The 278,397-nt window shown below is 45.7% G+C and overlaps 5 protein-coding genes, 6 non-coding genes and 2 pseudogenes across 12 annotated transcripts in view; 4 read left to right on the top strand and 9 right to left on the bottom strand.

Annotated features, from left to right (window-relative positions):
- Positions 1 to 4,064: 4,064 nt before the first annotated feature.
- LOC126033619 (U2 spliceosomal RNA) lies at positions 4,065 to 4,255 on the bottom strand. The gene has a single exon (XR_007504474.1). It is a non-coding gene; the product is annotated as a U2 spliceosomal RNA (small nuclear RNA).
- A 29,782-nt stretch (positions 4,256 to 34,037) lies between these two features.
- Positions 34,038 to 34,228, bottom strand: LOC126033611 (U2 spliceosomal RNA). The gene has a single exon (XR_007504471.1). It is a non-coding gene; the product is annotated as a U2 spliceosomal RNA (small nuclear RNA).
- Positions 34,229 to 48,504: 14,276 nt separating this feature from the next.
- LOC126020106 (cytochrome c oxidase subunit 7B, mitochondrial-like) lies at positions 48,505 to 48,816 on the top strand (annotated as a pseudogene).
- A 19,521-nt stretch (positions 48,817 to 68,337) lies between these two features.
- LOC126000913 (GPN-loop GTPase 3-like) lies at positions 68,338 to 71,538 on the bottom strand (annotated as a pseudogene).
- LOC126033647 (U2 spliceosomal RNA) lies at positions 71,185 to 71,375 on the bottom strand. The gene has a single exon (XR_007504478.1). It is a non-coding gene; the product is annotated as a U2 spliceosomal RNA (small nuclear RNA).
- A 3,319-nt stretch (positions 71,539 to 74,857) lies between the features above and the next one.
- LOC126033634 (U2 spliceosomal RNA) lies at positions 74,858 to 75,048 on the bottom strand. Its single transcript, XR_007504476.1, has one exon. It is a non-coding gene; the product is annotated as a U2 spliceosomal RNA (small nuclear RNA).
- A 2,682-nt stretch (positions 75,049 to 77,730) lies between these two features.
- Positions 77,731 to 77,921, bottom strand: LOC126033626 (U2 spliceosomal RNA). The gene has a single exon (XR_007504475.1). It is a non-coding gene; the product is annotated as a U2 spliceosomal RNA (small nuclear RNA).
- Positions 77,922 to 95,141: 17,220 nt separating this feature from the next.
- On the bottom strand, positions 95,142 to 102,507 carry TMEM106A (transmembrane protein 106A). The gene is made up of 7 exons (XM_049781893.1): positions 102,222 to 102,507; positions 101,514 to 101,577; positions 98,725 to 98,878; positions 98,077 to 98,217; positions 97,919 to 97,962; positions 95,958 to 96,011; positions 95,142 to 95,436 (listed from the first exon to the last, which is right to left on the bottom strand). Exons 1-7 carry the CDS (start codon positions 102,403 to 102,405, stop codon positions 95,316 to 95,318), a joined length of 762 nt encoding a protein of 253 aa, XP_049637850.1. The 5' UTR covers positions 102,406 to 102,507; the 3' UTR covers positions 95,142 to 95,315.
- Positions 102,508 to 105,378: 2,871 nt separating this feature from the next.
- Positions 105,379 to 150,082, bottom strand: NBR1 (NBR1 autophagy cargo receptor). Of its 2 annotated transcripts, none has more exons than XM_049779044.1 (22): positions 149,969 to 150,082; positions 142,343 to 142,516; positions 138,858 to 138,920; positions 137,664 to 137,682; positions 134,857 to 134,879; positions 133,410 to 133,604; positions 130,770 to 130,847; positions 130,140 to 130,354; positions 129,328 to 129,495; positions 127,997 to 128,206; positions 125,077 to 125,236; positions 124,694 to 124,984; positions 120,518 to 120,667; positions 119,233 to 119,308; positions 118,639 to 118,749; positions 117,938 to 118,102; positions 117,636 to 117,713; positions 115,907 to 116,318; positions 113,579 to 113,667; positions 111,697 to 111,754; positions 110,604 to 110,712; positions 105,379 to 106,369 (listed from the first exon to the last, which is right to left on the bottom strand). In XM_049779044.1, the coding sequence occupies exons 2-22, from the start codon at positions 142,505 to 142,507 to the stop codon at positions 106,196 to 106,198; spliced, it is 3,009 nt and encodes a 1,002-aa protein (XP_049635001.1). In that variant the 5' UTR covers positions 142,508 to 142,516; positions 149,969 to 150,082; the 3' UTR covers positions 105,379 to 106,195. The 2 variants fall into 2 exon arrangements, with proteins under 2 accessions (XP_049635001.1, XP_049635002.1); XM_049779045.1 differs by having other exon boundaries at positions 130,770 to 130,844.
- A 2,986-nt stretch (positions 150,083 to 153,068) lies between these two features.
- Positions 153,069 to 234,897, top strand: BRCA1 (BRCA1 DNA repair associated). The gene is made up of 18 exons (XM_049768089.1): positions 153,069 to 153,148; positions 162,026 to 162,079; positions 165,958 to 166,035; positions 168,575 to 168,663; positions 170,928 to 171,067; positions 174,085 to 174,190; positions 175,859 to 175,901; positions 178,335 to 178,411; positions 180,074 to 180,190; positions 184,232 to 184,320; positions 189,437 to 189,608; positions 211,601 to 211,678; positions 213,349 to 213,389; positions 222,663 to 222,746; positions 227,338 to 227,392; positions 230,531 to 230,604; positions 232,765 to 232,822; positions 234,770 to 234,897. The coding sequence occupies exons 1-18, from the start codon at positions 153,069 to 153,071 to the stop codon at positions 234,895 to 234,897; spliced, it is 1,563 nt and encodes a 520-aa protein (XP_049624046.1).
- LOC126033150 (5S ribosomal RNA) lies at positions 177,618 to 177,736 on the top strand. Its single transcript, XR_007504302.1, has one exon. It is a non-coding gene; the product is annotated as a 5S ribosomal RNA (ribosomal RNA).
- A 26,138-nt stretch (positions 234,898 to 261,035) lies between the features above and the next one.
- On the bottom strand, positions 261,036 to 264,668 carry RND2 (Rho family GTPase 2). Its single transcript, XM_049781272.1, has 5 exons — positions 264,433 to 264,668; positions 263,896 to 263,983; positions 263,080 to 263,189; positions 262,118 to 262,252; positions 261,036 to 261,764 (listed from the first exon to the last, which is right to left on the bottom strand). Exons 1-5 carry the CDS (start codon positions 264,532 to 264,534, stop codon positions 261,510 to 261,512), a joined length of 690 nt encoding a protein of 229 aa, XP_049637229.1. The 5' UTR covers positions 264,535 to 264,668; the 3' UTR covers positions 261,036 to 261,509.
- A 4,062-nt stretch (positions 264,669 to 268,730) lies between these two features.
- The window catches only part of VAT1 (vesicle amine transport 1), a 12,022-nt gene continuing 2,355 nt past the window's right edge, over positions 268,731 to 278,397 (top strand). The window contains 5 exon segments of the mRNA XM_049781827.1: positions 268,731 to 269,212; positions 276,759 to 276,966; positions 277,325 to 277,344; positions 277,346 to 277,499; positions 277,616 to 277,709. Of these exon segments, the coding sequence (XP_049637784.1) occupies positions 268,796 to 269,212; positions 276,759 to 276,966; positions 277,325 to 277,344; positions 277,346 to 277,499; positions 277,616 to 277,709 (893 nt within the window). The 5' untranslated portion in view covers positions 268,731 to 268,795.

Raw genomic sequence — 278,397 nt, 5'->3', positions numbered from 1 at the left:
TTCGAATCCCGGTGTCCCATATGGTCCCCCGTGCCTGCCAGGAGCTATTTCTGAGCAGACAGCCAGGAGTAACCCCTGAGCACCGCCAGGTATGGCCCAAAAACCAAAAACAAAGACAAAAAAAAAATGCATAACAATTACATCTGGATTTCTTTCCTTCACTCTGCTTAAAAGCTGTTGGTGTGCCTAACCATGGCTGCAGCTCCATCGGTCCAGACACTTGTGCAATTTTCCCACTTAAGTTCTCCTTGTTCAAGGTATTCTGATGTGACCCCCCCCCCAAATTTTCTTCTCCTGTTGTTTTTCTGGCAATGCCTTGCTAAAAAAGTTTTCTCTAGTAGCATTACCATCCACAAAACGTTTGCACATTGACCAAGAGTTGAGATGTCCACTGATATCAGTAGACTCGTCAAGTTGCAATGCAAATTTCTCACTGATACCGATCTTTTCCAAAACCACACTTTCGAAGTCTGCAGACATGTCACGAATATGTCTGGGAATTGTGTCGTCTAAGAGAGGGACTTTGGCTATTTCCTTAGCTGCTTTAGGTCCCAGCATCTCCTCTACAAGAGCTTTTCAGGCGGGAAGTATTCATGTCTCTGCTACAGTGTGCGATTTTTTTGACTTGGGCTATAAGTTCAGCAACTTGATAGCTACCTTTAAGAGCTCTTTCATTTCATTTGTGGTTTTTCTCACAAAAGTTGCCTGTTTCTCCGTGTTTTCATGCAGACGAACAAAAAAAAAGCCTGCATTCTTGTTTTGAAGCGAAGGGTGTTTCGTTTGGAGATGGCGTTTAAGTTGACTTGGGACCATAGCACTGTTAGATAGCTTTTCACCACACACCACACACAGTGGAGTTGGTTTCTTTGCATCTCTGGTGAAAGTAAATCCAAATGAAATATATTTTTCACTATATTGACTTGTGTCAGATAATTTGCTTGAGCTATCTTTCTTTTGATCCCCACTCAGACTTGGGCTCTCATCTGGCTCCAAATTTTGTTCAGAGTCCAGTTCTTTCCTTTTTAAAAACTTGTTCATCACAAGTATCTGCTCCTGTCACACTGTCACTCAGTACTTACTGTGCTTGTCTCCTCCAGGTAGCTGCTGTCCGTCACACTTAGCACTCTTCTGCTCATGTCTCCTCCAGATCCATTACTCAGCGCTCTTCCGTGCTGCATCTGCAATAATCCTCCTGAGTCCAGATCCATCTGTGCTCTTCTGCACATTGGTGATCTACTGTGAAGTATCCTCCTGCCACTGTAATAGTGACACCTGGAGCCATTTATAGTCCATAACATGCGGCTTTGGCTCACAAATAGACCAATCATTAGAATCTAGCTTGGTCTATTTGTGAGCTGAAGCCACATTTATGGATGAAATTGGAAATTTTTCCACGGCACACCAGACAATATCTCACAGCACACTAGTATGCCACGGCACAGTGGGTGAAAAACGCTGCCCTAGAGAACCGTGACTCCAATATGTTCTATCTTGACTGTTGAAAGATAAAAGGTAGGAATTTGTATAGGGAAAAGTCAGGGGCCTGGCCAGAGTGATAGCATAGCAGTAGGGTGTTTGCCTTGCATGTGACCAACCCGGGACAGACCCGGTTCAATTCCTGGCATCCCACAACATCCCCCTGAGCCTTCCTGGACAATTTCTGAGCAACAGAGCCAAGAATATCCCCTGAGCACTGCTGAGTGTAGCCTAAAGCATAAATAAACAAATAAATAAATAAATAAGATACAAAGAAAGACATTTAAAAAAGAAAGAAAGAAAAGCCAGGGTCCGGGCTGGAGAGATAGCACAGCGGCGTTTTGCCTTGCAGGACCTAAGGTGGTTGTTTCAAATCCTGGCGTCCCATCTGGTCCCCGTGCCTGGAGGAGCTATTTCTGAGCAGATAGCCAGGAAAAACTGTTACATCCCATCTAAGGAAAGCTCACACCAGACGTGGTCTTTTCCTTCCCTGGTGCAGGGCTTTCCTCTTCTAAAAGAATTATTTGCCAAAAGGCCCGCTTAGAAACCCCTGAGCATTGCCGGGTGTGGCCCAAAAAACAAAAACAAAAAAAGTCAGGGTCCTTCAACCAAAAATCAAACCAAACTTAAAAACCCAGGCTGGTGAAATCCACTTAAACCACGGAATGGTCCCAGAGAGATAGCACAGAGGTGTTTGCCTTGCAAGCAGCCGATCCAGGACCAAAGGTGGTTGGTTCGAATCCCGGTGTCCCATATGGTCCCCCGTGCCTGCCAGGAGCTGTTTCTGAGCAGACAGCCAGGAGTAACCCCTGAGCACCGCCGGGTGTGGCCCAAAAACAAAAAAAAAAAAAAAAAAAAGAAAAAGAAACCACGGAATTAGGGCCGGAGAGATAGATGACAAGGAGGTAAAGCGTTCGCTTTGCATGCAGAAGGTCAGTGGTTCAAATCCTGAAATCCCATATGACCCCCTGAGCCTGCCAGAGCGATTTCTGAGCGTAAAGCCTGGAGTAACCCCTGAGCGGTGCCGGGTGTGACCCCAAAAACAAAAAAGAAAGAAAAAAGGAAAACAAAACAAAACATGGAATGAACATCTCTCACCAGTCCTTGTCTGAGTTCCTGCCTCAGGTGCCATCTGAGAATGAAGCCTCAAGCTCCAAAACAGTGGACTGAGATGGGTCTGGCAGCAAACAGCAATGCAGGAAACACTGAAGAGGTGAAATGGGTTCAGGAATTCCAACACGCAAGCCTTCTGCACCTACGAAGCAGGTAGTTCAGCTGGGAGCTGGATACGGCAAGAGAGCGTTTTCTGAGACCCAGAATTTTTATTAGGATGAACCAGACCACACCCTAGGATGGAGAACAAGTGCTGTAAACACCAACCCAAGGTGCTACATTCAAAGATGTTTCCAACCAATGAGTATCAAGGCTTATACTCTGCGGGGTTGGCTTCTGGTTGGTTGATCAATAATTATGTATACATATCCCTTGACCACTAGGAAATGACCATTATTGTCACATGACTTTTTAAAAATTAAAAGTCTTTATATTGTTTGATATACGTATATATATATGGCCAATATATTGTGGTTTTTTTTTTTTTTGGACCACACCCAGTGACGCTCAGGGGTTACTCCTGGCTGTGCTGTGCACTCAGAAATCCCCCTTCAGGGGCCGGGCGGTGGCGCAGGAGGTAAGGTGCCTGCCTTGCCTAGGACGGACTGCGGTTCGATCCCCCGGCGTCCCATATGGTCCCCCAAGAAGCCAGGAGCAACTTCTGAGCGCATAGCCAGGAGTAACCCCTGAGCGTCACAGGGTGTGGCCCAAAAACCAAAAAAAAAAAAAAAAAAGAAAATCCCCCTCCTGGCAGGCTTGGGGGACCATATGGGATGCTGGAATCAAATCTGGTTCCAAGGCAATCACTCCGGCCCCAATATATCATTCTTAAAGTGTCAGCTTGAAATAGCATTGTCCAGCCTTTAGTTTTGAAACTGTATTTACCGTGATCAGATTTGTGTCTTGTAGAAAGTTAGGATCAATTTTCTGATCGAAGTGGCTGCTATTTAATGTCTCCTGAATGGTGAGTTAGTCCATTGACATTGAATGAAATTACTGACATGAAAGGGGTTGATGCTATCACTTAATATGTAAGTAAGCATGTTTGTGAAGTGTGTACTGTACTTCCATCTTTCTTGCAAGGAATCAATGAAAACTGTAGGTGGAAACTATAACTTTTTTTAAATTTAAGGGGGGGAACTGAGGAGTGCCTTAGGGATTTGCCCTCAGTCCAGTTGCTATGTATTGCTTCTTATAGCTGTGTCTTTAATAAAAAAGAAAAAGATGATAAATGCTCAATCTAATGGCTCATATACTTCCAAATGCAATGTCTAAAACCCACTGCTAAGATTTTGAATTAGCAAACCCTGTAACGCTTTCCTTCCAGCTTATTACAAGCAATAATAGCTTCTTACAAAGGTAACGCAAGAAAAGGAGAGTGCAGAAGTCAGGTAAAGTGGGAACACAAAAAGAATAATAAGTCCTAAGAGATATACTGTGAAGTCTTTTTTTAAAACAAGTTTATTTCCCCGAAGTGGGGGTGCACCGTTCCCGGAAGTACTGCAATACCGGGTCGATGCGCGGAGCGGACGGAGCAAGCTCCTCTTCCGACTCCCAGCTCCAAAAATCCATTTAATATATTGTCCTCGGATAGAGGACGTATCAGATATTAAACTGATAAGAACAGATACTACACTTGATCTTAGCCAAAAGGCCGAGAAGCGATACCTGATGCCCGCTGCCCTCGCCCCTGCCAGATTCGGACACCTATCTTTAGCTTATGGTGACAGCACTGAAATTGAAAATTAAAAAGTGGAGGGCGCACCATCCTTTCCATTCCTGGCCTACTCCACGGTCCGAGGGACGCCCACGCGGCCGCGCGTCCCCATGTCTCGGTTTTCTACATCTTTGGTTCCCCACTTCCCGGGTGACAGCTCGACCCTAATCTGCATGCGCCGCCCCTTGACACGCCCCAGAGGCGGGGCCACCCCAGAGGCTCCAATCCTGGAGCGCGGGTCGGCGGGAAGCCCCGCCCCTCCGGTCGCGGCCCACGGTGAGCGTGGCTGTCCGGGCGGGGCAGGGCCTGCGGCGGGTCGCGAGGATCCCGGAAGCCTCCGCGCACTCGGCCAGCGCTCCCCAGCCACCCGGGCCTGCTCCGCGAGTGGCAGGGCCCCAGTGCCCTTCCGCCACGCAGACCTAAGGGCACAACTCCCGGCCGCGTTTTTCTGGAAGGATGGGGAGCAGGACGGTGCTGGTGGGGTGCAGTCAGGAAGGGATCGGGGGTCGCGGGGCAGCGGCCGGGCTTGTTTTCTCGGGACCGAGAGAGACCCTGGGCCGGTGTGATGGAACCAAACCCACTTCCAACGCTGCGAAGGGCCCGAGGGAGAGCACTGCGAGTAGGGCCTTTGCCTTGCACGCAGCCCACCCGGGTTCGAGCCCTGCATCCCATGTGACTCTGGTCCCCAGAGCCTGCCAGGAGCAAGTTCTGTGCGCAGAGCCAGGAGGAGCCCTGAGCGACTGCCAGAGACCTTTGAGGCCTTCCCCCCCCAAACAGCAAGGGGGTGAGGGGCCAAGGCCTCTCTAAGGCAGGCACCCCTCACCTCCCTCCCTCCCTCCTTCGATGACATCCCAGGCAACTCCTGAACGCCCAGGAGAGAGGCAGCAAGTCAGAAAGCAAAGCCCTGTTCTCCCTGGACGGACCAGGCTTCTTCCAATGAGCGTGGAAGCCAGAGAGAATAAAAGAGCATGAACGCCTAAAGTGAAAGCCTAGCCCCCTTCTTACCCCAGAGCTGAGTTCCCTTATCTTGGGGGCAGTAAGCACGGTGCTAACTTCTAACAGCCAAATCTTAGGCCCCAAAGGAGTGACTGCACCGTTCCTGAGTAAGCTGTAATAATACCAGGCCGATGCGCGGAGCAGACTGGCCAAGCTCCTACTTTAGCTCCCTGCTCCAAAACCCAGCGCTCAGGAGTCACTCCTGGCTCTACGCTCAGAAATCGCTCCTGGCAGGCTCGGGGAACCATATGGGATGTAGGATTCGAACCACTGTCCTTCAGCATGCAAGGCAAACGCCCCACCTCTATGCTATCTCTCCGGCCCTAACAAATTTTTCTTAGAAGAGAATGCATCAGATGTTAAACTGATAATACCCGAAGTTACACTCTAAGCCAAAATGCGGAGAAGGGATCACGACTCACCACCCCACTCACTCCCTCGGCCTGCCCACAGCTCCCATTTTCAGCTCAGGATGAGCCACCTACGCCCCACCCTTGCTGCCCTCCTCCCAGTCTCTGTACCCCATAGCTGATGCGAATCCCTGGCCGAGTGCCTCCAAAGTACCAGCCCAGCTGAGAGGAAAGAGCGTTTGCCTTGCACGCGGCGGACCCGGGTTTGGTGCTTGGGCTACCTTATGGTCTCGCAGGATGGCCAGGAATGATCCCTGAGCACAGATCCAGGAGCAACCCCTAAATACCTGGGGCAAGAGGCAGAGGCAGTGCAGGCCGATAAAATGCTTGCCTCACACAGGTCGACAGCGGTTCAGAGTCCTGAGCCACATGGCCTGCGCTCCCCGGAGCAAACCTGGAATGATTCCCCGGCAGAGTAGGAAGACCTGAGCATCCATATCCCGCCATACCCCGTGCCCCCAAACAAACAAACAAATAGACTCAGAAGAGGGGACGCTGTCTCAGTTTGGATTGCATTAGATTTGAACCCATCAGAGTTAGGGCTCACTCACTCCCGGTTCAACGAGGCCAGGACATTTGAGGAGGTCAGGGCTGCTCCGAGAGGACAGGCGGCCGTGGCTGCAAAGCAGGGCGAAAGCGTCCCCCGGGGGGAAGGACGAGGACTCCCGCCCGCCCATCCTTTGCCTTTTCAGTTCTCCTCGCAAAGTGAACCACATGTGGGCGGGGTGGGTAGGTGGGTGGGGTTCAGTGTTTCCATCTGCTCTCTGGAGAGACCGAAACATCCTCCGGTGGAATCCTCCCGAAATCAGAATCCAAGGAAAACCAGGGTCCTCAGCCTGGAAGCAGATTCCAGGGCGCGCTGCCAGATTGAGGCTGGGCGGCCTTCTGGAACCCTCCTTCCCCCCCCCCCCCCGACAGCCCACATCATCCCTGGCCTCTCATTGCCTGCTTAGTGAAGAAAACCCTGTGCCACGTGTCCTATCCTCTGATCTAGACTCAAAGGTTTTGTATATAAAAATATCTCCATAAGATTATTATCTGGGGCTGGGTAGGTGGCGCTGGAGGTAAGGTGTCTGCCTTGCAAGCGCTAGCCAAGAAAGGACCGCGGTTCGATCCCCCGGCGTCCCATATGGTCCCCCCAAGCCAGGGGCGATTTCTGAGCACATAGCCTGGAGTAACCCCTGAGCGTCAAACGGGTGTGGCCCAAAAACCAAAAAAAAAAAAAAAAAAGATTATTATCTTAGGGGCCGGGTGGTGGCGCTAGAGGTAAGGTGCCGCGCTTGCCTGCGCTAGCCTTGGATGGACCGGGGTTCGATCCCCCGGTGTCCCATGGTCCCCCAAGCCAGGAGGAACTTCTGAGCGCATAGCCAGGAGTAACCCCTGTGCGTCACCGGGTGTGGCCCAAAAACCAAAAAAAAAAAAAAAAAAAAAAAAAAGATTATTATCTTACTGATCCTCATCCTCCATCCCACCATCATCCAGCCCCATCAAGGGCTGATTTGCAATAAGATGCTCTTAGGGCCTGTGGAAGGCTTTCTGCCTCCACGCCCTCCAGCCCCTGGACCTTGTTCTGTAGGACCATTAGGGAATGTGGGATTTCTGTAGTTTTCAGATTAAAAAAAAAAAGTGTGGGGGCTATAGAGGCATGGAGGTAGGACGATCTAGGGGAGGCAAGAGTGAGCGAAGTGGAATAGATGCAGCTCTCTTCCTGGGCTGCTGGTTCTCCTACCCCAGTGTTTTTCAAACTTTTTGTCAAAGGCACACTTTTTTCATGAAAAAAATCACAAGGCACACAACCATATGGGTTGCTGGGATTCGAACTGGGGTCCATCTGTGTTGGCCATGTGCAAGACCATACCTCTGGGCTATCGCTCCAGCCCCAAAATTAGAAAATGTTAAAAAGGGTCGAAGAGATAGCATGGAGTCTGCCAAGAGCGATTTTCTGAGCATAGAGCCAGGAGTAACCCCTGAGTGCTGCTAGGTGTGACGAAACAAAGAAAGAAAGAAAGAAAGAAAGAAAGAAAGAAAGAAAGAAAGAAAGAAAGAAAGAAAGAAAGAAAGAAAGAAAGAAAGAAAGAAAGAAAGAAAGAAAGAAAGAAAGAAGAAAGAAAGAAAGAAAGAAAGAAAGAAAGAGGAAAGAAGGAAGGAAGGAAGGAAGGAAGGAAGGAAGGAAGGAAGGAAGGAAGGAAGGAAGGAAGGAAGGAAGAAGAAAGGAAGGAAGGAGAAAGGAAGGAAGGAGAAAGAAAGAAGGAAGGAGGGGCCGGAGAGATAGCATGGAGGTAAGGCATTTGCCTTTCATGCAGGAGGTCATCTGTTCGAATCCCGGCGTCCCATATGGTCCCCCGTGCCTGCCAGGAACAATTTCTGAGCCTGGAGCCAGGAATAACCCCTGAGCACTGCCGGGTGTGACCCAAAAACCACAAAAAAAAAAGAAAAAAGAAAAAATAAAGAAGGAAGGAAGAAGAAAGAAAGAAAGAAAGAAGAAAGAAAGAAAGAAAGAAAGAAAGAAAGAAAGAAAGAAAGAAAGAAAGAAAGAAAGAAAGAAAGAAAGAAAGAAAGAAAGAAAGAAAGAAGGGAGGGAGGGAGGGAGGGAGGGAGGGAGGGAGGGAGGAAGGAAGGAAGGAAGGAAGGAAGGAAGGAAGGAAGGAAGGAAGGAAGGAAGGAAGGAAGGAAGGAGGCAAGGAAGAAAATGTTAAAAAAATTTAACTTGGGCCCTGAGAGATAGCACAGCGGCATTTGCCTTGCAAGCAGCCGATCCAGGACCAAAGGTGGTTGGTTCGAATCCCGCTGTCCCATAGGGTCCCCCGTGCCTGCCAGGAGCTATTTCTGAGTAGACAGCCAGGAGTAACCCCTGAGCACCGCCAGGTGTGGCCTAAAAAACAAAAAAAAAAAAAAACAATTTTTTTTAACTCGGGGTCGGAGAGATAGCGTGGAGAAAAGGTGTTTGCCTTGCAGGCAGAAAGACAGGGCTTGAATCCGGCATCTCACATGTTCCCCCCAACCTTCGAGGAGGGTTTCTGAGTGTAGAGCCAGGAGTAATCCCTAAGCGTTGGCCGGGTGTGACCCAAAACCCAAAAGTGCTGCGGACTGTTTTATCCTGATGAGATAAAAAGTTCCTAAGCAAAACCTTAGTGAGTTCATTTTCCCACTGGAAGTCAAGCGGAAGCACGAAGAGGCGAATATGAAATATGAATTATGAAATATGAAATGAATGAGACCACACAGAATGCATGGGGACTTGCATCTAGAAAGACGAAGACAAATTTATTTTTTGAGCTGGGTAGCTTTTAAGGTTGAGGTTTGGAATGCAGGGTGTAATTTTTGACATCAAAGAGAGTGGGAGATAGTTAGGGAAACAGAATGAAAGAGGTGGCTAAAATTTGCACATTAAAGAACCAATACTGGGGCCCGGAGAGATAGCACAGTGGCGTTTGCCTTGCAAGCAGCCGATCCAGGACCAAAGGTGGTTGGTTCGAATCCCGGTGTCCCATATGGTCCCCCCGTGCCTGCCAGGAGCTATTTCTGAGCAGACAGCCAGGAGTAACCCCTGAGCAATGCCGGGTGTGGCCCAAAAACCAAAAAAAAAAAAAAAAAAAAAAAAAAAAAGAACCAATACTGAAGGTGAAAAGAAGTTTTGTTTTGGGTTAGCTTTGTTTTGAGTAAGTAGGGGAAAACAGGTAATTTTCAGGGAAGTGGGAAGAGAGAGAAATATTTTAGAGTTTTGGAGGAAAACTGAAAATTGCTTTACTATGAGCTAAGTTTTTGGGAAAAAACATGATCTTGGTGCCAAGGTAGCAAAGATCACAAGAGTTGGTTAATGGGAGACTTTTGGCGGGATTTGTACTGTCCTTCTTTGTTAGAAAGAATTACTAAGGCCTGATTTCTAATATTGGTTAAAAATAAAGAGAGAGATAGTTACAGCCACGTTTTAGAATCATGGCCAAACAATCCACGCAAAGGGTCAACTGATTTTGACTGCTCTAAGCGAGCCTTTTTGGCAAATAATTCTCTTTCAAGAGTGCAACACTTTTTTGATGTGTGCCCTTCCTGAGTGGGGTGTAACAATTGACCCCCCCCCCTTTTTTTTTTTTTTTTTTAACATGGGCACCTGGTGGCAATTTCAGGCTTTTTCTGGCTGTGAGCTCAGAATAGCCTTTTGCACACTTAGGGACCAAATAGGAGTTCGAATTACTGTTTTGCATGCGAGGCAAAACGCCTTACGTATGCTATTTTTTTTGCTATAAGTTCAATTAGAAAGAAAAGAGACAGTACCAAAAGAGCCAAAAGTTATTAATTTGATTCTAGCAAGGTGGGATTAGGAGCTATGATACACTTAGCTAAATAGGGTATAAAGTATATACTATTTTATGAAAATTAAAATATAGGCTGGTTACTGTAACAATATAAAAATTGAGAATGTGTACTGGCACTGAGGAATAAAAAACAAATAAGTAAGGTACTATAAGTGAGAGAATTGTAAGGAGAAGAAAAATTGAGTAATACTACATTATTAAGAAAAGTTAGAAATAAAGAAGCATAGAAAAGTTGGAAATTAGAGGAGAATTTAAGCAATAGTAAAAACAGCATATATGAACAATTTTTGCTGGGAAATAGTTGGAAGGGGAATTGCTGGTTTGCTGATTATAATTATAAACACATATACAAAAATTTCTTACAAACCACAATGATAATAAAGGTTTTGTTGCTGCTTTTAAGAAGGTAGGCTAAACAGGAAACATATACTCAGAAGAATGAAAGGTGGTATTTTGTTTAAGAGTTTATAAGTTCAGTTTTTAAATTTTAAGAGTTCATAAGTTCAGTTTATTTATTTGCGGGTGTGACGTTATCTGTTTCCAGGCAGCCTTCAGGGGTCAGCAGTGATGGCGTTTTCTGTAGAAGTCACAGGACTGGGGGTTGAAATTGCAGCTGGAGTTAGCAGGTGAAATCATCAGGGGTGTTGAGTTTGTGAGCTTGTCAGTTTCTGCAGAGGGAGAGGCTGATTTCTTAGGTAGACAGCGTTTCAGCATTAGTAGTTCCTGTGAATTTTTTTTGAAGAAACTGGAAAACTTAAGTGAAAAAATTAGTGGGGGCATGATAATTGTTTTACTTTGACTGAGTTCCAGAGACACTTTTTAGACCTGTAGTGAAATTAAATAGCTTTTAATTATGTTTTGGGGGAACTATATGCTTCCCTTCTGGATTTTATATTGTAGAAGTTCTATAAAACAAAGGTTGTTAGGAGAAGGTAAGGGCAGAGAATCTGCATTATTTGTTTTTAGGATGTTAAAGGAGCTGTATTTTTTGCCTATAAGAAAGGAAGAAGGAAAGATTTTTGTTACTTTGATTGCAAGGGAATGCAATTGTTTGGTATGATTTTCCAGTTTCAATTCCTGGAAAAGATCAAATTGATTAGTGGGATTTGAGCAGATCAGATTTAAAAACTGTAAGATTGTTTTAGAGTTGCACGTGTTCTTGTTTCTGTGGGAGGATAGAAGTTAATTTGCAATGAAATACAAAAATTAAGTAAAAGCAATTACAACTGTTAATTAGTACAGACTGGTTATAAAGCAAAGTAAATTATGTATGGTTATAATATTTAAATGCATTTTATAAGCAAGTAAATAAGGTAGTGGTGGTAGGTATATTTAGAGGCTAGAAATATAAGGAAAAATAAAGCAAAACTTTTAACATAATAGCAATAAGATTATAAAGTAATGATTTTATACTTAAAAAAGAGAAAATGTGGGCCGGGCGGTGGCGCTGAAGGTAAGGTGCCTGCCTTGCCTGCGCTAGCCTTGGACGGACCGCGGTTCGATCCCCCGTGTCCCATATGGTCCCCCAAGCCAGGAGCAACTTCTGAGCACATAGCCAGGAGTAACCCCTGAGCGTTACCGGGTGTGGCCCAAAAAACAAAAAAAAAAAAAAAAAAAAGAGAAAATGTTTGTTAAGAAAACCACATAATTGACCTAATCATATTGTATACATATTGAAATAAAAGAAAACAAATTTATAGAAAAATTATAGAAAGAATAGAGAGAGGGAAAATATTTTTAGTTATGTAAATGAAAAGTTATGTAGCAAGCAAGACGTAAAAATTGATGTAACTTATTAGTTTGATTGGCATTTGTGTAAAGGCACACCTTCAGTGCTAGGAAAAAAAAAAACTTTAGGGCCCGGAGAGATAGCACAGCGGTGTTTGCCTTGCAAGCAGCCGACCCAGGACCAAAGGTGGTTGGTTCGAATCCCGAATCCCGGTGTCCCATATGGTCCCCCGTGCCTGCCAGGAGCTATTTCTGAGCAGATAGCCAGGAGTAACCACTGAGCAACGCTGGGTGTGGCCCCAAAAACCAAAAAAAAAAAAAAAAGAAAAAAAAAAAAGAAAAAGAAAAAAAACTTTAATGATTTGCTGGGAGAAAACACAGCTGAATATTACTGTTAATTTGTTTACTATAAATTTTTGGGTAAGAGTTACCTTGATAAGGTAGAGTAACTAGTACATGAATAAACTTTGTTACTAATGACCCGTTTTTTGTAGTCATTAAGTAACTTTTACTTTTTTTTTTTTTTTTTTTTTTTGGTTTTTGGGTCTCACCCGGCAGTGCTCAGGAGTTACTCCTGGCTCCATGCTCAGAAGTCGCTCCTGGCGAGCACGGGGGACCATATGGGACGCCAGGATTCGAACCGATGACCTTTTGCATGAGAGGCAAACGCCTTACCTCCATGCTATCACTTTGGCCCCTTACTTAAGTATTTTTTAATGCATATAAAACAAATACAGAAAGTAGTTGCCAAATCCATGTTAACTAAAAGTTTTAATTTTAGATAGCTGAAATTAAAATTATATTTTTAAACATATATATTTGTAAGATTGGAGAAATTCTTTCTTTTTGGGGGCAGCCACTTGAAGGCTGTCTGCAAATTTGGTTTGCAGAGAAGGCATTTCTGTTTATACATATGCAAATTACGGTAGCCATTGAGTATAAGCAAAAGATAAATTTAAAGATTTTAAGAGGCTGAAAGCACAAAGCAACAAGTAAATTTTAAAAATTGCAATTAGTAATTTAAGTTAGACTGACAAATGAAATGGCCTGATTAATTAATTAGCTTTAATGCCAGTAGCTACAAAAATTTTTGGGGATAAGTTCCCTTTTACCAAATAAGGTACTAAAATTTGTTGAAAATTTGAGGGCGGGGCCGGGCGGTGGCGCTGGAGGTAAGGTGCTTGCCTTGCCTGCGCTAGCCTAGGACGGACCGCGGTTCGATCCCCCGGCTTCCCATATGGTCCCCCAAGCCAGGAGCGACTTCTGAGCGCATAGCCAGGAGTAACCCCTGAGCTTACTGGGTGTGGCCCAAAAACCAAAAAAAAAAAAGAAAATTTGAGGGCATCCTTTGAAGATGAATTACACCTCAACTAAATTGAGACCAGTGCTGACAGGTGGTATATGCCAGCTATTAATTTAACATTTGAAAACTTATATTAAGGCTTAAAGATGGAAATGATGAAAATTACCCGTATTTATAAAAAAATATAGGTAAATAAAATGCTAGATGTTTATCAAAGACAATTAAAATTTAGTTTTTAGAGGTTATTTTAGATAACAATAAAGAATTAACACAATTAGATACCAGTTCTGATATTATTTTGACCAATGATAATATCACACAGTAATAAATTTATGTGACCAAGAAAATTTTTTTCTTAAAATTAAGTTGTAAAAAATATTATGCATACACAAAATTAGCAATATTATTTTAAAATGGTTGAATCTTAATTAACTGCAACATTATTAGACAATTTTGATTTATTAAAAACCTTTTAGAAAGAGAAATTTGGAAACCTTGAGAAATCCAGACCTTATTCTGATGACCAAATGTGCTCTGTGGGGGGGGGGGTCCCTTCCCCCTCAGGGCCTAGAAGCCTCTTGAATTCAAAGCACAAACACATTTTTTTCCTTTGCTTTTCTCTGAGGTGAGGTTTGACCTAGGAAAAGGCTGTTTTTTCAAAATTGCACATTTGTAATATGCCCAGTTATATTAAAGAAGCACTCATTGTTTCAGACACACAATTTTAAACACACAATCTCAATGCACACTCAGACAAACTTTTAGGTTTACAGAAATTGACAAACAACGTAAAGGTGAGTTTCAGGTAAAAGATGAGATGAGAAAAATTGTGGGAAATTTTTGGATTTCTCCAAATTATCCCCGCCAGATTTTTGCTAGCTATTATTAGAAAAAATTGTTTTAGGAAAAGAAAAGGTCTTTTTAGAAGAAAATAGAAGAGTCGACTCTTAGTTAAAAGGGAGGTTTTTTTTGGGCCGGGCGGTGGCGCTAAAGGTAAGGTTCCTGCCTTGCCTGCGCTAACCTTGGACGGACCGCGGTTCGATCCCCCGGTGTCCCATATGGTCCCCCAAGCCAGGAGCAACTTCTGAGCACATAGCCAGGAGTAACCCCTGAGTGTTACTGGGTGTGGCCCAAAAAACCAAAAAAAAAAAAAAAAAAAAAAAAAAAGGGAGGTTTTTTGAAGAGAAATTGTAAAGGAAAAATTTCCCCTGAGTTCCCTGACTGCCCTGATCACCTACCCCCTTCACAATTGTGGGAACTTGTAGACCCAGTTACAGTTCAACTTTCTTTCTGTTCCTACATGGTTTTAACCTGGTCATGTTAACCCTGTAAGCTTGCACCTGCACCTTGCAAAAATGTGATTGAGCAAATGCCAAATATCATGTACTTCCTAAAGCAAATCAATCTACTGTAACTTTCTATTGTTTGAAATGCTATATACAGCTTGTAAGCTCATGGCTCGGGGCTGGCAGTTTCTGGCTTATGCTGGATTCTAGCACAGCCCCTGCATATGCTTGTAAGAAAATAAACCCCCTGCTTTTGCATGAGACTGTGGTCTTGGTGTCTTTGAACGGCACATCGTTCTCCTGGACTTAACATTGGAGGTTCCACCGAGATATTCACGCCTGTTCAGGGACATCAACGCCTCACCTTGGGGTTCTGAGAACACTGGCGCCTAGGAGGTAAAATTTGCACTTGGTGTGGGCAGTGTGACTGCCGTACGAGCCCGTGAGGGTTCTCGGTGGCGGCTGACAGACGTGTCTAGAGGGCCGCAGGTCACAGATCTGAGGGACGCCTCAGTGAGGTTTGGGGATCCCAAAGACGCTTGGAAGCCCTTCTGTATGTATGACCCTTAGTGTGGTATACATCTGTAAACTGCCCAAGAATTAGAACCTAGGTCAGACGTTGTCTGTCTGTCTGTTACTGTTTTGTGTGAGTTGTTTCTTCTTGTCTTGTGTGACTTGCTTTTTTATTGAGGAGCCCTAGGAAGAAGTGGCCAGAGGGGCCCTTCTCATCAGGGAGGAGGTCGGGCAAGGCCTCCTCAGCAGGGAACAGGAATCTTGGCTCCAAAGAAGGAGACTCCACTGAGCTGCAAGGATCAATGCAAGTCCCCGCCGGGCTTTCCAAATTGGGCATGAGCCCTTCGCAGAGCCTTTCAGGTTGGTTTGATTTCATTTTGATCTCATTTTTTAGTTTTGGTTTTATTTTTTGGCTTTCCACTTCTCTGATTCATTTTCTCCTGTCTCTTTCTCTTCAAACCGAAAGTTACTCAGTGAGGGAAAAATCCCTCCTGGTCCTGGAGAGGTGTGGAGTTCATTGGGCATGGCCCAGAGAGCAAAAGAAATTTGTAAAAGTTTAAAGTGAGAGTGAAGACTGGTGAGTGTGAGTGGTGAAGTGCTTGGCAGAATGTGTGGGGAATTTGTGTGATAACTGATTTTTTTTTTTTTTTTGGGTTTTTGGGCCATACCCGGCAGTGCACAGGGCTTACTCCTGGCTGTCTGCTCAGAAATAGCTCCTGGCAGGCACGGGGGATCCTATGGGACACCGGGATTCGAACCAAGCACCTTTGGTCCTGGATCGGCCTGCTTGCAAGGCAAATGCGGCTGTGCTATCTCTCTGGGCCCCGATAAACTGATTTCTTGACTGTTATTATCTATTGCCCTTTTCTCAGTCAACCATGGAGCAGGCTCAGACTGCTCAGTCCAAGGTCTCTTACTGGTGAACTTCCCAGAGGTGCAAAAATTGGTGTTAAGTGGCAATTTCTATACTTCCCTTGTTATTTTCTGTTTCATTGTGTTTTTGTATTTCAAGGCAGGCTCTTTTAGGGGACAGGGCAAGGTTGGTGGTCGCAAACTCTGCCTCTTTGCTGGCCAGCAGGACTTAAATTTGTCCTGGAGGGGCTGGACTTTGTAACTGAACACCTCAGCCAAAAGGTAAAAAAAAAAAAAATCAGAAAAATCTTGAGAGCTGCCGTCTTGTTGCTTCTGGCTGGGAAGCTAAGAAATTAGTTAGTTAAAAAATTATTTACTGGAGCTTATCCAAGAAAGGGAAACTTACCCAACTCCCCCCCTGGTTTACATTTCAAAGAAGAAATTGGGAGTGGCTGGGAGTCCAGAAGGAAAAATTGGGTCTTTAAATCTCTTTTTTGAGAAATTCCTCTGACTTAAAGGTATCTTAGAATAAATAATTTGGTGGGAAATATTGCAAATTATTGTAATTAACTTTTCTGATGAAACTGAGTTCTAATACAGACTGAAAAATGCCACCTGCCATAAGGAATTTCACCAACTCTAAAAAATTATCAATCAGTTCAGAAACAGGTTCCAACAGCATTGTAATGTGGAAATAATACAAATTTTTATATTTCTATTTCTGTTAAAAATAATATTAATTTTAAGAAGCCAAAACTGTAAAAATGTTGTGGTTAGCATTTTAATAATATTGTTAATCTTGTAAACGCTTAAATATTGTTGAGATAACTAAATCTAGATAACAATATGAAATTTAATGTGGTTTTACGGTCTTAATGTAAAAATGCCTAGATTGTCTTTACAAAGTGTAACAAAGAAAACTTGGTCCTGTCAGATAAAAGTAATTCTAGCAGTTTGTTTTCTAATTGGGAAAAATAAAAAAAAATAAAGTTTTAGGTATTTGTATAAAGTGCAAACCTTTTAAAATTGAAGTAAAAATTAGTCATATTTAATATCTCTAAGGTTTTTATAACTTAAGTTATACTATAGTGCTTGGATGGTTACAATACCTACCTCTCATTTGCTAAAGTTGCATCTTGTAAAGCTTAAGTAACTTGGTAACTGGAATTTAAAATATATATGTTCTGGACACTGTCATAAATTTGGCATTTTAATCAATAAACAGGGTATATTTGCAGTAAACTCATTTGGACCTATGATAAGTTATAGAGCAGTAAGAAATTGTAAAATAAAAAAAAAAGAAATTGTAAAATAAATTTTTTAAAAAACACTGCAAAATGCTGGGGCCAGAGAGATAGCATGGAGGTAAGGCTTTTGCCTTTCATGCAGAAGGATGGTGGTTCTAATCCTGGCATCCCATATGGTCCCCTGTGCCTGCCAGGGGCAATTTCTGAGCATAGAGCCAGGAATGGCCCCTGAGCATTGGCCGGTGTGACCAAAAAACCAAAAAAAAAAAAAAAAAAAACCACTGCAAAATGCTATGTCTGAAAATAGTTAAAGACAAAGGACCATTTTGGATAATGTACTAAGTTGTTCAGAAAAGTAAAGTAATTAAAATTGAGTGAAAAGATCAGACTTTAAGAACTATAACTCCTTTAGATTGTAAATTTGAAATACTTTTAAGAAAATTTATGTTTTGCTTTGGTCTAAAAATTTTGTCAAATCTGGCATATAGGAATTTTAACATGAAATACATATGAAAGCATAGCTTTTAAAAATTTGATGTTTTAATTAAAAGTCTTATCAAATATTATTTATGTAGGAGAATATGTGATTATGCAAAATAAAAAGATATGAATTTAATACTAAAAGAAAAAAAAAAGCCTCTGAAAAAGAGCAGCCAGTTAGAAAAACTAGAAGGATATTTGTATAGTGTTATAGAAAGAAAAATTTAAGAATGTGTAAAAGAAATTAAGGAGATGTACTAAGAAAGAAACTATCCGATTAAGTTGGATTATTATTACTATTATTATTATTATTATTATTAAAATGCCTCTAACTCAGGAATTAGCCAATGTTTCATCTAAAAGAAGTTTGAATGTTTTTTTTTTTTGTTTTTTTATTTTTTGGGGGGGGTCACACCCGGCGGTGCTCAGGGGTTACTCCTGGCTGTCTGCTCAGAAATAAGCTTCTGGCAGGCACGGGGGACCATATGGGACACCGGGATTCGAACCAACCACCTTTGGTCCCTGGATCGGCTGCTTGCCAAGGCAAACGCCGCTGTGCTATCTCTCCGGGCCCAGAAGTTTGAATGTTTTAAACCATGTTATAGTGTTCATATGTTGTTGGGTGAAAAAGGAATAATAATGAGGTATTATAAACACCTAAAATATATAAAGGTTTTAAAAGGAAATAATCAAGAATTTAAAATATTGAGGTTCAGTTTAAAGGTGGTTTAAAAATATAGTGATTGTTTTTTTTTTTTTTTTTTTTTTTTTTTTTTTTTTTTTTGGTTTTTGGGTCACACCTGGCAGTGCTCAGGGGTTATTCCTGGCTCCAGGCTCAGAAATTGCTCCTGGCAGGCACAGGGGACCATATGGGGCGCCGGGATTCGAACCGATGACCTTCCTGCATGAAAGGCAAACGCCTTACCTCCATGCTATCTCTCCGGCCCCAATATAGTGATTGTTAATTGTAATTTATTTTTAAAAGTCTAGAGCCTGACAGAAAATTTTGTAAATATAAATTGCTGGTGTCTAATATGTTTTCTGCTTTAAACTGAGTCTGGAAGAATAAGCAAACTTCTACTCTCTGTATGTAAATTTATTTGCTGCCAAGAATATTAATAAGTGTATCACAAGGAACTTTGTGAATATGATCATGGTTTAAAAAATTAATAATATGAAAAATCTGGGGCCGGAGAGATAGCATGGAGGTAAGGCGTTTGCCTTTCATGCAGGAGGTCATCAGGTTCAAATCCCGGCGCCCAATATGGGTCCCCTGTGCCTGCCAGGAGCAATTTCTGAGCCTGGAGCCAGGAATAACCCCTGAGCACTGCCAGGTGTGACCCAAAAACCAAAAAAAAAAAAAAAAAAAAAAAAAATAATAATATGAAAAATCTTATTGTAAAAGCCTCCAGACAATAATCAGGTTTAAAATTTTCTGTGCAAAATTAAGTAACATTTGCTTTTTCTCTCTTCCTAGCACCTTTTGTTTGTTTGTTTTTTTTTTTTGTTTTTTTTTTTTTTTGTTTTTGTTTTTGGGGCCACACCCGGCGATGCTCAGGGGTGACTCCTGACTGTCTGCTCAGAAATAGCTCCTGGCAGGCACGGGGGACATATGGGACACCGGGATTCGATCCAACCCACCTTTGGTCCTGGATCGGCTGCTTGCAAGGCAAACGCCGCTGTGCTATCTCTCCGGGCCCTTCCTAGCACCTTTTAATATCATTTCTATGTCATGGCATCAGTTTGCTTTGCATGAAATACAAACAGGTAAATTTCCTCTCTGCATGAGAAGTAATCCCCGTGCAAACAGGGAATCTTAAAATTAGTAAGGGGACCCCAAAGCCCTCTTTTGGGGAAATAATCAGGCTTGAGGTGGTGTGACGAGCAGGTATCCTTTAGGCATCTGGCTAACAAAACCAGGAAGACATCAAGATGAATGGCCTGAAAAAGAAAATGGAAGATTTCCTAGGAGTTTCTGGACCTGCACTAACTGGCCAACGGACACTCTCACCCTCCACCCTCAGTCTCAAGAAGAGAACTTGAGGTCAAAGTCTCTTCCAAGCCTGAAGAGGAGTGGAACAGGCTACCTCTAGAAAATCCTGCAGTGGGTGAGAAGACAACAGCCATCCGAGAACCAACTCCTTCTTACATCAGCCTAGCCTAAGTGACTGTGACGTGATAAACCTGCTGTGTCCCCACCCTATCCTCAAAAATTCTCTGTGAGTATTGGGGGTTCCCCAAATGGAGATTTCTCCAGTAGTATTGTGTTTATGCAAAGGAAGGAGCCAAAATTTTTTCAAATATCTGGTAAGGTGCAGGGTGGAGGTGGAGAGAAAATAATTTTTATAATTAAAGTAAAGTAACCTATGTGTGGAAGCATTCTCATTAATTGTACTGGAACAGATCATAAATTATTAATGCAAGCATGAGTCTAACTAAAAATAATTTAGAGCTGTTAATAAATGCTATGATACTTTTGATTTCTGTTAACTTGTGTTATCATTAATTGTTACACACTAGGTGTAAAAGACCTTAGATACAGAACAAAGTGAAAACCCCTCCGGGAACAAGTGGAAGCAGTAAAATTAAATGATTATTAGGCAGAAATATGGGCACTTAATCAAATAACCTAAGATCTCTAGGATTAGAGATCAAACAAAAGGAAAGGGGGGAATGTAAAGGAAAAATTTCCCCGGAGTTCCCTGACTGCCCTGATTACCTCCCCCCTTCACAATTGTGGGAACTTGTAGACCCAGTTACAGTTCAACTTTCTTTCTGTTCTGACATGGTTCTAACCTGGTCATGTTAACCCTGTAATGCTTTGCACCTGCACCTTGCAAAAATGTGATTGAGCAAATGCCAAATATCATGTACTTCCTAAAGCAAATCAATCTACTGTAACTTTCTATTGTTTGAAATGCTATATACAGCTTGTAAGCTCATGGCTCGGGGCTGGCAGTTTCTGGCTTATGCTGGATTCTAGCACAGCCCCTGCATATGCTTGTAAGAAAATAAACCCCCTGCTTTTTGCATGAGACTGTGGTCTTGGTGTCTTTGAACGGCGCATCGTTCTCTTGGACTTAACAAAATAGAAAAAAATTAAGCGCATTTGTTCACTTCTATAAATTGTTACACCTCTATAAATGCCTAGCTGGCAAATTCCTACTTCTGTTGCATTAGATATGACCTGCAACTTTTACGGGATACACACATATTTATTTATTTATTTATTTATTTATTTATTTATTTATTTTTATTATTTTTGTGTGTGTGTGGTTTTTTGGGTCACACTCGGCAGTGCTCAGGGGTTATTCCCTGGCTCCAGGCTCAGAAAATTGCTCCTGGCAGGCAACGGGGGGACCATATGGGATGCCAGGATTCGAACCGATGACCTCCTGCATGAAAGGCAAACGCCTTACCTCCATGCTATCTCTCCGGCCCCATATTTATTATTTTTTAAAGAAAACATTTGAGCAGAGACTTATGGAAAAATTTTACGCATTAGATATGCAAAAATGTTATTAATTATGATGTTTAGACACAGTTTTAAGCACATCTCTTCCCCATATAGTATACAATGAGTGAGGTAGAATATAGGGCTGGAAATTTCCTTCTGCTTACATCATTATTCCAAGTTAGGATAACAGCACTTTTTAGAACACTTTTAGGCAATCCTAGACCCCTCAAAGGGAATGGAAACATGTTCCACCGCCCAGGAGTGGGGCCAGTCTTTTCCAGCGATGCAGGAAAAGTCTGCTCCGGTTTCCACGTGGCCTATAATTTCTTTGTCCTGAATTCATAATAGATGTTAAAGGTCGTTCTGAGGTGTTCCCATATTTTTCAAACATTACAGGAGAACAAGACTCAGTAGCATGAAAAGATGCAGCAATACGGACTGTTTAGTTCTAAAAAATTTTTAACTTATTTGCACAGGAGAAATAGCAGCCAAAGCCAATTTTGATTCATTTTTTTTTTCGTTTTTTTTTTTTTTGTTTGTTTTTTTTTTGTTTTTGGGCCACACCCTGGTGACGCTCAGGGGTTACTCCTAGCTATGCGCTCAGAAGTCGCTCCTGGCTTGGGGGACCATATGGGACCGCCAGGGGATCGAACCGCGGTCCGTCTCCTAGGCTAGCACAGGTAAGGCAGGCACCTTACCTCCAGCGCCCACCGCCCGGCCCCATTTTGATTCATTTTAAAAGCTTTTTTCTCCGGTTCTAAGTTTGATCACAAATTAAGGCCAATTTTTAAATCCTTTTACAGAATTAATAGTCTCAAAAGGCTCCTGACTTTCTAATTTTGCCCTTTTGAGTCACAGATTTTAATTTTAATCCATCACGTGTAAGATTACAAATTTTTGTACTATAGAAGAAGAGATTAGTGGCTGATGGGCATTAGTAAATTCCGGAATGCACTGGTCCATCCTGCAACCTGAAAAAAAACAATTATTAAATGTTACCTGACAACCTGAATAAAAATATTGACAATTGTTTGTTAAATTAATGATACCATGTACCATTAAATTAATATGAATACTGTTACTTACTCATCTTTAACCTGGTACTGTCCAGGGGTTCCTAGGCAACCTTCACGAGCATCCTCTTCATGTCCTATTGAAGAGAGAATTAGGAAAAGAAAGGATAGAAAAAAGAAAGAGATAGCTTGCTTGACTCCGAAGCCCCCAAACGTTTGAGCGCCAAATTGCTGCGGACTGTTTAATCCTGATGAGATAAAAAGTTCCTAAGCAAAACCTTAGTGAGTTCATTTTCCCACTGGAAGTCAAGCAGAAGCACGAAGAGGCGAATATGAAATATGAATTATGAAATATGTAATGAATGAGACCACACAGAATGCATGGGGACTTGCATCTAGAAAGATGAAGACAAATTTATTTTTTGAGCTGGGTAGCTTTAAAGGTTGAGGTTTGGAATGCAGGGTGTAATTTTTGACATCAAAGAGAGTGGGAGATAGTTAGGGAAACAGAATGAAAGAGGTGGCTAAAATTTGCACATTAAAGAACCAATACTGAAGGTGAAAAGAAGTTTTGTTTTGGGTTAGTTTTGTTTTGGGTAAGTAGGGGGAAAACAGGTAATTTTCAGGGAAGTGGGAAGAGAGAGAAATATTTTAGAGTTTTGGGGGAAAACTGAAAATTGCTTTACTATGAGCTAAGTTTTTGGGAAAAAACATGATCTTGGTGCCAAGGTAGCAAAGATCACAAGAGTTGGCTTAGTGGGAGACTTTTGGCGGGATTTGTACTGTCCTTCTTTGTTAGAAAGAATTACTAAGGCCTGATTTCTAATATTGGTTTAAAAATAAAGAGAGAGATAGTTACAGCCACGTTTTAGAATCATGGCCAAACAATCCACGCCAAAGGGTCAACTGATTTTGACTGCTCTAAGCGGGCCTTTTTGGCAAATAATTCTCTTTCAAGAGTGCAACACTTTTTTGATGTGTGCCCTTCCTGAGTGGGGTGTAACACAAAAGAAAAAAAAAAACTAACTCTGTCCCTATATTGACCATATATAAAGTAATTCTCTTGAGAAGGATCAAATCATTTTATAATTACTTTAATATGAAATAAATAATTAGAATCAAATGACTGGTCTATTTGTGAAGCCAACATGTTACCCGGTGAAATTGGAATTTTACCCACGGCACACCAGAAAATATTACATGGCACAATGGTTGAAAAATGCTGATCTACAGGGCCCTCGGCACGGAAATCTAAGGAAGATAGAAAATGAACACATTTAAAGAAAAATACTTTCACAAGTTAGGGATGTGGAGTGAATGCTTTGTTGAGCAAAAAGGTTTTCTATCCACATTTCCCAGACTCAGTGAGCTGCATCCCTTTCGACACCATTCAAGCTAAAACCTAGTCTTTGTTTCTCAGCATGGCACTGAGGAAAAAAGGGGCCATACAGCCAGTTGAGCCAGGACACTGTAGGGAAAGTGCTGCAGGGTTGTTTCCTATTGGATTATACACACAGATATGGCAGATGGAGCAAAGTCTCTTCCTTCTCTGTGGCAGAGGAAAGAATTGACCAGTTCCAGAAGGTTTCCCCGCTGTACACAACTCAGCACAAGGGAGATCCCCAGGATTCCTGACTGGCATCAGGAGGCCTTTCCGACAGAATTGGGGTCCACAGAATTCTTGGGGAATCTGAAATCACTTACAATACCTAGAGAGGCAACAAGTGATTGTGGGTCACATAGGTAGGACGAAAACATGGCCAGTTCGGCACGCAGGGGGGCACTGTTTTGTCTCAGTGGCAGCAGAAGTTCAGAGCTGGCCAGCACAGCAGCAAAAGTGGGTGCTTACAGCTCTGGCCTCAAACAGAGTGCTCCGAAGATCTTCACCCCTCACAAGTGGGGCAGAGTCTTGGCCCTCCTCCACCCCAACACCTCCTTCACAGAGGAACCAGACTTCCTGATAGACATATTTAGGTGAAATAGATATATGACGAGATTGCCAGTCAGGTGCATTCTGCCGCATGGGACACTTCTTGGCTCTTTTAGGCTGGGAAACTGAAAAGACATAAGAAAAGGAAGGCCGGCTTTCTCCCTAGTCTGGGGAGTGCTGGGAGGCTTGGCAGGCCCCCAGCCATCCTTGTCTTTTTCCCCTGACTCCAGGCCTTCCCTGGGTGCCAGCTCAGATGGCCAGAAGTGGGTTCAGGTGGACTCTTAGTGGTCCTCAGGTTCCCCCCTTGCTGTGAGCCAAACCTGTCCGCTAGACGCCAGCGCCTGCAAACAGATCCTTCGTGGATTTTCGGGAAAAAACCCGCGGGGAGAGAGTGGGGTACACGGATGTGCGAACGACGGAAAATATGTTGTAGAAATGAATGAAACCACGCAGATTGCATGGGGACTCTCGTTTACAGAAACGGGAGACAAATTTATTTTTTGAGCTAGGTGTTTTTAAAGGTTAGAGACTTGGAAGGCAGATGCAAATTCTAGACATCAAAGAGGCTGGGAAAGAATGAAGGACTCTAGCTTAAATTAGCATATAAGAGAGTTGAAACTGAAGGTGAAAAAGGCCAAGTTTGTTTGGGGTTCACTTGTTTTGGGTAAAACAGAAGGAAAAGGTAATTTACAGGTGGGACTGTTTCAGAGTTTCGGGGAAACACTGAATATTACAGAGGAAACTGAAAATTTGCTTCGTATTGGGTAAACAGAGCAAAAAGTGGAAATTACTTCACTCATGAGCTTAAGTTGAAAAACCAGTTCTTGGCACCAAGGTAGTTTTGACAGTGGGAGACTTTTGGCTGGATTGATTGCTGTTCTAGTAGAAAGAATTTACTAAGGCCTGATTTCTAATATAGGTTAAAAATAAAGAGAGAAATAGTTACAGCCCTTATGAAATTATGTCCAAATAATCCACGCAAAGGGTCAAGTGATTTTGACTACACTAAGCGGGCCTTTTTGGCAGATAATTTCTTTCTCAGGAGGGCACTCTACCTTGTGGTGTGTGCCTCTTCTGAGTGGGGTGTGACATTTCACCCTTTTTTTTTTTTTTTTTTTTTTTTTTTTTTGTGGGCACCTGGTGGCAATATTAGGCTTTTATTGGCTGTGAGCTTAGAATAGCCTCTTTGCACACTAGGGACCAAATAGGAGTTTGAATTACTGTTTGCATGCGAGGCAAAACACCTTACGTATGCTATTTTTTGTAATAAGTACAATTAGAAAGAATAGAGGACAGAACCAAAAGAGCCAAAAGTTATAATCATTATTTGCAAGGTGGGATAAGGAGCTATGATACACTTAGCTATATAAGGTATAAAGTATATACTATTATATGAAAATTAAAATATAGACAGGTTATAGTAATAATAAAAATTGAGAATGTGCACTGGCACTGAGTAATAATAAACAAATAAGGTAAGATACTATAAGTGAGAGAATTGTAAGGAGAAGATTGGGTAATACTACATTATTATGAAAAGTTAGAAATAAAGAAGCATAGAAAAGTTGGAAATTAGAGGACAATTTAAGCAATAGTAATAACATGGCCATTATGAAACAATTTTTGCTGGGAAATATTTGGAAGGGGAAATTACTGGTTTGCAAATTATAACACACTATACAAAAAAAAATTTTTTGTTACAATTTACAATGATAATAAAAATTTTGTTGCTGCTTTTAAGAAGGTAGGCTAAACAGGAAACATATATTTAGAAGAATAAAGATGATATTTTGTTGAAGAGTTCATAAGTTCAGTTTTAAATTTTAGAGTTCGTAAGTTCAGCTGTGGGTGTGACCGTTATCTGTTTTCAGGCAGCCTTCAGGGTCAAGCTGCGGGTGTGACGTCACTTGTTTCCAGGCTGTTTTTAGGGATTATTAGTGATGGCGTTTTTGCAGGATGTCACAGGACTGGGGGTTGAAAATGCAGCTGGAGTTGTTAGGTGAAATCAGCAGGGGTGTGGGTGTGAGCCTGTTAGCTTTATGCAGGAGGGAGACTGCTCTTCTTAGGCAGATAGCGTTAGTAGTTTCTGTGAAGTTTTTTGAAGAAAACTGGAAAACTGAAGTGAAAAAATTAGTGGGGGCATGGTAATTGTTTTACTTTGACTGGGTTCTCAGAGAAACTTTTTAGACCTGTGGAAAAATTAAATAGCTTTTAATTATGCTTTGGAGGAGCTGTATGCTTCCCCTTTTGGACTATGTTGTAGAAGTTCTATAAAACCAAAGGTTGTTAGAAGAAAGTGAGGGTAGAGAATTTGCATTATTTGTTTTTAGGATTTAAAAGGAGCTGTATTATTTGCCTATAAGAAAGGAAGAAAGATTTTTAGTTACTTTGATTGCAAGGGAATGCAATTGACTGGTATAATTTTGCAGTTTTAATTCCTGGAAAGGATTAAATTGATTAGTGGGATTTGAGCAGATTAGATTTAAAAACTCTAAGATTGTCTTAGAGGTGCACGTGTTCTTGTTTCCTGTGGGAGGATAAAAATTATTTTGCAATGAAATACAAAAATTAAGTAAAAGCATTTACAATTATTAATTAGTACAGATTGGTTATAAAACAAGGTAAGGTTATAATATTTAAATGCATTTTATAAGCAAGTAGATAAGGTAGTGGTGGTAGGTATATTTAGAGGCTAGAAATATTAGGAAAAATAAAAGAAGCAAAACTTATTAACATAGTAGCAATAAGATTATAAAGTAATGATTTTTATACTTAAAAAGGAGAGAAAATGTTTGTTAAGAAAACCGCAATAATTGACTTGATTATACTGTATACATTTTGAAATAAAAGAAAACAAATTTATAGAAAAATTTATAGAAACAATAGAGAGAAAATATTTTTGAGTTATGTAAATGAAAAGTTATGCACCAAACAAGACGTAAAAATTGATGTAACTTATTAGTTTGGCATTTTGTGTGAAGGCACATCTCCTGTATTTAGGAAGAAAACTTTAATGATTTTTTTGGGAGAAAACACAGCTGAATATTACTGTTAATTTGTATACTATAAATTTTTGGGTAAGAGTTACCGTGATAAGGTAGAGTAATTAGTACATGAATAAAACTTTTGTTACTAATGACAGTTTTTTGTAGTTAAGTAACTTATACTTAAATATTTTTTAAATGCATAAAAAAACAAATTACAGAAAGTAGTTACCAAATACAAGTTAACTAAAAAATTTTTATTTTAGATAGTTGAAAATTAAAATTATATTTTTAGACATTTTTTTTAAGATTGGAGAAAATTTTTTCTTTTTGGGGCAGGCCACTGAAGGCTGTTTGCAAATGTGGTTTGCAGAGAAGGTATTCTTGTTTATACATATGCAGATTAAGGTAGCCATTGAGTATAAACAAAAGATAAATTTAAAGATTTAAGAGGCTGAAAGCACAGAACAAGTAAATTTTTAAAATTGCAATAAGTTATGTAGCTCTGATTATATGATTACTGTATATGAGGTTAAAAAACATGCTTTATTACTAAAATTTTACCATATAAAGCATTAGATTAGGGTTTAGAAAATAATTTTGCACTAACAGACTGACAAATGAAATGGCCTGATTAATTAATTGTTAAAGTTGTAGACTTTTGGGGATAAGTTCCCTTTTATTAATAAAGGTACTAAAATTTGTTGAAAATTTGAGGCCATTTTTTGTAGATGAAATACACCTTAACTAATTAAAACCAGTGCTGACAGGTGGTATATGCCAGCTATTTGTTAACATTAGAAACTCTTATTAAGGCTTAAAGATGGAAATAATGAAAATTACCCTTATATTAAAATATAAGTAAATAAAATGCTAGAAGTTATTAAAGACGATTGAAAATTAGTTTTTTGATGTAAATTATTTTTGATAACAATAAAGAATTAACACAATTTGATACCAGTTTTAATATTATTATGACCAATGATAATATTACACAGTAATAAATCTATGTGACCAAAAAAAATTTTTTTTTTAAATTAAGTTGTAAAATATTAGGCAGACACAAAATTAATATTATGGTTAAATGTTAAGTAACTGCAACATTATCAGACAAATTTTGATTTATTAAAAACCTTTTAGAAAGAGAAATTTGGAAACCTTGAGAAATTTTGTTCTCATTCTGGTGACCACAATGAGCTCTCTGCGGGGGAGGGTTCCTTCCCCCTCAGGGCTAGAAGCCGCTTGAATTCAAAGCGCAAACACACCTTTTTTTTTTTTTTTTTTTTTTTTTTTGCTTTACCTCTTGAGGCGAGGTTTGACCTAGGAAAAAGCTGTTTGTTTTTTCAAAATTGCACATTTGTAATATGCTTAGTTATATAAAAGAAGCACACATTGTTTTCAGACACACAATTTTCAGTGCACACTTAGACAAACTTTTAGATTCACACAGCACATAAATTGACAAACTTATAGGTGCAGGTAAAAAGATGAGATAAGAAAAATTGTGGGAAATTTTTGGACGTCTCCAAATTATTCCCGCCAGATTTTTGCTGGCTATTAATAAAAAATTGTTTTAGGAAAAGATAAGATAAGGCCCTTTTAGAAGAAAATAGAAGAGTCGACTCTTAGTTAAAAAGGGAGTTTTTTGAAGAGAAATAGAAAAAAAATTAAGTTCATTTGTTTACCTTTATAAATTTTTAATTGGCGAATTTCTACTTTTGTTGCATTAGATATGACCTGCAACTTTTTTTTTTTTTTTTTTTGTGTGGTTTTTGGGTCACACCCGGCAGTGCTCAGGGTTATTCCTGGCTCCAGGCTCAGAAATTGTTCCTGGCAGGCACGGGGGACCATATGGGACGCCGGGATTCGAACGATGACCTCCTGCATGAAAGGCAAACGCCCCTACCTCCCATGCTATCTCTCCGGCCCCATGACCTGCAACTTTTACGGATACACACATATTTATAAAAGAAAAACTTTTGAGCAGAGACTTATGAAAAGAATTTATACATTAGATATGCAAAAATGTTATTAATTATGATTTTTTAGGACAGTTTTTAGCACATCTCTTCCCCAATATAGTATACGATGAATGAGGTAGAATATAGGGCTGGAAATTTCCTTTGCTTACACCATTATTCCAAGGTAGGACCTACAGCACTTTTTAGAACACTTTTAGGCAATCCTAGACCCCTCAAAGGGAATGGAACGTGTTCCACTACCCAGGAGTGGGGCAATCTTTTCCAGCGATGCAGGAAAAGTCTGCTCCGGTATCCACGTGGCCTAAAATATCTTTGTCCTGAATTTTTATAGATGTTACAAGTGGTTTTGAGGTGTTCTCATATTTCTCAAACATTACAGGAGAACAAGACTCAGTAGCATGAAAAGATGCAGCATACAGATTGTTTTGTTCTAAAAACTTTTTAACTTTTAGCACAGGAGAAACAGTAGCCAAAGCTAATTTTGATTCATCTATAACTTGGTGTTTTTTGGGAGATTCTTTTGTTTCTAAGTTTAGAGATGCCATAGAAGGAAACAGCTCTCAGTTGTTAAAAAGTTCTGAGCTATCTTTTTCTCTACCTAAGTCCTGATGGCTAGCTGTTTTGTTAGAAGTTATATTGGTCTTTTGCTTAGGCTGCTGACCATGACTATATTCATTTTCCGCCCTGGTAGCTTGTACTGATTCTTTTCTATCATCACCTACCATGACCTCTGTCCAAATTGCATAGACAAGATTTAGGTGGGCATCAGGACCATATCGTATCATATACGTCCTGGATGTCCTGCTGTACTAGTAGCCAATCTTCCAAACATAGAGTACCCCTTTCAATAAACCAGAGGCTATAAGTTTCTAAGAATAGAATAAATTGCTGTATCTGCTGTGGAGATATGCCTGAATCTCTTAGGCTCTTAGAATATACTTTATAGTATCAGAAAGAATTTGTTGCTTAGAATAATTTTGACCCATGTTCCCGTTTACCTTCTCGTCTTAAAGCTGGTACTTTTCCAGGGGTTCCTAGGCAACCTTGACGAGGGCAGTTCCGTGTCCTAAAATTGAAAAAGAGAAGGAAAGAAAGGATAGAAGAGGAAGAAAAGAAAAATAGCTTACCCCCTCTCCGAATAGCCCCAGACGTTGAGCGCCAATTGCTTGTGAGCCAAACCTGTCCGCTAGACGCCCAGCGCCTGCAAACAGATCCTTCGTGGATTTTCGGGGAAAAAACCCGCGGGGAGAGAGTGGGTACACGGATGGCGAACGACGGAAAATATGTTGTAGAAATGAATGAAACCACGCAGATTGCATGGGGACTCTCGTTTACAGAACGGAGACAAATTTAATTTTTGAGCTAGGTGTTTTTAAAGGTTAGAGACTTGGAAGGCAGATGCAAATTCTAGACATCAAAGAGGCTGGGAAAAGAATGAAGGACTCTAGCTTAAATTAGCATATAAGAGAGTTGAAAACTGAAGGTGAAAAGGCCTGTTTGTTTTGGGTTCACTTGTTTTGGGTAAAACAGAAGGATAAAGGTAATTTACAGGTGGACTGTTTCAGAGTTTCGGGGAAAACACTGATATTACAGAGGAAAAACTGAAAATTGCTTCGTATTGGGTAAACAGAGCAAAAAGTGGAAATTACTTCACTCATGAGCTTAAGTTGAAAAACCAGTTCTTGGCACCAAGGTAGTTTTGACAGTGGAGACTTTTGGCTGGATTGATTGCTGTTCTAGTAGAAAGAATTTTACTAAGGCCTGATTTCTAATATAGGTTAAAAAAAAAGAAATAGTTACAGCCCTTATGAAATTATGTCCAAATAATCCACGCAAAGGGTCAAGTGATTTTGACCTACACTAAGCGGGCCTTTTTGGCAGATAATTTTCTTTCTCAGGAGGGCACTCTACCTTGTGGTGTGTGCCTCTTCTGAGTGGGGTGTGACACCCCCTCCCTCCATACTCCAGGGGGGAGGAGTGCCATGGGAGGAGGGCGGGCAGACATCTGGCTTCTGGTTTCCTCCTTGAGTCTGGAGACCAGCTCTTGCCAGGTATGGGGTTTTGGGGAGGCCCCATACCAGAGCCTTTCTCCCTAGGCCTGGGGAGTGCTGGGAGGCTTGGCAGGCCCCCAGCCGGTTCTTGTCTTTTTCCCCCGACTCCAGGCCTTCCCTGGGTGCCAGCTCAGATGGCCAGAAGTGGGTTTCAGGTGGACTCTTAGTGGTCCTCAGGTTCCCCCCCTCCCTCCATACTCCAAGGGGGAGGTGCATGGGGAGGAGGGCGGGCAGATATCTGACTTCCGGTTTTCTCCTTGAGTCTGGAGACCAGCTCTTGCCAGGTATAGGGTTTTTCTCCCCTGGACTTCAGTCTTTTCCTGGGCACCGGTCTAGGTGGACTCTATAGTGGTCAACAGGGCTTTCCCCTATCTCTCCCTACGCTAATGTGAATGCACTCTGGGAGGAGGGCAGGCTTTCTAGCACTGTTTTATGTTGGGACAGTCAGTGGAAATTTTTTCTCTTTGTTTTCATATTGGTAGTATTGTGTGCATATATCCATAATATCCATCTTGTATTGGGACCCTGATACTGCCCCTACAAAGCTCATTTCTAATATTTTACTGCCTCAGTCCCAACCCTTACTTCCCCCCATCCTCCCATGTAGGTGCAGGTAATGACATGAAGCTTTACCACATAGAGTGATAAGTGCAGTTAGAGAAATAACTACACTGAAAGTTATCATAACAATGTGAATGAATGTGGTTTTGAAAAGAAAGCCTGTCTCGAGTACAGGTGTGGGTGGGGTGGGGAGTAGGTAGATCTGGGAAATTGGTGGTGGGAATCCTGTACTGGTGAATGGGGAGTGTTCTTTACATGACTGTAATCATACAACTACATTTTATTTGTAATCATGGTGTTTAAAAAAGATAATTAACCCAACAGACACACGAAACTTTTGCAAAAATTAATAAAACCCTAAATACCATGAAAAAAAAGATAATTAAAAAAATAGACATGCTTCACTCTGCTTTTCTTTGAATTTTTTACTAGTCTTAAAACAAAAATGGAAATTATGACTTTTATTTTAAAGAATAAAAACATGTTTCTGGGGGCCGGGCGGGGGTGGCGCTGGAGGTAAGGTGCCTGCCTTACCTGCGCTAGCCTAGGAGACGGACCGCGGTTCGATCCCCCCGGCGTCCCATATGGTCCCCAAGCCAGGAGCGACTTCTGAGCGCATAGCCAGGAGTAACCCCTGAGCGTTACCGGGTGTGGCCCAAAAACCAAAAAAAAAAACAAAAAAAAAAACAAAAAACATGTTTCTAAGTTAGAAAGAAAGAAAGAAAGAAAGAAAGAAAGAAAAGAAAGAAAGAAGAAAAGAAAGAGAGAATAAGAAAGAAAGAAAGAGAAGAAAGAAAGAAAGAAAGAAAGAAAAGAAAGAAAGAAAGATAAGAAAGTAATAAGGAAGAAGTAGGAAGGAAAGAAAAGGAACTGAATGACTGCAAGGCCACGATCAGGAATGAACGAAAAAGGACGGCCAGGATTAGTCTAGGCAGTGACCGTAGGACTATGCCAATCTTCCTCAAGAAGAAGAATAGTCTCCCTCTATCTTGGACCTTGGGGCTGTAAGGACACCAGCATGGAGATCATTGTTGTCAGCGTTCCAAGGCATGAAATTAAAGTCGTGTACCCCTAGCTAAATGCGGGCAAGTTCCCAAGGGAAGTAACTTCATGGGCAACTAGCAGAGAATTTGAGCTCAATTACGGAATGTCCAGCAGTATTGCGCTTCTCATGCATGTTGGCTGGGCCATGGCTGGTTCTCCTGTACCCTAGTTGCAGTTATCAGACCTGAGGGCTCCAAGCTCTCTGCACATGTTGCAGATTGGGGCAACAATATGCAAGAGAGACTAAATTGCTTACTGCAGGAGAATGAGGGACTTTGGGACACGTGCAGGCTGGGTTGCTTCCCTGATTCTAGGCTCCTTCGGCTTTATTGCCCATGTTTCACAAAACCCTGGGGTTGTGAAGCCAACTTTGGGCCTTGATTGTGGACCACTTGTGGAGCAGTCACAAGGGGCAGATGTGCATAATGCATGTTAGCTAAGAGGCAGGAGGTGCCTGGTCCCTTTTGCCCTTCGGGGGACTCTTATGTGGAAACTACGGCATGCAGTGGCACTTTCCCACCAACCAGGTATAGAGAAGAGAAACATGGCCTGCTCTCACAGGACACCAACCACCCATGCTGTAACGTCTGTCAAGAAATGACCTTCAGGGGCCCGGAGAGATAGCACAGCGGGCGTTTGCCTTGCAAACGGGTGTCCCATATGGTCCCCGTGCCTGCCAGGGAGCTATTTCTGAGCAGACAGCCAGGAGTAACCCCCTGAGCAATGCCGGGTGTGTGACCCAAAAACCAAAAAAAAAAAAAAAAAAAAAAGAAAAAGAAAAAAGAAATGACCTTCAGGACCGGGAGAGATTGCACAGTGGCGTTTGCCTTGCAAGCAGCGGATCCAGGACCAAAGGTGGTTGGTTCGAATCCCTGTGCCTGCCAGGAGCTATTTCTGAGCAGACTGCCGAGGAGTAATGCCTCCGGCAAGTGGGTTGGAAGTGGAACTGAAGGAACTCCCATCAGCCCCCAACTCTCAAGTCGTTTGCACTCACTCCAGCTTGTTCACCTGATGATGCTCACCTAATTAGAACTGTTCAGGAAAAATTCATTCTCGTCGAAGCCCAGTGTGGGAGCCATAGAGATCGCACAGCGGGAGGGCATTTGCCTCCAAGCAGCCGACCTAAGGTGGTTGGTCAGAATTGCGGAGTCCTACATGGTCCCCGTGCCTATACCAGGAGCTATTTCTGAGCAGATACCCAGGAGTACTAATATTTGAGCCCCAACGGGTGGGGCCCGAAGTCCAAAAATATACAAATATACCAGTTGGTTAAGCCGTTGGGAGTGGACCCAAAATTTAAGAAAACTGGATTGACAGCAAAAAAATACAATCCAGTTAAATCAAAGGAGTCTCTGGATCTCTCTTCCCACCTGCGTCTGCAACTTTTACTTCTTTCCAGTTAAAAGAAATACGAGGATGAAGATAAAGCCACAGTACAAGCTACAGTACAGATTATGAGAATTGTTTCAATAATTATTATCTCACAATCTGCAATGCCCAGGTGTTCTACACTACACCACTGGGGGCGACATGTACAAAAGGTAGACTATTATATCTTTCTTTGTAAAGACCGAAAATAAGAGGAGGTGCACCGTTCCCGGAGGTACTGCAATACCGGGTCGATGCGCGGAGCGGACGGAGCAAGCTCCTCTTCCGACTCCCAGCTCCAAAAATCCATTTAATATATTGTCCTCGGATAGAGGACGTATCAGATATTAAACTGATAAGAACAGATACTACACTTGATCTTAGCCAAAAGGCCGAGAAGCGATACCTGATGCCCGCTGCCTTCGTCCCTGCCAGATTCGGACACCGATGTTTAGCTTATGGTGAAAGCACTAAAATAAAAATTAGAAAGTAAAAGGCACACCATCCTGTTCCATTCTTGACCTTCTGACAGTCTGAGAAACGGCCACGCGGCTGCGCGGCACTGTTTCGGTTTTCTACATTCTTGGTTCTCCGCTTCCCAGTTGACAGCGCGGCCCTAATCTAAATGCCCCGCCCCCTCGGGAGAGGCGGGGCCACAGACAGAAGCTCCAATCCTGGAGCGCAGTTCGGTGGGAGGCCCCGCCCCTCCGACTGCGGGCTCGGGTGGGCGGGGCCTGGGCTGGCGCGAGGCTCCCGGAAGCCTCCACGCACTCGGCCCTCCCGCCCCTGCTGCGGGCTCTTCGACCCCGTTGCCCATGACAGTGCCCGACGCGCGGCCTTGGCGACCACTCTGCCGCGGCCCTCCCCGTCTCTGCGACTGCGAGAGGCAGTTGAGCCTTCTTTGGGAACGCGGAAAATCGAGGCCTTCGGCCCCCAAACAGCAAGGGGGTGAGGGGCCAAGGCCTCTCTAAGGCAGGCGCCCCTCACCTCCCTCCCTCCCTCACTAGAGGACGATCCCCGGCAACTCCTGAACGCCCAGGAGAGGCTGTGAAGGAACTCACAAAGAGAGACCCTTCTTCAAACCTCAGGAATCGCGGACACCCAAGGAGACTCGGAGACCGACTTGATGCAATCGCAGGAGGGTTTATTAGAGCACGAAGTCACACATCAGCATGCTGAGGCCAAACCTCATACTCCATGCATGAGCAGAGGAGGTTTGACGCCCCCTCAAAGGTTTCAACAGGGTTTATATAGAGAAACCTTAACAAGCTTAGGAGGAGGTTACAGACAGCTATGGCCGTGGCGGGAAAGAGGTATTTGCTTATCGCCGGGAACACACATGGGGCTGCGACATACCTAGGAGACCCGTGAAGAGGGTCTGCTTATCTTTATGAGGCGGTTACGCTTTGTTCTGTGCGCATGTGGAGGGGTTGTAATTTTCCATCATACAATTTCTTATGAGCAAGCAGGAACAGAAGCTAAAAGCATAATTAACCTAACTGCTAAGAAATCACTTAAACAAAAAGGAATTCCTTCCTTAAGAACAAATGAACTCTCTTAAATCATAATCAGATGGAACGCTAAAGGGAAATTTTTATTCTCACATTCCCCACTTTTTTTTTGTAAATAGCTCTAATCTTAGAGCAACCCTTCTTCCATTTGTAAGTTCTGATACTGTTGTTTAAGAATCATCACCTGGATTGTGTTTATTCTATCTTTTACAAAGGCAACCAACCTATTTAAGATGCAAGGGCCAAAAGTAAGTAGAAGGAACAGGATTACTAAGGGACCAGCTAGGGTAGAAATTAAGGTAGTTAACCAAGGGGACCGATTAAACCATCCTTCGAACCACCCTTGACGAGAGTCTCTTTCTTTCTGGCGTATGTCTAACCTTTCTCTTAGCTTTGCCATAGAGTCTTTTACTACCCCGGAATGGTCGGCATAAAAACATTCTTCTTTTAGAGCAGCACACAACCCTCCTTCTTTTAAGAACAAAATGTCTAATCCTCTCCTGTTTTTTAGGACTACTTCTGACAAGGAAGTGAGAGACTCTTCGAGTTTGGTAATGGATTGTTCTATTATGCCCAAATCTGTGTCCATGGCAGCTCGTAGCTCATCATAATAATGGGGTATCTGTATGAGGGCGGTGGTTCCAGTTCCAATACCAGCTGCTACTCCTAACCCTAGAAGGACTGCCAGAGTAATAGTTACTGGCTCTCTCTTCCGGCGGTATTTTTCTTTAAACTTATTAAAAAAAAGAATCACTATCATGGTATAAAAGCCGGGGAACTAACTGGACCAAAACACAAAAATCTGCAGATGCGTTAAAAACAGCGGTGGATATGCAGGGAGTAAGCCCAGTGTTGCAAGCTCACACAGTGTCTGGCGGAGGGACAAGATACTGGCCCTCACTGTTGGACTTGGGTCTAAGAGTGTGGTTACAGAGATGTTGTTTGTTAAGGGGGACCCGGCCCAGACACAGACCCTTCCCTGAAACGGCCTCTAGAGTCAGCTTTTTGTTTCTCCCCAAGGGCACTTGGAGGGACTTCGGGTTGTATTGTAAGTTCTATTCTGAGCAATTCCCTCATAATAAGGGGGGGATGCAGCATAGCACAACCAGCACGATTGAGTGATGGTTGGGTTGATTCGGTTGAGTACTAGGAAGGCTCCCTCAATTAGGCCTAAAAGACGTTCCTCCATTCTGGGGGGAGCTATAGTTGCCACCCCGTTGGCTAAAGTTACACCTTCGGTTGGGGGGGGGGTGCTGAGTGGAATCTCTCCTGGAGTTAGGTCTAGGAGTAGGGGTTCTGGGCCATAACAGTTGGGAACCGGCCAGAACGGAGTTTGGTTCGACTGACCTGGTGGGAGGGCTTTGCACCTTTAACCTGAGCCAGAACGAGAACCCAGGGTCTCTTCCCCCCACGTAGTATCGGAGGCCCCACTGCTTTCCTTTCAACCACCCTTCCTTCTCCCGTTTTCCTGGTTCTGTAAACGTGATGTTTAGGGCGTTAAAGCCTTTGCTACTTTTAGTCACCCTAATGAGGTTCCAACTGGAGGTGGGTTTCCAATAGGTGGTGCCAGTAGTTTCGCACCCCCATGCTTTACAGAAGAAGCTTTCTATTCCTCCACAGCCTTTCTTTTGGTTTTTTCTGGGACACACATAAAAGGGTTCTTGACCTAGCTTCCTCTGTTGAGCCAGGCTACTACATCCTGGTAGGTCTGCTACATGTTGTCCTTGCGAGCTCACTTCTTGTATTAAGGCTCGCTTCTGATAGACCACTTTACCGTGAGGGACTGTCTCAGGTGACTCGTCAGGGATATCCCAGGCCTCTACTCCTGCGATGAAAGCACAAACGTCCGGGAGCAAGGGGGGCCACCAAGTGAACGGGGGCCTCACCTCCGAAGTACTTCAAATAACTTCTGAGGTCTGAGATAAAACTTCCCAAGTCAGAGTTATAGGAGCGTGTGGATTACTGCTCCGGGCAAGTAAGGTGGTGCAAACGAAGCTTAAGAGGGTTATCGGTCTTTTCCACTCTCCACTCATCACTCTGTTCAACGGGGATTTTCTTCACGTGAGAAGCGTGAATCCAGACTGCAATTCCGTTCACCTTGACAGCCGTCGGGCCAACTTCCAGAGCCTTAAGATGAACAAACAGAGCAGAAGGTGAATGAGGATCCAGGGCGGGGTCCAATACTCCCTGGCCCGGCTAAAGGGGGCGGTTCCATAGAGGATTTCAAAAGGGGAAAGTCCAAAACGCCCGGGGTGTTTTGAACCCTGAGGAGTGCAAAGGAAAGGAGGGTCACCCAGTTTTCCTGCCTGGTCTCTACAGCCAATTTGTGAGGGTCTCTTTTAGAGTTTATTCATTCTTTCTACCTGTCCTGAGCTTTGGGGTCTATATGCACAATGTAATTTCCAATCAGTCCCCAATTGCTTGGCCAATCCCTGACTTACCTGGGCGACGAATGCAGGCCCATTGTCTGAACCAATTACCTTTGGAATTCCGAACCGGGGCAGGATTTCTTCTAAGATTTTTTTGTCACTATTTGGGGGTTTCGCTCTTAGTAGGAAAGGCTTCAACCCAGCCTGAAAAAGTATCTATGAAACTAAGAGGTATTTGTTACCATATCTGCCAGGAACAACTTCTGTGAATCTACCTCCCAATAGACTCCAGGTCTGTCTCCCCGTAGTCGCTTCCCTGTTCAAAAGATGAGTAGCTAGCATTTGTTAGGGTGCAAGCTCTGCAGGACTTGGTTATTTGTTCAGTTATAGACTGTAATTTGAGGACATGATAGCTTGAGGTTTTAATTAAGTCGCACAGTTTTCTTGCCCCTAAATGAGTCATACGGTGGATAGCTCTTACGTAGCCTCTCCTCTTGATGGGGTAAGATTATTTTCCCTTCCTTGGTGATGATAGTTCCATGGCTGCACAGGCCATCAGTAATTCCTTTTTCCGTTAAGCTTTTGATTTCATTCCAATCCTCTAAAGTGTACTTTAAGTCAGGGGTGTCATCCTCTGGGGGGCCTTCTTCTTTTTTTCCTTGGTACGTTCAGAGCAAGGGAGACTGCCCCTTGTGCCGCCAACTTTGCGGTCTGGTCAGCCATTCTGTTTCCCACTGCTACTGAGTCTTTTCCTTTTTGATGCCCGGGCAGTGGATAATAGCACCTTTTTGGGCAAATGCACAGCTTCTAAGAGAGTGAGAATTTTTTTTTATTTTAACTTCTTTACCAGCAGACGTCAGGAGCCCCCTTTGTTTATAGATAGCCCCATGAAAGTGGGCGGTGGCGAACGCGTACCTACTGTCAGTGTAGATGTTTATGGCTTTTCCCTCTGCCAGCTCGAGAGCCTTTGTTAAGGCTTGGAGCTCCGCCTTCTGTGCCGAAGTTCCCTCTGGCAGACTGCTGGCCCAGATTACTTTTTTCCGTCTACCACAGCCCGCCGGCCCTTCTCTTTCCATTAACCATAAAACAGCTCCTCTGTGTACCAACTCGGTGTTCCTGGCCAGGGCAAGTCTGTCAGGTCCTTCCGAATTCCGATTTCTTCGGCCAGCAGGTCGACACACGAGTGTACTGGGGAAGATTCATTAGTTTCGGGGAGAAGGGTTGCCGGGTTGAGAGTGGGGAGGAGCGAAGGCGATGTGGTCGTTTAACAGGAGGCTCTGGTAATGCGTCATCCGGGCATTGGTCATCCATCGATCGGGGGGCTGCCTGATGATGCTTTCCAAGGCATGAGGGGCGATTATAGTTACATGTTGTCCCAAAGTGAGCTTGTTGGCATCTTTCACCAGGAGAGCAACTGCAGCTATAGCCTTCAGGCACAACGGCCATCCGCTCGCCACAGGGTCCAATTTCTTTGAGAGTAGGCTACGGGTCTTTTCCATGGCCCTAGGGTTTGCGTCAATACTCCCGAGCCACACCCGCTCGTTCATCTACATATAAAGTGAATGGTTTTGTCAAGTCTGGGAGAGCTAGGGCCGGGGCGTGAGCAGGGCAGTTTTTATCCCTTCAAAAGCTCTCTGGTGCTCTGGGGTCCAGACAAAAGCGGCTTGATCTCGAGTGAGTGGGTACAGGGGGGCGGCCAAGGTCGAAACCAGGTATCCAGAGCCTACAGAAACCTGCCGTCCCCAGGAATTCTCGTACCTGCGGAGTTGTAGGCACTGGGATAGTGATCACTGTCCTTTTTCTTGCCTCGTTAGCCACCTCTTTCCGTCTTTCAGTATATATCCTAGATAGGTCACTTCAGTGCGACACAGCTGCGCTTTTTTTGCTGATACCGGTATCCCAACTCACCCAGTTCCTCGAGGAGCCTACCAGTTCCCTGCTCACATGCCTCCTTAGTGGCTGCAGCTAAGAGCAGGTCGTCACGTACTGCAAGAGCGAGACTTGAGGATTTTGAGCCCTGAAGGTAGCCAAGTCCCTGTGGAGCGCTCGTCAAATAGCGTTGGGGAGTTTTTAAATCCTGAGGCAGTCTGGTCCATCAGCTGGCCTGTATGTCCCCTTCCGGGTCTCTCCATTCAAAGGCAAACAGCAATTGACTGTTAGGGTGGAGCCGGAGACAGAAGAAGGCATCTTTCAAGTCTAGCACGGTATACCACACCCGATCTGGTGGGAGGGAGCTGAGCAAGTTGTAAGGATTTGGTACAGTAGGGTGTAAGTCCTGGACCCTCCGGTTGACTTCCCTCAAGTCCTGCACTGGGCGATAATCACCGGTGCGGGTTTTCGTACTGGTAGGAGAGGGGTGTTCCAAGGAGACTGGCAGGGCACCAAGATGCCTTGCTGCAAAAGTTTCTTAATGTGGGGTCGAATTCCTTCCTTCGCTTCCCTGCTCATGGGGTATTGCCTAACTGAGATGGGCGAGGCGCCCCTTGAGCTCCACCACTACTGGAGGCACTCTTTTTGCCATGCCTACTCCAGTCTGTTCCGCCCATACCTTAGGGTATTTGTCGAGCCATTCTGGGCGACTGTTTGACTGAGCTTAGGCTGTGGAGGCGATATTCTTCTTCCAACTGGACTGTTAAACAAGTTACAGGAGTTTCTCCCCAAGTAATTTCGGCCCACTAGGGTGAACTGGACCTGAGCCTTAAGTTTGGTTAACAAGTCTCTTCCTAAGAGGGGTTGGGCACTCGGGAATGACCAGGAAGGAGTGGGTCACTTGGCCTCTTCCAATGTCTAATTTTTTCTAGTTGTCCAGGGGTATAATTTACTGCCGGTAGCTCCTATCACCATAGTTCTTTTCTGTCCTAGCTGGCCCAAGGCCTGGTGAGTACTGAGTGCTCGGCACCGGTGTCCACTAGGAAATTAACAGGAGTCCCCTCTACTAAGAGTGTTACCCTAGGCTCGGGAGGGGGCCCGAGCCCCGTCTCCCCTAGTCCTCATCCAAAGCCAGAACTTTAGGTCCTCTTGAGTGTTTCTTGGGGCATTCTCTTGCCCAATGTCCCTTTTCTTTGCAGTAGGCACACTGATCCTTATCCAGCGGTGGTCCTTGCTTCCTTGGGGGTCTTTTTGTCCTGTCGCCCAGGTACCCTGCCTGTCCTTTCCTCTCTCTGTTAATTTTACTGTCTCCTATTACTGCGGCCAATATCCTAGTCAAGTTTCTTTCCTGTGGCGGTCTCGCCGATTCTCCCTTTCTTCTACCTCTCTCCTCTTCTTTCTCTCTTTTCTTCCTCTGTCTCCCTCTTGTGAAACACTTTCTCAGCCTCCTTCACTAGATCAGGTAGGGAGTAATCCTGAAGTCCGTCTAGCCTCTGTAACTTTCGTTTTATGTCTGGGGCAGATTGCCCTAAAAGCCATTGCTACTGCTGCCTGCTGCCTAGCGAAGTCGGATCGAAAGGGGTATACCTTCTATAGGCCTCCATTAAACGCTCCAGAAAGGGCGGCTCAGTAGGACCCTGAATAACCTCCCTTACTTTAGCCAGATTGGTGGGCTGTCTTGCAGCCCCTCTGAGACCCGCTATCAGAGCCCGGCGGTAGACGGTGAGACTCCTACCTTCCCGGTGTTGAAGTCCCAGTCAGGTCTGGTCAGGGGAAACCCTTCATCTATAAGATTGGGGAGGTTAGTTGGTGTCCCGTCAGCACCAGGGACATTTTTTCGGCTTCCAAAAGGATTCTCTCTTTTTCTGTTGTAAAGAGGACTTGGAAGAGCTGCTGACAATCATCCCAGGTGGGTTGGTGAGAAAACATTAGGGATTCTAGAAGTCCGTGAGGGCTGAGGGATTGTCTGAAAAGGAAGGATGGTTAGTTTTCCAATTATAGAGATTGGCTGAGGAAAAAGGCCAATATTGTAGAGGAGGGAGCTGGTCTTCCCTGGTGGGATGCGATCCTGGAGGGGGAGGTGATAGTTTCAGCTTCTGGCTACGGCCTTTTCAGCTTCGAGTTTCCCTGCCGGTCCTGGTGCTGATGAACCTGCAACAGAGGACTGTCTCGTGTCGAAATGTTCTCCTGGCGGTGCTGGCTGGGCTGGCTGGGGAGGAAGCCGGGCTGAGCATAAGGGGGAGGGAGAGGGAGATCAAGAAGGGGGTCGCTGTCTATCTCAGGATAAAGAGGTGGGGGAGCTGAGGGCCGTGGAGAGGTAGTAGCCTCTGGTTTTGGGTCTGAGACGACCGCCACTGTTGTGGGGCTGCCTCAGGGGGTTCGAGAACCCAAGGCTTGACCCATGGTGGTGGGTTTAGGACGAGGTCCAGCCAGACGAGGACATAGGGGACTTGGTCCGGGTGTCCTCCTTCAGTCTGGAAAACAATCTTCTTAACTGCAGAAATAAGGGGCAGGTTAAAAACACCTTCCGGGGCCAGCCGACCCCAAAGGTGGGCCATTCAGAAGAGCAAAGTCTGCCAAGGCCCCTTCCGTATTTCAACAGACAAATTGCGGGCCCTAGTCCTAACATCAGTCCAGTGGGTTAAAGTCAAAGTCAGGGGAGTCGTCACAGTCTGTCCCATTTTGGACCTGATCTCAAGAAAAACTGACACAGATACAATAATCAGAAGGAGAATAAACCAGAAAAGGCGCCGTTCATGCGTTGCCCAGAGGCACCGAAGTGAGTCAGATGGCCGACCCTTTTGTCTGCGGCTTGGCCGATGAGGAGAAGAATCTCCTCACGGCTTTCGAATGAGGGTCCACCAGGCATCCCTGGTCCTCCCTCCTGTCCCCCGGGACGTCTCCCAGGGTGGATGGACAATGTGGACCCCTGGACGCGTCTGTCCTTATCCACCAAGCCCGAAAGTATAGCGTCCGTAACCCAACACTGCGATCGCTTGTCCCAGAAAATCAAAAGTATAGGCGAATAGCTAAAGAGATGACAGAATTACAACAGGTTTCCAGGATGACACATAAAACATAGGAAAACAAAGTCATAACCTACCAAGATCAGATCCAGAAACCGAATTTGTTAAGAAGCAAAGTGTCAGACAGCTATAAGGGGCTTGTGTTTTGCTTAAACCAATATGTTCTTAATCGATGCTCAGTTTTTTCTTCTGCGGGGGACAAGCCTTTATCTGGAGAGGCTTGGCTGAGACCCCCTTATCCTTTCACAAGGTTTTCGATACCGGACCTCGCCCTCTGGCTATTAATTGAGGTACCTGCGCCGGGGGTTATTTGTGAGTCGGACTTAGAATTGTCAAGGAGACAGACAGACAAAGGAGGCAGTAAGGGAGGAATCAAAGAATCACTTAGAGGTACAACTTTAAATTCTTACGGAATAGTTCTTAACTTACAGGCAACATCAATAACCAGCTTCTGTAGTTGCAAACCAGTTACAAAAGTCAGCTTGCGCAGAACCAGAAAGTGAATCCGAAACCACACCAGCAGAGATCAAACAAGACGAGACTAACCGGGCAAACAAAAAACACGGATGCTCACCTCCAAGTGGGTCTGGGGTCTCTGGGTTGTCGCGCCAATCCAGGCAACCCCCAAATGAAGGAACTCACAAAGAGAGACCCTTCCTCAAACCTCAGGAATCGCGGACACCCAAGGAGACTCGGAGACCGACTTGATGCAATCGCAGGAGGGTTTCTTTTTTTTTTTTTTTCCGTGGTTTTTGGGTCACACCCGGCAGTGCTCAGGGGTTATTCCTGGTTCCAGGCTCAGAAATTGCTCCTGGCAGGCACAGGGGACCATATGGGGCGCCGGGATTCGAACCGATGACCTCCTGCATGGAAGGCAAACGCCTTACCTCCATGCTATCTCTCCGGCCCCCGCAGGAGGGTTTCTTAGAGCACGAAGTCACACATCAGCATGCTGAGGCCAAACCTCATACTCCATACATGAGCAGAGGAGGTTTGACCCCCCTCAAAGGTTTCAACAGGGTTTATATAGAGAAACCTTAACAAGCTTAGGAGGAGGTTACAGACAGCTTTGGCCGTGGCGGGAAAGAGGTATTTGCTTATCACTGGGAACACACATGGGGCTGCGACATACCTAGGAGACCCGTGAAGAGGGTCTGCTTATCTTTATGAGGCGGCTACGCCTTGTTCTGTGCGCATGTGGAGGGTTGTAATTTTCCATCATACAATTTCTTATGAGCAAGCAGGAACAGAAGCTAAAAGCATTATTAACCTAACTGCTAAGAAATCACTTAAACAAAAAGGAATTCCTTCCTTAAGAACAAATGAACTCTTAAATCATAATCAAACTGAATGCTAAAGGGAAATTTTTATTCTCACAGCTGCAAGTCAGAAAGCAAAGCCCTGTTCTCCCCGGGCAGACCAGGCTTCTTCCAATGAGCGTGGAAGCCAGAGAGAATAAAAGAGCATGAACGCCTAAAGTGAAAGCCTACTCCCCTACTTACCCCAGAGCTGAGCTCCCTTATCTTGGGGGCAGTAAGCAGGTGCTAACTTCTGACAGCCAAATCTTAGGCCCCAAAGGAGTGACTGCACCGTTCCTGAGCAAGCTGTAATAATACCAGGCCGATGCGTGGAGTGGATTAAGCAAGCTCCTATGCTCCAAAACCCTTGAACATAGTTTTCTTAGAGGAGAATGCATCACATGTGAAACTGATAACACCCGAAGTTGCACTCCAAGCAAAAATGCGGAGAAGCAATCACGATTCGCCACCTCACCCACTCCCTCGTTTGCCTTGCAAGCAGGACCATGGTTCGAATCCCAGCATCCCATACGGTCCCCCGTGCCTACCAGGACGGATTTCTGAGTGTAGAGCCAGGAGTAACCCCTGGGCACGGGTGGGTGTGACTCAACAACCAAAATAAATAAATAAATAAATAAATAAATAAATAACCTATCCCTATATTGACCATATATAAAGTAATTCTCTTGAGTAGGAATCAAATACACACAAAGAAATCATTTTATAATTACTTTATTATGAAATAAAGCATTAGAATCTAATGAGCTGAAGCCGCATGTTACGGATGAAATTGGAATTTCTCCCACAGCACACCAGAACATATCTCATGGCACACTAGTGTGCTACGGCACAGTGGTTGAAAAATGCTGATCTATAGGGCCCTCGGCATGGACATCCAAGGAAGACAGAAATGGAACGAGTTGAAAGGAAAACACTTTCACAACATTTAAATCAGCTTTTTCCTCCAACGGAGCCAATACCAATTTGCAAGACGAATTCACATTATGATAAGCCAAACATTTTTCTAGAAATTTCTTCACCTCATCATTTTTAATTTGTATTTTCAAAGCATCTTTAAGCTTAGCCACAAATTCTACATAAGGCTCATGGGGACCTTGGATGATTCTTAAAAAGGTTTCCTTGACAGTACTGTTAGCATCAATTCTTTCCCACACAGACAATGCAATGTCTTTTAATTATTTTTGAGATTTCCTTAGGTAAAGCCGCTTGTGCTTGGACATCTGAATATTGATTTTCTCCCATTAATAATCGAGGGATTAACCTCTGCCACTCGTTGTGTGTGTGTGTGTGTGTGTGTGTGTGTGTGTGTGTGTGTGTGTGTGTGTGTGTGTGTGTGTGTGCGCTATCGGGACTATACAGTTTGGATTTCACACCCTCTGCATTCGGTTCGCTGTTTAGATGGCAGGCATTTTTCAGCAAGTTTTTTAAAGTCATGCAGAGTCCAAACTGTTTTTCGATACCAAATTCTTAGTATCTCCAGACAGGATGGAGAGGTCGCCCCAAAATCTTTACATGCTTTTTTAAACCGTTCCACATCCTCCATTTCGAGAGGTTGATAAATTGAAACACAGACTAGAGTCTGCAATGGAGTTGAGGCCGGATGAGCAGGAGTACCCTGCACAGGGCTCTGAGGCCTGAAATGTGGAGTACTAGAATGGGATTCATTGTCTGAGTTGCCACTAACATGGGAGTCCATATCGTGAACAGAATCAGGACTCCCGTGTGAACTTAGCACCGGAGGTTGGTCATCAGTGTCAAGATTCTGATTTAAATCGTGAGTGTCTAAAGTACGTGTCCGGGTTGATTTTTTCCCGGCAAAAATACCTATATCCTTGATGTTAGTGCTAGATTTATCAGCTTGTAGCCCAGTCTGGATTTTCCTAGGATTCATTTTTTTAGCGTCCATACTGGTCGCCACTTTACAATTTCCACACTGTCTATTTCCTACCCACCAGCCAATGCCTATGCACACCGTAGCCATATTAGCCAACACAGAAATTCTATAAACTATAACTGATGGAGACCACTCCAGCGAAGCAAATATGAGAGTACAAATTCTCGATTGAAACAAAGAGCAACCACCCCACGACAATAATAATTGTTAGTGCCAAACCAAGTGGTTTACATCTAAACAGAATGCACTTGAATAATGCCAAACTAATGCGTTTAATAACAGGTCCTATAATGAGCTCGAGTAACCAGCGAAGGACCTCCAGAAGCAATTTCCAAATGTCACTTATAGTGACATAGGGTCCAGATTCACCTGTTCCGGGTACCATTCGTTGGGGTAAATTGAACCGTGACAAATGGGTAGATTGAGAGTCCAGAAATATCTCCCAAAGTAAGAGAATAAACGCCATTCTATCGTTCCTTTTCGTGGACCGGAAATAAAGCAATCTAAGTTGATATATAAGGCTGGAGAACAATAAATATAAAGAGTCTAGAGATACTTAAATAATTGACCACAACTGGGACCACTGAAATAACAAAAGGTTTCCTCCAATAAACTTCTTTGCCAAAGAGAGATGCAAGATCTCTAGCAAGACTCCAATAATAGAGACAAGCAAACTAAGTTTCTTGAATCCTAATTGGGAAACTCCACTTACTAAGTTGTATTAATTGATAAATTTCAGGCTCAAATGCAATATTAATATGATAAAGGTAACTAGTAGTTAACATTAACGAAAGGCTCAAAGCCTACACTGCCAGCCTGAGCGCCGGTACACCCTCAAGTTCCCCTGCCTTTTCCCTTACGGTGAGCAATCACCCCCTCCACGGACGCCCGTTAGCTTCCCGGAGCCAGACGGAGGCTGAAGGCGGCCCCCAGGGCGCAACGTCCTATTCGGGACAGTTGGCTCGCTCGAAGCTCCTGGGCGCGGGACCCACGGCTCCCAGAAACCCGCGCGGTTCAAATTTGCATGCCCCGCCCACTCCACCCGCGCTTCCGGCCGCTCCGCGCTGACCCGGCAGGGAAACAAGGCTTTTTCCTTTTGCACGCTTCCGCTTCCGGTTTTCCTCCCGCCACTGTCAAGGACGAGGCGCCGCCGTCGCCTCGCTGGAGCCTCGGGTAAGGCGCTGGCCCGGCACCTCCCGCACCCCGATGCCCCCGATCCCGGCCTGCAGGACCCCCAAGCCCTCCGGCTGCGGGCGGAGGCCCTGACCCCCCCCTCGCCCATCTGTTTCCTAGGCACCCGGCCAGCGAGCGACCCCCGAAGAAGGAAGGAGCCGGCGTCCGGTCCCGGAGCCCAGGGTGAGCGCGCCTGCAAGGGCCAGCAGTCGGGGTCCCCGGGCAGAGCGCCCCTCAGGCGGGAGACCCTCCCCGCGACCCCCGAGGCCCGCGCCAGGCCCCGCTGCGGCGCATTTGCGGGTTCCCGGCCGGGGGCGGGGTGCGGGGGTGGAGGGGCCGCAGGAGGAGGACGAGGCATTGAGACGCGAGATGAACCGAGGAGAGCTAAGAAGAGCCTCTGTGGGGGGGAAGGAGCGCCCCCAAGCCCAGCTAGGCTGAGGGTCCTCAGAAAGCCCAGGGGAGCCCCCACTCGAGAGAGAGAGAGAGAAGCGGGGGGAGAAGTGGCTGCCCTTGGCTCCCCCGGACCCTCCTGGAAAGGGAGGCGAGGGTGACGGGGACAAGGGCCCAAGGTGACCGCCAAGCCTGGGACGTTCCACGGGGAATTCGGGGGCTGGCAGGAAGGGGACCAGTGGACGGGCTTCTTACCACGCTCCGAACGCCCCAGGAAGGAGACGGAGATGTGCACGATCCCTTTCTTCCCTTTAAAGCACTGGAAGGATTGCGCCGGGTTTGCCTGCAGCAGGGACAGACCGGCCCCCCTATGCTCTGGCATTCCGTGACGGCCTGTTCTGGCTGACCCCGTGGCCTGCCTGTCTCCCACGCCACTTCTCCCAGGTTCACATGTGGCGGCGGAGGAGGCTCAGCAGCAGGGAGCTTGAAATGTGCTGCTGCTGGAAAGCTGGTGTTGATGGGAAACGCTGCTGGGCCTGGGGGTCCCCTGGCTGCTTCCTCTTTGCTCTTCCTCCCAGAGGAAAAGCATCCCCCGAGGGGTTGAGCGGCCAGCCCATCCTAAGGATGTTTATCCTGATGGATTGAGGCCCTCAGGTTATCCCACATACGGGTTTTTTTTTTTTTTTTTTTTGGTTTTTGTTTTTGTTTTGTTTTGTTTTGTTTTTGGTTTTTGGCCCAACCCAGCAGTGCTGGCTGTCTGCTCAGAAATAGCTCCTGGCAGGCACGGGGGACCATATGGGACACCGGGATTTGAACCAACCACCTTTGGTCCTGGATCGGCTGCTTGCAAGGCAAACACTGCTGTACTATCTCTCCGGGCCCATCCCATATAGGTTTTAAGATCCTCAGATGGGGCCGGAGTTGTGGCGCAAGAGGTAAGGCGTCTGCCTCGCCTGCTCGCCTGGGACTGACCATGGTTGGATCCCCCCAGCATCCCATATGGTCCCTCCAAGCCAGGAGCAATTTCTGAGTGCAGAGCCAGGAGTAACCCCTGAGCATCACTGTGTGTCGCCCAAAACAAAACAAAAAAGATCCTCAGGTGACCAAGAAGGTTGAGGTTTTATCCAGGGCTCTACCCCATCCGGATTGCAATAACCATCCTCTCTTAAATGCCTCTGTGCTTGTCTTCAGCTTCAAGATGTTCCCTCTGGGCAGAAACGCGCTGAGTCGCCTCCGGGTTCCAAGTTTTCATCAGGCGGTGGCAAGGCAGAGCCACCAGAAAGGGACCCCCGACTTCCATGACAAGTATGGGAACGCCATATTAGCCGGTGGAGCTTCTTTTTGTGTTTGCGATGTGGACTTACACGGTAACACAAATCGGCGTCGACTGGAACCTGTCCCGGTTGGCAGAGTCACCCCAAAGGAATGGAGAGATCAGTGATCTATACTCAGCTGGCTGGCGCAATGCTGAGTTGTGTCAGCATCCAGTCAGAAATTGATTGATGCCAAGTAAAAAGCTCTATGTAGCCATTAAATATGGTAGAACTGAAAATAAATAAAGCTTTCAAGAAACAGTTGTTCTGATGATTCCACTCTTCTTTTTCAGAATGTACTTATTTATGAAATGGATATGCTTAGTTTCACAGTTTATTTCAATAGACTGAGATGAGGGGCTGGTAGGTAGTGGTTATGGGACCTTTACTTCCCAAAAGTGTCAGCACTTATCTCTCTTGGTGCTTGAAGCCTATACTGTGGACTGCTCCTATCTCTGCTACCTTTCCCAGAGAAGAGTCACTGTCACAAAGCTTATTTGCCCCCTCAGCAGAGGTTTGGGGTATTTTTTGTTTGTTTGGGGGCCAGGCCTGTTGGCGCTCAGGGGTTACTCCTGGCTCTGTGCTCAGAAATCTCTCATGGCAGGCACGGGAGTCCATATGGGATGCCGAGATTCAAACCAACACATCGGCGCTGGGTCGGCCAAATGTCCTACCGCTGTGCTATTTCTCCAGCCCCTCAGCAGAGGTTTTGTATTTGTTTCTTCCTAGTATAACTGTTAAGACAGTTAGAATGGTCTTTTTCTTTCTTTCTTTCTTTTTTTAATTTTTTTTTTTTTTTATTTTGGGCCATACCCGGCAGTGCTCAGGGGTTACTCCTGGCTGTTCAGAAATAGCTCCTGGCAGGCATGGGGGACCATATGGGACACCGGGATTTGAACCAACCACCTTTGGTCCTGGATCGGCTGCTTGCAAGGCAAACACTGCTGTGCTATCTCTCCAGGCCCTCTTTTTTTTTTTTAACAGTTTGTTTTCCTCTTATTTATTTTATACAAAAATGATTACATACTTATAAATGCAGAAAAGGTTAATTGATGGAAGTGAGTCTGGTGGAGGAGTAAAGTCTTTAGAAACTTAGGTGAAATTAATTAAAATTCTAAAGTCAAAAAAGAGTTTGTAATAAACTTTCTTAGTATTTCGCGACCCCCTGAGGGGGACCCCCAACTTGTGCGAGTGGTTGGTTAAGGGTCGCTAGTTATTCCTAGTTATTCGCTGGTCTCCCGAGGCAGATCCGGTCTTATGCTGTAATAGAACTGTGAGAGATCAATAGATACAGGCTCAAGACAACTGATGCTGTTGAAAAGCGAGTTTTATTGGTGATATAACACTGTTTATATATAAAATGCATAAAGGGAGGCGTGCTCAGCCTGTCAATCAGGCCTGAGGCAAAGGTTATATCCAAATAAGGTATAGGGTTAGCAATACATGTTAAAAATTTCTATAAGCTTTATCTTAACTATATTTTTTCTATGTATCAATAGCATGAAATGGGGAGGGGGAAAACTAGAAGTACCTAGGTCAAGCATTTCACCACAAATGTTCTAACTTGCATGTAAGCTGAGGGCCCACCAAAGTGTTTAAAATTGAACAGGACGTGTCGGGCCAGAGAGATAGCATGGAGGTAAGGCGTTTGCTCTCATGCAAAAGGTCATCGGTTCGAATATCCGGCCGTCCCATATGGTCCCCCCGTGCTCGCCAGGAAGCGACTTCTGAGCATGGAGCCAGGAGTAACTCCTGAGCACTGCCGTGGTGAGACCCAAAAAAACCAAAAAAAAAAAAAAAAAAATGAACAGGACGTGTCTTTAAAGCTGATTGGTTCATCTGGCTATTAGTTTGCTAGGGTCTTATAGATGTTATCTCGCTTCTCACAAGCTATCTGGTTGAAAATTCTAAGTTTGTTTTTTTGTTTTTTTTTTTCAAATTTTTGTGGTGGCTGTTTCCTTTAGCTCTGGCTTATGCTAAACCGCATTACAGGCAAGAGACAAAAAAGTCTCAGAAACTTCCATTTTGCTCTAGATCCATACAGCTTCTCACAGGTATTGAGTTTAGCACCTTGCCTTCTTCTCCTAGAGAAAATATCTACATTTAATTGCCTTTAAGAGGAATCATTCTGAGTTTCCTTTCATTGTTCTTTTGTACCACTAACAAGAGATAGTCAGAAAATTAATAAGCTGGAGTGATGATTTCCAACTATCAGTGTCATAATGGTTCCTTCTATGGCCTAACTACATCTTCCACTATTTGTGGCAAGCATCCCATAAAGCATTGAACCTCCTGGCTCCTGTCTCTATTATTATCTGAAATATTCTTGCCATACTATCTTTTTTATATGCCACAAATGAATTTTCATCATTCTATCTGTCCTTCTGATTCACTTTGCTCAGCATAAATTTGCTCTAAAACACCCATCCACATATAAGCAAATTCATAACTTTATTTTTCTAAAAAGCTGTGTAGTTGGGGCTGGCGATGTTGGCGCTAGAGGTAAGGTGTCTGCCTTGCAAGCGCTAGCAAGGAATGGACCGCGGTTGAGCCCCCAGTGTCCATATGGTCCCCCTAAGCCAGGGCAATTTCTGAGCGTTTAGCTAGGGAGTAACCCCTGAGCATCAAACGGCGTGGGAAACAACCCAACTCAGATCTGTTGTGAAAGGAAGAGTTTTAGTGTCAGTAAGGTAGAATGTTTTATCCCATAACTGTAAAGAAACTGAAATTAGTTAGACATCAGTCAAACTATTCTACATATCCTACAGTCTTCAAGGGAACTGAGTCATGTTGCCCAGAAGAGATGACTTATAACTAGTAAGGGTAATTTGACTTAGAACTTATTTTCAGAAGGCAAAGTAGAAAAAAAATCCGTACAGCTGGCTTATTCAAAGTATTCCCACACGTCACTTGATATTCAGCTAACATTCAAAAAATTTACCTTAGTTTTAGGTCTTAATTCACCTTTGTCTTCATAAAAATTGACCTTCTTCAAGTATTCATGGGCAAAATGGCTTCTTGGGCTGGGAGAAAGCATGATGATGACTCTTTGGCATTGCTTGGCCTTCAGAGCTACCAAAGGTTAGCACTAGAAGCTCACAGGCAACTACCGTAGTTGCCATGGTGAATCCTCAGAATCTCTAAACCTTAAGAACTATCACAAGTATCACATCCCTGCTGAAACTGCTACCAAAAAACTGCTAAAGTATTGTCTGTAGTGCATATGAAGAATACACCTTTGGAAGCCAGACTTCTTCCTCTCACACCAACCGCAAGAATTTTTATAATATTTTTCTATATATTAGTATAGTTCACCGGAAGATAGATGTAAAATAAGTTATATATGTGTGTGTATGTGTATGTGTGTGTGGAGTGTGTGTGTGTGTGTGTGTGTGTGTGTGTAGAAAATTGGGGCCATAGGCAGTGGCACAGCGGTAGGGGGGCATTTGCCTTGCATGGGGCTAACCTAGGACGGACTGTGGTTCAATCCCCTGGGGGGTCCCATATGGGCCCCATTTTTTCTATCTTTTAATCTTTGCCGACTTTTTCTCCTTTGGAAAAAGTGTAAATTTTTTTGTTTGTTTTGTTTTTTGGGTTTTTGGGTCATGCCCGGCTGCAGTGCTCAGGAGTTCTTCCTGGCTGCGCACTCAGAAATTATTGGATGCCGGGAATCAAACCATCCTCTGTCTTGGATCGGCTGCATGCAAGGCAAACGCCCTACTCATGTACTATCTCTCTGGCCCCAAAAATGTAATTTTTCTTTGCAGTAATTCTTTTTTTTTTTTTTTTTTTTTTTTTTGGTTTTTGGGTCACACCAGGCAGTGCTCAGGGGTTATTCCTGGCTCCAGGCTCAGAAATTGCTCCTGGCAGGCACGGGGGACCATATGGGACGCCGGGATTCGAACCGATGACCTCCTGCATGAAAGGCAAACGCTTTACCTCCATGCTATCTCTCCGGCCCCTGCAGTAATTCTTACCCCTCCAAAAACAATAATAATCACCCCACAGTAAAGTTAAACTTAAGTGACCATAACTGTTACTTTGTACGAAGGTATTTATCTTCATTGAAATTTTTTTTTATTTAAGCACCATGATTACATACATGATTATAGTTGGGTTTCAGTCATAAAAAGAACATCTCAGCGGCCGGGAAGGTGGCGCTAGAGGTAAGGTGTCTGCCTTGCAAGCGCTAGCGTAGGAAGGACTGTGGTTTGATCCCCCTGCGTCCCATAAGGTCCCCCCAAGCCAGGGGCGATTTCTGAGCGCATAGCCAGGAGTAACCCCTGAGTGTCAAATGGGTGTGGCCCAAAAACCAAAAAAAATAAATAAATAAAGAACATCCCCCTTCACCAGTGCAACATTCCCACCACCAATGCACCCCCATTCCCCCCCCCCGTCCCTACCCCCTCCTTGCCTGTATTGGAGAAGTATTCTATTATCCCATTCATTAACTTCGTCATGATAGTGTAGTCATCTCTCTAACTAAACTCACCACGCTAATGTGGTGAGCTTCACATCAGAGCCAGACCTTCCAACCCTCCTCTGTTGTCTGGGCATTACTACAATAATGTCTTTTGTTTTTCTTAAACCCATAGATGAAACTATTCTGTGTCTCTCTCCCTCTGACTTATTTCACTCAGTATAATCAATTCCATGTACACCCAGGTATAGGAAAATTTCATGACTTCATCTCTCCGGATGACTGCATAATATTCCATTGTGTATATGAACCACACTTTTCTTTGGCTGTTTATTTGTTCAAGGACATGTTGGTGGTCTCCAGAGTCTGGCTATTGTAAATAGTGCTGCAATGAATATAGGTGTGAGGAAGGCATTGTTGTGTTTTTGTGTTCTTAGGGTATATTCCTACGAGTGGTGTAGTTAGATCATATGGAACCTCAATTTCTAGTTTTTTGAGGAATCTTCATAACTTAGATATTAGCCCCTTATCTGATGGGTATTGGGCGAATAGTTTTCCTCCATTCTGTGGGTGACTTTTGTATCCTAGGCACCATTTTCTTTGAGGTGTAGAGGCTTCTCAGCTTAATATAGTCCCATCAGTTTAAATTTCCGCTTCCACTTATTGTAAGAGTGCTGCTTGTTCCTTGAAGATGCCTTTAGTCTCAAAGTCATAGAGTATTTTACCTACCTTTGTTCTTTTTTTGTTTGTTTTTGTTTTGGGGCCCATACCCAGCGGCGCTCAGGGGTTACTCCCTGGCTGTCTGCTCAGAAATAGCTCCTGGAAAAAAAAAAGAAAAGAAAGAAATAGCTCCTGGCAAACACGGAGGACCATATGGGACACCTGGATTCGAACCAACCACCTTTGGTCCTGGTCGGCTGCTTGCAAGGCAAACAGCTGCTGTGCTATCTCTCTGGGCCCCCTACCTGTTGTTCTATTATACCTTATGGTTTCAGGCCTGATATTAAGGTCTTTAATCATTTGAGTTTGACCTTTGTGCATAGTGTTAGATGGAGGTCTGAGTTTGCTTTTTTGCAAGTGGCTGACCAGATGTGCCAACTCCCACTTGTTGAAGAGGCTTTTCCTTGCTCCATTTTGCATATTCTGTCTCTTCATTGAAATTTCAAATTTAAAATCTTTTTTTCTGGTTGTGCTTAGAGATCACTTTGGAAACTATATGCATTATTGGCAATTGAATCCATTGTGACTGCATGCAAGGCAAACACCTTACTACTGTACTAGTTCTCATTCTCCTCAACTTTTAAAATCTAGTTGATGCTATTAATAGTTTTTAAGGAAGGGGATGGATTCTAGGCCACACAAGGTAGCACTGGAGGTTATTTCTTGTTTTTTTTGTTTTTTTGGTTTTTTTTTTTGTGGTTTTGGGGTCACACCCGGCAGTGCTCAGGGGTTATTCCTGGATCCAGGCTCAGAAATTGCTCCTGGCAGGCACGTGGGACATATGGGGCGCCGGATTTCGAACAGATGACCTCCTGCATGAAAGGCAAACGCCTTACCTCCATGCTATCTCTCCGGCCCCTGTTTTTTTTTTTTTTTTGAGGTTATTTCTATTTCTGATTTGGAGGGGGGGGGGGTCACTCCTGGTGGCACATTAGAGCCTGGGCATTGCTACGGATGGAATCTGGTCTCTTGCTTGCAATATATGTACCATCCTTTAAACTATTTCTAAACTGATGCTATTAAAATATAACTGTTTTTTTTTTTTTTGGTTTTGGGGTCACACCTGGCCGCACTCAGGGGTTGCTCCTGGCTCTATGCTCAGAAATCACTCCTGGCAGGCTTGGAGGGATCATGCCAGGATTCAAACCAAGGTCCTTCTGCATGAAAGGCAAACGCTCTACCTCCATGCTATCTCTCCGGCCCCAAAACATGACACTTAGTAGCAGTAATTTCAGACTATTCAACATTAGATTCAAACATGCTGAGTCATTTTTTTTCTTCATGAAAACAACAACCTTTAGTTTTTTCCACTTTGGAAAAGTCTGGGCCCGGGGAGATAGCACAGCGGCGTGTTGCCTGGCAAGCAGCCGATCCAGGACCAAAGGTGGTTGATTTGAATCCCAGTGTCCTCATATGGTTCCCCCCTGCCTGCCAGAGCTATTTCTGAGGCAGACTGCCAGGAGTAAAGCCTCCCGCCCTCCTGCAGTGGGTTGGAAGTGGAACTGAATGAACTCATCAGCCCCAACTCTCAAGTCGTTTGCACTCACTCCAGCTTGTTCACCCTGATGATGCTCACCTAATTAGAACTGTTCAGGAAGGGGCCGGGTAGGTGGCGCTGGAGGTAAGGTGTCTGCCTTGCAAGCGCTAGCCAAGGAAGGACCTCGGTTCGATCCCCCGGCGTCCCATATGGTCCACCCAAGCCAGGGGCGATTTCTGAGCACATAGCCCAGGAGTAACCCCTGAGCGTCAAACGGGTGTGGCCCAAAAACCAAAAAAAAAAAAAAAAAAAAAAAGAACTGTTCAGGAAAAAATCATTCTCGTGGAAGCCCAGTGTGGGAGCCATAGAGATCGCACAGCATTTGCCTGCAAGCAGCCGACCTAAAGGTGGTTGGTCAGACTCTCGCAAAGTCCCACCCATGGTCCCCGTGCCTACCAGGAGTATTTCTGAGCAGATACCAGGAGTAGTAATACTTGAGCCCCAATGGGTGTGGCCCGAAGACCAAAAATATACAAATATACAGTAGGTACAACCTGAAGTAAGCCGTCGGGAGTGGGCCCAAAAACTTAAGAAAAAGCTTGATTGACAGCAAGAAAAATACAGTCCAGTTAAGTCAGAGGAGTCTCTGGATCCCTGCAGTTCCTCTCCTCTTCACACCTGCTTCTACAAGTTTGACCTCTTTCTAGTTAAAAGAAGGAATGCAAGAATGCAGATATTACAACCTCCACACAGACTACCACTTTTACCTCTTTCTAGTTCAAAGGAGGGAGTGCAAGAATATAATGCAGGATATTTACAACCTGCACACAGACCTACCACTTTTACCTCTTTCTAGTTCAAAGGAGGAGTGCAATGAATGGCAGATATTACAACCTGCACACAGACTACTGTAGGTGTACCTATCTGAGACCCTGGATTTAGATGTAGATACCTGAGACCCACCCATATCTGGGAGGGGTCTTGGAAACCAAATAGTAGGTGTAACCTTACTGCAAGACCCGGCCCATTCCTGGGAGGGGTCTTGGAAAGAATAGATAAACCTCTGAGCGAGGGGATTCGGGCCCTTTTGCCCTTTCCTTTTGCCCTGAAGATGGCTGAAGTGAGTTAAGTCGCAGGGCTAGCCTAGAATGGCTGAATGCTTGAAAGGTTATGATGTAGGCCACACACACGTGGTGGCTAGGGCTGAATAAAGATGATGCTTCCTGAGGCCTGCCTGTGAGTGAGTGGGTTTCGCCGATTACCTGGGCTTGGGACCCTCCGGCTGGATTGGGGTTGCTGAGCCACGTGGCCTGGGATGGCACGGAGAGAAATCCATCGCCATCCATCGCCATCCAGCCCCATCATTAATTATTTGATTGTTGGGGACTGACTTGTTTGAGGACATTTTGCTGTTCTCTCTGCCATAGCCCAGCTTTTCACCTAAAAAGCAATATGCAGTCTTGCTGTAAAATTTTGAGCTAAGAGAAAAAGAATGTGTAGCTGCCAGGACATAATTTAGCTCTAAGCCCGGAGGAGAGTAAAAGCTGCCTGGTACCTTATCAGAAACTAGGCCTCACTCCTTAAGAACCACATTCCGGATGGGTGAACTAGGCTGTTATCAATAAGTATATGCTATATTGTCTGTTCAAGATCACTTAGGCAAGCACATATTGCACCATTTCCTGATAGTCAAGCAATTAGGAATGCAGCTAGAAGGACACTAGAAGTTTCCATTGAAATAGCACGTTCAGCATAGCTTGAAGGTCATCCAGCCCCTAGCCCACTGCCCACTTCCTTATGAGCCTTCGCGCCAAAAGTATGATTGACAGCACCTTTGTACTGCCCCCTTCTCCTTCACTATAAAAAGAAGGAGTTGTATTTCAATAAACGCCTTTTGAACAGTGAAATATTGTCTTAGGCCATTTATTATTAACCTCTCTTAATTTTCTTACAGTGTGGTTGTGCTTCTACTCAGCAAATAGAAGTGCGGGCTTGTCTGAGAAGCCTTCCCAGCTAATTCATGCTGGCCGGGGCCCCCACCTGCGGGGGCTTCTGGACCTGCATTTGATTCTACAGACTATCACTTTTACCTCTTTCTAGTTCAAAGAAGGACCTGCAAGTATGCAGATATTAACAACCTGCACACAGACTACCACTTTTACCTCTTTTAGTTAAAAGAAGGATTCCCTGGAGTGGATCTAAGCAAGCCTCCTATGCTCCAATACCCTTGAACATAGTTTTCTTAGAGGAGAATGCATCACTGTGAAACTGATAACACCCGAAGTTGCACTCCAAGCAAAAGGCGGAAGAAGCAATCACGATTCGCCACCTCACCCACTCCATCCCTTTGCCTTGCAAGCAGGACCATGGGTTCGAATCCCGGCATCCCATATGGTCCCCCGTGCCTAACAGGAGGGATTTCTGAGTGTAGAGCCAGGAGTAACCCCTGAGCACGGCTGGGTGTGACTCAAAAAGCTAAATAAATAAATAAATAAATAACTTGCCCCTATATTGACCATATATAAAGTAATTCTCTTGAGTAGGAATCAAATACACACAAAAAATCATTTTATAATTACTTTATTATGAAATAAAGCATTAGAATCTAATGTGCTGAAGCCGCATGTTACGGATGAAATTGGAATTTCTCCCACAGCACACCAAGAAATATCTCATGCACACTAGTGTGCTATGGCACAGTGGTTGAAAAATGCTAATCTATGGGCCCAGAGAGATAGCACAGCGGCGTTTGCCTTGCAAGCAGCAGATCCAGGACCTGAGGTGGTTGGTTTGAATTCCAGTGTCCCATATGGTCCCCCGTGCCTTGCCAGGAACTATTTCTGAGCAGACAGCCAGGAGTAACCCCTGAGCATCACCGGGTGTGACCCCAAAAACAAAAAAAATGAAAAAGAAAAAAAGAAAAATGCTGATCTACAGGCCCTCGGCTATGGACATCCAAGGAAGACCAGAAATGGAATGAGTTGAAAGGAAAACACTTTCACAACATTTAAATCAGCTTTTTCCTCTAATGGAGCCAATACCAATTTGCAAGCCGAATTCGCATTATGATAAGCCAAACAGTTTTCTAGAAACTTCTTCACCTCATCGTTTTTAATTTGTATTTTCAAAGTATCTTTAAGCTTAGCCACAAATTCTACATAAGGCTCATGGGGACCTTGGATGATTCTTAAAAAGGTTTCCCTCACCAGTACTGTAGCATCATTTCTTTCCCACACAGACAATGCAATGTCTTTTAATTAGTTTTGAGATTTCCTTAGGTAAAGCCGCTTGTGCCTGGACATCTGAATATTGATTTTCTCCCATTAATAATCGAGGGATTACCCTCTGCCACTCTTTTTTTTTTTTTTTTTTTTGGTGTGCCATCCGGACTACACAGTTTGGATTTCACACCCTCTGCATTCAGTTTGCTGTCTAGATGGCAGGCATTTTTCAGCAAGTTTTTTAAAGTCATACAGAGCCCAAATTGTTTTTTTTTGTTTGTTTGTTTGTTTTTTTTTTTGGTTTTTGGGCACACCCTGTGACGCTCAGGGTTACTCCTGGCTATGCGCTCAGAAGTTGTTCCTGGCTTCTTGGGGGACCATATGGGACGCCGGGGGATCGAACCGCGGGTCCGTTCTAGGCTAGCACAGGCAAGGCAGGCACCTTACCTCCAGCGCCACCGCCCGGCCCCCCCAAATTGTTTTTTGACACCAAATTCTTAGTATCTCCAGACAGGATGGAGAGGTCGCCTCAAAATCTTTCCATGCTTTTTTAAACCGTTCCACATCCTCCATTTCGAGAGGCTGATAAATTGAAACATAGACTGTCTGCAATGGAGTTGAGGCCAGATGAGCAGAAGTACCCTGCACAGGGCTCTGAGGCCTGAGATGTGGAGTACTGGAATGGGATTTATTGTCTGAGTTGGCACTAACATGGGAGTCCATATCGTGAACAGAATCAGGACTCCCTTGTGAACTTAGCACCGGAAGTTGGTCATCAGTGTCAAGATTCTGATTTAAATCGTGTGTGTCTAAAGTACGTGTCCGGAGTTGATTTTTTCCCGGCAAAAATACCCTATATCCTTGATGGTAGTGCTAGATTTATCAGCTTGAACCCCCAGTCTGGATTTTCCTAGGATCCCCATTTTTTTAGCGTCCCTACTGGTCGCCACTTTACAATTTCCACACTGTCTATTTCCTACCCACCAGCCAATGCCTATGCACACCGTAGCCATATTAGCCAGCACAGAAATTCTATATACTGTAACTGATGGAGACCACTCCAGCGATGCGAATATGGGAGTACAAATTTTCGATTGAAACATAAAGAGCAACCACCCCACGACAATAATAACTGTTAGTGCCAAACCAAGTGCTTTCCATCTAAACAGAATGCACTTGAACAATGCCAAACTAATGCGTTTAATACCAGGTCCTATAATGAGCTCGAGTAACCAGCGAAGGACCTCCAGAAGCAATTTCCAATAAAACATGTCACTGATAGTTCCATAGGGTCCAGATTCACCAGTTCCGGGTACCATTCCTTTGAGTAAAATTGAACCGTAACAAAATTGGTAACTTGAGAGTCCAGGAATATCTCCCAAAGGGAGAGAATAAATCCCATTCTAGCGTTCCTTTTCCTGGGAGAAGCTTAACTGATATTTCTCCACCGCAAAGAAACCAATCCAGGTGGATATATAAGGCTGGAGGACAATAAATATGAGAAGAGTCTAGAAACGCATAAGTAATTGGACCATAACTAGAAACACTGAAGTAACAAACGGTTTACCTCCAATGAACTTCTTTGACCAAGACAGGAGCAACGTCTCTAGCAGGACTCCGATAACAGAGCAGACAAGCTAAGCTTCTTGAGTCCTGATTGGGAAGCTACCGCTTAGTAAACTGCGTTCCTTGGTAAAATGCACACTGGAATCGTGGGCCCCGAGTTCCCCCTTATATAGGATAGGAAGTGGGCGGGGAAGGAGAGTCCTTGAGGGCTAGACTTCGGCCACGTGGACACGAATCATTGGTGAGGTAGGAGTAAAGGTGGGGCCGAGGTGGTGACGACTTGCTTAAGGGCGGGGCATCCGCCAAGGTTGGTGGAGGTGGGGGTGACTTCCCTGACCCCCCTTCCCCATCTGTTTCCCTAGGACCCCGGCCAGCGAGCGACCCCCGAAGAAGGAAGGAGGAAGGAGCCGGCGTCCGGCCCCGGAGCCCAGGGTGAGCGCGCCTGCGAGGGCCAGCAGTCGAGGTCCCCGGGCAGAGCGCCCCTCCGGCGGGAGACCCTCCCCGCGACCCCCGAGGCCCGCGCCAGGCCCCGCTGCGGCGCATTTGCGGGTTCCCGGCCGAGGGCGGGCGGGGGTGCGGGGGTGGAGGGGCCGCAGGAGGAGGACGAGGCATTGAGACGCGAGATGAACCGAGGAGAGCTAAGAAGAGCCTCTGTGGGGGGGAAGGAGCGCCCCCAAGCCCAGCTAGGCTGAGGGTCCTCAGAAAGCCCAGGGGAGCCCCCCACTCGAGAGAGAGAGAAGCAGGCGGGGAGAAGTGGCTGCCCTTGGCTCCCCCTGACCCTCCTGGAAAGGGAGGCGAGGGTGACGGGGACAAGGGCCCAAGGTGACCGCCAGGCCTGGGACGTTCCACGGGGAATTCGGGAGCTGGCAGGAAGGGGACGAGTGGACGGGCTTCTTACCATGCTCCCAACGCCCCAGGAAGGAGATGGAGATGTGCACGATCCCTTTCTTCCCTTTAAAGCACTGGAAGGATTGCGCCGGGTTTGCCTGCAGCAGGGACAGACCGGCCCCCCCTGTGCTCTGGCATTCCGTGACGGCCTGTCCTGCTGACCCCGTGGCCCGCCTGTCTCCCACGCCGCTTCTCCCAGGTTCACATGTGGCGGCGGAGGAGGCTCAGCAGCAGGGAGCTTGACATGTGCTACTGCTGGAAAGCTGGTGCTGATGGGAAACGCTGCTGGGCCCGGGGGTCCCCTGGCTGCTTCCTCTTTGCTCTTCCTCCCAGAGGAAAAGCACCCCCCGAGGGGTTGAGCGGCCAGCCCATCCTAAGGATGTTTATCCTGATGGATTGAGGCCCTCAGGTTATCCCACATAGGTTTTAAGATCCTCAGATGGGGCCGGAGTTGTGGCGCTAGAGGTAAGGCCGTCTACCTTGCCGTGCTCGCCTGGGACGGACCACGGTTTGGATCCCCCCAGCATCCCATAGGGTCCCTCCAAGCCAGGAGCAATTTCTGAGTGCCAGAGCCAGAAGTAACCCCTGAGCATCCCTGTGTGTCGCCCCAAAACAAAACAAAAAAGAGATCCTCGGGTGACCCAAGAAGGTTGAGGTTTTATCCAGGGCTCTACCCCATCGGGATTGCAATAACCATCCTCCACTTAACTGTCTCTGTGCTTCCGTTTTCAGCTTCAAGATGTTCCCTCTGGCAGAAACGCGCTGAGTCGCCTCCGGGTTCCAAGTTTTCATCAGGCGGTGGCAAGGCAGAGCCACCAGAAAGGGGACCCCCGACTTCCATGACAAGTATGGGAACGCCATATTAGCCGGTTGGAGCTTTCTTTTTGTGTTGCGATGTGGACTTACGCAGTAACACAAATCGGTGTCGAATGGAACCTGTCCCCGGTTGGCAGAGTCACCCCAAAGGAATGGAGAGATCAGTGATCATCTCAGCTGGCTGGCGCAATGCTGAGTTGTGTCGGCATCCAGTCAGAAATGATTGATGCCAAGTAAAAAGCTCTATGTAGCCATTAAATATGGTAGAACTGAAAATAAATAAAGCTTTCAAGAAACAGTTGTTCTGATGATTCCCTCTTCTTTTCAGAATGTACTTATTTATGAAATGGATATGCTTAGGTTAACAGTTTATTTCAATAGACTGAGATGAGGGGCTGGTAGGTGGTGGTTATGGGACCTTTACTTCCCAAAAGGTCAGCACTTATCTCTCTTGGTGCTTGAAGGCCAATGCTGTGACTGCTCCTATCTCTGCTACCTTTCCCAGAGAAGAGTCACTGTCACAAAGCTTATTTGCCCCCTCAGCAGAGGTTTGGGGGTATTTTTTGTTTGTTTGGGGGCCAGGCCTGTTGGCGCTCAGGGGTTACTCCTGGCTCTGTGCTCAGAAATCTCTCCTGGCAGGCACGGGGGTCCATATGGGATGCCGAGATTCAAACCAACACATCGGGGCTGGGTCGGCCAAATGTCCTACCGCTGTGCTATTTCTCCAGCCCCTCAGCAGAGGTTTTGTATTTGTTTCTTCCTAGTATAACTGTTAAGACAATTAGAATGGTCTTTTTTTATTTTTTTTTATTTTTTTTTATTTTTTTTTGGGGGGGCCACACCCGGCAGTGCTGAGGGGTTACTCCTGGCTGTCTGCTCAGAAATAGCTCCTGGCAGGCACGGGGACAATATGGGACACCGGGATTTGAACCCACCACCTTTGGTCCTCGATGGGTCTGCTTGCAAGGCAAACACTGCTGTGCTATCTCTCCAGGCCCTCTTTTTTTTTTTTAACAGTTTGTTTTCCTCTTATTTATTTTATACAAAAATGATTACACACTTATAAAATGCAGAAAAGGGTGAATTGATGGAAGTGAGTCTGGTGGAGGAGTAAAGCTTTAGAAACAGAGGTGAATTTATTAAAATTCTAAAGTCAAAAAAGAGTTTGTAAAAACTTCTTAGGTATTGAGTTTAGCACCTTGCTTCTCCTAGAGAAAATATCTACATTTTTATTGCCTTTAAGAGGAATCATTCAGAGTTTCCTTTCATTGTTCTTTGTACCACTAACAAGAGATAGAAAATGAATAAGCTGGAGTGACAACTATCAGTGTCATAGTGGTTCCTTCTATGGCCTAACTATATCTTTCCACTATTTGTGGCAAGCATCCCATAAAGCATTGAAACTCCTGGCTTCCTGTCTCTATTATATCTGAATATTACCATACTATCTTTTTTATATGCCACAAATGAATTTGTTCATTCTATCCCTGTCCGTCTGATTCACTTTGCTCAGTATTGTCTGTAAGTGGCACATGAAGAATACCCTTTGGAAGCCATACTTCTTCCTCTCCACCAACCACAAGAATTTTTATAATATTTTTTCTATATATTAGTCATAGTTCACCGGAAGATAGATGTAAAATAAGTTATATACGGGCCCGGAGAGATAGCACAGCGGCGTTTGCCTTGCAAAGCAGCCGATCCAGGACCAAAGGTGGTTGGTTCGAATCCCAGTGTCCCATATGGTCCCCCGTGCTTGCCAGGAGCTATTTCTGAGCAGACAGCCAGGAGTAACCCCTGAGCACTGCCAGGTGTGGCCCAAAAACAAAAAAAAAAAACAAAAACAAAAAAAAAATAAGTTATATACGTGTGTGTGTTGTGTGTGTGTGTGTGTGTGTGTGTGTGTGTGTGTAGAAAATTGGGGCCATAGGCAGTGGCACAGCGGTAGGGCATTTGCCTTGCATGGGCTAAACCTAGGACGGACTGTGGTTCAATCCCCTGGGGAGGTCCCATATGGGCCCCCATTTTTTCTTTTCTTACTTTTAATCTTTGCCGACTTTTACTCCTTTGGAAAAAGTGTAAATTTTTTTGTTTGTTTTGTTTTTTGGGTTTTTGGGTCATGCCGGCTGCAGTGCTCAGGAGTTCTTTCTGGCTGCGCACTCAGAAATCATGGGATGCCGGGAATCAAACCATCCTCTGTCTTGGGTCGCTGCATGCAAGGCAAACGCCCTACTCTTGTACTATCTCTCTGGCCCCCAAAATGTAGTTTTTCTTTTCAGTAATTCTTGCCCCTCCAAAAACAATAATAATCATCCCACAGTAAAGTTAAACTGGTCTTAAGTGACCATAACTGTTACTTTGCACAAAAGTATTTATCTTCATTGAAATTTTTTTTATTTAAGCACCATGATTCCATACATGATTATAGTTGGGTTTCAGTCATAAAAAGAACATCCTCCTTCACCAGTGCAACATTCCCACCACCAATGCCCCCCCATTTCCCTCTTGTGGGGAGCCGAGCTGATGGAACCTAGAACAAACTGGTGTCTCAGAAATCCCTGACCTTGTTACCCAAGTGACCAGAGGCACCCATCCCCTGAGGACAAAAAAAATAGAAAAACTCTAAAGTAAATTCAAAGCAGCCCAAAACACCCAGCCAGAGGAGAGTTACCCATATAGAGCAACTTGCCTTTGTGTTAGCAAAAGATTAATGTGTTGGGGCTGGGCTGGTGGCGCTGGAGGTAAGGTGCCTGCCTTGCCTGCGCTAGCCTAGGACGGACCGCGGTTCGATCCCCCGGCATCCCATATGGTCCCCCAAGAAGCCAGGAGCAACTTCTGAGCGCATAGCCAGGAGTAACCCTGAGCGTCACAGGGTGTGGCCCAAAAACCAAAAAAAAAAAAAAAAAAAAAAAAAAAAGATTTAATGTGTTTACAGCTGATGTTTTATTTATGCTTGCTGAGTAAGATTTATAAGATCCTGTTTGGTAACGTTTTACATGTGCCTTCAGTACAAACAAGATGTTTGACATGACTCTGCTTTCAGTACAAACATGTGCTCAGGTCTACCTCTTTACCCCTCCCTATTTCCTGCCCCCAGCTTATGCTAATGAGTGCTTGCAAGCTGTAATTGGTGGAAACTTGTAACACCCCCTATGACGTATTTTGTCTTTAAAAGCTGGTCTCCCCGGGCAATAAATCTTTTTGAACAGCGAGAGTTGTCTAAAGCATCCTCTTTACTAACCTCTTAAGTTTACTTCACAGATCGGATATGCTCAAGTGAACCCACAAATTACTAGCGACCTTCATTCCCACACCCCCGCGGGTGGGGAGTCCCTCATTGGGGGGTCGCACCCTCTGTCCCTACCCTCTCCTTGCCTGTATTGGAGAGGTATTCTATTATCCCATTCATTAACTTTGTCATGATAGTGTAGTCATCTCTCTAACTAAGCTCACCACTCTAATGTGGTGAGCTTCACATCAGAGCCAGACCTTCCAACCCTCCTCTGTTGTCTGGACATTATTACAATGTCTTTTGTTTTTCTTTTTTTTTTTTTTTTTTTTTTTGGGGGGGGTTTTTGGGTCACACCCGGCAGTGCTCAGGGGTTATTCCTGGCTCTAGGCTCAGAAATTGCTCCTGGCAGGCACGGGGGACCATATGGGGTGCCGGGATTCGAACCGATGACCTCCTGCATGAAGGCAAACGCCTTACCTCCATGCTATCTCTCCGGCCCCGTCTTTTGTTTTTCTTAAACCCATAGATGAGTGAAACTATTCTGTGTCTATCTCCCTCTGACTTATTTCACTCAGTATAATCAATTCCATGTACACCCAGGTATAGGAAAATTTCATGACTTCATCTCTCCGGATGACTGCATAATATTCCATTGTGTATATGAACCACACTTTTCTTTGGCTGTTTATTTGTTCAAGGACATGTTGGTGGTCTCCAGAGTCTGGCTATTGTAAATAGTGCTGCAATGAATATAGGTGTGAGGAAGGCATTGTTGTGTTTTTGTGTTCTTAGGGTATATTCCTATGAGTGGTATAGTTAGATCAAAAGGAACCTCAATTTCTAGTTTTTTGAGGAATCTTCATAACTTAGATATTAGCCCCTTATCTGATGGGTATTGGGTGAATAGTTTTCCTCCATTTTGTGGGTGACTTTTGTATCCTAGGCACCATTTTCTTTGAGGTGTAGAAGCTTCTCAGCTTAATATAGTCCCGTCAGTTTAATTTCCACTTATTGGAAGAGTGTTGCTTGCCTTTAGTTTCAATGTCACAGAGTATTTTACCTACCTGTTGATCTTTTTTGTTTGTTTGTTTGTTTGTTTTTGGACCATACCGGCGGTGCTCAGGGGTTACTCCTGGCTGTCTGCTCAGAAATAGCTCCTGGCAGGCACGGGGGGGGGGGGGGGGGGGCATATGGGCCCACCGGGATTCGAACCAACCACCTTTGGTCCTGGATTGGCTGCTTGCAAGGCAAATGCCGCTGTGCTATCTCTCCGGGCCTCCTACCTGTTGTTCAATATACCTTATGGTTTTTTGGGCCTGATATCAAGGTCTTTAATCCATTTGAGTTTGACCTTTGTGCATGGTGTTAGATGGAGGTCTGAGTTTGCTTTTTTGCAAGTGACTGACCAGATGTGCCAACACCACTTGTTGAAGAAGCTTTTCCTTGCTCCATTTTGCATATTCTGCCCTCTTCATTGAAATTTCAACTTTAAAATCTTTTTTTCTGGTTGTGCTTATAGATCACTTTGGAAACTATATGCATTATTGGCAATTGAATCCAGGGTGACTGCATGCAAGGCAAGCACCTGACTACTGTACTAGCTCTCTGGCTCCTCAACTTTTAAAATCTAAGTTGATGCTATTAATTTTTTTTAAGGAAGGGGATGAGATTTTAGGCCACACAATGTAGCACCTGGAGGTTATTTCTTGTTTGTTTTTTTTTCCTTTGTTGTTGTTGTTTTTTTGGAGGTTATTTCTATTTCTGATTTGGTGGGGGAGGGTCACTCCTGGTGGCAAATTAGAGACTGGGCATTGCTAGGGATGGAACCTGGTTCTTGCTTGCAATATATGCACCATCCTTTAAACTATTTCTAAACTGAAGTCATTAAAATATAACTTTTTGGGCCCGGAGAGATAGCACAGCGGCGTTTGCCTTGCAAGCAGCTGATCCAGGACCAAAGGTGATTGGTTCGAATCCCGGTGTCCCACATGGTCCCCCGTGCCTGCCAGGAGCTATTTCTGAGCAGACAGCCAGGAGTAACCCCTGAGCACCACTGGGTGTGACCCAAAAACAAAAAAACAAAACAAAAAAACTTTTTTTTTGGTTTTGGGGTCATACCTGGCAGCGCTCAGGCTCCTGGCTCTATGCTCAGAAGTCACTCCTGGCAGGCTCGGGGGACCATATAGGATGCCAGGATTCAAACCACAGTCCTTCTAAATGAAAGGCAAACGCTCTACCTCCATGCTATCTCTCCAGCCCCAAAACATGACACTTAGTAGCAATAATTTCAGACTATTCAACATTAGATTAAAAAATGCTGTCATTTTCATTTTTTTTTTTTTTTGGTTTTTGGGCCACACCCGTTTGACGCTCAGGGGTTACTCCTGGCTATGTGCTCAGAAATCGCCCCTGGCTTGGGGGGACCATATGGGACACCGGGGGATCGAACAGCGGTCCGGTCCGTTCCTTGGCTAGCGCTTGTAAGGCAGACACCTTACCTCTAGCGCCACCTTCCCAGCCCCTTTTTTTTTTTTTTTTTTTTTGGTTTTTGGGCCACACCCTGTGACGCTCAGGGGTTACTCCTGGCTATGCGCTCAGAAGTTGCTCCTGGCTTCTTGGGGGACCATATGGGACGCCGGGGGATCGAACCGTGGTCCGTCCTAGGCTAGCGCAGGCAAGGCAGGCACCTTACCTCCAGCGCCACCGCCCGGCCCCTCATTTTTTTTTTTTTATGAAAACAAAAACCTATAGGGTTTTTCCACTTTGGAAAAGTCTATGTTCTCACATGAACACATATTCTTTCTCTCCTTATTCCTCTCAACTTCAAATTTTTTTCAATAAACTATTTTGTTTTACTTTAATAAAAAGGTGGGGGGGAATAAATAGTTTTCTAGCAGCCATTCTTTTTTTTTTGGGGGGGGGTCACATCGAGCAGCACTCAGGGTTTACTCCTGGCTCTATGCTCAGAAATCGCCCCTGGTATGCACAGGGGACCATATGGGATGCTGGGATTCGAACCACCGTCCTTCTGCATGAAATGACTTTAAGTGAAGAAAATTCTGTTGATTTGACAACCCTTCTCATGTATACAGTTCCATTTTTTTTTTGTTTTTTTTGGGGAGGCCACACCCGGCAGTGCTCAGGGGTTACTCCTGGCTGTCTGCTCAGAAATAGCTCCTGGCAGGCACGGGGACCATATGGGACACCGGGATTCGAACCAACCACCTTTGGTCCTGGATCGGCTGCTTGCAAGGCAAACGTCGCTGTGCTATCTCTCCGGGCCCTACAGTTCCATTTTTAACAAACTCTTCATTTATTCTGGCATTCTTGAAAATATTCACCAAACATAGGAGACAGTTCATCTTCAAGTTCTTTTTGGTTCTTTGAATTTCAAGTCTTCTCCTCATTGAATGGCAAGATCAATATGCTCTAATACAATGTTCGTACTTTCTTCATAGGACTTGATCGTAAAACCAAATTATGCTGTAATCATCAAGCAGAGCCCATAGATGGCATTAATCAATTTTTTGAATTGTTTGCTTCTGAAGTCACTTGTTGAATAATACAACCCTAGATGGGGCTGGATGGTGATGGATGGAGGGTGAGGCCTTTCTCATCCAGTCCAGGACACGTGTCTCTAAGCCCCTTCAGCTGGCGGGTCTGAGATTTTAGAGTGGCAGCAAGGAAGACTCCTATCAGTCAGGTTTTAGGAGACATCAGCTTTATTCAAGGCCCTGGCTAACATGTGTGGCCTATCATAACCTTTCCAGCCAGATTCATAATCAGTCCTGCAATCAACCCCTTTTTCTTTCTTTTTTATTTCTGTTTGTTTTGTTTTTTGTTTTTTGGGTCACACCCCGGCAGCACTCAGGGGTTACTCCTGCCTCTACACTCAGAAATTGTTCCTGGCAGGCTCTGGGGACCATATGGGATACTGGGATTCGAACCACCATCCTTTCCACACTACCTCCACGCTATCTCACCAGCTCCAATCAAACTCTTTCAGCCATCCCTCCCCTCCTGCTTCTTCCTCCTTGCTCAATCTCTCCCAATCTCTCAATCAATCTCTCCTCCCTCTCTCCATCCTGCCCCTGAAGTGCTCTTCTAGATACCTCCCAAAGACCCCTCCCAGAAATGGACAGGTCTTACTAGCAGGTAAGGTTACAAAGGAAGAATGGGGGAAGGGGTAACAAGAATCATCTTATTAAAGTATATATGTCTGGGTTAGAAACCTCTCAATTTGTATATATATCTGGGACTAGAAACTTCTCAATTTCCTTATTAGCTTTCTTACTCAACAAATTCATTTTTGTCATGATGTTAACTTGGGGAATTTCAAGCGATATCATAGCACTCAAGGCTGCCCAGATGCCAGAAATAAACTTGAACGACTCTACCATGAACGAAGATCCAACCAGGAAAACGCCGCAGACACGGAACTGCCACATGTTCCCGCTGCTGAACCAGCTTTGTCATCATAGGCAGGTGAGTGAGTGTACAACTCGAGCTGACCTGGACAGTCAAAAAGGATGCAGCCAACCTCTACGTGACCCAGACCGTTCTGGAGCCATTGAGCCAGTCGAAGTCGCTGTCAAAGTACTCCTTGCAAAATACCACACCAGAACCAATCTGCAGAGACTCATTCTCCGTCGCAACGGTCACCTCGGTCAGTTGCCAGGGGTCATGGCCGTCACCGAGTAAGTGAAGTTGTTCAGCGGCAGGATCTAAGTTGACCACTTGGAGAGGTCGGTTGAGTGCTTCTGAGTGCTGGACCCGGGTGGCACAGCTGCGGAGGGACCCATGACAACTGCGCAGAATGAGGCCTTAGGCCTTTAGCAACCACAGGACGCCCAGACTTTCGGAAACCACGACAGCATGTAAGGGGCCGGAGCAATATCACAGGGGTAGGTCGTTTGCCTTGCACGCGGGTGATCCAGGACGGTCGGTTCGATCCCCTGAGAACCATATGGTCACCCAAGCACGCACACACAAAAATAAAATAAAATGCGAATGCGATGGGGACTACTGGAGGTTCCTGCTCACTCTTTTTTTTTATTTGTTTTGTTTTTTTGGGGGGGCCACACCCGTTTGATGCTCAGGTGTTAGTCCTGGCTAAGCGCTCAGAAATCGCCCCTGGCTTGGGGGGACCATATGGGGACGCCCAAGGGTCGAACCAGGGTCCTTCCTTGACTAGCGCTTGCAAGGCAGATACCTTACCTCTAGCACCTCCTCGCCGACCCACCTGCTCACTGTTAATCCTAATTAATTAATCGTAAATTAGGAGAAATGCAGAGCACTTAGATCCTTCTCAAGGCAGCTATAGAATACACTAAAAAGAAAAGAAAAAAAGAAAAAAAAAAGTAGGGGCCGGGCAGTGGCGCTAGAGGTAAGGTGTCTCTGCCTTGCCAGCGCTAGCCTAGGATGGACAGCGGTTCGATCCCCCGGAGTCCCAAATGGGCCCCCAAGCCAGGTGCGACTTCTGAACGCATAGCCAGGAGTAATCCATGAGTGTTACCGAGTGTGAACACCCCCCCCCAAAAAAAAAAACAGCTATACAATACACTAAAAAGAAATGAAAAAAGAAAAAAAAAAAACTGTAAACCTGACAGCTATAAGAATACACTAAAAGGGCCCGGAGAGATGTGTTTGCCTTGCAAGCAGCTGATCCAGGACCAAAGGTGGTTGGTTCGAATCCCGGTGTCCATATTGTCCCCTGCCTGCCAGGAGCTTTTCTGAGCAGACAGCCAGGAGTAATTCCTGAGCAATGCCGGGTGTGACCTCAAAAAAGAGAATACAGTAAAAAGGGGCCGGGGCGGTGGCGCTAGAGGTAAGGTGTCTGAGCGAATAGCCAGGAGTAACCCCTGAGAGTCACCTGGTGTATCCCAGAAAAAAAAAAAGGGGGGGGAGATCGTTCTTTAACCTCCCCCATATCAAGTTACTGGGCTGCGGAAATGATCATTCACGAGCACAAGGGCATCACAGAAGAAAAAAAATGGGGATGTAAGATTGCCGTCTACTAGCTAGTACTAAGATATGAGTAATATGCTTTGCTCTGTGGACAAATGTAAAATACCTGAGAAAAATCAGTGTTAGTACGCAGACAGAAGCACAGATCATAGAAAATCAAGGTCTTTCTTTGTATACACCGAAAATGAGCGGAGGTGCACCGTTCCCGGAGGTACTGCAATACCGGGTCGATGCGCGGAGCGGACGGAGCAAGCTCCTCTTCCGACTCCCAGCTCCAAAAATCCATTTAATATATTGTCCTCGGATAGAGGACGTATCAGATATTAAACTGATAAGAACAGATACTACACTTGATCTTAGCCAAAAGGCCGAGAAGCGATACCTGATGCCCGCTGCCCTCGCCCCTGCCAGATTCGGACACCTATCTTTAGCTTATGGTGACAGCACTGAAATTGAAAAGTAAAACGTGGAGGGCGCACCATCCTTTCCATTCCTGGCCTACTCCACGGTCCGAGGGACTTCCACGCGGCCGCGCGGCCCCATGTCTCGGTTTTCTACATTTTTGGTTCCCCACTTCCCGGGTGACAGCTCGACCCTAATCTGCATACGCCACTCCCTGGACACGCCCCAGAGGCGGGGCCACCCAGAGGCTCCAATCCTGGAGCGCGGGTCTGCGGGAAGCCCCGCCCCTCTGGCTGCGGCCTTCGGTGGGCGGGGCTATCAGGGCGGGGCCTGCGGCGGGTCGCGAGGATCCCGGAAGCCTCCACGCACTCGCCCCCTCCCGCCCCTGGCGCGCACTCGGCCAGCGCTCCCCAGCCACCCGGGCCTGCTCCGCGAGTGGCAGGGCCCCAGTGCCCTTCCGCCACGCAGGCCTAAGGGCACAACTCCCGGCCGCGTTTTTCTGGAAGGGTGGGGAGCAGGACGGTGCTGGTGGGGTGCAGTGAGGAAGGGATCGGGGGTCGCGGGGCCGCGGCCGGGCGTGTTTTCTCGGGACGCGAGAGAGACCCCTCTGTGCCCCTGGGCCGGTGTGATGGAACCAAACCCACTACCAACGCTGCGAAGGGCCCGAGGGAGAGCACTGCGAGTAGGGCCAAGCGCCTCCAATGTACCAATGCGAGTAGGGCTCGAGCCCTGCATCCCATGTGACTCTGGTCCCCAGAGCCTGCCTGGAGCAAGTTCTGTGCGCAGAGCCAGGAGGAGCCCTGAGCGACTGCCAGAGGCCTTTAAGGCCTTCTGCCCCCAAACAGCAAGGGGGTGAGGGGCCAAGGCCTCTCTAAGGCAGGCGCCCCTCACCTCCCTCCCTCACTCGAGGACGATCCCAGGCAACTCCTGAATGCCCAGAAAGGGGGGCGGCAAGTTATACATAAGTATCTAACCAGAAAAGCAAAACCCTACTCTCCCTGGGCCGACCAGGCTTCTTCCAATGAGCTGGAAGCCAGAGAGAATAAAAGAGCATGAACGCCTAAAGCGAAAGCCTAGCCCCCTACTTACCCCAGAGCTGAGCTGAGCTCCCTTATCTTGGGGGCAGTAAGCACGGTGCTAACTTCTGACAGCCAAATCTTAGGCCCCAAAGGGGCACCGTTCCTGAGCAAGCTGTAATAATACCAGGCCGATGCGCGGAGTGGATTAAGCAACCTCCTATTTTAGCTCTCCGTTCCAAAAACCTCTTAACATATTTTTCTTAGAGGAGAATGCATCAGATGTTAAACTGATAATACCCGAAGTTACTTACACTCTACACCAAAATGAGGAGAAATAATAACGACTCACCACTACCACCACCCCTACACCCACTCTCTCAGCCTGCCCACAGGTCACTTTTTGTTTGTTTGTTTGTTTGTTGTTTTTGGGCCACACCCGGCGGTGCTCAGGGGTTATTCCTGGCTGTCTGCTCAGAAATACCTCCTGGCAGGCATGGGGGACCATATGGGACACCGGGATTCGAACCAACCACCTTTAGTCCTGGATTGGCTGCTTGCAAGGCAAACACCGCTGTGCTATCTCTCCGGGCCCACAGGTCACATTTTCAACTCAGGGTGGGGTACCTTTGCCCCACCCCTGCTGCCCTCCTCCCAGTCTCTGTACCCCATACCTGACGCGAATCCCGGGCCAAGCGCCTCCAATGTACCAGTCAGCTGAGAGGAAAGACAGACCTCTCGGGCTAAGGCAGCTAGAGCGTTTGCCTTCCACGCGGCCGACCTGGGTTCGGTGCCTTGGGCTACCCTATGTTCTCTGCCAGGGTCTGCCAGGAATGATCCCTGAGCACAGATCCCTGAGCACAGAGTAACCCCTAAATACCTGGGGCCAGGTGCAGAGGCAGTGCAGGCTGATAAAACTCTTGCCTCACATAGGTCCACAGGGGTTCAGTGTCCCGGAGCAAACCAGGAGTGATCCCCAGCACAGAGTCGGAAAGAAGACCTGAGCATCCATGCCCATGCCCCCAAAACAGACAAACAAATGGACTCAGAAGAAGGGAGGCAGTCTCTGTTTGGATTGCATTAGATTTGAACTGGTCAGAGTTAGGGCTCACTCCCGGTTCAAGGAGACCAGGACATTTGAGGGGGTCAGGGCTGCTCCAAGAGGACAGGCGACTGTGGCTGCAAAGCAGGGCGAAAGCGCCACCCCATGGGGAAGGAGGACGAGGATTCCCACCCGCCCATCCTTTGCCTTTCTTGTTCTCCTCGCTAACTGAATCGCATGTGAGCCGGGGGAGGCTCAGTGTTTCCATCTGCTCACTGGAGAGACCGAAACAGCCTCCGGTGGAATCCTCCCAAAATCAAAATCCAAGGAGACCCAGCGCCCTCAGCCTGGAAGCAGATTCCTGGGCGCGCTGCCAGATTGAGGCTGGGCGGCCTTCTGGAACTCTCCCCCCGGACAGCCCACATCATCTCTGGCCTCTCATTGCCTGCTTGGTGAAGAAAACCCCGTGCCCTGTGTCCTATCCTCCTCAGGTATGGACTCAAAAGTGTTATATATGAAAACATTTCTATAAGATTTTTTTTTGGGGGGTCACACCCGGCAGCGCTCAGGGGTCACTCCTAGCTCCATGCTTAGAAATCGCTCCTGGCAGGCTCAGGAGACCATATGGGATGCCGGGATTCAAACCACCATCCTTCTGCATGCAAGGCAAATGTCCTCCATGCTATTTCTCCGGCCCCTCCATATGATTATTATCTTTACTAATCCTCATCCTCCATCTCACCATCATCCAGCCCCATCGAAGGCTGATTTGCAACAAAAAACTCTTAGGGTCTTTGGGAGGCTTTCTGCCTCCACGCCCTCCAGCCCCTCGACCTCGTTCCCTAGGACCACTAGGGAATGTAGGATTTCTGTATTTTTGAGATTAAAAAAAAAAAAAGTGAGGGGGAGCTGGAAAGATAGCATGGAGGTAGAACGATCTGGGGGGGCAAGAGGGAGAGCAGTGGAATAGATGCAGCTCTCTTCCTGGGCTGCTGGTTCTCCTACCCCAGTGTTTCTCAACCTTTCTATGCAAAAGCACACTTTTTCATGAAAAAAAATCACGAGGCACACCACTATTAGAAAATGTTAAAAATGGGGCGGAGAGACAGCATGAAGGTAAGATGTTTGTCTTGCATGCGGAAGGATGGTGGTTTGAATACCAGCATCCCATATGGACCCCTGTGCCTACCAGGAGCGATTCTGAGCCTGGAGCCAGAGTAAGTCCTAAGCGCTACCGGGTGTGACCCAAAAAAATAAAACAAATAAACTAAAGCCTGGAAAAGTTCTATAAGACTCCGCAGTAGCATCTTCCTAATAACCATCTACATCTTTTTTAGCGTGAAAAAAAGGAATGACAAGACATCCTTGTATTACCAAGTTCTTCTCTTAGACACATAATGAGGGGAGATGCACCGTTCCCGGAGGTACTGCAATACCGGGTCGATGCGCGGAGCGGACGGAGCAAGCTCCTCTTCCGACTCCCAGCTCCAAAAATCCATTTAATATATTGTCCTCGGATAGAGGACGTATCAGATATTAAACTGATAAGAACAGATACTACACTTGATCTTAGCCAAAAGGCCGAGAAGCGATACCTGATGCCCGCTGCCCTCGCCCCTGCCAGATTCGGACACCTATCTTTAGCTTATGGTGACAGCACTGAAATTGAAAAGTAAAACGTGGAGGGCGCACCATCCTTTCCATTCCTGGCCTACTCCACGGTCCGAGGGACGCCCACGCGGCCGCGCTTCCCCAAGTCTTGGTTTTCTACATTTTTGGTTCCCCACTTCCCGGGTGACAGCGCGGCCCTAATCTGCATGCACCGCCCCTAGAGGCGTGACCACAACAAGAGGCTCCAATCCTGGAGCGCTGGCCTGCAAGAAGCCCCGCCCTCAACGCCTTTGGTGGGCGTGGCTGTCAGGGCGGGGCCTGCGGCGGGTCGCGAGGATCCCGGAAGCCTCAACGCGCGCATCCCGCCTGCCCGGTTGCTGGTGGCAGCGCCCGACGTGCCGCCTAGGCGACGACTCTGCCGCTGCGCCCTCCCGGCTCTGCCCGGGCGCTCTCCTTCCCAGAACCTCTCTCGTCCCGCTTTAGGGTCGCTGCGCTTCCGTCCCGACCCGGCAGACTGGGTCCCGGCAGAGCCGCAACTCCGGGTCTCACTGCCTTCCCGGTGACACGCCAGGAGCCTCTAGTGGAACCTCGGCCGGACGGTCGTTGGCGACCAAACCGCCAGAGGGGGACCCGAGGGAGCGGACGGCGCTTCCCGCCCCCCTGCGTCCCCCAGAGCTGCCTTGTCTCTCGTGTCAACTTCTGACAGCCACATCTTGGGCCCCAAGGAGGGACTCGACTGCACCCCTCCTGTTCCAGGGCCAGCCCAATCCCAGGCCGATGCGCGAGTGGACGGGCAAGCGCCTGCTTCAGCCCCGCTGCAAGAACCCTTTGACAATCGTCCTTAGATGGCGAATGCATCAGACGTTAAAGCGAGAACACCCGAGGTCACACTCCCAAGGCAGCTAAAGTGTTGGCCTTGCACGCGGCCGACCGGGGTTCGGGCCTCGGCCTCCCCTGTGGACTCCCGGGTCTGCCATGAGGAACCCCTGAGTACCTAGGCCGGGCTCCGGTGGCGGTGCAGGCTGGAAAAGCGCTTGCCTCACTCACACAGGTCCACAGCGGTTCGGTGCCCCAGCCACACCGCCTGTGCTCCCCGGAGCAAAGTAGGAGTGAGTCGGAAGACCTGAGCATCCACGCCCGTGCCCCCCAAACAAACAAACAGACAAACAAATGGACTCAGAAGAGGGGACGCAGTCTCAGTTTGGATTGCATTAGATTTGAACCGGTCAGTTAGGGCTCACTCCCGGTTCAACGAGGCCAGGACATTTGAGGGGGTCAGGGCTGCTCCTAGAGGACAGGCGGCCGTGGCTGCAAAGCAGGCGAAAGCATCCCCCATGGGGGAAGGACAGGGACTCCTGCCCACCCATCCTCTGCCTTTCTGGTTCTCGAGTCTAGGCAAACTGAACCGCATGTGAGCGGGGGAGGCTCAGAGTTTTCATCTGCTCTCTGGAGAGACCGAAATAGCCTCTGGTGGAATCCTTCCGAAATCAAAATCCCCTAAGTTTTAGGAGACCCAGGGCCCTCAGCCTGGATGCAGATTCCTGGGCACCGCTGCCAGACTGAGGTTGGGTGGCCTTCTGGAACTCTCCCCGGGAAAGTCCACATCATCTCTGGCCTCTCATTGCCTGCTTGGTGAAGAAACCCTGTGTCCTATCCTTCTCTGGTCTGGCCCCAAAAGCTCTTAGGGCCTATCGCCTAAAATATTAAGAAAAAGAAATTAGGGCCCAGAGAGATAGCACAGCGGTGTTTGCCTTGCAAGCAGCCGATCCAGGACCTAAGGTGGTTGGTTTGAATCCCGGTGTCCCATATGGTCCCCCGTTGCCTGCCAGGAGCTGTTTCTGAGCAGACAGCCAGGAGTAACCCCTGAGCACCGCCGGGTATGGCCCAAAAACCAAAAAAAAAAAAGAAAGAAAGAAATTAGATAGCCAAAAAGAGAAATTCAGCCCAGACATTGGGAGTGGCCCACACCTTTGCAGTAGCCTCCTTTTTTCCTTCTTGAGTGGTTTTACGCGAGGATGCCAGGGATGGAGTCCTCCTCCAGGGCTGCTTGGTAATGGTCTCCTTTACAGCGCCACTTTCTCCCAAAGGAAAGCACTACCTGAAGGAAATGATGCATATCATGTCAAGTTCTTTCCTGTGACCTCGACTTTAAGCCCCTGAGAGCTACTTCTGAGCAGACAGCCAGGAGTAACCCCTGAGCAACGCCGGGTGTGACCCAAAAAAAAGAGAATACACTAAAAAGGAGCCAGGGCGGTGGCGCTAGAGGTAAGGCGCCTGCCTTGCCAGCACTAGCCTAGGACGGACCGCGGTTCAATCCCCCGTCCTCCCACATGGTACCCCAAGCCAGGAGCGACTTCTGAGCGCATAGCCAGAAGTAAACCCTAAGCGTCACCTGGTGTGTCCCAGAAAAAAAAAGGGATCGTTCTTTAACCTTCCCTGGGCTGCGGATACGGTCGTTTACGAGCACAAGGGCATCACAGCAAGAAGGAAATGGGGTTGTAAGATTCCTGTCTGATAAATAGTACTAAGATATGGGTAACAAATTTTGCTTTGTGTAAAACCAAACCCAGGATAAGCGGAAAGACTTGAGGCAGTATCAGTACATAAGTAAGATCACAGGTCATAGGAAAATCAAGGTCTTTTTTTGTATACACCGAAAATGAGGGGAGGTGCACCGTTCCCGGAGGTACTGCAATACCGGGTCGATGCGCGGAGCGGACGGAGCAAGCTCCTCTTCCGACTCCCAGCTCCAAAAATCCATTTAATATATTGTCCTCGGATAGAGGACGTATCAGATATTAAACTGATAAGAACAGATACTACACTTGATCTTAGCCAAAAGGCCGAGAAGCGATGCTCACTCACTCTCCGGCCCCCTGGCCCTGCCCGCGCCGCCCCGGTTCAGCTCACGGTGAGCCGCCTGCGCCTCTGCCCCCCCACCCGCCCCGCACCGCCCCCCGCACGCCGGGCCGGCCTCGCGCCATCCTCCGGCCTCGTTTCCCGAGCGAGGAACCGGCCACGCTCGCGTCTATTCGAATTTGCCCCACCCGCGCGGTCTATTGTAATTTACATAACCCGCCCAGAAGAGGGCGTGGCTAAACGGCCGACCCGCCCCCGAGACCCCCGAGATGACGTTTGAGGCGCGTCCTCGGTCTAGGGAGCCTCCGGGGGAGGCGGTTGGCGAGACAGGCTCCCCCTTGCCACAGCCAATTGGTCTTCCCGGCCATAAGCGTCTTGTCTTCTCTGTTAACGAGCTTATTTGGCTTCCCCAACTTGCTTAACTGATCGCACCCTCTTCCCCGTTGTCCTCATTTTCTGACTTGACTTGACTTTTTGCCTTTATAACCATCTCTGACTGTCCTTGGGCCGAGCTCTTGGGCCGCGGAGTCCTCTCCAGTCGCCAGCTTCTGGGAGAAAGGCTCCGGGCTCGGCCCCTCCGAGGGGCGCCCATTGATTTGTGTTTTGGGAACTCCCTTTATACCGTGAGAGCAATGCAGGAATATTTGCTCTGGGCCCCAAGGCCACCAAAGCATTGAACTCTCCTCCGTTCCCTGCAGAGGAGTCGAAACCTTCCCCGGACTGACTGAGGGGGCTGGCTACTTTTTTTTTTTTTTTTTTGTGGTTTTTGGGTCACACCCGGCAGTGCTCAGGGGTTATTCCTGGCTCCAGGCTCAGAAATTGCTCCTGGCAGGCACGGGAGGACCATATATGGGACGCCGGGATTCGAACCGATGACCTCCTGTATGAGAGGCAAACGCCTTACCTCCATGCTATCTCTCCGGCCCCGGGGCTGGCTACTTTTACCTTACCTCTTCTCCTAAGGAGAATCTGATTTGATTGGTGAGTTTAGTTTCGTGTGTGTGTGTGTGTGTGTGTGTGTGTGTGTGTGTGTGTGTGTGTGTGTGTGTGTGTGTATTTTACATGGTCCCCACAGTGACCTACCTACCTCTGGTAATATCTCTCCAGTCTTTTGTCATTTCTTTTCCTCTTTCCTTCTTTCTCTCATCTTCCTCCTTCCTTCCTTCCTTCCTTCCTTCCTTCCTTCCTTCCTTCCTTCCTTCCTTCCTTCCTTCCTTCCTTCCTTCCTTCTTCCTCCCTCTCCCATCTCCCCTCTCATTTGGGTCAAATCTTGGCTCTGTGCTCATGGATTCACTCTTGGCTGTGCTCTGAGAAATGTATGTGGCACAATGTATGTATGGCACAAATGTATGTGGCATCAAACAGGACAGGCTTATTTTTTGTTTTGTTTGGGGGCCACACCAGGCAGTACTCTGGTGTTACTATTGGCTCCATGCTCAGAAATCATTCCTCCTGGCAGGCTCAGGAGACCATATGTGATGCCAGGGGTCAAACCCAGGTAGGTTCCAGGTCGGTCCCGTGTCGGCCACATGCAATGCAAACACTGTACCTGCTGTGCTATTGCTCTGGCCCCTAACAGGACAGGTTTACGTGAGGCAAGTGTCTTAACCTCTGTAATTTGTCTCTGGCCCTGCCTCTGTATTTTGAAGAATGAGTTTAATGTGACCTTCAGTCTTTCCAGTTAATAGAAATTCCCCCCCCTAATTCTTTTCTAGTTTTTCTCTAGGTCCCTTTTTACCACTGGTAGCAAAGATGCAACTCAGGGGTAGTGTAGCAGCCTCAACATGAGTGAAGTCCTAGATTTGATCTCCAACAAAAAACAACAACAACAAAATAGAATTTAAAAAAAAGATAGATGCTCACATATTAAAAATAAACCAGCCTCCAAGCAAAGACTAACTGTCCTCATTCTTTGAGCCACTCTCTGATCTCCTGTCAGTTTCTTCTCTCCATTTATGTATTTATTTTCTGTTTTGGGGCCACACTCATTGATACTCAGGGGTTACTCCTGGCTCTGCACTCAGAAATCACTCCTGGCTTGGGAGACCATATGGAACACCGGGGGATCGAACCTCAGTTTGTCCTAGGTTAGCGTGTGCAAGGCAAATGCTCTACTGCTGCGCCACTGCTCCAGGTCCTCTCTTCATTTATTTTTATTTTTGTTTTTTGGGGCTACACTGACAGGCAGGTTTATGGAAAAATAATTACGTGTAGAATTCTATTAAAGGTGTCTTTCATGCAGGGGGTCCAGAGAAGGTACATGGGTCTGCATTTCCAGAGAAATACCCACCCACCCACTGCATACTGAGAGAAGCTTAGCTGAGGCCAGAGAGTGAGCCCCAGTGGCTGGTGTGCATGCATTTCTGAGAGAGATGTGTGACTGCGAAGTGCAAGAGCAGCTCAGTGCCTGGCCCATATCTGAATGTTCTTGGGTTCTGGAACTTAAAAATGTATGTTAATTTTCACAACTAACCAAGGAGACAGTATTTCATTGCTCAGTTAGACTGAATCCATAAAACCAGTTACTACACTGGACTCCAAAACTTGCTTACCTTTATTATTTTGGAGGGATACAGCTCCCAAGAAATATTCAGAGGCACCATGACACAGCTGTAGGCCACCAGGGCTAAGCAAAATGCAGCTGTGGGGTGGAAACTCAACTAAGGGTCTTTTTTGTTTGGGGGGTTTTTGGGTCACACCCAGTGGCGGTGCTCAAGAGGTTACTCCTGGCAGGCTTGGGGGACCAATTGGGATGCCAGGAACCAAACTGTGGGTCCGTTCAGGTTCGGCAGCATACAAGGCAAAAGCCCTATCACTGTGCTATAGCTCCAGCCCTGAACTAAGTGTCTTATGGGTACTGTGCATGCAGTCCTGCTCTTTGAACTCTCTCTTCAGTCTCTTACTCATTGATATCCAGAACTCAAAGTGTGTAAGAAAATCCCCATATTTTCTTTTGGGTGGAACATTCCAAGCAGTGCTCAGGTGGCCTGGGGACATCCTTTTGGGGATCCTCAGTCAACTGGTTCAATGTGATAATTAGAAATTTTCATGTTTCCTGAGGTCCTCCAGAGCCAGGTGAAGGCTAACCCAGATGTGGTCAGGGGCCTCTTGGAGTACCCAGCTATGATCATGCTTGGAGGACAGGTCTGGGTCAGCCACAAGCAATGCAGTTGTTATAACTGTGGCACCATCTCTCTGGCCTTGCCTCACATTTTCTTTTTGGTTTCAACAATACCAAACAGGAGCTGGAGCAATAGCACAGCGGTAGGGCGTTTGCCTAGTACATGGTCAATCCTGGATGGACCCGTTTGATTCCCTTGCATTTTATATGGTCCCCCAAGCCTGCCAGGAACGACTTCTGAGTGCAAAGCCAGGAGTAACCCCTGAGCACTGCTGGGTGTGACCCAAACAAACAAAAAAAACACACAATACCAAACAGCTGTAATTTCCTATTTGACTGACACTGACTTCCTGTCAGTTTCTTCACCTTATTCCTGATAAAGAAATGGATAAAAGTTTTTTCTTTTTTTTTTTGTTTTGGGGCCACAACCAGTGGTGCTCAGAGTTTACTCCTCACTCTGATCACAGGAATCATTCCTGGCAAGGAATGGGGGGACCATATGGGATGCTGGAATCCAACCCAGGTCAGCTACACACAAGGTACTATTGCTCTGGCCCCAAGGATCAGCGCTTTAGAGGGTTTACATTAATCAGATAAAAAGAGGTTCAGACAGGTGATTCCAGTCAACAGTGAAGGAAGACAGTTTCAGCTGTGTGGTGGCTTAGTCGAGAACCTGGAAGGCAACGTGCCTGCTGGGGTTGTAATGTGGAGTCTATCCAAGAGAGCTGCTGCTATGCCAGCTCCTTGTTCTCTACCTTGCCCACCCGTAGGGGTGCTGTGCCTACACCCCTAGGGGTGCTGTCCCTATCTGGGTCAAAACATGATTCCCCTTTCATGGACTGCAGAGGGCAGCAGGAAGCAGCACAGACAATCTCCTCCCTGGTTTCCAGAGACCTGGAGGTAGCCAGCCTGAGCAGAGAGTTTGCACTTCCAGGTTTGCACAGATTTCGCCTTAGAGTCTAGGATTCCTGTTAGGCACACAAACTCGCCCTGGTGCCAGATTTCGTTTGTGCAATACACACATACAGTAGTTCACCTCCTCAGAATACAATTTACTTTCATGCTCTGCACTCAAGAATTACTCCTGGCAATGCAGGGGAGGACCATAGGGGATGCTGAGAACTGAATCTGGATCAGCCATATGCAAGACAAGATACCTGCTCGCTGTACTATCATTCCAATCCCTCTTTATGTTAGTTCTATTTTTCTCCTCTCCACTCCTACCTTTACTCCCACTCCCCTTTCTTGTAAATTGAGTTTTGTCATCTAAGACCAAGGCTATGTCATCTTTTCAGACACCTTTTTCTCTCTTGCTTCACAGATGACAGGATTGCACTTCTAGCTATACATTGTTCCTTCCACAACAGAAGATTCTGGATCCTAAAAACTCTCCTGATATGCAAACATGAAACCATAAGATCCATTCTAGTGCCACTGACATGTGCTTTGTGACCTCCCAGCACACAGCCAGGTGTATGTGAGCCCTACCACTATTGGGAGCAAAGAGTTTGTTTTATATATAAACATTTCCATCGGACTATTATGTTACTGATCCTACCCTGATCAGTGATTGTGCCCTACACCCTAAGGTGTGACCTGGCATTCTGCTCCCACCCTAGGGTGGTACCTGATTCTGAGGTATAAAAGCAAAGGTCTGTGGAAGGCAGGGGCTTTTTTCAAGGGCTGATTCTGGGGCTTTTGGCTTCAGCCATATCCATGAAATAAAGCTGATATCTTCTGAAGACTGACTGCCTGTTAGCTTTATACCCGCTGCATTCACCTCAGAACAGGCTGAACAGAGTGGCAGACGCGTGCTCCGAGCTGGAGAGGAAAGACCTCATCCTCCATCCCTCCATCAGTCAGCCCCATCAAGGGCTGATTTGCAACACAGAGTTAAATTAGAATGAGGGGCTGGAGTGGTGGTGCAAGTGGTAAGGTGTCTGCCTTGCCTGCGTTAGCCTAGGATGGACTGTGGTTCGATCCCCCGGCATCCCATATAGTCCCCAAGCAGGAGCGATTTCTGAGGGCATAGAGAGGAGTAACCCCTGAGCATCACCGGGTGTGGCCCAAAAACCAAAAAAAAAGAAAAAAAAGTTAGAATGAGGAAATGGCCAGAATTTTCAGAAAAATGGGGACCTGGTGGTCAGAAGGCTGGCAAGGGTCCTGTATCTGCTCTAGCTCCACTAACTCCCTAATATAAGGAAATAGATCACTGGGGAAAACCCACAATAAAGATGATTGTCCCAGCATGCTGAGGCCTCGATTGTATAAGAGTTCAACTTTGCGAGAGTAGAATTATGTCATAATTGAAAAATGCTGCTGTCCTCCTGTGTTTCCTGGTTCAAATCAATGAATATCGAATGCAAACAACTGTTGGGGTTCTTAGAACTGAGACCAAGAGTGGGGCTTCGGGTGAGCAAATGTGATCACCACAGCAACCCCTGTGAGTACTGCCACTAGAACAGCACAGTGCCACAAATGCTGAAAGAATGCCTTGCCCTAGCTATGAAATGTCCAAACACTGCAACTGAAGAGGGGGTTCCTGGAGCCCCACTGTGGTATGAATATCACAACTGAGCATGTATGACCCCAGTTATCATACCAGCAACAAAAGGGAATGGAAGGGGAAAAGTAACACTTTTTTTTTTTTTGTTTTTGGGCCACACCCGGTGGTGGTGCTCAGGGGTTACTCCTGGCTATCTGCTCAGAAATAGCTCCTGGCAGGTACGGGGACCATATGGGACACCGGGATTCGAACCAACCACCTTAGGTCCTGGGTAGGCTGCTTGCAAGGCAAATACCGCTGTGCTCTCTCTCTGGGCCCAAAGAACACTTTTTGAGGGAGGCCATATCCAGCTGTGCTCAGAAGTATGAACTCAAGGGACCATATGGGGTACCACGGATTGAACCTGAGTCACCTGTGTTCAAGCCACTATCTCTCCTCGAATCAGCCCCTCGAATGCTTCTAAAATGTCACTTTGCTCAGGCCACAGAAAGAGTCAGTGGAATGTTACCATTTTTTTTTTCTCTAAGGACAAGGACAGTGACTAAAGGAACTGGAGGAGGTACAGAAGGAGATTCGGAGAGGGCCAGAGGAAGATGCTGAAATCCTGGCAAGAGTGGAAGAAAAATGCTGAGGAAATCACTGGTCATCTTTAGAATGGCCATGGGATCCACCAAGATGCAGTTAAGGTAGGAGGTGTCTGCCTATACTGGCTCTTAGAGAACTTTCCTGGATTGCTAGGAAAAGCACTTCCCTTTCTCTTCAGGCAGGGGAGACCTGCCCAGTTGCCTTGGTAGTGGCTACATTGTGAGGTGGTTGTGCCTTTAGGTAATGGAGTTTGAGTATAATATAGGACAGGTGGTGGGGACAATAGTAGCCTCTGGGCTCTGCTGTCCACATGGGCAGTGCTTACCACTGGGAGACCCGTCGAAGGCAGATGGTTTTGGAGCGAAGGAATCGGGCCATAGCCCAGCAGCTCCTGCTGCAGCAACAGCAAGAGCAGGTGTGTGAGAGGGACCCACCCCTCAGGGTTGGTCCCAGGAAAGTCAGGGAAAGAAAAGGCAGCCAGACACTTGGGAAGCTGTTATCTGGTGAAGGTTGTTTGATGAGGTGAAGAAGAAAACAAGGTCCTTCAATGAGAGATGAGCATTTGGATGGATTGTGTGTGTGTGTGTGTGTGTGTGTGTGTGTGTGTGTGTGTGTGTGTGTGTGTGAATAATGCAACTTTATTACTGCTTCAGGCTAGGGCTTAGTGGAGATCCTGCTGGGTAGGGGATTTAGGCCTGGTAGGTTTTGTGTATTCTGTTATTTATTTTTGGAGAAACACCCATCAGTACTTAGGACTTACTTTTGGCTCTGTGCTTAATCTCTCCTGGTGGGCTTGAGGGGTCTATATGGGGTGTTAGGATCAAACCTAGGTTGGCCATGTGCAAGGCAAATGCCCTACCTGCTCTTCTATTGTTCCAGCTCCTTTATTATTTTATTTTTTTATTTTTGGGCCACACCCAGCGGTGCTCAGGGGTTCCTCCTGGCTCTGCACTCAGAAATCACTCCTGGTAGGCTCTGGGGACCAGATGGGATGCCAGGAATCAAACCTGGGTCCATTCTGGGGGCAAAGCTGTGCTATCTCTCTGGCCCCTATTTTTTTTTTTTTTTTTTGGTTTTTCGGGCAACACCCGTTTGATGCTCAGGGGTTACTCACACTCAGAAATTGCCCCTGGCTTGGGGGGACCATATGGGACGCCGTGGGATCAAACCTTGGTCTTTCCTTGGCTAGCGCTTGTAAGGCAGACACCTTACCTCTAGCGCCACCTTGGCGGCCCCCTCTGGCCCCTATTATTATTATTACTTACTTAATTTTTTGGTTTTTTGGGCCACACCCGTTTGATGCTCAGGGGTTACTCCTGGCTATGCGCTCAGAAATTGCCCCTGGCTTGGGGGGACCATATGGGACGCCAGGGGATCGAACCTCGGTTCTTCTGTGGCTAGCGCTTGCAAGGCAGACACCTTACGTCTAGCGCCACCTCTCCGGCTCCCACTATTATTATTATTTTGGTTTGGGACCAAAATAATTTGTCTTGAGACTCCTCCCATGTAGTGCTCAGGAGTCACACAGAGTGCTAAGTGGAGAGTGCAGAGTCTGGGGCCTCCTGCATGTAAAACTGCTTCTGTCCTCTTGTGAGCCCTCTCCCTGCCCCAGGCCAGAGAAATTTGTTTTGCTGTGTTTTGTTGTTGTTGTTGTTATGTTGAAGATGAAATCTAAGCGGCTCACACTTACAAGGCAAAGTTCAGCTGCTGAATTATATCCTGGCACAGGCCCTGGAGGTTTAGTATTTTGTTTTGTTTCTTAGACAGGTCTGGTGATAAATCAGTGATAACAGAGATCACTCCTATCTCTACATTCAAGAACCACTCCTGGGGGTGGGGGTTGGAGTGCTAGCACAGCTGTAGGGCGTTTGCCTTACACACAGCCAGCACTGCACAGACCCCATTTTGATTCCTGGCATCCCATATGGTCCCCCGAGCCTGCCAGGAATAATTTCTGAGAGCAGAGTCAGGAGTAACTCCTGAGCGCCGCTGAGTATAACCCAAAAACCCACCCACCCCCAAATAAAAAAGAATCACTCCTGGCAGGGACTGAAGTGAAAGTACAGTGAGTAGGGTGTGTAGGGTGTTTGCCTTGCAGGCGGCTGGACCAGATTCAAGACCCAGCATCTCTTTTGGTCCTTTAAGCCCACTTAACTTCTGAGCACAGAACCAGGTGTAATCCATGAGCACTGCTGATGTGTCCAAAAACCAACACCACCCCCTCCCCCGCCCCGAAAAAAAAATCACTACTGGTAGTGCTCGATGAGCCATATGAGATGATGAAGACTGAACCCAATTTGGCTATGTGCAAGGAAAATGCCTTACCATGCTTACTATCTCTTTGGCTCCAGGTCCTGGAATTTCTATTTTATTTTATTTTTTATATAAACTCTTTATTTAAGGGGCCAGAGAGAGAGCATGGAGGTAAGGCATTTGCCTTGCATGCAGAAGGTTGGTGGTTCGAATCCTGGCATCCCATATGGTCCCCCAAGCCTGGCAGGAGTGATTTCTTTCTTTTCTTTTCTTCTTCCTTCCTTCCTTCCTTCCTTCCTTCCTTCCTTCCTTCCTTCCTTCCTTTCTTTTTTTTTTTTTTTTTTTTGTGGGTTTTGGGTCCACCCGGCAGCACTCAGGGTTTACTCCTGGCTCCATGCTCAGAAATTGCTCCTGGCAGGCATGGGGACCATATGGGATGCTGGGATTCGAACCGATGACCTTCTGCATGAAAGGCAAACACCTTACCTCCATGCTATCTCTCCGGCCCCTCCAGGAGTGATTTCTGAGCATAGAACCAGGAGTGACTCTGGAGTGCTACTAGGTGTGACCACCCCCCCAAAAAAAAACCCTCTTTATTTAAGCACCATGATTACAAACATGATTGTAGTTGGGTTTCAGTCATTAACAGAACACCCCCCTTCACCAGTGCAACACTCCCATTACCAGTGGAACTTTTGTTTTTTTGTTGTTGTGGTTTTGGGTCACACCCACTAGCGCTCAGGGGTCACTCCTGGATCTGAGCTCAGAAATCACTCCTGGCAGGCTCTGAGGACCATATGGGATGCCGGAATTAGAAACAATGTCCATCCTGGATCGACTGGACTGTCGCTGTGCTATCTCTCCAGCCCCTCCACACCCTGAAATTTCTTTTCTTTTCTTTTTTTTTTTTTTTTTTTTTGGGTTTTTGGGCCACACCCGGCAGTGCTCAGAGGTCACTCCTGGCTGTCTGCTCAGAAATAGCTCCTGGCAGGCACAGGGGACCATATGGGACACTGGGATTCGAACCAACCACCTTTGGTCCTGGATCAGCCGCTGTGCTATCTCTCCGGGCCCTAGCCCAGGTTTTGATCTCTGGCATCCCATATGGTCCCTAGTGCCTGCCAGGGGTAATTTTTTATTTGTTTTGTTTTTTATTTGTTGTTTTTGGGTCACACCCAGCAGCGCTCAGGGGTGACTCCTGCCTCTATGCTCAGAAATCCCCCCTGGCAGGCACAGGAGACCATATGTGATGCCGGGATTGGAACCACCATCCTTCTGCATGAAAGGCAAACACCTTACCTCCATGCTATCTCTCCAGCCCTGTTTGTTTGTTTTTTAGGTCATAGCTGGTGGTGTTCAGGGGTTACTCCTGGCTCTGTGCTCAGAAATCATTCCTGGCAAGCTCGGGGAACCATATGGGATGCCAGGATTCAAACCACCATCTGTCCTGGGTCGGCCGCATGCAAGGCAAATGCCCTACCACTGTGCTATCTTTCTGCCCCTCCCACAGGAGTGATTTATTTTTTTTATTTTTTATTTTTTTTTATTTTTTTTGTGGTTTTTGGGTCACACCCAGCAGTGCTCAGGGGTTATTCCTGGCTCCAGGCTCAGAAATTGCTCCTGGCAGGCAGGGGGGGGCCCCCCCCCGCATATGGGACGCTGGGATTCGAACCAATGACCTCCTGCATGAAAGGCAAACGCCATACCTCTATGCTATCTCTCCGGCCCAACCCAGGAGTGATTTCTGAGTGCAGAGCCAAGAGTAAACCCTGAGTGCTGCTGGGTGTGGCCCAACACCCCCCCCCAATATTCCCCACAAATAGTCAAATTTTAGGCCAGAGAAAGCTCTCTGGGCTGGAGCATAGATACAGGAGGCCCAGGTTTAATTCACCAGTACTACATAGTACCCTGTGCACCATCAAACACTGATCTGGGAGTAACCCATAGACCCATGGATATGGCCCCAAAACAATAATCAAAGGAAAAGTTAGTTTCCTCTTTTTATTGGTGGAAGGCAAAACCTAGTGGTAACCAAGGCTGACTCCTGGTTTCCCATGTGGTCCCCCAAGTCTTGCCAGAAATTATCCCTGAGCTCTGAGCCAGGAGTGAGCCCTAGATATCACTGGGTTTTGCACCACCAAGTGTGACTCCAAAACTAAAAAAGGAATGATTCTTTCTCTTCCTGCCCTTAGCACTATTTTCAGCACACTAAACCAGGAGTTAAGAGCTCAGAATTTCTGATTCCTATGCCATGCTCAGGGTCCCTGACTTTAAAGAGAAAGTTATTGGTAGTTATGGAAGATGATGGGAAATAGTCCAAGTTCCAGCCTCAGTTTCCTGCTGCAGGACCAGAGACCCTCAGGGCACCTTCAGCTCTAGCTTCTCCTGCCTTAATCTCTGGAAGATAGGTGCTGGGTGGGGAGGGAGGAGGGTGGCAATCATCTTTCAAAAAACTAAAAGAGCCTGAGCTGAATGCCATATTGAGAATAAATAAACTAACACAGATAGGAATGGGTGAAGGGATGGGTGGCTGAAGTCAGTGCCAGAGCCAGCCTAACTAACAACAGCCACCACTGCCTCTGCAGCTACTACAGCAGTCCAGGAATAGAAATACTGAAAACATTAATCAATGCACCGTCAAGAAACAGATTCTCCAGGAACCCCCAAAACCAGGCCCTCAGCTTGGTCCAATGGGAACCCAGTGTGTTAATGGTAAGTTCCAGGGAGGGAATAAAACCCATCCAAGACTAGTGAGAGGGCTGGGAACATTCAATGGTGAGAAAACCCCTACCCCTTCTCCAGTCCCCTAAAATCATTTGCTCTGCCTTTACCCCAGCACTAGTGCTTTTTTTTGTTTTGTTTTGATTTGGGCCACACCTGGCAGCGGTGCTCAAGGGTGACTTGGCTCTGCACTCAGGAATCACTCCTGGCATGCTCAGGGGACCATATGGGATGCTGGGGATCGAACCCACGTCCAACCTAGATCAGCTGCATGCAAGGCAAATGCCCTACTGCTGTGCTATCGTTCCAGTCCCAGCACTAGTGTTTTTTTTTTGTTTTTTTTTTTTTGGTTTTTGGGCCACACCCGGTAACACTCAGGGGTTACTCCTGGCTATGTGCTCAGAAGTTGCTCCTGGCTTGGGGGACCATATGGGACACCGGGGGATCGAACCGCGGTCCGTCCAAGGCTAGCGCAGGCAAGGCAGGCATCTTACCTTTAGCGCCACCGCCCGGCCCTACTAGTGTTTTTTTTTTTTTTTTTTGGTTTTTGGGCCACACCCGGCGTTGCTCAGGGGTTACTCCTGGCTGTCTGCTCAGAAATAGCTCCTGGCAGGCACGGGGGACCATATGGGACACCGGGATTTGAACCAACCACCTTTGGTCCTGGATCGGCTGCTTGCAAGGCAAACGCCGCTGTGCTATCTCTCCGGGCCCACTAGTGTTTTTTTTAATCTTCTGAATGGTTTATTCCATTTGAGAGCTCGGTTGCAACCGATCTTCCTGGCTCTGGGAGGTTTGGGACAGGGAATTACTTGGAGAATTTTCCAGGTGGGTTCAGTTGTTCTTTTGTTTTGTTTTTGGGTTACAGCCGGCTATGCTCAGGGGTTATTTCTGGCTCTGTACTAAGAAATTTCTTCTGGCAGTGCTTGGGGATATTAGTGATCTATCCTGAGTCCACTTGCAAGGAAACTCTAATTCTCCACTTACAAGGAAAGCGCCTTATGGGCTATGCTATCTCTGCAGCCCCACTGGGCTCAGTTTGGACTCTGGTCCCACGTAGAGGGCTATTACTTGTTTCATGAACTCAAGGGGCTAAGGAGATGTCTCAACCACTTGAGCAATTTCTACGGATGTGGGAAGCCCAGATTTAATCCTTGGCACTGCATGTTCTCCTAGCACTGCTGGGAGCATTTTCTGATCAGCAATAGCCCCTGAGCAATGCCAAGTGTAGCCTAAAGATAAAAGCAAACAATATCCACCTGTGCCGTTCTCAGAAGTTGTGAGGTGATGTGTCTTTTGCTTCCTCATCAGGTGTCAAGAATTCTTGCCAACTTTACCTCAAGAAATGTCCTAAGTGCTCCAAACTGACAGTGAGACAGCGGGGAAGGCAGACTGGGGGTTCTGGGTGTGAGCGCATGAGGTGTGGACATGTATTGGGGCTCCTGGGCAGGGGTTGGGAGGGGCTGTGACTATTTCTGTCACTTCCCACAGTTCATTCATTCCCTCCTTGCCCCATGTCAGTGTTTAGGTAGAACTGGAAGGGGCTGACAATCTATTTAGGCAGATAGATCAAGAAGCAACAAAAAAAGGCTAGTTGTTTTTATTTTGTTTTAAAGTTGTGATGCTTCTAGCAAGTTGCTGGGCAGGGGCAATCTTGCAGTGCTGAGCATTTGGCCTGTACTCCAGAAGCTCCAAAAGAGGAAATTGTTGTGTTTTCTTGGGAGGGGCCACACCCAGTGGCATTCAAGGGTAACTACTGGCTCTGCACTCAGAAATCGTTCATGGCAAGCTTGGGGGATCATATGGGAGGTTGGGATCAAACCTGGGTCAGCTGCTTGCAAGGTAAACGACCTACCCACTGTGCTATCACTCTGGCCCCTTAGAGGTTGTTTTTGCAGTGCTGGGAAATTAATCTAGGTTTCATGCATATAAGTTGTATGTTTTTGTAACCCTGAGCCACGTTCCTGCCCTGAAAGAGGGTTGTTTTAAGTGCTCATGGAATAGAGGTAGCTGGAGGAAGTTGGGTTCAGTCCCAAGATTACTTCTCTCTGAAAGTGTGACTTAATTTTTTTTCCATTTGTCTTTGGGCCACACCCAGCTGTGCTCAGAGTTTACTCCTCTTGGCTTTGTGCTCAGTGATCACTCCTGGTGGGGGCTAAAGGACCAGAACGCCAGAGACCAGCCTAGGTTGGCACCCTGCCCACTGTACTATCTCTCCAGCCCTAATTGAATTTGAGAACCTCAACTGTCACATCAATGAGAATGCTACTTACCTTCATCAGGTGTCACACTGGCTGGGGTGGTAGTACAAAAAGGGGGCTGACAAGCTAGAACACTTGCCTTGCATCTGCTGATCCTGGATTGATCCCTAGCACTGTATATAGTTCTGGAGTACATCTAAGGTCACTCTTATGCACACAACCATGAGTAGTCCCCAATCATTACAGAGTGTGGCTCCCAAATTCAACTCTCCTCCCCCCAAAAGGGGCTGAAGTACATGCTTTGCCTGCAGGAAGCTTGGGCTCAGTCCCTAGCACTGCAGTTCCCTCATGCACCTCTAGGAGAAACCCCCAAGGAGTAGCTTCCAAACACTAGCAAGTATGGCCCAAATGACAAACAACAAAATGTCACAGGATTCATGCCCTAATTATAGAGAAGCCACTAAGCTGGAGTGATAGCTCACTGGATTGAACACATGCTTTGCAATGAGGTCTGGGGTTAATAGCCAGTGCCACTTGCTCCCTGAATACCACTGGGAGTGACTCCTGAGCACAGAGTAAGGAGTAGCCCTGGGGCTTTTAACCTGTGTTGCCTCTTGCTTATCTCTTTTCAGTCAACAGATTACATACAGCAATGGTGAACTACAACCATCAGACAAAAAAAAAACAGCAATCACACTTCACCATCCAGTGACATCTCCACCCTCCAAACCACCTCCTCCACAGCTCTTCTAGAAGCAGTAGCTAGTCATTCATAAAATGTGATTTCTTACTGGAAATAACTGAGAAATGTTGGCTCTGTGAGACTGGAAATGAAGACACAGGGTGGGGTGGGCAGAAAGTTCCTGACGGAAAGAGAATGGGAGAACTGGAAGGCTCTAGACAAAGTCAATGGGAAAATTGGTTGTGAACTCCCCACACAATCCAACACCACCACTCTGGACCTTACTGTCACCCTTTCCCCCAGGTAATGCTGAAAGCTGAGGAAGGAGCTGAGTCACACCAGAGTAAGTCTGGGGCAGTAGTAGTAGGTGGTGGCAGGCAGAGATGCCCCATATCCATAAAAATGGGAAAGTGGGGTTCTAGTCTCAGGCATGAGACACTGGGCTGGAGAGGGAGGATGACAACAAAAATCCACAGGTCTGGGGGCTGGCGAGGTGGTGCTAGAGGTAAGGTGTCTGCCTTGCAAGAGCTAGCCAAGGAAGGACCGAGGTTCGATCCCCTGGCGTCCCATATGGTCCCCCCAAGCCAGTGGCAATTTCTGAGCATCTAGCCAGGAGTAACCCCTGAGCATCAAATGGGTGTGGCCCGAAAAACAAAATAAAAAACAACAACAACAACAAATCTACAGGTCTGGGGTCAGAAAGATAGCACAGTGGTGGGGCATTTGCCTTGCATGCGGCCGACCCGGAAGGAACCCGGTTCAATTCCCAACATCCCATATGGTCCCCCAGCCTGCCAGGGGCGATTTCTGAGTGCAGATCCAGGAATAACCCATGAGTGCTACTGGGTGTGGCCTAGAAACCAATCAATCAATGAATCAATAAAGTTAAAAAAAAAATCTCCAGGTCTCAGGACAAGGAAGTGAGTTGATAATAAAAAGCAAGTCTTGGGGCCAGAGCTTATCTTGCATGTGACCAACCCTGATTCAATTTCTGGCATCCCATATGGTCCCTAGAGCTCTCCAGGAGTGATCCCTGACTAAGAGGAGTAAGCCAACACTACTGGGTGTGGCTCCAAAACAAACAAAAAAAATAAACAAGTTTGGATTTGGGGTCACACCCAGTAGCGCTCAGGGATTACTTGTGGCTCTGTACTCAGAAATTACTCCTGGCAGCAGACCATATGGGACATGGGGATCAAACTCAGGTTGAACACCTTTAGGGCAAGCTATACCTACTATACTCTCACTCTGGCCCAAGAAGCAAGTCTTGCATGCAGGAGATTTACGTTTGATCCCCAGAACCAGAGGGGGTAAAAACATTCTACATGCTTCTTCCTTCCTGGCTCACAGCCTTTCAATTTAGCAGAGGGAGCTAAGAGATTACTTTTTTTTTTGGTGGTGGTGGTGGTAGTTATTTGGGGCCCCATCCCATCCAACGGTGTTCAGAAATCATTTCTGGTGATGCTTTGGAAACCATACGGGGTGCTGAGGATACAATCTGAATAAAAGCATGCAACTATCTGACCTGAGATTCCACTTTTCTATTAAATACAATTTTTAATTGAATTACAGTAAAGTTACAAAGTTTTATGATTGAGTTTCAGTCATACAATGTCCAACACCCATCCCTTCTCCATGCATGTTTCCTGATGTCCCTAGTTTCCCTCTTGCCCTCTCCCCTCCCTGCCTGCCTTTATGGATGACATTTTTCTTATCTCTTTCTGTCTCCCCACCCTTTTTATTTTTAGGTTCTGGGTCACACCCACCAGTGCTTGGGTTATTCCTGGCTCCATGCTCAGAAATTACTCCTGGCAGGCTCAGGGGACCATACAGGATGCCGGGATTCAAACTAACTCCCATCCTGAATTTGGCTGCATGCCAGGCAAACACCCTACCACTGTGCTATCTCTCCGACCCCTTCCCTCACTCATTTTTTCTTTTAGATATTGTGGTTTACAATATTGTTACCAGCAGGCTATACATCACCCAGTTCTTGTTCAGAGGATTCCATTTTGTTTGTTTGTTTTTTTTGGGGCCACACCCTGCAGTGTTCAAGGCTTCCTAGCTCTGCACTCAGGAATTACTCTTGGTAATGCAATGCAAACTCCTTACCCACTGAATATCTCTTCTGCCCTGAGATTTGAGCGTCTTGAGTTGATATCTAGGTTGTTCCAGTTCTCTCTTCCCGTTGGACTTGTGAGGGGAGTGCCTGGGTCCTTTCAGTGAAATCCACATAACATTGGATTTGGGTGAAACTGAGGGAGTCCTCAGGGCAAAGTTTCCTGTGGGACACAACTGTGGAAGGGATGGTGCAGGTGGGGGTTTCATAGACAAGAATATTTAACTTTGGAGGGACCTTATATATATGAGAGAAAGGGAGAGAGCAAGTTCCTGTGAGTAACATCTTAGGATCCAGCAGTACAGGCCTGTGGCTCCTAGAGAAATGAAGAAACAGAGGGGGAGCAGAAGAGTCCTCTAATTCCCTTCCTGTTCACAGGAAACATTTTTTGGGGGGTTGAAAGGGCCCACGCCTGGTGGTACTCAAGGATTACTCCTGGAGGGCTCAGAGACATATGGGATGCCAGGAATCAAACCCAGACTATTATTCTGATCCTAAGACTTTTTTTATAAACCAAGTTTATACTTTGTTCATACTTAACAAGCAGAATCTGGAGCTGGAGCCATAGCACAGCAGTAGGTTGTTTGCTTTGCACGCAACTGACCCAGGACAGACCTGGGTTCGATCCCCGGTGTCTCAAAGAGTCCCCCAAGCCAGGAGCGATTTCTGAGCACATAGCCAGGAATAATCCCCGAGCGTCACCAGGTGTGGCCCAAACCCCCCTCCCAAAAGTGTGTGTGAGCTTTTGAGTGTGTGGTATTGTGAGTTTGTGAATGTGGGCATGAGCATGTGTGAGTATGTTAGTGTACAGGAGCCCTGTGGGCATGTGATTATATGTGAGCATGTTTGAGCATGTGACTGAGTTTATTAGTGTACATGTAAGCCTGTGATGGTGAGCCTGTGATTATGAGTGTGTTAGTGTATAGGAAGGAGGAGTGGATGAGTGTCTGAACCCATGTGTAACTGTGAGCATATGTGAGTGTGTTAATGTATGTGTGCCTGTGACCGTGTGCGTGTGAGCATGCAGTTAACTAATATACAAAGATATCTGTGCTAAAGGCATTGGGGGTGAAAGCAGCATAGAATAAAAGCTTTTCCTTTGGGAAGTCACTTTGCTCCTTCCTTGGGAAGCGTGGAATAGTAAGTGGCAGACACAGACCTATGTGGCCTGTGCCTGAAGATGAGTGGCAGCAGTGGACAGGTCATGTCAGAAGAGAGGCTGGCCTGGAGGTGAGTGATGTGTTTCCACGGCAGTCCACATATTCATAGTTCTCAAAGGGCTTCTGCTCCGAATGGCCCAGGTAGGAGTAAGTCAGGATGGCCCTGCGGAGGAAGCAGTTTTTATGGCTGTGTTTGAGAGAAGCTCTAAGTGCCCTCCTCTCTCCCTCCTCCTCCTCCCTTCCTTCTGCAGTCCATTCTGCCCAGACACTAAGGCCAGCTCTCCCCAAAATTTTTTTTGTGGGCGAGGGGTGTCAGACCTGGTAGTAGCAGGGCTTACTACTCCTGACTCTATGCTTAGGGATCACTACTGGGGTTGAGGGGACCATCTGAGGGGCAGGAATTATGAACTATCTAGGTCAGCAATGTTCAAGGCAAGTGCCCTACCCGCTGCATTCTGGTTTCAGCTCCCCAGATGCCCCATTGGTGCTCCAGACAGCTCTGTGGTAGTCATCCTAATAACTTACAAGCAAATGGACCCATGTGGTGTACCCCAAGACCCTCCCATATCACCCAGAGCCAAAAAAGAACTCCAGAGTGACTTTTTCTCTGCCTACAAGTCAGATAGCCAAGGTGAGAGTGGAGTGAATAGGAGAAAGGATTGCAGAGCTCCGAGTGCTACGTACTGGATGTGCAGAACCACATGGTGGATTTTGATTTTCTCCCACGAACAGATTTTGCTGAAAGAGAGAGGGAGTGCATGAGAGATCAGCCATATATCATTGGTCCTAGGGCATGGAGGAGCCCTGCAAATCCCAGCCCGCTCTCTTCCGGCCCCAGGCCATGGGGATAGGGAAACTACTTCCCCATTGGGTCTCCCTCCATCTGCCTCAAGTGAGCTTATCAGTTATTGCAATATCACTCCTCAAACTTCTGGTGGTTTCCTGTGAGGCACTAATCAGTCCTTCTAGGAATTGCAGAAATCAAAATTCCTGCTGAAGTGCTTGCTGGAAGTGACATCCTGTAAGGATTAACCACATTCCAGTCTGTTTTTTATTCTTATCTGGGCCCAAAGGTCCACTGGGGACCAATAAGCCCTGTATTCCTGTTTACTGCAGTTTTAGTTACGCAATTGCTAGCCAGATGCAGGCTCCAAGGGAATTTTATTGGGGATAAAAACTGTGTTTCTGGGGCCAAAGCAATACCACAGAGGATAGGCTATTCGCCTTGCATGTGGTCAACCAGGTTCAATTCCTGGCTTCCCATAGGTCCCTCAAACTTGTCAGGAGTGATTTCTTTCTTTTTAATTTTGGGCCACACTTATTGGTCCACAGGGGTTACTCCTGGATCTGTGCTCAGAAATTTCTCCTGGCAAGCTCAGGGGACCGTATGGGATGCCAGGGATCAAAACTGGATTGGAAAAAAAACAAAACAAAACAAAACAAAACTGGATTGGTTGGTTGGCCCGTGTGCAAGGCAAACGCCCTACCCACTGTGTTATCATAGCCATAGCCAGGAGAGTAATTCCTTCCTTCCTTCTTCCATCTATTCTCTTTCCTTCCTTCCTTCCTTCCTTCCTTCCTTCCTTCCTTCCTTCCTTCCTTCCTTCCTTCCTTCCTTCCATCTATTCTCTTTTCTTTTTCTCCTTCCTTCCTTCCTTCCTTCCTTCCTTCCTTCCTTCCTTCCTTCCTTCCTTCCTTCCTTCCTTCCTTCCTTCCTTCCTTCCTTCCTTCCTTCCTTCCTTCCTTCCTCTCTCTTTCTTCTTTCTTTCTTCTTTTCTTTCTCTCTCTTTGGGTATGGCCCCCAAAATAAAAAAAAAAAACAAAAATAAAACCCACCTGGGTTATTTTTTGGGAGGAGGGGGAGTCTATACCTGGTGGTGCACAGAGTTTATGACTGGCTCTACACTCAGAATTACTCCTGGTAGGTTCACGGGACCATATGGGATGTTGGGGATTGAACCCTGGTTGACAACATGCAAGGCAAACACCCTACCCACTGTGCTATCACTCTGCTCCTCTCCCCGTTTTTAATGTTTGTTTGGTTTGGGTCACATCCAGTTGTGCTCTGGATTTACTCCTGGCATGCTCGAGGGACCATATGGAAAGCAGGGGATCAAATCTGCTTTGGCCACGTGCAAGGCAAATGTTCTACTTACTGTGTTATCCCTCCGGCCCGTTTCTGGGTTTCTTGAGATAATTCATGGGCATGTATGCTTTTCATGAGGGAGGTCTGAGGTGGAATCTCAGCACTCCACGAACCCCTGAGCAGCACAGCAGCAGTAGTGAGCCCCTGAGAACAGAGCTAGGCAAAACCTGGAGCATTCCTTTTTGTTTGTTTGTTTTTGGGCCACACCCAGTGCTGCTCAGGGGTTACTTCTGGCTATGCTCTCAGAAATAGCTCCTGGCTTGAGGGACCATATGGAATGCTGAGGGATTGAACTATGGTCCATCTTGGGTCAGCTGCGTGCAAGGCAAATGCCCTACCGCTGCACAATCGCTTGGCCCCAGACTGGAGCATTTCTAAGTGTTGTCCAGACTCTCAAAACAAAACAAGACACCAAAACCGATAAATAAAACAAAACAAAAAAAGCTGGTTTCCAACCCAGGGAAGAGGCTAAGTGAGGAAGGGGTCAAATAATACTCACTACGTGCTTTCTTCTTTGATCTTGGTGGATACTGTGTACACCATCTGTCAGTCAAATGGCATGGCAGAGTGAACTGAGCCCCCAAACCAGCACCTGTCCCCCCACCAAGTGTCACCCACATATGGGTATGGAGGGCAGGCCAGGGAACAGGGCATCACCTGCTGAGTGGTAAATGGACCAATGTGTAGGAGGCTGCTGAGGGAGACCTGGCCCACCACCAGGGACACATGCAAGGCTTCAATGGTGATCTGGGTCACAGTGATGGGGTAGTAGTTGGTGTTGGAGATATTCAAGATATTCTGGGGAGGAAAGCAAGAAGATGCTGCAGGTAGTCTTCTTTGTAAAAGGCTGACCTGTCACAGGTGCCTGCCCTCCCTGAGTACCTCCCTTGGCATCAGGGCAGGCAGCTGCTGAAGACCAATGTCAGAAAATCCCTCTGGGGGGGGGCTCTGTTTTCTTTTCTTTTGTGGTTTTGGGGTCACACCCAGCTGTATTCAGGGTCTACTTCTGGCTCAAGGATCACTTTCTGGCAATGCTGTACGGAACCATATATGGCATCCCAACAGAAGCAGGCTGGGTGAATGCAAGTTCAGCCTTACTCAACTCTGATCAGTCTGCCCAGGGATCCCAGCTATAGGCTCCTCTTCTGGCTTCTGCTATGAAATTTACCATTGCCTCCAGTTTCTCCCCATGTTTTGGATACTCTCTAGAGGCCATGTGAACTCTGCTTTCCCAAACCGAAGTTGTTCGGAAGAAGCATTGTTGGATGGTGGAAATGGAGCTTTAAGGCACAGGCCCCCACCCACCGATACATTGATGTAGATTTCATCCTTGTCCAAGGCCACCAGGGAGGAGTTGAGTCCTGCAGGCTGCACAGAGATGGAGCGGGGATACAGGACAAAGAACAAGAATGAGGTTGTCACCAGGGAGATGAGCACTGCCAGGGACACGAACAACTTCCTGTGGGAAAGCAAGACCCAGGTTAGAGGTCTGAAAACCAAGAGTTGAATGGGGGGCCGGGCGGTGGCGCTAAAGGTAAGGTGCGCCTGCCTTGCTTGCGCTAGCCTTGGACAGACCGCGGTTCGATCCCCCGGTGTCCCATATGGTCCCCCAAGCCAGGAGCAACTTCTGAGCGCATAGCCAGGAGTAACCCCTGAGCGTTACCGGGTGTGGCCCAAAAAACAAAAAAAAAAAAAAAAAAAAAAAAAAAAAAAAAAAAGAGTTGAATGGCTGTGGAGTTCATGCATGGTTTCCACAGAGCAAACTTTTGTTTTTTTTGGTTGTTTTTTTTTTGTTTTTGGGCCACACCCGGTGACACTCAGGGGTTACTCCTGGCTCTGTATTCAGAAAATGCTCCTGGCGGGGCCGGAGAGATAGCATGGAGGTAAGGCGTTTGCCTCTCATGCAGGAGGTCATCGGTTCGAATCCCGGCGTCCCATATATGGTCCTCCCGTGCCTGCCAGGAGCAATTTCTGAGCCTGGAGCCAGGAATAACCCCTGAGCACTGCCGGGTGTGACCCAAAAACCACAAAAAAAAAAAAAAAAAAAAAAAAAAAAAAGAAAATGCTCCTGGCTTGGGAGACCGTATGAGATGCCAGGGGATCGAACTGTGGTCAGTCCTAGGTCAGCTCATGCAAGGCAAACGCCTTACCGCTACGCCACCAGTCCAGCCCCAGCACACTTTTTTATTTCTGTTTTTTGGGCCACACCCAGCAGCGCTCAGGGGTTCCTCCTGGCTCTACACTCAGAAATCGCTCCTGGCAGGCTCGGGAGATCATATGGGATGCCAGGATTCAAACCAATGTTGGTGGTGGGTTGGCTGCTTGCAAGGCAAATAAATGCCCTTGTGCTATCTCTCTGGACTTTCAAGTCTTTCTTATTTGAAAAAATGGAAATTACTATGCTTACCTAACAGAATTTGGTATAGGTTGATGTCTAAAAAGGCACTAATTTCTAGGTCTTGATGAATAGCAAAAGGTCAATAAATTTGAACTTATTTTTTTTTTTTCCTTAAGCCAGTCAAATTGAGCAGTGGGGGCAGGAGGGGCAGAGAGATAGCATGGAGGTAAGGCATTTGCCTTCTTTGCATAAGGATGGTGGTTTGAATCCCGGCATCCCATATGGTGCACTGTGCCTGCCAGGGGCGATTTCTGAGCATAGAGCCAGGAGTAACCCCTGAGCGCTGCCAGGTGTGACCCAAAAACCAAAAAAAAAAAAACAAGAGCAGCGAGGGGGTTATATATTCCAACTTTTGTGATACTAATGTTAATAAGTTCTGATAAACCATTGCCATTGGACCAGCCTAAATGTGAACTCTGTTTTTTTTTTGGGGGGGGGTTTGGCCCATACCTGGTGATGTTCAGGGGTTACTCCTGGCTATGCGCTCAGAAGTCGCTCCTGGCTTGGGGAACCATATGGGACGCAGGGGGATCGAACCGCAGTTCGTCCTAGGCTAGCGCTGGCAAGGCAGGCACCTTACCTCTAGCGCCACTGCCCGGCCCCAAATGTGAACTCTTTTTACTGAAAGAAGTGCATCTGAATTTTTGGTTTTTGGGTCACACCCGGCAGCACTCAGGGAACCATATGGGATGCCAGAATTCGAATCACTGTCCTCTGCATGCAAGACAAAGTCCTGCCTCCATGCTATCTCTCTGGCCCCTCCATCTGAATTTTTAAAGTTTTAATTTTAACATTAAGGGGCCAGAGAGATAACATATCAGTAGGGTGTTTGCCTTGCATGCAGCAGATTCAGGTGGTTCTAATCCCGACATCCCACATGGTCCTTCGTGCCTGCCAGGAGTGATTTCTGAGTGCAGAACCAGGAATAATCCCTGAGTGCCACCGCTGGGTGTGACCCAAAAGCCCCCCCCCCAAAAAAACCCAAAACCACAAACCCCAAAATAACCCAATTTTAACATTAATTACCAGAACAGGACATTATTGTTATGCCTGGCTCTGTACTCAGGACTTACTCCTGGCAGTGCTTGGGGGATATGGGATGTTAGGGATTGAACCTAGGTAGGCCGTGTAAAAAGCAAACTCCCTACTCACTGTCTATTGTTCCAGGTGTGTGTGTGTGTGTGATTTTTTTTACGTGCTGGCATTGAATCAAAATCTCACACATGCCAGGCAGATGCTCTAATATTGAGCCACATCCAGAGACTCATTAGGTATCTTATGAAGGGCACTGCCAGACTCAAATTGTGAAGTTGTGGGCCTGGAGAGAGATCACAGTGGCGTTTGCCTTGCAAGCAGCCGATCCAGGACCTAAGGTGGTTGGTTCAAATCCCGGTGTCCCATATGGTCCCCCGTGCCTGCCAGGAGCTATTTCTGAGCAGTCAGGAGTAACCCCTGAGCACCACTGGGTGTGACCCAAAAAAACAAAAACAAAACAAAACAAAACAAAAAAAAAACCAAATTGTGAAGTTGTGGTGAGGGTGGGCTGGGTGGTGGCTCCCAGATTGAAGCTGGGAAGAACCAACCAGAGATACATAGAGGTGGTGGGGGTTTGGAGGTGTTACGAAATGAGGGAAATAAAGAGCAAAAGTTTTTAAGGGCAAAAGCCTGAATGGGTGAGAGTAGAAATGAAGCTTACGTGCGCCTTGGTTTCAGCCTCTGGTCCCCGTAGGGGATGAGGGCCACCAGCTGCTTTTCTAGCTCTGTGGAGAGAAAAGAGTGACAGAGAGGGCCAAGGAGTGGCTATTATATTATTTGCTGTGCCAGCCAGCCACCTAGAAGCACCCCTTCAGTGCATACACACTGGGCTCAAGGACAATGGAAACACCAGATTGAGCTAGTAAAAAAAAAATTTTTTTTTTCCCCTTTGGTTTCTGGATCACACCTAGCAGCAGCTCTCAGGGGTTACTCCTGGCTCTGCACTCAGTAATCAACTGTGGCAGGCATCTGGGATGCTGGGATTCAAAACACCTTTTGTCCTGGATCGGCTGCGTGTAAGGCAAACACGCTACCACTGTGCTATCTCTCTAGCCTCTGAGCTAGTAAAATTTGCATTTGTCTGGAGCAGAAATGGTTTTCACTCTGCCAGCTACCAGCATATCCGAGCCTCCAGCTTCCTGTATAGGTCATTTGTGACTCCTTGACTTTCAAGGTACACAGTTGCTGAGGGATCAGTGTAGCTGAGTCCCTCTTGGAATTCTGAATCTAAGAATAGTCAGAATCACCAAGGACAGACTGAAACTGGCAGCCCAGGGTTGGAAATCTCACCTCATCTGGGAGTCTAGCCATTTGGCTAACAGAAACTTATCCAAGACTCCAGCCTATGTCAGAACCTTGGACAACTTACCTCGAGGTATCTCTCCACTGCCTTGGCAGGTGGGACAAGTCACAAAGCTGGTACCTCTGGGATGAGGCACACAGGAGCAAGAAGACTTCCTGCCACAGGTGCTGAAGTAGCTGACAGACTTGCTGTCATCAGGGGTTAAGATGAATTTGTTCTCATCCTCCAGAAGGTTTTGTAGGGAGGACATCCTTCAGGGAGAGTTTTTCCAACAGAACAAAGCTCAGTTCTCAAGACAGACAAGGAGTCATATCCTAAATGCAACGGGGAAGAAAATGAGCAGTTAGAACTCGCATCTCAGAAAGCTCCTGGCACTTTAATTTCTTGCATTTTTGTGAGGCCCGATCTGTCTTGCCTGTGAGAGGGAAAGAGAGAGAAAAGTGGGCCCGGATAGCACAGCGGTGTTTGCCTTGCAAGCAGCCGATCCAGGACCAAAGGTGGTTGGTTGGAATCCCGGTGTCCCGTATGGTCCCCCGTGCCTGCCAGGAACTATTTCTGAGCAGACAGCCAGGAGTAACCCCTGAGCACCGCCGGGTGTGGCCCAAAAACAAAAAACAAAAAAAAAAAGAGAAAAGTGAAAGTTATTTTACTTTTTAAGGGAAAAAATTAGTGCCTGAGTTTCTTCCTTTTTGTGAAAGCTGCTGAACTGCCACTTATTTCATGGAAAGGAAGTGGGGGTAGAGCTGGAGGGCTGGAGTAACTTCTCTATAACAAGGCTACACTGCCTCTGAAAAGGTCTCCAGTGGGGTTGATGGCCGATTTTCTCAACAGGGCCATGGAACTTGAGTTTCATTTCTTCACAGGCACTTCCTTACTGAAGGCAGGGAGTCTTCCAAACAAGAGAAGCAAGATAGGTGTAGCCAAAACCCCAAAATAGTTCTTCAGGCTGCCATAAGTGTCTTTCTCACTGCTCTTCGGGGTGGTAGCTAACTAGGAAAGCAAGACTAGGGGAGGCTCACAGCAATGCTAGGAACCACTGTGTGTGTGTTAGAAAGGCCAAGTCTGGGCCCGGAGAGATAGCACAGCGGTGTTTGCCTTGCAAGCAGCCTATCCAGGACCAAAGGTGGTTGGTTCGAATCCCGGTGTCCCATAGGGTCCCCCGTGCGCCTGCCAGGAGCTATTTCTGAGCAGACAGCTAGGAGTAACCCCTGAGCACCGCTGGGTGTGGCCCAGAAACCAAAAAAAAAAAAAAAAAGAAAAGAAAAAAGAAAGGTCAAGACTAAGTCTAGACTCCCCCCCCCTCCCCCGCCACTGCAAGACTCCAGCGTGAAGGCAGAATGAGGTGGATAGGGGTACTCCTGGCAGGGGTCTCAAACTCTCGGCCTGCTTCCTGCCCTCCGTACATTTTGTGGCCCTACCCTAGAGGAATCTTTTTTTGTTTTGTTTTAGTTGTTTGGGTCACACCCCCCAGAGTTCAAGGCTTACTACTGACTTTGAACTCAAGGATCACCCCGATTTACCTGCGGCCCCCAGGTAAATCAAGTTTGAGACCCCTGGAAGGGAACTTCACTTGGTTTACGTCTGGAATCCTGGGGTCTCTCTGCTGCAAGAGGGAGATTCCTGGCATACACCTAAGGAAGGGCTTCTAGGGAAGTGGGCACGAGGGACACTCTCCGAGGTAGGGAGTGTGTCCCCTACCCTGACTCTGGTATCAGGTATGACCCGGAGGCCAAGTGGATGAGGCCAAGACTTGGCCTTAAAGATTTCAAGTCCCAGGTCAGGAGAGATAATACAGCGGGCAGAGTGCATGTCTGTGGCCAATCTGGGTTTGACCCTTACCACCAGATATGGTCCTCCAAGCCAGCCCAGCCAGAAGTGATTCCTGAGCGCAGATTCAATAGTAATCCCTGAGCACTGCCAGTATGGCCCCCAAACAGAACAAAAGGCTTAAATCCCACCATTTCACCACTCCCGTATGTTTGGGTAAGGCTAAGACACAGACAGTGACTAATCCCCTTGTGGAGACCGGGAAAGAGGAAGAAATCAGGGAGTGTCTTACCTTTAGGCTGCAACTGCTGGAACAGCGGAACAGAGTGCAGGGCCAGGAAGGCTCCACCCCCGCCCCCGCAGCTCCGTCTAGGTCTGGCCTAGACGCCCCGCCCCCGCCCCACAGCCCCAGTGCTACTAAGGCAGCTGGCAAGAACCAAGCAGTTCAGGCAGGCGGTTCAGAGAGCCTTTATTTCACCGAGTGATACAGATACAGTGGAAGGGCCCCTGGACCCGTACAACTCCAGACACTTTCCACCAGTCCACGCCCTTCTATTCAGCTTCTTTCTGGAAGCCAGATACAAATATTTTCTGCTTGGCTTATGGTTTGAATCTTGGCTTAACTAAAAGCATTCAAGAATCTTGTTGTACTGTAAATAAAACATCATTATGGCTATTGATTGAAATCATCATTCATTATAAATACCAACAGGTTAAATAATACTTTAATATTCTCTCCCTTTTGGGCTGACTTTGTTTCTGGGTCACACCTGGTGGCGGCAGGGGTTACTCCTGGCTCTGTGCTCAGAAATCACTCCTGACGTGCCCAGGGGACGATATGGGATGCAGGGGACCCAGCCTGAGTGGCTGCTGCAAGGCAAACGTCCTTACCTGCTGTGCTATCACTCTGGCCCCATGGGCTGGAGGACTTTGGACTTTTTTCATGAATAAAATCCTTTGTATCTCTTTTGTTGCCCCTTTTCACTAATTGGATCCTATCCTTTCTGTAACCCCCTTTTCCTCCTTATCTTGGGGTTCAAATAACTTGTTCAGCCAATCTCTCCCTATGTGGGTTGGGCAAAGTATTAGCCTTCTCTTCTTTCTTTGATTCTCTCGCTATCTCTAGATACCTTTGAACAAATTTCAGAGGTTCTCAAGAATTTTCTAAGCTTCACACACTCATTTACTTTCTTGACCTTTACTGAAATTAACACAGGAGACCTCCTCACACTTTTCACTTTTCTTTTTTTTTTTTTTTTTTTGGCTTTTGGTTTTTAGGCCATACCCAGTGAAGCTCAGGAGTTACTCCTAGCTATGCGCTCAGAAATCGCTCCTTGCTTGGGGGACCATATGGGTCACTCAGGGATTGAACCAGGGTTTATCCTAGGTCAGTGTGTGCAAGGCAAATGCCTAGCACAAATGCCCTACGCCACTGCTCTGGCCCCACTTTTCACATTTCTATTTCTCCCCTCTTCTCAGTAAATAAGATCTGTCCTGACTGTGTTAAATTTACATTTCCTTTTAATGGGTTTCTTTTTTCTCTATAGGATTAGCAAGATATTCCATACTACCTACTTAGATTTCACTCATTAAATAAAAAGTATGTAAAATTACAACAGACACTACTTAATAAATGCTGGTGGGCTAGTACTCTCTTCTCTCCTTTCACAAAAGGACAGAGATACAGAAAGTGAATATTATATGCATTGAAAGGATTTTAGAAAAACAACAATGCCAATGACTAAATATTGCAGGGAAATGAGTTTCTCTGGACAAAGACTCTGAGAAACAAATATACCTACCAAATCTGGGTGTCACTTCAATCCCACACAGTTAAGAGGCTGGGAAGCAGGATAATTGAAATTTTTGAAAATAACTTCCAGAGTTAATTTCTTTTAAAATATGACAACAGAGATCCCCATTTAAAATTCCACATTAACCAAAGAAAAAGAAATTCAACGAAGCAGAAAGAACCAGAAAGCAGTTCAAGTTATACATGAAAATGCACTAAAATGGAGAAAGAAATCTACCCAAATCAATAGAAAAATGATCTTCTTCTTAAGTCACTGTGTCTATAGCAAGATTTTAAATTCTGTTCTTTGATTGCTCCCAAAATACTGTAACGTAGGGGTTTTGTCTTGATAACTGAGCTGGGCTCTACACAGATTTACCATATTAAAAAATAAGCCAGGGCGTCTACCCACACCCCAACAACAGAATACAGATCATTTCTGAGCAGCAGCAGGCAAAGGTATTTAATACAAGGTCACTCTTCAGTAGCGATGGCTGTACCAGTCATTGTTGCTAACTTGAAGGAGTTCGGTCACGACGTGGAGGAGGTTATAGTTGTGCTTCTTCAGCAGCTGTAGGTTCAGCTGCCTGTCACAGAATCCCATTTCAAAGAGATGGGCCATCAAGGCTGCTGTCTGTTCTTCAGAAACTACTGGCTGTGAAAACCAAGAAAAGCAGAATCCTTTTCATAAATTTACTGGCTATCTTATAAATTTGAAAACCTGGTAAGTCAGACATATATTTCTAGATTTATTGACAATAAGAAAACTAGGGGGGCTGAATAGAGTGCATAGGGTGCTTGCCTTGCACCTGGCCATCACGGGTTTGATTCCATTCACCCCATATGGTCCGAGTTCTGTGTGAATTGATTCCAGAGCAGAGAGCCAGGAGTAAACCCTGAACACAGCTGGGTGTGGCCCTCAAACAAAATAAAAAGATGAGAAAATTACATGGTGTGGCAGTCCTGCCCATCTGATACTTAGGGCTTTTCTGATGGTATAAGATACACCAGAGGGTATTTTTATTGATGAAGAGCAGAGAGAAACTGAAAAAGTAATGAACTGTCCTTTTAAGTAGGAGACAATGAATGCTTCAGAAGACTTTAAGAAGCAATCTCTTTAATATATGCATGAATATGGAGAGTCTATACTGAGTGAAATGCGTCAGAGGAAGAGGGGCAGATTTAGAATAACTGCACTTTTTTTTGTTTTGTTTTTTGGGTCACACCCGGCAGTGCTCAGGGGTTCCTCCTGGCAGGCTTCGGAGACCATATGGGATGCCAGGATTCGAACCGACGTCCATTCGGTTTTGAGCACTTACAAGGCAAATGCCTTACTACTTGCTATCACTTCAGCCCCTAATTGCACTTACTTGTGGGATATAAAAAATGATAGTATGGTGATAATATCCAAAGACAATAGATGAGGGCCAGGATGACAAGTTGATGGTATGAAGAAAGCTTGCCACAAATAGCAGGAAAGTGTAGTTAGGACAAAGAAGGGATCACTATGACAATGAGAGTTGGAAATGATCACTCTGGACAAGAACTAGTTCTTTTAGGACAGGGGTCTCAAACTCGTGGCCCGTGTGTGGCCCTGCCCTAGAGAAATCTTTTTTGGTTTTGTTTTGTTTTAGTTGTTTGGGTCACACACCCCCAATGTTCAAGGCTTACTACTGACTTTGCACTCAAGGATCACCCCGACTTTACCTCCTGTGGCCCCCAGGTAAATTGAGTGAGACCCCTGTTTTAAGATGTTGAAAGGAGATAAAGTGATAGGCATCATAACCTTCAGTAACAATAATGCAAATGCAAACCACAGTGGCTAAAAGAGCAAACAAGGGGCCGGAGAGATAGCACAGCGGTAAGGTGTTTTTGCCTTGCATGCAGAAGGACAGTGGTTCGAATTCTGGCATCTTTTGGGTGTGACCCAAAAGACAAAAAAAAATAAATGAAAATAAAAGAGCAAATGAGGTGGGGGAAGAGAGAGAGAAGAGAGAGAAGAGAGAAGAGAGAAGAGAAGAGAGAGAAGAGAGAGAGAGAGAGAGAGGAGAGAGAGGAGAGAGAGAAGAGAGAGAGAGAGAGAGAGAGAGAGAGAGAGAGAGAGAGAGAGATCTAGCCCAGAGGCAGGCAGGGGAGAGGGCTGGAGGGGAACTGGGACATTGGTTGCAGGAAATGTGCACTGGTGAAGGGTATTGTATGTCAATTATGAACAACTTTGTATATGTGATTTTGGTTTGTGAAACACCTGGCAGTGCTCAGGGCTTAACTACAGTGTAAGTAATTAAAAAATTAAAAAAGGGGCCTGGAGGGGGTAGGGGTGGAATAAAAAAAAAATTAAAAAAGGGTGGCTGGGGGCCGGAGAGATAGCATAGTGGCGTTTGCCTTGCAAGCAGCCGATCTAGAACCAAAGGTGGTTGGTTCGAATCCCGGTGTCCCATATGATCCCCCGTGCCTGCCAGGAGCTATTTCTGAGCAGACAGCCAGGAGTAACCCCTGAGCACTGCCGGGTGTGGCCCAAAAACCAAAAAAAAAGCTGCTGGGTGTGACCCAAAAACCAAAAAATAAAAATGGGGGCCCTAGAGAGAGAGTACAGGGGTAGGGCATTGGCCTTGCAAGCAGCTGATCCGGGACATATGGTGGTTCAAATCCTGGCATCCCATATGATCCCCCAAGCCTGCCAGGAGCAATTTCTGAGCGCAGAGCCAGGAGTAATCCCTTGAGCAGTGCAAAACCAAAAAAAAAAAAAAAAAGTCTAAAACGGGGTGCCAAAGCGACAGCACAGTGATAGGGCATTTGCCTTGCAGAGGGTGGACCTGGGATGGAACTGGGTTTGATTACCAGTATCTCATATGGTCCCGAGTCTACCAGGAGTGATTTCTGAGTGCAGAGCCAGGAGTAACCCCTGAGCACTGCCAGGTGTGACCCAAAAACAAAATTATAAAAGAAAAAATTCTTTTTGGAAATAAAAAAGCAATTTTTAGCCAGATGTAAGAAATGATGCAAACAAGTCCTGAAAATCCTGTGAAGTCAAGTTAATTATTACGATTAGGCAAATATAAGCAGAGAAGCAAATGCCATTGGAAGACAATATGGTCAATTTGGTCAGAAAATGAAAAAAATGCAAAGGAGCTGGACATAAAACAACCTGAGAAGCCTTGGCTTGAAAAAAATATGTTGAGGGGCTAAAGTTATTGAACAGCGTGTAGGGTACTCACTCTCTATGGTGTTCAACCCTGGTACCCCATATGATCTTTTTTTTTTTTTTTTTTTTTTTTTTGGTTTTTGGGTCACATCTGGCAGCGCTAAGGGGCTACTCCTGGCTCTATGCTCAGAAATCGCCCCCGGCAGGCTTGGAGGACCATATGGGATGCTGGGATTCGAACCACTGTCCTTCTGGATGCAAGGCAAACGCCTTACCTCCATGTTATCTCTCCGGTCCCACCCCATATGATCTCTAGAATAGATCCCTGAGTGCAGTCAGGAATAAGCCCTGAGCAGAGTTGGGTGTGGCATAAAAAGTCAAAGGGAAAAAAAAAAGGACATTTTGGGCCTCTGTGTCATGTTCTGGAGTGATAAAAGTCACTCCAGGTAAAAACAGCAGTGTGGCTTCAGTGCTCAGACCTTGTAATGCTGGGGCCTATATGATGTTCGATCCAACCCACTGATTTCTCTGTGCTGGTGATCATTTCCTTTAGTGTTAGGGGTACTATGTGGTGCCTAGATAGATTCTGGGCATCCTTCCTGCAAAGCATATCTTCTATTTCTGCTTCAGATTTCTTTTTGTTTGTTTTTGGATCATACCTGGCAGTGCTCAGGGGTTACTCCTGGCTCTATGCTCAGAAATTGCTCCTGCCAGGCTCGGGGGACCATATGGGATGCTGGGATTCGAACCACTGTCGTCCTGCATGCAAAGCAAACACCCTACCTCCATGCTATGTCTCTGGTTCCCTGCTTCAGATTTTTTGGTCTCTTGTTTTTGGACCACATCTGTGGACCACTCCTGGCTCTGCACTCGGAATCATTCCTGATAGTGTTCAGGGGAAATTGGATGCCAGGGAAAGAACTCAGATAGGCCACATTTGAGGCAAACCCTTACCCACTGTACACTCCAGCTCCAGCCCCCATCTCCCCACCCCACTGCTCTTCTCTGTCTCTTCCCTAGCACATACTATTGTTTTTGGGCCACAGCTGGCTGTGCTCAGGGCTTTCTTTTGGTCCTATGCTCAGGGATCACTCCTTGAGGGTCCTATGGGGGGATAGAACCCAAGTTGTCTATGTTCAAGGCAAAATTGCCAGACACAATGTACTCTTTCCAGGTCAACAACACTTTTTTTTAGGGGGTGGTCACACTCAGCGGCACTCAGGAGCTGCTCCTAGCTCTACCCTCAGAAATCGCTCCTGGAAGGCTCAAGGAAACAAATGGGATTCGAACCACCAACCTTCTGCATGCAAAGCAAACACCATACCTCTATGCTATCTCTCCGACCCCCAACAATGCTTTTGTTCTTAAAAAGATTCAGTTCAAGCTTGTAGAATAAAGCAATGCCAGGGTAAATTAAGCTTCCCACATGAAAAAGATGCACTCTACCCTTTGAGGTGACCCCAGGAACTGGTATCTTTTTTATTTGCAACATCAGCACCTACCTTAGTTCTACACATATAGTAGCTCCTCAACAAATATGAGGATTTTTTTCCTTTTTTCCCCTAAGTGCCTTACCCAAAGCCATTTTCTTTACCCAGAAAGTGGAGTTGTGTGTTTACCAAAGATTAGATCTAATGTTTCCATGTACTTCCTGCAATGTCAGGCTATTCTCCAAACCACAAATAACATCCATCACTTTCACTGTTTGCTTGGATTTGATTGAGAAAAAGGTATACTATATACTGACCTGCGCAGTGATAGGTGGTCCAGCAAACAGGGCTTTGTATGCAGAAGCAGCGACAGACAAAGCCCCTTTCACCAACCCTCCAGCAATGCTGCTTCCATGATGATGTTGCCTGTGAAGGAAAACCACATTATCTCCCTAAATAAACATTAGTCGTCTTCTTGAAAAAGGTGGGATATGCCTCCTTTAGAGAAAAGTAAATCTTATAGAGACTAATTTTTTTCCTTCAAGTCTTGGTTTGACATAAAACCTAGACCTATTGTTACCAGGTATGAATACTGGAGCTGGCGGTACAGAGATAAGGACATTGCCTGGCATGCTATTGACCGAGCCTTGATCCCTTTACCACATACAGCCGCCCCTGAGTTCTTTCCTGAGAACAGAATCAGGAATAGACTTTGAACCCCTCTGGAGGTTCAATCCATTCCCCTTAAAAAAAAAAAAAAAAAAAAAAAGTATGAGCATTATGGAAAACACAGTGGGGACTGGCAATGTCTGCTCTATCAGATGAGGTGTACCTCTCAAAGGCAGTGTGACTTTCTGGGTATCATAGGGAGGAGCCAACCCCAGCTCCGCTAGTGTTACTGAGAAGAGCGAGTAAAGTGTCCAAGCAACACCCAATGATCGACTTTTCTGCTTTCTCTGGAATCAATGCTGAGTTAACTTTGAGGAATTTTTCTTTCTGATTTATTTTCTTTTGTTTTGGGGCCATAACTGGCAGTGCTCAGGGCTTACTCCTGGCTCTACACTCAGGAAATCACTCCTGGTGGGCTCAGGGTACAACATGGATGCTGAGGTTCACTGAATCCAGGTTAGCCATAGCAAGGGGAAATGTCTTACCCACTGAATCATCTCTCTGGCCCCCTTCTTTCTGGTTTGGAATGTGAACTTTAACTTTACCCACTGCTAACCCTCTGTTGTCAACTTTACCCCTCTGTTCAGTGTGGCTCATAAGAGTTAGAAAAAAATAGAAACAAAGAAGAAATGATAACTCTCCTCTGTTCTGTGTAGATGGGACACTCTGAGGGGGCTCTTTGAAGCAGAAATACTAGGTATCCATCTGCTTCTGAAGAGGAGGATGATAAGGTCCAGTTACCTTGAGTGGTCATAGCTCTTCTGTTTGTTGTTTATAAGTCCTGATGAGCCTCTGGGCTCTAAAAGCAAAAGAGCCATTGGTTAGACACAGCAACTGAAGTGCCTAGTTTGTTTGTCTCTCTCTCCTCTCTCTTTCTTTCTTTTTGGTTTTTGGGCCACACCCAGTGGCACTCAGGGATTACTCCTTGCTCTGTGCTCAGAAATTGCTCCTGGTGAGCACGGGGACCATATGGGATGTTGAGATTCGAACCAACATCGGCCCTAGGTTGGTCGCTTGCAAGCCAAATACCCTACCGCTGTGCTATCTCTCTGGCCCTTTATTTTTTGATTGATTGGTTTTGGGGCCACATTCAGCAGTGCTCAGGAGTTACTCCTGGCTCTGCACTCAGAAATCGCCCCTGGCAGGATGGGGGACCATATGGGAAACCAGGAATTAAACCAGGTCCCACCTGGGTTGGCTGCACACATGGCAAATGCCCTACAGCTCTGCTATCTCTCTGGTCCTGAAGTGCCTAGTTTTCTTTTTCTTTCTTTCTCTCTCTTTTTTTGGGGGAGGTTTTTGGGTCACACCCGACAGTGCTCAGGGGACCATATGGGATGCTGGGATTTGAACCACTGTCCGGCATTCAAGGCAAACACCTTACCTCCATATTATCTCTCTGGCCCCAAGTGCCTAGTTCTCTATAACTCCTGGCAGGGCTACCTTTCATGCAGTGACTATCTGATCAGTGTTTGAGTTTATTTGAGAAATTTTGCATGTGGTTAAAATTAGTGATAAGGAAAAACTGTTAAGAATATAATACGAGGGCCCGGAGAGATAGCACAGCGGTGTTTGCCTTGCAAGCAGCCGATCCAGGACTAAAGGTGGTTGGTTCGAATCCCGGTGTCCCATATGGTCCCCCGTGCCTGCCAGGAGCTATTTCTGAGCAGACAGCCAGGAGTAATCCCTGAGCACCGTCGGGTGTGGCCCAAAAAAAAAAAAAAAAAAACAAAAACAAAACAAACAAACAAACAAAAAAGAATATAATACGAAATGATTTTCTTTTACTTAATCAGAAAAAAAAAATGAAGCCCAACCCACTGTACTATCTGGCCCTCTTATTACACCAAAAAAAAATTTTTTTTTTGGTTTTTGGGCCACACCTGGCAGTGCTCAGGCTCAGGGGTTACTCCTGGCTATCTGCTCAGAAATAGCTCCTGGCAGGCACAGGGGGACCATATGGGATGCCGGGATTCGAACCAACCACTTTAGGTCCTGGATCGGCTGCTTGCAAGGCAAACACTGCTGTGCTATCTCTCTGGCCCCATTATTACACCATTTTATTAAGTTCTTAAGTACCGTAAGGTTTTACTTCTGGAGGAAGTCTCTGAGGGGGCAACTCAAAACTTCAAGGTGCCATATTTTAAAATTTTTTTGTTTTTTTGGGTCCCACCTCAGGGGTTACTCCTGGCTCTACGCTCAGAAATCGCTCCTGGCAGGCTCGGGGAACCATATGGGATGCTGGGATTTAAACCACCGTCCTTCTGCATGCAAGGCAAATGCCCTACCTCCATGCTATCTCTCCAGCCCCTATATTTTTAAATTTGTAGCTAAAGATACAGAATATATTAATAAAGCTCACGACCTGGGTCAAGGTCACGCTATGAGGAATGGTAGAGCTCAGGCTGGAACCTTAACTGGTCTGACAACTTTCTTTCCCCTCAGCACAATGCCTTCCTTATGAGACCTATTTAAAAGTTAAGCTGGGAAGGAAAAAGTATAAAAGAGGAATAAAGAGTCAAAGGGCTAGTTTGCACAAACAGCCAAGAATCACGGATGTGGCATGTCTATTTGTACCTAAGAAAGGGGCACAGAAAGAGACAAAGCTCAGGCTGGTCATTACCTCCTCTGAGCTGAACTGAAGATACTTCCCGTGTGGTAACTGGTAAATCCACTCCTGGGGAATCATGATGCTGTGCACAGGGAGGGTTCCTTTCAGAAAGACACAACATTAAGAATTGAAAAGGCACCTTTGGCAATAGTGTGGAAACAGTCAACACAGCACCGTAGTGCCAAATTCTCTAAGGAAGCGTCACATTTCTAATCTAAGTCACATGTCTGATTTTAGGGAACAAGTGAGAATGGCTACTTCTACTTCTGCTTTCCTCCTTGGCCTGTCAAGCTGGAAAGACAGGCTTAGTCTAGTCACTCCTAACTCTATCAAATGGTGCTGATATAGGGAAATCTCTTGCTCTCTTAATCAGGAAGAACATTTTATTTTATTTTTATTTTTATTTTTTTTTTGGTTTTTGGGCCACACCCGGTGACGCTCAGGGGTTACTCCTGGCTATGCGCTCAGAAGTCGCTCCTGGCTTGGGGGACCATATGGGACGCCGGGGGATCGAACCGCGGTCCGTCCTAGGTTAGCGCAGGCAAGGCAGGCACCTTACCTCCAGCGCCACCGCCCGGCCCCAGGAAGAACATTTTATAGCAAGGTTCCCTCAGTTACCACATAATGAAGAGCAAAAACACAAATTTATAGAAATTAACAATTTCTGTATTTGAGGGGGGTTTGGGTCACCCGGCAGCGCTCAGGGGTTACTCCTGGCTCTATGCTCAAAAATTGCTTCTAGCAGGCTCGGGAACATATGGAATGCCGGAATTCGAACCACTGTCCTTCTACATGCAAGGCAAATGCCCTATCTCCATGCTATCTGTCCAGCCCAATTTCTGTATGTTTTTTTTTGTTCAGACATACCCCAATGATATTATGGGCTCTAATTCAGAAAACTCCAATAGTGAATGTTGCTTACATTTCACTTCCATTTCATTTTTTTGATTTCCCAGTATATATTTGTGAAGTTATGTTTATACTATAGTCTATTAAGTGTGTCAACAGCATTATGTCTAAGAAAAACATACTTCTTCAAGATTCTTTATTGCTAAAATATCGTAACCATTGGGGACAAAGATAGTATGTGGGCATGGTGCTGATCTTTCATGTATCCAACCCAAGTCACATCCCATCACCTCATGTGGTTCCAAGCCTCACATGCAGTGAGCCAGGAGCAAGCCCTGAGCACTACCAGGTATGCCCCAAAACAAAACAGAATGTTAATCATCATCCAAGATATCAGAAATATAATTGATAGGCTTGCTGCATGCATCGTTACCACAAAAACATTATTTGATGTATTTGCAAGCACAATAAAGCAAAATGCAATAAAATGTCTATAAAGTTTTTATGATCAAGACTTTATTATTATTTTGTTTTCTGGAACACAGCCAATGTTACTTAGAGTTTATTCCTGTGCCCAGAGATAACTACTAGTGAGGTTTGGAGGACAATATAGGGTGCCAGGGATCAAACCAGGTCGTCATACATAAGGCAAATGCCCTGCTTGATCGACTGTCTGACCTGGCCCTGGAAGATTAGACTTCTTCTTTTTTTTTTTTTTGTTTAAATAGGAGTTCTTTTTTATTTTTATTTTTTATTTTTGGGCCACACCTGGTAACACTCAGGGGTTACTCCTGGCTATGCGCTAAGAAGTCACTCCTGGCTTGGGGGACCATATGGGACACCGGGGGATCGAACCGAGGTCCGTCCTAGGCTAGCGCTGGCAAGGTAGACACCTTACCTCTAGCGCCACTGTGCCGGCCCCAAAGATTAGACTTCTTAAATACGGTTAGGTTGAATAAAAATCAGTCTTTGCTGTTTGTTATGAATCAATACAGCAGGGAATGAAGGCCTGGCTATGTATATTTAAAAACTAGCTTTCAATGACCAATGCCTAAGTAGTTATACTCAGATAATTAAGAATAGCTGAAATACGTATTTCTCTAAATCCGAAATCCACAAGTACCTATAAGTACACTTTTTTTGTTTGTTTTTGGGTCACACCCGGTGATGCTCAGGGGTTACTCCTGGCTATGCACTCAGAAATCGCTCCTGGCTTAGGGGACCAATTGGGACGCCGGGGGATCGAACCGTGGCCCATCCTAGGTTAGTGCGTACAAGGCAGACGCCCTACCACTTGCACCACCATTCCGGCCCCTATAAGTAAACTTTTTATTCATTAATCTAAATTCAGATTTAACTATGGGAAATCAGATCTTCCCATTGATTACAAAAGAGAAAAAAACACCCCAACAGATTTTGAGATCAAGTTGATGTCTCACTCTTTATTCCACCTCTGAAGAACAGCCCAGTAAAGAGTGTTATGGATGGTACCTGGGCAGCTGTGGTGGAGGCCCTATCACCTCTGGGGTTAGGGGCACTGTGTCCAGAGTCTGTGAGGTCATGAGGATGTCATTGATGCTATGCTCCTGAGGCCGGTTCTCCTCTCGAGCTGATCCTTCTCCATCCTCAGTTGGTTCCTGCCCAGCCTCAACCCCAAGCTCGCCTTCAGTCCCTCTCTCCAGGCCTGGTTGTGAGAGTGCAGAGCTGTACATGGAATCCCCTAGTGGACGGCTGGTGTCAAAGCACTCTGGCAGGATGATAATGTAATCCTCAGAAGATGAAGATGACTGACTCTGAACTTCATCATTGAGTTCATCTTCCTCCATGGCTTCTTCCTCAGCAATATGGACAATCTCTTCCCTGTCATCTCCAAGTGGTCCCTCTTCAGGCAAGGTGGGTTTCACTAAAGGATGAATCAAAGAATAAATGCTTTTAACTTCAAATTTAAGGCCGAACCTAAAAACAACACTGATGCCATCTTTACATGATGAAGCCTTGTGGGTAATAGACTAAAATTATGAAAGCCAGAGTGAAATGGGAAAAACAAAAACCATATAGATAGGCCATATTTGAAGTCCAAGATCTATGCAAAACAGGATCAATTCAAATTTCACAAAAGGCAAATAAAAACAACTAGGTCTCTGAGACATGAGTCTAAAAACAGGATTATCAATCCCTCATTTATTTATTTATTTATTTGTTTGTTTGTTTATTTATTTTGGTTTTTGGGTTACTCCTAGCTCCATGCTCAGAAATTGCTCCTGGCAGGCAAGGGGGACCATATGGGATGCCAGGGTTCGAACCACCATCCTTCTGCATGAAAGGCAAACGTCTTACCTCCATGCTATCTCTCCGGCCCCAATACCTCATTTATTTTAAGCTCACATCCAGCAGTACTCAGCTTACTACTGGTTCTGTGCTTAGGGAATCATATGGGTCACTAGGGATGGAATACAGGTTGGCAGAATGAAAGTTGAGTGCCCTATCTACTGCTGTTCTATCACTCTGCCACCCCCAATCCTATCTTCTTGTGACAAATATATCTGGATATGATTCAATATACTGGGGGCTGAGGATGTGGTGGCTCAGTACTAGAGCACTTGTTTTGCATATGTGAGGCATGTATTTGTTCCCTCAGATATATTAGCTAACAGTGGCATAAAAACGGTACATTGCTGTACAACAGCAATGTGTTTGCTTTGCATGTAGCCAACCTGGGTCCAATTCCCACATAACAAAGTTTCTGCATAGAGGTAAGGTATTTGCCTTGCATGCAGGTCAGTGGTTCGAATCCCGACATCCCATATGGTCCCCTGAGCCTGCCAGGAGCAATTTCTGAGTATAGAGCCAGGAGTAACCCCTGAGCAATGCCAGGTGTAATCCAAAAACAAACAAAAAACAAAACAAAAAAAAAAGAAAATGAAAACTATTTCATCATATCCTTGCAGAAACTTTGTTATGTATTTGTATACCAGAAGTGTGAAAAATACACATATGTATATTTAAATTATATTTAAGACATCCCATTTAAGGGTCACGGCCAATTTTCATTATAATAGATATTTTCTCCATATTATTTGATGAGTTAAATTGGAATTTTTGGCATGGTTCTTGAAATACACAGGACTGGTTCTATATATCTGGTATCTCAAAAATTTGTTATAACTGATGCCCTTGGACAGAGTAAACAACTAGCTGCTGAGCAGCTGTGACAACTTACGGGAGGATTCCTTACTGCAGACTTCTGACAGCAAAACTGGCTGCTGCTCTTCTGTTGTATGTAGCTGTGATTCTGCCCCTGAGAAAAGTGCAAAAATGAATCATGGTAGCTGCTTTGTTCCTGATGCTATAATTGAAAGTCAGGCAGCACATACAGTATTTAAAAAGAGAACAATGATAAGAATTCTAACAAAGACTATCCCACCCCCACACTCTACAGAAGAAACCTGCTTATTACCCAGATCAAGTCATCACAAGGAAGATGCAGTCCCTGGCCTGAAGGAGATCAGGGATACTACTCACTGTGAAGGGACTTCTGTTTGCACGGTGGGTTATGATCTGGGGCAGCATCCATTGTAAGGGATCGAATTACAGTTTCACACACAAACTGAGTCCCACTAAGGTCATCTTCTGCTTCCTCTGCTGAAGTAATGTTCTCTGCTCTCCCTTTTATGGATGCTGTGGAATCTGAAGGAGACAGGCACCTTGTCTGCACACAGTGTTTAGTGTTTAAGAAGAGAGGCACTGAGGCTAGAGAGATAGCAGGGAGGCAGGGTTTTTGCCTTCCATGCAGGACAGTGGTTTGAGTCCTGGCATCCTATGTGGTCCCCCAAGCCTGCCAGGAGCGATTTCTGAACACTGACGGGTGTGAACCAAAAACAAAAACAAACAAAAACCAAGAAGAGAGGCACTTCCTTCAGTCATGTATCCATACTGACACTATCTTGAACCATGTGAAGGTGAAATTAAAAAAATAAAAGTTGGAGCCCGGAGGGATAGCATGGAGGCAGGGTGTTTGCCTTGCATAAAGAAGGTCAGATGGATCGAATCCTGGCATCCTTGAGTCTGCCAGGAGCGATTTCTAAGCATAGAGCCAGAAGTAACCCCTGAGTGCTGCCGATTGTGACCCAAAAACCAAAAATAACACAGGTTAAGGTACAGAGAGTAGGGGACATGTGGAATGAAAGGGAAGATAAACATTTCACAGATATTTAATCCCTTACCAGGAACTGCTTTAAATCCCGATCCTTCACTCTCTTCCTGTATCTGCCCCAAGCCTGGCTTCTCTATCAAGGGACTGTCATGTGGCAGAGGAGACATGCAGGGAGTCATATCTAGAGAATGAAGAAAGGAGAACCATCAATGAGAAAAAAGCATCACATCATCAAGTGTTTAGAAACAGTTCATAGGTTTCTTGCCTCCTAAATGACTAAAAAAACCCACCCAGGTTTGCTTCAAGGTCTGTTGTATAGAACTCTTTCCAGACCATTGATTAGATCAATCAATGAAGAAGAATCATAAACAGTTGTTAAGTCTAAAAGGTGATGACCAAAATACCCTACATGTAAAGGAACAAAGGGACAAAATTGTTTATAGAAAAATGTAAACATTCTTGTTACAGTAAAGAAGCCTTATAACTTGTGTTATTGCCTCCAACAAGTAAAAGGAAAGAAAATTCCTTGTCCACGGTACAGCTTTAGCAGCAAACTGTGGGAGAAATCCCTATTTATTTCCTTAGGTAAAATACTATCAAAGTCTACAATGAATTAGTTTTGTGCCTGTTCATAAAACAGCAGGTATTTAAATGACATTCTTACCTACAGGGGTATTATGGGGCACTCTTTCCAACTCCTGGACAATATTTATATCCAACAGCTCAAAGGACAGAAGGTCCTGAGGAAAAAAAATGAATAATGTTAGATTATTTGTAGAACACACTGGAGCTATGAGCTATGTTTTTTCTAGATGGCGCCTGCAACAACACAGAGATCCACACTGTCCTGGATATAAATTCAACCCAAATTCATGTTTTCCCATAAAAGAGGCATATTAAATAGGAACTACATGTTTAAATCAAATAGCATGAAAGAAAATGCAGTGGGGGCCAGAGTGATAGCACAGTGGTAGGGCATTTATTTTGCACGTAGCCAACCTGGGTTCAAGTACTGACTTCTGATATGGTCCCCTGAGCCTGCCAGGGGTGATTTCTGAGCACAGAGTCAGGAGTAACCCCTGAGCACTGACGGGTGTGGCCCAAAAACAAAACAAAAAAGGGGCTGGAGCGATAGCAGAGCAGTAAGGCATTTGTCTTGCACATGGCCAACACAGGACAGACCCCGGTTCTAATCCTGGCATCCCATAAGATCCCCCGAGCCTGACAGGAGTAACCTCTGAGCACTGCCGGGTGACCCAAAAACAAATCAAACAACAAAAACAACAACAAAAAAATAGGGGGCTGGAGAGATAGTATGAAGGTAGGGCATTTGCCTTGCATGCAGAAGGATGATGGTTCGAATTCCGGCATGCCATATGGTCCCCAGAGTTTGCCAAGAGTAACCCCTGAGCACTGCCGGGTATGACCCAAAAGCCAAAAAACAAAACAAACAAAAAACATTAGGAAAATCAGCAGGAATTAAAATAAACTGAACAGACTGAAATGAAGCAATTAAAATTGTGGAAAATATAAGAATAAATTTCCTGGGCTAGGGCTGGCATGCATGTTTTGCATGCTTTCTACATGAGGCATGGTTTTGATGTCTAAACGGTCTTCTCATTATCACTAAATACAACCCTCAAGCAATGGCCAACAATGGCCACTGAGCATCTTTGGGTGAGACCCCAAAACAAAACAAGCAAAAAATTAAGAGCCTAATTAGAAGAGGAAATGTGGGGCTAGAGAGGGATGTCTTACATGTAGGTGCCCCAAACCAACAACAGTAATAAATCAGAGAAATTTGTGTCCACATGTCATCCATCATCTTGTCATATCTTTAATTTCCTGAACTAGCTCTAAATTCTTGCACAATGTACAGCAATCCTATCCCTTCTACTCAACAAGGTGAAATGCAATCCTAATGTTCTCTGTCCTTTGCCTCTTTTTACCTGGGCAGTTAGAAGGTCGACAGATGGGATGTAGAGTTCCCTCTCTCTAGCAATGGCTTTTGTCTTCTGTGGGATACAGGTACCTGTCCCTTCTGTCTGTGCAGTTGCATCATCAAGATGAATTTCTTCTTTATTTAGGAGAAAAGTTTCCTGTAGAGACAAACCATTAAGATAATTTTTAAGCTTAAAGGCAAGATGAGAACTGTATTCTTACAAACAAAAAAACTATGTCAGAAAAACAGTATAGGGGCCAGAGAGATAGCATGGAGGTAGGGCGTTTGCATTTCGTGCAGAAGGATAGTGGTTCGAATCCTGGCATCCCATATGGCCCCCCAAGCCTGCCAGTGGCGATTTCTGAGCATAGAGCCAGGAGTAACCCCTGAGCGCTGCTGGATGTGACTCAAAAACCAAAAAAAAAAAACAAAAACAAAAAAAAACAGTATAGCAAGGTAGAACACCTGCTTTCATGCAGATGACCCAGATCCAATCCCTGGCACCTCATATGGTTCCCAGCAAATCAGCAGTAAATTCTAGACATTAATGAGAGTGGGTACCCCTCCTCACCCCATATTGTTCCGAGCCTTGCAAGGACTCTAAAAGATAGAGTCAGGAGTAAGCCTTGAGCACCCGTTAGTTGTGGTCCCAAAACCAAATGGGCCAGAGTGACAGTACACTCGTCTTGCAGGCGGCCAACCCAGATTTGATCCCCACACCCCCCCATTTATTATCCCCCCCCCCAGTCTACAAGGAGTGATTCCTGAGTACAGAAACAGAAGCCCTGAGCACCACAAGGTATGGTCTCCCCCGCAAAAAACCCCCCAAAACCCCTAACAAAAAATACAACACACATTAAAAATCAAAAACAGAAACCCAACTACAATTATGTTCATAATCACAGTGTTTAATTAAAGATATTAAAAAATAGGGCCCAGAGATATAGCACAGTGGCGCTTGCCTTGCAAGCAGCCAATCCAGGACCAAAGGTGGTTGGTTCGAATCCCAGTGTCCCATATGGTCCCCCGTGCCAGCCAGGAGCTATTTCTGAGCAGACAGCCAGGAGTAACCCCCGAGCAATGCCGGGTGTGGCCCAAAAACCAAACCAAACAAACAAACAAAAAAGATATTAAATAAAAATTAAAATAAAAAACATGGGGCCAGAGAGAGCGGTAGGTGTTTGCCTTCCATACAGCCGACTCAGGATGGACACTGGTTTGAATCCCGTCATCCCATATGGTCCCCCATGGCTGCCAGGAGTAATTTCTGAACACAGAGCAAGGAGTAACCCCTGAGCACTGCTGGGTGTGGCCCAAAAACCAAGCAGGCAACCGACCAACCAACCAAACAAACAAAAAAAAAAACACACCAGGGGCCCAGAGATAAAGCATAAAGGTAGGGCATTTGCCTTGCATGCTGAAGGACAGTGGTTCCAATTTCAACATCCCATATGGTGCCACAAGCCTGCCAAGAGCGATTTCTGAGTGTAGAGCCAGGAGTAACCCCTGAGCACTGCTGATGTGACCCAAAAACCAAAAAACAAAAACACAATGACTAACCAAAAAACAAAGAAGTCTCTTCCACAGGGCCAGAGAGATAACACAGCTGTAGGGTGTTTGCCTTGCACGCAGTTGATAGAAACAGAAGGTGGTTCAAACCCCAGCATCCCACATGATCCCCTGTGCCTGCCAGGAGTAACCCCTGAAAGCTGCCGGGTGTGACCCAAAAACCACCCCAAACTCCCAAACATTCCTCCAGCACCTTGATGGGGGACTGAGAGATCCTTAGTACAATAGGGCCCAAGCAACGCTGCATTCTCAAGGGTTCCCAGGACCCCTGAGCATTGCCTGGAAGTTTCTCCTTCCCCCAAAAACAAATAAAAGAAACAACAGTGTTGTGTTGTTTTGGGAGCCACAACTGGCAATGCTCAGGGCTTACTCATGACTACTCAGAGATTACTCCTGATAGTTTTAGGGAGGACCCTATGCGGTGCGAGGCTAAAACCAGGGCCCACCATGTAGAAGGAGCATAAACCCCTGTACTCTATTACTTTTATTCTTTTTGTTTTTTGGGTCACACTGGTTGTGCTCAGAGGTGACTCCTGGCTCTGTGCTCAGAAATTGCTCCTGGCAGGCTCAGACGACCACATGGGATGCAGGGAATTGAACCTGTGTTCATTCTGAGTCAGCAGCTTGCAAGGTAAATGCCTTATCACTGTGCTATCACTTTGGCCCCAGCTTTTTTTTGGGGGGCCACACCCGATGACGCTCAGGGGTTACTCCTGGCTAAGTACTCAGAAGTCGCTCCTGGCTTGGGGGACCATATGGGACACCGGGGGATTGAACCGCAGTCCATCCTAGGCTAGCGCAGGCAAGGCAGGCACCTTACCACCACGCTGGCCCGGGCCACAGCTTTTTTTTTTAATTTTGGGCCACATGCAGTGATGCTCAGGGGTTAATCCTAGCTATGCACTCAGAAATCACTCCTGGCTTGGGGGACCATATGGGATGCTGGGGGAATCAAACCGCGAAGTCCGTCCTGGGTCAGCCACGTGCAAGGCAAATGCCATACTACTGCACCATTGCTTTAGCTCCCACGGCCCCCACTTTTTCTTTGTTTTGAGTCACACCTGGTAGTGCTTGTGATTACTCTTTGCTCAGTGCGTGGGAGACCATGTATACTGAGCATCACTGGGTACGGCCCCAAGACCAAAATACAAAATAAATAAATAAATAATTTAGGTAGCATATACTCTTGGGATAAATTTAAGTATCCTACTAACACTGATAAACTGCTATAAAAAAAAAAAACTACATTGGGCCCGGAGAGATAGCACAGCGGCGTTTGCCTTGCAAGCAGCCGATCCAGGACCAAAGGTGGTTGGTTCGAATCCCGGTGTCCCATATGGTCCCCCGTGCCTGCCAGGAGCTATTTCTGAGCAGACAGCCAGGAGTAACCCCTGAGCATTGCCAGGTGTGACCCAAAAAAAACAAAAACAAAAAACAAAACAAAACAAAACAAAAAAACTACATCAAGATAATTGGGTCTAGTCCACACTGATATTTTTTTTGGAGGAGTTGAGGAGATGGCCTGGGCCACACCCAGTTATTTACTCTTTTTATTTATTTATTTATTTATTTATTTATTTATTTATTTATTTATTTATTTATTTTTGGTTTTTGGGCCACACCTGGCAGTGCTCAGGGGTTACTCCTGGCTGTCTGCTCAGAAACAGCTCCTGGCAGGCACGAGGTACCATATGGGACACTGGGATTTGAACCAACCACCTTTGGTCCTGGATTGGCTGCTTGCAAGGCAAACGCCGCTGTGCTATCTCTCCGGGCCCTATTTATTTATTTTTTTTAAAAAATTTTGGGGTCGGGCCGGGCGGTGGCGCTAAAGGTAAGGTGCCTGCCTTGCCTGCGCTAGCCTTGGACGGACCGCGGTTCGATCCCCCGGTGTCCCATATGGTCCCCCAAGCCAGGAGCAACTTCTGAGTGCATAGCCAGGAGTAACCCCTGAGCGTTACTGGGTGTGGCCCAAAAACCAAAAAAAAAAAAAAAATTTTGGGGTCCACACCCGTTTGATACTCAGGGGTTACTCCTGGCTAAGTGCTCAGAAATCGTCCCAGGCTTGGGGGTCCATATGGGACGCCGGGGGATCGAACTGCGGTCCTTCCTTGGCTAGCGCTTGCAAGGCAGACACCTTACCTCTAGCGCCACCTCGCTGGCCCGTTTACTCTTAAAGGTAGTCAGGAAATCATATGTGGTGTCGAATCAAACCAAAGTCAGCTGCACAGAGGCAAATGTCTTAACCTCTGTAGTATCTCTTTGGCTCCTTCATTAGTAATTAGAAAACACATTCAAGCAATATTCAGGACATAATAACACAAAGTCCCCTGAGAACATCAGCTTACTGATAAATGTCAGCAGAAGGGAATAGCTAGCCTTTTCCTTCTTTGGGTCCACACCTGGCGGTGTTCAGGGATAAGGGATCAATTTTGTCAGGCTCAGGGGACTGTAGGCATTTCAGGGATTGAACTCAGTTCAGCTAGGTGCAAGGCCAAGTACCTTGCCTGCTTGTACAATTTCTCTAATCCCCAAAGCCAGTTAGTTCAACATTTCTGGAAGAAACATCAGTTCTGAGTGGGTTTTTCATTTGAATCACCTCATCAATTCTTACCTCGTGCTGGCAGGTGAGATTATCCAGTTTCTCTGAGCTGATGATGTTCTTTTCAATATCATCAGGCATCTCTGTGGAAGGGAAGGGATCCACTATGATACTGCACCAGACCCGAGGCCCAAACTGCTGGCCTTTGTGAGAAAGACGCCAATGGGAAGTATATGTTCCCTCCAAGGTTGGGGCGATGAACTCCACAGACACGACTCCCACATGACCGGCTTTCAGGCAAGGAACCAAAACGTCCTTCTTTTCTGTAGAAGCCAAAGTTAGGTTTCCCCACATTAATTTGAGCTGGAAAAAACAGCAAGAGAAAATGTGTTAGGTGTTAGGCAAGCACTCGACCGCTACAAACCACTTCACTGTTTTCACGTTCGTAAATGTACCTTTGTGTCTGCACTCCACTTTACGTTTCCTGTGTTTTTCATCCTCCAGTGTTTGATAAACTTGGTCCCTGGCTGCAGGTGTGTTCCATCAGGCAAATTTTCATCCACAAATGCTGCACTGAGGGTTGGCATAACTGGGGCACAAGGCTGCAAAGGGAGACTGAACAGAAATGCAGATACTCAGTCTCCGTAATGGATGATGGCTTGAGTACCTATCATTGTGGTTGGGCAGGTTAGTATGATTCTTGAGAAAGTACTACAGTATTTACTTTTTTTTTTTTTTTTGGTTTTTGGGCCACACCCAGTGACGCTCAGGGGTTATCCTGGCTATGTGTTCAAAAATACTTCGTGGCTTGTAGGCTCTAACCTCTACAGCATTAACTTTAAAAAATACTACTACAGGGTCGGGCGGTGGCGCTAGAGGTAAGGTGCCTGCCTTGCCTGCGCTAGCCTTGGATGGACCGCGGTTCGATCCCCCGGTTTCCCATATGGTCCCCCAAGCCAGGAGCGACTTCTGAGCGCATAGCCAGGAGTAACCCCTGAGCGTTACCGGGTGTGGCCCAAAAACCAAAAAAAAAAACAAAAAACTACTACTGAGGCCAGAGAGATAGCACAGCGGTGTTTGCCTTGCAAGCAGCTGATCCAGGACCTAAGGTGGTTGGTTCGAATCCCAGTGTCCCATATGGTCCCCTGGCCTGCCAGGAGCTATTTCTGAGCAGACAGCCAGGAGTAACCCCTGAGCACTGCCGGGTATGACCCAACAACCAAAAAAAATAAATAAATAAAAATAAGTGCTATGGAGTGACATTTGCCTTGGACGTGATCAACCCAGGTTCAATCACTGCCTGGCACCATGTACATACAATCCCCCAAATGCTACTAGGAATGATTACTGAGTGAAGAGCCAGGAATAACACCTGCACACTTGGTGATGTGACCCACAAACAAATGAAAAAACCAAATCAAACCAAAACCAAAACCAAATCTGACTCCTGATCTAAAGTTATAGTGGTAATAATGCATACCTAGAGCTGGAGAGATAGCATGGCGGTAAGGCATTATTAGCCTTTCATGCGGAAGGATAGTGGTTTGAATCCCAGCATTCCATATGGTCCCCTGTGGCTGCCAGGGGCAATTTCTGAGCGCAGAGCCAGGAGTAACCCCTGAGCACTGCCAGGTGTGTCCAAAAAAAAAAAAAATAATAATAATGCAGACCTATTTAAAAAATTTTTAAATTTTTGTTCCTTTTGACAAACTTCAAGTACACAATTTCTTCTTTATTCATTTTTTTTGGTTTTTAGGTCACACCCAGCAGCGCTCAGGGGTTACTCCTGCCTCTGCGCTCAGAAATTGCTCCTGGCAGACACAGGGACCATACGGAAGGCGGGAATCAAACCGAAGTCCATCTAGGATTAGATGCGTGCAAGGCAAACACCCTACCTCTGGTTATTGCTCCGGTCCCTTCCTCTTTTCTTTTTTTGTTTTTGGGGCCACACTCGGTGGTGCTCAGGGGTTACTCCTGGCTATGCACTCAGAAATCGGTCCTGGTTTGGGGGACCATATGGGACACTGGGGATCAAACCAAGTTCCGTCCGCGTGCAAGGCAATCGCTATACTGCTGCAGTATAATTCCAGCTCCACCCTCTCTTTTCTTTAAAAAGTATTTTTTTTTGGACAACTAGCAGTGCTCAGAAATTGCTCCTGGCAGGCTTGGGGGATCATATGGGATGCTGGGGATCAGACCCGAGTCTGTCTCAGGTCAACAGTGTGCAAGAAAAATGCCCTACTGCTGTGGTATTGCTCCAGCCCTCTCTTATTTTTTCTCTTTTGCTATTTCCTATTTTTGGTTTCTGCGCCACACCTGGCAGCACTCCAGGATTACTCCTGGAAGGCTTGCGGGACCATATGGGATGCTGGGGATTGAACCTGGGTTAGCTGTGTGTAAGTCAACTGTACCTGCTGTGCTGTGCTACACTCTGGTCCCTATTTCTTTTGTTTTGAGGCTCCATTTGTTTTTCTTTCTTGTTTTTGTTTTGGGGCAACATCTTGGCGGTGCTAAGGGGTTATTCCTGGCTCTGTGCTCAGAAATCACTCATGGCAGGCTCGGGAGACTATATGGCATGCTGGCAACCAAATCTGGGTCCATCCATAAGGCAAATGCCCTACCGCTATGCTATCACTCCGGCCCTTACACTTGGCTCCTGGGCTGGTGAAAGATAAGCAGGCTGAGAGCATAAAAAGCATGTAGCAGGCAGCATAAAAAGCATGTTGGAAGCACAGGCTCGATCCCGATCCCGAGTACTACAGGGTGTGTCTCTGACTCCCAATCTCCACCTGCAAAGTCTTGAGCCAACGTTGGAGTGATGGTAAAGGGTATGTAGTGTTTGTTTGACCCACAGCAATACATATGATTCAAGGAGCCCTACCAGGAGTGATCCAGGAGCACAGATCAGGAGTATATCCTGAGCACCACTCAGTTTGGCTCTCCAAAGCGAACAAAAACGGTCTTGAGGCAGGAAATGATACTGTGTAGAGGGTATGCCTATATATGAGGTTAAAGGTTTTTATTTTTGGGGGGCCACACCCGTTTGATGCTCAGGGGTTACTCCTGTCTATGTGCTCAGAAATTGCCCTTGGCTTGAGGGGACCATATGGGACGCCGGGGTATCGAATCTCGGTCCTTCCTTGGCTAGCGCTTGCAAGGCAGACACCATACCTCTAGCGCCACCTCGCCGGCCCTGAGGTAAAAGGTTTGATCCCTAGCACTGGGATAATAAAAAAGGTAGGAAAAATAAAATTAAGATTAGAGGGCAAGAAGTCACATGCTCATAGGAAGGTTATCAGTCAGTAAGAGAGCAGCTAGATGAAATTCCTTTTAGAGAGCTGGACTTAAAAGTTCCTCCCCTGGCCCAGGGCTTACATCAGGGTGTTAGATTGCAGGAGGTTCTCAGGCCGGCCCAAAGAAATCTTCGGGCTCTGGAGTCCATGAATCGAATTCAACAGATGAATCTTCCTGTGGAGTTTAAGCTGCTTTTTAAGTTCCTTGACCTCTGCTTTACGCTGTTTCTTCTCAGCTCTCAATTTTTGTTTTTCTGCCTTAAGAAAGTTCTTGTCAACCTGCTTCTGGAGTCTGTGAGATGAAAAATGCAGGTGTTAAAAAAAAAAACCCTCACAATCTGGGGCCGGAGTGGTGGTGCAAATGGCGGAGCGTTTGTCTTGCACGCCTAGGATGGACCGAGGTTTGATCCCCCCATGTCCCATATGGTCCCTGAAGCCAGGAACGATTTCTGAGCACATAGCCAGGAGTAACCTGAGTTCACCAGGTATGGCCCCAAGCCCCAATAAAACCCCACAAAAAACAAAACTCACAATCTTAGCATATTTTTGTTGTTGTTGTTGTTTTGGGCCACACCTGTTTGATGCTCAAGGGTTATTCCTGGCTAAGCGCTCAGAAATCAGCCCTGGCTTGGGGGGACCATATGGGACGCAGGGGATAGAACCATGGTCCTTCCTTGGCTAGCGCTTGCAAGGCAGGCACCTTACCTCTAGCGCCACCTCACTGCCCCCAATCTTAGGATATTTTGACACACTTTTACGTCCATCACATCTAGATCTAGTAGCTTCCATAGTGTTAGCGCTTATATTCTCTCTCTCTCTCTATGTGTATATATATATATATATATATATATATGAGAACTCCCTATAGTTCTCATTCCCTTTTTTTTTTTTTTTTGGGGGGGGGTCACACCTGGCAGTGCTCAGAGGTTACTCCTCGCTCTACGCTCAGAAATGGCTCCTGACAGGCTGAGGGGAATATATGGGATGCTTGGATTCGAACCACTATCCTGCATGGAAGGCAAATGCCTTACCTCCATGCTATCACTCTGGCTCCCTCATTTCTATTTATTAACTTTGAATAACTGCCCTCATCATTGTAAATCATCAGTCAAATGAAAGTAAGAAGGAACTAAGGAGATTATTTTCCCTTTTTTTTTTTTTGGTTTTTGGGCCACACCTGGCAGTGCTCAGGGGTTACTCCTGGCTGTCTGCTCAGAAATAGCTCCTGGCAGGCACGGGGGACCATATGGGACACCGGGATTTGAACCAGCCACCTTTGGTCCTGGATGGGCTGCTTGCAAGGCAAACACCGCTGTGCTATCTCTCCGGGCCCCCCCCTTTTTTTTGTGTGTGTGTGATTCACAAAACTATTACAAGAACCAAAAAACCTAACCAGATTACAAATAGTTTTACCTGGCTTGTTCCAGAGCAGCAGGCAAACGAGGAACAGAGAACTTTGAGTGAGAGAAGAGTTCAGATGAAGCCGCCACAGGTCTCCGCAACTTCAGCAGGATGTGGTTAGTGTTATGGGTATAGGGCCCTGATTCACAATCTTCACAGATATTGTAGGATGGGCACAGACTATGAGGAAAAACACAGTGCAATGGGAAAGTACTGAGGGAGAGGAATATGAGACCAGACGTCCTTATTTTCAGTTACCAGTGAGGCAGTAACCAGAGCATGTAACCTGATCATATGTCTCAATTTTCTTCATTTGTAAAATGAGGATAACACTTAATCTAGGCCTCTGTTGAAGAAAAATCAATGGTAGAAAGTAAGCTATGACAGTATGTAGAGGGAGACAAAAAGATAGCAGGATTGGGTAAAGCTCTTGCATGCAGCCAACCCAAGCTTGATCCCCTGCACACATGATCCCTGGTTCCTGCAAGAAGTGATCCTTGTATATAGGCAAGAATAATCCCTGAGTAGAAAGGAAAAATACAACACTTGGAACAGAGAAACAATCTTTGGTGATCTCATTTTGCTGTCGGGAATATAATTTTGTCTGGTTCTGTTGACTCAAATGTGTATCTGAATAGAACAATCTCAACTGTTCAAACAGACACTTTACTTACATGGGTGGAGTAGATTGTTTGTAATCCAGAACTGCTATATCTAATGCTCAGAGCTAGAGCACACCCAATTTCCCTGGCTCTGCCAGAATGCTAAGAAGGCACTGTTTTAAAGTCTATCAAAAGCTTTTTATTTATAAGTTACTTGCTTACCTGCACTGGTAGCGCACACCAATGATCCTTGTCTGGCAGTTACTGCATCTAATATGCCACTGGAACTGATTTTCTGGCAAGAAAAGTGCTTCTTCTGAAACTGGTATTGAGACTTCTGAGGGACATGAGCCCAGTGATGGGTTTTGGAGAACAAGCTTCTCATGTAATTTCTGTTCAAGTTTCTCAACTGTTTCTTTAACTACCTGCTCTCTAAACTACAATACAAAGTAAAAGGTGGGAGAAAAAATCTTCAGATATATTATTAGAAAAAAGGCATGAATATATTAAAAAGCTACCAAACAAATTAACAGAAGCAGTTAAACAACCACATTCCTACCATAGCTACAACGATTAGTATAAGGAAATCCTTCTGAAAAGCAAAACTTAAACTTGTTTCTTCTCAAGCATAATGACTTGTCCCTCCTCTCTTTTCATCTTTAGAATCACACTTCTTTTTTGGGCACATTACTGCAAAAGTTAGGGGTTTTCTGACTAGAACTAGTCTAGTTGAATATTATTAGTTTCCTTTATTTGCCTGCACCAGCGGCAGAAGTTACTTGGGTCTGGCTTTCTACTTCTTCCTCCGGTGCCAATATTAATGCTAAAACCCAAATCCAAGAAAATACTCACGGTTTCCAGATAGCTTGTAAACCAGTTGGGGGGCTTGTTGTGAGGTTGATCTGCATCACTGGGAGCAAGTGGTAACTGCTGTGAAAAAATACAATTAAAGACTCCGAATGTTACTTTTTGTAGCACTGGGGTGGTGCTCAGTTGTTATTCCCGACTCTGCACTTGAAATTACTCCTGGCAGGTTCAGGGGACCATATGCAATTCCGAGAAATGAATCAAGTTTGCTCTAGCCCTGAAGGTTGTTACCTTTCCTTTTCCTTTATTTTTTGGTTTTTGGGCCACACTCGGTGACACTCAGGGGTTACTCCTGGCTATGCGCTCAGAAATTGCCCCTGGTTTGGGAGACCATATGGGGCGCCAGGAGATCGAATCGCAGTCCTAGGTTAGTACGTGCAAGGCAAACACCCTGCTGCCTGTGCCACCGCTCCGGCCCCTGAGGTTACTTTTTCTATCTGAAATTATTTTCCTGGGGCTAAAGAGAATAGTACAGTCGTTAAGGCATTTGTCTTGCATGCCAACTGATCTTAGTTCCATGCCCGTAGAAACAGAATTTTAAAAGTATAGGGGCTGGAGCAATAGTACAGTGGGAAGGGAGCTTGCTTTGCATGTGGCTAAACTGTGTTTGATCTTTGGCTTCCCATTTGGTCCCTGAGTCTTGCCATGAGTGATTTTTTTTTTTTTTCCTTCCTCCTTTTTTTGTGGTTTTTGGGTCACACCCGGCAGTGCTCAGGGGTTACTCCTGGCTCCATGCTCAGAAATTGCTCCTGGCAGGCACGGGGGACCATATGGGATGCTGGGATTCAAACCGATGACCTTCTGCATGAAAGGCAAACGCCTTACCTATGCTATCTCTCCGGCCCCGCCATGAGTGATTCTTAAGTGCAGAGCCAAGAGTATAACCCCTAAGTACAACTGGGTATGGCTACACCCTGCAAACACACACCGCCCCCCCCCCCAAATAAAAGGTCTTAAGTATAATGAGGTAAAGGAAAGCAGAATTTATCACCCTCCTTGCTTCCTCTCTCCAGAAGTAATCATTACTAGCTTCCAAAGTCAAACATAAAGGGGCTGACTTTATGTACTGTACATAAAGAGAGAGTACAGCAAGTTGAGCCTTACATGCAGCTAATTAGAGTCTGATTTCTGGCAACTCATATTGTTCCCTCAGCACCACAGGAGTAATTTCTGAGTATAGAGCCAGTAGTAAGCCCTAGGCACTGGCAGGTGTGAGCCAAAAATACTAAACAGAAGTCAAACACACGAAGGTCATAGTAACTCTAAATCTTTGATGAACAGCTTAAATCTTAATCAAAGACAATGAGACACAGGTTAGAAAGAAATGGGCCAGCACAGGTGCTTAGAGTACCTGTCATATAAGCATCGAAACCTATGTGGTTCCTGTAAGTATTACAACCAAGTGGGTGTGCCACCCCTAGTTACCACTGCAACAATAGAGAAAGTGGGAGGGAATAAAATTTTTTTTTTTTTTTTTTTAGTTTTTGGGCCACACCCGGCAGTGCTCAGGGGTTACTCCTGGCTGTCTACTCAGAAATAGCTCCTGGCAGGCATGGGGGACCATATGGGACACCGGGATTCGAACCAACCACCTTTGATCCTGGATCGGCTGCTTGCAAGGCAAACGCCACTGTGCTATCTCTCCGGGCCCAGGAATAAAAATTTTAAAGTGAGGGGCCAGAGTGATAACACAGTGGTAGGGTGTTTGTCTTGCACACAGCTGATCTAGAACAGACCTCAGATAGATCCCCGGTGTCCCATATGGCCCCCCCAAGCCAGGGGCGATTTCTGAGTGCAGAGCCAGGAGTAACCCCTGAGCATCACCGGGTGTGGCCCAAAAAACAAACAAAAATATTATTAAAAAAAAACAGGGGCCGGCGCGGTGGCGCTAGAGGTAAGGTGTCTGTCTTGCCAAGCGCTAGCCTAGGACAGACCACGGTTCGATCTCCTGGCATCCCATATGGTCCCCCAAGCCAGAAGCAACTTCTGAGCGCATAGCCAGGAGTAACCCCTGAGTGTCACCGGGTGTGGCCCCACCAAAAAATTAAAATAATGGGGCCGGAAAGATAGCACGGAGGTAGGGGATTTGCCTTGCATGCAGAAGGATGGTGGTTTGAATCCCGGCATCCCATATGGTCCCCCGAGCCTGCCAGGAGCCATTTCTGAGCGTAGAGCTAGGAGTAACCCCTGAGCGCTGCCGGGTGTGACCCCAAAACAAAAACAAACAAAAAATTAAAATGGGGGGGAATTCCTGGAGAGAGTTCAGTAGGCAGGGAGCTTCTGACCTGAATTTAATCCCAGCACCTCATCCTGTCCCTCAAGCACCTGCAAAGGTGTCTAAGCCAGGAGAAATATCTGAGTACCACAAGTACCACAGCACTAGGTGTGGCCCAAAACAAAAAGGAAAAAAAAGCCTGAGTGAGAGTATAGATATTAAAGTACTTGCCTCACATCCTACTGACACAGTCCAAATTCCTGGTACCATAGATGGACCCTTGAGTACCCTCAGGGTGACTCCTGAACAGAGAGCCAAAACCTTGGAGCATCACTAGGCATGACCTACCTCCCCATCTCCCACATCTCAACTCCCAAGAAATGCAGAAAGATTTTCCATTCCCTTCGTACCTGTTTTGCAGGCCCCTCTGGGCTCTTCATGTCTGATCCCAAAACTCTCACTAGTGAAGAATAATGGGCAAGTGGCTTCTTTCCTGTCCTTGAAACTGGCCGTTTTTCTGTTATAACTGGAGGTAGGGCTTTATCAACAACATGGTAGCCTTCATGGACTTGCATCTGTAGCTGGTTTCCCTGTTTCACTGCCATCTGAGTATGCATCATTAAAGAAAAACATATTATGCTTTTCTTTTCCCAAACGAAATTTCATATATTTAAATAGCACAGTCTTTGGGTTGGGGAAATGGTTCAAAGGGCTCATATGCACACTTTGATGCTAGAGCCTGGGTTGATCTGCAGAACCACATGATCTCTGAAGCACTGCAGGAGTAATCCTTCAGCTCAGTGCCAAGCTAGGATAGCCTTGTTCCAGGCACTAATGTGTATGATCTTAAATCCAAAAAGTAAGCTCAGGGACTGGAGCGACAGCACAGCAGGTAGAGTGTTTGCCTTGTATGCAGTCAACCAGTTTCAGCCCATGGCATCCCATATGGTCCTGAGCTTGTAATTTCTGAGTGTAGAGCTAAGACTAATTCAAGCACCACCTTATGTGACCCAAAAACCAAAAAAAAAAAAAAAAAAAAAAAAAAAAAAAAAAAAAGGAAGTGGGGAGGCAGAGTGATAGCACAGTACAGGGCATTTGCCTTGCATGTGGCCAACCTGGCAGAGACCTGGATTCAATTCCTGGCATCCGATATGGTACCCCAGTCTACCAAGAGTGATTTTTGAGTGCAAAGCCAGAAATAACCCAAGCGCTGCTGGGTGTGGGTCCCCCCCAAAAAAGATAGGTTGACAGCTTAATGGGCTAGGGTTCACAAGGTTTGATATTGGCTGCATGCTCTTCTGAGCACTACAAGAAACAACTTTGAAGCATTATACCAAAAGGAACTCCTGAGCATTGCCAGATATGGGCCCCCAAATAAAAAGTAATTTCTCACCCCCCCCCAAAAAGCTCAAATACATAAAGCAAATCAAGCTACTAAACAAACAAAACAAAAAATCAGAATAATAATAGCTGTGCTGAAAATGACCATTGTTTGTTTTATTAATGTTTCAATGATAATGTTAACTGGGAATGTTAAAAATACAAGTCAATTTTAATTTTACCTTAAAAATTGTTTTAAATATTAGAATCAGGAAAATAACTCTGGCTCTAATGTTTCCATTTATTTTTTTTTTTTGGTCACACTCATGGCAGGCTCGGGGGACTATATGGAATGCCAGGGATTGAACCTGGGTTTGTCCTTGGTCTATAGAGCGCAAGGCGAACGCCCTATCACTCACTGTGCTATCGCTTTAGGCCCATAATGTTTCTACATTTAAATGCCAGTACAGAGATAACAATATCACACATGAGATAAAGATTTAAATGGTTTTAAAATTCTTCAAAAATAATTATTACCTTAAGTGCTTCTTCATATTCTCCTGAAAAGACAAAACAAAACATACTTATTTCACTAGCCAAGCGATTGTATTTTTTTTTTTTTTTTGGTTTTTGGGCCACACCTGTTTGACGCTCAAGGGTTACTCCTGGCTTTGCGCTCAGAAATCGCTCCTGGTTTGAGGGCACCATATAGGACGCCGGGGGATCAAACCAAGGGATCGAACCGTGGTCCGAGCCGCGGTCCATCCTACACTAGTGCTTGCAAGGCAGACACTTACCTCTAGTGCCACCTTCCCGGCCCCAACGATTGTATTAACAAGTCAATTCTAACTTTTTTTGGTTGATGGTCCACACCTGGAATTGTTCAGGGCTAACCTGTGCTCTGTGCTCATGCTTGGGGGCGATATGTAGGGAGAGGAATTGAAACAGAGTTGGCTAAATGCAAGGCAAGTGCCTTTACCCCTGTATTATCTCTGCCTCAATCCTAACTCTTAAATGTTCTTAGTTTATAATCCTTGTGCTTGCTTTTGCAAACACAGCAGAACAAGGACAGAACCCGGGTTGAGTGGCAGGCTACCTTGCTGGCTCAGTAATACTTGTATGTGAACAGCTATTGCCATTCTGCTGTCAAGTCTTTTTTCTTTTTTTTTTTTTCTTTTTTTTTTGAGGAGTCACACCTAAGTGCTTAAGAGTTTACTGCTAGTTTTGTGCTCATAGATCACTCCTGGTGGGGCTTGGGGCTGACCCTTGGTGTGCTGGGCAACGAACCTGGGCTGGCCACATGCAAGGCAAATGTTTACCCACTATATTACTGCTCTGGCCTCATTTTTTGCAAATGGAAACTACAATACATCAGTTCTCCCTCTTATGTCACTTTCTCTTCTCAACTGAATTTGAAACCTCAACTCTGTTCCCTCACAATAAGCTTTGTAGAGCTCAGGACTTGAAGGAGGCTTATGGATAGTGAGAATATGACCATTACAACTGCTAAAACAATTTTTTGGGGACTAACCAGGAACTCTTCTGGGGCTGGGAATGTTAAACATCCTCAGAAGTAAACACTTGCCTTACATATGTGAGGTCCTGAGTTTGATTCTCAGCACCACAAAAATAAATAAATAAATAAATAAAGGACAGCAAAATACAAATATAGCAAGGTTTCTATGGGAAAATGTACTTTGGACAACAAAACTTCTGCTTGTTTATTTTTGGGTCTCAACCGGCAATGCTCTGGTATTACTGGTATTACTGGTTCTGCACTCAAGAATTATTCTTTGATAGTTAAGTGTTTGAGGATGATATGGTATGTCAGGGATCAAACCTGGGACAGGAAGGTGCCTGGCAAACACTCTACCTGCTGTACTATCCATCAGGCCTCATCTGAATAACCAAACTCCTTATAAGATCTTGGACTGGGGTCAGGTGGTGGCGCTAGAGGTATGGTGCCTGCCTTGCCTGCGCTAGCCTTGGACGGACCGCGGTTCGACTTCCAGGCATCCCATATGGTCCCCCAAGCCAGGAGCGACTTCTGAGCGCATAGCCAGGAGTAACCCCAGAGTGTTACCGGGTGTGGCCCAAAAACCAAAAACCAATTAAAAAAAAAAAGATCTTGGACTATAACTTATTTATTAAAATTGCCACTGAAGGCAGGAGCAAGAGACAACAGGTAGGGCATTTGCCTTGCATGCAGCCGACCTGGGTTGGATCCCAGCATCCCATATGAGCCTGCTAGGAGTCATTTTTTTTCTTTTTTGGTCACACCCGGTAGCGCTCAGGGGTTACTCCTGGCTCTATGCTCAGAAATCGCTCCTAGCAGGCTCGGGGACCATATGAGATGCTGGGATTCGAACCACAGTCCTTATGCATGCAAGGCAAACACCTTACTTCCATGCTATCTTTCCGGCCCCTAGGAGTGATTTCTGAGTGCAGAGCCAGGAGTAACTCCTGAGTGCTGCCAGGTGTGGCCCCCAAACAAAAAACAAACAAAGTTGCCATTAGCTTATTTTTCAACTCAGGGAGAAAAATGCATCAAGAGAATAGGGCATTTCTTTTTCTTTTTGGGGGAGGGGAGGGTCACACCTGGCAGTGCTCAGGGGTTATTCCTGGCTCCATGCTCAGAAATTGCTCCTGGCAGGCACAGGGGACCATATGGGATGCCGGGATTCGAACCGATGACCTCCTGCATGAAAGGCAAACGCCTTACCTCCATGCTATCTCTCTGGCCCAGGGCATTTATTTTTCTTAAACTTGGAGCCATATTATTTGTATAAGATCAGCATCTTTAATAGAAGAGATCCTCCCACGAAAGCTATTCTTTTGATCTGTTCAGGTACAATCCCAGATAACTGCTAACTAATCAAAATCTGTAATGTCATTCATACCATTAATAATGTCAATTTGCTGTATATCAAGTTCTACTACTTCACAATGAATAAAGCAGCAAGGCTGGAGTGTAACTGCACACTCATGTGCAGATTAAGGATTTTAAATTAAATGTCTTTTTTTTTTTTGGTTTTTGGGCCATACCCGGCAGTGCTCAGGGGTTACTCCTGGCTGTCTGCTCAGAAATAGCTCCTGGCAGACACAGGGGACATATGGGACACCGGGATTCGAACCAACCACCTTTGGTCCTGGATCTGCTGCTTGCAAGGCAAACACTGCTGTGCTATCTCTCCGGGCCCTAAATTAAATGTCTTGAGGCTTGTGAAGGGCTGAGAGGGTTGAGGAAAGCATAGCAAGTACATGTTTTCCCAAGCACCATGATGGAATAGCAGCCCATTGGTACTTGGGTATGACCCAAAAGTGAGATTTTCTCAAGAACTTACCTTGACTATTGATGGAAACCTGAAAAAGGAAAAAAATACAGTAGTGAAGACAAATTTTTCATTAACTGAACATATCTATTCCTAGGGTCAGCCTCAGGATAGATCCAAAATCAAGACATGGTTCAGGGGCCGGAGCAATAGCACAGTGGTAGAGCATTTGTCTTGCACACAGCCAACCCAGGACCAAACCAGGTTTGATCCTTGACATCCCATATAGTCTTAAGACTGCTAAGAGCAACATTTTTTGGGGTGGAGGGGTCACACCTGGTGTCGTTCAGGGGTTACTCCTGGCTCTGCAATCAGTAACTGCTCCTGGTAGGCACAGAGGACCATATGGGATGCTGGGATTCGAACCACCATCCGTCCTGAATTGGCTACGTGCAAGGCAAACACCCTACCACTGTGCTACCTCACCTATTTCTGAGTGTAGAGCCAGGAGTAACACTAAGCGCTGCCAGGTGTGACCCCAAAAACCAAAACAAAACAAATAAGACATAGATTCAGTTGTTCCAATTATTATTGGCTGTGAATAATAATGATCGTGTATATATGTATATATATGTACAATACACACAACATCCCCCATGATTTGCATGCTTTAACTTCTGGGCAGGTTACTTATCTCTGTGCCCCCATATTCTCATGGACTAAAGAGAGATGATAGTGACATATCTACCTTGCACAGAGAACTCTTGGTCTGACATATTATAATCAGTTGTAGAGGTTTGTTTTCCACATTTTTGTTATTATAAACCATAGCTTTAAAAAAGCTATACTTGGGCCCGGAGAGATAGCTCAGCGGCATTTGCCTTGCAAGCAGCCGATCCAGGACCAAAGGTGGTTGGTTCGAATCCCGGTGTCCCATATGGTCCCCCGTGCCTGCCAGGAGGTATTTCTGAGCAGACAGCCAGGAGTAACCCCTGAGCAATGCCGGGTGTGACCCAAAAACCAAAAAAAAAAAAAAAAAAAAAAAGCTATACTTCAGGTTTTTCTTTTCAATGCCTGCCTCTACTAAGGATTAGAGGTGCCATGTCAGATTCTTTACATGCTGGCTTGAAACATGCAATGAACTATTACATCTAAACCATCACATAAATGAGATAAATACTACTCTGAATATTTTGACTTCAACACTTTTGAGAAATAAGATCCCTATTCTGGGTATCTGGCAATGGGTTCCATAATATACTTTACCTCTTCATTTTCCTCATCCAGGTATTTTATTTGAATAGTGTTCAGATCAAATGAAACTTTTACCTGTAATTAAAATATACACACTATAGATTCAAGATATCAAGAAGATAGCAGTAATAGAAACCCAGAAGACTTGTAAGATTAAAAACATTTTACTACCATAAAATTAAGTATTTTATATATATATATATATATATATATGTATAGATATATATAGGACCAGAGTTATAGGGTGTTTGCCTTGTACGTAGCTGACCCAGGACAGACTTGGTTTGATCCCCGGCGTCCCATATGGTCCCCAAGCCAGAAGTGATTTCTGAGCACATAGCCAGGAATGACCCCTGAGCATCACCAGGTGTGGCCCCAAAACAAAACAAAAACAAAAAGAACAAATATATATATATATAGGGCTGGAGAGACAATACAGTGTGTCGGGCTTGCTTGCACATGGCAGACCTGGGTTCAATCCCCGGCATCCCATATGGTCCTGAATCTGCCACAAGTGATTTCTGAGCACAGTGCCAACAGTAACCCAGTAGTGGTGTTGGATGTGGCTCAAAAATCAAAACCAAAAAACACACAAACAAACAAACAAAAAAACAACAACATGAGGGCCAGAAAGACTGTATAGCAGATAGGGCATTTGCAGATAGGGCATATGAGCAACCCTGGTTTGATCCCTGACATCCCATATGGTCCCCAGCACTTCCAGGGTTAATTCCAAGTGCAGATCCAGGTGTATCCCTAGCATCACTGGGTGTGACGAACCCAACCACCAAAACTATAATTTGTAATCATCATTATAGTAAACATCTTACCTAAACTATCAAAAATAAATCTTAAGGGGCCGGAGAGATAGCATGGAGGTAAGGCATTTGCCTTGCATGCAGAGTCGGTGGTTTGAATAAAATGAGCCTTCCAGGAGTGATTTCTGAGCATAGAGCCAGTAGTAAACCCTGAGCGCTTCCGGGATGTTACCCCCCCCCCCCCAAAAGAAAGCATTTAGCACCACCAGGTGTGGTCCAAAAAAAAAAAAAAAGAACATCAACACTGTGTAGGACCATGGGCACTTTGGTGGAGAGATATAGTAGCTTTTACATCAATGCCATATTATAATCATATTACCTAAACTAAATTTAAAAAACTGTGGTTAGGTACATATATGGCTGTTGACTTTTGTTGTATGTGGACAAGTTTTACTTCTAATAGTGTTACATCATGCTTTATGAATGTATATATGTATGAATGTACAACTAGAATGGATGATAACTTATGAACTATCTCTCCAGTCCCTGAATGCTGCCTTATTTTTTTTTTAGGGGGGGAAGCTTTTAGGCCACATATCTGACTGCACTTGGATTACTCCTGGCTATGTGCTCAGATATTGTTCCTGCCTTGGAGGACCATATGGGACGCTGGGGATCAAATCCAGATTCGTCATGGGTCAGCAGCATGCAAGGCAAATGCCCTACCGCTGTACTATCGCTCCAACCCTGGATGTTGCATTTTCATATAAAATAAACATTTATACACACAAGACAAGCTGTCAGTTAGACTACTAGGTTTAGGGATAGTTCAGTGATAGGACACCTGCCTTGCAGGCTTGAGATCTTGAGTTTAACTCATGGCTTCAATCCACATACTCTAGGACAGTGGTCCTTAAACTTTTTTTTTTTTTTTTGGTTTTTGGGTCTCACCCGGCAGTGCTCAGGGGTTACTCCTGGCTCCACGCTCAGAAGTCGCTCCTGGCAAGCATGGGGGACCATATGGGACGCCGGGATTCGAACCGATGACCTTCTGCATGAGAGGCAAACGCCTTACCTCCATGCTATCTCTCCGGCCCCGGTCCTTAAACTTTTTAAACAGAGGGCCAGTTCACTGTCCCTCACACTGTTGGAGGGCCAGACTATAGTAAAAACAAAAACTATGAACAAATTCCTATGCACACTGCATATTTTATTTTGAAGTGAAGAAACAAAATGGGAACAAATACAATATGTGGCCAGCAGGCCATAGTTTGAGGACCACTGCTCTAGGGTAACCCCACAACACAGCTGTTTGGGACCTCTGATGCAATAATGAAGGGTGTCATCTCTGGCAAGCACAAACGTGTGCAAATCCTGGTCAGCACAACAACAAAAGTAAAGGAGGAAAATAAGAAAATTTAGAAATATATACTAGGAAAAGAAAATTCTAATTTCCACATAATTTGACAAATAAAGTCCAACTCTCTGGATAACCACCATCAAACAATGGTCTCTTCACTATTTTTCCTTTTTAGTTATTACATGTAACAAGGTGAAACAGGTTTTTTTTGTTTGTTTGTTTTTGTTTCTGGGCCACACCCGGTGGTGCTAGGGATTAGACCTGGCTCTGGGGCTCAGAAATCACTCCTGGCAAGCTCAGGGGACCATATGGGATGCCAAGAATGGAACCCGGGTCAGTCCCAGGTCAGCCATGTGCAAGGCAAAAGCCCTACTACTGGGCTATCTCTCTGGACCCAGGGTGAAACAATTTTTGCCAAAGAGTTTCTTTTTTTTTTTTTTTTTTTTTTTTTGGTTTTTGGGTCACACCTGGCAGTGCTCAGGGGTTATTCCTGGCTCCAGGCTCAGAAATTGCTCCTGGCAGGCACAGGGGACCATATGGGGCGCCGGGATTCGAACCGATGACCTCCTGCATGAAAGGCAAACGCCTTACCTCCATGCTATCTCTCCGGCCCCGCCAAAGAGTTTCTTTAGAGAGACAATTACACTAGAAATAAAACATTTACTGAGGCAAACCAAACAAACCAAACAAGACCAGAAAAGTACAAAGGGCAAAAAGCGAGGACAAGCACTAACTCCCCCACCCCCAAACAAGCTGCTCTCTAAGCACCTGCAGGAACTAATTTCCTGCTCAACTCAGGTAGCCACCCTCTGATAAGAGGGCAATAAAATGATCATTTTTGGTAAGACTCTTAATTTTGTAACAGTTCACAAACCACATTAACATAATAAATCTTAGAAGAGAGGCCTGGCTGGGTGGGGCCATACCAAATCATTGTTCACTGTTCAGACTGTTTACAAAATTGATAGACTTTCTATGACCTCCTAATCTTTCTTACAATTTTTTTCTTTCTAAATTCTTCAAAACTGAATTAGCTGGTACTTTTTTTTTTTGGGGGGGGGGGTGGCCACATCTGGCAGCCTTCAGGAGTGACTCCTGGCTCTGTGCTCAGAAATCACTCTTGGCAGGCTTGGGGGACCACATGGGATGCTAGTAATTGAACACAGGTTGGCTGCATGCAAGGCAAATAAATACCCTACCTGCTGTGTTATTGCTCCAGACCCTGGTACCTTTGTCTTATTATGAATAATCTACTTCCTGGTCAAACACTTTTCCAAATGGCCCAAAAATGGTGAATATGACAAACTTTATAGCTATGAAACCAAAATAACTATTTAGAAATGTTAAAGAGTAGGGGAAAAAAACAATAAAACACTCACCATAGCTTCAACATCAGCCCAAGTTGTAATTTCTGGGTCAGATACCAGAAAGCTTTGAGTTTTATTTTTAGAGTAACCAGCAGTTCCATGATGTGCAGCTAGAGCTGATTGGGTAGGTGGGATACAGTAACCTTTCGTTATATTTAGAGTAACCTGTGGTTCCATGCTGTGGGGCTAGAACAGAGAAGGTTGGTAAGAAACATGTTACAATGGGCACCATACATTGTATAAAATAGTCATTCAATACTTGTAAGGAGCTAAAATGGTCAAGGCTGGGGGGTGGGTATCACAGTAGTGAATGAAATAATGAAATGGTAATGCCCTTGCTTTTATAATCTAGTGGCAACTTTTTGGTTGTTTTATTTTTGGGGGCCAAACCCAAAAAGCTCAGGGTTTACTCCTCATTGCACTCAGGAATAATTACTCCTGATGGAGCTCATGCAATTATATGGGATGCTGGTGATATAACCAGCATAAATGTGACAGGATCAATATGACAGATGTTATAGCTATGAAACCAAAATAATTACTCCCCCTCCCCCCAGATATGTAGTTGGCTGTATGCCAGGCAAGCAGCCTACCCTCTGTACTATGATTCTGGCTCCTCTAGTGGTTGTTTAAAAGAAGTAAATTGTTCCTTTTAAGAAATAAGATCTGGGGCCGGAGAGATAGTACAGCGCTAGGACGTTTGTCTTGCACATGGCCAACCCAAGATGGACCCTCGTTTGATTCCCGGTATCCTATATGGTCCCTGAGCTTGCCAGGAGTGATTTCTGAGCACAAAGCCATGTGTAACCTCTGAGCACCAGCACTGGGTGTAGCCCAAAAACAAAACAAAGCAAAACAAAAAAAGAAAGAAGATCTATTCAATATACCATATAAAGACGGGAGTTATAGTACAGTTTGTAGGGAGTTTGCCTGCATGAAGCTGACCTGGGTTCAATCCCAGCATGACATATGGCCCTCTGAGCACTGCCAGAGTGATCTCTAAGCACAGCACTAGGAGTGAGACCTGACTATAGCCAAGTGTGGCCCAAAAAAAACAACAAAAAATACAATATAAAGGCTTGTAATTCAGCTATAGAAACTTTTTATGGGGAGGTGTTTGGATGATACCCAGCTGTGTTCTGATCCCCAGATGATTTTCTATTTTATTTTAGTGGAAGAAAAATTTTTTTTAAGTGAGGCAGTTCAGACCCACACCCCACACCCACAGTGTGCAGTGCTTGGGAGACCATCTGGGATACTGGAACTTGAACCCTGGTGGTTGATGCTAGGTAAGCACGCTACCTGCTATGACTTCGTTCCCCAGCAAGTTTGTTTGTTTGTTTGTTTTTGTTTTTTTTTTGGGCCACACCCGGTGACGCTCAGGGGTTACTCCTGGCTATGCACTCAGAAGTCACTCCTGGCTTGGGGGACCATATGGGACGCCGGGGATCGAACCGCGGTCCATCCTAGGCTAGCGCAGGCAAGGCAGGCACCTTACCTCTAGCGCCACCGCCCGGCCCCTATTTTTTTTTTTTCAGCCCCTATTTTTGTTGAAAGAACTTTGGGGGCCTGGAGAGATAGCACATCGGTGTTTGCCTTGCAAGCAGCCGATCCAGTACCAAAGGTGGTTGGTTCAAATCCCGGTGTCCCATATGGTCCCCCGTGCCTGCCAGGAGCTATTTCTGAGCAGACAGCCAGGAGTAACCCCTGAGCAACGCCAAAAACCAAAAAAAAAAAAAAGAACGAACTTTGGGGAGAGAAAAAGAGAAAGGGAAATACATGTTCAAGAGAGCACAGGAGGGGCCGGGCGGTGGCGCTAAAAGGTAAGGTGCCTGCCTTACCTGCGCTAGCCTAGGACGGACCGCGGTTCGATCCCCCGGCGTCCCATATGGTCCCCCAAGCCAGGAGCGACTTCTGAGCGCATAGCCAGGAGTAACCCCTGAGCGTCACCGGGTGTGGCCCAAAAACCAAAAAAAAAAAAAAAAGAGAGCACAGGGACTTCTCCAGAGCTAAAAAAGCAGAGAATGATTTTAGGAGATTATATACAATTCTCCAATTGTCTGTAGTTACTAGCATATCTGAAAGTTGATCTGGGTGCTGTCACAGGGGAAAACAAGCGATTTCTGAACATAGAGCCAGGAGTAACCCCTGAGCACTGCCGGGTGTGACCCAAAAACAAAACAAAAAAAAATTTTTTTTTTCTTAATGTATAAAAAGGAAAACCAGCAACTGAAACAGTAGCTGAGAAACCACACAAAGTTTTTTTCTCTTTGCAATGCTGGGGAACAAACCCAGGACTTCATATATGCAAGGCAACTGTTCTAGTTCTGAGCTACAGCAGTATCTTTAACCACCTTTTACAGAGAATTTCATACATATAGACAAACTGAAAATAACAAATTTCTGGCTCCAACAATCAACTCAAGATAAAACATTTGATCTATAACCTTGCATACTGTAGAGTGACTGTAGTCAACTAATTTTTTGTTTGTTTTTGGGTCACACCCGGCAGCGCTCAGGGGCTACTGACTCTACACTCAGAAATTGCCCCCAGCAAAAAAAAAACATTTGGGGGACATTTAAACCCACAGAAAATACTACACCTCTACAGACTTATCATCTAGTTCCCATAGTTATCATTAACTCAAGAAAATTTTATTACACAGCAATACTCTTTCTCTACTAATTTGAAAAAAACTCATAATTTCATCCATAATAATCTAATACTTACAAAAGATAAGGCTTTTAAGTAAACATCATAATATGTTTAAGAAGTTAACAATTTGGGGCTGCCTTTCTTCCAAAGGGATACTTTGGAATACAGCACCTAGACAGACTCCTCCCATCTCCCTTCTGATATCTCCAATAGAGCCACATTACTAGAATCACTTTGATCAGCATCATATCTGGAGAGAGAAAAATGGATGGTACCAAGACCAGACAGTCGTATGTCCATTTGGTGGAAATAAAAAATGCTCAGACTTGAACACAAAATCCAAAGTCAATGACAACAGAAATGTTACCCAATCTACATCAAGCTGTACATGGGGGTAACAGCTGCACTAGCTGTTGGGGGTGGGTAGAGAAGGGGGAAGAGGGATGCATGCTGGGAACAGGATGAAGGGAGGACAACACTGGTGATGGGAATGCCCCTCACTCATTACTACTATGTGACTTAAATGTTACTGTGAAAGATTTGTAATTCACTTTGCTTACAATAAAAAAATGTTTGGGTCTCATGAAAAAAAAAAATTGGGGGCTGGAGCTGCTTACTCCTGGTTCGGAGCTCAGGGATCACTCCTTTGCAAGGTTCAGAGGATTATATGTGTATAAGGATCTAACCCATGTTGGCCATATGCAAGGTAAGTGATTTATCCATTGTACTATTTTCAGATTCTATTTAAGAATTTTATTTACTGGGGCCGGAGATAGCAAGGAGGTAAGGCATTTGCCTTGCATGCAGAAGGTTGGTGGTTCAAATCCCAGCATCCCATATGCTCCCCTGAGCCTGCCAGGAGGGATTTCTGAGCATAGAACTAGAAGTAAAGAATTTTATTTACTGATATATTCCTAGGTTGAACTGGTTATAGATTTTTGTTTTTTGGGTCAAACCCGGCAGCGCTCAGGGGTACTCCTAGCTCCATGCTCAGAAATCACTCCTGGCAGGCTCGGGGGACCACATGGGATGCCGGGTTTCGAACCAATGACCTTCTGCATGAAAGGCAAATGCCTTACCTCCATGCTATCTCTCCGGCCCCAGAACTGATTATAACTTTATGAAAAGTTTACTTAAACAGATATGTAAAAGGCCAGGGGATTGGAAAGATAGTATTAAGGGTAGTTTGCTTGCCTTGCATTAAACACAAGTTTGATCCCTAGCATCCCATGTGGTCCTGTAAGATGGCTGGGAATAAGCCCTGAGCACTGCCCAGTGTGGCCCTCAAAACATAAACCAAAGAAAAAAAAGAGGTTAAAGACCTTAACGGGGATTACGGTTCTTGCCTTACATGGCAAGATCCTCAATACTGCACGTGATTTCCCAGCAACACCAGAAGTTATAAAGGTTTATCTGAGCAGAGTTAGAAGTAGGGTGTGAACAACACTAGCGTAGTGCCCCACACAAAGTCAGCTTTTGTTTACTGGACTTTTCCAGTTCTGCCAATATTTATGTAGGCCTGGTGATTCACAGGACCATCAACGTCAGCCCAGGCTGACCTAGGGACTATCTGAGGCTATCCTAGGGACTGGGAGGCATAAAGTAAAAGATAATCAAACTGGGCCCGGAGAGATAGCACAGCTGTGTTTGCCTTGCAAGCAGCCGATCCAGAACCTAAGGCTAAGGCGTAAGGTGGTTGGTTTGAATCCCAGTGTCCCATATGGTCCCCCGTGCCTGCCAGGAGCTATTTCTGAGCAGACAGCCAGCAGTAACCCCTCAGCACCGCCGGGTGTGACCCAAAAACCAAAAAAAAAAAGATAATCAAACTCAGGGCCTTATGCATCCAGGCATGTGGCCTACTATCTGAGTCATACCCCTGGCCCCAAAATGGTCAGACATAATACTTTAACAGCATCCTGAAAAATATCATGGAGCCAGGGATAATTCTATTGTTAAGAGTTGCTTCCTTAGCTGGATACTGAGTGTGACCCCACCAGGGCCACAATAGAATGTGCGGTCAAAGGAGCAATGCAGCTAGGTGTGCATGAAAACCACAAGGTATGCAAGCACCGCATCCAAGAGTGTGACCGATTCACAACCATGACAACAAAAAGCAAAATAAAACAAAAACAAAAGTCACATTCCATTCTAGACACAGGAAAGGAATGAATAAGATGTATTCTAGGTGCTTACTTGTAAACGGGGGGAAAAATAACAAAGGTTGAGAAGAGTTAAAATACCACATGCAGGGGCCGGGCGGTGGCGCTGGAGGTAAGGTGCCTGCCTTACCTGCGCTAGCCTAGGAGACGGACCGCGGTTCGATCCCCCGGCGTCCCATATGGTCCCCCAAGCCAGGAGCGACTTCTGAGCGCATAGCCAGGAGTAACCCCTGAGCGTCACCGGGTGTGGCCCAAAAAAACAAAAAACAAAAAACAAAAAAAAAAAAAAAATACCACATGCAGCTCTGGCAGGTTACTATCTACACAAGCCAGTCATTTAACTTCTGAGCCTCTATAAATAGGTAATAGATCTAGTACACTTACTTTACCTCCTTTAGAATGTTATCGGAAAGTTCAAATAAAAACATGTTTGCAGCTTTTAAAGTACCCTAACTACAAAAATTATTATTACAATTAATTAAGTCTTGGCACTAGAGGGACAGTGAATAAGGCACATGTCTTGCAGGCAGCCATCGTAGGCTTGATCCCTAGCATTAATATGGTGGTTTCCGGTACAACCAAGAATAAACCCGAGGCCTGAGCGATAGCACAGGAGTAAGGCATTTGCCTTGCAGCACACAGCCAACACTGGACGAACCCCAGTTCGAAACCCGGCATCCCATATAGTCCCGAGCCTGCCAGAAGTGACTTCTGAGCACAGAGCCAGGAGTAACTCCTGAGCTGAACCAAAAAAAAAAAAAAAAAAGAATAAACCCTGAGCATTGTCAGGTGTAGCCCCCCATAATAGCCCCTCCCCCAAATAGTTCTCCAGTGTATACTCACTGTCCAGTGATATAAGCATGTCATTAAAATTATTCATCAAGGTGGATAGCTCAAGTAGCTGGAGCATATGTTTATTTATTTTGATTTTTACACCCAGAGATGCTCAGGATGCTGAGGCTCTGAGCTCAGGGATCATTCCTGGCAAAATTAAGGAAACACATGGGATTCTGGGAATTGAACCTAGGTGGACAGCATGCAAACTGTACCAACTGTACTATCGCTCCAGCCCCTGGAACATACACTTTGCAGGTAGGAAGCTCCAGATGGACTCCTGGGCTCACGTTGAGTTTTTCCAGGAGAGAATCACCCCTAACCAATCATTACTGCTAGCACCCTCTGAGCAACTCTGGCTTCGGCTCAAAACCAAAGGAAAAAAAATCTATCCTCCTGAGCTAGAGCAATAGACAGCAGGTAAGGCGTTTGCCTTGATTGTCAGGGGTTTGGCCCATCCTGGCATCCCAAATGGTTCCCTGAGCCTGTCTGGAGTGACTCCGGAACAGAGTCACAGGATTAACTTCTGAGCACCAACAGGTGTGGCCCCCACAAAAATTATCCTCCAGTATTTTTCCATCTATGGCTAGGTTCATCACCAAAATACTAATAGCCTGTGTATCATCATATTCAACCCGATTTAGAATTCATTCAGGAGTCATGCAATGATTTGGGGGGTGGTTTTACATTTTGGACAGATTTCCTATTAACTTCCCAAAATCTTGGGCAAAAAAGAAATCAGGGAAATAAAGTGACTGCCGAAAGTGGATAGTCTGAACCAGAGTAATAGTACAGTGGGTAAGGTCTACCCTTGCACGTAGCCAACCCCGTTCCATCTTGATATCCCACATAATTTCTCCGAGGCCCAGGAGAAGTAATTCCTGAGCAACGCGGGCCCAAAAGCAAAAACACAAAAAGGGGATATTCTAAAACACAATCTCACTTTTCAACGTTGGAAAAACGGGAGTCCGGAAGAAAGCTCATCTTTCTCTTTTCTCAAATAACACAATGGGAAAATAATTTAAGATACTTTGTTTATCCAACTCAGCCAGAAGAGAAAAAAAAAAAAAAAACAGGAAGTGAGGGAATTTTAGAAAGCTGGACCTTATCCAAGTTTTCATAAAGAACTGTGTTTCGCTGGCTGCATGTGAAAATCCTTTCAGTGAGAGCATTAAGCTTGAACTTGGGAAACATCAAAGCTAAAGTTAACCCGATCAGTCCCAGGAGCTTCAAAGCTGGTTTATAAAGTCAGAGAGCTTGAAATCCAGGCCTTCAAACTTTCATAACTGACTTTCTGCACGCCACTGACCTCTGAGTACAAATCAGCTTTTCCTCTTTTTCCCTCGATGTTGATCTTTTTCCAGAGTCGCATAAATCCTTTTACAGAAGCAGACGAGGAATCAAGAGTTTTGATTCATGTTTCCACCAGAGGTTTGTACAAGCTATCCGGAGCTTTCAAATGTGTGATTAGAAAGTGGGGTGTTTGACCAAAAAAAAGATAAACAATGCCTAATCAAAACAAGTTTGCGGATCATGGTGGCGTTTTTTTAAGTCTCACCAAAAAAAAAAAAAAAAGTGGGGGATGGGGTGAGAAGGTGGAGCTAGTACATACAGTCCTTTTTCTGGTTTTTGAAGACAACATCTGAAGACGTTCAGATATCATTTCTTAGGAACCCCCCCCCCAAAAAACCCCACAACCCCAGGAAGAGAACTCATAATTTTTATCTGCTAAGCTTCCTCTGCACAAGCAAATAAATCTCTGCCTTCTATTAGAAACCCCAGAACTACGAACAACCATCCGACCCATCATCACTCAAAAATACAAGTGGCTCTCACTGGGGTTACTAAATGATTTGCTGCTGTCCCAGACACTTGGGGAAAAAAGTCACTGTTGTTCTTTTTTTTGGAGGACTCCCCACAGCGAGTCTCCCCCAAAACACCTTCAGGATGCCTTTACCTCACCTCTAGGAAACCGCAACAATTTCTTACCAGTTTCCCGCCCCCGGGGGGCGCCTGCTTCAAGGGCCACCGTCCAGACCGTTCACTCTCAGTTCTGCTTCTAGTCCCCAGCTGGGTGAATCTAACATGGCGGAGAGAGCCAGGGTCCAGTCGTCTGGGGCTCTAAGTTTCCGACAAGATGATTGGCTTTGACCACCTGTCACTCAAACGCTACCTTACTAATGATTGGTGGAAGACGCGCTGGAGGAGGCGGGACCAAGCAGCTCGAACCGCACAACAATAACAAACACAAGGCTCGGGGAGGTGGGGGGGAGGAGCCGGAACTCCGAGTGCGCAGCCTCAGGCAAAGGCCAATTTCCTCATCCCCGGTAAAAGTAGCGCCCCCAGCGTTCCCAGAGGGCATTGCGCCAAAGGAGAACTTGCCTGCACCTCGCGAAGGGGTGGATGGGAATTGTAGTCTTCCTGGGACTTGCGGGTCCTTTCAGCTTACACTCAGCTCTCAAGAGAGGAGACCGTAACACTCTAGCGCACAGCCGTTGACGTGTCTAAAGCGAACGGCCATGAAGATCGTGCCAGCTTCTCCATTCAGGCTACGGTTTCCAAGGAACACTGTGGCGAAGGCCTTCCGGGCCGCAACGCATGCTGGGAAATGTAGTTTTCCCTCTTCCTCCACAGTATTTATTTACCTAAACTGTAAACATCCATTGCGGTGGAAAGGGTGAGGAAACGAGTTTGCCTCTTGCTACTGCTGTTAGGCATTATTACCTTGCGCGCATATTCGGGCTTTAGAGAGCGATTAACGATTCCAGGACGGTAATCACTGTGACGTAAGACACTCGAAACGCTCGAAAGCGTTAGAGGTGAAGGGGCGGCCACCTACTAAGCGAGGGTGGATTCTCTTCCGGCTCTTAGTAATGACGTCACTCGTGAAAAAGACTCGGTTGACCAATCGGAATTCTCGAGCGACTCCACTCAACGGCTCCGCCCTTTTACACGTGTTTTGAGGAAGAGTTTTGATTGGCTAGCTCCCGGCGGCGGCCGGTTTCCGTGGTGACGAGAAAGCGCGGGAGTTTCTGAAAAATATCGCGACTACGACTGCGCGTCAAAAGCCCGCGGAGGTTTTCCAGATCTAGGGATCAGGGGCGCAGCGCACCTGCTAGATATCTTGGCCTCTGGGCCGGGGGAGCCCAGCCCCTTTTTTTCTGGGTAAAGGTGAGCGAGATTGGGAGAGATTTGGGGAGAGGGGTCTCCCTTTTGGGAGAAGAACTGGGAAGGACTTGGTAAGAAGATTGGGAAAATTGTGGAAGTGGAATCCTAAGGATGAAGGAGGGCCAGGGCAGTCTGGTTGATGGGAATTGGGAATGTGTGTTGAAAAAACAAAAAGAAATGTGTGTTGAAGGGGACACCGTGGGGACTGGTGTCAGTGAGAATTTCAGATGGCGGGATTATTTTGGCTGGGAAAAGGAGACCCGATTTTCTTGGGAGGGAAAAGAAAACCCTTAGGAATGGAAGTCACATGCCTTTCTAGGAAGGGAAGTGGGGAGAGGTGACTGCAGGCCTCAGCTGTGGGTGCTCAAGGTCGAATCTGCTGGGGAGAATTTGGGGGTGGGGGGGACTCGTTCTTAGTTGCTGGTTTGGGTTTCCAGCAACTTGTTGCCAGGATAATTGGAGACACCTGAAGCTACCACTCTTTTTTTTTTTTTCCCCTCACCCCACCCCCATTTCCTGTTTCTTTTTATGTGTGGGGGAAGGGAGCTGACCTGGTTTGGGGAGTCCTTTGACATGCCCCGGGCATGTTTGCTGCGTGCAAAATTGGCCTTAACCCCATATCATCACTCCGAAAGATCAGAAGGAAAGGATGGGAGGCTATCTGCAATATAGAATTGAAGTGATCTTAATATAAAAAGTAACTTTCAAAGTTTAAAATGTTGCTTTTTACAAACAAGGCTTTTGTCATATTATGGTTGACTTTTTTTTTTTTTTTTGGGTCACATCCGGTGGTGCTCAGGGGTTACTCCTGGCTGTCTGCTCAGAAATAACTCCTGGCAGGCACGGGGGACCATATGGGGCACAGGGATTCGAACCATATGGTTGACTTCTTTTAAACATCTTTTCTGGCCTGGTGAGATAGCACAGCGGTGTTTGCCTTGCAAGCAGCCGATCCAGGACCAAAGGTGGTTGGTTCGAATCCTGGTGTCCCATATGGTCCCCCGTGCCTGCCAGGAGCTATTTCTGAGCAGACAGCCAGGAGTAACCCCTGAGCACCACCGGGTGTGACCCAAAACCAAAAATAAATAAATAAATAAATAAATAGATAAATAAACATCTTTTCTTCTTCTTTTTTTATTTTTTTTTTTTTGTTGTTTGTTTTTTGTCACATCCACAGGCGCTCAGAGATTACTCTGAGCTAAGAAATTGGTCCTATTAGGCACGAGGGACCATATATGCGAGATGCCGGGATTCTAACCACTGTCTGCATGCAAGGCAATCGCCCTACCGCTGTGCTATCTCTCCAGCCCCAACTTTTTTTCTTTTTTGAGGCCACATCCAACAGTACTCGGGTAGTACTCCCGGCTCAAGATTAATTATGGGGTCGGAGAGATAGCATGGAGGTAAGGCATTTGCCTTGCATGCAGAAGGACAGTGGTTTGAATCCCAGCATCCCATATGGTCCCCCGAGCCTGCCAGGAGCGATTTCTGAGCATAGTGACCCCTGAGCACTGCTGGGAGTGACACAAAAAGCAAAAAAATTTAATAATAATTCTGGTGAATTCTCTGGAGACTATAATTGTTCTGGGCCTCTTGCATGCATAGTTTGTGCAACCAGTTGGGCTCTTGTTCCAACCCCTTGGGTATATTTTTGGTAATGCTACACTCAGCTGTGCTTAACTAAGGCTTACTGTACTCCTGACAGGGCTCCAAGGGATGCTGGAGATAGAGCCCATGTCAACTACCTGCAAAGCAAGCATCTTATCTGCAGTACTGTCTCTCCAATAGCATTGAGAATAAACTTTAAAGTTCTAATCTTATGTTTCTGTTATTTAAAAACATAGTAAAAGTGTAAGTGAAAAAAAAGTATAAGTGATTTTTATTTAATATCTATGTACAAAATTCATTGGAACAGGAAGAAATGGATTTATCCATGGATCACGTTGAAGAAGTTCAAAATGTTCTGAATGCTATGCAGAAAATCTTAGAATGTCCTATCTGGTAAGTCAATTAATGAGTTTATTAATTGGGATTCTTATATGAGAGTAAATACAATTGACCTTATAAAGAAGGGAATGTTCATGTCTTATGATTAAGCCATTAAAATACTACCTGACATGGGCAAACTGGAATTCACTGTTTCAGAGATCAAGTTGTTTGTTGCCAGAGAAGGGAATGGGAGTGAAATAGGTCAAAGGTGCATAGGTACATACTTTCAGTTGCAAAGCAACAGGTGAAATAAGACTGTAATATGGTCTTTTATGTATTTGAAAGTGACTAAGAATAGATATTACAATAATGATGTGTCAGTGTGGTTCCTCTACTGTAACAAGGCACCCTTTGGGAATGCTAATAGGGAGATGGTGCATGTGTAGTGGCAGAATTGTTTTGTTTTGATTTTTGGGCCACACCCTGTGACTCAGGGGTTACTCCTGGCTATGCCCTTAGAAATGGATCCTGGGGGCCGGGGAGGGATAGCACACAGTGGCCTTTGCCTTGCAAGCAGCCTATCCAGGACCTAAGGTGGTTGGTTCGAATCCCTGTGTCCCATATGGTCCCCCAGCTGGGTGTGACCCCCCCCCCCAAAAAAAATCGATCCTGGCTTGAGGGACCTTATGGTATGCCCGGGAGCATATAAGGTGAATGCCCTACTGCTGCTCCACTGCAGAATATGTCCGGTCCCGACAGAATTTTTTTTTTTTTTTGGTTTTTGGGCCACACCCGACAGTGCTCAGGGGTTACTCCTGGCTGTCTGCTCAGAAATAGCTCCTGGCAGGCACGGGGGACCATATGGGACACCGGGATTTGAACCAACCACCTTTGGTCCTGGATCGCTGCTTGCAAGGCAAACGCCACTGTGCTATCTCTCCGGGCCCTATTCCATTTTTATGTAGGTTAAAATTACTCTAAAATTTTTTTTTTAAAGTATTGGTGACTGGAGAGAGAGGAGAGAGCAGGACTTAAGGTGAGAAAGAATGAATATGTTGCCCAGGTCTTTTCAGACTTGTTTTTTCTTTTTTTTTTTTTTTTTTTTTTTGGTTTTTGGGCCACACCCGGTAACGCTCAGGGGTTACTCCTGGCTATGTGCTCAGAAGTTGCTCCTGGCTTGGGGGACCATATGGGACACCGGGGGATCGAACCGCGGTCCGTCCAAGGCTAGCGCAGGCAAGGCAGGCACCTTACCTTTAGCGCCACCGCCCGGCCCCCAGACTTGTTTTTTCAAGGCAAGCTTTCCATCTTTGATCTACAGATCCATTGTTCTGCCCACTCCTTGGTGCTCAGGGATTACTCCTGCCTCTGGAATCAGTAATCACTGCTGGTGGGCTCAGGGGGCTATATTAGATAGCATCAGGGATTGAACCTGAGTCGGCTGTTTATTCTAGAGCCCTAATTACTATCTCTGCTATGTGGGGCAGGGAAGGGGTAGTAGGGAGTCCCAGTGGTGTGGGGATGTTTGGGCCAGTAACCAGTCCTGGCTATGTGTTCAGAAGTTCCCCCTGGTGGTAAAGAGTGGAGATGGGGATCTGATTATATCTGGTACTGGGCCAATTTTTTTTTTTTTTTTGGCCACACCCAATGACTCAGCTCAGGGTTTACTCCTGGCTATGTGCTGAGAAATAGTTCCTCACTTGGGGCCCATATGGGACCTCAGGGATTGAGCCATCCTAGATCAGCAGCATGCAAGGCAAATGTCCTTTCACTGCACTATCGCTCTGGCCCTGAGCCAGTTATTTTGTTTTTTTTTTAAGTAGTTTTTGGTTATAGGTATCACTCCGGACTTGGGACAGAACCGGCTTGAATCCCCGTTATTCCCTATGGTCCCCAGAGCCTGCCAGGAGTAACCTCTGAATGCCACCACGTGAAAGGAATACTCCTGGAGGTATATAGGGTATCAGACTCTGCAAGTCTAGCACCTTACTTGCTGTACTATCTCTCCAGCCCTTCATTTTATATATTTTTAAATAGTTCCTGACTGTAGGGACCGGAGTAATAGCACAATAGGGTGTTTGCCTTGCACATGGCTGACACTGGACAGACCTGGGTTTGATCCCTAGCGTCCTAAATGGTCCCCCAAGCCAGGCGCGATATCTGAGTGCATAGCCAGGAGTAACCCCCAAGTGTCACCAGGTGTGGCCCAAAAACACACAAAAAAAGTTCCTGACTATAATTTTCAATTACTTTTATTTCATTTATTTATTTTTGCAGCTCCTTCAAACCTTGTTCAGGAGGCCCATTCCACTCAAACAGGCCTTACAGATCAATATTAGGGCCCGAGGATGTTATGCTGCTCAGATGCTAAAGTAGTACCTAAGGTCTCCAGAGCTATATATTGGTGTAGGTTGCTGAGATTGGGGGTGGAATGTAGTGCAGGGAATTTAATTTTTTCCACACATGCAAAGCATATATCCCTTGACTCCTGTGGTTATCTCCCTGCCTTTACGTTTATGTTTTTTTTTTTTTTTTTTTTTTTTTTGGTTTTTCGGGCCACACCCATTTGATGCTCAGGGGTTACTCCTGGCTAAGCACTCAGAAATTGCCCCTGGCTTGGGGGGACTATATGGGACGCCGGGGGATCGAACCGCAGTCCTGATCCTTGGCTAGTGCTTGCAAGGCAGACACCTTACCTCTAGCGCCACCTCACCGGCCCCTACGTTTATGTTTTAATCACTGATTGCTGCTTATGATTATAAACTGCTATTTACTTATGGTAGTTGTAAGGATGGTTTCTAGCTCAGGTTAAGTTTCTTCACTGGCTTCTGAATTTGGGAGGTAGAGGGACACACCTGACTGTGTTGCTGACTCTGTGCTCAGGGATCACTCCTGCTTTTATAGTCAGGGTCAGTGGCCCTAGAACACACACTTGGCTTTGGTGCCTCAGAGAGTATTTATTTGTTGTTGCATAGGATCCCCAATAGCAGTCCCACCTGCATCATTCAGTATGATTCAGCATTATTCAGTATGCCAGAATAAAACTCAAGTTATTGTTCCTGAAAGGCAGGTACTGAGCCATTTATAGACCCCTTTTAAACTGTGTTCCTGGTATTGAGCTCTCTGGCCCCTAAAACTTTTATTAGAATTGCTTTATTTTTGGCTTTTGAACCACATTGACAGTGTGATTCAGAAGCTCAGGGACAACTGAAGCTGGAGAGATAGCACAGTGGTAAGGCGTTTGCCTTGCACTTGACCCGACCAACCTGGGACACACCTGGGTTCTATTCCCAGCATCCATATGGTCCCCTGTGCATGCCAGGAGTGATTTGTTGTTGTTTTTGTTTTTTGTTTTGTTTTTGTGTCATACCCGGTGCCACTCAGGAGTTACTCCTGTCTCTGTGCTCAAAAATCACTCCAGGAGGGCACAGGGGACCGTATAGGATGCCAGGATTCGAACCACCAGGCTGGCCTGGATGAGTTGCATTCAAGGCAAACGCCCTACTGCTATCTCTCTGGCCGCAGCCAGGAGCGATTTCTGAGCGCAGAGCCAGGAGTAACCCCTGAACCCAAAATCCAAGAAAAAGAAGAGAAAAAAAAGAAAAGCTCAGGGACTGTGCTAGAGTTTGCCTTGCATGTGTCCTACCTGGGTTTAATCCCTGACATGCCATATGGTCCCTGGAGCAAAGCCAGATATGACTTCTAAGTGCAGAGCCAGGGATAACACCTGAGGACCACAGGATATGGTCCCAAAACAAAACAAAGAACATTGATTGTTTTTAAAGCCTAACGAAGTTTTAAAGCATGACATTTATATTTATATTTATTAGGGGTTACTTCTGGCTCTACATTAAGGAATCAACTCCTGGTGAGTTCGGAGGACCATATGGAATGTTAGGGATCGAACCTGGGTCAGCCATGTGTAAGGCAAATACCCTATCCTCTGTACTATTGCTTTGGCCCCCAGCTTCTAGCCTAAAAATTTTTTTGGTGGGGCCACACCTGTTGATGCTCAGAGGCTACCCCTAGCTTTGTGCTTAGAAATCGCTCCTGGCTTGGGGAACTGACCATCAGGGACGCTAGGGATCAAATCCTGGTCCATCCTGGGTCAGCCGCGTGTAAGGCAAACGCCGTACTACTGTGCTATCATTCTGGCCCCGAGCCTAAAATATTTTTTGCTTTGAAAAGTTTAAGGGGGGGATGGGAAAAAAAAAGAAAAGTTTAAGGGGGGCTGGAGAGATAGCATGGAGGCAAGGCATTTTGCCTTGCATGCAGAAGGTTGGTGGTTCAAATCCCAGCATCCTATATGGTCCCCGGAGCCTGCCAGGAGCAATTTCTGAGCATAGAGCCAGGAGAGTAAGTCCTGAGTGCTGCTAGGTGTGACCCAAAAAAAAAAAGAAAGAAAAAGAGGGGCCGGTGAGGTGGCGGTAGAGGTAAGGTGTCTGCCTTGCAAGCGCTAGCCAAGGAAGGTCCGGAAAGACTGTGGTTCGATCCCCCTGCATCCCATATGGTCCCCCTAGCCAGGGGCGATTTCTGAGTGCTTAGCCAAGAGTAACCCCTGAGCATCAAATGGGTGTGGCCCCCCAAAAAACCAAAAAAAAAAAAAAACCAAAAAGAAAAAAAGAAGAAAAGTTTAAGAGCTAGAGCAATGGTGAAACAGGTAGGGTTGCCTTGCATGTGGCTGGCCTAAATTAAAATACCTGGTACCCCATATAATTCCCTGATTCCCATAAGGAGTAAGCCCTGAACATAATAGAGAATGGACCCATCCCCCAATAAAGAAAGATGTTTAAGTTACCTGAATCTGGGGCCGGAGAGATAGTATGGAGGTAAGGTGTTTGCCTTGCATGTAGGTCAGTGGTTCGAATGCCGGCATTCCATATGGTCCCCCGAGCCAGCCAGGAGCAATTTCTGAACATAGAGCCAGGAGTAACCCCTGAGCGCTGCCGGGTATGACCCAAAAGCCAAAAAAAAAAGATACCTGAATCTCAGGCCGTAGCAATAGCATAGTGGCAGGGCATTTGCCTTGCACGCAACCAACCTGGGACAGACCCTGGTTCAATTCCCGGCATTCTAATATGGTCCTTTGAGTCTTTTCTGAACGAAGAGCCTGGAATAACCCCTGAGGGCTGGTGGGTGTGGACCAAAAACAAACAAAAAGATATCTTTAAAAATTCTCATTAGAGGGGCCGGGCGGTGGCGCTAGAGTTAAGGTGTCTGCCTTGCCTGCGCTAGCCTTGAATGGACTGCGGTTCGATCCGCCCCCCCCCACCCCCCCCCCACCCCCCGCGTCCCATTTGGTCCCCCAAGCCAGAAGCGACTTCTGAGCGCATAGCCAGGAGTAACCCCTGAGCGTCACCGGGTATGGCCCAAAAAACAAAACAAAACAAAACAAAAATTCTCATTAGAGGGGGTGGAGAGATAGCATGGAGGTAGGTCATATGCTGACATGCAGAAGGATGGTGGTTTGAATCCCACCATCCCATATGATCCCCTGAACCTGCCAGGAGCAGTTTCTGAGCGCATAGCCAGAAGTAACTACTGAGCACTGCCGGGTGTGACACAAAAAAAACCAAAAATAAAATTCTCATCAGAACATAGAAAAGGGACATTTAACTTTTTTTAATTTTCTTTCCCTTTTTAAGCTCTTCAATATTCATTATCTTTTATATATTTAAGTTTTCAGCTGTTCAAAGTGTGTGTTGATAGTATGTTTGTTTATCTTGGCTTATAATTGCAAAAGTGAAATATAATTATTTCTAAATTGAGTCAGTGGTGAGAATGAAAGCCATCTGGTATCGTAGCTAAATACAATTTTTCTTTAAGAAATTTCTTTGATATCTAACTCAGAAAGTGATTTAGGTAAGAGTACTCTTTGTTGGTTTGCCTTTTTTTTTGGGGGGGGGGCATTTTGGGCCATACCCAGCAGTGCTCAGGGGTTACTCCTGGTAGTGCTTGGGAGATCATATGTGATGCCAGGGATCAAACTTGGGACTGCTGTGTGCAAAGCAAATGCCCTACCCACTGTACTATCACTTTGGCCCCAAGGGTTATTTTTCTTTTTAAAATTATATTTGTCCTGGGCCCGGAGAGATAGCACAGCGGCATTTGCCTTGCAAGCAGCCGATCCAGGACCTAAGGTGGTTGGTTCGAATCCCGGTGTCCCATATGGTCCCCCGTGCCTGCCAGGAGCTATTTCTGAGCAGACAGCCAGGAGTAACCCTTGAGCACCGCTGGGTGTGACCCAAAAACCAAAAAAAAAAATTTTTTTTATATTTGTCCTAATAATAAATAATGTTGGTAATCAGGTTAAGAACATTTTCACAAGTAACATGTAATAGTGTTCTTGCAATAAGAGACTGGTATGTGGATGACAGAAGGAAACCACAGTTCAGGTAGAGTGCTTATTAGTCTGAAGTCTTTTTGAGAGAGTTTAACTTTCTAACCTGCTCTGATATTTTCCTTTTTATTTCCTGTGCTACCTCAGAACCGCATGATTATAAGATTGTGTTACCAAACCCTTCACAAGGAGGTTATTGTCCCCCAGCTTTTCTCATGATTATTTTGGAAAAGGTCCACATTTCTTCCACATCACAAGTTACCTGTTCTCTGATGTCCTGCTTGAACTTTAAAAAAATCTGTTTTTTCTTCCCTTCAAAAATCAGTTTCTAAAGCATTTATTTATAATAAAATACCTATAATAGTATATAGGTTGAAAGTGACAGAGGGAACAGGTAGATGCTGATGGGCACTTTAGTGTTAAGGTAACTGAACACCAAAACTGTAAATGTCAAGAAAATTGTTTTGTTTGGTTTGGTTTGGTTTTGGTTTTGGTTTTTGGGTCACACCTGGCAGCACTCAGCTCCACGCTCAGAAATCGCTCCTGCCAGGCCCAGGGGACCATATGGGAAGCCGGAATTCGAACCAATGACCTTCTGCATGCAAGGCAAACGCCTTACCTCCATGCTATCTCTCCGGCCCCCGAAATAGTCTTAATACAAGTACACAGTGCAGCTTGTTAAGTATTCTTGGCAAACATGGAAACTGAATTTCATTCTATAGTTTACAGAAAATAAAGAGGCTTGAGAAACATGTTAAACCACATTAGGGTTGCAGTTAGCAAAATCTAGAATGTGGGAAATTTCGCTACATTATGTGTGACTTCTATATTCTTTTTTTTTTTTTTTTTTGGTTTTTGGGCCACACCCAGCAGTGCTCAGGGGTCACTCCTGGCTGTCTGCTCAGAAATAGCTCTTGGCAGGCACGGGGGACCATATGGGACACCGGGATTCAAACCAACCACCTTAGGTCCTGGATCGGCTGCTTGTAAGGCAAACGCCGCTGTGCTATCTCTCCGGGCCCGTGACTTCTATATTCTAATTTAAAATTAAAATTCAATAATTTTTAATTGTTTCTTTTTGTTTGGGGGCCACATCCAGCAGCACTCGGGTATTTCAGGCTTTGTGCTCAGAAATTGCTCCTGGCAGGCTCGGGGGACCATATGGGATTTGGGAAATCAAACCCAGGTCCATCCCGGATCAGCCGAGTGCAAGGCAAACGTCCTACTGCTGTGCTATCTCTCCGGCCCCTCTAATTTAAATAAATTCAATTGTTTTAAAATGTTATTACGGAAATCTAATTATATATTAGATATTCAGGAAGTTATTTTTAGTAGTAATGGTTATTCTAAATATACAAATGTTATGACAGCTGGATCTAGAAAATAATCTGGACTTTGGGTGGATATATATGTATATATGTATGTATATACATATACATACATAAAACAAGATTGACTAGAACGGATAATTTTTTTGGTTGATTCAGTTTTCAACCACACCTGATAATGCTTAGGGGTTACTTCTGGCTCTGCTCTCAGAAATTATTCCTGGCAGGCTCTAGGCACCATATTGGATGTCAGGGATCAAACCCAGGTTGACTGAAAAACCCTTCCTGCTGTGCTATCTCTCTGTAGAAGGGATAATTCTTAGAATTGTATGATAGGGCCAGAGAGATAGTACAGCAGGTCAGACACTTGCTTTGCATACTTCCATCCCCCGATTTGATCCTTTAAGCACAGAGCCAAGAGTGATTTCTGAGCACTACTGGGTGTGGCTGAAAAAAAAACTTATCTAAAATAAATAAGGTTAGCTAACCTTGCAAATGCTAGATATAAAATAGAGTATTGAAGAGTTTGTAGATTTAGCTTTTATGTCTCAAAGTCCAATGAGGATAAGATCATATACTCTGCTATATTCATGTCTCCTAATACAGCATTTAAGCTTTACTGTGACTCAGATACTCAGATATAGAAGCTTGAAGCGGAATTTTTTTTAAGAATATGTCTGTTTTGGGGCCGGTGAGGTGGTGCTAGAGGTAAGATGTTTGCCTTGCAAGCGCTAGCCAAGGAAGGACCGTGGTTCGAACCCCTGGCGTCCCATATGGTCCCCCCAAGCCAGGGGCAATTTACTGAGCTCTTAGCCAGGAGTAACCCCTGAGCATCAAACGGGTGTGGCCCGAAAAACCAAAAAAAAAAAAAAAAAGAATATGTCTGTTTTTATTTTATTTTGGTTTTGGGCTGTTTAGGACTTATTCCTGACTTTGCTCCAGGATTATTCCTGACAGTGCTCACAATCATATGTCAGAGATTAGGGGTTGGAGTGATAGCACAATTGATAGGAAGTTTGCCTTGCACAGGCCACCCTAGGTTAGATCCCCAACATCTCATATGATCTCCCAAGCCTGCCAGGAGTGGTTTCTGAACATAAAGCCTTGAGGACCACTGGTTATGACCAAAAAAAAAATCATGTCAGGAATTAAATTGGAGTTGATCTTTAACCAGACAAACTCCTTACCTATGGTACTCTAGTTAGCCCATCAGAATGTATTTAATTTTTAAATAAATTGTTGAGTCTCATTTAATGTTCTTTTTTTTCCATATTCCTCTAGTCTGGAGTTAATCAAAGAGCCTGTTTCCACAAAATGTGACCACATATTTTGCAAGTAAGTTTGAATGGCTTATGTGATACATTATTAGCTTTTAGTTGTTCTACATAAAATTAGAAACATCTAACTTTAAAGAGTTTTAGCTTTTTTGTACTAAGTTAAAAATAAACATTTAATTCCTTTTCATTGTGCCTTTGAGAAAGTCACTGTAAGTTGAAGTGAAAATTAGCATATTCATCTAATGGTATGTGAATTAACTTTTTTATTTTCCCCAGAGTTTGGGCCATGTCTTGCTGTATTCAGGACTTATCCCTGTTCCAAGTTGAGGAATCACTCCTAGTGGGGCTTGAATGTCCATATGGATTATAAGCATCTTACCCACAGTATTCTCTCTCTCCAGCCCCTGATGTGAACTGATTTTTTGCTGTTTGTTTGGTTTGTTTGGTTTTTGGGTCATTCCCAATGTCGCTCAGAGGTTACTGCACTCCGAAGTTGCTCCTGGCAGATTCAGGGGAACATATGGGATGCTGGGATTCGAACTGTGGACCGTTCTGTGTTGACCATGTACAAGGCACATCTTATCGCTGTGTTATCACTCGGTCCCTGATTTTGCTGCTTTGTGTGTGTCCAATTATGAAATAATTCGCAATAATGAAATAAGTAATGTGTAACCCTTGAACGCTGCCAGGTGTGGCCCCAAAACCAAAAATGAATGAATGAATAGAAAGGGTGAAATTGTTAGGTTACACCCTGCCTTAACCCAAAACAAGGCATTTCCCAATTTCCTCTTTCCTTTTCACTTATCTCTTTGATATGTAAAAAAAACATCTAGATCTCACTGAACCATTCCCCTGCTGGTTGAATTTGTACTGAGAATAAAGAAAGGTCATTTTGGCTTGTAAGAATTGATATATCACGGGGCCGGGCGGTGGTGCTAAAGGTAAGGTGCCTGCCTTGTCTGCGCTAACCTTGGACGGACCGCGGTTCGATTCCCCTGGTGTCCCATATGGTCCCCCAAGCCAGGAGCAACTTCTGAGCGCATAGCCAGGAGTAACCCCTGAGCGTTATCGGGTGTGGCCCAAAAACCAAAAAAAAAGAATTGATATATCTCACAATGGGGTCATTAGACTTGCTGTTAATTGAGAATTCTGTGTTGTTGTCTTTGTATTAAGTTTAGTTGGTTTGTATGCTACTTTCTCATCTAACTTGGTGTTCTCCTACCTGAGTGTGTGGAGTTTGGAGGTGTCGCAGTTGTGTACTCTGGGAACTTCCTCCAGAATCTGTGGAGGTTGGCTGATGAGTTTACATGGTGTAGGATGTGGGTGTGGCTGCTGGGTCTTCCAGAAGTATGTGCCAGAGGCTGACTGCCCCAACTCTGAGAAGACACCAATGTTTGGTTTCTGCGATATTAAATATGAAGCAGTGAAGTTGCGCTGTTGGCATAGTGGTGGCTGTGGAGTATGGATGTGGCTGCTGGGTCTTAGCAGAGCAGGGACTCAGCAGAGCCAGGATAACTAACCCCTGAGTGCCACCAGATGTGGCCCAAAAACAAACAAAAAATCAGTCCCTGATTAAATTTTGCCTTCATCTTGACTTTTTCTTCTCTTCCTTTTTGTTGTTGCAAGGGTAGGACTAAGGGTGGGTTCTCATATATACAAGTGTTGTATAGGCTCTCTCTGTCTCTTCCCCTCTCTCTCTCTTTCTCCCCTCTCTCTCACTTTTCTCCTCTCCTTTTTCCTCTCTCTCCTCTCTCCTCTTCCTTTATTTCTTTCTTTTTTTTTTTTTGTTTGTTTGTTTGTTTTTTTGGGCCACACCCTGTGACGCTCAGGGGTTACTCCTGGCTATGCGCTCAGAAGTTGCTCCTGGCTTCTTGGGGGACCATATGGGACGCCGGGGGATCGAACCTCGGTCCGTCCTAGGCTAGCGCAGGCAAGGCAGGCACCTTACCTCCAGCGCCACCGCCCGGCCCCTCTTCCTTTATTTCTTTCTCTAGAACAATGTTGGACATGTAAATATTGGCTGGCTTATATTTACCCACCCACCCCCTCCAGTGCTAGGGATCGAACTCACTTAGTCCTCACATGCAAGACATTTATAATACCACCACTGAGTCACATCCCTGGTCGCTCTGACACTTCACTTTATTTTAACCTTTTTATAATACAGTCAGTTGAGGGGCCTGAGAGATAGTACAGCGGTAGGGCATTTGCATTGCATGCAACCGACCCAGGCCAGACTGGGTTTGATTCCCAGCATCCCATGTGGTCCCCAAGCCTGCCAGGAGCGACTTCTGAGTGCAGTCAGGAATAACCCCTGAACACTGCCAGGTGTGTCCCAGATACAAGCAAAATAAAATAAAGAAAATTTATGGATACAATTTTAATGTTTTGATTGCTGTTATCTCTGAACTCTGTTCACTGGTATTCCTGTTTATTCTTCTGTCTTGATTATTGTGCCTTCATTGTGGAATGCTGATTTGGGGGAGTATACCATGTGGTACACTCAGGAGATCCAGGAAATCAACAATTCTTTTTTTTTGTTTGTTTTTTTTTGGGGGGGTCACACCCGGCAATGCTCAGGGGTTATTCCTGGCTCTACACTCAGAAATTGCCCCCTGGCAGGCTCGAGGGACCATATGGGATGTCGGGATTTGAACCAGTGACCTTCCACATGCAAGGTGGAAGAGAGATGCTATGCTATCTCCAGCCCTGAAATCAACAATTCTTTTTTTTTTTTTTTTTTTCGGGCCACACCCGTTTGATGCTCAGGGGTTACTCCTGGCTACGCACTCAGAAATTGCCCCTGGCTTGGGGGGACCATATGGGACGCTGGGGGATCGAAACGTGGTCCTTTCCTTGGCTAGTGCTTGCAAGGCAGACACCTTACCTCTAGCGCCACCTCGCCGGGCCCCGAGATCAACAATTCTTGACCAAGCTGACCCATGATTCAGTGAAAGGGCCTAAGGATGTAGTGCTGCTCATATTCTGCAGTACCAGGCATTACCCAGGCCTCAGGGACCTTCAGGGCTACACATAGTAGTACACAGTTACCTCAGGGCTTACCTGGCTATGCTCTGGAGATCTTTTTGTGCTGGGAATCAAACTCAGGTTGGACTCCAGCCATTGTACAACTTAGGATGCAACTTAACCACTGTAGTAACTCCCAGTCCCAATATGCTGACTTACTTATTGGAGGGAGGGGAAACTAGGGCCCACCCAGTGGTGCTCAGTGGTTATACTTGCCACTACACTCAGGGATCATTCCAGAGTGGTCTCAACATCATATGTGGTGTCAGGGAACAAACCTAGTTCGGCTGCATGCAAGGCAAGCACCCTACCCCCTATTACTATTACCCCTAATATTGCACTATTGTTCTAGTCCCAGGTGCTAACTTTATTTTTTTATTATTAATTTTTTGTTTGTTTTTGGGGTACACCTGGTAATGCTTAGGAGTCACTCCTAATTCTATACTCAGGAATTACTTGTGGCCGTGCTTGGGTGACCATATGGGATGTCTGGGTTAAATTAGCCACATGCAAGACAAGAGCCTTACTCTCTATGCTATACTATTTCCCCAGCCCCAGATGCTGACTTTTAAAACTAAGTAGAATCATTTTACTTGCCAGCGTGAACTAATTATGAGTATATCATTAAATATGCTATATTAACTTTTTAGCAAGTTTTATTTGACCATAACAGTAAGCCATATGCATGAAAGTTTCATTTTTATAGATCATTGCTTATGTAGTTTGGTTTTCTGCTTATGCAGCATCTGAAAACAATTAAAGAGACCATTGGTTGTCATTTACCTCTCATTATCTTTAAAATGGCTTTTAGCAGCAGTTGTGATATTATCTTTTCATGGCTATTTGCTTTTTGAATATTCTGCTTTCTAAAAGATTACTAAATTTGTTCTTATTCTTCATAATCAATAGATTCTGTATGCTGAAACTTCTCAACCAGAAGAAAGAACCTTCACAGTGTCCGTTGTGTAAGACAGCTATAACCAAAAGGCATGTAATTTAGATGATGACGGGAGGTTTGAAACGACAGCAGAAAGAAATGTAGAAATTCTTTAATAACATAACTGGTGTTCCTATCAAACTATTCATTAGAAGAAAAGTGCTACTTTATACATTTAGCAGACAAATTCTTTTTTTCCCCCTGATTTCGGGGCCATGCCTAACTGCTCAGGGCTTACTCCTGGCTCTGTTTTCAGGGGTCATCATTACTGGTGGGCTTGGAGTACCATATGTGGTGCCAGAGATTGAACCTGAAAGCTATTTTTCTTCATGTTACATGGAATAACTGCATTAGACAAATGTTCTTTTTTGTTTTTGTTTTTGGGCCACACCCGGTAACGCTCAGGGGTTACTCCTGGCTATGCGTTCAGAAGTCGCTCCTGGCTTGGGGGACCATATGGGACGCCGGGGAATCGAACCGTGGTCCGTCCTAGGCTAACACTGGCAAGACAGACACCTTACCTCTAGCACCACTGCGCTGGCCCCGCAATTTTCTTTTTCTAAAGCTTCAGGATGATATAAGACTGCATTTTTATCTAAAGCTAGTATTCTTCTACCCTGCTCACATTATCTTCAGTTCTTTGTTTTTAGGGCTACACCTGATGGTGCTCAGAGCTTCTTCCTGGCTCTGCACTCAGGCATCATTCCCAGCAGACTCAGGACCATGTGTGGTGCCAGGGGTCAAGCCGTGGTAGGCTGCATACAAGGCAAACACCCTTCCCACTATACTATCACTCCAGCCCCTGTTTTATTTATTTTTAGTTTTGGAGCCACACCCACTGGCGCTCAGGAGTTAATCCTGGCTCTGCACCCAGAAATTGCTGTTTGCAGGCTCGGGGGACCATATCAGATGCCAGGATTAAACCTGGCTCCGTCCCAGGTTGTTTGCGTGCAAGGCAAATGCCCTACCTCTGTGTTATCCCTCCAGTCCTCCCTGATTTTATTTTCTTCCTTGTACCCAATTCTGTGTGCATGCACATAGACATACAAGGACACACATACAGCAATAGTTTTGGTTTTGTTTTGGCGACCCACACCATGCTGTGCATAAGAATTCATTCCTGGCTCTGCACTCAGGAATCACTCCTGGAGGTGCTCAGGGATGCTGAGATCAGACTTGGGTCAGCCACATGCAAGACAAGCGCCTTAACTGCTATATTATCATCTCTCTAGCTTCTCAATGTTTTACATTGCTCCCTTCCTACCAAGTAAGTTCTATTAATATACTTTATGACAGTTAACTGTGTTTTCTCAATCTTTGATACATAGGAGACACTCCAATACTGTGTTCCTAATCCAGTTTTTTTTTTGGGAATTTTTACTTGTGTGGTCAAAATAATCATCACATTACAATTTCTTTTTTTTTTTTTTTTTTTTTGGTTTTTGGGCCACACCCAGCGATGCTCAGGGGTTACTCCTGGCTGTCTGCTCAGAAATAGCTCCTGGCAGGCACGGGGGACCATATGGGACACCGGGATTCGAACCAACCACCTTTGGTCCTGGATCGGCTGCTTGCAAGGCAAACGCCGCTGTGCTATCTCTCCGGGCCACATTACAATTTCTTGAGGGCCAGAAATGGGGGTTGAACGGTTGTGTTTCATGTTAAAAATATTAATTATTAGCTGGTTAAAGTATGGGGCAATGGCTCTTTTTGCAGACCCCAGTTTGTTATATGAGACCACATTTTCTCCTAAGTTGGAAAGTGACTTCTGAACACAAAGCAGGGAGTAATCATGAGCCACTGCCAGGTATAGCCCCTCTCTCTCACCCAAAGCCAATTCTAAATTCTTTTATAGGGAATTTATGTCTACTGTAAATTAAAAATACTATTTATTTTACGTTTTAGGCTTTTGGAGCCCTTTCTGGGTGTGCTAAGGGTTTAATCCTGGCTCTGTGCTGGGGTCACTCGTAGAGATTCTCCAGGTACCACATGCAGTGCATGGGATTGAACCAGGATTCACTACATACATACAAGGCAGTCACTTGGCCCCCATGCTCCTTGTAAAAATCTTTCTGGTCTCAGAATCATTTTATTTGTTTGACAGGGGAAAGATTGGGGCCACACTTGGCAGCATGCATTATTTGCTACTGGTTCTGGACTTAGAAATTACTTCTAGCAGTCCTCATGGGGATTATATGTGATACTAGGGATCAAATCAGAATCAACTATGTTCAAGGCAAGTGCCTTTACCCCTCTACTACCTCTCAGCTCTAGAGTTCTACTTCAGCATATTACAAGCTCTAGGTAGGTTCGGGTGACAACACACACACACACACACACACACACACACACACACACGTGTATGTATGTATGTATATATATGTATGTAAAAATAATATTACCGCTGTAATTTTTTTTATGGTTTTCTGCTTTTTAAATAGTTTTGGTCTATACATAGGAGTGCTCAGGGCTCAGTCCTGTTATTGCTTATTCTATTATTACTGCATGTTATTTTATGTTTTCACTTTTTTTTTTTGGTTTTTGTTTTTAACAAGTTAATCATTAGCTAAGTATGCCTCTCAATTTTAGAAGCCTGCAAGAAAGTACAAGATTTAGTCAACTTGCTGAAGAACTATTGAAAATCATTCATGCTTTTGAACTTGACACAGGATTACAATGTAAGTGTTGTATAGCTCTGAGGCCAGTGTTCAATAGCTGTCCATTAAAATGTTTAAGTTATTTAAATTTTTCCCTCTTCCCTTTCCTTGTTAATGTTGTAATGACTAGAGGCACGCACATTTGGTTGTTGTACTCACACACTTGGTGGTCCTTTTGGTTATACACTTTATTTTTATTTTATTTTCTGGGGGAGGTGGGGAGTGGCCACTCACAGCAATACTTAGTTTACTCCGCCTCTTCATTTAGGGATCACTTCAGGTGCCATAGATTAAACCTCATATAAGGCAAGTACCTTACCTCTGTACTATCTCTCCAGCCTAGGGTTTTATTTACACTTTAGTTCTGGAACTTCCATATGCGCTTGCTACAACATTCACTTTGTTGTGCTCACACATAGGCTCACGTGGATCACACTACCCTACTGACAGTGGGATTTTTTTGGGTGTTTCTTTGGTTTTTTTTTTTTTGTTTGTTTTTTGCATTTTGGGTCACCCCCAACCATGCTCTATTACTCCTGGCTCTGTGCTCAGAAATTGCTCTTGGCAGGCACGGGGTGTCGAGATTCAAACTACTGTCCTGGATCAGCTGCTTGCAAAGCAAACACCCTACCACTATGCTATCTCTCTGGCCTCACAGGGTTTTTTAAGTGCCAAAAGTATAACCTAGTGTTGGAACTGGGAGTGCTAGAACAGCAGATAAGGTATCTTGCTAGCCCAAGTGGCCAACCCAAATTCTATCACCAGCATGCCATTTGGTCCTGAGCCTATCAGGAGTAATACCTGAGTGCGGAGCCAGGAATGAATCCTGAACACCACCACATATGAGGGTCCCACCCCACCCTCATAAAGGAAAGAACTCTAATCCAAGTGCTTATACATTTGGGGTGGGGGAGTCATACTCGGCTGCGTTCAGGAGTTACTCCTGGCTCTGCACTCAGAAATTGCTCCTGGCAGGCTCGGGGGACCATATGGGATGCTGGGATTTGAACCATCATTCATCCTGGTTCAGCTGCATGCAAGGCAAATGCCCCACTGCTGTGCTATCTCTCCAAATCTTTTTTTTTTTTTTTCTTGAGGCCACATATAATGCTCAGGGGTTACTCTTGGCTCTCCACTCATGAATTATCATCCACAATTCTGTGCTTTAGAAATCACACCATGTGGCACCAAGGGGCCCAGATAATGGAGACACTGAAGCAATGCTCTTTGCATGTTTGCAGTAGGGATTGAATTCATGTTCTCATGCTGCACCAAAAGCACTTAAAGCCACCAAACAATCCCCTGGGCCCCTGCACAATTGTTTCTATAAATAGGTGCTAAGATCTTTTGGTCTAGGTTAATTTAGCTCTTTCTACAATTCATTTTTAAAATCACTCCCACTGATGTGTCATCTTATTTTATAGGTTTTAACATCTTAACATTTTAACATCTCTAAAATTGGGAGCAATTTACCATTAATAGTGTGTCATTATTTAATTTTGTGTGCTTTCTTTTTGTTAACACAAAATAATAGCACTTCATACATGGTTAGTATCATTAAATGAATTGTGGTATTTATAGACAAATTTGTTACTGAAGTGAGGAAAAATAAAACAGGGATGGGATGTGGCTCAGTGGTAAAGCACATGTCTTGATTGTTCGATTCCTTCTACCAGACCTTCATCTAGAAAAAAGAAGTAATTTTTTACAGGTGGCCTCCCCAGTTATGCTTAGAGGCCAGTCCTAGCGGTGCTCAGCCAATTGGTTCTACAGTTCAATACTCGGACTAATGGGTCCAATACTATGGTATTGGGAGATCATATGCTGCCAGAGATCAAATCCAGATATGGCACATATGCTAGACATACACCCTAACTGCTGTACCATCTTTCAGTACCAAGAAGTAGAAAGAATTGATAACCTGTGTATTTGTTTCCTCAAAGTAGAAGGAAGTAGAAGTTGGTTATTGTTTTAAGGTGAGGGAATGGCTGTGCCATATCTCTGAAGTGCTCAGGCGCTACTCTTGGTCAGTTCTAGAGGTGTGGTATTGGGGGACCACTCCCAGCTTGATGTTGGAGGACTAAGTGGTGCAACAATCAAATGGGTTGGCCACATGCAAGGTAAGTGCCTTAACTCTTGTACTATTTCACTGGCACCAAAGTTGGTTTTTTTATATTACTGTAATAAACATATTACAGTAACAATGCATTGTCTTAATACACAAAGAACGAAGGATTTATCTTGGTTCTTTGATGGTAATTAGTACTTTTTTCTAACTATTCTAGTTGCAAACAGTTACAACTTTCTGAAAAAGGACAAGGACAAAAACTCTCCTGATCATCAAAAGGAGGAAGTTTCTATTATCGAGAGTATGGGCTACCGCAACCGTGTCAAAAAGCTTCGACAAACTGAAAATTCTACTACGGTAAAGTCATGAGATCTCTGTTTTGAGCGTTGAGTTATTGATGTGCTTTATGATCATGGACGTATGTAAAAAAAAAAAATCAGTAAATAGGCTTGAAGTGGCTGGATAAGTGTTCTAATGAGTAGAGAGACATTGAAAAAAGGTCGCACATTGTGTGGGCAATAAGACCTTATAGGAACCAAATAGCATGGTGGATAAGGTTTTATCTGCGAGTTTCCCATAAATGGTCTCCTGAACATAACTGGGTGAGCTCAAAAAAAAAAAAAGAAAAGAAAAGAAACAAGCAGAACAAAAAGATCTTATAGGCCCTTCTCTTGCTTTCTTGATTTTTTTTTTTTTTTTTGGTTTTTGGGTCACACCTGGCAGCACTTAGGGGTTACTCCTGTATCTGCACTCGGCAGGCTCGGAGGACCTTATGGGATGCCAGGGATTGAACCTGGGTCCTTCCTGGGTCAGTCGCATGCAAGGCAAACACCCTACTGCTGAGCTATCTCTCTGGCCCCTCTTTCTTTTTTTTTTTTTTTTTTTTTTTTTTTTTTTTTGGTATTCGGGTCACACCTGGCAGTGCTCAGGGGTTACTCCTGGCTCTGCACTCAGAAATCACTCCTGTCAGGCTCGGGGGACCATATGGGATGCCAGGATTTGAACCACCGTCCTTCCACATGCAAGGCAAAAGCCTTACCTCCATGCTATCTCTCAGGCCCCTCATATTTTCTTTTATCTGTTTGGTTATTATTTTGTTTTGGGAGTGGGGTGCACATCTGTCATGTCTTACTCCTGGCTCTATGCTCAGGAATCACTCCTGGCGGTACTGCAGGGAGAGGGAGTGGGGATCAACTGAGGTCAGCTGTGTACAAGGCAAGAGCTCTGTCCTTTATCTTTTGACTCAAAAATTAGCCATAGGTCACTGTTAGTATAAAACTTTCTAGGTTTTTGCTTTGTTTTGTTTGTTTTCAGTTTTGGGGTCATACACTCAGCAATTCTCAGTGACTTCTGGTGATGTTCAGGGAACATGTATAGTGCCAGGATCCAACTAGGGTCAGCTGCATGCAAGGCAAGCACCTTACCTACTATACTATCTTTTCGACCCTAAAACTTGCTAGGTTTTTGTATTTTGGGTCATACCAGCTATGCTTGGGTTATTTCTTTTTTTTTTTTTTGGTTTTTGGATCACACCCGGCGGTGCTCAGGGGTACTCCTGGCTGTCTGCTCAGAAACAGCTCCTGGCAGGCACGGGGGACCATATGGGACACCGGGATTCGAACCAACCACCTTTGGTCCTGGATTGGCTGCTTGCAAGGCAAACACCGCTGTGCTATCTCTCCGGGCCCGGGTTATTTCTTTTTGTTTTGTTTTGTTTTTTGTTTTCGGGCCACACCCGGCGGTGCTCAGGGATTACTCCTGGCTGTCTGCTCAGAAATAGGTCCTGGATCGGCTGCTTGCAAGGCAAACGCTGCTGTGCTATCTCTCCGGTTCTAACACTGCTCAGGTCACTCTTGGTGGGGCTCAGAGGACCATATGAAGCACTTGATTCTTTTTCTTTTTTTTTTTTTTTTTTTTCTTTTTTGGGCCACACTCTTTGACACTTAGGGGTTACTTATCGCTATTCGCTCAGAAATTGGTCCTGGGGGCACCATATGGGGCATAGGGGATTGAACCAGTGTCTGTCCTAGATCAGCCACATGCAAGGCAAACACCTTAATGCTGCGCTATCGCTCTGGCCCCATGTAGCACTTGCTTTTAAAATAACTAGCCAATGGAAGTTCTCTAAGCAAAGGGAAATATCTTTAATTTCCTCTGAAAAGTTACCAGGGAGAAAAATATTTTTAACATTTGAAAATTGTTTCATGGGGCCGGAGAGATAGCATGGAGATAAAGCATTTGCCTTTCATGCAGAAGGATGGTGGTTTGAATCCTGGCATCCCACATGTTCCCCCGAGCCTGCCAGGAGTGATTTCTGAGTGTAGAGCCAGGAGTAACCCCTGAGCACTGCCGGGTGTGACCCAAAAACTAAAAAGAAAGAAAGAAAGAAAATTGTTTCAACTTAAAAACTGTAATAAAGAAAACAATGCTCATTAATTTGGTATTTGTATGCAATTGAATAGTGGAGATCTTAAAAAAATATAGCACTCAATTTTCAGTATATGTTGAATGGTTCAGAATAAAGGAGGAAATCTTTGTCAGAATAATGTTAGGCTTTTTTAAAATACTCTTTGCATTTTTTTTTTTTTTTTGAGTCATAGTGGTACTCAGTGGCTTGCTCCTGGCTATGTAATAAATAATCACTCTTAGTGGGGCAGAGGGATGCTGGAGATTGAACCCAGGTTGGCCCTACCTGCTATGCTATTTCTCCATCTCCTAAGATGCTTCTTTTTTTTGTTTTGTTTATGTGTTTTAGTTTTAATTTTTTGGGTCACACCTAGCTCAAGACTTACTTCTGGCTCTGCACTTAGGAATCACTTCTAGCAGGGCATGGGGACTATATGAGATGCCAAGGATGGAACCCAAGTCAGCTGATGCAAGACAAATGCCCTATCTACTGTACTATACCTCCAGACACCCCAAAGATGCTTTTCTTATACATTAATTATAATAGTTTTAGGTATAATCATAAATAATTTATTCAGTTTTGAAAAACTTGAAACAACATGAATATAGAAGAAATGTTTAAAAAAAAGAAATGTTTTTAGATTGCACATAACTCATACATTTTGATATATAGATGCTAGGACATTATTTTCTAGATGCATGTTTTTTTTCTGGGGGCCACACCCAGTGATGTTCAGGGGTTACTCCTGACTACACTCAGTAATCACACTTGGTGATTCTTGGGATACGGATTCTGGGTCAACACCTGCAAGGCAAGCACCCTATTTGCTGTGCTCTTTCTCTGTCCTTAAATTTTAACTAGTTGATTGTTACTTGTTTGTATTATTCATGCCTTGAGTTTCTCTTCCAGGGAAAAAAGACCCAGAACAGGCCAACATTTTGTTGATCATTCTTATTATACTGCTCAGCAGGAATCCAGACAGAGTGTCCAACTTCCTAACCATGGAGTTGAGAGATTTCTGAGAACAAAGCCGCAGCTACAGTCCTGTAAAAAGTCTGTCTATATTGAACTGGGTAAGAATTTCAGAATTTTGATTAATGATTGCTGGTTTCTTTTATGACTCCTTTCTTCCTTCCTTCCTTCCTTCCTTCCTTCCTTCCTTCCTTCCTTCCTTCCTTCCTTCCTTCCTTCCTTCCTTCCTTCCTTCCTTCCTTCCTTCCTTCCTTCCTTCCTCTCTCCTCTTTCCTTCTCTCCCTCTCTCCCTCCCTTCCATTTTGGACCACACCTAGCTGTACTCAGGGGTTATTCCTGTCTCTGCACTCAGAAATCAATCCTGGCAGGCTCTGGGAACCATATGGGATGGATGCTGGGGTTCAAACTCGGGTCTGCCACAGGCAAGGCAAATATCCTACTCACTGTACTATTGTTCAGGTCCCTATCTTATGATGATGTTATTCAAATCTTTGATCATATTTATATAAACAGTACAGAGCTTTGGGAAGTGAAAATAAAATAATTTTGCTATCGATGTGGTATAATGAATTGGACAAAGAGGATAAATAGATAATGAATGATGTAACTTACCTATTTAGAACCTTTTAAAATTTTGTTTTTGAAGTTAAAATGGGTTTTATTTGAGAAAGGGGATAGAGAGATTGAAAGAAAGTAATGTGGGGGCCCGGAGAGATAGCACAGTGGTGTTTGCCTTGCAAGCAGCCGATCCAGGACCAAAGGTGGCTGGTTCGAATCCCGGTGTCCCATATGGTCCCCTGTGCCTGCCAGGAGTTATTTCTGAGCAGACAGCCAGGAGTAACCCCTGGCATTTAGAGGGAGCCAAGTAAATTGTCTTAGACTAGAAAGTCTTTTAAGAGGACTTGAGCAGAGATTATATGGATCTCATTGTCTTACTTTTGTTTTTTGTTTTTTTGGTATGTGTGTTTTTATTTTTGTCTTTTGGGTCACACCCAATAGTGCTCAGGGGTTCCTCCTGGCTCTACGCTCAGAAATCACTCCTGGCAGGCTCGGGGGACCATATGGGATGCTGGGAATTGAACCACCTCCTTCTGCCTGCAAGGCAAATGCCTTACCACCGGTGCCACTACTCCGGCCCATGTCTGACATACCATATTTTCTGGCGTATAAGACGACCCCCTAATTTTGCAGTTAAAACATAGGTTTAGGCCTGTATTCGCTGTATCAGACAGAATGTTCCTGTGCTGCAACTGTATGTACCACAGTGAGCCAATCACAACAAGCAAAGGTTCAAAGGTTCTACTGTAATAGACTTCCTCTCTGACTCTGGCCAATCTGAACAGGCTTTTGACAGTGTAGATTCGGGTCCAGAATATTGTCTAATTTGCATGCATCAAAAGCCTGTTTGGATTGGCTGAGTTAGAGAGGCGGTCCGAGCAGCCTGGCATTGGTGCCAGGATCATTGGTGCAGGATCGAGTTGGAAAATTCGTTTTGTGGCAATATTCAGACAATTTTCGTTTATCAGCATATTGAAACATTTTTACGGATATACTAGGAGTATAAGATGACCCCCGATTTTCGGTTGACTTTTTTTGTTTCAAAAGTCGTCTTTTACGCTGGAAAATACGGTAATTATTGTGCTTGTAATATTTTGATGCTTAGTACTTGTTGAATGAATATCTTATAAAAATACTTTTTTTAGCTTAACCCTCTAAATAAAAATACTTTACTGATTTGTTTTTTGGGGGTGTTTGGGGAAAATTTTTAGGATCTGATTCTTCTGAAGACTCAGTTAAGACAAGTTATTGTAGGTGAGTATTGCTTTCTCAAAATAGAGCCTTTGTCTATGTAGACAGTGTATCTATTTTAGTTAATATTAAGGATTGGTGTTTTCTTCAGGTTGGAGTTAATGTCATTGGAATAAATCTTTAAAATTATCTCCCTTTTTGGGCCAGAGAGATAGCATGAGGTAAGACATTTGCCTTGGATGCAGAAGGATGATGGTTCAAATCCCAGCATCTCATATGGTCCCCCGAGCCTGCCAAGAGCGATTTCTGAGTGTAGAGCCAGGAGTAACTTCTGAGCACTGCCAGGTGTGACCCAAAAAAAAAAAAATTTTTTTTTTCTCCCTTTTGGAAAGGGGAGATGGTAAAGGGGGCTGGAGAGCATGTTTTCCTTGCAGAAAGTGTGAGACTTAACCCAGCACCATTAGCACCATGTAGTCTGTTGAACAAAAATGATTTACTGGGCCAGAGAGATTGGATAGAGGGTAAGGTACTTTCCTTTATGAGGATGACCCAGTTCGAATTCCTGACACTGCGTACCGATGAGCACTACTAAAGACCACTCCTGAGAACCGAGCCAAGAATAGTTCCTGAACTCTCTGGGTGTGGCCCAAAAATAATAATGTACTTTAGTTTTATTTCTTTTTTTTTTTTTTTTTTGGTTTGGTTTGGTTTGGTTTTGGTTTTTGGGCCCCACTCCTGGCTCTGTACTCAAGAATTACTCCTGGGACTGGAGCAATAGCACAGCATGTTTGCCTTGCACACGGCCAACCCGGGATGGACCTAAGTTCAATCGCCAGCATCCCATATGGTCCCCCAAGCCTGCTAGTAGTGATTTCTGAGCACAGAGTCAGAAGTATCCCCTGACCGCTGCCAGTTGTGATCCAAAAACCAAAAAAAATGCAAGAATTACTCTTGGTGGCTCTGAGGAATCCTATGGGATGCCAGGGATGAAACCTGGTTGATCGTGTACAAGGCCAGTGTCTTACCCACTGTGCTATCACTCTGGCCCCTATTTCTTCATTTTATGGTTAAGAAAAATACGTGCGAGGGGCCAGAGATGTAGCATGGAGGTAAGGCGTTTGCCTTTCATGCAGAAGGTCATCGGTTCAAATCCCGGCATCCCATATGGTCCCCCAAGCCTGCCAGGAGTGATTTCTGAGCGTAAAGCCAGGAGTAACCCCTGAGCACCACCGGGTATGACCCAAAAACCAAAAAGAAAAAAAAGAAAAATACGTGCTTTTTTTTTAAGGGAGGAAGAGGATCTTCTAACAGTTCTTGGCTGTGTTGGCAGTTTATTGCTTAGACCCAAGAATGTAGTACTTGAAATCAGTAAATTATACCAGTGGTACTGGGCAGGGGTGAGGGAAAATACCATTTTTGTTTGTTTATTAGAATTCTGCACAGACTTAATTCCAGCAGTTGGTTTAGTTTCTTGTGTATTGACACATGATAGTTACAGATAGTAAAAATATCAGAGAATTTCATCTTTGATTTTGGGGCCACACCCAGTCGTGCTTGGGTAAATCAATAAACTATTTTTATTAAGAAGGTTAAGCTCGGGGCCGGAGAGATAGCATGGAGGTAAGGCAATTGCCTTTCATGCAGAAGGTCATTGGTTCGAATCCCAGCATCCCATATGGTCCCTGGGCTGCCAGGAGCGATTTCTCAGCTTGAAGCCAGAAGTAACCCCTGAGTGCTGCTGGGTGTGACCCAAAAACCAAAAAAAAAAAAAAAGGGTTAAGCTACGGCCATACCACCCTGAACGTGCCCGATCTCATCTGATCTCAAAAGCTAAGCAGGGTCGGGCCTGGTTAGTACTTAGATGGGAGACCGCCTAGGAATACCAGGTGCTGTAGGCTTAAAAAAAAAAGAGTTAAGGGCCCGGAAAGATAGCACAGTGGCGTTTGCCTGGCAAGCAGCCGATCCAGGACCAAAGGTGGTTGGTTTGAATCCCGGTGCCCCTTATGGTCCCCCATGCCTGCCAGGAGCTATTTCTGAGCAGACAGCCAGGAGTAACCCCTGAGCACTGTCGGGTGTGGCCCAAAAAACAAAAAAAAAAAAAAGGAGTTAAGCTTAAAATAAGATATTTGTTCAAGAAGTACTCTTGGTAATGTTCGGGGGCTCATATGGGGTACCAGCGTTCAAGCCCAGGTTAGCCACATGCAAAGCAACCTTACCCACTGTACTCTTGAGCCTGAAAGATTTCAATTTCAAGTCTCCTTTCTTTGAGTGCTGAGCGCTGCCAGTTGTGGGGAAAAAAAGATATATCACAGTGGGGACAATATGGGGTGCCAGTATTGAGCCCGGGTCAACCTCATGCATTACTAAAGGAAAGGGCATATTTTAAAAGATAATATTGATAATATATAGACAACTAAAAGACTTGATCTTGCTCATTTGACAGTTTTAAGAGCATAGAGCTAGTGTTTCTCACTACAGTTCTCTCTTTTCCTATAGTTTGGGAGACAATGGATTGTTACATATCATCCCTCAAGAAGCCAAAACTGAAGCCAGTTTGAATTCTGCAAAAAAGGGTATGACAGGTTTTTCCCAGTGTAATTGAGTGAAGAGGGGAAGAGTATAGACCAGATTATTCTGAAGACCTTTTAGGACATTTATAATTCACATCTTGGATTGAGAATGTGGCTCAGTGATAGATTTTCTTTCTCATGTAATGCCCTGGATTTGATCCCCAACACAACAGCAGCAACAATAGTCTATAATTCATAGTGTCTCGTGGCAGGATTCGAATCTCCCTCCTTCCCTCTCCATCCCTCCCTCCCTCCCTCCCTCCCTCCCTCCTTCCCTTCTTCCCTTCCATCTTTACTTTCTTCCTTCCTTCTTCCTCCCTTTTTCCCTCTCTCCCTTTCCTTTTTTCTTCCTCCCTTTCCTTCCTCCCTTTCCTTCCTTCCTCCCTTTCCTTCCTTCCTTCCTTCCTTCCTTCCTTCCTTCCTTCCTTCCTTCCTTCCTTGCTTCCTTCCTTACTTCCTTCCTTCCTTCCTTCCTTCCTTCCTTACTCACTCCCTCCCTCCCTCCCCCTCCCTCCCTCCCCCTCCCTCCCTCCCTCTCTCCTTCCTTCCTTCCCTCCTTCCTTCCATCAATATCATGGTACCTCCTGATCTAAATCAGTGGCATTACACTAATATAAATTTTCTGTTCACATTTTTTTTTTTTTTTTTTTGGGTTTTTGGGCCCATACCCGTTTGATGCTCAGGAGTTACTCCTGGCTAAGCGCTCAGAAATTGCCCCTGGCTTGGGGGACCATATGGGATGCCGGGGGATCAAACCACAGTCCTTCCTTGGCTAGTGCTTGCAAGGCAGACACCTTACCTCTAGCGCCACCTCAACGGCCCCTATTTACTTTTAATTCATTTGCATTTGAAATTCATCTTTTGTGTACTTATTTATAATATAGGAAGCATGAATTTTAAGCTAGAACACAGCATTGTAGATCTTATACCCAGGTTACTTTTTAATTTATTCTTGAAGATTAGAAAAATGGAAGGTTGGGGCCGGCGAGGTGGCGCTAGAGGTAAGGTGTCTGTCTGCCTTGCAAGCACTAGCCAAGGAAGGACCACGGTTCGATCCCCCGGCGTCACATATGGTCGTCCCCCCCCAAGCCAGGGGCAATTTCTGAGCGCTTAGCCAGGAGTAACCCCTGAGCATCAAACAGGTGTAGCTCGAAAAACCGAAAAGAAAAGAAAAATGGAAGGCTAATTTATATGTAGAAAAATGGGCTAGAAATGTGACCTCTGTTTTGTATACATGAGCTCCCTGTGTTCATTTCCCACATTTCACAAAGAGAGTGACTCTACACCTAAGAATAACCCCAAAATTACATTAACATATATTTGATGGAGGGGGTTTGAACCATCATTGGTAATGATTAAGTGTGAGTCCTGGTAATGTTAAAAGGACCATATACCATGTGTTGTCAAGGATTGAATTGGAATTTACCACATACAAGTCAGGTGCCTTAATAGCTATGCTATCTCTCTGGCCCCAAAATTACTATGTTAATGCAAAAGTGATGAGACTGTAGAAAAATAGAAATTACATAAAACAGAACTATAGCTTCAGAATAGTTTATGAAATTAAAAATCTATAATCTGTTGTTTTATTTCTCCTTAATACAAGTTAAGTACATATTTTCTCAAATTACATCCTTAAGTATCACTACTTTTTTGTACTTTCAGCTGCTTGTGGGTTTTCTGAGAAGAACATAGCAGATATCAAACATCATCAGCCCTGTCATAAAGATTTGACCACCACTGAGAAGCAGGCAGCTGAGAAGCATCCAGAAAACTATCAAAGTATTTCTGTTTCAGACGTGCATGGGGAGCCATGTGGTACTGATACTCACGCCAGCTCATTACAACATGGGAACAGCACTTTATTACTCACTAAAGAGAGGACGTATGTAGAAAAGGCTCAATTCTGTAATAAAAGTAAACAGTCCAGCCCAGGAAGAAGCCAACAGAACAGATGGATTGAAAGTAAAGAAACATCTAATGATACACAGATTCCCAGCACAGAGCAAAAGGTAGATCTGAATGCTGAACCCCTGTATGGAAGAAGAAAACAGAACAAACAGAAATTGTCAGGCTCTGACAGCCCTAAGGATCCCCAAGAGATGTCTTGGGTAACTTCAAATAGTAGCCTACAGAAAGTTAATGATTGGTTTTCTAGAAGGGATGATGTATTAACTTCTGATGATTTCCATGATGCAGGGTCTAATTCAAATACAAAAGCTGAGACAGAAGAAATTCCAAGTGCAGCAGATGGGTTTTTTGTTTCTTCAGAGAAAGAAGATTTAATGGCCAGTGATCTGTGTGATGCTTTAATGTATGAAAGTAGAAGAGTCTTCTCCAAACCAGTAGCAAGTAATATTGAAGATGAAATATTTGGGAAAACTTATCGGAGGAAAGCAAGCTTCCCTAACTTGAACTGCACAACCGAAAATGTAATTCTAGAATCACCTCTACTAGAACCGCATACGGCACATAAACACCCCTTCACAAATAAATTAAAACGTAAAAGAAGAAATACATCAAGCCTTGGTCCTGAGGATTTTATAAAGAAAGTAGATTTGGCGGTTGTTCAAAATTCTCCTGAAAAGAAAATTGAGAGGATCAACCAAATGGATCAAAATGGTCAGGTGGTGAATACTACTATGAAAGGTCTTGAAATTGAAACAAGAGGTGATACCCAGAAAGAGAAAATCGCTAACTCAACAGCGTCATCAGAAAAAGAAAGTGCTTTCAGACATAAAGCTGAACCTGTTAGTAACAGTATAAGCAGTATGGAACTAGAATTAAATATTCCAGATAGTCCTACTTCTAAAACACCAAAGAAGAAGAGACTGAGGAGGAAGTCCTCTACCAGGCATATTCATGCACTTGAACTAGTAGCCAGTAGAAATTTAAGTCCACATAATCATACAGAACTTCACATTGATAGTTTTTCTAGTAGTGAAGAGATAAAGGAAAAAGAAGTTGAGCAAATGCCAGTCAGGCACAGCAAAAAGCTTCAAGTGGAACACAAAGAACTTGCAAATGGCACCATCAATAGCAACAAACCAAATGAACAAACAAATAAAAGATGTGCCAGAAGTATTTTTTCAGAACTAAATTTAGTGAATGACTGTGCAAGAGCTAATAAACTTCGGGAGTTTGTCAATTTCAGCAGTAGGAAAGAAGCAGAAAAGAAGATAGGCACAATTCAAGAGTCAAATCATCCCAAAGATCTGAGATTAAGTAAAGGAAAAGGTTTGGAAATTGAAACGTCTATTCAGAGTACCTGTATGACATTGGTATCTGAAACGGATTATGACAGTCAGAGTAGTAACTCGTTACTGGACACTAACATCCCAGGAAAGGCCAAAAAGTCACCAAATCAACTAATTGAAAACCCAAAGGAACTTACCCATGGTTGTACTAAAGATTACGGAAAGGACAGAGTGGGCTCTAAGGGTCAGCTGAGATACGAGGTTAATCCTTCTCAGGAAACATGTATAGACGAGAGTGACCTTGATACACAGTATTTACAGAATACCTTTAAGTCTTCAAAACGTCAGTCATTTTCGTTACTTCCAAGTTCAAGAAATACAGAGAAGGAATGTTCAACAGTCTTTGAATTCTTAAGGAAACAAAGTAAAAAAACAACTGTGAACTCTGAACAAAAAGAAGAAAATCATAAACTGGAAGAAGCTAAAATGAAGCATTTGTCGTCAATGCATGCAACTAATAACTTCTCTGGGAGTTTTCAAAAAGATAGCCCCGTTGATTATGCCAAATGTAGCATAAAAGGAATCTCTGGATTTTTTCCATCTCAGGATAGAGGCAATGAAAATGAACTCATAGAAAATTTAAATTTAAAAAATTCATGTCATGTATCACCACTTTTTCCTAACAAATCATCTGTTAAATCTCCCAGTAAGAAAAACTCGCCAGAGGGAAAGTTTAAGGAACACTCACTTTCACCTGAAAACACACTGGGAAATGGAAGCATTGCTCAAAATACAATGAACAAAATGAGTAGCAAAAATAATAGCAGAGAAGATGCTTTTAAAGAAGTCAGCTCAGGCACTACTAATGAAGTAAGTTCCAGTACCAATGAAGTAGGCTCTAGTAGTAATGAAGTAGGTTCCAGTGATGAAAATGTGAAAGCTGAATTTGGTAAAAACAGAGGATATAAGTTAAGTGCTATTCTTAAATCAGTTCTTAGGCAACCTGAAGTCTATAAGCAAAGTAATTGTATACAGCCTGAAATAAAGAAACAAGGAGAAAATGAAGCAGTTCAGAATAAGACCGATTTTTCTTCACGTCTAATGTCAGATAATCCAGAACAACTTATGGAAACTAGTAATGCTTCTCAGATTTGTTCAGAGACTCCTGATGACCTTTTAAATGATGATGAAATAAAGGAAATAAGTTTTGCTGAAAGTGATATTGGGGAACGGTCTGCTGTTTTTAATAAAAGTGTCCAGAAAATAGAATTCAAAAGGAGGCTTAGCTCTTTAGATGATACGCACTTGGCTCCAGTTCACCTTAGAGGGTCCAGGAAATTGGAGTCCTTAGAAGATGGCATGACCAGTGAGGATGAAGAACTTTCTTGCGTCCAAAAGTTATTATTTGGTAGTGAAGCCAGTATACTTTCTCAGTCTACCAGAAATAATGCAGGTGCCTCAGAGAATTCATCTAAGAAAATAGAGGAGAACCTACTGTCATTGAAGAATAGTTTATCTGATGGCAGTAACCAAGTATTAGCAAAGACATCGCAGAAATATCACTGTAGTGAGGAACCAAAATTTTCTATTAACTTATTTTCTTCAGAGTATAGTGCTTTAGAAGACATGACTGCTAATACAAAAACCACAGATCTTAGCTTGATGTTAAATCATCCCTCCAAAAGCCAGTATCACACTGAAAACCAAGAGGTTCTGAATGACCAGTTTACATCAGATGACGAAATGGAAACTAACCTGAAAGAAAATAAACAAGAAGAGCAGATCATGGATTTGTGTTTAGGTATTGAAACCATAGTTTTTGTGTTTTTCCAAGTTTATTTTATATAAATGAGCTTAAGAGACTGAGATGAGGGCCAGAGAGATAGCACGGAGGTAAGGTATTTGCCTTTCATGCAGAAGGATGGTGGTTCAAATCCCGCATCCCATATGGTCCCCTGTGCCTGCTAGGGGCGATTTCTGAGCATAGAGCCAGGAGTAACCCCTGAGCCAAAAAAAAAAGAGAGACTGGGATGTGTCTCATCAGTTGAGCTCATTGCTTTGCATTTATGTGATGCCCTAGGTTTGCTCCCTAGCACTGTAAAAGGAAAAATAAAGGGGGAAGAATGGGTCAAATGTCAAACTCATATTTTGTGAGTTTTCAAGTACGATTAAAGTGCTTCTTAGATTTTAAAATGGGTCTCCTACCCTGTTGGCATTTCTTCTCTATTTGGATTGAGATTCAATGTCCTGATTGTAGGATCTGTACTGGTTTTGGGGGGTGACAATTTCTTTTTTTGTTTTTGTTTTTTGGGTCATACCCGGCCAATGCTCAGGGGTTACTCCTGGCTCTATGCTCAGAAATCGCTCCTGGCAGGCTTGGGGGACCTATGGGATGTCGGGATTCGAACCACCATCCTTCTGCATGAAAGGCAAACACCTTACCTCCATGCTATCTCTCCGGCCTCTGGGGTGACAATTTCTAAGAGAATATAGTTGATTTTCCCAAAACAAAGAAAAATCATTTGGTGTGACATGAAAGTATAATTTATTATGCCAGTGGAAAGATACAAATACAGCCAGTTGAGGTATCTGCTATTTGTTTTTACATCTGACTCTCTTATTTAAGGTGAAGCAGTTTCTGGGTATGTGAGTGAAACAAGTGACTCTGAAGACTGTTCGGAGCTGTCCTCTCAAAGTGCTATTTTAACCACTCAGGTAAAAAGCAGATATGTGTGTGTAATGTCCTATGTATTCAGTGGGATAAGTCCCTTCCTAGATTTGCCTGTACCAATTCTTTTGTTTTTTGTTTGTTTGTTTGTTTGTTTTTGGCCATATCTAGTAGCGCTCAGGGGTTACTTCTAGCTCTGCACTCAGAAATCGCTCCTGGCAGGCTCCAGGGAGGGGACCATATGGGATGCCGGGAATTGAACCTGGGTCCATCCCGGGTTGGCTGCATGCAAGACAAATGCCCTACTGCTGCGCTATCAGTCAGGCCCCTATACCAATCTTTTTCTTATGGTGTGTGTGTGGTTTTTGGGTCACACCTGGCAGCGCTCAGGGGTTGCTCCATGCTCAGAAATTGCTCCTGGCAGGCTTATGGGACACCATGACCTTCTGCATGAAAGGCAAACGCCTTACCTCCATGCTATCTCTCCAGCCCCATCTTTTTCAATGTGGACATATTACTAAGGCATTGCCAGAATAATCCCAGAGGACCTTGGATGCAATTGTTTGGAGGTGGGTACTTCCTGTCTAAAAATTAAATAACTTTCCAGAGTAAGCCCGAAAGACTATTTTGGTTTTGGAGCACCCCAGCAGTGCTCAAGGATCATTTCTACCTGTGCTTGGGGGACTATGAGAACTAAAATCAAACCCAGGTTGGCCAAGTGCAAGGCAAGTGCCCTACCCTCTATACAGTCTCTAGCCCCTGACATTTTTGTTGTTATTGTTGAATTTCTTTTTTGTTGTTGTTTGGGAAAGAGAATTAGGAGAAGTTATTGGGCCAGACTTTGCACCACTTGGGCTATTCGCTTCTGCAGAGGAGTGACCTTGGTGGTGCTAGGAGAGGAAGGTATGTGGTGCCAGGTATTCAAATAGTGGTTAGCCACAGGGAAGCACCTAACTCTCTGGATCCAGTATGAATTATTTTAATAACGCATTTTCAATCACAAACTTAAAATTTTATCTTCCTCAAGGCTGGAGTGATATACAGCATGTTGGGTATTTTGCCTTGCATGTGACTGACCCCGTTTCATTTTCGGCACCTCATATGGTTCCCTAAGCTCTCCCAGGAATAATTTCTGAATACAGTGCCATGATTGAACTCTTGAGCATTGCTGCATATGTCCCAAAGCCCAAAGATAAATAAAATGAGAGATTAGGATCCAGGGACAACTTAATGATAGAGTCTGGCTTTGCGGAACTGAGTTGGATTCTTTTTGCATGAAGTTAAGTGTGTTTGAGTACCCAAACTGAAAGTGTGATACACATACACCCCCTCCCGAGCAGTCATTGCAACAAAAATGAAAGGAGGGGCTAGAGTTCAGAAGCCTGGATGGGGGCCAGAGATATAGCATGGAGGTAGGGCACTTGTCTTGCATGCAGGACAGTGGTTCGAATCCCGGCATCCCATACGGTCCTCTGAGCCTGCCAGGAACAATTTCTGAGCTTAGAGCCAGGAGTAACCCCTGATTGTTGCCAGGTGTAACCCAACCCCCCAAAAAAAACTTGGGGTGTAATGTAATTCAGTGGTAGAGCATGTGCCTAGCATGTGAGAGGCAATGGGTTTGATTCCCAGTATCACACATACATACAGAAGTAGAGAAGATCAGAATAACAGTGAGAAAACACTGAATAGAGTAGGGCTAACTTGACTGACTTTAGAATTAGTGTTGGGGCCAGAGCAATAGTACAGCAAGTAGGGCTCTTGTCTTGCAAGTGGCCAACTTGGGTTCAATCCCCAATACCTCATATGCTGACCAGATCACTGACAGGAGTGATCCCTTAGCATCACTGGGTGTGGACCCAAAAACAAAATATACAAAATATCAAGGATCAGGGGTTAAGGTACTTGCTAGTCCACTTTGATCCCCAGTATCACATATGGGGTCCTAAGCACTATCAAGAATTCCTCCTGAACACCACTGGATGTGGCCCAAACCAACCTACCCCTACAAAAGCATCAAAGGACCTGGGAGATGGCTTACTGGCCAAAAACAGCACCTGCTTTACAAGTGTGACTCTTGAGTAGAAATTTGGTCTGACTGAAGAGATGTACAGCAGGTTAGGTACTTGCCTTGTACATGACAGCCTAAATTCAATCCCTGGCATCCCATGTGGGTTTCTTCCCAAAAGTATACCAGGTGATTGAGCACTGCATACTCTGATAAGTACCACAGATATTGGGAACACTTAATAGTTCTACTCTTGGACATGTATGGACACCACAGCTACCCACCATAAGCATCGCAGTCAGAATGTTTGCTACCACAACTAAGTAATCTCACAAGCACAACTAAGTCTATAATCTCAGGTTTATCACAACAGCAAGTGTGGGAAAATAATTGGAATCAAGACCATTTGATAACCAATTCGCTATTGTTTTCTCAAATGTACTTTGCCAGCTGTCAACAGGGGAGTTTTTCTAAGTGATAAGTAATTCCTTTGGAAATATCCAAAATAAAGTTATTTAACTATAATTTTCCAAAAATTTTTTTACATTTCATAAGTTTTATTTTTAGGAACAATTTTTATTAACATTTTTATTTAAACACCTTGATTACAGATATGTAATTTTCCAATTTTTGTTTGGGTGCCATACCTGGAAGTGCTGAGGGTTTATTTCTGGTTCTGCACTCAGGAATTACTCCTTATCAGGGTTTAGGGGACCATATGTGGTGCTGGAGATTGAACCCAGGTTGTCTTCATGCAAGGCAAGCTCCCTGACCACTCACTATACTACCACTTTGGACCCTAGATGTGACATTCTCTTTTTGTTTGTTTGTTTGTTTATTTATTGGTTGGGGGGGCACACCTGGTGATGCCCAGGGGTTACTCCTGGCTATGCGCTCAGAAATCACTCCTGGCTTGGGGGACCATCTGGGATGCCGGGGGGATTAGAACCGCAGTTCAACTGGCCCCCTAGTTAGGATATTCTTGAAAATAGTGACCAATAAGCTTCTGAAACCTAGAGATAATTTTTTTTTTGTTTCAGTTTTGTGATCAGACAATCACTCACTGGGGTTTGATCAGTGACAGAACTACTCACAAATGCCACAAGGTGGCAATGGTGCTACTACAGGAGTTGACAGCAAAGCAGTCTCAGGGTAGCCGTTTGTATTTTCTGGTCATAAAATCTGAAAACTATGAACTCAGTGTAGCAGAAGAAAGTCAATGGCTTGTTTTTAGTAGAGAGCGAAATCACTTTCAAGATCAGAAGAAATGAAGGGTGAAATAATCTGTATTTCCCTATGGTTTGCTGGCACCCATTACTATTCTAAAAGGGATAAAGGTATATTTTGGAAAGTTGCTTATCTACCAAATTAAATTTTTATCAAAAACCTTAGGCTGGAGAGATAGCACAGCAGTTAGGGCACTTGTTATGCATTCAGCTGACCAAAGCTTAATCCCTGGCCCCTAGGTAGTGCCCCCCCCCCCAATCCCTAGTAGGGGTGATCCCTGAGTACTGCTTGGTATGGCTCAAAAACAAAGAAAATCCTTAAATTTAGACATCTTCAGAAGCCCTGAAAGTAAGTTTATTGTTTTGAATTGAAATAATAACTGTCCTTACGGGTTTTCATAAGCTTTTCCTACTAGATCATTCCCTCTCGAGAGTTCTTATTTATGGTGTTTTCACCTGATTCCTTCTATGATAGCTGGACCATAGTTAAAGCCCTTGCCTTTCAGGCAGTTGATCCAGGTTTGATCACCAGCACCACATGGTCCCCTGAGCAGTGTCAGGAATGATCCCTGATCACAGCTGAGTATGGCCCAAAAAATAATAAAATAAAATATTTGAACCAGAATGGCTATCTTCCCTGTGCTAGAACCACATGTAGTATATAACAAAAGAGCAACAAATAGTTGAAAGGATAAATAATGAATTCTTGGGCAATACCCAGCTGTGCTTAGGGATTACTCCTGGCTCTCTGTGCTCAGGGATCAATCCTATTGGTCTGGGGAACCATATGAGATGCCAGGGGTTGAATCTAGGTCAGCTATATTATCACTCTGGTCTCAGTTCTGTAATTTTTATGTTAGAATCTGAAAGTTCAAGAGATCCCAAGACAGTAATTTAGGCAAGATCTTCTGTAAGAGCTATGTATAAGGAGATATTTTCCATATTACATCAGTCTGAAAACCAGACACCTTTATATGTAATGACCCAAAATACCAAATATTTGAAATGTAGTTTGTTAAATATTTGTTTTTGTTTGGGAACTCAGGGTTCACTCTTAGTGATGTTGGAATGTCATATAGGATGCTGGAATGAATCCAGGTTGACTCCAGCCCCATATGTTAGAAGGTATTAATAGATAACAAAAGTGATAGGTGCCTTGGTTATTTGTCACACTCTAGCTTTAAAATAACCAAATTCAGGGGCCGGGAAGGTGGCGCTAGAGGTAAGGTGTCTGCCTTGCAAGTGCTAGCCAAGGAAAGATCACAATCGCGGTTCGATTCCCCAGCATCCCATATGGTCCCCCCCAAGCCAGGGGCGATTTCTGAGCGCATAGCCAGGAGTAACTCCTGAGCGTCAAACAGGTGTGGCCCCAAAACCAAAAAATAAAATAAATAAAATAAAATAACCAAATTCAGGGTCCAGAGGACCCTAGGTTTGATCACCCCTTCCTGGAGTGATTCCTAAGTGCAGAGCCAAGAGTGATTCCTGAATATCACCATATGTGGCAATAAACAAATAAACCAACAGCTTAAAATGATAACACTATAAAGCAAGTCTATATGAGAGAGCTTGGAGCCGCAATGAGTACAGCCTGTAGGGTAGTTGGCATGCATCCATCCCATATTTCATTCCTGGAGCCCACCAGGAGTGATTTCTACAGTGCACAGCCAGGAGTAACCCCTGAGCAACACCTGGTGTGGAAAGAGAGGGGGAGAGAGAGAGAGTTAGAGGAAGAGTTTGAGGATTGTTTTTTCCTCTAACTTCATCCTGAAATAATTTCATGGGCATTGATTGTATGAATATGGTAGGATTAAAAGGTGTTCAGCCAGAACGCAATTCCATACTAGGTGATTTCAATTCCCATGTTAAAATTAATTGGTGTAACGTATTTTGCTTTTGGCCAAGTTTCTAAGAGTGAAACTGTTTTTGCAGCAGAAGGATACCATGCAAGATAACCTGATAAAGCTCCGGCAGGAAATGGCTGAACTCGAAGCTGTTTTAGAACAACATGGGAGCCAGCTTACTCATTGCTCCTCTCCTCTCAGAGATGATCCTTGTGCCCCTGAGGACCTTGTAAATCCGGAACAAGACATATCAGACAAAGGTTTGTAAAACTAACCATAAGGGGGCACGGAGAGATAGCACAGCGGTGCTTGCCTTGCAAGCAGCCGATCCAGAACCTAAGGTGGTTGGTTCAAATCCCGGTGTCCCATATGGTCCCCTGTGCCTGCCAGGAGCTATTTCTAAGCAGACAGCCAGGAGTAACCCCTGAGCACCGCTGGGTGTGACCCAAAAACCAAAAAAAACTAACCATAAGTAAAATGTTCCTATTTGACTTTTTAGGCCATCTGGCGATGGTCAGGGGTTACTCCTGGGCTCTGCATTCTAGCATTACTCCTAGCAGTGTTTGAGGGACCATATGGGATCCCAGGGATCAAACTCGGTTTTATTCCTTGCAAAGCAATTTATACTGCCCCCTTACTATCTGGACAATTTTGGGTTCTTGATTTGAGCCCTGTCCAGAAGTAACATGCCATTCAGAGGGAAATAAAATGGTCATTTATTGTCACTGTCACCCACAATAAAGAGTTTTGGGGAGCTCATAAGAAAACAGTATAGTAGGAGAGATTAAGACTGGGTTAAGGGGGCCCGGAGAGATAGCATGGAGGTAAGGTGTTTGCCTTTCATGCAGGAGGTCATCAGTTCGAATCCCGGTGTCCCATATGGTCCCCCGTGCCTGCCAGGAGCAATTTCTGAGCATGGAGCCAGGAATAACCCCTGAGCGCTGCCGGGTGTGACCCAAAAACCACAAAAAAAAAAAAAAAAAAAAAAAAAGACTGGGTTAAGGGGCCGGGCGGTGGCGCTAAAGGTAAGGTGCGCCTGCCTTGCTTGCGGTAGCCTTGGACGGACCGCGGTTCGATCCCCCGGTGTCCCATATGGTCCCCCAAGCCAGGAGCAACTTCTGAGCGCATAGCCAGGAGTAACCCCTGAGCGTTACCGGGTGTGACCCAAAAACCAAAAAAAAAAAAAAAAAAAAAGACTGGGTTATTCCTTTTTGAGGAGAGGGGGTAGATTTGAAGCAGCACTGGCAATGCTCAGTGGTTAGTACAACACTAGCATCAGATCTCAAAGTCCTGATTTTTTTCAGCTTGTTTAGTTTTGGAACTTTTTTTACGGGAATGGAATTTGGGCCATCCCCAGCAGTGTTCGAGGGGTACTCCCAGCTATATGCCGGGGCTTGTTTCCATTGATTATTAGGTAATCAAGCACTACCAAGCGTCAACCATATGTACAAAGCTCTTCACGTGCTTGCTGATTTATAGGAGAGAGCTTCTATACTTTAATAACTTTACTTTGATGCAGAGGAAATCCATAATTGACAGTCATTAGACTAACGTTAGTTACCAGTTACCAATAAGGCCAAATGAAGAGGAAGCAATTGGAATAACCAAGCAGATGACATTGATCAGAACTAATTTTCGTTAGAAGTGAATACTGAGGGGCCGGAGAGATAGCACAGCGGTAAAGCATTTGCCTTGCAAGCGGCTGATCCAGGAGATCTGGTGGTTCGAATCCTGGCATCCCATAAGGTCCCCCAAGCCTGCCAAGAGCGATTTCTGAGCACAGAGCCAGGAGTAACCCCTGAGCACCACTGGGTGTGACCCAAAAACCAAAAAAAAAAAAAAAAAAAGTGAGTACTGAGGGGTCAGAGAGATATCATGGAGGTAAGGCGTTTGCCTTGCATGCAGAAGGACCGTGGTTCGAATCCCGACATCCCATGAGCCTGCCTGGAGCGATTTCTGAGCATAGAGCAGTGCTCTATTATTTTCTGTCATGCCCCCATAGGAAGAAGAAAACATTTTTCGTGCCCGCCCCCCCCCCCCCCGTGCGCGCGCGCGCGCAACTATTAATAGTATCTTTTTTTGTTTTTGGGCCACACCCATTTGACGCTCAGGGATTACTCCTGGCTATGCGCTCAGAAATCGCTCCTGGCTTGTGGGGACCATATGGGACGCCGGGGGATCTAACCGCGGTTCGTCCTAGGCTAGCGTTTGCAAGGCAGACACCTTACCTCTAGCACGACCTTTCCTGCTCCTAAATAGTATCTTTATTTAAAAAAAACTTTAACCTGCAAAACAAAAATATATAAAATAATTTGAGCTGACTTTTTAATCAAAGGTGATGTCTGGATTAATGGCCACAATGAGCACGTTTTGCAATGCATAGCTTTTTTTTTTTTTTTTTTTTTTTTTTTCGGGCCACACCCGTTTGACGCTCAGGGGTTACTCCTGGCTATGTGCTCAGAAATCGCCCCTGGCTTGGGGGGACCATATGGGATGCCGGGGGGGTCGAACCGCGGTCCTTCCTTGGCTAGCGCTTGCAAGGCAGACACCTTACCTCCAGCGCCACCTACCCGGCCCCAATGCATAGCTTTTTGAAGCAGGGTTTGAAGCAGCAACTCTCAGCTCCAGAGACATAAACATGGGGCTTAGCTAGTTATGACAGTGTTTGCCGAGGTCAAACGTGCCCCCCCCCCCAAAAAAAAGTGAGTACTGAGCCAGAGAAATGATAGAGTAAGGCAACTGCCTTGCATATGACTGTAACTAATAGTAATTGAATCTCAATGCCACATATGCTCTTAAGCACCCCACATGTAGCCCTCAAAAATAAAAAGGTTAGAGGTTAACAGTTTTGGGTTTTTGTTTGGTGTTAGTTTGGCGGGTCACACCTGCATGCTTGGAGCTATTTTTGGTTGCTCCAAGCAATGTTTAGGTGGTCATTCAATACAATGAATCAAAAGGATTGAATATAGGCAGGTTTCTCTTATGCAAAACGTGTACTCATCCCTCTTCGCTATTTCTCCAGCCTCAAGACTTTGAAGGTTTGTATTTGAAGGGGCCACACCTGGTGATGTTCAGGGTTAATCCTGGCTCTGCACTCAGGAATTACTCTGGCAATGCCATGGGTTGCCAGGTATTGAACCCTGGTAAACCATATGTAAGACAAGCACACCATACCTACTGTACTATTTGTCAGTCGCAGGCAAGTTTTTAAGCAGAAGCAAATGTATAGGTTAGAAACTAGATACAGGCACAGCTTTCACAAAGGAAGCTGAAATAAGTGCTTATGAGAGGCAGGGTAAGCCTTACCAAAGTAATTTTCATTACTGTTGAGATAACTACCCAGCTTAGAGTAATGTTAGTTTCTCAGCGTTCCAGAGGACCGTACTCCTTCCTTTGACTATTTCTACAAACTGATCTCAATTATTCAGAATAATGGCCTTGGTCTTGGAATATGCATTGTAGTATTTGCAAGATAGGGGTTTCCTTCTTCTTCCTTTTATTTGTTGACTTATTTTATGTAGTGAATCAAAGTTTTTATTGAATGAAATTTGTTTAGAAAGATGTGAGAGGAGAAAAAGGGGAAAAGATGTGTTCAAGAAAGAACATTTAGGGCCAAAATAATAGCATAGAGGGTAGGGAGTTTGTTTGACTTCCATAAAGCCAACCTGGATTCTATTCCCGACATCCCATATGGTCCCCTGAGCCTGCCTGGAATAATTTCTGATCTCAGAGCCAGTGAACACTGTTGGGTGTGGCCCATCAAAAAACAAACAAACAAAGGAAGAAAGAGAACATTTATTGCCCTCTTCAGAGTAGAAACAGACAGACAACACAATGGACGTTGAAGGGAGTATACAAGTTCAAGGGCTTGGAGAGAAAAACTCTTCCTTTTATTATTGTTTTTGTGATGACCAGGTTTGATGACTGGGTTTCACACACACTTCATGATGGTGCTGGCCAGGAATCAAACATCTGGTTAAAGTACATTTTATTCATGCTTGCTGGGAATATCACTCTTTAGTCTGGTGCTCACATACTTTCTGGTTGTAATGCTTACCAGAGTTGCTCATACACAGGGTCACAGTTTTGGTTGTTCTTGCACACACCTGACTACATTGGGTCAGAGAATTCTTATAGCACTGAAGGTCCCAAACAGAGTGACTGGGCTTCTGAGTGTATCTTGGTAGCACCAAGCATCCAATTTGAAACCTCAAACTTGCAAGACACCTTTGCCACTAAGCTATCATTGAGCACAGCATTGTAGTATTTTTATGTTCAGGGAACAGTAGCTCCTGCATGAAAAACTGAGAAGTCTGTTGCTATGGCAGTAGTTCAAAATGTATTTCCTTAAATGCTTTCTTTTTAACTCTATTTTCATTTAGTTAACTTCCCAGATAATGAAGCCCATAGTTTTCAATACAGTTCCATTTTTTGTGTTACTTTCATCATTTTCAGTTTAAAACAGACTAAACTTTCATTTTTAAGGTACAAAATAAAAACTTGTTAGTATTTTGATTTGCATGTAAATTTACTATCTGGATAGAACATGTGAGTATGTATATTTATTTCTGAAAATGTGTAGACAAAACTTTTCTTTGTGGCTTTGTCTTCAGTAGCAACTTAATACCAACTTACCCCCAACAGTTTCTCCTTCCTTTTTTTCTTTTTTGGTTTGGTTTTTTTGGTTTTTGAGCCATACCTGGTTACTCCTAAATGGCTGTGCATTCAGAAATCGCTCCTGGCTTGGGGGACCATATGGGATGCCAGGGGATTGACCCAAGATCAGTCCTAGACGTGTGCAAGGCAAGTACCCTACCACTGTGCTATTGCTTCTGCCCCGGTTCTCCTTGATATTCTTCAGTGATTCTCACTGATAATCACTGAAGTTCAAGCAATTCTTTGGTTTTGGTTTTGGTTTTGGTTTTTGGGTCACACCCGGCATCTCTCAGAGGTTACTCCTGGCTCTACGCTCAGAAATAGCTCCTGGTGGGGCCGGAGAGATAGCATGGAGGTAAGGCGTTTGCCTTTCATGCAGGAGGTCATCGGTTCGAATCCCGGCGCCCCATATGGTCCCCTGTGCCTGCCAGGAGCAATTTCTGAGCCTGGAGCCAGGAATAACCCCTGAGCACTGCCAGGTGTGACCCAAAAACCAAAAAAAAAAAAAAAGAAAAAGAAATAGCTCCTGGTAGGATCCGAACTACCGTCCTTCTGCATGCATGGCAAATGCCCTGCCTCCATGCTATCTCACGTTTGTTTGTTTGTTTGTTTGTTTTCAAATTATCTTTGGGGGGGAATAATCTTTATTTAAGCACTGTGATTACAAACATGATTGTAGTTAGGTGAAGTTCAAGCAATTCACTGAAATCCAAGCAAGGTGATTTTTGGTATTGGAGTGGCCTCCCAATCATTTCTTTTTCTTATTCTTGTTTTGGGCCCACATCTGGTGGCCAGTGCTCACTCCTGGTTTTGCACTCAGGGATTTCTCTTGGAGGGCTGAAGGGACCAGGTGGGGTGCCTGGAATTGAACCTGGGTCAGATAAAGGCAAGGCAAGTGAGCTACTCACTGAATTATCCCTCTGGCCCCTGCATTATCATTTCTTTTTCTTTTTTTTTTTTTTTTTTTTTTTTTGGTTTTTGGGTCATACCCTGTGGCTCTTAGGGGTTACTCCTGGCTATGCGCTCAAAAATCGCTCCTGGGGCTCGGAGAGATAGCACAGCAGTGTTTGCCTTGCAAGCAGCCAATCCAGGACCTAAGGTGGTTGGTTTAAATCCCAGTGTCCCATATGGTCCCCCGTGCCTGCCAGGAGCTATTTCTGAGCAGATAGCCAGGAGTAACTCCTGGGCGCTGCCGGGTGTGACCCAAAAACCAAAAAAAAAAAAAAGAAAGAAAAAAAAAGAAAAATCGCTCCTAGTTTGGGGGAACCATATGGGTCACTGGGGGATCAAACCGAGGTCCATCCTAGGCTAGTACTTGCAAGGCAAACACCCTACCACCTACACCACTGCTTTGGCCCCTCTTTACATACTTTGAAAAATACTTTGCATATAGTAGACAATCTATAAATTTAATAATGTTTGGTGTGTCCTCATCTTTCCTACATAGGGAGTACAATTTAAGACACTCAGATGAGGGTCTGGTTTATAGGTTAGAACTTTGTGTCTGATTCCTTGTATTTATAAAATAAAGATAAGGGAAAAAGAAGAGTAGGCAGACTGAGGCCAGAGTCATAGCACAACCTTGCACGCTGCTGACCTGGGTTTGATCACCAGTATCCCATATGGTTGCCTGAGCTTGCCAGGAGTAATTTCTGAGTGCTGCCAGGTGTGTACCAAAAAGCACAAAAAAAAATCAAAGGTAGGCAGACCCAGGTTTGATTCCCAGCACCACATAGGATTCTCTGAGTATGGCCCAAACAAAAATTACAAAAAGGCAAAATTACTTTATTTTGTTTCATAGCTCAAGCTCCATTAAAATGAAAAGAGGAACTAATATTCTAAATGTTTGGATGATAGAGACAATCATTTATACTTCTGTTTAAGGCTTCCCTCCTTCCTTTCACTTTTGTATGTTTATATCTGGGGGCCACACCATACTGTGTTCAGGGCATACTCCTGAATGCTCTCAGGGGTCACTCCTAGCAGGCTTGAGGTCTGTAGGGTTTGAATCTAGGTCAGTCACATGCAGGGCAAAGGCAAACACCCTACCCTCTGTACTACACTCTAGCCCCAAGTTTTTTTTCTTTCTGTTTGTTTTTTGTTTTGGGGTCACACCTGGTGACGCTCAGGGGTTACTCCTGGTTATGCGCTCAGAAATCGCTCCTGGCTTAGGGAACCATAGAGGACACCGGGGATCAAACCCAGGTCTGTCCTGGGTCAGCAGCATGCAAGGAAAGTGCCCTACCGCTACACCACCGCTCTGGCCCCTGTTGTGAGTTTTTTGACCCTACACAACAATTCTCAGGGTTATACCTAATTCTAAACTCAGGAATTACTCCTTGCTCAGGGACTATATGAGATACTGGAGATTGAACCCAGGTCACCCACGTGCAAGGCAAGCACCCTACCTACTATGCTAACACTCCAGCCCCATGTGGTTTTTTTGGTTTGTTTTGTTTTGGGGCCATCCCCAGCAGCACTCATGGTATACTCCTGGCTCTATGTTCAGAAATCGCCCTTGGCAGGCTTGGGGGACCATATGGGAGGTCTGGAATCAAACCCGGGTCCATCCCAGGTCGACTGCATGCAAGTCAAGTGCCCTACTGCAGTGCTATCACTTCGGCCCCAACCCCATGTTTTTATATTCCTTGTGTTCATTCCAGATTAAAGAAATATGATAGTCCTAATCACAGCCTTTGTATATAGGAGGTCCCAGTTCACTCCCTGGTACCACATAGTCCTCTGTTGAATGTGGTTCAGAAACAGAAAATAGAGCCCCTTTCTCAATGGTTAATTCTATTTGGTGTGATTCTTTAGAATCTGCACATTACCTTTTCTTAATTATTACCCTATATTTGGATGGAACAATCTTCAACTTTATGATACCTGCGAATTCTCACCTATCCTGTATACCAGTCTATAGAGTGTTAGTTATAACCAAGCTATAAACCAATGGTTTGGGAGGGCTGGAGTGATGATGGTAAAGCAGATAGAGTGCTTGCCTTGTGACCAATACAAGTTTAATATCCAGCAACGTATATTTTCCCTTGAGCCCTGCTGTGTGTCATTCTGGTGCTCAGACATGAGTAAGCTCTGAGCACAGCTGAGTCACTGCTCCCCCCCCCCCCAAATAATTTGTTTTCGACCTGTTTTTGTTTTTGAGTTTTATTTGTTTATCAGCTTTTCTATATCTGAAAACTAGTATTGTTCCTCAGACTGGTGCTTGAAGAATGCTCTTTATATCGTTAAATAAATGGAACAACCCAGAAGCCAGAGAGATGATACACTTGAATAGGGTACTTGCTAACTTAGGGTTCAATCTCCACAAGCAGTGCCAAGTATGATTCCCTGAGGAGAAAAATCTTTTTTTTTAAAAGACCAAGAAAATTAATCAGGTGCTTTGCATGCTAGATTCCCACACTTGATTCCCCACACTACATGGTCTTGGAACACCAAACCAGTGTCTTTTTCAGGAGCACCCCTAAACCCCATTACTACTGGGTATCAATATAACAAGCAAACTATTAGTTCATAGCTAGATTCTATTCATTTTATAGCAGCTAGTATCTTCACACAGTCTTGTGGTGGGGGATGCGCAGTACATGCCCAGGGACTATATAGAATGCCAGGGATCGAACATAGCCATGAACACACGGTAAATGTCTTAACCTGGTGTACTGTAGCTCAGATCCCCTCAGGCAATTCTTATGTTCCTAGAAACATAAAAGTTTGGCATGAGGGGATGGATAAAGTAAAGTATAAATAATGCATTTAAGGATTAGCTCCAGAAATCAATGATTATTTCTCCAGACTACCCAGTGTCGTATTTAAAACTTTAATGGAGGGCTGGAGCGGTGATGCAAGCAGTAAGGTGGCTGCCTTGCCCATACTAGCCTAGGACGGACCTCGATTCGATCCCCAGCATCTTATATGGCCCCCCGAAGCCAGGGGCGATTTCTGAGCGCATAGCCAGAAGTAACCCCTGAGTGTCACCGGTTGTGGCCCAAAAATCAAATAAATAAATAAAAGTTTAATGTAGCTCTTTTAAGATCTTCTACCATAACTTTGGATTTTAGCTTTTTTAATAAAAGCTCAAAATAAATCATAGCCATCAGACTTTATTTTGTTTGGGGGCCGTACCTGCCTCTGTTCAGGACTTACTTCTAGCTCTACACTAAAGAGTCATTCCTGGTGAGCTTGAGAATGTGTGGTGTTAGAGATCCAACCTGGGTCAGCTGTTGTACCAACTCTCAGGCCCAGGATTTTTATTTTTATCCCACACTGGTGATGCTCAGAGGTTACTCCTGGCTCTGCACTCAGGAATTCTTTTGGGGTGCTTGAAACCATATAGGATGCCCAAGATTAAACCCAGGTCAGCCTCATGCAAGGTAAACACTCTATCCATTGTGTTGTGTCTCTGGCCCTAGGACTTTTTGGAGGAGATGGGGAAGTTTGGGCCACACTCAGTGTGCTCAGGGGTTATTCCTGGCTCTTCGCTCAGAAATAGCTCCTGGGAGCCACAGGGAACCATATGGGATGCTGAGAATTAAACCTGGATCTGTCCCAGGCTGCCGCATGCAAGGCAAATGGCACTGTGCTATCTATTGCTCCTGCCCCATCAAAACCTTTTATAAATGCTGCTAAGAACCATACCCTGACGTTCTCCACATGCAAGGCAACTACTCTATCATTAAGCCACATCTCTGAAACCATCATGGACTTTTTGGAGGAAGGACTGTGTAAAATAAACACCCATTCCATATTCTCAGCTCCAGGCGGACAGTCTGAAGAAGGGTAGCCACAAAGAATTAATAAATCAAGCAAGTCAGGAGTCATGGAATCATTTTGTTTCTTGCCTCATCATCTCTCTACACACCAAATAAGAATTCAACCAGGTGGGAAAGGGTCAAGTGAGCTTTAGATGTACTAATACATACCAAAGGGCTAGGTGAAAAGGAAATTGGGCGAGCACTTTTCTCTTGAGTAAATAGCTGGTGTCATTTAACAAGAATAGTCTCCATACCTGATAGAGCTTGGGGGGGAGGCATATGTGGTGCTGAGAATTCTAGCCAAGTTTGTGGCCACAGTAGCATGCAAGGAATCTCTATTTCTGGCTTCTGCTCCCCAAGCATGGACTTTCTATTGCTTTGTCTTGGATCTCTCCTGATATTGCTCAGGAATTACTCCTGGCTCTGCACTCAGCAATTACTCATGGCAGGCTCAGAAAAATCAGGGTCCAGGGATCCAACCAGGATTAGCTATGTGCAAGGTAAGCAACTTACCCACTGTACTTTCTCTCAGGCCCCAGAAATTTCTAAGTTAATATCTTTGTTTTTCAATACTTTTTTCCCTTTGAGTCACTTTCTAGAAACAGTGAATTTGGAGGAATTAATTTAAAGGATGTACTGGGGGCCCGGAGAGATAGCACAGCAGCGTTTGCCTTGCAAGCAGCCGATTCAGGACCAAAGGTGGTTGGTTCGAATCCCCGTGTCCCATAAGTCAGTCCCCCGTGCCTGCCAGGAGCTATTTCTGAGCAGATAGCCAGGAGTAACCCCTGTGCAACACTGGGTGTGGCCCAAAAACCAATAAATAAATAAATAAATAAATAAATAAATAAAGGGTGTACTGGGAGCAGAGAGATGGTACAGCAAGCAGGCAGGGCACTTGCCTTATAAGTGACTAATACAAGTTCAGTTCTCGGGGCCGGGTGGTGGCGCTGAAGGTAAGGTGCCTGCCTTGCCTGCGCTAGCCTTGGACGGACCGCGGTTCGATCCCCTGGTGTCCCATATGGTCCCCCAAGCCAGGAGCAACTTCTGAGCACATAGCCAGGAGTAACCCCTGAGCGTTACCGGGTGTGGCCCAAAAACCCAAAAAAAAAACAAAACAAGTTCAGTTCTCCCTCCACTCCATATAGTCCCCTGAGCCCCACCCACCAGGAGTGATTACAGAGCTCAGAACTAGAAGTAAGTGTTGAGCACTGCCAGGTGTGGTCTCCCTCAAAACAACATTATTAAAAGAATTATATATAGGGGCTGGAGGGAGGTAAGGCGTTTGCCTTTCATGCAGAAGGTCATCAGTTCAAATCCTGGCATCCCATATGGTCCCCTGAACTTGCCAGGAGCGATTTCTGAGCTTTTTTTTGGTTTTTGGGCCACACCTGGTGACGCTCCGGGGTTACTCCTGGCTATGCGCTCAGAAGTCACTCCTGGCTTGGGGGACCATATGGGACGCCGGGGGTTCGAACCGCGGTCCGTCCTAGGCTAGCGCTGGCAAGGCAGACACTTTACCTCTAGTGCCACACCCCGGCCCCTGTTGTTGGTTTTTTGGTTTGGTTTGGTTACTCTTGGCTCTGAGCTCAGAAATTGCTGCTGGCAGGCATGGGGGACCATATGGGATGCCAGGATTCGAACTACTGTTCGTTGTGGTTCTGCTGTGTACAAGGCAAATGCCCTATTGCTGTGCTATCGCTCCAGCCCCTGCTTAAGGTTTTTATTCAGCCTTGTCTCAGCTAAATGTCTTTACCCACTTTTTAATATGTTCTCTTATTCCTGTTTTTTGTTCCATTTAGTGCTACATCACACTTACTAGTTAAGCTATCTGAAGGCTGGGGCAATTTCTCAAAGGGCTGGAGTGCATACAGGTTTGATCTTTGGCAACATAGTTCACCAAACATCATTAGGAGCAATCCTTAAGTACTGCCAGTAGTGGACAAAAAAGACAATCCTGAAAATTTTGTCTAGTATATTCATCTAAAAACCAATTTGAGGACAGAAACAGGTAAAGTGCTTAAGTTGTAACTTATCCAGGCTTGATCCTCAGCATCCAATATGGTCCCCCAAGCATTGCCAGGTGTGACCCCAAAACAAAAAATAAGAACTAATTTTTTATTTTTTTATTTTTTTTTTTTTTAGTTTTTGGGTCACACCCGGCGTTGCTCAGGGGTGACTCCTGGCTGTCTGCTCAGAAATAGCTCCTGGCAGGCACGGGGGACCATATGGGACACCGGGATTTGAACCAACCACCTTTGGTCCTGGGTCGGCTGTTTGCAAGGCAAACACCACTGTGCTATCTCTCCGGGCCCAAAAACTAATTTTGGTTGTTATAGATTGCTGCTTTTGAAAAGTAACAATATTCTTACTAGGACAAAACAGTAAAATACCTTTTTTTTTCCATTCCATTAAAGCAATAATAACTTCAAAAAAAGACTATGAGTGTCCTATGAACCAGAATCCTGAAAGCCTCTCTCCTGGGAAATTTCAAGCATCTCTGAAAACTTCCACCTGTAAAAATAAAGAGCAAGGAATAGAAAGGTAAGGAGGAAATGTTGTAAGGTAGTACACAGGATAAGCACTTGATTTGCATGGAGCAACCCTGGTTCAGTTCCTGGCAACAGTTTGGTTCGTGAACACAGAGACTCATGAAAATCTACAGATTTGGCCCCAACACCCTAGAATCCCCCCCAAATGAAAAGAAAAGAAAAAATTGTTTTGATTTGGAATATAGCTCAAAGGTAAAAGCATATTCCTCGCATGCATAGTTCTACATTTAATTCCCCTCACTGAAATAAACCAAAGCAGGAAGTATATGTCTGATGACACCTTTACTTATATTCAGCTCTTTTTTATCATACTTTCTCTATTTGTGCAGACATTTCTTTTCTTTTTTTTAAATTGATATCTTTATTTAAATACCATGATTACAAATATGATTGTAGTTGGGTTTCAGTCATGTAAAGAACACCCCCCTTCACCAGAGCAACATTCCCATCCCCAGTGTCTCAAATCTCCCTCCTCCCCACCCCACCCCCTCCTGTACTCTAGACAGACTTTTTCATTTTTCTTAAAATCCATAGATGAGTGAGACTATTCTGCATCTAGCTCTCTTTCTTTAATTTATTTCTTTTTTTTTTTTTTTTTTTTTTTGTGGTTTTTGGGTCACACCCGGCAGTGCTCAGGGGTTATTCCTGGCTCCAGGCTCAGAAATTGCTCCTGGCAGGCACGGGAGGACCATATATGGGACGCCGGGATTCGAACCGATGACCTCCTGCATGAGAGGCAAACGCCTTACCTCCATGCTATCTCTCCGGCCCTCTTTAATTTATTTCACTCAGCATAAAAGATTCCATGTACATCTATGTATAGGAAAATTTCATGACCTTTTTTTTTTTTTTTTTTTTTTTTTTTTGGTTTTTGGTTTTTGGGTCACACCCGGCGGTGCTCAGGGGTTACTCCTGGCTGTCTGCTCAGAAATAGCTCCTGGCAGGCACGGGGGCCCATATGGGACACCGGGATTCAAACCAACAACCTTTGGTCCTGGATCGGCTGCTTGCAAGGCAAACGTCACTGTGCTATCTCTGCAGGCCCAACCTTTTTTTTTCCCTTCAGTCACACCTGGCGGCGCTCAGGAATTACTCCTGGCTCTATGCTCAGAAATCGCTCCTGGCAGGCTCAGGGGACCATATGGGATTCTGGGATTCGAACCACTGTCCTTCTGCATGTCCTTATCTCTATGCTATCTCTCCAGCCCCACAAACATGCACCTTAATCTAACTCACTTTTTATTTTTCTTCTTTTCCTTTTGGGATAATGATTTTAGACATTGGAAAGCTAGAAAATAAGAGTAGTTCCATACACTTTGCTAAAATTGGGTAAAATGGGCCAGAGAGGGGGCCGGTGAGGTGGCGCTAGAGGTAAGGTGTCTGCCTTGCAAGTGCTAGCTAAGGAAGGACCGTGGTTCGATTCCCCAGCGCTCCATATGGTCCCCTCAAGCCAGGGGCAATTTCTGAGTGCTTAGCCAGGAGTAACCCCTGAGAATCAAACGGGTGTGACCCCAAAAACCAAAAAAAAAAAAAAAATGGGGCCAGAGAGATAGCATGGAGGTAGGATGTTTGCCTTGCATGCAGAAGGATGGTGGTTCGAATCCCTGCATCCCATATGGTCCCCGGAGCCTGCCAGGAGCGATTTCTGAGCATAGAGCCAGGAGTAACCCCTGATCGCTGCCGGGTGTGACCAAAAAATAAAATAAAATAAAATTGGGTAAAAAGAATAAGGTAGAGATGTCAACATTGATCTTTTTGTTTTCCTGAGAGATCTTATTCTAATACATTTTTATAAGTCAGTGGAATAACATAGAATTGAGTGATAGTAAATAATTTGATGAAATTTGCTGACATACTTTTAAAAAGCTAGTAGACATACTGCCTCAGATGTGCCCTTAAGGGGAGATGTTATGTCAGCTGTGACAAGTTATCAGTTTGAAGCCTGGTTCCTAAGGGTTATAATAACTTGGGTTATTTTTTGTTTGAAATTCCCAATCTCTCACAGATGTTTCACTTATCTTTGCCTAACCAGGAAGTGTGATTAGTTATTTTACAATGATGATGCTTTTTTTCCTTTCCTCCCAATATGTTGTATGTGCATAGGCCCTCAAGGAGTCATCAGAACAGAAATTGCTCCCCTCAAAGGGAGCTCATTAAGATTGATAACATGAAGGAGCAATGGCTGACAAAGTCTCAGGACCAAAATTTAATAGAGCAATCTAATTTGCCAAGACGAGATCTAGGTAATGTTTTATTTACTATGATGGAGAAAACACTTTATTCTGAATCTTACCTAAAGATGTTCTGGTTAATCAGTTTTCTAGAGGTTGGAGAGACAGTACAGCAGGTATAGGACACTTGCTCTGTTGTATGCAGCTGAGCTGGGTTCAATCCCTGTACCCTATATAGTCCACTGAAGTCACCAAGAGCCACCTGAGCATAGGGCCAGGAGTAACTATTGAGCATTGCCATATATAGGCCAAAAAAGCCTAAATCAGCCTTTCAATGTATAAGCCTATAGCAAATGCATTAAAAATTGCTTGAAGGTGGGGTCGAAGAGATAGCACAGCGGTAGGGCATTTGCCTTACATGCAGCTGACCCACAACAGACCTGGGTTCGATCCCCAGTATCTCATATGGTTCCCCAAGCCAAGAGCAATTTTTGAGCGCATAACCAGGAGTAACCTGTGAGCGTCACCCGTGTGGCCAAAAAACAAAAAAAATGCTTGAAGGTTAACTTACTTGAATTTCAATTGTGAATTGTATCAATTTTGTTTTGGGGCACACTCAATTGTGCTCTGAACTTATTCCTGGTTCTGTGTTCAGGGGTCACTCCTGGCAAGGCTTGAGGGACCATTATTGTGCCTGGGTTGGCCACATTCAAGCCAAGTAACTTTTCTTTTTTTTTGGTTTTTGGGCCACACCTGGCATTGCTCAGGGGTTACTCCTGGCTGTCTGCTCAGAAATACCTCCTGGCAGGCACGGAGGACCATATGGGACACCGGGATTCGAACCAACCACCTTTGGTCCTAGATTGGCTACTTGCAAGGCAAACGCCGCTGTGCTATCTCTCCGGGCCCAAAGTACTGTATCTTTATTGCCAAACTGTTGGGGATTTTTTTTGGGGGGAGGAGGTTGGTTTTTTTGGGCCACACCCAGTGGCACTCAGGGCTTACTCCTGGCTCTGTGCTCAGAAATCGATCCTGGCTCGGGACCATTTGGGATACCGAGGATCAAACCTACACACATTCGACCCAGCCAGTTTGATCTCAGCATTTCATATGGTCCCCTGAGACTGCCAGGAGTAACCCTGAGCATCACTGAGTGTAGTCAAAAAACTAGTTCTGGAATATTGAAATAAATGGCATCTAAGATCCCTGTCAGCATGAAGGATCTAAACGTAGTACTGTTACATGTATATAAGCACCACAGAAAGGGATATGGCCCCCTTTAAGCATTACAACCCTAACTTGTGTGGCTGGGATAAGAATGTGGCTCTCAGCACTGCAACTAAAGAAGTTGCATTCTTGAGCCAGAGAGATGATAGTACAGCGAGTAAGGCACTTTTGCTTTGCATATGGCCAGCCCATGTTCTGTCTTTGGCATCTCACATGGTCCCCTGAGCACCTCCAGGAGTGATTCCTGACTGAATGCAGAGCCAGGAATTACCCTGAGAATCATCAGGTGTGCCCCCCCCCAAATGAGTGATAGAGCAATTATATAATTAAACTTTTACATATACGTGTTTTTTCCTTTGGTTTTGGGGGACTGTTACCTGAAAGCACTCAGGAACTTCCGTGTTGGTGCTAATGGGTCACTCCTGGCGGTGCTCAGGTAGGGGACCATGTAATGCTTGAAATTAAACCTGTACTTCCAAATCATGACAAAGCATGCACTTTAACCCACTGAGCATTCTCTGGCCCCTACATCATTATTTCCTTTAAATCGGGGGTCGCAAACTCGAAGCCCGTGGGCCGTTTGCGGCCCTTCATACAACATTTTGTGGCCCACGGCCGGCCTTCAAATATCGAAGTATTCGCGATTGTTCACTTACCGAATAATCGCATTAAATATTCGTATACTGGGCCCGAAGAGATAGCACAGCGGTGTTTGCCTTGCAAGCAGCTGATCCAGAACCTAAGGTGGTTGGTTCAAATCCCGGTGTCCCACATGGTCCCCCGTGCCTGCCAGGAGCTGTTTCTGAGCAGACAGCCAGGAGTAACCCCTGAGCACCGCCAGGTGTGGCCCAAAAACCAAAAAAAAAATTCGCATACTCCAAGCAGTTCCGTTCAGGGTATGCAAATGTTTAATACGATTTTTTTTCTTACTAATGTGATTTTTTATTGCAAATATTCAGTAAGTAAAATCTCTTTTTTTTTTTTTTTTTTTTTTTTGGTTTTTGGGTCACACCCGGCAGTGCTCAGGGATTATTCCTGGCTCCAGGCTCAGAAATTGCTCCTGTCAGGCACGGGGGACCATATGGGGCACCGGGATTTGAACCAATGACCTCCTGCATGAAAGGCAAACGCCTTACCTCCATGCTATCTCTCCAGCCCCTAGTAAGTGAAATCTCTTATGTGGCCCTGCCTCACCCCTACTTTGCCTCTTGCGGCCCCCAGGTAAATTGAGTTTGAGACCCCTGCTTTAAATACTCAGACATTTCTAAAATTAGAATTATTAACGGAAAATGTAAACTCATTAAGGATTTTGCGACATGATACTAAATTGTTCTTCAGAAAATGAGTAGGGGCCAGAGCAGTGTTGCAGGGCGTAAGGCGTCTGCCTTGCACGCGCTAGCCTAGGACAGACCGAGGTTCTATCAACCAGCTTCCCATATGGTCCCCCAAGCCAGGAACAATTTCTGAGCGCATAGCCAGGAGTAACCCCTGAACATCACCGGGTGTGGCCCCCCCAAAAAAATCACTTAAAAAATAAAAAAGAAAATTTGAAGAGTAGAGCTGGAATGTATCTCAGTACGATAGAGTGCATGTCTTGCATATGAAGGACTAGGATTTTATTCCTGGCACAGAAAAAAAAAATAATATTGGGCTGGAGAGATAGTATAGCAGGAAGAGCACTTGCCTTGCACACAGCTGACCTGAGTTGGATCCCATATGATTCCCTGAGCCTACTGGGAGTAATCCTTGTGCTTTGCCAGGTGTAGCCCAAAAACAAAGAAACAAAAAAGATTCATTGTCCTGTGGACTAAACTTCTACCCTCATTCCTTTCAGAAGAAACTCCTTGCCCAAAATCTGGAATCAGTCTCTTTTCTGATCACCCTGAGTCTGATCCTTCCGAAGCAAGAGCCTCAGTGTCAGCTCATGTTTGCAACTCTCCAGCTTCAACTTCTGCGTTAAAGTTACCCCACTTTCAAGTTACAGAATCTGCCAAGACACTGTCTGATGCTCATACTACTACTACTATTGGGTATGACTCAAAGCAGAAAACTATTAACAAGAAGACGACAGAAGTGCTATCTTCAGCAAACAGAAAGAACAAAAAATTATCTATGGTGGCTTCAGGCTTGACAACAAAAGAACTTGTAAGTGTATCCAGATGATTCTTTTAATGATTTGAGACTTCCTCAACACATTGCAGAGTTTTGAGTAGGCACCATCAATGGGAAATAATCTAAAAAATAATTATAATTATATACAGTGCCTTACCCACTACTCTCATTGTAACCCTCCATAAGACATCTTTTTCTTGCCTTAGTTCACCAGTAAAGTAGGAAATTTACTTGTTGATAACTTTCCATAATTTAATTTAGTCACCTTAGATGGCTAAATTTGCCAACGTGAAGAATTAAACCTAAACTGGTTCCAAGCGTGCTACCAAATAGTAGCATTTTTTTCTTCTTTTTTTTTTTTTTTTTTTTTTCCTTTTGGGCCACACCCAGTGACGCTCAGCGGTTAGTCCTGGCTATGCACTTTGAAATTGCTCCTGGCTTGGAGGGACCATATGGAACGCCAGGGAATTGAACTGCCGCACTCAGCTAGCGCAGTCAAGGCCTTGCGCCACCACTCCAGATGGTTTTTTTTTGGGGGGGGGGGGTTTGTTTTGGGGTTTTTGGGGGCTACACCTGGCAGCACTCGGGTTATTCTTGGTTCTGCAGTCAGAAATCGCTCCTGGCTCAGGAGACTGTATGGAAGGCCAACGATCAAACCCACGTCTGTCCTGGGTCAGCTGTGTGCAAGGCAAATTACTATGGCCCTAGGATCATTTCTTACCCTAACTTCTATATGTAGTAACTCAGCATAAACTTCTGAATAGTCAGATGTGTCCCAACTCTTAAAAGAGTAAAGGAGGGACTGGAGCGGATAGTTTGCCTTGCACGTGGGTCCCCTACGGTCCCTCAAGCATGCCAGGAACCATTTCTTTTTTTTTTTTTTTTTTTTTTTTTTTTTTTTGGCTTTTGGGCCACACCCGGCGTTGCTCAGGGGTTACTCCTGGCTGTCTGCTCAGAAATAGCTCCTGGCAGGCACGGGGGACCATATGGGACACCGGGATTTGAACCAACCACCTTTGGTCCTGGATCGGCTGCTTGCAAGGCAAACACCGCTGTGCTATCTCTCCGGGCCCGCCAGGAACCATTTCTGAGCACACAGCCAGGAGTAACCACTGAGCACCACTGGGTGTGGCCCAAAAAATAAAAAGAGAGAGTGCACACAAAGGAAATTGTATCTACCCTAGGACATACAAGGAATAAATTGTCACCAATAATGCTAGAGTTCTCATTTCACAAGCACAAGCTACAACACTTATATGCTCTGAGAATTCATATTTTTATATTGCTCTTGAAAATTAGTGAGTTCAGCTTTTCAAAGAAGGTTGAAATGATGTGATCTTTTTTGCCATGGGCAATTTTGAGGTACAGATAAGACTGAAAGTGGCTTGGGTACATGTTGTCTTTAAACAAGCTAACTTTAAACAAGCTAAAAAGAAAACTTTTTAGCTCTATTCAGACTTGCTGAAGTGTGGCAAATTTATTATGAAAGCTGCTGACTGTATTGCACATGATTAATTCTGAAGCTCATATTAAGATGATCTTTTCAGCAGTTCCTCTTCTAACTGAATACTGTTTCAAGGCTGGGATTTCAGCAATTAATCAGTTCAGAATTGCTAATGATCCTGGCAGAGGACTGCAGCAGACCAGGGGAGGATGTCATTAGCTTCTCTAGCCTGCCTTTTTCAGAGCCCTGTGACTGTAGGAAGTGAGCCAGCATGAAAGATGACCTGACCTCAGTTGGAATATTGTATAGCACATAAATATTGGTGTGGATGGAAATAGCTCGTGGTGATGGACCCTGGCAAACAGTTATTTACCAAACAGTAGCTGCTAATTATGTCAACTGTGCCAGTGATTAATCTGGTTAATTTCTCCTACTGCCTATTGATTTCTGTTCAGTTGATAATAGCTAGAAGGTTCTAGATTTTGGGGAGAAGAATGTGAGTTCTCTTTTATTTCTTCTTTCTTAGAGAAATTACTAGTTTTTGTACAGATCTTTAAAAGAATCTTGAATCTTGGTTTTAAGCCACATGTTTGTAGCATAATTTTTGTTTGTTTTTTGGGCCATACCCAGCAGTGCTCAGGGCTTTTGTCCCTGTGCTCAATAACCACTCCTGATGGGCTTGTGGGACCGAATAGTGTCTGGGATGGAACACAGGTCAACTGCATGCAAAGCAAGTGCTCTACCCACTGTACTATCACTCTAGCTCCATATAGCATAATTTTTTGCACCAACTAGTTACCTCTTAGTTTATAAAGTATAGGAGATAAATTATTGTAGAGTATTACTATGCAAAGAAATGGTCTTCAGGAATCAGATGATAAATGCTTTTGTTGAGGAAATTAATAACATTGTGAATTCTTGCTTGTCATTCCACATCTGGTAGTCTGAGCTATTTTAGAATTTGATTTTCTAATTTGTATGTCATTTTTATTAAATTACTATTTATTATGAGACTTCAGACACATAATAAAAAGGATGTTGCTTTTCTACGAAAAAAAAGACTTCTAAAACTGGAGCAATAGTACAGCGAGTTTGCTGTACAACATTTGTCTTGCACACAGCTGACCCAGTTCACTCCCCGGGTCCCTTATGACCACCTGAGCCTGTCAGGAGTAATCCTTGAGCATGGCTGGTGTGGCCCTAAACCCCAACAAAATAAAAATAGAGACTTTTAAGCTAGTAAACTAATACTCCAAGCTAGACTAAAGACTATTTATTAAAATGAAGTCTTTGATTTGATTTCAGGTGCTTCTGAACAAGTTTGCCAGAAAATACAACATTTCTTTAACTAAGACGGTTACTGAAGAGACTACTCATGTCATTATGAAAACAGGTATTCCAAGAACCTTGATACAATATATCTGGTAAAGCTTCTTGTTATCTTTATTTGGGGTTTGGGGCCACGTCCTTCTGTGCTTAGGGGACCACCATAAAATCAAGCCAGGGCTTCTTTAAGCCTTCTCCCAAGGCCCCTGTTTCTTAAGCATATTATGGATGATACTCTTCAGGCTGGAATTTACCTATTCTCTTATGAAAAATAAGTTCTGCTGCATTCTGAAATTTCATTTGGGGTTACCATTTGGAGGGAGAGTCAGAACAATGAAACACTTCTTTTCTACTCCTGATTGCACGGTGAAAGGCTTTTCTGGTTAGAGGAATCCCAAATTTTAGGTGAACTATGACCCAAAGGAAGGAGTAGAAATAAGTCTTCACTCAGTCTTGACTTTGACTTGTGTGATAATGGAGACCTCTAGGGGATTGAATATGTTTCTGTTTTAAGCGGACAGTAACTAACAGTATACCTATATCAGTGGTATCTGAAGATGGGGAAAAGGTAATGACAAAATGTCATTTGAGGAACGGGAGAAATAGTACAGTGGGTAAGCGTTTCATTTGCACATGGCCAACCCATGCTCAATCCCTGATACCACATAGATTTCTCAAAAGCCTCTACAAGAGTGATCTCTGAGTACAGAGCCACAGTAAGCCCTGAATATCACTGGGTGTTTTTCGGGATTCCCCAGATAATCTGGGAGCAAAAATTCATCATTGTAATATTTTAAGTTTAGACTTTTAGCAATACTTTTTTTTGTTTTGTTTTGTTTTTTGGGCCACACCCGGCGGTGCTCAGGGCTTACTCCTGGCTGTCTGCTCAGAAATAACTCCTGGCAGGCACGAGGGACCATATGGGACACCGGGATTGGAACCAACCACCTTTGGTCCTGGATCGGCTGCTTGCAAGGCAAACGCCGCTGTACTATCTCTCTGGGCCCTTTTAGCAATACTTTGATTCCTGGCTCTGCGCTCAGCTTCTGGTGGGCTTGGGGGACCATATGGGATGTGGGGGATTAAACCCAGTTGGCCGAGTGCAAGGCAAGCCCTAACCACCATTTATCACTCTGGCCCTCAGCAATATTTTTTTTCTCCCAGTTTTAATACTGCCATCCACTAAAATGGAACTTCCTGTCTGTCTATTTTAGTACTACTGGAATCAGTGCTACTGAAAGTTTTTCTTGTTTTATTTTTTGGGCCATATTCACTCCTGACCTTGTGCTAGGACTTATTTCTGGTAATACTGAGGTACCATGTGATGCCTGGGTTGAATCTAGGCTTTCTTCATGCAAAGCATATTTTCCATCTCTACTTTAGTTTTTATTTATTTTTTTTTTTTTTTTGGTTTTTGGGCCACACCCGGTAACGCTCAGGGGTTACTCCTGGCTATGCGCTCAGAAGTCGCTCCTGGCTTGGGGGACCATATGGGACGCCGGGGGATCGAACCGCGGTCCGTCTCCTAGGCTAGCGCAGGTAAGGCAGGCACCTTACCTCCAGCGCCACCGCCCGGCCCCATAGTTTTTATTTTTAATGTGTGTGTTTTGGGGCCATACCCAGTGATGGTTAAGGGTTACTTACTCCTGACATTGCACTCAGAAGTTACTCCTGGCAGTACTCAGAGAACCATATGGGATACCGGGCATCGAACCTTGGTCGGCTGCATGCAAGGCAGTGTCTTATTTGCTGCACTATCACTCTGACCTCCAAGCTTTACATTTTTGTTTTGGTTTGGGGCCATACCGGCAATGATCAGGCTTCATGGATCTTTGGCAGAGCTTGAAGGATCTTATGAGGTACCATAGATCAAACACAGGTTGGCAAGGCGAATGCTCTACCCTCGGACTTCTCTGGCTCTGCTTTAGCTTCTTAGGATAGCGCTTCCTCGTTATTTTTTAACTTTTACTAATCCTTGAGTTGTTTTTCATTCTGTAGATGCTGAATTGGTCTGTGAACGGACACTGAAATATTTTCTGGGAGTTGCAGGAGGAAAATGGATAGTTAGCTATTTTTGTAAGTACAATATAATTTCTCCCCTCCTCCCTTTAACACTTCAGAATTGCATTTTTACACCTAACATGTTAACACCTAAGTTTTTGCTGATACTGAATCTGAATTCCTAAAAGATCTTTAATGGTAACACTAACTAGCTTTATCTTTAATGCATATCTCTTTGCTTAGATAAGCTGCTGGTGTTAGGGAAATCGATTTCTTTTTGTAATTAATAGAACCTAATTGGTTCCCAGCAATGTTAGCTTATAAACTAATTTATTTAGTAGGCAGAAAATCTTGTGCAGCAGTCACTTATTTATTATTCTTATCATCATCATCATTATTATGTCAGTTTGGGCTCACACCTTGTCTTGCTCAGGAGTTACTCCTCTGCATTCCCTTACTCCTGGTAAGGGAACATGGAATACGTGGGATTGAACCTGGGTCAGCTGCATGCAAGGCAAACAACCTACGCACTGTGCTATCAATCTGGTCCCAGCACTTTTGCGGGGGGGGGGGGGGGGCCACACCTGTGACGCTCAAGGATTACTCCTGGCTATGCGTTCAGAAATCAACAGAGGTCCATCCTAAGTCAGCGCATGCAAGGCAAACGCCCTAGCGCTTGCACTCTGCTCTGGCCCCTCCCAGCAGTCACTTTTATAATGTTTAAGCATCACTTGAGATATGGAAGGAAATATCTGTCTTATTAATGAGCTGTGGTTTTATAGAAAGACCTCTTTTTGTGCTCCTATGTGAATAAATTAGCCACCTACTTCTGTTTTTTTTTTGTTTTTTTTTTTTTTGAGCAAGACAAGGTGTGAGCCTGGCTTTGCTTAGGGGTTACTCCTGACTCTGTGCTCAGAAATCGCCACTGGCAGGGCCCGGAGAGATAGCACAGCGGCGTTTGCCTTGCAAGCAGCCTATCCAGGACCTAAGGTGGTTGGTTCAAATCCCGGTGTCCCGTATGGTCCCTCGTGCCTGCCAGGAGCTATTTCTGAGCAGACAGCCAGGAGTAACCCCTGAGCACCACCGGGTGTGGCCCAAAAACTAAAAAAAAAGAAAAGAAAATAAATCGCCACTGGCAGGCACAAGGGACCATATGGGATGCCTGGATTCGAACCATCGTCCTTTTGCATGGAAGGCAAATGCCCTACCTCCATGCTATCTCTCCAGCCCATATTTCTGGGTTTTTTTGGTGTGTTTTGTTTTTGGTTTGTTTTGTTTTTTTTTGGATCACACCCGGTGGCACTTGGGTAATTCCTGGCTCTGTACTCAGAAATCACTCCTGGCAGGCACAGGGAACCATATGTGATGCCAGGATTTGAACCATCATTCGTCCTGGATCGGCTGTGTGCAAGGCAAATGCCCTTGTGGCCCTGTGCTATCTCTCCAGCCCCATTCTTATTTTATTTTACAGTTTTGGGCCACACCTAATACTGCTAGAGGCTTATTCCTGACCCTGTAAGCTGGGATTCACTCCTGGTGGAGTTCAGAGGTACCAGGGAGCAAACCTGGCTCTACCATGTACAAGGCACCACATGATCTCCCACTGACCACCAGGTGTGATCCAAAAAGAAAATCATTCAGTAGAGGCAATAAGTTTGACACTACATTCACCCCATCACTGCAAAGAATGTTCTTAAAAAGCATGTTTTCTGCTTCATGTGACCTCTTTTCTGTAATCTTTTTAGGGGTGACAGAATCAATCAAAGAAAAAAAGCTACTGGATGAGGTAGGTACTTGATGTTATAAAGTTAGGGTCCAGAGTCGAAAGACAAGATCTCACAATTGAAATAAAACACAGAAAAGCTTTATTTGTCAAACTACAAACTGAACAATTGGCCACCTCCCACAGGAGGCAACCCCTCTATGGGTCACAAGCCAGGTTATATAGGGCTAGAATCAGGAAATCATGACCTTTAAGTTGATTGGCTGTTATCTGGGATTTTTCTTTTGGGGGAGGGGCTTGGGCCACACCCAATGACACTCAGGGGTTACTCCTGGCTATGCAGTCAGAAATCGCTCCTGGTTTGGGAGGGACTATGGGATGCCGGGGATCGAACCCAAGTCTGTCTTGGGTCAGCTGCATACAAGGCAAATGCCCTGTCATTGTGCTGTCACTCCAGCCCCTGTCTAGGGGTTTTTTTTCTTGTTTTTTTGTTTTTTTTTAATATCTTTATGTAAACACCTAGATTACAAACATGATTGTAGTTGGGTTTCAGTCATATAAAGAACACCCCCCTTCACCAGTGCTGTCAAGGTTTTCCAAAGATGTTTCATCATGTTCTTTTTTGGCTAGATATCTAGAGTGGTATATGTGGTTTATAGGACATTGGGATCTGCATCATTATTGTTGGGACAGAAACAGCCTTTATGGGGCCGGAGAGATAGCATGGAGGTAGGGTGGTGGTTTGAATCCCAGCATCCCATATGGTCCCCGATCCTGCCAGGAATAAACCCTGAGTGCTGCCGGGAGTGACCCAAAAACCAAAAAGAAAAGAAACTTAGCCTTTAAATGGAAACTTTGGGTTGACAAAATGGAGTCCCTTCTGCTTCAGGCTTCACACTAATCAGAAAGGTTTGATGCCATTGAGTCATATATTTCTTGTTTTGTTTTGGTTTTTTTTGGGAGGGTCACACCCAGCAGACCTCAGGGGCCCAAATGGAATGCCAAGATTTAAACCACCATCCTTATGTATGCAAGGCAAACACCTTACCTCCATGTTACCTCTCCAGCCCCGAGTCATATATTTCTTAAAAGTTTTCCTGCTTCCTTTCTTGAACTATGTTCCATGGTTTTCCACTAAGAGTTACACAGGGGCCGGAGAGATAGCATGGAGGTAAGGCTTTTACCTTTCATGCAGAAGGTCATCGGTTCAAATCCCAGCATCCCATATGGTCCCCCGTGCCTGCCAGGAGCAATTTCTGAGCATGGAGCCAGGAAAATCCTCTGAGCACTGCCGGGTGTGACCCAAAAACCACAAAAAAAAAAAAAAAAAAAAGAGTTACACAGGGGGCTGGAGAGATAGCATGGAGGTAAGGCATTTGCCTTTCATGCAGAAGGACGGGGGTTTGAATCCCGGCATACCATATGGTCTCCCGTGCCTGCCAGGTGCGATTTCTGAGCGTAAAACCAGGAAACCCCTGAGTGCTCCCGGGTGTGACCCAAAAACCAAAAAAAAAGAGTTACACAGAGGGGCTGGAGAGATAGCATGGAGGTAGGGCATTTGCCTTGCAAGCAGAAGGATGGTGATTCGAATCCCAGCATCCCACATGGTCCCTTGAGCCTGCCAGGAGCGATTTCTGAGCATAGAGTCAGGAGTAACCCCTGACTGCTGCCCGGTGTGACAAAAAGTTGCACAGAGCAAACCAGGAAATTTTGTTTTTAGTCATTTGTTCCTGAATTAAATTTCAATAGAAATCTTTCATCATCAAAGGAATGAAGGGGGGATAGGGACACAGCAAGCTGCACTCAGCTTACACCTTGCTCAAGAATCACTCCTGGCAGGTTTAGGGGACCATATGGGATGCTGGGAATCGAACCTGGGTTGCTACATGCCCTCCCTGCTATGCTATCACTCCAGTCCCATAAATAGGCCCACCTCTTACATATATGTATCCACCTTGCACATATGTATATACCTTTATTGAAAATTGATCATTAAGGGGCTGGAGAGATAGCATGGAGGTAATGCATTTGCCTTGCACGCAGAAGGTCAGTGGGTCAAATCCCATATGGTCCCCTGGGCCTGCCAGGAGCGATTTCTGAGCATAGAGCCAGGAGTAACCCCTGAGCATTGCCGGGTGTGACCCAAAAAGGAAAAAAAAGAAAAGAACATTGATCATTCAGGGAGCTGGAGAGATAGCATGAAGGGAAGGCATTTGCTCTTCATGCAGGACAATGGTTCGAATCCCGGCATCCCACATGATCCCCTGTGCCTGCCAGGGGTGATTTCTGAGCATAGAACCAGGAGTACCCCCTGAGTGCTGCCAGGTGTGACCCAAAGAAGAAGAAGAAAAGAAGAGGAGGGGAGGGGTGGGGGAGGAGGAAAAAGAAAATTGATCATTCACTCTTGGTTTTTTGGTTTTTGTTTGTTTGTTTAGTTGGTTGGTTGGTTGGTTGGTTTTTGGTTTTCGGGGTCACGCCCAGCGGCGCCCAGGGGTTACTTTTGGCTCTAAGCTCAGAAATCACTCCTGGCAGGCTTGGGAGACCGTATGGGATGCCAGGATTTGAACCACCATCCTTCTGCATTGAAAGGCAAACACCTTACCTCCATGCTATCTCTCCGGCCAATCATTCGCTCTTGAAGAAAAATCCTTCATACTAATATGCAAATATACTTTTTAGAACTCAAATTCCTCTGAAGAGATGTTACTCTTTATGAGAACAGTGAGAAGTAAATAAGATAATGTGTATGAGGAGGAGTAATTTTAGAACAGAGCCATCTAAGAGCTGCTGGTGACAACAGATCAAGCAAAATAAAATTAGTGAAAGCAGTTTAAACTATTAGGCTTTATTTAGCATATTTATAATGAAATGGTATTTTTGTTGGTTTAAGTTGCATTCAGTGATTTATATTATTGAGAACCTACTATGTGCTTAGCACCAGGAATCTAGCCGTAAACAAGACCGGTCTCTTCTTAAGCAGGATTCATATTCATTTTGCAGGGGGAAGGGTATTTACTCTCGGCAATGCTCAGGAGTCACTTTTGATTCTGTGCTTAGAAATTTCTCTGGCAGTGCTTTGGGTACCATATGGATGCTGGCGATTAAACCTGGATCAGCCACATGCAAGGCAATCACCCTACCTGCTATACTAGCCCTCCATTCCCTGGATTCTGGGTTCATGTTCAAAGGTAGAGAAACAATAGAGATAATCTTTTTTTTTTTTTGGTTTTTTGGGTCACACCCGGCGGTGCTCAGGGGTTACTCCTGGCTGTCTAATCAGAAATAGCTCCTGGCAGGCACGGGGGACCATATGGGACACCGGGATTCGAACCAACCACCTTTGGTCCTGGATCGGCTGCTTGCAAGGCAAACGCCGCTGTGCTATCTCTCCGGGCCCAATCTTTTTTTTTTTTTATTTTTGGGTCACACCTAGCAGTGCTCAGGGGTTACTCCGGCTCTATGCTCAGAAATTGCTCCTGGCAGGCTCGGGGAACCATATGGGACGCCGGGATTCGAACCATGCATCTTCTGCATGAAAGGCAAACGCCCTACCTCCATGCTATCTCTCCGCCCCCCCCCCCCAATAGAGATATTCTTTTTTGTTTTGTTTTGTTTTTTGTTTTTTGTTTTTTTGGGTCACACCCGGCGGTGCTCAGGGGTTACTCCTGGCTGTCTGCTCAGAAATAGCTCCTGGCAGGCACGGGGGACCATATGGGACACCGGGACTCGAACCAACCACCTTTGGTCCTGGATCGGCTGTTTGCAAGGCAAACACCGCTGTGCTATCTCTCCGGGCCCTATAGAGATATTCTTAAAGTCTGGAGAAAGGACTGGAGTCTAAGTGGTAAGGCTTTTGCCTTTCAAGCAGCTGACCCTGGTTTGATCCAGGCACTGCATATGACCTGCTAAGCACAGAATAATGAATAGCACCTCAGCTCTACCAGGTGTAGCCCCAAAACGAAAAGATACATTTAGATACTAGACTAGAGCTTAATGACTGCAGACCCAGATTAAATTTCTGGCACCACATGGTGCCCTGAGCATAGAGCATAAGTAGTCCCCAACCCCCACCATGTGTGGCCTCAAAAAACATCCCACTATAGAACTAGGATAGAAGTTAAAACGTTATGGGACCAGAGCAATATTACAGCAGGTAGGGCATTGGCCTTGCACACAGCTAATCCGGGTTTGATCCTCTCAGGACATAAGGTCTCCAAGCCCCACTAGGAGTCAGGCCCCACCTGAGTGCAGAACTAGGAGTAATCCCTCCAGGTGTTACGCAAAAACAACAAAACAAAAGACAAAAGAAGTTAAGATGCTGCTTTACATGCAGCTGGCCCTGATACAATACCAAACATTACATAATACCTCTTTAGCACTGCTAAATATGATCCAACACCTATGTATGTGTGCCCTAAAAATAAGATAGTTTGGGGCCAGAACAATAATACAATAGCTAGAGTCGGGACCGGAGAGATAGCATGAAGGTAAGGCGTTTGCCTTTCATGTAGAAGGACGGTGGTTCAAATCCCGGCATCCCATATGATCCCCTGTGTCTGCCAGGAGTGATTTCTGAGTCTAGAGCCAGGAGTAACCCCTGAGCGTTGCCGAGTGTGACCCAAAAACCAAAAACTTGGGCATGTGACTGTCCCAAGTTTAATCCCAAGCATCATCAGGAGTAATTCCCAACTACAGAACCAATAGTAACTCCGTAGCATCACCAGGTGTGACCCAAAAAATTAAAAAATGCTACTACGGGCCCGGAGAGATAGCACAGCGGCGTTTGCCTTGCAAGCAGCCGATCCAGGACCAAAGGTGGTTGGTTCGAGTCCCGGTGTCCCATATGGTCCCCCGTGCCTGCCAGGACCTATTGCTGAGCAGACAGCCAGGAGGAACCCCTGAGCAACGCCGGGTGCGGCCCAAAAACAAAACAAAACAAAAAAAAAAAATGCTACTACAACGAGCAAAATAAAACAGAAAAAGAAACAGAAAAAAGAAAAAAAGAAGAAACAAAAAAAAATGCTACTACAGGGGCTGGAGAGATAGCATGGAGGTAGGGCGTTTGCCTTGCATGCAAAAGGACGGTGGTTCGAATCCCAGCATCCCATATGGTCCCCCTTGCCTGCCAGGAGCGATTTCTGAGCATAGAGCCAAGAGTGACCCCTGAGCGCTGCCAGGTGTGATTTAAAAAAAAAATGTTAGTATATGCTGTTATGAAGCATTTAGAATGTTGTACTTGATATTTAATTAAAGAGACCAAAAAGATGTTCTTTTCTTGTAAAGTTCTGTCAGTGCCTTGTATATTTTGGAGATTAGCCCCTTATCTGATGGGTATTGGGTGAATAGTTTCTCCCACTCAGTGGGTGGCTCTTGTATCCTGGGCACTATTTCCTTTGAGGTGCAGAAGCTTCTCAGCTTAATATATTCCCATCTGTTAATCTCTGCTTTCACTTGCTTGGAGAGTGCAGTTTCCTCCTTGAAGATGCCTGTAATGTCCTGGAGTGTTTTGCCTATGTGCTGTTCTATATATCTTATGGTTTTGGGGCTGATATCGAGGTCTTTAATCCATTTGGATTTTACCTTCGTACATGATGTTAGCTGGGGGTCTAAGTTCAATTTTTTGCAAGTGGCTATCCAATTGTGCCAACACCACTTGTTGAAGAGGCTTTCCCTGCTCCATTTAGGATTTCCTGCTCCTTTATCAAAAATTAGGTGGAAGTATGTCTGGGGAACATTTTCTGAGTATTCAAGCCTATTCCACTGATCTGAGGACCTATCCTTATTCCAATACCATGCTGTTTTGATAACTGTTGCTTTGTAGTACAGTTTAAAGTTGGGGAAAGTAATTCCTCCCATATTCTTTTTCCCAATGATTGCTTTAGCTATTCGAGGGTGTTTATTGTTCCAAATGAATTTCAAAAGTGTCTGATCCACTTCTTTGAAGAATGTCATGGGTATCTTTAGAGGGATGGCATTAAATCTGTATAATGCCTTGGGGAGTATTGCCATTTTGATGATGTTAATCCTGCCAATCCATGAGCAGGGTATGCGTTTCCATTTCCGTGTGTCCTCTCTTATTTCTTGGAGCAGAGTTTTATAGTTTTCTTTGTATAGGTCCTTCACATATTTAGTCAAGTTGATTCCAAGATATTTGAGTTTGTGTGGCACTATTGTGAATGGGGTTGTTTTCTTAATGTCTATTTCTTCCTTATTACTATTGGTGTATAGAAAGGCCATTGATTTTTGTGTGTTAATTTTGTAGCCTGCCACCTTGCTATATGAGTCTATTGTTTCTAGAAGCTTTTTGATAGAGTCTTTAGGGTTTTCTAAGTAGAGTATCATGTCATCTGCAAACAGTGAGAGCTTGACTTCTTCCTTTCCTATCTGGATTCCCTTGATATCCTTTTCTTGCCTAATCGCTATAGCAAGTACTTCCAGTGCTATGTTGAATAGGAGTGGTGAGAGAGGACAGCCTTGTCTTGTGCCAGAATTTAGATGGAAGGCTTTCAGTTTTTCTCCATTGAGGATAATATTTGCCACTGGCTTGTGGTAGATGGCCTTCACTATATTGAGAAAGGTTCCCTCCATTCCCATCTTGCTGAAACATCTAACCCCATCAAAAAATGGGGAGAAGAAATGAACAGACACTTTGACAAAGAAGAAATACACATGGCCAAAAGACACATGAAAAAATGTTCCACATCACTAATCATCAGGGAGATGCAAATCAAAACAACGATGAGATACCACCTCACACCCCAGAGAATGGCACACATCACAAAGAATGAGAATAAACAGTGTTGGCGGGGATGTGGAGAGAAAGGAACTCTTATCCACTGCTGGTGGGAATGCCGTCTAGTTCAACCTTTATGGAAAGCGATATGGAGATTCCTCCAAAAACTGGAAATCGAGCTCCCATACGATCCAGCTATACCACTCCTAGGAATATACCCTAGGAACACAAAAATACAATACAAAAACCCCTTCCTTACACCTATATTCATTGCAGCACTATTTACCATAGCAAGACTCTGGAAACAACCAAGATGCCCTTCAACAGACGAATGGCTAAAGAAACTGTGGTAATATACACAATGGAATATTATGCAGCTGTCAGGAGAGATGAAGTCATGAAATTTTCCTATACATGGATGTACACGGAATCTTTTATGCTGAGTGAAATAAGTCAGAGAGAGAGAGAAAAACACAGAATGGTCTCACTCATCTATGGGTTTTAAGAAAAATGAAAGACACCCTTGTAATAATAATTTTCAGACACAAAAGAGAAAAGAGCTGGAAGTTCCAGCTCACCTCAGGAAGCTCACCACAAAGAGTGATGAGTTTAGTTAGGGAAATAACTACATTTTGAACTGTCCTAATAATGAGAATGTATGAGGAAAATGGAGAGCCTGTCTAGAGTACAGGCGGGGGTCGGGTGGGGCGAAGGGAGACTTGGGACATTGGCGATGGGAATGTTGCACTGGTGATGGGTGGTGTTCTTTGCATGACTGAAACCCAAACACAATCATGTATGTAATTAAGGTGTTTAAATAAATTAAAAAAAAAGAGAGACCAAAAAGAGGGGCCGGAGAGATAGCATGAAGGTAAGGCGTTTACCTTACATGCAGAAGGTCGGTGGTTCGAATCCCGGCATCCCATGTGGTCCCCTGAGCCTGCCCGGAGCGATTTCTGAGCATAAAGCCAGGAGTAACCCCTGAGTGCTGCCGGGTGTGAACAAAAAACAAAAAAGAGACCAAAAGAAAAAATTTTGGTTTTTTGTTTTGTTTTAGGGGAACTGCATCTAATTGAACCTAGGGCTATTCTTGGTTCTGTTGCTCAGCAAGAATTATTCCTGGTGGTACTGAGGGGGCCATATGTGCTACTAATGATAAAATTCAGGAGCCAGAGTGATAGTACACTGGATAGATTGCTTGCCTTGAACTTGGTTGACCTATGTTTGATCACCCAGCATCCTGTATGGTCCTCCAAGGGGCCAGTTGTGGCCAAAACATAGTAAACAATAATAAACATTAGAGCCAGTTTGGTCACATTCAAAGCATTTGCCTTACTTGCTGTACTATCTCTTGCCCACTCAGAATTTTTTCTAAGCATTCCCTCCCCCCCCAATTTTTTCTAAATATTCTAATTACACATATCCCGATTCCATTGCTCTTTATTTCTTCATTCTGAATTTGTATAAGCAATTTTGAAAAAGTATCTTTTTTTTTTTTTTTTTGGTTTCTGGGCCACACCCGGCGGTGCTCAGGGGCTACTCCTGGCTGTCTGCTCAGAAATAGCTTTTGGCAGGCACGGGGGACCATATGGGACACCAGGATTCAAACCAACCACCTTAGGTCCTGGATCGGAAGCTTGCAAGGCAAGCACCGCTGTGCTATCTCTCCGGGCCCTTGAAAAAGTATCTTGAACTAGAGATATATGAGTAGTTGCACTTGGCTTGCAAAGTCAACCCAGGTTTGATCTGCTGTACCTTATATAGTACTTCAAGCCCTTGCAGGAATAAGCCCTAAGCATAACTGGTATGACCCAAAAAGAAAACATCTTCACTGTATATATTTTCCTGGATATATATTTTTTGTTTTGTTTTTCAGCCACACCCGGTGACGCTCAGGGGTTACTCCTGGCTATGCACTCAGAAATCTCCCCTAGTTTGGGGGACCATATGGGATGCTGGGGAAATCAAACCGTGATCCGTCCTAGGCTAGTGCATGCAAGGCACACCTTACAGCTTGTGCTACCGCTCTGACTCCTTTAATGGATATTTTATCTTACTTTGTTAACTGTAAATTTTTTGTTGTTTTTGGATTTTTGGGGGTCATACCTGGCAGCGCTCAGGGGACCATATGGGATGAGGGGATTCGAACCACCATCCTTCTGCATGCAAGGCAAACACCCTACCTCCATGCTATCTCTTCAACTCATAACTGTAAATCTTTTGATGGAAATCTAGGAATCACTTATTTCCTTAGAAGGTAATATACAATTGATTTAAAGACCAGGTTTTCTCTGGCTTTCTTTATAACAGTACAGTATTAGCCATTTAATCTAAATGCTAAGTGAACATTTTGAGAGGAGATAGATGTTGAAAATTAAAATACATTAAGTCCCAGTGAGGTGAAAAGCCAATTGTTCATTTCTGCCCACAAAGATTTGCTTCAGTGAATTTATTTCAGCAGCTAAGCTGCTGGTCATTTCATTTAGCCCACCAAAAAGAATTATTTGCGGATGGGGGAGACTCCAAACTGCCTGGCAGTATATCTACTTTGCTGGAGGTTTCTCTTTGTCTGATCCCTGCCATTTGGATTGGGTTTCTTTCAGCATGACTTTGAAGTCAAAGGAGATGTTGTTAATGGAAGAAACCACCAAGGTCCAAAGAGAGCAAGAGAATCCCAGGAAATAAAGGTACAGGCTCCTCCCCCTAATATAAACAATTCTTTACTAATTCTCCAGTGAGGTAAGTATTCATTTAATTAATTCATTTTTAAAATGAGGGAACATAGAGAAACTGCTGTTTAGTCCAGATTCAAATCTCAGCTGATAAGTGACAGAGCTTGGGTTTAAAACCTTGGAAATATATAGTTTGTGCTCTTTACATTCCACTGTGGTTTCTTTCTCAAGACAGTGTAGTAGGTACCATGAGGGGAAAGTACATGTTGCCGTCTGTGAAAGCATCGAAGAGAAGGGAATGGATATTCAGAACTTAACATCTGTACTGTGGTCACCATATGCCAACAACTATACTCATTTTAGCTAACTATTTAGGGAGGTAGGACTTTCAGTAGTGCCCAGGAGACCTGGGGCCACTTCTCATGATACATGACTGGCCAGGCTGGCTGTTTCAGTGTGAAGACCTGGCAATGCTCAGAGCCTTGCACATACAAGTTAATGCACCTGTGATCCCTGAGTTAGCTCTCTGACCCTAATTAATAATTTTGTTGTAATCCTTCAAGGTGTGTACTGTAATTATCTTAGGTTGAGTAACTTGCCCAAATCCACTAAGCTGATTTTGAACCCACGGTTCAACTATTTGAACACAGTCAAGCTCCAGAATCTATGTTTGCTTGGGGTTTGGGGATCACACCCGGTGGTGCTCAAGGGTTACTCCTGGTTCTGTGCTCAGAAATCGCTCCCAGCAGGTTTGGGGACCACATGGGATGCTGGGATTCAAACCACCATCCTTCCTGTGTTGACCACATACACGGCAAATGCCCTACAACTATGCTATCTCTCTGACCCCTGTTGTTACTTGTTTTTTAACCCCACAAATGAATACTATCATTTTTTTTCTGTCCCTCTCCCTCTGACTCATTTTACTCAGTATATTATTCATGTCTGTCCATTTATAAGTAAAGGATATTCTTTTTTTTTTTTTGGTTTTTGGGCCACACCCGGCGGTGCTCAGGGGTTACTCCTGGCTCTCTGCTCAGAAATAGCTCCTGGCAGGCACGGGGGACCATATGGGGCGCCGGGATTCGAACCGATGACCTCCTGCATGAAAGGCAAACGCCTTACCTCCATGCTATCTCTCCAGCCCCAGTAAAGGATATTCTAATATTTGGGTTTTTCACCTGAGCTTAGGGTGACAGTGATAAAAAGTGGCTGGTCAAATAGCAACATCCTGAAAATAGTTATCATTTTTTCTTATGGAAAAGTGTAACTGTTTCTTATTTTTTGTTGTTGTTGTTGTTGTTGTTGTTGTTTTGGGTTTTGGTTTGGGGGCCACATCCAGCAGTGCTCAGGGTCGACTCCTGGCTCTGCACTCAGGAATTACTCTTGGTGGACTCAGGATGCAAGGCAAATGCCTTACCCACTGTACTATCTCTAGCCCTAAAAACTACCTGTCCAGAGGTAAAGCTTCCAGTTTCTGAAGAGCAGTAGTACAGCAGGTAGACTGCTTTCTTTGCACATAACTGACCAGGATTTCATCCCCAGTATTCCATTTGGTCCACCTGAACACCTTTGAACATAATTCCTGAGTACAGAGCCGAATGGGACCCAAAAACTAAAAAATACTAAGTTTACTCGCTGTAAACACATTTCAGCTTCTCATATCTACATGACTCCAGTCTACCTTACAACTAATGCTAATACAAAAAGCTCCATCATCACAGAGAGTTTTGGGGTTTTTTTGTTTTTTTGGTTTTGGTTTTGGTTTTTGGGTCACACCCGGCAATGCTCAGGGGTTACTCCTGGCTGTATGCTCAGAAATAGCTCCTGGCAGGCACGGGGGACCATATGGGACACCGGGATTCGAACCAACTACCTTTGGTCCTGGATCAGCTGCTTGCAAGGCAAATGCCGCTGTGCTATCTCTCCGGGCCCGCAGAGTTATTTTAAACAAAGCTGTCAAGCAGTGTAAGTAGAAAAAGCACAGTCTGATCTCTGTCTTCTGGATAACAGACAGTAAGATTAAAATCAGACTTCACTTCGAGATGAAGAAAAAACTTCATAGGGTCTGGAGTCATATATAGTATAGCAGGTAGAGTGCCTGTCTTGTATACAACCAACCCATGTGTTCGATACCCGGCACCCTATATGTTCCCCTAAGCCTGTGAAGAGTGTTCCCCAGACAGAGAGCCAGGAGTAAGTCTTGAGCACTGTCAGGTGTGGCCCCAAAATAACATTAAAAATAAAATGAGCTGGAGTGATAGCACAGCAGGTAGAGAGCATTGTCTTGCATGCAGTTAGCCTGAGTTTGATCCCTGGCATATAATATGATCTCTCGAGCTCCATCAGTAGTAATTTCTTTTTTGGGGGGTTGGGTTTTGGGGTCACACCTGGCAGCACTCGGAGGTTACTCTGCGCTCAGAAATTGCTCCTGGCAGGAGTGGGGGACCATGTGGGATACCGGGATTCGAACCACCGTCCTTCTGCATGCGAAGCAAATACCCTACCTCCATGCTATCTCTCCGGTCCCCATCAGTAGTGATTTCTGAACACAGAGCCAGGAGTAACCCAAAACACAAAAAATGAAAACTACAGGGACTGTGGCCTGAGCAATAATGCTAGGAGTAGGGAACAGGCTACACACACATACTTCAGATACTAGAATCCCAGATATAATCCCAGTGCTGCATTGTCTTCTGAGCACTGCCAGGTATGGCCCCAAAATACTACTTAGATTACCTGAAAGAAGAGTGGCCTTTCTCAGAGTACTATAAAGATAGGAACAGGTATTTGGGAACTGAAGAGAATAAAGAAGGAACATGTGTATGTATGCACAGTAAACAGACCTCTGCCAATTAAGACTATTGTTATTGTTGATGTACCCAGTTCTGTATGAGCACTACAAATATAAAATATTTTGCTCTCAAGGTTCTTTACTAAACATAAAAACAGGCCAGTATTTTCCTTTTAACAAGAAGTGAAAACACTTCCCAAAAAGGTGATCTGGGAGGAACCTGGGCCTGATGATTGTCTCAATGGGATAATCAGCCTTTGAGTGACAAAATGTAAGTCTAAAGTAGATTGCCTACATAAACATATTGCAAGTCTTTTAGTTAAAGATATGGCTACATTGTAGAGAACATGTGTTGATGGGGCCAGAGAGATAGCATGGAGGTAAAGCGTTTGCCATGCATGCAGAAGGACAGCGGTTCGAATCTCATCATCTTATATGGTCCCCTGAGCACTGTCAGGTGTGACCCAAAAATAAAGAACATGTGTTGAAGGGCAGGAGAGACAGCATGGAAGTAAGGCAATTGCCTTGCATGCAGAAAGACAGTGGAATCCCGGCATCCCATATGGGAACATGTGTTGAATTTGTAAGGCTTTGAACTCGATCACTATCAACAAAGAAAAAATTATTTTTATAACATTTTCCATTGTTAGGCTAGAGAAATGGTACAGTGGGTAGGGTACGGCTGATTTGGGTTTGATCCCTGGCATCGCAAATGTTTCCCAAAAGCCCATTAGCAAATGATTCCTGAGTGCAGAGTCAGGATTAACCTCGGAGCACCACTGATTGTGGTGGGAAAAAAAGGTCTGCCAGTGTTCTGAACATAGGACTGGGCAGTCTAGAAAAGTAGAAGTAGAAATTCTCAGAAGGGCCCGGAGAGATAGCACAGCGGCGTTTGCCTTGCAAGCGGCTGATCCAGGACCAAAGGTGGTTGGTTCAAATCCCGGTGTCCCATATGGTCCCCCGTGCCTGCCAGGAGCTATTTCTGAGCAGACAGCCAGGAGTAACCCCTGAGCACTGTCGGGTGTGGCCCAAAAACCAAAAAAAAAAAAAAAAAGAAATTCTCAGAAGGTAAAAAAAAAATATTTGCCACTAAAATAGTTTAAATAGTTGGCTCATGTGCTTTTGGCTTTTGTTTGTTTATCTTTTTTGCATGCAAGGCAAATGACTTACCTCCATGCTATCTCTCTGGCCCCATTTGTTTATCTTTTTATTTCTACGTTTTGTAATGAGCCACACCTGATTGTACTCAGGGTTTACTCCTGACTGCACTCAAGGATTACTCTTTATGGTACCCTGGGGACTGTATGTGTGCTTCGGATCAAATGCTGGTCTCTTCAGGTAAGGCAAATGCTCTACCTATTGTACTGCCTTCCTCACTGTACTATCTCTGAGACCCCTGGAGCTCGTATTTTCATGTGGACAATATTGGGTTTAATTCCCAATGCTGCATGGTCATCTTAACATTACGGGGAGCAACCCCTAAGTACAGCCTCATGTGGCCAAAAGGAAAAAAAAAGAGAAATTCTTGGGCCCGGAGAGATAGCACAGTGGCGTTTGCCTTGCAAGCAGCCGATCCAGGACCAAAGGTGGTTGGTTCGAATCCCGGTGTCTCATATGGTCCCCCGTGCCTGTCAGGAGCTATTTCTGAGCAGACAGCCAGGAGTAACCCCTGAGCATTGCCGGGTGTGGCCCAAAAACAAAAACAAACAAAAAAGAGAAATTCTTCATATTTGATCGTCTCTGTTTTCTTTAATAAATTCCATACTATTTTATAACAGTCTTTTTTTTTCCATTCCTCTCCCTTTCTCCCAGATCTTCAGAAACTTAGAAATGTGTTGCTATGGGCCCTTTACCAACATGCCAACAGGTAAGAAACTAGAATTATGCTGTCCAACACTGTTCTCTTCCATTGTGGTATTTAGATGTAATACTACATATAAAAGTAGTACTTACAGGGCTAGAGGCTATTTCTTCATCATCCGTCAGACAAAACTCTACCTACATGTAACCCTATGGAAGAAACCACATGCACCCCTTCTCCAGGGTAGAACAGTGACGAGTTCTGATCTAGGGCTGGAGTAATACTACAGTGGGGAGCACGCTTACCTTGCCCATGGCCAACCCAGCTTCAATCCTCAGTATCCCATATTGTCCTATAAGCCCAACAGTACAGAACCAAAAGCAAACCCTGAGCACCACCATGTGTGGGAAAAATAAAAAACGTAGGGGGCCAGAGAGATAGCACAGCAGTGGGGTGTTTACCTTGCACATGGCCACACCGGGAGGGGCCTGGTTTGATTCCCGGCATCCCATCAATCAATAAATAAATAAGTTTAAAAATAATCAGATAAGGGGCTGGAGTGATAGCACAGCGATATGGCGTTTGCCTTGCATGCGGCCGGAACTCGGTTTGATTCCTGGTGTCCCATATGGTCCCCCAAGCCAGGAGCAATTTCTGAGTGTGTAGTCAGGAATAACAACCCTGAGCGTCACCAGGTGTGACCAAAAAAAAAAAATAATAGTAATCAGATAATTTTTTTTTTGTAATCAGATAAATTAAAAAAAAAATCTAGGATCTAGACTAGCACCTAGTGTCTCTCGAGGATTTTTTTTAATTACTTTGGGGGCTGGAACAGTGGTGTAAGCAGTAGGGCATTTGCCTTGCATGCAGCTGACCCAGGACGGACTGCGGTTCAATCCCCCAGCACCCCATATGGTCACCCAAGTCAGGACAGGAGCAATTTCTGAGCACATAGCCAGAAGTAACCCCTGACTATCAAGGGGTGTGGCCCAAAAACCAAAAATAAAGGAAAAGAAAAGAAAAAATTTTTTTACTTTGATATACTGAGAAACAGTCTCTAAATAGCAATCATTTTAGAGGTGAATTAGTTGACCTCAGCAGGAGTATGTATGTCATCAGTACCCAGAAATGGCTGATAGAAAAAATGAGCCACAGGGGAGTAGAAGCTACCTGCTGATCAGTGCTGCTGACCAGCACTGGTCAGGTACAGGTGGAACTGTAGTCTCTCTGATTTCTCTTCCCTTGAGAGTGTTGATTTCCGATCAGCAAATAACCTTTCCCCACAGTTCTGAGTATGTCCAGGAAGATATTGATTTTTGTTTGTTTGTTTGTAACCCGTGGCACCCTGAGCTCTGCGCTCAGATATTACTTCTGGTAGGTTCAAGGGACCATATGAGACGGCAGGGATCAAACCAGGGTCAACTGTGCAAGGCAAATGCCCTGCCTGCTGTGTTACTGCTCTGGCTTCCCCCCACACACACCTTTTTTTTTTTTTTTAACTGAATGAATTATCTTCCTGTCTCTTTTTTTTTTTTTTTTTTTTTTTTTTTTTTTTTTTGGTTTTTGGGTCACACCTGGCAGTGCTCAGGGGTTATTCCTGGCTCCAGGCTCAGAAATTGCTCCTGGCAGGCACAGGGGACCATATGGGGCGCCGGGATTCGAACCGATGACCTCCTGCATGAAAGGCAAACGCCTTACCTCCATGCTATCTCTCCGGCCCCATCTTCCTGTCTCTTGACATTTACAGTAATTACCACCAAGTGTGGTGCTCTGGGTGACTGTGATTATCAATTACCAAAGAGAAGAAGGGAGGGATGAAGGGAAGACAGGTGGGTGTATCTTAGCCAGCAATCTAGCAAAGTAATAGTAATTAGGTGTTAGGTATTTTTTCCTTTTAAAAAGGGGAAGTTTTATTTGTGAGACTGTCAATCTTTTTGTCCTGTGGTTTAGGTTTTTGAGCTATACCCAGTGATGCTCGGGAGCTTTGCTCCTAATGATGCTCAAGGAAGCATGTGATATTAGGAATTCAGGGCCTCCCTGGAAAGATAGCACAATGGATAGAGTGCTTGCTTTGCATTCAACCCAGTTTTGATCCCCAGCATCCTATTATGGTTTCCTGAAAATCACCACGTGGTACATAAATAAATAAATAAATAAATAAATAAATAAATAAATAAATAAATAAATAAATAAATAAAACCTGACCCTCCTCTGTGCGAAGCATGCTCCTAGCCTTATTTCTTGCCTTAAGACTATCAAATGGGGTCCGGGCGGTGGCGCTAGAGGTAAGGTGCCTGCCTTGCCTGCGCTAGCCTTGGAGGGACCGAGGTTCGAGACCGAGGTTCGATACCCCGGCGTCCCCCAAGCCAGGAGCAATTTCTGAGTGCATAGCCAGGGGTAACCCCTGAGCATTACCAGATGTGGCCCAAAAACAAAAAGAAATAAAAGACTATCAAATCATAGTTCAGAGTTAAGGTGTTTGTTTGCCTTGCACGTGGCCAGCACAGGACGGACCCGGTTCGAATCCCATTATCCCATGTGGTCCCTGAACCTGTCAGGAGCAACTTCATAGTGCAGAGCCAGGTATGAGCCAGAGCTGTATAACCTAAAAACAAACAAGGGGCCGGAGTGGTGGTGCTAGAGCTAAAGCATCTGCCTTGCAAGCGCTAGCCTAGGACAGACCATGGTTTGATCCACTGGCGTCCCATATGTTACCACAAGCCAGGAGCAATTTCTGAGCACATAGCCAGGAGTAACCCCTGAGCTTCAGTGGCCCAAAAACCAAAAAAACAGACTATCAAATCATATTTACCAAGTTACCTTATAAAGAATAGTAACATATCAGAAGCAAATTGGTATTAAATCCATACCCTTGGTATTGATTGATTTTATTAATTGGAGATGGCCACATGAGGTGCTTCCAACTCCATGCTTGAGTTGCTCCCAGATGTGTTTTGGGAACCATGCAATGCCAAGGATCAAACCTGTAGCACCCACAAGCAAAGCATGCCCTCCAACCTTTTGTGCCATCTTTTCCTAGCCTCCGTTTTAATTTAAGGCCTTTCTTTCCATTTATAGCAGAGACTTCTGCTGACAAGTCTTACAGTCTTGCTATAAGCCTTCAACCAGAAAAGTTTGGGGTAGAGGACTCAGGTTAAGTATGCAAGTTAATGTGGTTATTTTACTCCTAAATGCCCTATTTAGATCAACTGGAGTGGATGCTGCGCCTCTGTGGGGCGTCTGTGGTAAAAGAGCTTTCATCATTCACGCATAGCAAGGTAAGAGTTGCAACCTTTCATGGTGGGAATGTTACAGCAGTTTACCTTGTGATTGAGCAAGGCTGGCACGTCAGTCTGAATCCCTTATGTAACCTCACAATCTTTTTCTCTATATACTTCTTTTTTTTGTTTGTTTGTTTTTTGTTTTTGGGTCACACCCGGTGATGCTCAGGGGTTACTCCTGGCTGTCTGCTCAGAAATAGCTCCTGGCAGGCACAGGGGACCATATGGGACACCGGGATTTGAACCAACCACCTTTGGTCCTGGATCGGCTGCTTGCAAGGCAAACGCCGCTGTGCTATCTCTTCGGGCCCTTCTCTATATACTTCTGACCACGTATGCATGCCAGAAGATTCCATAAATGGTGGAATGGCAAGGATTTAGAAACTTCTTGTGGGGTCGGAGAGATAGCACAGCAGTCGGGCATTTGCCTTACACGCAGCCAACCCAGGATGGGCTCCAATTTGATTCCTGGCATCCCAAGTGGTCCCTCAAGTCTTCCAGGGGCTGTTTCATTTTTGTTTTGTTTTGTGGGGGGAACCACACCTGGTAGCACTCAGGTTATTTCTGGCTCTGTGCTCAGAAATCGCTCCTGGCAGGCATGGGGGACCATATGGGATGCCGGGATTTGAATCTCCGGCCCCCGAAATTTTTTCATTGTTTTTGGGTTTTTTGGTTTGTTTGTTGGTTTGGTTTGGTTTTGGTTTTGGTTTTGGTTTTTGGGTCATACCAGGGGTTACTCCTGGCTCTATGCTCAGAAATTGTTCCTGGCATGCTCAGGGGACCATATGGGACACCGGGATTCTAACCACCATCCTTCTGTGTCTAAGGCAAATGCCTTATCGCTGTGCTATCTCTCCAGCCCCGTTTTTGGGTTTTTTGGTTTTTGGGTCACACCCGGCAGCGCTCAGGGATTACTCCTGGCTCCATGCTCAGAAATCGCTCATGGCAGGCTCAGGGGACCATATGGGGTGCTGGGATTCGAACCACTGACCTGCATGAAAAGCAAATGCCTTACCTCCATGCTATCTCTCCAGCCCCACATTGTTTTTGTTTTTGGGCCACACCCAGTAGCACACAGGTGTTATTCCTGGCTCTCTGCTCAGAAATTGCTCCTGGCAGGCACGGGGAACCATATGAGATGCTGGGATTCGAACCACCTTTGTTCCTGGGTCAGATGCTTGCAAGGCAAACGCCCTACCACTACGCTATCTCTCCAGCCCCCAGAGGTGGTTTCTGAGCGCTATGTGGTGTGACCCAAAAGCCAAAAGAAAAAAAAGGAAGAAATGAAACTTTTTGTACTGAGGGAAGAAGGATTTTTTCCCTCTAGCTCTTCCTTTCCCTTTTTTTTTTTTTTTTTTTTTTTTTTTGTGGCTACACCTTACCCTCTGTACTATCTCTAGCCCTCTGCTTTCTTTCTGTGCCTTCCCATAGAGTAGTTTACTTCAAATCTATAAAATATAATGAGGGACAAGAGTAATAGCACAGTAGTATGGGTGTTTGCCTTGCATGCTGCTGTCCAATCCCTGGCCATCCAATTGGTACCTCAAACTTGCCAGAGGCTTTTCTTTTTTTTTTTTTTTTTTTTTTTGGGTCATACCTGGTGACACTCAGGGTTTACTATGCTATGCTCTCAGAAAGCGCTCCTGGCTTGGGGCCATGTAGTATGCTGGGGGATCGAACCACGGTTTGTCCTAGGCTAGCACTGGCAAGGCAAACACCTTACCTCTCAGTGCCACCACTCTGGCCCAACCCAGGGCTATTTCTGAGTACAGAGCCAAGAGTAACCCCTGAGAGCCGCTAGTATGGCCAAAAACCAAAAAAAAGAAAAAACAAAGAACATTGTACCATTTGGTACCATAAGATTATATTTATTTATTTATTTATTAAGATTATTAAAAAAAGAGAGACATAATGAACTGGGGCCAAAACTGCAGTAAAGCATTTGTGTTACATAAAGCCAACCTGCATTTCAATCCCTGCCATCCCATATAATCCCGAGCACAGCCAAGAGTAGTTCCTGAGTGCAGAGCCAAGAGTAACCCCTGAGAAGCACTAGGTGTGGCTCAAAAACCAACAACAAAAAAAGAAATGATGCACAGATTGTTCCAGAAGTTCTGCTCTGATTTCCTCAATGCTGTTTTTTTCTTGGGGGTACAGGATACTCAGCCAATTGTGATCGTGCAGCCAGATGCCTGGGAGGACAGTGGTTTTCATGGTAAGATACTTGCATGAACTTGTTTCACAACAGTTTACTCATTGTTTAAGTACATGTAAATGCACATTCTGGGCATTTAATAAATATTTGCTGAGGGCCAGAGTGATTGTACAGTGTGTAAGGCATTTGCCTTGCAATTGGCTAACCTGATTTCTATTCCAGGTACCCCATATGGTTCCCTAGTTGGCCAGGGTTAAGACCTGAGGACAGCTGGGTGTGGCAAAATATAGTTATTTATTGGGGCTGGAGTAGTGGCGCAAGCAGCAGGGCATATACCTCGCATGCATTAACCTAGGATAGGCGTCCTATATGGTCCCCTAAGCCAGGAGCTACTTCTGAGTACATAGCCACCAGGAGTAATCTCTGAGCATCAGTGGGTGTGGCCTAAAGACCCAAAAATATTTATTTATTTATTTATTGAATGAATGAATGAATAATAGTTGAAGTGTTCTTTTTAAACTTGGTGTTCATTTTATATTTGTAAGAGCAATCCTTCATGAGTGATGTTAAACAACAATTTTCAGCAAATTCTCTGGTAACATTTTTCTTTAGCAAATTGGAGGTCATATTAAAAGACTGCAAGCTTTCATCAGCAGTCACTTTTTAGGCCTCTGAGTAAGGTTCTGTGTCTTGAAACATTGCTCAATAATTTTGCTCCTATTTTAATAACCTTAAGAACTCATACAGCGGGCCCGAGAGATAGCACAGTAGCGTTTGCCTTGCAAGCAGCCGATGCAGGACCAAAGGTGGTTGGTTCGAATCCCGGTGTCCCATATGGGCCCCCGTGCCTGCCAGGAGCTATTTCTGAGCAGACAGCCAGGAGTAACCCTGAGCACCGCCGGGTGTGGCCCAAAAACCAAAAAAAAAAAAAAAAAAAAAAAGAACTCTTACAGCGGGGCTAGAGCACAACAATAGCGCATTTGCCTTGCATGCAGCCAACCTGGGTTTGGTCCCCCAAGTCTGGCAGGAGTGATTTCTGAACACAGAGCCAAGTGTAACTTCTGTGCACTGCTGGGTGTGGCCCAAAACCTAAAAAAAGAAAAGAAAAAGAACACATACAGTAGCTGGAATGATAGTACAGTAGTAGTGCGTTTGCCTTGCACACAGCCAACCCTGGATGGACCTAGGTTCGATCCAGCATCCCAAATGGTCCCCCAAGCCTGTCAAGAGTGATTTCTGAGTGCAAAGCCAGGAGTAACCCCTTAGCACTGCCAGGTGTGGCCGAAAAAAAACTCATACAGCCAGAGTGTTAGTTCTATGGATAGGGTGCTTTCCTTGTATGAGTTCAATAAAGGTGGGGTTTTTTTTGGGGGGGGTCACACCTGAAGGCACTCAGGGGTTACCCCTGGCTCTGTGCTAAGAAATCGCTACTGACAGGTATGGGGGACCATATGGGAAGCCAGGATTTGAACCACTGTCCTGAATTGGCTATTTGCAAGGCAGATGCCCTACCTCTGTGCTATCTCTCTGGCCCCATCATCAATCAAGGTTTTATCTCCTGTACTAGAGCTTCATCAGGAATATTTGTTCCCTGACCATCTCTGGGTCTGATCCCGAAGAAAAGAAAAAGTTACAAGCAGGGGCCAGAGGAGTAATATAGTACAGTGGGTAGGGCATTTTGCCTTGCATGTAGCTGATTTAAAAGAATTCATACAGGGCCAGAGAGATAGCACATCAGTAAGGCTGTGTTTGCCTTGCATGCAGCCGATCCAGGACAGACCGTAGTTCAAATATCAGTATCCCATATGGTTCCCCCGTACCTGCCAGGAACAATTTCTGAGCACGTGGCCAGGAAAAACTCCTGAGCACCACAAGGTGTGACCCAAAAACAAAACAAAACAAACAAAAAAAAAGAATTCATACAACCAGATCCCTGGAAAATCTTAGTTAGAATTCAGTCTGGGATGTGTGAACTAACACAAATCTCTGCTTGTGTTTTGTCCCCAGGAATTGGACAGATATGTGATGCACCTGTGGTGATACGGGAATGGGTATTGGACAGTGTAACCCTCTGCCAATGCCAGGAATTGGAAAACTACCTGGTACCTCAGATCTCAAAGGAGAGTTGCTGCTAATTTGAGACAGCCATTTGATCAGGACTTGTCTCCAGAGGACTCTAAAAACTAGCTTAAAAAAATGGGGCCAGAAACAGATAGTGCAACAAGTAGGGTACTTGCCTTACATGTGGCCTTCCCTGGTTCAATCTCCAGCACCCCAGATAGCCTCCCCCAAGCACCACCTGGAATGATCCTTGTGAGCAGCTAGTGTGATAGCACAGAAGGTAGGGCATTTGCCTTGCATGCTGCCAACCTGGGTTTGATCCCCTACATTCCATATGGTCCCCTGAATACCGCCAGGAATAATTCCTGAGTGCAGAATCAAGAGTAACCCCTGAGGGCCATTGGGTGTGGCCCCCAAACAAAAGCAAATAAGTAAAATGAAAATGGGGCCCAGGGGCTGGAGAGGTAGTATCGGGATTAAACTGCACCTAGCTGGCCCTGGTTCAGTTCCCAGCACCACATGTGTTTCCCTGAGCACCGCCAGCAGTGATTCTTATGCATAGAGCCCTGAACATTACCAGATGTGGTTTTGCATGCACATTGTGTTCTGTCTCTAGTGCTACATGGTCCTCTTGAGCACCACCAGGTGTGGCCCTCAAAAGGAGGAAAGAGCCTACTTGTAGATCATGGATGCTCCTTTCCTTCAGTCCTTCCATAGTCTCAGTTACTGAATATTTTATATAAATCAGCCTGAAAAAGAACTGGTTATGCTTTAAAGATTTTTTGTTTCAAGTATTTTTTTTAAAATCTCCATGAGCACAAAATTGTGGTAATTTTTTACCTGAAAGGATTTTAAAGCCGTTTAAATCCACCAACTGAGTGAGATGCTGATTCATTATTTATCAATCCTATTTCTTGTGCTGGCCGCTGGTGGCTGAGCTGGAGACACAGAGTGATTGGCCTTAGGAGAATAGCTGCTTCCTGAGTTTGTTTTTCACAAACCTGTGTTCATAGAGGCCAAGGGTTAGACCCTTCGGTGGAAGGCAAGCACTTGGGGAATCTGACATGATTTAAAATCAGAACAGTTCTTGGGCAGCTCAGATTTGGAGTAGAATATTGGAGAAGGAATTCAGAGGTTGCTATTAAATATAAATAAGAAACATAATGTTAATTAGAGAGAAGGAAGTTATGCTGGCCTTGATCTCTAAAAGTCTGGGCTATCATTGCTGGGTTTCAGAAGAAGTTCTTGGGACTGGGCCCGGAGAGATAGCACAGCGGCATTTGCCTTGCAAGCAGGCGATCCAGGACCAAAGGTGGTTGGTTCGAATCCCCGTGTCCCATATGGTCCCCCGTGCCTGCCAGGAGCTATTTCTGAGCAGACAGCCAGGAGTAACCCCTGAGCATCGCTGGGTGTGGCCCAAAAACCAAAAAAAAAAAGAAGAAGTTCTTGGGACTAAAGAGACAGCACAAGGGTTAAATCTCTTGTCTTGGATGTAGCCAGCTGAGTATTGCTGATAGTAACTCCTAGATATTGCTGACTGTGTCCCAAGTACGTGTACGCACACGCACACGCGCACACACACACACACACACACACACACACACAATTTCTTAGCTCTAAAGTGCTTTGAATAAAGCAGAATCTTTAAGAATTTCTATCCAAAGACAATCTTCTAATGCCCCAGTAGTAACAAATAAAATGTGTATTGCAGCTCTGATATGTAACCCATTCCTCTTGAAATATAAGATCTCTGATATAAATATTTCATGTCTGTAAAATGACGGATCCCACCAGGAAAGGAGCTGTTGCTTTCCTTGAGGTAATTTTTTCTCTTTTTCTCCCTATTGCTGATCTGTACAGCTTCATAAATAATTTTGTTTGCTGAAGGAAAAAGAAAATGTTTGCATAGACTCATTATCTTGGCCTGTTTATAGCTGTTAGAAGGACCAAGTAGTCTTCCTTAGCCTCCTGGTGTGGGGACAGACTTAATTGTACAAAGTATGTTTTGTAAATGTTGTGACTGTTCACTTGCAAATAAACTTGAAATAAACACTTTGATCAAGTATGACTTTTTGAAGCTTATGCTTGCAGACTTTCTTAGAGCTTCTCCCTTCTCCGCTGTGTTTAGTGTAAAATTAGCATTTAGCCTAGGGAGGGGTAACAATGTCTCATCTGTAAGCTAGGGCTTCTAGGGTTATTGAGGAAACTTCAGTACCTGTTGTAGTATTGCCATTAACAAATAGTCACAAATCTTAAGACTTAAAACAACATACATGTAAGTAAAGGCTCTTAGGAAATGACTTACAATGCACATGTTTTTTGTATTGGAGCCTCAGGAATAATCCCACAGCACTGCCCCTAGTGTAGCCCCCACATATCACAAATTAATTTCCCCCTATTTCCACCTTCAAAGCCAACAATAGCTGTTTGAGAGGCTGGAGCGGTGGCGCAAGCGGTAAGGCATCTGCCTTGCCTGCGCTAGCCTAGGACAGACAGCAATTGATCCTCGGCATCCCATATAGTCCCCCAAGCCGGGAGCAATTTCTGAGCACATAGCCAGGATTCACTCCTGAGCACCGCCAGTTTTGACCCAAAAACAACAAAAAAACTATAGATTGTCCAGGGATTTCCTGATCTTAAGGTCAGAAACCTTAATTATGGCGCAGTCCCCTTCAGAGCATTAGATTTGTGTTTAAATAACCAATGGACGGGGCCGGGCGGTGGCGCTGGAGGTAAGGTGCCTGCCTTGCCTGCACTAGCCTAGGACGGACCTCGGTTCGATCCCCCGGCATCCCATATGGTCCCCCAAGAAGCCAGGAGCAACCCCTGAGCGTCACAGGGTGTGGCCCAAAAACCAAAAAAAAAAAAAAAAAAAAAAAAATAACCAATGAACATGTCTTTAGAATTCTGATCATCATGCCTAATCCAGTTTGCATCATAATTTCTTGGACTTTAGTCAGTGATTAGAATACCCTTTGAGGCAGCTAATGATCCTCAAACTTTTCAGTATGCCTTCTTTGTAAAAGAATAAGGAGTATAGAAAATGGTTGCCTTCGTTACATTTAGTCTTCACAGTCTAATGAAATATTTGTCATCTCATTTGAAATAAAATGAACTAAGGCCTGGAGTAATAGTACACTTTTCTTGCCTGTGGCTAGCCCAGATTTGATCTACAGCACCCACTAAGATTTTGCTCAGTGGACCAGAGCAATAGCACAGCAGTAAGGCATTTGCCTTGCACAGAGCCAACACAGGATGGACCTTGGATCAAATCCTGGCATCCCATATGGTCATCCAGGCCTGCCAGGACCGACTTCTGCTGCAAAGCCAGAAGTAACCCCTGAGCACTGCCAGTGTGACCCAAAACAAGATTTTGCTTGTTTATGGGTTTGGGTCCACACCCAACAATACTCAGAGTTACTCCTGGTTCTGCACTCAGTAATTCCACCCATCAGTGTTCAGGGACCACACGGGTTGCCAGGGATCAAACCGGGTTGTTTGCATAAAAAGGTAAATGCCTTACCTGCCATCTCTTCAGCTGCATAGTACAAGTTTTTAAGGTGCTTGCCTTACATGTGACTGACCCCAGATTGACCCTCAGCACCAGATATGGTCCTCTGAGTATCACCAGGAGTAGCCCCTGAGCACAACTAGGGCCCAAACAATTTTGCCCCTAGGGGTAGGTGTGGATATATTCAGGGTCCCCAGAGCTCAATGTTCATTAGCACAATAACTCGTGGCACTGAATGGTACTCCAAGCAAGGATTTTTTTTTTCTGACTGTCAGATAATATAAAGGTTCAAGCACTTGTCTTGCACTTTGGCAATTCTGGTTTGATCCCTGTCACCACTTATGATCTCCCTGAGCAAAACACGAGATTACGTTCAGAGTTTGCAGTTAACACTGAAGATCTGAACTCAGGTCCTTTGCATCCCATTATGCCAGTGCTTCTCAAATAGTGGGGTGTGAGGCTCCGTAAAGGGAGACGCATTTGACCTTAGTAAACACTGTCATAAGCTAACCTGTGTTTGTCTCTGGAGCTGAGAGTTGCTGTGTCCTGCTTCAAACCCCCGCTTCGAAAAACTTTGCAATGCAAAACGTACTCATTGTAGCCATTAATCCAGACATCACCTCTGATTAAAAAATCAGCTCAAATATTTTATATATTTTTGTTTTGCAGGTTAAAGTTTTTTTTAATAAAGATACTATTAAAAAAAATCCTAAAAGGGGCTAGAGAGATAGCATTGAGGTAAGGCGTTTGCCTCTCATGCAGAAGGGTGGTTCAAACCCCGGGATCCCATATGGTCCCATTAGCCTGCCAGGAGCGATTTCTGAGCATAGAGCCAGGAGTAACTCCTGAGCACTGCCAGGTGTGACCTAAAAACCAAAATAATAATAATAAAGATACTATTTACAGTCGCTGGGGGCACGAAAAATGTTTTCTTCCTCCTGGGGAAGGACATGACAAAATAATTGAGAAGCACTGCATTATGCCATAATAAAACAGATTAGGCACTTGCATGTGGCCAACCCTGGTTCCTGGTTTGTTTCCCTATATACCTTATGGTTTCAGACCTGATATCAAGGTCTTTGGTCCATTTGGGTTTTTTTTGTTTGTTTTGTTTTTTGGGCCACACCCATTTGATGCTCAGGATTACTCCTGGCTAAGTGCTCAGAAATTGCCCCTGGCTTGGGGGGACCATATGGGACGCCTGGATCAAACCGCTGGGGATCAAACCGTGGTCCTTCCTTGGCTAGCACTTGCAAGGCAGACAACTTTTTTTTTAATTATCTTTATTTAAACACCGTGATTACAAATATAATTGTAGTTGTATGATTACAGTCATGTAAACACCCCACTTCACCAGTACAGGATTCCCACCACCAATTTCCCAGATCTACCTACTCCCCACCTCACCCACACCTGTACTCGAGACAGGCTTTCTTTTTCCCTCATTCATTCACATTGTTATAGTTTTCAGTGTAGTTATTTCTCTAACTGCACTTATCATTCTATGTGGTGAGCTTCATGTCATTAGCTGCACCTACATGAGAGGATGGGGGGAAGTAAGGGTTGCAACTGAGGCAGTAAAATATTAGAAATGAGCTTTGTAGGGCAGTATCAAGGTCCCAATACAAGATGGATATTATGGATATATAGAATATATGCACACAATACTATCAATATGAAAACAAAGAGAAAAAATTTTCACTGACTGTCCCAGTATAAACCAGTGCTAGAACAGCCTGCCCTCCTCCCAGAGCACATTCCCATTAGTGTAGGGAGAGATAGGGGGAAAGCCTGTTGACCCCTATAGAGTCCACCTAGATGGGTGCCCAGGGAAAGACTGAAGTTCAGGGGAGAAAAACCCTATACCTGGCAAGAGCTGGTCTCCAGAATCAAGGACGAAATCAGAAGCCAGATGTCTGCCCGCCCTCCTCCCCATGCACCTCCCCCCTGGAGTACGGTGGGAGGGGGGAACCTGAGGACCACTAAGAGTCCACCTGAACCCACTTCTGGCCATCTGAGCTGGCACCCAGGGAAGGCCTGGAGTCAGGGGAAAAAGACAAGGACGGCTGGGGGCCTGCCAAGCCTCCCAGCACTCATCAGGCTAGGGAGAAAGGCTCTGATATGGGGCCTCCCCAAACCCCATACCTGGCAAGAGCTGGTCTCCAGAATCAAAGAGGAAACCGGAAGCCAGATGTCTGGCAAGGCAGACACCTTACCTCTAGCGCCACCTCGTCGGCCCCTCTTTGATCCATTTGGATTTGATCTTGATCGTTGTGCATGGTGTTAGATGGGGGACTGAGTTCGCTTTTTTTGCAAGTGGCTAACCAGTTGTGCCAATACCACTTGTTAAAGGAACTTTCTTTGCTCCATTTTGGATTTCTTGCCCCTTTATCAAAGATTAGTTGATTGTATGTCAGTCAATTCCCAGCATCCCATATGGTCCCCCAAGTCCCCCCAGGAGTAAACCCTGAGCATGTCGGGATGTGGGCCCTCCAGGGGAAAAAAAAAGGTAACAATTGAATCCTCAAGGGCATTTTGAAAGGCATGGGCTGAGGGAACTCACACTAGTTTCCTTTTGAAGGTCAGAGGGGAAGACTAGAAACTTTGTAGTTTGAAATGGCAACTCTACTTGGGGAAAGCAGAGAAACTTGCGAGTTTGGATCATGATTTTTTTGTTGTTGCCACCTTCAACTTCCCAATTTGTGATTAGATGGATCTGGGGACGGGTCAGCAATTATATAACTGGAAGGACACTTGCCTTGCACTCTGCCACCAGGGTTCAATCCTCAGCATCACTAGGTCTGATTCCTGAGTACACACTAAGAGTAAATCCTGAGCATCATAGGGTATGATGCAAAAGCAAAAAAATAAACTGAAAGGGGCCAGAGTACTAGCACAGCTGTAGGGAATTTGCCTTACAGGGACCGACCTGGGACCAGCCGGGGTTCAATTCCCTGAGCCTGCCAGGAGTGATTTCTGAGTGCAGAGCCAGGAGTAACCTTTGAACATCGCCAGGTATGGCCAAAACCCCTCAAAAAAATATACTAAAAGAGGGCCCGGAGAGATAACACAGCGGCGTTTGCCTTGCAAGCAGCCGATCCAGGACCAAAGGTGGTTGGTTCGAATTCCGGTGTCCCATATGGTCCCCCGTGCCTGCCAGGAGCTATTTCTGAGCAGACAGCTAGGAGTAACCCCTGAGCACCGCCGGGTGTGGCCCAAAAACAAAACAAAACAAATATATATATATATATATATATATATATATATATATATATATATATATATATATATATATATACACACTAAAAGAATGCATGGAATAAGGTGGTATTAGGAACAAGCAGCCCCCACACAGTTGGAAATTCAAGTAATTTATGCATTCAAAGGCTTGACATCCAAGGACTCAACATCCCATATTAACATAGTTCAATCTCGGGGCCCGGAGAGATGGCACAGCGGCGTTTGCCTTGCAAGCAGCCAATCCAGGACCAAACGTGGTTGGTTCGAATCCCGGTGTCCCATATGGGCCCCCGTGCCTGCCAGGAGCTATTTCTGAGCAGACAGCCAGGGGTAACCCCTGAGCACCACCGGGTGTGATCCAAAAACAAAAAACATATATATAGTTCAAACTCATTCAAAAGTTAACTGTACTTGGGGCCAGAGAGATATCATGGAGGTAGGGTGTTTGCCTTTCATGCAGAATTATGGTGCTTTGAACCCTGGCATCCCATATGGTTCCTCCGAGCCTGCCAGGAGTGATTTCTGAGCATAGAGCCAGGAATAACCCCTGAGCACTGCCAAAAATAAAAACAAAAGTTAACTGTACTTACCATTTGGTTATCAAATCCTACTTCAGGGCCAAAGAAAGCTCAGTGGGCTGGAAAATATGCTTTGCACATAGGAGGCCCAGGTTTGATCCGTAGTGTGACTGGGTGTGTCCCCTGGGAAATAGTCCTAATTCAGGCTCATTGTCTCTATGACTTGCCCAGTTCCTATCCCAGCTGCCAGGGAGTTGATGAGCAACAGTATTCGCAATAAAGGTAGGCAAGAAACAAGAAGTGCTATTGGCCCAATCTTCGACTGCACAGTCTCATTTCCAGTGACAAATGACTTACTAGACCCACAGAGTGAGTCAGACCTCAGTCTTGCCGCCCCCATTCCTGCTGGGTTAATAGAAAAAAGCAACATTAATTTAGTATAGGTTACCTTCCCAGGACTCATGGGTGAGAACCAGGACAGAAATACATGAAGTTTTCTCTAATGCCTCCCAACAAATATTCACCCCATTTGTTCTTCAATGTGGCATAACCTTTCCCAAGAGTCAACTTCTGACCCTGGTTTATAATGCTTGGCTGAGTTTTAAAATCTTATCTGATGACGGGAGTAAATCTACTTGTGTCTTTGACCTCTGGCTCTAAAATGTGCTCTCATTTTTCTCCCATCCCACAATCCTTAGCCTTCTCTGAGCACAGTGGCATTTCGGGAAGTAATTGCCCCACTGGTTTTATCTCATTTCAAGAAATGTATTTCTACAAAGGAGCTGCAAAGGAAGAAGGGAAGTTTTATACAAGCACAGGAAGGGGACTTAGGATAGATTATCTTTCTCCTTAAAAAATGCAGCCAGAATCATCAACAAAGTAGCAGCTCGAAAAACATGCAGGAGGGAAAGAAAGGAATCAGTGTCTGGGGTTGGGTAGAGCAGGAGCCAAGCTGCCCAGAATGTATCCTGTACCGGCTGTGAGGAGCAGATAAGGGAAGGCCCAAAGGCAGAAGGGCACGGTGAGGGCATACAGCAGATCTACCCACAAACCCCCATTGGGTTTGCTCACCAGGGAACTTGGGAATTTGCTCATCAAAGGCTATAAAATGGCTGAGCCAGAGGCCTCTTTAACATACTTCAGTGATGCTTAGCTCTCTCAAACAGCCTGTAAATCTGCCCCTAACAAGGAGAAAATTAAAGAAATGAATCTGGGCAAATACAAAATTAAGAAGAACTGAAGGCAGCCCACTCCTGTGGAGAACAATCTAGGAGATGCAGAGAGCTGATCCTGACATGAGTCTGAATAATCAGGAAATCTAAGTAATGGTTTGAGACTGGAAGGGATGGAGAACTGGAAGAACACACACACACACACACACACACACACACACACACACACACACACACACACACACACACACACACACACTCACTCTATCAGGACCTAGTTGTAGGGACCCAGATTAAAAAGCAGCTTATCCTGCAGTTTTGTGTAAGAATTCTCACCTTCTGGGGCAGAAGTGATAGCACAGCAGTAGGGCGTTTGTCTTGCACATGGCTAACCCAGGGGACCTGGGTTCAATCCCCGGGGTTCCATATAGTCCCCCAAGTCAGGAGCTATTTAAGTGCATAGCCAGGAGTAACGCCTGAGCGTCACCAAGTGTGGCCCAAAAAACAAACCAAAAAAAAAAAAAATAGAATTCTCACCCACCTAATCTTTTCATGGTTTTGGAGAAGATAAGGGGACTTAATTACTCGGGCAGGCAGTAAGTCTCCATCCAGACTTACTGGATCCAAAACAGGTTGAGTCTCATTTTGAAGTCAGCTCTAGTCTGAACTACTGTTGTGTCAGGTACTGCTAACTGCTATACAATGTTACCTACTGAGGCCAGAAGGCAGCTCCAAGAACTTAGCACAAACTGTGCATGCGGAAATTCCATGTTCATTCCCAGAACCCACCACAGATTCTGCAGGACACAGAATTGGTAACTGCACTGCCAGTATGACCCAGTATTTTATTTTGTCTCCAAAATGAAAATCTGTGGTTTGGTTAATGTTTTATTGTTTTGGGTGGGGAGTTCCCAAGCAGTGCTCAGGGGGCACGAGGTCACTTCTGGCAATGCTCACCCGATGACAGTTCCATGCTAGAGCCCTGCTGCTCAAGCCCTGCTGTGTTGGGGAGCAATGCTTGACCTCTAGGTCCACACTTGGGGCAGTTATACACTTGGAAGGCAGTAGATATAGAAACAGTATTAGGGATTGAACCCAGATCTGTGCAAGCACCTAACCCCAGTACAATTCCTGATTAGTGGTTCTTATCTACAAGGTTGCAGCAACTGGCTTTAGGGACTCAAAAATATCATTTTAAAATATTACAAAGCTGGCGCCGGAGAGATAGCATGGAGGTAGGGTGTTTGCCTTGCATGCAAAAGGATTGTGGTTCGAATCCCGGTATCCCATATGGTCCCCGTACCTGCCAGGGGCGATTTCTGAGCATAGAGCCAGGAGTAATCCCTGAGCAAAGCTGGGTGTGACCCATAAACCAAAAAAAAATATATATTACAAAGCTGGGGCCAGAGCAATAGTATCATGGGTAAGGTGCTTGCCTTACATGCAGCCAACCCAAATTTGATCCTTGGTATCCCATATGGTCCCCCGAGCCTCCAGGAATGATTTCTGAGTGCAGAGCCAGGGGTAACCTCTGAGTCTGAGCACCGTTGGGTATGGCCCCCAAACCAAAAATAAATAAATAAATAAATACAAAGCTAGGGCGGCAGCAATAGTACAGTGGATAAGGCAATTGCCTTGCACATTGTCAACCCAAATTCTATCTGTGGTATTTCATATGGTCCCTTGAGTCCACCAGAGTTGATCCCTGATTGCAGACTAAGCCCTGAGCAGTCTCAGGTGTGGCCCCCAAACCAAAACAAACAAAAAATTACAAAGCAAAGGTTGAAGATTAAATTACATCAGTAGGCCCGGAGAGATAGCACAGCGGCATTTGCCTTGCAAGCAGCCGATCCAAGACCAAAGGTGGTTGGTTCAAATCCCGGTGTCCCATATGGTCCCCCGTGCCTGCCAGGAGCTATTTCTGAGCAGACAGCCAGGAGTAACCCCTGAGCACCGCCGGGTGTGGCCCAAAAATAAAACAAAAACAAACAAACAAAAATTTGGGGCCGGGCGGTGGCGCTAGAGGTAAGGTGCCTGCCTTGCCTGGCTATCCTTGGACGGACCGCGGTTCGATCCCCCGGCGTCCCATATGGTCCCCCAAGCCAGGAGCGACTTCTGAGCGCATAGCCAGGAGTAACCCCTGAGTGTCACCGAGTGTGGCCCAAAAACCAAAAAAATAAAAAATAAAAAAAAAATTACATCAGTAACCTAGGAGCAGAGGGACAGACTACTTAAAAAGAAACAGCTAGAGGTTTAAGGTTTTATTAATATTTAAATTGCAGTGAAACCACATCTTCAACCTTTGACTTCAGCATAAGATATGTAAATGTGGCTTTCTAAAGAAAGGTAATTTCATACAGCCCTCAAGGTAACAAGAACAAATGCGACAAATGATTTTGTAATTTATCTTTATTGACTGATGGAGAGCAAGGTATAGACAAGCCATGTCCAATGAGATCTATCAGTGCTCTCTGAGGGGAGCAAAGAAACTGGCCTGGAGGAAGAAAGGCAAGCAACCCAGATACTAGGGAGAGAAGAGACTGAGAGGACATATCAGAGGCAGATGGAAAGGGAAAACAACTAAATTAAAAAGGAAAAAAAGGTCCAGAGTGATAGATAGTACAACTGGTAGGGTGCTTGCCTTGCACATCTGCCGACCTTGGTTCAATCCCTGGCATCCCATATGGTCCCCCAAGCCCCTCCAGAAGTGATTTCTGAGTGCAGAGCCAAGAACCTCTAAGCATCGCCAGGAGTAAGTCAAAAACAAAAATCAGGGGCCAGAGAGATAGCACAGCAGTAGGGTAAGCAGCTGACCCAGGACTGACTGTGGATCTATTTCAGGCATCTCAAATGGTCCCTTGAGCCTGCCAGGGGCAATTTCTGAGCACAGAGCCAGAAACAAAATCATGGGGCCAGAGAGATAGCACAGCAGTAGGGCATTTGCCTTGCACTCAACTGATCCAGGACGGATGATAGTTCGAATCCTGGCATCCTATATTGTCCCCATGCCTGCCAGGAGTGATTTCTGCTCACAGAGTCAGGAGTAACCCCTGAGTGCCGCTGGGTGTGACAAAAAAAAAAAAATCATATATGCTTGGGAACAGGGATGAAGGGAGGACAACACACTGCTGGTGGAAAGGCCCTCATTTATTGTCATCGTGTACCTTAAATATCACTGTGTAAGATTTGCCATTGTGGGGGCGGTGGCGCTAGAGGTAAGGTGTCTGCCTTGCCAGCGCTAGCCTAGGACGGACTGTGGTTCGATCCCTCGGCGTCCCAAGCCGGGACGTGACTTCTGAGTGCATAGCCAGGAGTAACCCCTGAGCGTCACTGGGTATGGCCCCAAAACCAAAAAAAAAAAATTGCCGTTGTATACCTTAAATATCACTGTGTAAGATTTGCCGTTATATATTCTAATAAATGTCTGTCATAAAAAAAAAAAGAAAGAAAGAAAAAAATCAAACTCTAAGGATGAAGGAAAAGGAAAATTCAGCCTAGTTTCTTTGATCTAGTTGAAGTTCTGAGTAACATTAATAATGATTCTTCATGACTCTCGTTGGCCGCATTCCTACCAAGTACTAGGCATTCTTCCCAACATAGACAGATGAGAAAAAGGACTCTTGGAGAGGCCAACCAACTTGCCCAAGGCCATACAACAAAAGGAGGTGGCAAAGCCTTGATTCAAACAAAGATTTGTGTGAAACTAAGTTGTGCTCGGAACCAATCCTAGAAAGCAGCAAATAACAAAAAGGAAAATGATTAAGGGGAGACTTAGTGCCCAGTTCTGTTGTGTATATTCGTGCCAGGACTGTGGAAGGAAGGGCCAAAAGATCCATTTCTGGCCTTCAAATTGCTAACTATTACGGGGGGGAAGAGCAAGAAAGGCGCCAAAGATCTCTTGTTTGAGAGCTATTGGGTGGCACTGCCTGCAGTGGGAACTTCTGAATAAAGCATCTAGAATTGGCTCTTGGAGACAAATCATTTTGGGCAGGCAAAAAGGATGCCAGAAGATTCTAGAAGATACACATAAGAATCCATGGGGCCAGAGAGATAGCATGGAGGTAGGTCGTTTGTCTTTCATGAAGAAGGACAGTGGTTCGAATCCTTGCATCCCATTTGGTCCCCCGAGCCTGCCAGGAGCAATTTCTGAGCCTAGAGCCAGGAGTAACCCCTGAACACCACCAGGTGAGACCCAAAAACAGAAAAACAAACAAACAAACAAAAATAAATAAAAAAGAATCCTGAGAGGCCGGATAGCACATCGGCGTTTGCCTTGCAAGCAGCCTACCCAGGACCTAAGGTGGTTAGTTCAAATCCTGAGGGTCCCATATGGTCCCCCGTGCCTACCAGGAGCTATTTCTGAGCAGATAGCCAGAAGTAACCCCTGAGCACCGCTGGGTGTGGCCCAAAAACCAAAAAAAGAAAGAAAGAAAGAAAGAAAGAAAGAAAGAAAGAAGGAAGGAAGGAAGGAAGGAAGGAAGGAAGGAAGGAAGGAAGGAAGGAAGGAAGGAAGGAAGGAAGGAAGGAAGGAAGGAAGGAAGGAAGGAAGGAAGGAAGGAAGGAAGGAAGGAAGAAAGAAAGAAAGAAAGAAAGAAAGAAAGAAAGAAAGAAAGAAAGAAAGAAAGAAAGAAAGAAAGAAAGAAAGAAAGAAAGAAAGAAAGAAAGAAAAAGAATCCTGAGTTACCAGAAAAAGTCTTATAATCTTCCCAACCAATTAGAATTTATTTCTCTTGGGCCAGAGAGATAGCATAGAGGTAGGGTGTTTGCCTTGTATGCAGAAGGACAGTGGTTCAAATCCCAGCACCCCATATGGTCCCCCTATCCTGCCAGGAGCGATTCTGAACATAGAGCCAGGAGTAACTTCCTGAGTGATGCCGGGTGTGACCCAAAAATTAAAAAAAAAAAATTTTCCCCCTTTTTCGGCCGGAGTGATAGCACAGCGGTAGGGCATTTGCCTTGCACGTGGCTGACCCAGGACCAAGCCAGGTTCGATCCCCAGCATTCCATATGATCCACTAAGCCTGCCAGGAGCAATTTCTGAGCATATAGCCAAGAGTAACCCCTGAGCGCTGCCGGGTATGTCCCCCCACCAAAAAAAAAGAATTTTCTTTTTTTTATTCCAGCCCAGAATTACTCTTTTAATGTCTGAGTTTATTTAATTGTTGTTTCTTTGTGTGTTTGTTTATTCTGGTTTTTTACTATATCCAGTGGTGCTCAAGGGTTTATTCCTTTTTTTTGGGGGGGGGTTTGTTTTTTTTTTTGGGCCACACCCGTTTGATGCTCAGGGGTTACTCCTGGCTAAGCGCTCAGAAATTGCCCCTGGCTTGGGGGGACCATATGGGACGCTGGGGGATTGAACTTCGGTCCTTCCTTGGCTAGCGCTTGCAAGGCAGACACCTTACCTCTAGTGCCACCTCTCCCGCCCCAGGTAAGATTTAGGGGATTTAATGGGATGCCAGGAATTGAACCTGGGTTCACCTGTGCAAGGCAAGTACTCGCCTATCCACTTTACTATGACTCTGGCCCTGATATAGTATCATTTTATCTTTTTTTTTTTTTTTTGGTTTTTGGGCCACACCCAGCAGTGCTCAGGGGTTACTCCTGGCTGGCTGCTCAGAAATAGTTCCTGGCAGGCACAGGGGACCATATGGGACACTGGGATTCGAACCAACCACCTTTGGTCCAGGATTGACTGCTTGCAAGGCAAACGCCACTGTGCTATCTCTCCGGGCCCCATTTTATCTTTTTTTAAATCTAGCTCTATATCTGGCAGCTAGCTTCCTAGAAGCCCAATGAATATTTGATGAATGAAATAAATGGGTTCACTGGATAATTCCAACTGCTGGTTTCACCTTCAAGAACTTTGGTCCTTGGAAAACCGGGCCATATCCCGTCTCTCAGAGTGCTACTAATTCCTCTCACTTCTTCCCACTCATTCTTTCTCAGACATGATTTATTCCTAAAATGCTTTCAAAGATCTGAATGATCAGAATTCACTCTACCTTTTCTAACCTACAGCTTTCCTCCTTCTTTCTCTTGCCTATCATGAAACCTAGCTTGGTGATTAATCAACCAGACAGAAGAACATCAGTTTCCCCCTCTCCATGTTTCTTCCAGCAAAGCTCTTCCAGGCTAGATACTTAAAACAGATAAAGTACTGGGCCGCCATCACCGGAGAAATAATTATGATGTTCCTGATAATCTCCTTGCAAGTTCAAAGCACCAGCATAACCATTATTTCTCTCTCTCTTCACTTGTACCCTGGGAGGTGGCTAGGGTAAAGATCTTATCCCCACTTTAGAGACGATAAAACTAGGGGCCTTGTCAAAGTCACACAGCGAATTGACAGCATCTCTGAGATGAGAGCTGGAATCCCTATTCATTAAGTCGCCATTATAATGTCTGTCTGGGCTGTGTTTTATCTGAGGGAGAAAGGAGTGTGTGAACTCCAATAGAGTCGAGAGTAAGGGCTGGGGATGAGATAAAAAAGCTTGTGAAGGGCCCAGAGAGATAGCACAGCGGTGTTTGCCTTGCAAGCAGCCAATCCAGGACCTAAGGTGGTTGGTTCAAATCCGGGTGTCCCATATGGTCCCCCGTGCCTGCCAGGAGCTATTTCTGAGCAGACAGCCAGGAGTAACCCCTGAGCACCGCTGGGTGTGGCCCAAAAACCAAAAAAAAAAAAAAAAGCTGTGAAGGGGCCAGAGTGATAGTACAAAGGGTAGGGACACTTGTCTTGCAAGTGGCTGACCTAGGTTGATCCCCAGCACCCCATTTGGTACCCCTGGCCATATCAGGAGAACCCCCTAAACATTGTCGGATGTCTTTACCCCCACCCTTATCCCCTATCCCCCACCCCCGCACAAAGAGGAAGAAGCTTGTGATCCTGTAAAGATTTTTCCTACAGGAGCCAGAGTGATAGCACAGCGGTAGGGCATTTGCCTTGCATGCAGAAGGATGGTGGTTCGAATCCCAGCATCCCATATGGTCTCCAGAAGAGTTCTTGTTCAACTTTTACCACATACCTAGATTAAGGAAAAAGAAAAGGAAAAAAGTGAAATTGAATGTTTCTTTTTTTTGTTTTTTTTTTGTTTTGTTTTGTTTGTTTTTGGGCCACACCCAGCGGTGCTCAGGGGTTACTCCTGGCTGTCTGCTCAGAAATAGTTCCTGGCAGGCACGGGGGACCATATGGGACACCGGGATTCGAACCAACCACTTTAGGTTCTGGATCGGCTGCTTGCAAGGCAAACACTGCTGTGCTATCTCTCCGGGCCCAAAATTGAATGTAATGGAATTAGAGGTGTCTGCAAATGTTTGCCATTTTCTCTTGAAAATTACATGAAGCCAAAAATACAGGAGCGGTGGCGCAAGCAATAGGGCGTTTGCCTTGCATGCAGGTAACCTAGGATGGACCACGGTTCGATCCCCCAGCATCCCATAGGATTTCCCAAGTCAGGAGTAAAACCCTAAGCGTCACCAGGTCTGCTCCCCCCCCCAAAAAAATACAAATGGCGACAACATGGGTTTTCCTAGTTCTTAGGCTGGAGGATTGGTTGTTTTTTTTTTTTTTTGGGGGGTACACCTGGCTCTGCACTCAGAAATTACTCCTGGCTCCAGGGGACCATATGGGATGCCAGGGATCGAACTGGCGTCTGTCCTGGGTCAGCATGTAAGGCAAATGCCTTACCACTGTGCTACCACTCTGGCCCCTAGGCTGGAGGATTGTGGAACAACATGATACTAAATAGAATAGTTTTCCTTGATGAGGCCTGTCTCTCGGGGCTGGTAATGTGACTTGGGGAATCATGTCTGCATATCCACAGCTGCAGAATGAAGTCTACTGTGGGGGATTATCACCAAGCCCCAAGAGGCTCTGAAAGCAACAGAAACCAAAATACATTCTGGTACTGCAACATCTGGTCTTTACACAATGCCAGAGAAATTAGAAAAGAATGGGGCCGGAGAAATAGCACAGTTGTATATGGTGACCTGAGACAGACCCAGGTTCAATTCCCAGCATCCCATATGGTCCCCCGAGCCTGCCAGGAGCAATTTCTGAGCGTAGAGCCAGGAGGAACCCCTGAGTGCCTCCAGTGTGGCCCAAAAACAAAAAAAAAAATTAGGAGGGAATGAAAATTCAGAAGTAATTCCTGAGGGCTAGTGTGGCCCAAAACCAAAATAAAAATTTCCTATAGACGAGCCTACAGGACAGTAAAGCAGGCAAGGCTCTTTTGTATGCAGCTGATCAGGGTTTTAGCCCCATCACCATATAGGTTCCCCTGAGCACCACCTGGATTGATCCCTGAACACAGAGCCAGGACTAAGTCCTAAATAACATCTGACATGGCCCCTCAACACACACACACACACACACACACACACACACACACACACAGCCCTCTAGAAACTTAGAGAATAGCTCAAAGGGCTGGAGTACATATGTGAAGCCAAAGTTTTGTTGTTTTTTTTGTTTGTTTGTTTTATTTTTTGGGCCACACCCGGTGATGCTCAGGGGTTACTCCTGGCTATGCGCTCAGAAATCGCTCATGGCTTGAGAGACCATATGAGACGCCAGGGATCAAATCATGGTCCATCCTGGGTCAATCACGTACAAGGCAAATGCCCTACTGCTGTGCCATCACAGAGCGTTTTATTCCCCTTTTTTTTGGAGGGTGCCACACTTGACAGTGCTCAGGTCTAACACCTGGCTTGTACACAGGGATCACTTGTGCAAGTGCTGGGAGAATATATATAGGTGTTCTCTCATGGTCATAGTCATAGTCTCAGACCTTTATAGTCAGCCATGTGCAAGGAAAATATCCTACCCCCTTTTACTATTACTTCAGCCCCACATGGTCCCTTGATCAGACAGGGGTGTGGACTGGTTGTTTCCAATACTGCTGGGCCCAAAATTTAAGAGTCTGGCACATTCAACAGGGCAAAGTATCATAGTAAGTGGCCCGCTGGGTTCTCCACAGAAATTCTGTTTGTTTGGTTGTTGTTGTTGTTGTTGTTTTGGTTTTTGGATCACACCTGACAGCGCTCAGGGGTTTCTCCTGGCTCTAGGCTCAGAAATCACTCCTGGCAGGCTCGGGGGACCATATGGGATGCCGGGATTCCAACCACCGTCCTTTTGCATGCAAAGCAAACGACTTACTCCATGCTGTCTCTCCAGCCCTCCACAGAAATTCTGAAAGCCATTTCTGGAAGATTGCCCAAAAGATTGGGCAGTGTTGGCAAAAACTACAGATCTTGCCCTTCTTCTCCCAGAGTCTAAACCTTCTCTGGCCTCCCCCAAGTGTGTGAGAGTTCTTTCCTCAAGCTAGTTCTGTGCTTTTCTCCATCTTGGCCTCAGGTCAGTGCTCTTCATCCTCTGAGGCTTCCAGAAGTAGCTTTCCGGGCTCCTGAAGGCAGAGGTGCATCCACCTGAGGCCAGGAGGTGACCTGGCTCATCTTAAATCGAGTCCTGGTGGGATAAGTGAATTTTACCTCCTTTAAAAATAGATGTGAAAGAAAGAAAGAAAGGAAGGAAGGAAGGAAGGAAGGAAGGAAGGAAGGAAGGAAGGAAGGAAGGAAGGAAGGAAGGAAGGAAGGAAGGAAGGAAGGAAGGAAGGAAGGAAGGAAGGAAGGAAGGAAGGAAGGAAGGAAGGAAGGAAGGAAGGAAGGAAGGAAGGAAGGAAGGAAGGAAGAAAGAAAGAAAGAAAGAAAGAAAGAAAGAAAGAAAGAAAGAAAGAAAGAAAGAAAGAAAGAAAGAAAGAAAGAAAGAAAGAAAGAAAGAAAGAAAGAAAGAAAGAAAACAGATGTCTGGGGCTGGAGCGGTGGCACAAGCGGTAGGGCATTGCATTGCACACGATGACCCAGGACGGACCGTGGTTCGATCCCCGGGCATCCCATATGGTCCCCCAAGCCAGGAGAGATTTCTGAGTGCATAGCCAGGAGTAACCCCTGAGCGCCTTACCCGGTGTGCCCCTCACACACACAAAAAAAGAAAACAAATGCCTAAGAGCCGAGAGCTGGGGGCAGAGGAAGAAGCTGAGCTAGGACAGAGGATGGAGACGCCACACCAGAGTGGCACTGGGTGACAATGGGAGGCGGTGCTGGCCTTGCCCCCTCCTCCTGCTAGACCAGATGGGAACTGGGGCTGAGGAGAAAGGCCCAACTGGGGCAGCGCCCTTCAGGGCTGAAGAGAGGCGGTCAGTGAAAGCCTGGCGCAGCGACTGCCGCTCATTTGCATCATAAGTGATTGGTTTTCCCTGCTCGTCCCTCATTAGGACACAATGGACAGTTGTTTGCTGGCGCAGCAGATCTATTTACTGGGGGAGTGAGGAGACCTAGCAAGAGTGATGGATGGGCTGGGAGCTGGGAGCTGCAGCCCACCTTCCCTCCCCTCAACTGCCCCAACTCTGGTTTGTACCGACCGGTATTAACCAAAACCATCCCCTCGTTTTTCTCTTGTGAAAGTGGAGATGCTTGAGAGGAGGTGAGACGTGTGGCTTGTCATCGAATTGGGCCATCTGAAATCCAGTACTTTCTGTCCTCTCTCCTCACTCACTTCTCAGCTTCAGTCCACTTGTCTATAGCCTAATTTAAATTTCTTTCTTTTTTTTTTTGGTTTGGTTTTTGGGCCACAACTGTTCATGTTCAAGGCTTAGTCCTGGCTCTGTGCTCAGGGGTCATTCCTGGCAGGGCTCAGGGGACATACTAAGGATCAAATCAGGGCTCAGCATGTGCAAGGCAAGCACCCTCCAACCTATTTGTTGTATTTATCTATCCCCCCCCCCAAATCCAACTTTTTATTTTATTTTATGTTATTTTGGTTTTTGGGCCACACCCAGCAGCGCTCAGGAGTTACTCCTGGCTCTGAATTCAGAAATCGCTCCTGGCAGGCTCACGGGACCATAAGGACTACTGGGGATCAAACCCGGGTGAGAGTCCCAGGTGAGCAGTATGCAAAGCAAACACCCTACCGCTGTGCTATCACTTCAGCCCCAAGCCCAACTTCTTTTTTTGTTTTGTTTTGTTTTGTTTTGTTTTGGGGCCACACCAGTTTGACGCTCAGGGGTTACTCCTGGCTATGCGCTCAGAAATCGCCCCTGGCTTGGGGGACCATATGGGACACCAGGGGATTGAACCGCGGTCCGTCCTATGCTAGTGCTTGCAAGGCAGACACCTTACCTCTAGCGCCACCTTCCCGGCCCCAAAGCCCAACTTCTTAAAGTGGGGCTTGCAAATCCTAAAAAGGATGGGGAAGCAAGAGATATGAATTACTTGGCAACAGTAAAAAAAAAAATTATGAACATGCAATCAATTGCAGAGTGAATGGAGGTATATCTGGCAGTGAATATTCATGACATGTTTCTTTGGAGGAAAGGGGTCCCAAGTAGTAGAAGTTTGCAAAGCCCCATTTCCAAGTCCCGTGTCTGTTCCTCTGTTCTCCACGCCTCGGCTTTTATCAATTCTCTCTCCGGTCTCTCTCTCTTCCTGCCCCTCTCTATAGCTCTCCCTCCTGGTTTCCAGGCAGCCAAGATAATTACTAAACTTCTAATTATCCTCTGTCCTAACAAGGGGGAGGGGGCGTCTGGCACGAGGAACCACCACCATTTCAAACCATCTTGGTGTGTCTGCGAATAGGTGCAGAGAGAACAAACATGTGTTGGGACCTATTTATAAGCCAGACATTAAGACAGACGCGTGACACACTTGATCTCATGTCATCCTTTCAATCTGGTGGGGTAGGTATTCTTAAGAGACAATTGGAGCTGAGCAGGAGGCTCTGAGAGGTTGGCTCAATTGCATAAGAGCACCCGGCTGGCAAATGGTAACTGGCTGCAACCCTCCATTCTCCTTGCCTCCCACTGGCACCAGGGCCAAGGCAGGGCAAGGAGCCCAAGGGTTCCAGGCCTATGAGAGGCTGCTTCCTCATTCCTCCTACCCCCTCCACCAGGTAGTACCTCCCCCTCCCCCGCCACCCTTTCTACCCTCTGGCCCCCATTTTCCTTCTGCATGGTGGTGAAATCTCTCCAATACGTGCTTTTGTCTCTGGGCAGCTGGAAGGCAGGGATGTCGAGAGAGAGGCCTGACAGCTCCAGCCCCTGGAGGTCTCCCTCCTGCTGATGTCCCCCACCCCTGTTGTCTGGCCACCCCTTCCTTTTGTGGGTCAAGCTTGCCAGCATCTGCGTCTGTCTCATTGTGCACTGGGGAAGGGGAGAGCCAGAGCTAGGGCGAGTGGGGTGTCTGTGTGCACGAACATAAGGCCTCTGGGTTCATTCTGACACTGAATGAAAAACTCACCAATTATTCGTCCAACCTCATTAATATGCAGACAGACATCTGTTATTTAGGAGTCAACAGCAGAGGCATTTTTCTTGGGGGGAAGGGCACATATGTCCGTGTCCTCCCCTCTCTCTACTACAGGGAGAAAAGGAGGGGGTGGTTGTAGGGAATGACCCCAGTGGCATGGACCAGAAGTCTCTGCCCTTCTCTCTGCCTTGAGGAGAGTAAAAACTTGACGAGAGAGAGAGAGAGAGAGAGAGAGAGAGAGAGAGAGAGAGAGAGAGAGAGAGAGAGATCAGGGTTCTAGCTAGAAAGGGGGTAAGGTCTGAGAGGAGCTGTAATTTTTTTTAGAAGAAAGCTCTTCGAGGGCTAGAACGTGAGCACAGTAGGTAGAGAGCTTACCCTGTATATAACAGATCTGGGTTTGATCCCTCACATTCTATTGGTCTCTTGGATCCCACAAGGAGTGATTTTTTTTTTTGGTTTTAGGGTCATACCCCGCAGTGCTCAGGGATTACTCCTGGCAGGCTCGGGGGACCATATGGGATGCCGGGAATCAAACCACTATCTCCTGGGTTGGCTGCCTGCAAGGCAAACCCCCTACCTCTGTGCTATCTCTCCAGCCCCAATCAGGAGTGATTCTTGTGTGTGTGTGTGTGTGTGTGTGTGTGTGTGTGTGTGTGTGTGTGTGTGTGTTTGGGTCACAACCGGCAGTGCTCAGGGGTTATTCCTGGCTCCACACTCAGAAATTGCTCCTGGCAGGCACGGGGGACCATATGGGACCCCGGGATTTGAACCGATGACCTCCTGCATGAAAGGCAAACGCCTTACCTCCATGCTATCCCTCCGGCCCCAGAAGTGATTCTTGAGTGCAGGAATCACAGGGTATAGCTCCCCCCCCCCAAAAAAAAAGGGTCACAAAGACCTTTGTTGGCAGGGAAAGAAAGGAGGGGTATGAGAAGAGCTGACCCCCTTTTTGAGGGAAGAGAATGGAAGAAATAGACAAAGCCAGCAGGAAGCTCAGGGCCATGACCCTTGCCCCCACCTCCACCAGCCTGCAGAACCAGTCAACAGGTGTGAGTCTGTTTTGATGTGGGGGTGGTGTGATGTCTCTATTGCAACATGGAGCTTCTCACCCAGATAAAAACACGGGAGGGGAGTGAGGAAAAATGGAAACCAAAGTGTCTGTCTCCCTCAGTGTCTGTGAAAGTCACTAAAGCTGTTTAGCTCTTCTGGTCCTGGTCCGTGGGGGACAGGACCCAGGGATTCACCCAAACAATCTCTTTCATATTATTAACTTGGAGGGGGGCAGAAACTACAAAATTGGGAGAGGGTAGCAAGCAATGCCTGAACCCAGTCTTCAGATATACAAGGTCTGTGCTCTGCTGCTGAGCTGCCTCTAGGGGGGTGGGGGTGGCGCCTCCCTTTCTGTCTTTTGCTCTTCCTGCAGTCTCTGAGTCCCAGTACTAGAGGCCCCTCTGGAAAAAACAACAACAACAACAACAACAACAAACTTTCCTGGGGCTGGGGAGATAGTACAGTGCGTAGAGAGCTTGCCTTGTGCTGCCTGGGTTCAATCCCCTGGCACCCCATATGGATCTCCAAGCTTGCCAGCTCTCTCTGAGCCAAGGGTAAGCTTTGGCTTACCCCTTGGGTGTGAACCAAAACAAACAAAAAAAGATAGAAAAAGCCTTTCCCTCAGGCCCCCTCAGAAGCACGTTCTAAACTGGGAGCCAGAACAATAGCACAGAGGGTAAGGCTTTTGCTTTATACTCATCCAACTCAAGTTAGTTCCCAGGATCCCACATGGTCCCCCAAGGTGAATGCAGAGCTAGGAGTAGCCCCTGAGCACTGTTTGTTGGCTCTGGCTGAGTACCAATAAAGTTTGATTCAAAGGACCAACAGCTTTTCTCCTTTCTCTTGACTCATAACAAGTGGGGGACAGAGACAGACCTGCTCAGCCTCCTCCCCGGAATGGGTGTGGAAGCAGGTTCAGACAGTTACAGGAGGTCCCTAAAGTCTCCCCAGGAAGGAAGGTGCAGGGCTGAGCCCCCAGGCTCAAGAACTGTGCCCACTGTCTGGATCCCCAGGGGATAAACCCCCTTGGCTTCAACAGGGCACTTTAGGGATTCCCTATCCCCAACCCTCAACCCATCTCCCTCCAGGGCGGGCTGATTTGTAGAGGTTGAGAAACACGGCAGAGTCACGGTGTGATTAGTTGTTTATTTCATTAAATGATTAACGAGGCTTCATTGTTTCCCAAATGGGTGTCTAATTTGTGGGGAAACAGCTGCAGAGGAGGAAGCAAGTCTGACTTCTGCATGTGGGGTACGGTGCTCCCCACCTCCAGCCTGCTGAACTGAGGCGCCCACACCAGTCCCTCCTCCTGGAGATCACGGGGCTCCTTGCCCCAGAGGTACAGTCCCCGCCCCAGAAATAAACCATCTGGCACTTCATAGCTTGGAGTGGACCAAAATGTGTTCCCAAAGATTCTGGAAATGTATTAAACTTTGGGGGCTCCTCCAGCTGATTTATCTTCCTAATTATGTTTGCTTTAGGCGGATACTGAAATGCTCCCGCATTCCCTGAGCTTGCAGGAGAGAGAAGCAGGGAGAGGAAGGGTCGGTTCTGCACTTTGGTAGCTAGAGGCAAGAATGTAAGCACCACCGAGGTGCAGAGTAGAGACAGAACCCCCAAGTCAAAGGTATGGCTGGATCCCTGCAAGGCTTGGCTGGGCTGTCAGTCAGTCCTCTGGGACTTGCCTCAGAGTTGCCTTGCTGGGCCCCAAAAATCCAGCACCTTCAATCAGGGTCTTTGTAAGGGACCTGGGAGTCAGTCCTTGCTGGTGGAAAGAGCACCCATGAGGCTGATGCAAAATTCTTTCATAGATCGGCTGCAGAGGTGCCTGAGGGACTAGGAGTGGGGTGGAGATGGGGGTCCTCTCCTCTCAGATTGGGTCTTGATTCAGGGACAAGCCAAATGATGCATCTCAAAGCCAAATAAAATCTCATCCTCATAAACCACCTCTCTGAAAACCGAATTTGGTCACTTCTAGCTCCACCTGAATTCCCTGGTGGTCCCTCGCATTCTCAGAATGAAATTCTGCTTCCTCTGAGGGCCCTGCTAGGACCTGCAGCAGCTTCCTGCTCCTCTGTGCCTCCTAGCAAGCAGCCTCTGCTGCAACTGTGTCCCTCTGGGGTTGGGTGCACCTGTAGTCACCCTATTCATAGGGCCTTTCCTCTACTTGTCCTGCCTCACAAATGCCTCTTGGTCCTCAAGAGCCCAGAAAATAGGCTCCTTGGGCCTGGAGAGATAGCACAGAGGTAGAGCATTTGCCTTGCAAGCAGTCGATTCAGGACAGTTGATGTGGTTCAAATCCCAGCATCCTATATGGTCCCTCGAGCCAGGGGCGATTTCTGAGCGCAGAGCCAGGAGTAACCCCTGAGCGCCACTGGGTGTGACCCCAAAAATCAAAAAAACTGGCTCCTGAGGACTCCTTGGTTCAAGGTACTAACACACCTGGGGTGGCCTCCAGAGCACAGAGACTTCCAAAATCCCAAGGTTGGGTGGCTCACAGCTGGTACTCAGTATGTATTTGCTAAGTGAATAAGAGGGGAGGGCTGTAAATTAATGGAAGGGTGAGCTCTGGGGTAGGAGAATCCAGCAAATGGGAGGTGAAGCCAGTTCTCCCTCCCTGGGTGGCTGCAAGGACGGGCTGATGCGGGGGACGGGCAGGTCAGGGATGGTTCCTGGGGGAGAATGTCACCGAAAAGAGGCCAGTGGGCTGCGAGCCAGGAAGGGAATACAGGACACCATGAAAGCAGACTTGGGGAAAACAGAGCAGCACTGTCTCCCCACAACAAGTGCTGGGGCCTGTCTCACCACCAGCTTGCCTGTTCTGTGGTGAGGGGAGGTGATGGGACCCTGAACACACAGCTGATGTTCCCTCTGGAATCCTCCAGCAGCTCCCAGGGAAAGAGCTGAGAGGGAAAAGGCCCTGCTTCTGTCTGAGAGCCCAGAACCTGGCAAGGGCTCAGCTCCTCTGCGTGGTGTAATGGAGGCTGGAAGGCCTCCCTGTCCTGTCCCAAGGCCTAGGACCCAGGCAGATTCCTAGCAAGGGGTGGGAAATGGGGTTGAGTGACTAGCCCAGGGCCACTTCAGCAGACCCCTTCCACAGTAGCAGCCTCCCCCACTGAGTAGTAATTGTACCTCAGTTCACTTTTATTTTATTATTATTATTATTTTGTTTTTTTGGCTCACACCCAGCAGCAATCAGGGGTTACTTCTGGCTCTATGCTCAGAAATCGCTCCTGGCAGGCTCAGGGGACCACATGGGATGCCGGGATTCGAACCACCGACTTTCTACATGCAAGGCAAATGCCTTACCTCCATGCTATCTCTCCAGCCCCCTCAGTTCACTTTTAAATCTCCTAATGGGGAGCCCCAAAGATAGTTCAGCAGGTAGGGTGCTTGTCTTCCACATGACCAACCAAGGTTCCATCCCCTGTATGGTCCCCTGAACACCACCAGGAGTGATCCCTAAGTGCAGAGATAGGAGGAAACCCTGAGCCTTGATGCTTGTGGCCCCTAAACCAAAGAAACTGAAATAAAGTCTTTATGGGGCAGAGTGTACAGGAAGGTGAGGTTCTTGCTTGCCTTGAATGTGGTAGACCTAATTTGAATCACTGGTCTCCACAACACTGGCACTAGTGATCCCTAAGCATCACCAGATGTGCTACCTATAAATAAAAATTTAAATGAAACCCTCTAATAGTTGGGACTGAAGAGAGCACAGAGGATAAGGTCTTGCATGTGGTTAACCCAGATTCAACCCCAGCACTGCAATATGGTTCCCTGAACACCACAAAGTGTAACCCAAAAGCCCAAACCAAGCCCTGAAACTCCCTCTTGGGGTCAAAAGATAGCTCAAAGCACTGAATTAAGCCCATGCTTTGCACACAGAAAGCTCAAGTTTGATCTCTGACATTCTGTGGTTGCCCAAACACCGTGGGAGTGAGGCCCAAGCATCTCGCTGGGAATAGCCCTCAAACAGCACAGTTGTGGCCACCAAGCCAATACATTAATTAGTCCATTGATTAATTAACTACCCCTTGGCCTCTGTGGGTACCTCTAGCTCTTTAGATGAAACGATTGTTCCCAGATATCTTGCTCCCACCCTCCCGAAACCCCAAATGATATTGCTGTGGCCTAAAGTGCAGCTCAAAGACCCAGAGCAGGTGCTTTGCATTTAAAAGGACTCAGTTCAATTCCCAGTACCACGCAAGCTCCCAAGCACCACCAGGTGTAGCCCCAAACAAATTAAAAATAACAGAAGGACACGGATGCTCTGCCCTGTGACATTTTTTTCTGTTGCATCTGGGAGCATCGAGAGAGGCAACTTCCTCTTGTGACCTAACTTGCCCTCCTGGTACCAGAGGGATGGATGATTCTTCCGAAAGAAACAAAATCCAAGCCATTGCCGTTTTCCAGGGACAAGAACTTTATTGGGGGGGATTGCTGAGGGGAAGGAGAAAGGACAGGAGCAAGGACTTCGGGGAGAGGGAGGAAGGGGCTCCTCAATTTGTTTTGTAACAGTGCAAAATGCCTGGAGGTTAGGATGAGTGAGGAGCTTGGGAGAGCCAGAGAGCAGGTGAGAGCTGGGTGCTTTCTTTGGGATGGAAACAAGCCAATGTCACTGTGCTGGCAACGTCCCCATAACCCCCACCCTATACTCACACCTGGCCCAGAGAGATGCCTGTCCTGCCAGCTCCCCTCACTTCCTATGCAGAGAAGGGTAAGGTTGTAGGGCTGGGTGACCCCTCTCTCCTCCAGCTCCTGTGTGCCAGATCACTCACTCTACTCACCCTGAAGTCCCTCCCGCAGAATCAAGAGGTGGTGAAAGTCAGGTGCAGGCAGAGGGACAAGCGGGTACCCTTCCCCAGGCTGCCTTGTGCCCGGCCCCCCACCCTGATCCCTCACATGAGGTTGCAACTCTTGGCTCGATCCTTGTGTATCTCGCCCTCGGTTCCCGGCCCTCGGTCTGGCCGACCAGACAGCTGGGCCGATCGCTGCAGTCCCCGGCGTGAGTCGGTACGGCGCAGCTGCCGATGGCTACGACCGAGGGAGGCCACTGTGGCCACGTGGAAGACATCCCTGACGCTGCGCTCGGAGGATCTGGAGGAACACTCCACATAGGACACAGCGCCCACCTGCTTGGCTAGCACAGTGCCCTGAGGAAGGAAGAAAACAGGGAGGAAATGGTGGGCCTGGGCTTCTGATGGCTGAGGCTCAGGTCAAAGGTCAGAGGCCAGATAAGCCAAGTAGAGACTTTTTTTTTGGGGGGGAGGCACACCCGATGACTCTCAGAGGTTACTCCTGGCTCTGAGCTCAGAAATCGCTCCTGGCTTGGGGGACCATATGGGACGCTGAGAAATTGAACCGTGGTCTGTCCTGGGTCAGCCGCATGCAAGGCAAATGCCCTACCGCTGTGCCACAGCTCAGGCCCCAAGTAGGGACTTTTCAAATCACAGAATGAGAGGAGCAGAGGGCAGGCTGGGAGAGATCAGGGATCAAGGGTCCCCACCTGCTCGTGTGTAACTGGGATAAGCCTTTGCTTGGAGAGTTCCCGCAGCGTGGCCAGGTCAGTTCGCATGTCTAGCTTGCAGCCCACCAGCACAACCTTGGCATTGGGGCAGAACTCCTGAGTTTCTCCTTGCCACTGTTTGGGGGAAGACAACACAGTTATGGAGGCTAGGAGAAGGAAGGCACAGGGTGAACCTCCATCCTCACCAGGACACTTTCAACACATGCAGAATTCTGAATTCTGGAATCTGGAATCTCCTGTATGAGAAAGGAGGTGAGAACACTAGTAGTGGACTGAAAACACGATGAGATACAGAAAAAGGCAGGGGTGAGGCTGTAGGGTTGGGTGCCAGGTTCCTGCCTTTTGAGGGGAGCCACACTCAGCAGTGCTCAGGGTTCCCAGCAGAGTGTAGAGGATCATGCATGGGGTTGGCCCTCGGGCCCCCTGCATGCAAAGCATGGGAGGAAAGCAGGGCTCAGAACACTCCAGTCTACCTCAGAGGCCAGGAAGGGTGGGCTGGACTAAAACCTTCCCAGTCCTGCCCGCTTTCCCAAATTAGTTCCTGGGAACAGACCAGCTGTGGCTGTGCGCCCCCTCCCCCACCTGGGAACTGGGGCGGCCTTAGCTGACTTCTGTCCATTCACAGGAGCTTTTCTCATGGAAATGGGGCTTTCCAGGAGGCAATATTCCCATCTCCTCCTTCTGGTCCCAACTGGAGAGAGAGGCCATGTCTTGCGTACTTCTCCTGTGAGCCTTTTCTTTTCCCCAGGTGCCTATCCAGGAATGGCAGGAAGGGAGTTTATTTTTGCAAGGGGTCAAGTGGGCTGAGACAAGGGCAAAGCTCCCCAACTCTCCAGCTAGAGGTCAAGCACTAGTTCCTGTGATGGCCCCTGTTGAGTCAGAACTAGGGTTTTTCAGCCACCTTCATTCACTCTTACTGTCCTGCTTCCCCAGGCTCCCACCTTCTTGAGGACACTGTCCAGTGTTTCTGGTCGGCTGATGTCGAAGCAGATGAGCACTGCATCCGAGTCAGGATAGGCAAGAGGCCGGACATTATCATAGTAAGAGGAACCTGAAGGAAGACAGGGAGGGAGAGGATGCTCAAAGGTCTTGAGTAGGTCCTGGGCAAGGTACAGGAACAGAGAGTGGCAAAGAGCGGTTATCAATACCCACGGAGGAGGAGGAGGAGGACTTCAGGGGTAGAGTGGAGGGGACAGGAGAAGGGAGAAATCAATTCTCTTCTTCCCCTGCCTTTCTTTAAAAGTCATCCTGGATCTTTTCTGAATCTTTGAGCAGCCTAGGAAATCTCTCAAGATTCTCAAAATTCAGCATGTGTGTTTTCTGGGCTTTGACAGACATCTTTCAAAACCCCCCCAAAGCAGGATGAAGAATTAAAACCCACCCCTCTTTTGGTGGGCACAAGGGAGGAGGGGGCCCCTCAGCACACTAAAGGGACTGGAGGTCAGATTTCCCCCCCAGATCCTCCTCTCTCTTCTAAATGATCCCTTAATCCCCTGGCCTAGTCCCCAAATCAAAGCCACCAACCCCTAACTTTCCCAGGGGTCCACACTAAAGCAGCCTCCTTTAGGAACTTCGTTCCTCAGGAAGCTCTGCCTCAGTTTCCCTGGCTTTAAGCAAAACAATGCATCTTCCTGCATCCTAGAACTGGAGGGAAAAGATGAGCTGCACTGGATCCTAAGGATCTAGGCAAGGAAGGGCTGACAGTGGGGGTGTGTGTTACATACAAGTCAGGGTGACCCCCAAAGGGATTTGGCTACCTGAAGTATCCCACATGTTGAGTTCAATGCGGCGCTTGTCGATCTCAAAGCTGGCGGTGTAGTTCTCAAACACGGTGGGGACATAACTCTGCAGACACCCGATGCGTCCAGTTGAGACCCCCCAGGCTTCATCCCCCCTAAAACCCAGTCTAGCCCAACCCCTAGACACAAGTTGGTCTATACTGCCCGAGAATCCAGAGCCTCTGCTCCCTCCGCAGAATCTCTGTTGGGCTCCCAGACCCCCCCCCTTTCTGCTCCTCATTCTCCCCACCCCTCTGGGAATTCAGGACCCCCCCAATATTTCCCTAGCGCCCCCTCTGGGATTGATCTTCTGGTTCTTCCAAAAAAACCCCATTCATCTCAGTCTGCTCCCCAAACCCTCCCACCCCAATCTCTGCAGTCCTTCCAGAACAACCCCCGCCCCCAGAGCCCCTCTCTCCGGCCCCTGGTTTCCTCAACACCCACATCTGTCTGCACCCCTGGACCCCCACCACCCGCACCCTCGCTCGGCCTGGGCGCCCAGACGCCGTCCCTCACCCCGGGGTAGGCGTCCTTGGCGAACACCTGCAGCAGCGCCGTCTTGCCGCACTCCGCGTCCCCCACCACCACGATCTTGCAGCGGCCGCTCTGCCCCTCCATCGTCCCCGTCCCGGCTACGCGCGGGGCCCCGGCGCAGCCCCCCTCCCGGGCCCGGCTGCTGCCGCCTCCTCCCCCGCCGCCGCAGCTGCAGCCACTTGGGCCGCCGACACCGGCATCTCGCGGGCCCGCGCCGAGCCCCCGCCCGGGGCCGCGGGGCCCTTAGCCACGCCCACATGTCAACGTCACGCCCAAGGATACGCCCACAGACACGCCTCCCACCCGCAAGCTCGGTGGGCGTGGTCCTATGAAGTGGGCGTGGCCTGGGAGATCGGGGCCCTGGAGTTAAGGACTAAGCGCGCCGGTGTGCTAGTGCGGACACGCGTGGAGGCCGCTATTCTCTTTCTGAACGGCAGGGGGCGCGAGGTGGTAGGGGAAGGAAGGAGGTTTTTTGGGGGGGGATTTTGGGGGTCTTCCTCCTTTCCTCCTCTTCCACTCACTCTCCTTGTTCCCGGCAAGGGGGTCTTGGGGATTTTGAGGGTTTTGGGGCTCCTAACAACAAACACCCATAAAAGGGTGGTGACATGACATCATGGCTTTCTGTCTCTATGGCAACGAACAGCCTCCTCTGGAACTGCGGGGATTTCACAGCCAGCTTGGTTGGACTCGCAGGAAAAAAAGAAATAAAAGTGGACTGTTTTCTCCAGCAAAAATAATAAGGTGGAAAGTTTGGGGGGATCTTGCGTCCTCTGGTGGATAGCACAGAAAGAGGAAGATGAGGAGAAAGAAGAGGCATATAGATAACTACCCCAAGTGACAGCACTGAAAGAACTTTGTGCTTTATTTGGAGTCTAACGATTCAATTCAATCACTGTGTTGTATTTGCATGACAGCTTTCACCCTTTTTAAAAGCGCTCCTTTGGAAAAAATTTTTTTGAATTTCAAAATAAATTTGAAAATAATATCAGGGATCACTCCTGGAGGGACTTAGGGGAAAATATAGGGTATTAAGGATCTAATTCGGGTCAACACATGCAAGGCAAGTGGCCTGTTTGCTATACTATCACCGCTTGGGCCCCCACACCCAAAAATTTCTTCCCCACATGCTTGCATGTGGGAGGCCAACACTGTGTGGTCCCCTGAGCACTATGCCAGGAATAATCCCTGAATGCTATATTGTGTGGTCCAAATATCAAAAGATAAGTGAGAACAAGGGGCCAGAATGATAGCACAGATGGTGGGCACAGCATTTGCCTTGCACATGGCCAACCCTGGTTTCGATCCCTGGCATCCAAATGGTCCCCCAACCTTTCAGGAGTAATCCAGAGCACAGAGCCAGGAGTAACCCCTGAACACTGCAGGGTGTGGCCCCAAAGCAAAAAAAAAGAAAAGTGGGCTAGCGTAGAGCATTCATTGACTTTGTACATAGAAGCCCTGCATTTCTTCACTGGCACTGCAAAGGTCTAGCAATAATAATTCAAATAATAGTAAAATGTCTCTCTTGGCCCCAGTTTATGGTTATTAGTGCAAAACCCTGGTGTCCCACATGCACTGAGATCTGAGATCCTTATATCCATTAAATTTTTTTGCTAATGGATGGTAACACAGTAGCTAGATGAGTGTAAGCACCACAAAAAAGGAACAATTTCTATTAAGCATCATAACTAAAAAAATGTATAGTCCCAGGGGAATATGCATATAGAAAACTGCGTACAAAAAAACATATAATACAGGGAGCTGGAGAGATAGCATGGAGGTAGGGCATTTGCCTTGCACGCAGAAGGATGGTGGTTTGAATCCCTGCATCCCATATGGTCCCCCGAGCCTTCCAGGAGCAATTACTGAGCATAAAGCCAGGAGTAAACCCTGAGCACTGCTGGCGTAACCTAAAAACAAAAACCATGTGCATACAAAAACTGCATACAGACTGCAGTGAGCAATGCAGGCAGGTGAGTATTTGAGCTCTGCAATCTGAAGTAAGATCCCTTGTGAACTGGGGCTGGGCGGTGGCGCAAGAGGTAAGGTGCCTGCCTTGCCTGCGCTAGCCTTGGACGGACCGCGGTTCGATTCCCCGGCGTCCCATATGGTCCCCCAAGCCAGGAGCAACTTCTGAGCGCATAGCCAGGAGTAACCCCTGAGCGTTACCGGGTGTGGCCCAAAAACCAAAAAAAAAAAAAAGATCCCTTGTGAACAACACAGCTGAAAAATGAGGAGAGTCCAGGAGGATGCCCATGGTAGGAAGCTTGCCACAAATAGTGGAGCAGTGCAGTTAGCCAGAGAAGGGATCTTTGTGACATGATAGTTGGAAATGATCTGAACAAGAATTGGATGCTGAAAGGAGATAAAGTGATAGGCATGATACCCCTCAGTAACAATATTGCAAACCACAATGTCTAAAAGGGTGGGTAAATAAAAGAAAGGAAGTGTGTGTGTGTGTGTGTGTGTGTGAGAGAGAGAGAGAGAGAGAGAGAGAGAGAGATCAGAAAAATGAAACTATATCTGCCCCATAGGTAGGCAGGGGAGAAGGTGGGAGGAAAACTGACTATTTTTCTTTTATTTTCTTTTCTTTTTTTGGTTTTTGGGTCACACCCGGCAGCGTTCAGGAGTTACTCAGGGTTACTCCTGGCTCTATGCTCAGATATCGCCCCTGGCAGGCACGGGGGACCATATGGGATGCTGGGATTCGAACCACCGTCCTTCTGCATGGAAGGCAAATGCCTTACCTCCATGCTATCTCGCTGGCCTTGACTTTTTTTCAATTATGAATAACTTTGCATCTGTGGGGGAAAATAACTGTATTATGAACAACCTTGTAACCACAGTGTTTAACTAAAGTAATAAAAAAAAATCTATCACAGACGAAATAAATGAGGAGAGCCGTAGCTAGAGTTATGTATACCCCCTACAATCATCACAATATTAACAATTCTGGAGGGAAGAGGGATAGAGAATACAAAAAAAATAAAATAAAATCTTTATTATTTTTTTGGGGGGGTTACACCCAGCATAGCTCAGAGGTTAATCCTGGCTCTACACTCAGAAATCGCTCCTGGCAGGCTTGGGGAAATCATATGGGATGCCAGGGATTGAAGCTGGACCATATACCCGCTCTGTTATTGCTCAGGACCCCAGGAGCAATAGAGTTTTAACAGACAAAGGCAGATAGAAAGCTTTGAAGATTCGACCCTGGCAGGAGTGATAGCACAGCTGGTAGACTCCTGCCTCGCACGCAGCCAACAGGGTTTCGATCCTGACATCCCATATGGTCCCCCAATGTCCCCCCAACCAAGAGTGATTCCTGAGCTCAGAGCCAGGAGTAACCACTGAGTACCACTGGGTGTGGTCAAAATCAAACAAAGAAACAGATTCGATCCTCATACTCGGAATCCACCACTGCAAGACCTAGATCTGATTTCTGCCTCCGGATCATCTGGGTAAAGAGAGGCAGAATCTGTGGTTCAGGGGCCGGCGAGGTGGCGCTAGAGGTAAGGTGTCTGCCTTGCAAGCGCTAGCATAGGAAAGACCGAGGTTCGATCCCTCGGCTCATAGCCAGGAGTAACCCCTGGGCGTCAAATGGGGGTGGCCCCAAAACCAAAATAAATAAATAAATAGCACTGTGGTAGAGCGTTTGCCTTGCACGCGGTCAACCAGGAGGGATGGTGATTCGAATCCCAGCATCCCATATGGATCCTCCCCGGCGTGTAACCCCTGAATATCCTATTTGTGGGGCCAGAGAGATAACACAGCGGTGTTTGCCTTGCAAGCAGCCCACCCAGGACCTAAGGTGGTTGGTTCGAATCCCGGTGTCCCATATGGTCCCCCGTGCCTGCCAGGAGCTATTTCTGAGCAGACAGACAGGAGTAACCCCGGAGCGTTGCCGGGTGTGGCCCCAAAACTCATAATCAAGAAAAAAAATCTCCTATTTGTATAGTCTTTAGGATCCCACCAATGCGCTCACTCCAGCCTGTGCGCAAACATTCCAAGGGGCCTATTTCCCTAGTCCTCGCACTTTGGACCGGGCCCTTTAAGTCGGGGCGCGAGACCACGCCCACCACCCAGAGGCCACGCCCAAGACACTCGCGAGACCACACCCACCCAACGCGCCAGATAGCCCACCCCGCTCGCGAGGCCACGCCCCATCCCGCTACAAAGCCACGCCCATCACCTAGAACCACGCCCGCCGCATGAAGCCACGCCCGTTAATCCAGCCCTGCCCAGGCCCGCAGCCGCTGTCGGGAGCCGCGCGCCGCGCCACGCCCGGGCCCGCCCTCCAGCTGCAAAGCCTCGGTGCGTCCAGCTGTGCTCGCGCGTTCAGATTGCAGCCATGTCCGCCGAGGCTGAGGTCGCCTCCGAGGCGGCCGCCGTGGTGGTGGCCACCGAGGCCGGCAGCGCCGCCGACGCGGCCCCGCAGCCCCCGAAAGCCGACGCGCCCGGCGATGACACCTCCACCCCGCCGGCCCCGGCCTCCTCGGATGGAGCGGCGGCGCCTCCCCCGCTGCGCTGCCTGGTGCTCACGGGCTTCGGGGGCTACGACAAGGTGAAGCTGCAGAGCCGGCCGGCCGCTCCCCCGGCGCCGGGCCCCGGCCAGCTGACCCTGCGCGTGCGGGCCTGCGGGCTCAACTTCGCCGACCTGATGGCCCGCCAGGGGCTGTACGACCGCCTGCCGCCGCTGCCCATCACGCCGGGCATGGAGGGCGCGGGCGTCGTGGTCGCCGTGGGCGAGGGCGTGAGCGACCGCAAGGTGAGCCAGCTGCCCGCTTCGTCTGGCTCGCACCAGGCCGGCCCTTGGCCGAGCCACCGCGCTGGGCTGGGGCGCCGGGGGTGTGGCAGGCGGGGCAGAGTGCGGCCTGGAAAGGGCAGTGGGGCTGGGAACCGGCTTGCACAGCGCTGGAAAGCAAGCATCAGCCTGGGGCCGGAGAGAGAGCATGGAGGTAAGGTTTGCCTTGCATGCACAAGGACGGTGGTTCGAATCCCGGCATGCCAGATGGTCCCCTGAGCTGCCAGGAGTGAGGAACCCCTGAGCTCTGCCGGGTGTGGCCCCACCCAAAAAAGGGCAAAAAACCAAAAATCATCAGCCTGTGGGGAGTCTCTAGAAGTGGATGCAAACGGGGTTCAGGCATGACCGCCTCCTGCCTGTCCCCCTCGTCCCCCATATGCATACATGTGTCTGTATTTATTATGGCAATCGCCTGGATTTTTTTTTTTTGGCACTGGCATGGAACCGTCGCCTCCTCTCTCCCCAACATGTATATGTATATTTATTAAAGCAATGGCCTGCAATTTTTTGGCAGAGTCCGAGCGGTCGTAGGTGGGTGGGTGGGTGGCAGGAGGACAATAAGGCGACCAAGCGCATGCGCACGATGACCAGCCCCCCCCTTTTTTGCCAACCTTCATAAAAAGCCACACCTGTTCCCCGCCCGCCAAACCCTCCCCGGGGACTCTCGATCTGTGACCCCGAGTGCCAGTCGGTGCCTCTTTCCCTAAGGGAGCTTCAAGTCGTTCAAGCAGGGCGCGGGCGCATGGCCGTGCCCGAGCCCTGGGTCACATGCAGCCCCGTGGTGTGTGTGTGTGTGTGGGGGTGTAGGGCGGCCTCGGGGGGGGGGGGGTAGGCCCAGAGCGGCACCGCCCAGCAGGACAAGGCCCGCCCCACCCCGCCTGCCATTGCCTCTGCCACTGCGTGTTGGGGGAGGGGGACCCAGGCTGGGTCCCAAGATCTTTGTCTTGGGCTCTGTCCCCCGTGACTGGTGGGTGACTGCCCAGATTTCCTCCTCCCGGTGACTCATCCAGCGGGCCTCGACCCCGAGTTGCCCCAGGAAACAGCTGCCTCTGCATTCCTCTCCAGGGACCCTGCCACCCCCAAAAACCCAGCGGTGCCCCTGCCCCTTCCGACTGGGGCAGGTGGGGGTGTGGCAAAGCGAGCAGGTTGGCCCAGCTCAGCCGGTCTGTTTCTCCGTTTCGTTGTTATCATCGATCTGGGCCACAAAACCCGGACACTCAAGAGAGAGTACCAAATGAGCAACTATTTGGGAGAGAAACGGGGTGTAGCGTGTACACACCGCCTTCGTTTGTTTCGGGCTGGCCCCCACTAATGCTGCCTTGGGTTGCACTGGACCTGCCAATCCCAGATTCCAGAGCTGAAATTCTTGGATTTCTTGAGCAGGAAACAGCTCCTCCTTCCAGAGCTTCTCCAGTTGTGCTAAGGCCCCACCCTTTCCACTGGGTTCTAAATTTACCGACTCTTACTAGGTTGCCAAAGGGGATTTTTGGGAAAAGGAATTTGAGAACTGGGGTCCGTTGAGGGCCACCCCAAACCTTCCCTCCCCACATTTTCCGCTCAGTAAATACAGGATTTCCTGTCCCGGGCTTGAATCTGATGTAAGAGGCTGGATTCGGTGGCAAACGCCTGCCCTCCCTCCTGATCTCTGGGTTGCAGAGGGGTCAAGGCCCTTGCCTTGAAATGGGCTGAGCAGTGGCCTGGGCAGTGAGCCTTGCGATTGGGACTGAGCACTGTGTTTTGCAAACTCTGCTCGGTTATTTCCCACTCTACTACTAGTCCTGAGCTCTACTGTGGAGGGTCACCGTTTCCGGGACTTGATTTCATGCCAGTGCTTTTAGGAAGGATTCTGGCGTGCCCTCCTCTTATGCAGTGAAAAGGCTCAGGGACACGAAGAAGCTTATGAGTGGGAGTCCAGGCTTTTTTTCCCCCAAGTCTTGTTACTACACAGAATTCTCATCTCCAGAACCGCACCCACACTACTCCATACTGATCAGAAAGAACAGGCTTTTTGCTGCCCTCCTCTTGACCCCAGTTGCTAAACTGAGGGGAAAGATTTTCTCCCTTTTTTCCTTTCTTTTTTGGGGGGGTTTGGTTTTTGGGTCACACCCAGCACTACTCAGGGGTTACTCCAGGTTCTGCACTCAGAAATCTCTCCTGGCAGGCTCGGGGGACCATATGGGATGCAGAGATTCGAACAACCATCTGTCCTGGATCGACTCTGTGCAAGGCAAACACCCTACAGCTGTGTTATCTCTCCAGCCCAGATTTTGTTTTTTTGTTTGTTTGTTTGTTTTTGGGCCACACCCAGTAACGCTCAGGGGTTACTCCTGGCTATGTGCTCAGAAGATGCTCCTGGCTTGGGGGACCATATGGGACACCGGGGGATCGAACCATGGTCCGTCCAAGGCTAGCGCAGGCAAGGCAGGCACCTTACCTTTAGCGCCACCGCCCGGCCCCAGATTTTGTTTTCTTATCCTTTTTTGTTTTGGGGCCACATATAGCTTACTCCTAACAGGACTGGGGGGACTCTCTGGGGTGATGGGAATTGAACCTAGACTGGTCAAATGCAAGCACCTTACTCATTGTACTTTCTCTCTAACCACAAAGTTCTATTTTCTTTACCACCTTTCCTGCCACCACGGGTGACTCAGAGTGGGGACAAAGGGCTTTTCGTGGGGATGGAGTCTATGACTCTCCTTTCCCCTCCCTGCATTTCTGGGTGAAGGTGTTTTCTGGGCCCTCTGAGCTGATTCCAGTACTGATCCAGAGGTGACTGCCTCTGCCTCTGACCACTCAGAGACTACATGGCCCTTGCCACAAACTTTTCCTGTTACTTGATTGGGAATTTTCCTCCTGTAAGGAATTGTCATATTGTTACCGTTATTAGCCAGTACTTCTACACTTCTTTTATTGGGAGTTGAGCAGTTTGGGCATACTTCACAGCGCTCAGGACTACTTTTGGCTCTGTGTTTAGAAATAACTCCTCGGGGGCCGGGCGGTGGCGCTGGAGGTAAGGTGCCTGCCTTGCCTGCGCTAGCCTAGGACGGACCGCGGTTCGATCCCCCGGTGCCCCATATGGTCCCCCAAGAAGCCAGGAGCAACTTCTGAGCGCATAGCCAGGAGTAACCCCTGAGCGTCACAGGGTGTGGCCCAAAAACCAAAAAAAAAAAAAAAAAAAAAAGAAATAACTCCTCGGGCCCGGAGAGATAGCACAGCGGCGTTTGCCTTGCAAGCAGCCGATCCAGGACCAAAGGTGGTTGGTTCGAATCCCGGTGTCCCATATGGTTCCCCGTGCCTGCCAGGAGCTATTTCTGAGCAGACAGCCAGGAGTAACCCCTGAGCAACGACGGGTGTGGCCCAAAAACCAAAAAAAAAAAAAAAAAAAGAAATAACTCCTGGCAGGGATCAGGGTGCAAGGTTGGCTACTTGCAAGGCAAGATAATCCCTATATCATCTGGCCCTTGTTTTTTGGGTTTCTTTTTTGGTTTGGGGGCCACACATGACTGCTCAGGGCGTCTTTCTTTCTTGGTAAAACATGACAACCTCAGGCCCAGAGAGATAGCACAGCGGCGTTTGCCTTACAAGCAGCCGATCCAGGACCTAAGGTGGTTGGTTCGAATCCCGGTGTCCCATATGGTCCCCCGTGCCTGCCAGGAGCTATTTCTGAGCAGACAGCCAGGAGTAACCCCTGAGCACAGCTGGGTGTGGCCCAAAAACAAAAACAAAACAAAACAAAACAAAAAAAACATGACAACCTCAGGGGTTACTCCTGACTTGCACTCAGGAATCCCTTTAGTGGCCTTGGGGACCATATGGGATGTTGGGGATCAAATACCCATCAGCAAAATGGAAGGCAAGAGCCCTACCTGCAGTGCTATCTCGTTAGCCCCCAGGACTTATTTCTGACTCTGTGCTTAGGGACCTCTCCTGGTTGTGCTCATGAGACTTTAACTCAAACTCAATTTACCTGGGGGCCGCAGGAGGCAAAGTCGGGGTGATCCTTGAGTGCAAAGTCAGTAGTAAGCCTTGAGCATTGGAGGGTGTGACCCAAACAACTAAAACAAAACAAAAAAAGATTCCTCTAGGGCAGGGCCACAAAAAGTTGTGTGGGGGCTGTTTGCCGCTGCATCAAACCCATGTCATCTACTTGCAACAAAAGTGCTTTACCATTGTACTATCTCTCTGGCCCATAATTGCCCTTTTTACAGTTAGAAAAACAGGTTCAGGGGCCGGAGAGATAGATGGAGGTAAAGCGTTTGCCTTTCATGCAGGAGGTCATCGGTTAGAATCCCGGCGCCCCATATGGTCCCCTGTGCCTGCCAGGAGCAATTTCTTTTTTTTTTTTTATTTTTTATTTTTTTTTTTTTTTTTTTTTTTTTTTTTTTTTTTTTTTTGGTTTTTGGGCCACACCCTGTGACGCTCAGGGGTTACTCCTGGCTATGCGCTCAGAAGTCGCTCCTGGCTTGGGGGACCATATGGGACGCCGGGGGATCGAACCGCGGTCCGTCCGAGGCTAGCGCAGGCAAGGCAGGCACCTTACCTTTAGCGCCACCGCCCGGCCCCTTATTTTTTATTTTTTTTGGTTTTTGGGCCACACCTGTTTGACGCTCAGGGGTTACTCCTGGCTATGTGCTCAGAAATCGCCCCTGGCTTGGGGGGACCATATGGGACGCCGGGGGATCGAACCGCGGTCCTTCCTTGGCTAGCGCTTGCAAGGCAGACACCTTACCTCCAGCGCCACCTACCCGGCCCCAAGGAGCAATTTCTGAGCCTGGAGCCAGGAATAACCCCTGAGCACTGCCGGGTGTAACCCAAAAACCAAAAAAAAAAAAGAAAAACAGGTTCAAAAATAAGTTAATTTTTCTTTGCTCAAGACCTCGCACTATCAGTAAGGTAGGGAACCCACCCTTTATTTTTTAAATTTTTTTATACATTTTATTTATTTATTTATTTATTTTATTTTTTTATTTTTTGTTTTTGGGCCACACCCGGCGTTGCTCAGGGGTTACTCCTGGCTGTCTGCTCAGAAATAGCTCCTGGCAGGCACTGGGGACCATATGGGACACCGGGATCGAACCAACCACCTTTGGTCCTGGATTGGCTGCTTGCAAGGCAAAAGCCGCTGTGCTATCTTTCTGGGGCCCATACATTTTTTTTTTTTTTTGTGGTTTTTGGGCCACACCCGGTGATGCTCAGGGGTTACTCCTGGCTATGCGCTCAGAAGTCGCTCCTGGCTTAGGGGACCATATGGGACACCGGGGGATCAAACCGCGGTCCGTCCAAAGGCTAGCGCAGGCAAGGCAGGGCACCCTTACCTCTAGTTGCCAACGCCCGGCCCCCACATTTTATTTTTTAACTGAAGCAGATTGATCTCCTCAATTGATACTTCATACTTTCCTAACCTTAAGTAAGCTTCATGCATTCAGAGATCTTACAGAATTGTGGAGCCTATAAAATGGAGATAAGGATAGTATCTGCCTCCTAAAGCCTGTATGAGGATTAAAGTGTGCCTGCACAGGAAACACTTGCAATAAGGCTTGCCCTCAACAAGCACTTAGTAAAGGGAAGTTTCTATTTTTGTTTTTATTGTTTGTTTATGGGCCACACCAGCAGCGCCTCACGGTTTTACTCCTGACTCTGACCTCATAAATTATTCTGGGGTGGGGGGCGTAGAGATAGCATAGTGGTAGGGTGTTTGCCTTGCAAGCAGCCGACCTAGGACCAACAGTGGTTCAAATCCCACCATCCGATATGGTCCCCGGAGTCTGCCAGGAGCAATTTCTGAGCAGAGAGCTAGGAGTAACCCCTGAGCACCGCCGAGTGTGGCCCAAAAACAAACAAACAAAAAAATAAAAGAAAGAAATTATTCCTGGGCAGGGCCAGAAAGAGCACAGTGGTAAGGTGTTTGCCTTGTATGCAACCAACTTGGGACAGACCCAGTTTGAATCCTGACATCCCATATGGTCCCTTGTGCTTGCCATGGGCGATTTATGAATACAGAGCCAGGAATAACCCCTGAGCATCGCCAGGTGTGGCCCAAAACCCAATTAAAAAAAAAAACTGCTAGGGGCTGGAGAGATAGCATGGAGGTAAGGCGTTTGCCTTTCATGCAGAAGGTCATCGGTTCGAATCCCAGCATCCCATATGGTCCCCTGTGCCTGCCAGGAGCAATTTCTGAGCATGGAGCCAGGAATAACCCCTGAGCACTGCCGGGTGTGGCCCAAAAACCACAAAAAATAAAAAAATTAAAAAAAAAACTGCTAAAAAAAAGAAAAAGAGAGGCTGGAGAGATAGCATGGAGGTAAAGCATTTACCTTTCATGCAGGAGGTCATCGGCTTGAATCCCAGCATCCCATATGGTCCCCCGTGCCTGCCAGGAGCTATTTCTGAGCCTGGAGCCAGGAATAACCCCTGAGCACTGCCGGGTGTGACCCATAAACCAAAAAAAGAAAAGAAAAAGAGGGCCCGGAGAGATAGTGTTTGCCTTGCAAGCAGCCGATACAGGACCAAAGGTGGTTGGTTCGAATCCCGGTGTCCCATATGGTCCCCCGTGCCTGCCAGGAGCTATTTCTGAGCAGACAGCCAGGAGTAACCCCTGAGCACTGCCGGGTGTGGCCCAAAAACAAAAAAACAAAAATAAATTATTCCTGGGGGGGAGGCCACATCAATAGCACAGTAGGTAGGGAATTTTCCTTGCATTGGACCAACCTGGGACTGACCCTGACTTTAATCCCCCGCATCCCATGTGGTTTTCCAAACCTGCCAGGAGCAATTTCTTTTTTTTGGGGGGGGAGACACCCAGTGACTCTCAGGGGTTTGGTTTGGTTTGATTTTGATGTCACATCCAGAGGTACTCGGGCTCCTCCTGGTTCTGTTCTATGGGGTCCCTCTGGTAGTGTACAAAATTTTGGTGTTAAGGACCAAACCTGGGGGCCGGAGAGATAGCACAGCGGCGTTTGCCTTGCAAGCAGCCGATCCAGGACCAAAGGTGGTTGGTTTGAATCCCGGTGTCCCATATGGTCCCCTGTGCCTGCCAGGAGCTATTTCTGAGCAGACAGCCAGGAGTAACCCCTGAGCACCGCCGAGTGTAGCCCAAAAACCAAAAACCAAAAAAAAAAAAAAAAAAAAAGGACCAAACTTGGGTCTCCTGCCTATAAAAGCAGGCCCTTCAGCCCTTTATATCATTTCCCTGACCCAGGTGGGTTTTGCTTTTGTGTTTTGTTTATTTGTTTTGGATCACACATGTTGGCAGCACTCAGGATTACTCCTGGCAGTGTTGAGGGACCGGACCATATAGGATACGGGGGATCGAATTCAGGTTGGCCTCATGCAAGGCAAATGCCCTACTCATTGTGCTATTGCTCTGGCCCAGGTGGGTTTTGCTTTTGAAGATGATATGATGATGAACTGTCCTGTTCTTCCCCCCATGGACTGGGAGAAGGCTGTGTTAGACATAGGTCTTCATAAGTGTCCATGCGGTTACTGAATGAGATTCTTTCCATTTCTCTAGGTAGGAGACCGGGTGATGGTGCTGATCCGTTCAGGCATGTGGCAGGAGGAGGTGACTGTGCCGTCAGCTCAGACCTACCTGATGCCAGAAGCCATGACCTTCGAGGAAGCCGCTGCCTTGCTGGTCAACTACATCACAGCCTACATGGTCCTCTTTGACTTCGGCAACCTTCGGGCTGGCCACAGCGTCTTAGTACATATGGCTGCAGGTGACAGGGTCTTACTCTTATTGCCCCTTCTCACCCCATCCAGATGGCCTTCTAGGCCCTTCCTTCCCAGAGGCCTAGCTGGTCTGTTGTCATGGCGACACCAGGCTGCCTCTGCCTTGGGCTCTGAGGCCTTTGCGGTGCTGTTGCCATGGTTACGGTGAGTCCGGCCTGATGTGTGAGCCTTAGCAACAATGCTGCCCTAGCCTAGCATCCCTCCTCCCCCTCTCAATTTCTCAGTCATGGAAATTTGGGACAAGGGATAAGGGATGACAGAGCCTCAAATGAGCCCAGGGAAAGTGAACGTAAATGGACCCCCTGTCCTTGAGAGGCAGGAACAGAGTGTGATGTCGTGTTCCAGGGGGTGTGGGGCTGGCGGCCCTTGCAGCTGTGCCGCAACGTGGAGAACGTGAGCGGGTATTCGGAACGGCCCTCGGCCAGCAAGCACGAGATGCTGAAGGAGAATGGGGTCACACACCCCATCGACTACCACACAACTGATTACGTGGATGAGATCAAAAAGATCTCCCCCAAAGGTAGAGTTTGGGCCTGGGGCTGGATGATGCAGGGTAGGGATAGGGGGGCTTCAGATGGGGGGCTTCAGATCTATGGCTCCTGATTCTATTCTGAGGACCCTCTATCCCCTTCACAGGAGTGGACATCGTCATGGACCCTCTGGGTGGATCAGATACTGCCAAGGGCTACAACCTCCTCAAACCCATGGGCAAAGTGGTCACCTATGGTGAGTCAGTGGGGCTGGGTGGAGGGGCATTTGGGTTGTAGGAGGGGACTCAAAACCTGGGCTTTTGAATGAAGTGAGAATCAGGTGAGGGACTGACCCCTAAGAATCGATGCCTCCCAGCTGACCTGTCTGTCCTGTCACAACGTACTTTCCTCATGTGTTAGCAAATTCTGAATTTTTTTGTTTGTTTGACAGTGGTATGTGGCAATCAGCATTGGGCTTTACCCTGCAATACTCATGGATTATTCCTGGCTCTGTGCAAAGGCATGACCTCTAGTGGTTTTAAGGAGATTGCATGTGCTGTTGGATATTGAACTGGGGTCAGTTATATGTAAGCTGAGCTAGCTCTCTGGCCCAATTCAGTGTGTTCTCTCTTTGTTCCTATTTGGAGATTAGTCCTGAGGGGGGGAAAAAACAGCCAGTCTGCCTTTTTTTTTTTTAATTTTGGTTTTTGGGTCACACCCGGCAGTGCTCAGGGGTTACTCCTGGCTCTAAGCTCATAGGGGACCGACATATGGGATGCCGGGATTCGAACCACCGTCCTTCTGCATGGAAGGCAAACGCCTTACCTCCATGCTATCTCTCTGGCCCCAGCCTATCTGCCTTTATTTGTCCTATACTTCTGGGCTTCTTGGTCGTGCCACATTTTTGTTTCATTTATTTTTTATTTTGGAGTCACAACCAGCAGCACT

This window comes from Suncus etruscus, chromosome 1 (genome assembly GCF_024139225.1).
Source record: "Suncus etruscus isolate mSunEtr1 chromosome 1, mSunEtr1.pri.cur, whole genome shotgun sequence".
Lineage (NCBI taxonomy): Eukaryota > Metazoa > Chordata > Mammalia > Eulipotyphla > Soricidae > Suncus > Suncus etruscus.
Note: the sequence above shows the minus strand (reverse complement) of the source record. Positions and strands in the feature narration are given on the sequence as shown.

Coding starts and splice junctions, on each gene's coding strand:
- TMEM106A (XM_049781893.1), bottom strand. CDS start 102,405: ATGTCCTCCCTACAAAACCTTCTGGAGGATGAGAACAAATTCATCTTA. Junction 98,879..101,513: donor AGGCTGAAACCAAGGCGCAC/GTAAGCTTCATT, acceptor GCTTTCCCACAG/GAAGTTGTTCGTGTCCCTGG. Junction 97,963..98,076: donor GTCCATTTACCACTCAGCAG/GTGATGCCCTGT, acceptor TTTGACTGACAG/ATGGTGTACACAGTATCCAC.
- RND2 (XM_049781272.1), bottom strand. CDS start 264,534: ATGGAGGGGCAGAGCGGCCGCTGCAAGATCGTGGTGGTGGGGGACGCG. Junction 263,984..264,432: donor CCAAGGACGCCTACCCCGGG/GTGAGGGACGGC, acceptor GGGTGTCTGCAG/AGTTATGTCCCCACCGTGTT. Junction 263,190..263,895: donor CAACATGTGGGATACTTCAG/GTAGCCAAATCC, acceptor GTCTTCCTTCAG/GTTCCTCTTACTATGATAAT.
- NBR1 (XM_049779044.1), bottom strand. CDS start 142,507: ATGGAACCACAGGTTACTCTAAATATAACGAAAGGTTACTGTATCCCA. Junction 118,103..118,638: donor GGGATTTAAAGCAGTTCCTG/GTAAGGGATTAA, acceptor TGTCTCCTTCAG/ATTCCACAGCATCCATAAAA. Junction 106,370..110,603: donor GACCACCTATCACTGCGCAG/GTCAGTATATAG, acceptor TGGTTTTCACAG/CCAGTAGTTTCTGAAGAACA.
- BRCA1 (XM_049768089.1), top strand. CDS start 153,069: ATGGATTTATCCATGGATCACGTTGAAGAAGTTCAAAATGTTCTGAAT. Junction 175,902..178,334: donor GTTAAGACAAGTTATTGTAG/GTGAGTATTGCT, acceptor CTTTTCCTATAG/TTTGGGAGACAATGGATTGT. Junction 232,823..234,769: donor GGAGGACAGTGGTTTTCATG/GTAAGATACTTG, acceptor TTTTGTCCCCAG/GAATTGGACAGATATGTGAT.